General features: G+C 43.1%; 1 protein-coding gene across 1 annotated transcript; it reads left to right on the top strand.

The window, feature by feature from the left end:
- Window positions 1–80,709: 80,709 nt before the first annotated feature.
- TRPA1 (transient receptor potential cation channel subfamily A member 1) lies at window positions 80,710–262,611 on the top strand. Its single transcript, XM_077270649.1, has 27 exons — window positions 80,710–81,074; window positions 97,948–98,110; window positions 136,889–137,064; window positions 146,998–147,105; window positions 154,793–154,901; window positions 154,989–155,134; window positions 157,459–157,595; window positions 190,171–190,219; window positions 193,597–193,696; window positions 199,810–199,910; window positions 200,848–201,017; window positions 206,538–206,702; window positions 214,197–214,311; window positions 215,451–215,617; window positions 217,130–217,220; window positions 220,719–220,778; window positions 224,933–225,064; window positions 228,063–228,133; window positions 233,619–233,766; window positions 237,894–237,983; window positions 241,229–241,404; window positions 243,061–243,190; window positions 244,858–245,040; window positions 247,556–247,624; window positions 250,230–250,349; window positions 252,440–252,537; window positions 261,765–262,611. Exons 1-27 carry the CDS (start codon window positions 80,949–80,951, stop codon window positions 261,964–261,966), a joined length of 3,402 nt encoding a protein of 1,133 aa, XP_077126764.1. The 5' UTR covers window positions 80,710–80,948; the 3' UTR covers window positions 261,967–262,611.
- The last annotated feature ends 25,747 nt before the right edge of the window (window positions 262,612–288,358 follow it).

The following is a 288,358-nucleotide window of genomic DNA, read 5'->3' as shown; positions in this document are numbered from 1 at the left end:
TCAGTGTTTTAAAAAGCCACATGGAAGGCTCTGTTCCTTTATCGTGATGGTGAAGACAAAGAAGCTGTCTGAGGACATCAGAACTGCTACTATTAACAAACACAAGACTTCCAAAGGGTGTAAGGCCATCTCCAAAGACCTTGGTATCCCAGTTTCTAAAGTGTGCAATATTATTAAGAAGTTTTCCAAGCATGGAACCAACAAGAACTTCCCTGGATGGGGGGGAAGAGATGCCCTCGAAGGTTGATGCAAATGGTGTAAAAAACACCACGTCAAACATTCAAAGACCTGAAGGTCATCCTAGAACAGCCTGGGGTCATGGTTTCAACACGCAACGTATGCCACATATTAAACTAAGCAGAGCTTTATGAGTGAAGGCTAAGGAAGAAACCATTGCTGAAGAAAATACATAAGAAGGAACCATTGATCTTTGCAAAAGAGTACCTTGACAAACCACAATCCTTCTGGGAAAGTGTTTTGTGGACACATGAAACAAAAATAGAATTTTTGGGCAATGCAAAGCAGCACTTTGCTTACAGACAGTACAATGAAGCTTGTAAAGAAAATACACCCTACCAACAGTTAAGCTTGGTGGAGGATCCATAATGCCGTGGTGTTGCTTTGCTGCGTCTGGTACTGGAGGTCTTGAACGTATCACAGGAATCATGAAATCAGAAATTTATCAAGAGATTTTACAGCAATATGTCCTACCCAGTGTAAGACAACTGGGTTTGAGTCATGGGTCCTCCAGCAAGAAAATGACCCAAAGCACATACACAAAAGTACTAAGGAATGGTTGAAAAATAAAAAAATGGACTGTTTTAAAATGACTAGCAATGAGTCCTGACCTCAAACTCATTGAAAATTTTTGGTGTGAGATGAAATCTGCTATTGGGAAAATGAACCCTGCAAACATTCAAGAGTTTGAATAAGCTGTAAAAGGAAGAGTGGGAGAAAGCACCAGCTCAGAAGTGCTAGTAGCTTATTGATGGTTACAAGAAACGTTTGGAGGCTGTCATCAATGCAAAAAGGGTGAGCAACCAAGTATTAATTAGAGGTGCCTTTATTGCTGCACATGCTGTTTATTCTGTTTCTTCTTTGAAATTGTAACATCTAATCTGAAAAACAAAGTTTTATTGTTGGATTACTTTGGACCACTAATTAAATAATCCTGAGGATATAGCTTTGATACATTTCCATTTATTTCTGAGGATATTGTACTGTCTTCGAAAAAGATGAAGGGGTGCCAATAATGCCGAGCAGCACTATATATGAACAGAAACACAGTGAATGATGTGATCATTACTCAAGACTTGTAAATAATGTCAGATAGATTATTATAAAAGATGAGAATCATGAAATGGTTGAAGAGCAATCATTATATTGAAAAATGAATCAGAAAATCAAACAAACATAGTGTTCACACAGACAGATCTCAGGCTTAGGTGTGTTCATTGTTTATAATCCAAGAATGATACTTCTTGTTTCAAGTACATGAATTAATAAAGTATTGTGCAAACATTAAAATAAATGTGAGCAGCAGCATTTTGAATAATGATGATGAACATAATACATGAAAAAGAACTTGTTCATAAGCTCCAACTGCTACTGAAACATTGCCTCATAACAAGATTAACCAATCACTGAATGCCGTACATATTTAGGACATGACTTTCTATTCCTCTTTTTTGCCGGTCTAATCTTTGCATGTGAGAGTAATTTCTATTACATCATTTTCAAAAGTTGAACAAGAATTTTTTTGCTCACATAAATGACTTAATAAAAAGTGTCTTATGGACAATAGACACTACACAGTTGTGGTTAACGATACAATCTGTAGGAATAACAGGCAATGTAAATGTGCCTCTTGTCCAGTCAAGTTTTTGTAAGGCCAACCACACCTTAATCTCTGGTTGATATTGCAGTCTCGAATTCATACATTTTGTTTGTGAAACTTCTTGCATTTGTTAGCTATCATTTGATACCATTTCAATATTTATTTTCCTAGTCACCCTTCTACTTTCCTTGCTAGTCCCACTCCCCTCTATATCCTCATTCAGCTTACTGCACCCCACTGTCTGTCTTCTTAATCTGTCTCCATTATTTGCACACAAAAAAAGACTGTCACTTCCAAACAGAAATCAGGTGTGAATAGGTGCTTACTAAGAGTAACCATCTCCATATACAGCAAACAAATAAAGTAGCACTCTTTAGAGCTATAGAATGAAAACATTAAATATGAGAAATTTGAATTGCATTACTGCTCTAGAAAATAGGAAGAAAAGAGAATACTTAGCACATAAATTGGCCAATTCATGTGTACCCAGCAGCCGCGATAAGGTGATTCTCTTTGCTGGGAACCTATCCTAATGTGAGTCCTCTTTTAGTCTGAAGCCCACATTTATATGAGTAGATAGGATCCTACCTTGATTAAAACTGCTAGAGGCTGATCGGTGGAGTGCTCGGACAGAAAGCCAATTTTTGCTGCAAGTAGTCTCGTTTCTTCCTATTTTCTAGAGCAGAAATACAGTTCAAAATTCACATATTTCATGTTTTCATGCTATAGCATTACAGAGTGCAACTTTATTTGTTGATCCTTAATTTTCACAGCTACACTGCCTCCTCCCAGATCCTAGTTTAAAAGCTACTCCAGTCTTCTAATCAATCTTTGGACATGCGCATGTGATCTATTTCAAGTGGTTTTCGCCATGAATCTCCCTGAAAAACATCCCAGAAAAGAGCCCTTAAAATTAACATATAAAAACAGTAGTAAATGGGGCACTCACCATAAAACAAAAAAGATTATTGAAACAAACCTGGCTAATGATGGCTCAGAGGAAGCATGCTTGCCAGAAAAAACTGCTGTTAGCCAAGTTTGTCTCAACAATGAACAATCCCTGTGTACTGTGTAGAGCCGCAAAGAAAAAAAAAATGGAATGTGGTAAGTGCCTCATTTACTACCTTTTGTCCATATCAAGTGAAATTTTTCGACGGTGAGCACCACTGGAGCTAATTTACTGTTATTAAGTGTATGAAGTTATACTGTATATACACATTGTCTTATTGTGTGACTAATGAGCAGTGCATGATTCCTGTTTTCTAAAGTATGGGCTATAAAATCAACATAATGCTCATTAATGTCAAAACGATTGTGCTGTGCATATGCAGTGGGGGAAATAAGTTTTTGATCCCTTGCTGATTTTGTACTTTTGCCCACTGACAAAGACATGAACAATCTATAATTTTAAGGGTAGGTTAATTTTAACATTGAGAGATAGAATATCAACAATGAAATCCAGAAAATCACATTGTAATTATTATATAAATTTATTTGCATTTTGCAGTGAGAAATAAGTATTTGATCCCCTACCAACCATTAAGAGTTCTTACAGACCAGTTAGATGCTCCCAATCAACTCATTACCTGCATTAGAGACAGCTGTCTTACATAGTCACCTTTATAAAAGACTCCTGTCCACAGACTCATTTAATCAGTCAGACTCTACCCTCTACAACATGGGCAAGACCAAAGAGCTTTATAAGGATGTCAGGGGCAAGATCATAGACCTGCACAAAGCTGGAATAGGCTACAAAACCATAAGTAAGACACTGGGTGAGGAGACAGCTGAATATTATAGACTGTTCATGTCTTTGTCTGTGGGCAAACTTACAAAATCAGCAAGGGATCAAATATTTATTTTCCCCACTGTATTTCGTCTTATGTCATTTTTTTCAACCACTTATGTGTTCAAATAACCTGCTCATTCTTTGGTTTGGTTTCTGCAGCAAATCTTTTTGCTCTCTCTTACCTAACAGTATAGAGTGAAATGGAGAACATGGTCAAAGGCACCCAAAACCATCAGCGAAGCTGTCTTAAAGGGAACCTTTCAGCCGGATTGTGCATAGCAACCTTCACACACTGTCAGGTCGGTGCCGTTATGCTGAATAAAATGATACTTTGGTTGATGAAAACCATCTAGTGGCTGTTTCTTAACCTTTATTTTCAGTTTTGTGTTAATGAGATTCTCGTGCTCTAAGGCTACTTTCACACTTCCGTCTTATGGCCTATGTCGCAATGCATTGTTTTGGAGAAAAAACGCATCCTGCAAAGTTGCCCGCAGGATGCGTTTTTTCTCCATAGACTTGCATTAGCGACGCATTGCGACGTATGGCCACACGTCGCATCCGTCGTGCAACGGATGCGTTGTGTTTTGGTGGCCGCGACGCACAAAAAAACATTCAATGTAACGTTTTTTGTGCGACGGGTCCGCCATTTTCGACCGCGCATGCGCGGCCGAAACTCCGTCCCCTCCTCCCCGGAACTCACAATGGGCAGCAGATGCGTTGTAAAACTGCATCCGCTGCCCACGTTGTGCTAAATTTAGCACAACGTCCGTGTGAAAGTAGCCTAAGGCGAGGTTCATGTTTGTGGTGCTCTCAATAGGTATTCATAAAGCTGACAGGTCACTGATCCCTCACTGCCTTGCCCCCTAGTTTACATAAAGAATATCAGTACATACTGAATTAAAAAAAAAAAGCTTCTGCAGGCAGGTGCCAGCCAGCATAATCACATGGTTATTGGTCACTTAATCCCTTTTGTTTATTTAATTGAAAAAAGTCAATTTGAAAATGGTGCCCGCCGCACCTGCACAGTAGCAGCTATCGGTGTGTATAGAGATCCATTAGCTGCTATTGCGCAGGTGCCGTTGGCGCCTTCTTGCTGGAGAACAAAAAAAAAATGTCCTCCTCCAAGATGCGGCTGCCAGAATAGGGATCAAATACATACCAATAGCTGCTGCTGCGCAGGTGCGGCGGGCACCATTTTCAAATTGACTTTTTTTTCCCCTTGCTCAATTAAATAAGCAAAAGGGATTAAGTGCACAGTATCCATGCGATTATGCTGTAGCTCAGATGTCATGGCTGGTAGCTGCCTGCAGAAGCGGGGCAGTGTGGGATCAGTGACCTGTCAGCAGTCTGCATTATGAATATATAATCAGAGCACCATGTACACTGACCCCGCCTTAGGACACGAGCATATCATTAACACAAAACTGAAAATAAAGATTAAAAAACAACCACAATACGGATTTCATCAACCAGTCAGTATAACGGCATCAACCTGACACTGTGTGTAGGTTACTGTGCACAATCCTGCTGACAGGTTCCCTTTAAGAGACTGACTGCCTGAATTTTCCTGGTGCAGCTTTGCTTGGGATAACTCGGTGGCTGCATCGGCATCTAAATGCACATACTGTATAAGCACAGATAACCTATTCCCATTGAGGTTCAATCTGTCCCTAATGTAAAATCTGTGGCAGACATAGAAGTTGGCCTAGTGTCATGTCGGACGCTGTTCAGACCAGGTCGTCCGACAGACAGCGGTAATTCCGCTTTTGACCACTATTTGCTCATTGGCGTCTGCTACATTTTGTCTAGCTGTTCCGGGGTTAATTTACCTAATCCTCGGATTGGAAGCTGGGCCATTCCCATGGCCTTTAAATAGTTCTCCTGTTCATTGGGCGTTGCCGATTATAGCTTCTGTCTTGTGCGTTGTTATCTCGGTCTGGAGTGGAGAGCTGGTTGTTGGAGATTCGTTGCTGGTGGTGTATTTTCCTCTGTCTTATTTACTCCTTCCTATATTTGTATTTATTTTGCCCTGCACATTTATAGTGTCTTCCTGAGTGACTGCGGCGTGGTGTATATTTTCCTTTATCCTTGTCTGTGCTAACTGTGGGTATTGAAATATTACCTCTTCACTGGGTGGAGGGCGGAGGTATCAGCCTAGGGTTAAAACAGGAGTCAGGGTGAGGTTCGAGGCCTGGACATGCACACCTTCAGTGTAAACTCCAGGTAGAGGGTCAGTCAGGATTTCCCTAGTCTGAGGGAAACTGCAGGGGCCCGGGTTTTTAGCTCTCGCTCACCTAGTCTCCCCGTGACACCTAGTTCTACATGAACCCTTCCGGCCAGTTATTTAACTCCCGAAGCTCCTCCTGTTTTCTGGTGATGCCAGTTACTGGCATTATTTCTAAAATCATCATTTTGGAGGTCCTGAACTTCACTTTCTCTTCTAGTTCCCTGAAATAATTTGTAAGGATATTTCAGTTCCCTCTAACTTTGTCAGTGGTTCCAATGTGTACCAAGACTGCTGGGTTTTTCCCAGGCCCACCCATCAATCTGTCTATCCCTTCTTTAGTATACTAAATCTGAGAACCCGTAGACAACAGACTGAACATTACGCCCTCTTAATGGGTACCATAAAAACATACTAATGCAGCCATTAATGGGTCAAAAGGTTTTTTTTTAATGTCAGATGGAGGCAAGTATGAAATGGACATTGACTTCTTCATAAGTAATGTACAAATGCTATCCTTTATAGGAAATAAATACAGGATTACATGTGCGTCAGCAATATTACTTCATTCCACATCTGCTCCACAAGATAAAATACTTCATAAACATTACTAAATGTTGATGTGAGGGAAATTGGAATTATCAAAACACCAAATTTACCAGCAAATTACATTAAGGAGCAAGAAAAAACATTCTCAATATGATTATGTCTCTCTCCACATTTCTCTCGCTGAATCATCGTGAGTTGAGTTCTTTTTAACTAGGTTTGTTACAAGTGTAAACATCTTTTATATTGGTTTGTAATAACATTTATTGCTTCAGAGGCAGCGATTTTAGCATTATTAACCCCAAACCACATGAACCACTTAGCAACCAATGGCTTTATTGAGGCAATAGAAAAATTAACTAACATTAAAAATATCTTGATTAAAAAATTCTTCCATTTTGTGCATACAACTTCTATCCAGACATAAAAAATGTCAGATTCCATAAAGGATAAGGACCCAAAAACCAAGCTGCACCAAAATGGTGTATGTCTACAGCTCTGGCAAAAATTAAGAGACCACTGCAAAGTGTTCAGTTTGTCTGATTTTTCTCTTTATATGTATATTTTTGAGTAAAATGTAAATTGTTCTTTTATTCTATAAACTTCTGACATGTCTCCGAATTTCCAAGCAATACATTTTGGGTTTTTTTCTGAAAAGGAGAAATGGTCAAAATTAGAAAAAAAAACAGCGCTTTCAGACCTCAAATAATGCAAAAAAAAAAACAAGTTTATAATCATTTAGAAACAACAATACTAATGTTTTAACTCAGGAAGAGTTCAGAAATCAATATTTTGTGGAATAACCAGGATTTTTAATCACAGCTTTCATGTGTCTTGGCATGCTTTCCACCAGTCTTTCACACTGCTTCTGGTGCAAAAATTTAAGCAGTTCTTCTTTGTTTGATGGCTTGTGACTATCCATCATCCTCCTGATTACATTTCAGAGGTTTTCAAAGGGGTTCAGGTCTGGAGATTGGGCTGCCCATGACAGGGTTTTCATGTGGTGGTCTCTTAATTTTTGTATGTCTATGGAGCATTTGTAAGTAACCCACTCTAATCAAAATAAACTGCTCATAAATATTAATGAGCACTTGACCCTTTATCTAGTCCTATAATAATACCATTTTTAATAACTGCTCGATCATGTGACCTTACATTCATATATGACCTTCCTTATCCCAAGATGTGCAGAATGAGATTTTGTTTGAAAAAAGCACACAATTTTTTTTTTTTTTTAATGATACCGTGTCAACAGATGTACATGTCTGAGTGGCCACCAAGAGATTTTGAAGTTTGTTACATCAAGTTCAGGGTTTTCCTAGTAGATCCCAACATTGCATTAAATTAGTACAGGAAGATACTGGAGACAGTAACAAATTCATGGCAGAAATTTACCATCCATCTCCAACAGTTTTCTGGTGTAAAAAGAAAAATTGTGGAGCTCTGCATAATGAAGCATGGCCAACCACTGAACAACAAGTTTACTGTAATTCATTCCCCAAAAAATTAAAAAGAATCTGAAATTTATGCAAAATGAATGGCAGTTTCGAACTGACTTATATAATTATAATTTTCTGGCCCATACACAGCCCAAAGGTGTGCCACATTCATTATGAGGTATGGACCCCTTAAAAAATTTACAGCAACTTCAGCAGAATATAAAAAAGTAAAAAACATAGTTTACCTTTTTCTATGTTTTTCTGGCGTAATCTCTATTAACTACACATTATTTTTTTCTCTTTTTTTAAATATTAAAAATCATTTATCAATGATGCAAATTATTATAAGAATATACAGGAGCTGGGGAACAGATAAGCACAATAGGATCTTACCCAGAATAAAAGTTCTAAAAAATATCCTAAGGAAGCAGTGTGTGTACTTTAAAACACATTGATTAAAAACTGTGTTAATACAGCTCCTGGCTTTCGAGCTTCATTTCCACATATCAGCAGCACGGAAAAATCCACAATTTCCCTCCTACAATTATTATATAAAACCAGTTTAGGGACCAGAGTTGGATTTTCGGTAATTGCCCCAGTGTCTCTTGGCTTCTGCCTTTAAGTCTCCTCTAGAAGTTTATAGAAAAAATGGGAGATTTTTAAAGATTGCCTCTAATATTCGTAAGATTTATTTTTATAGTTTGACACTAGCGCTGTAACAGCAAAAATGCTGTATGTGTGGCTCAAGTGTTGATGTAGTGTAAAAAAGTCTTGTTTGTCATGGGGCTTACACTAAATTGGTCCAACTTTGCTAGTAAGTAAGAATAAAACACTGTAATGATAGAAAATGGAAATATTAAAGTGAACCTGTCAGCATGATTGTGCTCAGTAACCTACAGACAGTGTCAGGTCGGCGCCGTTATACTGATTACAATGATACCTTGGTTGATGAAATCCGTCTTGTGGTTGTTGTTTAATCTTTATTTTCAGTTTTGAGTTAATGATATGCTTGTGCCCCGGGGCGGCCTGTGGGAGGTCGGTGTATGTGGTGCTCTGCTTAGGTATTCACCAGTATGGCTTCTGACAGGTCACTGATCCCTTCAATGACCTGCCCCCAGGTTTACATAATGAATATTATATATATATATCTTGAAAAAAAATCCTCTTCTGCAGGCAGGCGCTGGCGGTGGCACTTGCCCTGCAGCATGATCACATATGTAATGTGTATATAATTCATTTCATGAGGTTATCCTGAAAGTCATTAAAAAAATAAAAATCTGTTTGAAAATGGTGCGTGATCGCCGATAACTGCTGCTGCCCAGGCGCCATCTTGGTGGAGGAAATTTTCTCAAGAAAGATGGCGCCGCCGGCACCTGCCCATTAGCAGTTAACAGATCACCGATAGCTGCTACTGCGCAAGTGCGGCCAGCGCCATATTCACACAGATTTTTTTTTTTATGAATTTCAGGATAACCTCAAACAAATGAATTATATACACATTACATATGCGATCATGCTGCAGCGTGGTGCCACCGCCAGCACCTGAATGCAGAAGGAGATTTTTTTTCCCAAGATATATATATACAGTATAATATTAATTATGTAAACTAGGGGGAAGGTCAGTGAGGGATCAGTGACCTGTGAGAAGCCATACTGGTGAATACCTAATCAGAGCACCACATCCAGATACACAGGCCGCCCCAGAGCACGGGCATATCATTAACTGGAAACTTAAAATAAAGATTAAACAACCACAAGACAGATTTCATCACCAGGTATTACTGTAATCAGTATAACGGCGCCGACCTGACACTGTGTGTAGTTACTGAGCACAATCCTGCTGACAGGATCACTTTAAGGCTGAGTTCACACGTAGCAGAATTGCCGCGGAAATTTCCGCGGCAATTCTGCGCCTCCTGCCGCGGGTATATCGCATGCAGAATTTGCATGCATATACCCGCAGAAAACTAGCGTTTTGCAAGCATAATTAGCTTGCAGAATGCTAGCGTTTTCCAAGCGATCTGTAGCATCGCTTGGAAAACTGTTTGACAGGTTGGTCACACTTGTCAAACATAGTGTTTGACAAATGTGACCAACTTTTTACTATTGATGCTGCCTATGCAGCATCTATAGTAAAAGATAGAATGTTAAAAATAATTAAAAAAAAACAAAAAAAAAAAGGGTTATACTCACCTCAGCGGCGTCCGTTCCTAATGCTGTGTGTTCAGGACCTTCAATTGACGTAGCGGTCACGTGACCGCGGGTCATGTGACCGCGACGTCATCGCAGGTCCTTCACACACCTCGGAAGCCGCTGAAGAAGGTCGGGCCGCCAGAGGGTGAGTATATCGCTATTTTTTATTTTAATTCTTATTTTTTTACCACTTATATGGTGCCCAGTCCGTGGAGGAGAGTCTCCTCTCCTCCACCCTGGGTACCAAATGCACTTGATCTGCTTACTTCCCGCATGGTGTGCACAGCCCCGTGCAGGAAGTAAGCAGATCAATGCACTCCCATGTGTGCAGAATCGCCGCGATTCCGCAATTTTAATGAACATGCTGCGTTTTTTTCTGGATTGCGATTCCGCTCAGGAAAAAAATGCAGCATGTGCACAAAAAATGCGGATTGCATTCTGTTACATAGGATGCTTAATGGTAGCGTTTTTTTCACGGTTTTATAGCGTTTTTATAGCGAAAAACCGCGAAAAAAACGCAACAAATCTGCTACGTGTGCACACAGCCTTAGGGCTCATTTCCACATGCGAGGCACACGTCCGTGTCTCGCATGTGGAAACCAAGCTCTGGCGTCGGCACAGTGGAGCGGAGCGTGCAGCTCCATGTGTTGCTATGCAGCCGCACGCTCCGCTCTGGAGTGCCGGTGCCAGAGCTTGGTTTCCACATGCGAGACACTGACGTGTTTCTCGCATGTGGAAATGAGCCCTTAGGGTAATTTACTTTTGTAGAATAATGCTAATGTTTTTACTGAACAACATTTTTACCTTTGCTTAAACCACAAGACCAACTATAAGAATACTCGACGCTTACAATGTGTTTTATAGGTTTTAGTGCATAATACCATTAACAATACTGCTCTTTCTAGTAAGCATAATGTAGACAATTAATCTTAGGGTACTGTCACACAGTCACACTTTGATCGCTACGATGGTACGATCCGTGACGTTCCAGCGATATCCATACGATATCGCTGTGTCTGACACGCAGCAGCGATCAGGGATCCTGCTGAGAATCGTACGTCGTAGCAGATCGTATGGAACTTTCTTTCGTCGCTTGATCACCCGCTGACATCGCTGGATCGTTGTGTGTGACAGCGATCCAGCGATGTGTTCGCTTGTAACCAGGGTAAACATCGGGTAACTAAGCGCAGGGCCGCGCTTAGTAACCCGATGTTTACCGTGGTTACCAGCGTAAAAGTAAAAAACAAACAAACAGTACATACTCACATTCCGGTGTCTGTCCTCCGGCATCTCAGCTTCTCTGCACTGTGAGCGCCTGCCAGCCGGAAAGCGAGCACAGCGGTGACGTCTGACATCACCGCTGTGCTTTCCGGCTATGGCGCTTACACAGTGGAGAGAAGCAGAACGCCGGGGGAAAGACACCGGAATGTGAGTATGTAGTGTTTGTTTTTTTTACGTTTACGCTGGTAACCAGGGTAAACATCGGGTTACTAAGCGCGGCCCTGCGCTTAGTAACCCGATGTTTACCCTGGTTACCCGGGGACTTCGGCATCGCTCCAGCGCCGTGATTGCAACGTGTGACCGCAGTCTACGACGCTGGAGCGATACTCATACGACGCTGCGACGTCACGGATCATGCCGTCGTAGCGTCCAAAGTGTGACTGTGTGACAGTACCCTTACTTGAGTAACAAAGTGCCAACAACTCTTCCTGGAACACTTATTTTTATAAATCTACAGTGTTTCAATCCAGATTGCCTGAACATCTACTATTTTGCAAGATTATTACTACTGTTTAGTCTCTAAACGTAACCTCAGTTAAAAAAAAACCTGCCCACAATTAAGAAATATTGCAAATGAATATTTATTAATTTGTTGTTTATTAGGTAAGAGATCATATTCTGTCATTTCCTCAAAAGAATCATTAAATAAGTAATTAAATGAAAATAAGGAAATTCAATGGAATACTGCATTTCCTTCTTCCTGATATAAAAATGTACTTTCCCTACAAACCTCCGTTTCTGCTAATTTTGCTCGGTTTACAGAACAGGATGTGAGTAGCCCCATACAGATTAGTGCTTTTCCTCCACTGTCATCTGTATCCAAACATTAGCACAGTTGGCTGATTAATTTACAATAGTCAGAACAGAAGTGTGCTATGGCAGCATATTTCACATACGGTATTTCAATATTCACCGCTGTGCAGTATAATTGGTATGTAGATCTGGAAACAAATATTTAATTTAATACTTTAATTTATTAAATAGTCACTGTCATTTCAACAAACTTTGCATGAATTAATAGAAGAGGCATATATAAAAAACATTGTGATAAACCTTATCAAAGAAGTAAGTTTCTTTCTCCATTTATGAGCCATTTATTCCCATAATCTCTGCCTCCTGAACCCATCATCCACAAAAACAGTTCAAATCTCTCTTGGTCAAAGCCATAGGCAGTGAACTGCCGTACATTCCTAAACCAAGAATCTGCAAAAACTCTAGTCCATGTCCTCATCATCTCCTGCCTCCACTACTGTAACCTCCTGCTCTGTGGCCTCCCCTCTAACACTCTCGCACCCCTCCAATCTATTCTAAACTCAGCTGCCCAACTAATCCACCTGTTCCCCCGCTATTCCCGGGCCTCTCCCATCTGTCAATCCCTTCACTGGCTCCCCATTGCCCAGAGACTCCAGTACAAAACCCTAACCATGACGTACAAAGCCATCCACAACCTGTCTCCTCCATACATCTGTGACCTCGTCTCCCGGTACTTACCTACACGCAACCTCCGATCCTCACAAGATCTCCTTCTCTACTCCCCTCTTATCTCCTCTTCCCACAATCGCATACAAGATTTCTCTCGCGCATCACCCCTACTCTGGAACTCTCTACCACAACATATCAGACTCTCACCTATCATCGAAACCTTCAAAAAGAACCTGAAGACCCTCCTCTTCCAAGAAGCCTACAACCTGCAGTAACCACTGATCGACCAAACCACTGCACGACCAGCTCTATCCTCACCTACTGTATCCTCACCCATCCCTTGTAGATTGTGAGCCCTCGTGGGCAGGGTCCTCTCTCCTCCTGTACCAGTTGTGGGTTGTATTGTTCAAGATTATTGTACTTATTTTTATTATGTATACCCCTCCTCACATGTAAAGCACCATGGAATAAATGGTGCTATAATAATAAATAATAATAATAATAATAATAGTGCAAAGATTTGGTAAACCACCTAGAACACAGGCCGGGTATATAATGAACAAAGAGTCGTAAGGGAATATGACTCAATGTTTCTAGTAATGGAGGCCTGACAATGTGTGTCTAGTCAATATATACTGTAAGAGGTTATAGACCTATTCACTCTCTAATCAATAAGAGATCATATGACCTTGGAGAACATGATCAAGGTTTTTTAGGGTCCCCCATTTTAATAGCCAGTAAAGGCTAAGTATACAGTTGTGAGCTATATTAATAGCCTGGGAAGCTCCATGGGTGTTACCCCCTTTCCAGGCTATAAGCATTGTCCCTAAGGCATCGGCTTTCCATCTGCTGGTTACGAAAATTACGCGGGAGCTCACACCATTTTTTCTGAAAAATTATCATTTATTAATTAAATACATGTTTAGTAAGCTGCGCACACTGTACTAATTATATTTGTCACAGATATCTGTACATCTACCTATTCTATTTGTATGTACTGTATGTAATGCTGTATGTATCTATCTCTGTTATATATACAGTATATATATATATATATATATATATATATATATATATATATATATATATACACTCACCGGCCACTTTATTAGGTACACCATGCTAGTAACGGGTTGGACCCCCTTTTGCCTTCAGAACTGCCTCAATTCTTCGTGGCATAGATTCAACAAGGTGCTGGAAGCATTCCTCAGAGATTTTGGTCCATATTGACATGATGGCATCACACAGTTGCTGCAGATTTGTCGGCTGCACATCCCAAAGATGCTCCATACAAGGCAGGATGGATCCATGCTTTCATGTTGTTTACGCCAAATTCTGACCCTACCATCCGAATGTCGCAGCAGAAATCGAGACTCATCAGACCAAGCAACGTTTTTCCAATCTTCTACTGTCCAATTTCGATGAGCTTGTACAAATTGTAGCCTCAGTTTCCTGTTCTTAGCTGAAAGGAGTGGTACCCGGTGTGGTCTTCTGCTGCTGTAGCCCATCTGCCTCAAAGTTCGACGCACTGTGCGTTCAGAGATGCTCTTAGGCCTACCTTGGTTGTAACGGGTGGCGATTTGAGTCACTGTTGCCTTTCTATCAGCTCGAACCAGTCTGCCCATTCTCCTCTGACCTCTGGCATCAACAAGGCATTTCCGCCCACAGAACTGCCGCTCACTGGATTTTTTTTCTTTTTCGGACCATTCTCTGTAAACCCTAGAGATGGTGTTATATATATATACACTCACCGGCCACTTTATTAGGTACACCTGTCCAACTTCTTGTTAACACTTAATTTCTAATCAGCCAATCACATGGCGGCAACTCAGTGCATTTAGGCATGTAGACATGGTCAAGACAATCTCCTGCAGTTCAAACCGAGCATCAGTATGGGGAAGAAAGGTGATTTGAGTGCCTTTGAACGTGGCATGGTTGTTGGTGCCAGAAGGGCTGGTCTGAGTATTTCAGAAACTGCTGATCTACTGGGATTTTCACGCACAACCATCTCTAGGGTTTACAGAGAATGGTCCGAAAAAGAAAAAAAATCCAGTGAGCGGCAGTTCTGTGGGCGGAAATGTCTTGTTGATGCCAGAGGTCAGAGGAGAATGGGCAGACTGGTTCGAGCTGATAGAAAGGCAACAGTGACTCAAATCGCCACCCGTTACAACCAAGGTAGGCCTAAGAGCATCTCTGAACGCACAGTGCGTCGAACTTTGAGGCAGATGGGCTACAGCAGCAGAAGACCACACCGGGTACCACTCCTTTCAGCTAAGAACAGGAAACTGAGGCTACAATTTGTACAAGCTCATCGAAATTGGACAGTAGAAGATTGGAAAAACGTTGCTTGGTCTGATGAGTCTCGATTTCTGCTGCGACATTCGGATGGTAGGGTCAGAATTTGGCGTAAACAACATGAAAGCATGGATCCATCCTGCCTTGTATGGAGCATCTTTGGGATGTGCAGCCGACAAATCTGCGGCAACTGTGTGATGCCATCATGTCAATATGGACCAAAATCTCTGAGGAATGCTTCCAGCACCTTGTTGAATCTATGCCACGAAGAATTGAGGCAGTTCTGAAGGCAAAAGGGGGTCCAACCCGTTACTAGCATGGTGTACCTAATAAAGTGGCCGGTGAGTGTATATGTCACTGACATCTGTAACATTCTATGTGTATCTATCTATTCTATCCTAACCTGTCACTCTGTGATTTTACTGTGTGCGGCAAAAAGGACACCGGTGCGTATAATCGGACAGCACTCGCTTGGTCCGAGTGCTGTGCGATTTTTTTCTCGCACGCGTAGGCTTGCATTGTCGAGATATGACTACAATCGCAGTAAGCTGTGATTTTTTTTTGTCAGTCCGCTATCAGCTTAGAAAAAAATTACAGATGAGATGTAACCCTTTGAATAACATTGGTCAGTGTGCAATCCAATTTTTTATCAGATTGCACGCGTCTGCTTTTCTTGCAAACAAGTATGAGCCCTAAGAGTCAACCTCCTACTTGATAAAATGCTTTTTTTGAGGTTTTGCTGGAATAATTCTTAAAACTAGGTCTTGTGAAAACAGCATTTGTCCGGAGGAACACCACTAGAGGTGCCTCAACACAAGAAACTTTGGACCCGATTCATTATTGCATTTGCACATTTTTTTGCCTAGCTTCTGTATCTGATTTTTCTTTTAATTTGTGCCTTTTTATATGTTCATCTGTTTCTTTTAGTTTGCCATTGAGAGGAGGGTTTAGCATTTCCAGAAGTTTTTGCCTGATTCACCATTTGTGACTTTTCTAAAAGTGAAAGCATTTTTGGTACAAATGTTCTCCAATCCTTTTCTAGAGTGATTTTATGTACGACAAAAATGTTTCCATGATTTTTGTGACATTTCGCTAAATGTGTGACTTTTTTCAAAATAATGATAATTTTTTACTTTAATTCATGAGTTATGTAGACTGTGTTGAAGAATTAGTCACAAAAACAGCAGTGAAAGTGAATACAAGACAAAAAAGGAAAGTAACTTTTAAAAAACACAAATGATTAGTCAGGGTGTTATACTTCCGTAGACTAAAAGAATTAATTATACTTTTTAAGTTTAATCTTATAATTAAGGCTACTTTCACACATCAATTTTTTGCTTTCAGACATAATCCAGCAAATTTAAAAAAAAACAGATCCGGTACAAATTGTGAAAAGCTGATGCACTGGATCCGTTTTTTGTCTGGATCCGCTTTTGTTTACCCGGCATAGAGGAGTTTGGACTTCCTGTTCGAGAGAGAGAGAGAGAGAGAGAGAGACACTTCGGAATGGAAAATGAAGCTATGGGGCATGCTCAGTGTAAAAATACTGGCCAGATCCATTAATTTCACCTCATGTTCCATCCATTTATCGCTGGAACCGTCGCTGTGCATTTTTTCGCCGGACAGAAAAAAGTTCCTCTGATTGTTTTCTCCGTCCACCGTAAAAATTATTTTTGACGGATCCAGCAAAAAACGGATGAAACATGCAGCCATCAGGCGTAATCTGGCGCTAATATGACTCTATGGGAAAAAAACGGATCCGGCGGAAAAAAAAGGAACCATTTTTGTCAAGATTCGCCGGATTGTGCCTGATGGCAAAAAAGCTGATGTGTGAAAGTAGCATAAGTGTTTAGATAAAGTATGTATGGCATAACAATGGTGGGAAAACGGCCTTAAAACATTACACCGATGCCTCTACCCTGTGTCAGTCATTACACTGGCTACCCATCCATTCCAGAATCCAGTACAAAACTACTACCCTCATCCACAAAGCACTCCATGGCTCAGCACCACCCTACATCTCCTCTCTGGTCTCAGTCTTCCACCCTACCCGTGCCCTCTGTCCACTAATGACCTCAGGTTAGCATCCTCAATAATCAGAACCTCCCACTTCTGTCTCCAAGACTTTACACGTGCTGCGCCAATTCTTTGGAATACACTACCTAGGTTAATACGATTAATCCCCAATCCCCACAGTTTTAAGCGTGCCCTAAGAACTCATTTGTTCAGATTGGCCTACTGCCTCAACACATTAACCTAACTATCCCTGTGTTGCCCATTCAAAAAAACCCCCAAAAAATAAACTTAATCAGGTTCCTCGTATCATGTTCTCATACATTTTATGCAGTTAATAGCCCTCTGTGTCTGTACTGCTACACACTTAGGCAGTTAACTGGTTCATGCAGCATTACATGAACACCCGAGCCTTACACTATGGCTGGTCCGAATAACTAAAGCAATTGTTACCATCCACCTCTCGTGTCTCCCCTTTTTCCTCATAGATTGTAAGCTTGCGAGCAGAGCCCTCATTCCTCTTGGTATCTATTTTGAACTGTGATTTCTGTTATGCTGTAATGTCTATAGTCTGTACAAGTCCCCTCTATAATTTGTAAAGCGCTGCAGAATATGTTGGCGCTATATAAATAAAATTATTATTATTATTATTATTATTAATAATAAAACATAGTACAATCTGTTCCACTTAAAAGTAAAATACTTCTGATGATTTAAGATTTCAAGACTATACTCAACCTGATAGAACAAAACCAATTATAGCAAATGGTTAATGATTATAAAAACATAAATGGTTAAAGCATACGGGCATTAGTGATGAGCGAACATGCTCGGATAGCGTCTTATTCGAGTATCTTGGGTGTGCTGGTATATTACGTTCGAGTCCCTGCGTCTGCATGTGGGGATTGCCTGTTTATTAGGGAATCCCCACAAGTGTTCAGGCTGGCCAACAGCCGCAAATCATGCAGCCACAAGGACTCGCCCAAGATACTCGGATTACACCCAAGCATGCTCGGATAAGACGTTATCCGAGCACGTTCGCTCATCACTATTGGGCATCTGTTGTGAACTCTATTTCTGGGCTCCCTCTAGTGGTCACAAGTGGTACTGTGTAGTGTTGTCCTTCTGCAGGTTGGCTTCATCAGCTGGTTCGTTATACTTGGTTGGTTTTCTATTTAGCCCACCTGGATACTCAGTTCCTTGCCTGCTATCAATGTATTCAGTGCTCTTCAGATTCCGTGTGTCTACCTTGCTCCCAGTCTCTCCAAGACAAGCTAAGTTTTTGTTTGATCATTTTTTGATTATCAGTGTTCATTATGTTTTTAGTCCAGCTCGCTAAAATGTGATTTCTTTGCTTGCTGGTTGCTCTAGGGGACTGAGTTTCTCCCCCCACACCGTTAGTTAGTGAGGGGGTTCTTGAAATCTCAGAGTGGATATTTTGTAAGGGTTTTTTACTGACCGCATAGATTCCCTTTTCTATTTTCTGCTATCTAATATTAGTGGGCCTCATTTGCTGAATCTGCTTTCACCCCTGTGTATGTGCCTTCCTCTTACCTCACCGTTATTATTTGTTGGGGGCTTCTATATCTTTGGGGATTATTTCTCTGGAGGCAAGAGAGGTCTTTCTTTCTCTCTAGGGGTAGTTAGTTCCTTAGGCTGGCTCGAGACGTCTAAGAATTCAGGCACATTCACCGGCTACTTCTAGTGTGTTTGGTTAGGTTCAGATTTGCGGTCAGTCCAGCTTGCCACCTCCCTAGAGCTTGTCCTATGTTTGTTACTTAGCTGGAGTAATTTGTGATCCTCAACCACTAAGGATCATAACAGTATAGCAGGCCAAAAAGTGTTTAATGCATCGCAGAAGTGGGATAAAAAGAAGACCTGAATACATTTTTTTTTTTTCCTCCTCCCGCTTTTCCTTTGCTGCAGTCTGTTTAGCTTCTTTCATCCCCTTGAACTCTGGGTGGTTTTGAGCTCAGCTGCAGACATGGATGTTCAGACTCTGACTTCTAGTGTGGATCATCTTGCTGCACGGGTGCAAAGTATTCAGGATTTTGTTATTCATAGCCCTATGTCAGAACCAAAGATACCCATTCCTGAGTTGTTTTCTGGAGATAGATCTAGGTTTCAGAATTTTAAGAATAATTGTAAGTTATTTCTATCTCTGAGACCTCGTTCCTCTGGTGATTCCGCTCGGCAAGTAAAGATTGTTATCTCCTTGTTACGTGGCGACCCTCAGGATTGGGCCTTCTCTCTGGCGCCAGGAGATCCTGCATTGCTTAATGTGGATGCGTTTTTTCTGGCTCTTGGACTGCTTTATGAGGAGCCTAATCTTGAGAATCAGGCAGAAAAAGCGTTGCTGGCCCTTTCTCAAGGGCAGGATGAAGCAGAGGTGTATTGTCAAAAATTTCGGAAATGGTCAGTGCTTACTCAATGGAATGAGTGTGCCCTGGCTGCAAATTTCAGAGAAGGTCTTTCTGAAGCCATTAAGGATGTTATGGTGGGGTTCCCCACCCCTACAAGTCTGAGTGATTCTATGGCTTTAGCCATTCAGGTTGATCGGCGTTTGCGGGAGCGCAGATCTGCTCATCCTTTGGCGGTATTTTCTGAACAGAGACCTGAGTCTATGCAATGTGATCGAACTCTGACCAGAATTGAGCGACAAAGTCATAGACGTCAAAATGGGTTGTGCTTTTACTGTGGTGATTCTGCTCATGTTATCTCAGCATGCTCTAAACGCTTATAAAAGGTCGCTAAACCTGTCACCATTGGTACTATACAGCCTAAGTTTATTTTGTCTGTTACTTTGATTTGTTCTTTGTCGTCCTACTCGGTTATGGCCTTTGTGGATTCGGGTGCTGCCCTAAATCTGATGGATTTGTCATTTGCCAGGCGCTGTGGTTTTGTCCTGGAGCCTTTGGAATTTCCTATTCCTCTGAGGGGAATTGATGCTACGCCATTGGCTGAGAATAAACCTCAGTATTGGACGCAAATGACCATGTGCATGACTCCCGTTCATCAGGAGGTGATTCGCTTTCTTGTTCTGCATAATTTACATGATGTTGTCGTTTTGGGTCTGCCATGGTTGCAGGCTCATAATCCAGTTTTAGACTGGAAAGCTATGTCTGTGTCTAGTTGGGGTTGTCAGGGAATTCATGGCGATACTCCATTGGTGTCTATTGCTTCTTCCACTCCTTCTGAGGTCCCTGAGATTTTGTCTGACTACCAGGATGTATTTGATGAGCCCAGGTCCGGTGCCCTGCCCCCTCATAGGGATTGTGACTGTGCTATAAATTTAATTCCTGGTAGTAAATTCCCTAAGGGACGACTTTTTAATTTGTCTATACCAGAGCATGCCGCGATGCGGAGTTATATAAAGGAGTCTTTGGAGAAGGGACATATTCGCCCATCCTCTTCCCCTCTTGGTGCAGGATTCTTTTTTGTGGCCAATAAGGACGGTTCTTTGAGACCGTGTATAGATTATCGCCTTCTGAATAAAATTACAGTCAAATTTCAGTATCCTTTGCCACTATTATCTGATTTGTTTGCTCGGATTAAGGGTGCCAGTTGGTTCACCAAGATAGATCTCCGTGGTGCGTATAATCTTGTGCGCATTAAGCAGGGAGATGAATGGAAAAACAGCATTTAATACGCCCGAAGGCCATTTTGAGTACTTGGTGATGCCTTTTGGACTCTCTAATGCTCCTTCTGTGTTTCAGTCCTTCATGCATGACATTTTCCGTGAATATCTGGATAAATTTATGATTGTTTATCTGGATGACATTTTGGTCTTTTCTGATGATTGGGAGTCCCATGTGAAGCAGGTCAGGATGGTGTTTCAGGTCCTGCGTGCCAATGCTTTATTTCAGAAAGGGCTCAAAATGCCTCTTCGGAGTACAGAAGGTCTCCTTTTTGGGTTTTATTTTTTCTCCTTCTGCTGTGGAGATGGACCCAGTCAAGGTCCAGGCTATTCATGACTGGACTCAGCCCACGTCTGTCAAGAGTCTTCAAAAGTTCTTGGGTTTTGCTAATTTTTACCGTAGTTTCATCGCTAATTTTTCTAGCGTTTTCTACCGGTTTTCTTCAGCTCCAGTCTTATGTCAGCCAGATGTCTCTCTCCCCTTTCAGGTCGAGGTTGATGCTTCCGAGATTGGAGCAGGGGCTGTTTTGTCACAGAGAAGTTCTGAGGGCTCTGTGATGAAGCCGTGTGCTTTCTTTTCAAGAAAGTTTTCGCCTGCCGAGCGAAATTATGATGTTGGTAATCGGGAGTTGTTGGCTATGAAGTGGGCATTTGAGGAGTGGCGTCATTGGCTCGAGGGAGCTAGACATCGTGTGGTGGTCCTGACTGATCACAAAAATCTGATTTACCTCGAGTCGGCCAAGCGCCTTAATCCTAGACAGGCTCGTTGGTCGTTGTTTTTCTCCCGTTTCAACTTCGTGGTCTCATACCTGCCTGGTTCGAAGAACGTGAAAGCTGATGCACTTTCTAGGAGCTTTGTGCCTGACTCTCCGGGAGTTTCTGAGCCGGCTGGTATTCTTAGAGAGGGAGTGATTTTGTCTGCCATTTCTCCAGATTTGCGACGAGTGCTGCAGAAATTTCAGGCGGATAGACCTGACCGTTGTCCACCAGAGAGACTGTTTGTCCCGGATAGATGGACCAGCAGAGTTATTTCCGAGGTTCATTCTTCGGTGTTGGCGGGTCATCCTGGGATTTTTTGTACCAGAGATTTGGTGGCTAGGTCCTTCTGGTGGCCTTCCTTGTCGCGGGATGTGCGTTCCTTTGTGCAGTCTTGTGGGATTTGTGCTCGGGCTAAGCCTTGCTGTTCTCGTGCCAGCGGGTTGCTTTTGCCTTTGCCTGTCCCGAAAAGGCCTTGGACGCACATCTCCATGGATTTTATTTCGGATCTGCCAGTATCTCAGAGAATGTCTGTCATCTGGGTGGTGTGATCGTTTTTCCAAGATGGTCCATTTGGTGCTCTTGCCTAAGCTGCCTTCCTCCTCCGATTTGGTTCCTCTATTTTTTCAGAATGTGGTTCGCTTGCACGGCATTCCTGAAAATATTGTGTCTGATAGAGGATCCCAGTTTGTGTCCAGGTTTTGGTGAACTTTTTGTGCTAAGATGGGCATTGATTTGTCTTTTTCGTCGGCCTTCCATCCTCAGACTAATGGCCAAACCGAGCGAACTAATCAGACGTTGGAGACTTATTTGAGATGTTTTGTTTCTGCTGATCAGGATGATTGGGTGACTTTTTTGCCATTGGCCGAGTTTGCCCTTAATAATCGGGCTAGTTCTGCTACCTTGGTTTCGCCTTTTTTCTGCAATTCTAGTTTCCATCCTCGTTTTTCCTCGGGTCAGGTTGAGTCTTCTGACTGTCCTGGGGTGGATTCTGTGGTGGATAGGTTGCAGCAGATTTGGAGCCATGTGGTGGACAATCTGAAATTGTCACAGGAGAGGGCTCAGCGCTTTGCCAACCGCCGCCGCGGTGTGGGTCCCCGACTTCGTGTTGGAGATTTGGTGTGGCTGTCTTCTCGGTATGTTCCTATGAAGGTCTCGTCTCCTAAGTTTAAGCCTCGCTTCATCGGTCCTTATAAGATCTTGGAAATCCTTAACCCGGTGTCTTTTCGTTTGGATCTCCCGGCATCGTTTGCCATCCATAATGTGTGCCATAGGTCTTTGTTGCGGAGGTATGTGGTACCTGTGGTTCCTTCTGTTGAGCCTCCTGCTCCGGTGCTGGTTGAGGGCGAATTGGAGTACGTGGTGGAGAAGATTTTGGATTCTCGTATCTCTAGACGGAGACTTCAGTATCTGGTTAAGTGGAAGGGCTATGGTCAGTAGGATAATTCCTGGGTTGTCGCCTCTGATGTTCATGCAGCCGATTTGGTTCGCGCCTTCCACGCAGCTCGTCCTGATCGCCCTGGGGGTCTTGATGAGGGTTCGGTGACCCCTCCTCAAGGGGGGGGTACTGTTGTAAACTCTATTTCTGGGCTCCCTCTAGTGGTCACAAGCGGTACTGTGTAGTGTTGTCCTTCTGCAGGTTGGCTTCATCAGCTGGTTCGTTATCCTTGGTTGGTTTTCTATTTAGCCCACCTGGATACTCAGTTCCTTGCCTGCTATCAATGAATTCAATGCTCTTCAGATTCCGTGTGTCTACCTTGCTCCCAGTCTCTCCAAGACAAGCTAAGTTTTTGTTTGATCATTTTTTGATTATCAGTGTTCATTATGTTTTTAGTCCAGCTCGCTAAAATGTGATTTCTTCGCTTGCTGGTTGCTCTAGGGGACTGAGTTTCTCCCCCCACACCGTTAGTTGGTGTGGGGGTTCTTGAAATCTCAGAGTGGATATTTTGTAAGGGTTTTTTACTGACCGCATAGATTCCCTTTTCCATTTTCTGCTATCTAGTATTAGTGGGCCTCATTTGCTGAATCTGCTTTCACCCCTGTGTATGTGCCTTCCTCTTACCTCACCGTTATTATTTGTTGGGGGCTTCTATATCTTTGGGGATTATTTCTCTGGAGGCAAGAGAGATCTTTCTTTCTCTCTAGGGGTAGTTAGTTCCTTAGGCTGGCTCGAGACGTCTAGGAATTCAGGCACGTTCACCGGCTACTTCTAGTGTGTTTGGTTAGGTTCAGATTTGCGGTCAGTCCAGCTTGCCACCTCCCTAGAGCTTGTCCTATGTTTGTTACTTAGCTGGAGTAATTTGTGATCCTCAACCACTAAGGATCATAACAGGCATCATAGATGAGAATTTACTGTATGTGAGGGTTCATTTGCTCTTGTTTAGTCATGTCATCCTTGTTTTAATGTTTTAATACTATATTTATCTTTTAGTGACTTTAGGGATAAAGCTTATGGAGGTTGTCATATCATCTTAAATATATACTGTATATACTAGCTGAAGAGCCCGGCGTTGCACGGGCACAGTAACTAACTGTGGTTAGTTCTAACAAATTATAATGGAACACAACTGGCGCCATTATGTTGAAGCAAAAGGTTTTTTTATACACAATATTAACCCCTTAATGACTGCGGATATGACTTTTAACGGCGAAAGTTACTATACACAGCCTCATACTGCATCAGCATCTCATTTCTCTCATTTTCCAATCACGCCTCTCATTTTCCCCCTCACATTTCTCATTTTCCCTTCACTCCTATCATTTTAACTTTCAGACCTCACATTTTCCCCCTCACTCCTCTCATTTCCCCCCCTCACACCTGTCATTTTGACCTCACACCTGTCGTTTTCCAATCACTCCACTATTTTCCCCTTACTCCTCTCATTTTCCAATCACACCTCTTCATTTTCACCTCACACCTCTCATTTTCACCTCACACCTCTCATTTTTACCTCACTCCAGTATTTTCCCCTCAATCCTCTCATTTTCACTTCACTCATCTCATTCCTCTCTTCCCCTCACACGTGCACAGCAAATATCTGTTATGAGCACAGCTGTGCAATCCATGAGGCTCCTCCCTTTCCTTTGACGTCATGCCTCACAGTAGCAACTCCATTCTAGACATGACATGGGCATGGCTTGATACATGCACACACATATATATACACTCAGCTTTATATATATAGATAACCAACTTTGTGATTCTCTTGACATTAAGCATGTACTGCTCTGAAGATGGTTAGATCGAAACCCTGTTGCTGTAGAAGCAAAAGATGCCTCAACTTGCTGATACTTGCTGATTCAAAGAGTGCTGGTCCAAACTGTAAATCACACAGGAGCACTGCCTCCCAGCAAATTGGAAGCCGGGAGACTAGGGAGGTTGCAGTCCTGAAATAACATGAGATAATCTCTTTAAGTAGTGTAATGATAATGTAATATATGGACTAAATAGTTTCTATAGGGAGTAACATCGGACTCACTATACAACATCCATATGCCATAAAAAAAACAAGTGATGACCTGTATTGCTTCAATTGTCAGTGCACAGTATATGTGATAAAGAGCTTTTCTTTGTCTGACACAAGCAGACAGTTATGAATGCAGAACACTGACGCCTATGGAAATGAAAGCAAATATATTTGCATGGCCTTTTGTTTTGAAGCCCTGTGTCCAGTCTTTAGTCTTTTAGTTGACATTTTTCGTAGATTCTGAAGCAAACTGCAATAAAACTCTTTATGATATATTTATGAAACATGTAGTGCCAGCAAAGAGAAAAGTATCACTCCAGAAATGCACACCACGCAAAAAATGAAATCATGATATATGGAAAAACACAGGAGTTTATTAACACACCACAATAAAACCATACTTAAAAACTGTGAGCAAAGAGCCCCATCCATGTAGATATATATAAACACAATACAATAGTACATATAACCTAAAGTACATGTAATAATTAACAATAATTTAAAGCCTGCCTGCACCCAAGACTGAGTGAAAACCATATGAGGTAAGCAAGAAAGGCACCAAGCTATCCAATATGCAGATGGCAAACCTAACACCTGCCTGAACACATATGCGGCTCATGGGACACTGGTATGAGTCTGGAAAAACCAGCTGCAAAATAACGCCCCAGAGCACAAAAAGTAGACACAGGGCAAAAAAAATAATAAAATAGCTGCCAGACAGTGCTGAGATGGGATTTTACCAGGCACGAGAAGTCCGTGGGGCGGCAGGCAGATAGACTGGACAGGGACCAATGCAGCCCAATGCGTGTCGCCCTTCAGGAGAGGGCTTCGTCAGGGGAAGTGTTTTGACGTGTATCCTAAACCCTGTATAAGTACCACCCAAATAATGAGAAACACGGCACATATGTGACAGAAAGGCGGCGCCGCCGGCCGCACGTGCGCATAACAGCGCAAAACCGTAGAGAAAAAAACTAAACTTACCGCCCAGCCATACGGGGAAGTAGAGGGGAGTAACCGCTGGCAGAATATGCGGTGAGAGCCAACAGCGCAGGCGCAAGAGCGTCAGAAGCCCTGCTTTGATGCGCTCACTAGCTGGACATGCGCAGAAGAGCGCTAATGTATGAGAGGAGAACAATACATCGCTCAGCCGAGCAAAGACACAGACAGGGAGTAACCGCTGTCAGTGTGAACAGCAGGGACAAGCCCATATGCGTACACTCAAGGGGAACCAGCTGCAAAAGTGCAATAGCGCCAAGAGCCCCATTAAAATGCCCCCACTGGAGCTGAATGTACAGACAGGGAAGAGATCCATAAATAAATAAATAAGCACCAGACAGGGGCCTTGGTGATATAAGTCATGGTAGATAGGACCAAGGAAAGAGATGGATGGTAATAACCCCAAAATTGTGTATAGCCGAAAGGTGATCAGCCCCAAGGCAAATAAATATACACAAAGAAGAGGAAAAAGGGGTAAAAAACACAAAAATGCACAGTTGGCCAGATAGAAAAATAAGAAAAGAGGGGAGATCCCAATTGCCACAGGGGTATTAAACCACAAAACAGCCAACCCCCGGGGGACATGCATGCAAACATGCACATGTGGTAGACAGCCCGCATACACACACACACGCGCGCGCACACACAAACACACACACACGACCACCTGACCATGCTATATATGCAAACAAACATGCAACCATGATAAACACAGACAAAGTAAGAAATATATAGAGAAATTTTAACCATAATCTTTATTAAGTAAATAACGATACAGCAAGACTGGTGTATAAATATATGTTGTATGCATGGACCGTTGGTTGTGCAAAGGGTAAGTATGGAAAATTGGTAATGATGTCCATACGAGAACATCAATGATGGAGGTCATATCCGCCCATATGGACAAAGACCTGTATAATGCATAAGGAGACCTCAAAGCCCAGTGGAAGATACATGCATGAGGCAAAAAGGACGGAAGGGATAGAAATACTAGTCCATCCTAACCCTATATCTACTGGGCAGTAAGGATGAAAACCAGCAAAATGCTGGCCTGCCTGGTATCCAAAGTACCATGAGATATAATAGAAAGTAAAAGAGATCCAGCCCTAACCCAATGTCCCATGAGCCGGAAATAACTATAGTACATGTACAATCCATAGGCCATACACAAAATCTGCAAGCAAACCCCTAGTCCTAGTACCATACCAAACCATATAGTTACAAGAGGATATAATGAATAAAATACCCCCTGTATAGCCAATCCCGGCAATAAATATAAGGTGCCGTGCATTTAGGGCAATCAAGTCAGAACTGTAAAAAACGAACGAGTCCAGGTGCACACATAGAAAGCGCAGATTATCCCATAAAAGGAGATCCAAAGCAGTTCCACTGAAATAAGGAAAATCCATTTTGTCCAGAGAAAGAAAATAATTCCCACACAGATGGAATGTGCCCAAAGTCCATAGAAAATGACTCCAGAAATAGGCGAAAGGTCCAGACCCATCCAGTCCGTAGATATAATGGACAGCAGGAGGGGAAGTCAGGACGAAACTCATCCAAGGAAGCCCGTAAATAAAAGTTCTTCGTTAAGACCTGTTGGGGCAACAGAAGACAAATTAAAGATCCAACGGGATTCGCAGCGTAGCAAGGACGGTTTAAGCGGGCCCCCCCCTGTTGGAAGTCCGGACATGTTCCAGGCCGACCACCCTAGTGTTAGCTACACTACCCGCATGATGGATAAGGAAGTGGGCTGCCACCGGGGTGAGGACTTTGCCTTTAGCAGAATCATTGGAGGCCAAATTGATTGTGGAGAAGTGCTTCTGCACTCTCCGACGCAACTCCTGCGAGGTTTGACCCACGTATATGAGCTGGCATGGGCAGATGAGAGCATAAACAATGCACGTGGTCTTGCAATTAATATATGACAAAAGTCTATGCTGGCTACCATCCCTAGGATGAACAAAAAAGTCCCTTGTGGCCCCCATATGTGGGCAGACACTACAACCCCCACAGGCAAACGAACCTCTGAGTTTGATACCTCGATTGGTACTCACAGTCTGCCTCCTGTAGTGGCTCCTAGATAACATATCCCTAAAGTTAGGAGCCCGTCTGGCAACCAACAAGGGTTGTGCACTGACCACATCTGCGGTATGGAGGTCCATAGTAAGAATATCCCAGTGCCTGTGTAATATTGCCTTGAGATCACCCCAGTTGTTGTTATAACCCGTAATAAACCTAGGTTTGTCCTCACGTACCTTGATAGACGCTGGTAATAAAGAATCCTGGGTATGAAGTCTTGCTCGTTGGAATGCCTTTGAAATGCTTCTATGTGGATAATGCCTATCCTTGAAGCGATCCGTGAGACTTTGTGCTTCCATTCGAAAGTCCATATCGGACGTGCAATTCCTTCTGATTCTTAGAAATTGGCCTATAGGCACTCCATCCCGAGTGTGTCGTGGATGGAAACTTCTGTAGTCCAAAAGGCTATTTGTGGCCGTCGGCTTCCGGAACAACCTGGTAGAGATGGAGCCGCCCTCCTCAATCCTGATCTGTAGGTCGAGATACGTGGCTACGGAGGATGACATAGAGTACGTAAGTAGAATGTTATGCATATTTACGTTCAAAGACTCAATATAGCTCCTGCAATCCTACATAGTGCCCACCCAAACAAAGAAAACATCGTCGATATAACGAGACCAGTGGGCAATTCTATTACTGAAAGTGGATGATGGGTAGACCACCGTCCCCTCCCACCATCCCAAAAACAGGTTTGCCAGAGCAGGTGCACATCTGGCACCCATGGCCACGCCTGACGTTTGCAGGTAATATGTCCTGTCGAACAAAAAATAATTGTGCCTCAGGATGAAATTGAGCAAGTCCACCACTAGAGTCGTGCATGCGATCCGAATGTTCCACCATATCCAGGAAATATAGGACCGCCGTTATGCCATCTTCGTGGCTAATGTTTGAATAGAGCGACTCGACATCACATGTGACCAAAATGGCCCCTGGCGGAAGCTTCAAGGAGCGACAGATGTTAATGAAGTGTGCCGAGTCTTTAACAAAAGATGGTAAGCTTTTAACCAATGGTTGCAGGAAGTGGTCCACATAGATGCAAGCTTTCTCACACAGGCTGCCGATGCTGGCCACAATGGGCCGGCCCGGCGGCCTGTGGATGTCCTTGTGGACTTTGTGGAAGCACGAAGTCTCACGGATCGCTTCAAGGATAGGCATTATCCACATAGAAGCATTTCAAAGGCATTCCAACGAGCAAGACTTCATACCCAGGATTCTTTATTACCAGCGTCTATCAAGGTACGTGAGGACAAACCTAGGTTTATTACGGGTTATAACAACAACTGGGGTGATCTCAAGGCAATATTACACAGGCACTGGGATATTCTTACTACGGACCTCCATACCGCAGATGTGGTCAGTGCACAACCCTTGTTGGTTGCCAGACGGGCTCCTAACTTTAGGGATATGTTATCTAGGAGCCACTACAGGAGGCAGACTGTGAGTACCAATCGAGGTATCAAACTCAGAGGTTCGTTTGCCTGTGGGGGTTGTAGTGTCTGCCCACATATGGGGGCCACAAGGGACATTTTTGTTCATCCTAGGGATGGTAGCCAGCATAGACTTTTGTCATATATTAATTGCAAGACCACGTGCGTTGTTTATGCTCTCATCTGCCCATGCCAGCTCATATACATGGGTCAAACCTCGCAGGAGTTGCGTCGGAGAGTGCAGAAGCACTTCTCCACAATCAATTTGGCCTCCAATGATTCTGCTAAAGGCAAAGTCCTCACCCCGGTGGCAGGCCACTTCCTTATCCATCATGCGGGTAGTGTAGCTAACACTAGGGTGGTCGGCCTGGAACATGTCCGGACTTCCAACAGGGGGGGCCCGCTTAAACCGTCCTTGCTACGCTGCGAATCCCGTTGGATCTTTAATTTGTCTTCTGTTGCCCCAACAGGTCTCAACGAAGAACTTTTATTTACGGGCTTCCTTGGATGAGTTTCGTCCTGACTTCCCCTCCTGCTGTCCATTATATCTACGGACTGGATGGGTCTGGACCTTTCGCCTATTTCTGGAGTCATTTTCTATGGACTTTGGGCACATTCCATCTGTGTGGGAATTATTTTCTTTCTCTGGACAAAATGGATTTTCCTTATTTCAGTGGAACTGCTTTGGATCTCCTTTTATGGGATAATCTGCGCTTTCTATGTGTGCACCTGGACTCGTTCGTTTTTTACAGTTCTGACTTGATTGCCCTAAATGCACGGCACCTTATATTTATTGCCGGGATTGGCTATACAGGGGGTATTTTATTCATTATATCCTCTTGTAACTATATGGTTTGGTATGGTACTAGGACTAGGGGTTTGCTTGCAGATTTTGTGTATGGCCTATGGATTGTACATGTACTATAGTTATTTCCGGCTCATGGGACATTGGGTTAGGGCTGGATCTCTTTTACTTTCTATTATATCTCATGGTACTTTGGATACCAGGCAGGCCAGCATTTTGCTGGTTTTCATCCTTACTGCCCAGTAGATATAGGGTTAGGATGGACTAGTATTTCTATCCCTTCCGTCCTTTTTGCCTCATGCATGTATCTTCCACTGGGCTTTGAGGTCTCCTTATGCATTATACAGGTCTTTGTCCATATGGGCGGATATGACCTCCATCATTGATGTTCTCGTATGGACATCATTACCAATTTTCCATACTTACCCTTTGCACAACCAACGGTCCATGCATACAACATATATTTATACACCAGTCTTGCTGTATCGTTATTTACTTAATAAAGATTATGGTTAAAATTTCTCTATATATTTCTTACTTTGTCTGTGTTTATCATGGTTGCATGTTTGTTTGCATATATGGCATGGTCAGGTGGTCGTGTGTGTGTGTGTGTGTGTGTGTGTATGCGGGCTGTCTACCACATGTGCATGTTTGCATGCATGTCCCCCGGGGGTTGGCTGTTTTGTGGTTTAATACCCCTGTGGCAATTGGGATCTCCCCTCTTTTCTTATTTTTCTATCTGGCCAACTGTGCATTTTTGTGTTTTTTACCCCTTTTTCCTCTTCTTTGTGTATATTTATTTGCCTTGGGGCTGATCACCTTTCGGCTATACACAATTTTGGGGTTATTACCATCCATCTCTTTCCTTGGTCCTATCTACCATGACCATCACCAAGGCCCCTGTCTGGTGCTTATTTATTTATTTATGGATCTCTTCCCTGTCTGTACATTCAGCTCCAGTCGGGGCATTTTAATGGGGCTCTTGGCGCTATTGCACTTTTGCAGCTGGTTCCCCTTGAGTGTACGCATATGGGCTTGTCCCTGCTGTTCACACTGACAGCGGTTACTCCCTGTCTGTGTCTTTGCTCGGCTGAGCGATGTATTGTTCTCCTCTCATACATTAGCGCTCTTCTGCGCATGTCCAGCTAGTGAGCGCATCAAAGCGGGGCTTCTGACGCTCTTGCGCCTGCGCTGTGGGCTCTCACCGCATATTCTGCCAGCGGTTACTCCCCTCTACTTCCCCGTATGGCTGGGCGGTAAGTTTAGTTTTTTTCTCTACGGTTTTGCGCTGTTATGCGCACGTGCGGCCGGTGGCGCCGCCTTTCTGTCACATATGTGCCGTGTTTCTCATTATTTGGGTGGTACTTATACAGGGTTTAGGATACACGTCAAAACACTTCCCCTGACGAAGCCCTCTCCTGAAGGGCGACACGCGTTGGGCTGCATTGGTCCCTGTCCAGTCTATCTGCCTGCCGCCCCACGGACTTCTCGTGCCTGGTAAAATCCCATCTCAGCACTGTCTGGCAGCTATTTTATTATTTTTTTTGCCCTGTGTCTACTTTTTGTGCTCTGGGGCGTTATTTTGCAGCTGGTTTTTCCAGACTCATACCAGTGTCCCATGAGCCGCATATGTGTTCAGGCAGGTGTTAGGTTTTCCAACTGCATATTGGATAGCTTGGTGCCTTTCTTGCTTACCTCATATGGTTTTCACTCAGTCTTGGGTGCAGGCAGGCTTTAAATTATTGTTAATTATTACATGTACCGGTACTTTAGGTTATATGTACTATTGTATTGTGTTTATATATATCTACATGGATGGGGCTCTTTGCTCACAGTTTTTAAGTATGTTTTATTGTGGTGTGTTAATAAACTCCTGTGTTTTTCCATATATCATGATTTCATTTTTTGCGTGGTGTGCATTTCTGGAGTGATACTTTTCTCTTTGCTGGCACTACTTGGTTATTTTATCACTCGCTTGCACCCCGTATTACATTTATTTGTTTTCTATAGAGTTGCTTGTATCTTAGCAGTGCGCCTTGTTTCATAGCTTATATTTATGAAACATGTCTAATTCTTAGAAAGTTCCTGTTGTTTGATAAATCTATCTTATTTAAGATTATCAAATTTACACTACCTATATGCCAGAAATGTGCGCAACAATTTTGGTGCATTGTTTTGTGCGTATCCACACATTAGGCTATGCCCTTTTTCTGTTGAGAACTGCTCTTTTTAGTGAGACCAAAGCCCCTCATCGGACAAGTCAGAATAAGTTTCTACCAAAAATATGGCACAATTCATGAAAGTTTATTGGTGTAAATTACACCAGCTTTTTAAATAAATCTGTCAGAGAAAAATTAAAGCTCATAAAGATAATGAGGAAATTGGAAACATAGGAAGAGCTTCAATCTCCCTTTGAAGCAAAGACCTCCTGCAGTGGCCAGCTAATTACAGCAGCAACAGTTGCTGGGAAAGAGACAACCAGTCTGAGATTTGTTTACACAGAGGAGGAGCAGTTCAAGGGCTGCCTTTGTTCCAAGGAAGAAGCATCATTGGTTCAAAGAATTTTGGAGAGAATGTTCCAGCCTTTGTGTTTCCATTGTCCAGATATGAATATTGGGGTTTTGTATCTATCCTATATTTATGGAATACAGATTTTCCAAGCGAAGGAAAGGACTTGACACATACACTCACATCGCAGTGGAGCCATTAGAACCCCTCCAACTTAATGAGTCCAATAGATGATAGGAACCAGACAATGTTTGATATCTATGTAACGGTAAAATCATGATAAGAAATATGACATCAATATCTACTGTCTGGAACCTTCAGAGGTGAAGATATCCAGGAAGTTGGTGATCTCATAAAATTCTAACAGACCCAGCACCTGCAACAATCTCCCGACCCATGAGCACATCAAGTGGCGGTATGTGGGTGTAACTTTGAGCGAATAGTAAGCAATATTTAGATCTGTCCTGTCCATTTGTCAGTTATAGGAAGGTCCAGCTTGCTATAGGTTTTATTATTTATTTTTGTATTTATTTTATAGTGTGAACTATCACTGTGCTTGTGTTGGGAGTTGAGTTTCCTCTGCTGCACAGGGGGAATCTCGAATCGTGCCTGCTGCGGTCTCCCATTCTGCATCGGCCGCAGTGGAGCCTGCTCAGCGGAGACGTCGGTTACAGCGTCTCACTGAGACTGATACTGTGCAAAGGGTTACTGCTGCCTCTCCAGGCTCTGCTATTGTACCCTGCACTGATCTGCGGTGAGCAGGCTTTTCTGGGACTAAGTTCTGCTTTGCACACACTGAGCATGCCCAGGGTAAGATCTCTCAGTGGAGATCAAGGGTCACATGCTCAGGTACTGCAGCCAAATCTATTGGTCCTTCTAGGAAGGTCCTGTAGGTGTGCAGGCTCTGTAGCAGCCTCTCATTGGTCCTTCTAGGAAGGTCCTGTACGTGCTGCAGCTATTTAAGGCTTGCTTGGCCGCACGGCCATGCGCTAGTATCTTCCTAAGTTATGTGCTTTGCGCCAGTGTGGTCATGTGTTTGTATGTGCACAGGGACCTGGCTGAAATAAGCCCCTAGAATGCTGACACCTCCGGCGAGGAGATTGTGTTTGTGTGTATTCAGGGACCTGGCTGAAATAAGCCCCTGGAACGCTGGCACCTCCGGCAAGGAGTTTTGTGTGCATGCATGACCACTGACTGCTCTCATTTGGGTAGTTAGATTAGCCTGTGCCTCTGTGAAAGTCTAACAGGGCACAGAGCTTTGCTTTCTCGGCCAATCTGTGAAGCTAACAGAGCTGGTTCATACCGCCATATAGTGCCGCCAATTACTTAGCAGCAGGTTCTTTCCTGCACGGTGGATCCCGGGTTGTGAACGCACCAATCCCATCTAATAAATATATTCGGTGCGTTCTGCCAACCCTAACAGCTTGATTGGCCAGGAAACTCACCTGACTTTAGCCCCATAGAGAATCTAAGAGGTATTGTCAAGAGGAAGATGAGAAACACTACGCCCAACAATGCAGACAAGTTGAAGGCTGATATCAAACTTGGGCTTCCATAACACCTCAGCAGTGCCACAGGCTGATCGCCTCCATGCCATGCCGCATTGATGCAGTAATTGATGCAAAAGGAGCCCCGACCAAGTATTGAGTGCATTTACTGAACATACATTTCAGTAGGCCAACATTTCTGATTATAACATCAGCTTGAAAAAATGATTTTACAAAGTATTCTAATTTAACGAGATAATGACTTTTGGGTTTTCATTGGCTGTAAGCCATATTCATCAACATTAACAGAAGTTAACACTTGAAATAGATCACTGTTTGTAATGACTATCTAATATATGAATTTCACTTTTTGTGTTGAAGAACTGAAATAAATTAACTTTTTGATGATATTCTAATTTTGTGAGATGCACCTGTAGTTCTTTTGTTATTACGGAGCTGGCAGTGACCTTACGGGGGGTATATACATATATTTTATGCTTTGGAATCAGAGGTGTATATACCATACACTCACTGTTAGTTCCCTAATAAAGAGTCTACACTCCCTGGCAGAAGTTATGTTGCTTATCCATGTTATGTAAATAAAAGGTTATAACCTAATATTAAATTCATCCACTGGTTGTATAAATTATTCTTTTGAAAGATGAAACCCTCTGAAATGTGGTGTAGGATAAGAAAATAAATTGGCATTGATGCAGAAATATTGATCAGTTAATGGACACAGAATGGTCAGATTTTGGCAGGACAAAAGTTTTGTCGCCCACAGAAAGTAATGTGATATTCAAACAAACAATTAACTTAAAATACAAATATATGTTGCATAACATTGGTGAATAAAGTTGTGGTACTATTAGAGTAGAGTCATATTTAATATTTTGTGTGACTTCCATGAGCTTGAAGGACTGCATCCATGCGGTTCAACAATGATTCATACAATTTATTAACAAAGTCATCAGGAATAGCAAAGAATGCAGTCTTACATGCGTCCCAGAGTTCATCTAGATTCTATGGTTTTGTCTTCCAAGCTTCCTCTTTTTTCCTACCCCAAACATGTTCAATGATGTTCATGTCTGGTGACTGGGCTGGCCAGTCCTTGAGCACCTTGATCTTTTTTGCCTGGAGGAACTTTGTTGTAGAGATGGATGTATGAGATGTAGCACCATCCTGCTGCAGAATTTGACCCATTTTATGATTTGGAATACAAGAGGTAGCTAATACTTCTTGATATTTTAGGCTACTGATATTGCCTTCCACCTTTCAAATGTTTCGCACACCCCCATACTGAATGTAACCCAGACCATGATCTTTCCACCACCAAATTTAATTGTTTTCTGGGTGTATTTTGGATCCATATGGGCTCCAGTTGGTCTCCTGCAGTATTTGCGGTGGCTGTGGTGTAATTCTACTGAAGATTCATCAGAGAAATCCACCTTCTGCCACATTTCCAGCATCCATCTGTTTAGCAGGTTGTGGGACTTTGCAAATGCCACACATTTTTTTATTTGCCTTCTGTTTAGTGCAGGCTTCTGAGCACTGATTCGACCATAGAGGCCATTTCAAGACAGAATCCTACAAACTGTTCTAGTTGACACAGTGACTTGAGGTGACTAGGCCTGTTGGAGCTCTGCTGCAGTGGAAGAGGGGCTTGCTTTGGATTTTCTAACCAACAAACATTCCTCCTGAGCAGTTGTCTTGCAGGGTCTGCCGGACCTGTGTTTGTTAAACACATCTCCAGTCTCTTCAAATCTTTTTTTAATTATTTGTATTTGACGCTGAGACACATTATTGGTGCCAGCCACCTCTGCAGTGGATCTGGTCTTCAGCCTCTTGATAATCTAGGCGTTGGTCACAGGGTGGATTTTTGACATGTTGTCAGAGCTCAAGTTTCAGTTCAAGTGAACGTCTGGGGTGCTGGGTTTCTTTATATACACACACACTAATTAACTGATCATTTACTGAGCACAGGTGAGGATGTAAACTAGGATTGGGTGCATTATTTCACCAGGCGACAAAACTTTTGTCTTGCCAAAATCTGACCATTCTGTGTCTATTAACTGATCAATTTTTCTGCATTGATGCCAATTTATTTTCTTAACCTAAACCACATTTTTTAGGGTTTCAGCTTTCAAAAGAATAATTTATACAACCAATGGATGAATTTAACATCAGGTTATAAGCTTTTATTTACCTAACATGGATAAGTGACATAACTTCTGTCGGGGAGTGTAGTAGTGGAAGCAGCCACGATCTCATCCATCACTCGATTGCCAATTGTGTAATTGTCTTGACGATTGGAGGAAGCAGAGTGGTGTTCCCCTGACAAACTGGTGGCAGCAGTGGGACCTGTGTGACCTCTCTGATGTCATCTGTCACAAAGTGGCAACAGCGGTGGGATCTGCATGACCCCCATCCCGGCTGTGTATCCTTGACATAAACCCTTTTTACTGCATCTGTACAACTACCTAGCCAGCAGCTCTGGTTTCCTGGATTAAATGAACACAGGCTAGTGTCTTCTCCTGGATCTCCTTTATATCCTAATGGCAATGAGCCTTGGAAAGTCACAATCCAGCAGAGCAGCAGACCACACCAGCTGTGAGATGTAACTGTCCAGCCAAGCTGTTTCTAACATTGTGATAATTTTCTGCAGTACCTCGACAGGTTAGAAGTAGTATAGGCTTCTCTTATTACTTGCCTGATTTATACATTAATACAAAAGGGAACGTCCCCCCCCCCCCCTGCCACTACCCTTTTTTGCCTTCTCTTTGACTTTTAGATCAAGAATGAAAAATCAGGGGTTAAAACTGTTAATGTTCAATGACAAAAATAAACATACAGAATATATATAATTGCTATCACCGTAATCATTCAAAGAAGAAGAGATGTAATTTATACCATACAATTAAAATGACAGTAAAAACAACGATTAATTTTTTTCTCACTGTTCCAAAAAATTATTCAAGTACCGTAATGTGCCGACCTAAAATGCATCCATACATACACACTTGAAGAATATATCATATAGAGCAAAAACAATTCTCATATAGACCTGTCACTGGAAAAGTAAAAAATATATAGCTTTCAGAATGCAACTGACCTCTAAAATACATTTTATTGCCTGATTCACTACTAGGACTGTCAGATTAGCCAAATCCTTCATAGAATGAGCTGTTCTGCATTTCACAATCAAGAAGCTCATTTAACATAACAGCGGTAAAAGCTGTTTGAGAGGTGGTGATAAATATTTATCCATTTATTTTATAACATCCGATAATGAGTAACCTTTTTAATATGTCTCTGATTCATGTGATTGTAGGGAATTACAGATACTTCAGTTTTGTTTTATGTGAATACATCCAAATTTATGCAATTAGCTGTAGGGTCTCCAGTGCCACCTATCTCAACTGCTGCCTCCAGCGGCCACAATCCCGAAGGCCCCCGAAATCTACATGAAAGTGGACTCTGCTCACCGGCGCTGATATCTTATGATAGCTCAGGAGCCACAGCATCACCCCACTCCTGCCACGGCGGCGTTCTGAAGCAGTGACACTTCCTCCTGTCACCCAGCTCCACTGCCACTGCCTCCCAGGTAAGCTACCGCTAAAACTGACCAGAAGACGCACCACTATTTAATTTTTTTTTTTTTTAATTCCTATTTTTCACCCCCAAATTTTGGGTGTGTCTCGTGGTCCGGTGCATTTTATAGTCCACAAAATACGGTAGGTAACTCATTTGATAAATCAAGTAAATGGGCAAAAAATCAAAATGCTGAAATTGATCTATTTTTTGCTCACAAAACCTCCCTAAAAAGTCGCAATAAAAAGTATTTTATGTGCCAAAAATTGGTAGCATTAAAATCATCAACTCTAGATGCAAAACAAAAAACCTCGCAGAGTCCCATTGATGGAAACATAAAACCGTTACGCATCTCAGAAAAAAGGTGACACAAGCCTGATCACATTTTTTTTTTTACAGGCTCCTGAATTTTTTTTCAACACTTCATTTTAAATTTTAATCCAATCCATATGCATAAAAATATGATGGCTAACAGGGAGACAATAGAAAAACTATCCATTTAACAATAACTTGACATAATAGGCTGACACTGTTTTCTGCCATTCATATCCCAGCTTTGTTGTGTAGAATGGGGCAGATTGAGCAGAGTGAGCACAATTTTCCCATTATTATTAGAAAGTTCAGGTCATCTCGGCACTGACAGCTCTGTTGTACTGCCTCTGTATGCATCCCTTCAGCCCCTCCACAGATCTTGGAGGAGGATCAGAGCTGTACCTTATTTCCAGAAAGATTTTAAAAAGTTGCTAAATTATTGTCCAGCTCCCTATTGTGCAACAATTTTTTGAACTGTGGCATTTTCAGGCCAGCTTGAATCAGCTCTGCATAAATGGGCAGGGGAGAAATTGAGGAGGAGAGAAGGCATGGCTATGCTCACTTGCGAAATTAATCAAGAGTGCTGGCAGAAATGATACTTCAGTCACTATGTTAATGAATGTGGCACCTTTTACACCAGTAAGAATGGCATAGCGAGAAAATGCAGTATGCTAGTCCTGATGAATCGAGCCCAATGTTTTGGGTTTTTTTTTAAAAACAAGCTATAAACAATTAAATATGGTAATTGACAACATCAGGGGAACAGTGTCAAACTATAATGCATAGTAAATTAGAAAATGTATTTTATTTAAAGCACTATCAAACAATTCTGATCAATGAAGTTCTGATTCTGAATATTACAGAGTTAAAAAAACTATACAATATATTTATCTTCTAAGAACCTTTATCAGCATTTTGACAAATGGTATTAGTGATGGTTTGCAATTTTTTTTTGTAAAGGAAAGATAATTACTGTGCAAGATGGCAAAACTGCTGGATCCAAAACTGGCTGCAATATCTTAGAATTGTTGAATGTTTTTGAGAAGCATTTTGTTGGTGCAGGCAACAGAATTTTAAACCTTTTAGCCACCAAGCATGTTTTCTTATTCATGACCGGGCCAAATTTTAAAATTCTGACCAGTGTCACTTTTTGTGGTAATAACTCTGGAACGCTTCAACGGATCCCACTGATTCTGAGAATTTTTTTTTGTGACATATTGTACTTCATACAGTAGAGTTTAAGACATATGCAACCAATAAGTAGGGGTGCCGTCAACAAAGGATGTACAGTATATCAAGTTGACGAAAAACCTTTGGCACACTATGTAAACTTACAGTACGTGATCCAATTTATTTAAAGCAGGCACATTGTGGCATGAACATATAAGCTCAATGTTTCGGGCCTATTTGGCCTTTATCAAGGATTATCTGCAGTGGCAGTGACCATGTGCAATCATAATTGAGATGTGCAGGCGTCCTCCAGGCTTCCCATTCTCTCAATTAAGATTGCACATGGTCACTGCCACTGGACCTCAAAATATGTGGTGCAATTTTACCTGAGTACACAGAAACACAGGGTGTGGGGGAAACTACTGTTTGGGTGCACTGGACTTTTCGATCACAAAATTGACTGGAATCATTAGCGGACGCCATATCACATTTGGAGAGACCCTGATGTGCCTAAACAGTGGAAACCATCAACAAATGAACCCATTTTGGAAACTAAACCCCTCAAGTAATGTATCTAGATGTGTGGTTAGCACCTTGAACCCCCCACGTGTTTCACAAAAGTTTATAATGTTGAGCTGTAAAAATAAAAATTCAAATTTTCTTCCACATTTTTTTTATTTTAACAAGGGTAACAGGAGAAAATGGATCCCAAAATATGTAGTGCAATTTCTCCTGAGTATGCAGATACACCATATGTGGAGGAAAACTACAGTTTGGGTGCATGACAGGGCTCAAAAAGGAAGGAGTGAGCCTACCAGGTGACTAAAGATGTCATTTATAAAGTGTTGAAAGACGGTGGGCGAGTTCGTCAACCCAAAAGGCATCACCAGATTCTCATAGTATCCCTCAGGCATATTGTATGCTGTTTTCCACTCATCCCTCTCTTTAATGCGGATTAGGTTATACGCGGCAGTAGGGGATGAGGATGGGCCGATATGACCTTTATCCAGGCTTTCCGTGATGTAGTCCTTCATATCCTGTCTCTCTGGACAAGAGATATTATAGAGTCTGCTCTTGAGCAGCTTAGAACCAGGAACAAGATTAATGGTGCAATCATAAGAATGATGGGGAGCGATTTCATGACACTTCCTGAGTCTGCTAATCTACCACAGGATTGTACCGAGTGAGCCAAGAAAGTCACAGTACCACATGCAAGGGCAGACCCTCTACCACATAACAGTCTAACACCTCAGTGTACATGACCCCCACCTGAAGCTGTAAGACTCGGATGACTTGAATAAAATGTCCCTGTCTCAAGGGGGCAAAGTTAATGGCGATTATGGGTATGGGTCTGGACAGAGTATGTAGGGATGAAGCTTTGGAGTTGGATGAACTTAGCAGCAATCAAAATAAACCGCGCCCCACTGTCTAGAAATGCAGACACACCCACCTTAAAATTTGTATCCTACCCACGGAGGTGATGAGTACACCCGGGTTGCTAACCTCACTGTAACCAAGGCCACCTAGTTTTCCTGGCAGCTGTTTACTATGTGATTGGGAGGGAGACATGCCCATGAAATGGCCCTTTTTACCACAATTGGAACACACCACTTACGCTGGAAAAAAGGTAATTGACCAGAGTGAGGTGCCAACCCCACCTGCATGGGTTCCACAGTAGGCTCAGTGCTGATCTCCCTTGACCCCGGACCTCCCACACACCGAGGTGACTCCCTATGTCTCTGGCAAAGATGGCGATCAACCTCGATCACCAGAGACTTGGCTCAAGGAAGTCAGGAGTATCATACAGAGCTAAGGCATCCTTCACCCTTACTGTGATGTCATGATCCCAATGGCAGGGAATTTGTCAACATAACACGGGCAAAAACAGGACGAGCTCTAGGGTGATGGAACCTGAGCTGACCGCGATCCTGAACCTCAACACTCAACTAACAGTAGCCGGGGAACGTTCCTGGGGGGCCCCTAGACGTCTCGCGCCAGCCGGAGATCTAGCTTCCCCTATCAGAAGAATCACAGACCTATCTTGCCTCCAGAGAAATATTCCCACAGAAATAGCAGCCCCCCACATATAATGACGGTGAAATGAGAGGAAGGCACAAACGTAGTCATGAAAACAGACTCAGCAAAATGAGGCCCGCTTAAGCTAGATAGCAGAGGATACAAAAGGTGAACTGCGCGGTCAGCTTAAAACCCTTCAAAATACCATCCTGAAATTACTTGAACTCATGTGCCAACTCATGGTACATGAGTGGTAATTTCAGACCACTAGAGCAACCAGCAGCAGAGAATTACATATCTGCAAGCTGGACTAAAAACATGAAAGCAAACATGAAACAGGGAAATCCAGACTTAGCTTGTCTTGAAAGCTTTAGGAGCAGGTAGCAAAGGTAACAGAGACACACTGATACATTGATAGCCGGCAAGGGAATGACAGGAAAGCCAGGTTAAATAGGAAACACCCAGCCTCTGATGGACAGGTGGAAACCAGAGACCGCAACCCACCAAAGTCACCCAGTACCAGTTGTAACCACCAGAGGGAGCCCAAAAACAGAATCCACAACAGTACCCCCCCCTTGAGGAGGGGTCACCGAACCCTCACGAGAACCCCCAGGGCGATCAGGATGAGCTCTATGGAAGGCGCGGACCAAATCAGTCGCATGAACATCAGAGGCGACCACCCAGGAATTATCCTCCTGACCATAACCCTTCCACTTAACCAAATACTGGAGTTTACGTCTGGAAACACGAGAATCCAAGATCTTCTCAACAACATACTCCAATTCTCCCTCCACCAGCACCGGAGCAGGAGGCTCAACCGAAGGAACAACGGGCACCTCATACCTCCGCAATAACGACTGATGGAACACATTATGAATAGCAAACGATGCTGGGAGATCCAAACGAAAAGATACAGGGTTAAGAATCTCCAAGATCTTATAAGGACCGATGAACTGAGGCTTGAACTTGGGAGAAGAGACCTTCATAGGGACCAAACGAGAAGACAACCACACCAAGTCCCCAACACGAAGTCGGGGACCCACGCGGCGACGGCGATTAGCAAACTGCTGAGCCTTCTCCTGAGACAACTTCAAATTGTCCACCACCTGATTCCAAATCTGATGTAGCCTGTCCACCACCACATCCACTCCAGGACAATCCGAAGGCTCCACCTGACCAGAGGAAAAACGAGGATGAAACCCCGAATTACAAAAGAAAGGAGAAACCAAAGTAGCAGAACTAGCCCGATTATTAAGGGCAAATTCGGCCAGTGGCAAAAAGGCAACCCAGTCATCTTGATCAGCAGAAACAAAACACCTTAAATAAGTTTCCAAGGTCTGATTAGTTCGCTCCGTCTGGCCATTCGTCTGAGGATGGAATGCAGACGAGAAAGACAAATTAATGCCCATCTTAGCACAAAACGTCCGCCAAAATCTAGACACAAACTGGGATCCCCTGTCAGAAACGATATTCTCCGGAATCCCATGCAAACGAACCACGTTCTGAAAAAACAAAGGGACCAACTCAGAGGAGGAAGGCAACTTAGGCAAGGGTACCAAATGAACCATCTTAGAAAAGCGGTCACACACAACCCAGATAACGGACATTTTCTGTGAGACAGGGAGATCTGAAATAAAATCCATGGAAATGTGCGTCCAAGGCCTCTTCGGGATAGGCAAGGATAACAACAACCCACTGGCCCGAGAACAGCAAGGCTTAGCCCGAGCACACACTTCACAAGACTGCACAAAGGTGCGCACATCCCTTGACAAGGAAGGCCACCAAAAAGACCTGGCCACCAAGTCTCTAGTACCAAATATTCCAGGATGACCAGCCAACACAGAAGAATGGACCTCGGAGATGACTCTACTGGTCCAATCATCCGGAACAAACAGTCTTTCTGGTGGACAACGATCAGGTTTATCCGCCTGAAACTCCTGCAATGCACGTCGCAAGTGTGGGGAGACGGCGGACAATATTACCCCATCCCTAAGGATACCAGAATCTCCAGGAGAGTCAGGCACAAAACTCCTGGAAAGAGCATCTGCCTTCACATTCTTTGAACCCGGCAGGTATGAAACCACAAAATTGAAACGAGAAAAAAACAACGACCAACGGGCCTGTCTAGGATTCAGATGCCTGGCAGACTCAAGGTAAATCAGATTTTTGTGATCAGTCAAGACCACCACACGATGTCTAGCACCCTCAAGCCAATGACGCCACTCCTCAAATGCCCACTTCATGGCCAAAAGCTCCCGATTACCCACATCATAATTGCGCTCGGCGGGCGAGAATTTTCTAGAAAAGAACGCACATGGCTTCATCACCGAGCCATCGGAACTTCTCTGTGACAAAACCGCCCCCGCACCAATCTCGGAAGCATCAACCTCAACCTGAAAAGGAAGTGAAACATCTGGTTGACATAACACAGGAGCAGAAGAAAACCAGCGGTTAAGTTCCCGAAAGGCCTCCACAGCCGCAGGAGACCAATCAGCAACATCAGCACCCTTTTTAGTCAAATCAGTCAAAGGTTTAACAACACTGGAAAAATTAGTAATGAACCGATGATAAAAATTAGCAAAACCCAAGAACTTCTGAAGACTCTTAACAGATGTAGGTTGTGTCCAGTCACAAATCGCCTGAACCTTAACGGGATCCATCTCAATAGTAGAAGGAGAAAAAATGTACCCCAAAAAAGAAATCTTCTGGACTCCGAAGAGACATTTTGAGCCCTTCACAAACAGAGAATTGGCCCGCAGGACTTGAAACACCTTCCTGACCTGTAGAACATGAGACTCCCAGTCATCAGAAAACACCAAAATATCATCCAAATACACAATCATAAACCTATCCAGATATTCACAGAAAATATTGTGCATAAAGGACTGAAAGACTGAAGGAGCATTAGAAAGTCCAAAAGGCATTACCAAATACTCAAAATGGCCCTCAGGCGTATTAAATGCGGTTTTCCACTCATCACCCTGCTTTATCCGCACAAGATTATACGCACCGCGAAGATCTATCTTAGTGAACCACCTAGCCCCCTTAATGCGAGCAAACAAATCAGTCAATAATGGCAATGGATACTGATATTTGACTGTAATCTTATTCAGAAGGCGATAATCTATACAAGGCCTCAGGGAACCATCTTTTTTAGGCACGAAAAAAAAACCTGCTCCCAGAGGGGACGAAGATGGACGAATATGTCCCTTTTCCAAGGACTCCTTAATATAATTCCGCATAGCAGTATGCTCTGGCACTGACAGATTAAATAAACGACCCTTAGGGAATTTACTGCCAGGAATTAATTCTATAGCACAGTCACAATCCCTATGAGGAGGGAGCGAATTGAGCTTAGGCTCCTCAAAAACATCCCGATAGTCAGACAAAAACGCAGGGACCTCAGAAGGAGTAGATGAAGTAATTGAAATGAGAGGTGCATCATCATGAACCCCCTGACATCCCCAGCTTAACACAGACATTGTTTTCCAATCCAGGACTGGATTATGAGTTTGTAACCATGGCAGACCAAGCACTAGTACATCATGTAAATTATACAGTACAAGGAAGCGAATCACCTCCTGATGAACGGGAGTCATGCGCATGGTCACTTGTGTCCAGTACTGCGGTTTATTCATAGCCAATGGTGTAGAGTCAATTCCCTTTAAAGGAATAGGAACTTCCAGAGGCTCCAGACTAAAACCGCAGCGTTTGGCAAATGACCAATCCATAAGACTCAGGGCAGCGCCCGAATCCACATAGGCATCAACGGAAATGGATGACAGTGAACAAATCAGAGTTACAGACAAAATGAACTTAGACTGCAGAGTACTAATGGCAAAAGATTTATCAACCTTTTTAGTGCGTTTAGAGCATGCTGATATAACATGAGCTGAATCACCACAATAAAAACACAATCCATTTTTCCGCCTATAATTTTGCCGTTCACTTCTGGACTGAATTCTATCACATTGCATAGTCTCAGGTGCCTGTTCAGAAGACACCGCCAACTGGTGCACAGGTTTGCGCTCCCGTAAACGCCGATCAATCTGAATGGCCATAGTCATAGACTCATTCAGACCTGTAGGCGCAGGGAACCCCACCATAATATCCTTAATGGCCTCAGAAAGACCATCTCTGAAGTTTGCAGCCAGGGCGCACTCATTCCACTGAGTAAGCACCGACCATTTCCGAAATTTTTGACAATATACTTCCGCTTCATCATGCCCCTGAGAGAGGGCTAATAAAGCCTTTTCAGCCTGAATCTCCAGGTTAGGTTCCTCATAGAGCAATCCCAGTGCCAGAAAAACGCATCCACACTGAGCAATGCAGGATCCCCTGGTGCCAATGCAAATGCCCAATTCTGAGGGTCGCCCCGCAGGAAAGATATTACAATCTTGACCTGCTGAGCAGGGTCTCCAGAGGAGCGAGATTTCAAAGAAAGAAACAATTTGCAATTGTTCCTGGAATGCAGGAAGGTAGATCTATCTCCAGAAAAAAACTCTGGAATAGGAATTCTAGGTTTAGACATAGGAGTGTGAACAACAAAATCCTGTATGTTTTGAACTCTTGCAGCAAGATTATTCAGGCTGGAAGCCAAACTCTGGACATCCATGTTAAACAGCTAAGGTCAGAGCCATTCAAGGGTTAAGAGGAGGTAAGAAGCAGCTAGACAGCAATTAAGGGCTAGGCAGCAAAACTCTGAGGGAAACAAAAAAAAAAAAAAAATCCCTTCAACACTTCTTTTTCTCCTGCTTCAGCCCAAACAATTAACACTTTGTGGGCCGGCTATACTGTCATGATCCCAATGGCAGGGAATTTGTCAACATAACACGGGCAAAAACAGGACGAGCTCTAGGGTGATGGAACCTGAGCTGACCGCGATCCTGAACCTCAACACTCAACTAACAGTAGCCGGGGAATGTTCCTGGGGGGCCCCTAGACGTCTCGCGTCAGCCGGAGATCTAGCTTCCCCTATCAGAAGAATCACAGACCTATCTTGCCTCCAGAGAAATATTCCCACAGAAATAGCAGCCCCCCACATATAATGACGGTGAAATGAGAGGAAGGCACAAACGTAGTCATGAAAACAGACTCAGCAAAATGATGCCTGCTTAAGCTAGATAGCAGAGGATACAAAAGGTGAACTGCGCGGTCAGCTTAAAACCCTTCAAAATACCATCCTGAAATTACTTGAACTCATGTGCCAACTCATGGTACATGAGTGGTAATTTCAGACCACTAGAGCAACCAGCAGCAGAGAACTACATATCTGCAAGCTGGACTAAAAACATGAAAGCAAACATGAAACAGGGAAATCCAGACTTAGCTTGTCTTGAAGGCTTTAGGAGCAGGTAGCAAAGGTAACAGAGACACACTGATACATTGATAGCCGGCAAGGGAATGACAGGAAAGCCAGGTTAAATAGGAAACACCCAGCCTCTGATAGACAGGTGGAAACCAGAGACCGCAACCCACCAAAGTCACCCAGTACCAGTTGTAACCACCAGAGGGAGCCCAAAAACAGAATCCACAACACTGTGAGCCTTTCACAGAACTGACTATAGAGTGCGGGGTCATTCCACTTGGTGTCCGTGGCTCACCTCTGGAACTCAGAGCAATATTCCTATGCCGGCCAGTCTCGTTGCTGAAGTTGGCGCATTGTGGACTCTGCTAAGGAGATGCGATCGGGGTCATATATATGGCCCAGTGCCAGAAAAAATCCCTTACTGTCTGAAGCAACTATGGTTTGCTGGGAAGATGGGAGTCCCACACCAGATGTAGCAGGGTACTGTAAAATCAGCATGTTTAAGTCTGCCACCTCCAGACTGAGCTGCCGCAGTTGCCTTGTCAGAACAGCGATTGGATCTATAACGGATCAGAAAAAATGGTTATGGTCAGAGCAAATATCACCACACAGCTGTCGGGTGACCTGGGACTTCTTCCCTGTCCCTAAGAATAGGGGGCGCCCTAGCTCGCCCTAATCCCTAGGATACTTCTGAAGATGAAGCCTTATCTCCTGAGTTAGCCCTCCATCTGGTTTGCAGGTGCCAGGACCCACTGGGACAGCCCCTAAGGTGCCAGAACAGCAGAACCCCCATAAGTGACCCCATTTTATAAACTACGCCTCTCAATTAATTTATCTATCAGTGCAGTGATCATATTGACACCACAGGTGGGTCATATAATTTTATACGATTGAGCTGTGAAGGAAAAATAACATTTTTACCACCAAATTTTGTTCTAGCCCCAGATTTTACATATTCGCAAGGGGAAATGGGTAAAAATGGCACCAAAACTTGTTCCACTATTTCTGCTGAATAGTGTGGCCCTACAGTACTGCTTAGCCATACGGCGAGGCTCAGGAAGGATGGAGCGCTATTTGTCTCCCAGAAAGCAGATGTTCCTAGAATAGTTTGCAGCCTTGATATACAGAGCCCCTAAGTGCTAGAAGAGCATAATTCCCCCTCAAGTGAACCCATTTTGGAAATGATACCTCTTTGGGAATTTATCTACAGGTGTAGTGATGATTTTGACTCTGTGGTTTTTGAGAAACAATCAGCAGTGGGTGTTGCCGAGTGGAAATTGTAAGCTGCATTGTATGCTGCCAGTGTAGTGCAAAGTATGTTGCAGTCAAAAGTATGTTGTAGTGCCCAGCTCGTGTTTCTTGAGACACACACCCATAAATAAGACAGGCTCTAATCGATACAGAAATGCCAAATATCTGGATGCTAAATGTGGTTTAGGCACACTGGGGCTAAGAAGGGAGGGTAACATTTGGATTTGGGAGTGCAGACTTTGCTGGATTTCTTTTGAGTGGCAAGGGCCAAAGTGCTTTCACAGAGTCTTTGTACTACCAGTAATGTGCAAGCCTATATTTCCATTAACAGATGACAGACCTGAGTGGGGACTTGCCTTTTTTGTGGAATGATTTGAAGCTTTTGTTCTGAACCTTTTACATAACAGTTTGAATCACATTTATCCTGCGCTCTACGCTGAGCACTTATATTGGGGTTTCAATCTAAATCTCCGAGTTACGCGAGTGAGATGAAGCCCATTCCCTATAATGAGGCAACAGAGTTACTCTGAACTTCATCTGGCCTCTGTTCAGTGGTATACTTTTCAGAAGTGCCGAAAACTGTTTGTCGACCTCTCCTTTCTGCACAACTAAAATGACGGTCACCGCTGGATTGCAGGCCAGACGGTGTCCACAGTGAATAGGGAATGTTCCACCTGTGGTTTTCTAAGATTTACACGGAAATCCCAGTGTAAGCTCTCAGCATAGAGTGCAGGATAAATGCAAGCTGAGCCTTACTGTGATCTTTGGGAGGCAGAATGAGAAAATCAGCAACAGGTGAAGAATTGGTTTTGTTTATTTTTTACATCGTTCCTCATGCAGTATAAGTGATTAGGCTTCAGGTTGATATGATTACAGCAATACCACATTTATGTCATTTTCATGTTTGGCTGCTGTCACACACTAAAAAATGCTTTTTATTGCAAAGCATCGCATATTTTGAGAGATATCATTTTTCCATATTTCGGCCAACAGAGTCTTATGAGGGCTTGTTTTTAGCGGGACAAGTTGACATTTTTATTGGTACCATTTTTGATCACATGACATTTTTTGATTACTTTCTATTCTGATTTATGGCAGACAGAATGAACAAAAAAACAGCAATTCAGGAATTGTTCTTTTTTTTTTTTTTTATGCTGTTCCGCATGTAAAAAAATGTAGTTTTCAGGTAATCAGTACGATTACAGCTATGCCACATTTATATAGTACCTATGTTTTTAGCAATTTTACACAATAAAAACTATTTTATAGAAAAAAACAACTATTTTTGCATTGCTTTATACTGAAAGCTATAACTTTTATTTTTTCGCTTATGGAGTTGCATGGCGGCTTGTTTTTTGCAGGATAAGACGAAGCTTTCAGCAATATCATTTTTATTTACATTCTTCTTTTTCATCGCATTTTATTCTACTCTGTGTTAGGTGGTATGATGAAAAAGCATTATTTTTTACCTGCTTTTTACGGTGTTTACTGAAGGGGTTAAATAGTGTGACAGATTTATGGAGCAGGATGTCTGGATGTGGCAATACCAAAATGTGTAATGAAAATGAAAGACCATAGGGGTAATAGTGGAAACAAGCAGAAGCATTTCTTACTGTGACTATGTATCCAGCCACCTTCAGTTCCCTTCTGGTTCAATTCCAGTCTAATTCATTGTAGAAGACTTATATGATGCATGAGTAGACTAAGCTCTGGAACTCTGTAGCACCTCCAGAATAATCATGGGCCTCTTTGCTGCTTCTCTAATTAGTGCTCTCCTTGCTTGGGATGTCATTTTAGGTGGACAGCCATGTCTTGGTAGGTTTGCAGTTGTGCCATACTCTTTCTCTTTTTGAATGATGGATTGAACAAGGCTCCGTAAGATGTTCAGAGCTTGGGCTATTTTTTTTTTTTAAAACCTATCCCTGCTTTACTCTTCTCCACAACTTTATCTCTGACCTGTCTGGTGTGTTCTTTGGTTTTCATGATGCTGTTTGATCCCTAATGTTCTCAAACAAACCTCTGATGCCTTCACAAAACAGCTGTACTCTAGTTATACTGAGAGTAAATTATACACAGGCGGCACTTTTTGCCTGCACTAGCCTCCTGTGTGATGGATGTTTTAATGGTGGAGACTAAATCAGTGCAGTACCTTGAAGCTTTTGGGTCCCATTGCAAAAGCTGCAAAAGGTTCCCCAACTATCACAGATGTTTAACAGTACTAGGTTACTCACATGGGTGAGTCCTACAACAGCTTGTTCAGCTGAAACACCCTTACATTTTATCGTTACATCCCTGGGTTGAATGACATATAGTTACATTGATCTTTGAGACTATTTTATCAACAGGCTCGCCGCCTCAAAGAGCTGGCTTATCAAAAGCATGAAGTTTTGATAATAATAAAAATGTAGAAGATGAAAGAAAGAGCATATTAATAATTTGTTTACATTTCATTTATATGTGTATATATAGATATTTTTTGAAGCTGAATAAAAAACATAATGTTGCACTGCCTCGATAAATACTACAAAAAGAAAGAGTATGTCTTCCATATGGCCAACACAGTGAAGTTTTTAAATGGGAACTGTACTTTCAACAAAGTTGCAAAGTTTGCATAAGTCAATAGGAGACTATAAGAAACATTGCAATGTATCTGAACAGAGAAATCAGCTTCCTTCTCCACTTAGTAGCCACCTCTGCTATGTAGTCATTCATATTCATGTATAACCCTGCACCCAGCACTGATTCGCAGCTTTCAGAGTACAGAGATCTGCCAATCAGAGCTGAGGGCGGGTTATACAGAGCTCAGCATTAGGCCAGTCTCACCCGTCCAGATAATTCTGGTACCGGAAAAATCGGTACCAGATTTATCCGTGTCCGTGTGCTCACGTGGCACATCAGTGTGGCACACGTGCGGCAGCCGTGTGCCGCCCGTGTGCCGACTGAGGACCACACGGACCGTGTTGGAGACAGCGCTAGAGTTAAGCGCTGTCCCCTGCTTTGGGTGCTGAAGCCGGTATTCATTCCTTCTCCCCGGCAGTGTTCGCTGGAGAGAAGGAATGACAAATCAAGGTTTTTGTTTTTTTTGTGTTTAAAATAAAGTTTCTGGTCACCTCCCGCCTCCCACCCCCTGTGCGCCCGCCCGTTTCCATTAAAATACTCACCTATCTCCCACGATGCCTCCTCTCAGTGCCACAGCTTGTCCTGTATGATCGGTCACGTGGTACCGCTCATTACACTGATTAATATGCGGCTTCACCCCTATGGGAGGTGGAGCCACATATTCATCACTGTAATGAGCGGCACCACGTGACCGCTCACACAGGACAAGCTGTCGGCGCTGAGAGGAAGCATCGTGGGAGCTGGGTGAGTATTTTAATGCAAATGGGCGGGCGCACAGGGGGTGGGAGGTGGGAGGTGACCAGGAACTTTATTTTAAACACAAAAAAAACACAAAACCTTGATTTGTCATTCCTTCTCTCCAGCAAACGCTGCTGGGGAGAAGGAATGAATACCGGCTTCAGCACCACACGCAGGGGGGACAGCGCTTAACTCTAGCACTGTCTCCTGCATGGTCCGTGTGGTCCTCAGTCGGCACATGGGCGGCACACGGACAGCATCGATGTGCGGTATGTGTTTACACAGACCCATTTATTTTAATGGGTCCGTGTGATCCGTGCGCTCCCACGAACACTGACATGTCTCCGTGTTTTGCAAACGGACACACGGTCCGTGAAAACACGCTGAAATGTGCAGAGATACATTTATTTTAATGTGTCTACGTGAGTCAGTGTCTCCGGTACGTGAGGAAACTGTCACCACACGTACCGGAGCCACTGACGTGTGAAACCGGCCTCAGAGATAAAAACATTCTGCAGCAGCTGAAACAGTGATTTTATCAAAATGACAGCAAGCAGCCCAGTATGTGACATATTGCTGGAGTCGGATCTCTGCCACTACATCATTACATCATGCTGCTCTCAGAAGGACTAGGAAAACCCTGGTGGCAGATTCCCTTTTAATAAGTAAATAGCATTCTCTTTAAAAGAGCTGTATGACAGCAAAAAAAAAAAAAAGTTCTGCTTTTTTTTTAGCATTGCATTTGTGCCCCATGATACAAGAGGGGCACTAGTTTGGGGAAATAATATCTCAAACAAGGAGTATATCATCAAAAGAAATCTGTAATAGCATTGGGCATGTTGCTCATAGCTTTCTGGCATAAGCACATATTTTTTTTATTTTGCTTTATAGATTTGTCATAGCCTTATCGAATATTCATTGTATATGATGGGAAGAAAAACACATTATTTTTACTATTGGTGAAATGATAAAAGAGTATATAATGACCATAGCCCACGCTTACAGAATCCTGAAATATGCGTGCACGTTTTATAGCAATACCACAAAGATTATAAATAACAACCCGATTATCACACGTACTTCCTATGTTTACGCTGATCTTTGAAGCAAATGTCAAGCACTTTAGCTGGTAAGCCACAGGTTTATACGAGCCATAAAACTAAGTCCCATAGGTATACTGAAAATTACCTTTACAGACAATTATCTCACTTAAAATAAGTATAATTAATAAAATATTTCTTGTAAGAGGCTGGCAGGAACAAATAGACTGCACATTATCTCATTACAGGACCTCTTGTCCTTAAAATAAGAACGTCTAAAAGTCATAATGGAGATAGATTTTCTTTTCCTTTTAAAGGTTTCGCCAGCCTCCCTTTTTATACACTTCCTCCTCCCATCTTGTTTGTAAAACAGGCACAGAGAAGAAATATTGACACAAATGAATCACAACGAGACATGACCAATGACTCTGCTTGACCATAGGCGTAGACCTATAAAGGAGGGAGATCTTTGTGGATCCGGGCATTTATTTCTGGAAATCTTTTTCGCAGGACATCAGGAGGACATAACGCTATCAGGATCCTGCTGCAAACAGTAAGTCCGATTTGTTTTCTAACATTTACACAGCATTACTGGTTAATGCCCCATTTATAATCTCCAATTAAGATGCAATTGTACATTAATAACACTGTCATAGAATTGATCTGTAGAATGCAGAGGATACAATACAAAGTATTTAAATTAGGCTTTTGTTCTGTAAATTGTAAATTAAGTATACAAGAGCTTTTAGGAAAAGTTAAATTATATATACAGCTCTGGCAAAAATTAAGAGACCACTGCAAAATGATCAGTTTGTCTGATTTTTCTCTTTATAGGTATGTTTTTGAATAAAATGTAAATTGCTATTTTATTCTATAAACTTCTGACAACATGTCTCCGAATTTCCAAGCAATACATTTTGTTTTTTTTTTCTGAAAAGGAGAAATGGTCAAAATTAGAAAAAAAACAGCGCTTTCAGACCTCAAATAATGCAAAAAAAAACAAGTTTATAATCATTTAGAAACAACAATACTAATGTTTTAACTCAGGAAGAGTTCAGAAATCAATATTTTGTGGAATAACCAGGATTTTTAATTACAGCTTTCATGCGTCTTGGCATGCTTTCCACCAGTCTTTCACACTGCTTCTGGTGCAAAAATTTAAGCAGTTCTTCTTTGTTAGATGGCTTGTGACTATCCATCATTCTCTTGATTATATTTCAGGAGTTTTCAATGGGGTTCAGGTCTGGAGATTGGGCTGCCCATGACAGGGTTTTGATGTGGTGGTCTCTTAATTTTTGCCAGAGCTGTATACACACACTCAAGTAAACTACTAGGGAGATAGAGAAAGGTTATTGCCCATAAGCGCTTACTATCTAAGAGAAATACTCTGAACATTCTTTTTTTCTAGTTAGTATTTGTAATAAATAGTTACCATATATACTTGAGTATAAGCCGAGATTTTCAGCCCTAAAAAATGGGCTGAAAGTGCCCCTCTCGGCTTATACTCGAGTCATGGTCGGCGGGTGAGGGGGAGCCACGACTGTCAAATACTCACCTGCTCCCGGTCCTCCTGACGCGGTCCCTGCATGTCCCACGGTCTTCGGGTGCGGCAGCTTCTTCCTGTAGTGAGCGGTCACATGGTACCTCTCATTACAGTAATGAATATGCGGCTCCACCCCTATGGGAGTGGAGTCCATATTCATTACTTTGATGAGTGGTACCAGTGACCACTGAACAGGGGAAGAAGCTGCCGTGCCCGAAGACCGTGGGACATGCAGGGACCGCGTCAGGAGCGCCGGGAGCAGGTGAGTATTTCATATTCACATTTCCGTGTTCCACCAACGCTCCGTCTTCCGCGTCCTCGGCACTGACTGTTCAGGTCAGAGGGTGCAATCAGTGTGCGCACCACCCTCTGCCTGAACAGTCAGTGCGGAGAGACGGGACAGTGAGGAGCAGGGGGCAGCGACGAGAGGTGAGTATGTAATTTTTTTTTTTAGTGCAGCAGCAGCATTACATGCGGCACATTGTTATATGGAGCATCTATGGGGCCATAGTGAACTGCATGGAGCATTATATGGGGCATCTATGGGGCCATAAAGAACTGCATGGAGCATTATATGGGGCATCTATGGGGCCATAAAGAACTGCATGGAGCATTATATGGGGCATATTTGTATATGGAGCATCTTATGGGGCCATAAAGAACTGCATGAGCATTATATGGGGCATATTTTAATATGGAGCATCTTATGGGGCCATAATGAACTGCATGGAGCATTATGTGGGGTGTATTTTGTATGGAGCATTATATGGGGCTCCTGATTCAATATGGATATTTAAAAACACTTAACCTACTGATGTCTCAATTAATTTTACTTTTATTGGTATCTATTTTTATTTTTGACATTTACCGGTAGCTGCTGCATTTCCCACCCAAGGCTTATACTCGAGTCAATAAGTTTTCCCAGTTTTTTGTTGCAAAATTAGGGTGGTCGACTTATACTCGGGTCGGCTTATACTCAAGTATATACGGTATATAATTTTTTTTAATGACAAATTAAAAAAATTGTTCATTTCCCATACGTATAATGAATCAAATAGATATGAAAAGCACCTTGACACGCTAACCAGTTGTTGCGTTTCAGTAACATTATGGAGGTTTAGTGCATCTCTTAACCATCCTGACCTAGCTTTAGGATTGTTAATCAATATGAGATTCTAAGTCAAGCAGAGGGAGCTGCAGCACCGTTTAGGACTAGAGCACAATGTACAGAGCTGTTCCAGGGAGCTGTGGATAGTTTGACAGTTTGGGATCAACCCTTTAAAGGGAACCTGTCAGGAGGATTGTGCACAGTAACCTACAGACAGTGATAGGTCAGCGCCATTATACTGATTACAATGATACCTGGGTTGATGAATTCAGTCTTGTGGTTGCTGTGCAATCTGTATTTGTAGTTTTCAGTTAATGAGATTCTCGTGCTCCGGGGCAGGCCTGTGTGAGGGGATGAGGGTGGGGCTTTATGTGGTGCTTTGATTACATATGCATTTATATGGCTTATGACAGGTCACTGATCCCTCACTGATCTGCCCCCTATTTTACATACTGAATATAATATGGTTTGAAAAAAAAATCACATTCATCAGGGAGGCGCCGGCATGGGTATATTAATATTTTCGCTTTAATTACACATATAGTTTGAAGAATTTATTTTTCAAACAAAATGGCGCTGCTGGCCGCGCCTGCGCAGTATGATCTATTGCATTCCGATAGATGCTGCTGCACAGGTGCCATTTTGTCACAGAAGACAAAATAAAGATAGACTTCATCAAGATGGTGCCAGCGCAGAAGCATCTATCAGAATACAATAGAATCTACTGTGCAGGCGCCACGTGTAGTTCTCAAATATAGAAAATCTCAGCTTTGTAGAATTTCATTGTTTGGAAAAAACATGTGGGTTACACGACATGGGGAAAGTAACTATTTGAGAACAACATATGAGACTATAGAAACAGGCTAGTAAACAATACAGTAAACAAATTGTATGCATATTAAAGTGACTTTGTCTTTTCCCTCAAAACCTGTATAAAAACACGGAGCTTCTGCCCTGCCAACCAAGTTATCGCTGATTTTAGTGGTGAAAAATAATTCCAAAGTTTGTTAAAAAAAAACAAACAAAAAAACGGCACCATTTTCTGATACCCGTAGCGTCTCCATTTTTCATGATCTCGGGTTGGGTGAGGGCTTATTTTTTGTGTGCTGAGCTGATGTTTTTAATGATACCATTATGGTGCAGATATTGGATTTTAATACAATGTCGCAGTGACTAAAATATGATAAGTATAGAGGTCCGATGGAGACCTCTGGTTGTCAAGCCAACCCATAGGTGACCCGCGATCAAGTGACGGGGTCACCAATGAGCCGGATTTCCGTCGCACTTGCTGGAAGCGTAAGTTAAATGCAACATTGACAGCAACATTTATCAGGTTAACAGCCGCGGGTGGATCGCGATTCCACCCATGGCTGTTGTGGGCACATGTCAGCTGTATATATCATCTGACATGTGCCCGGAAAGGTGCGGGCACCGGCGCTGAGGGGGAGTCCAACATTGGAGTACTATTACGCCCGATGTCGGAAAGGGGATAAAGCTTACCAAAAGTTATAAGGTAGAAATGGTACTCACAAATAGCAATACAATCCCACAGCAGTACTATTTCATGTGTCATTCCACCAAACTGATTTTTATGAGTTGATACTTTGAGAAAAAAATACTTTACACACAATATAAATTAAGCTGATAATATTCACCAAAGAATGCACCAGATTGCATTAATTAATGTTGCCTCAACGGGGAATTGGAGGAAATTCTACTCAGCTTGTGAATGGCTCTCAGGGCCCTGGTTCAGAGGAACTGAGCAGAATGTAGCTGACTGGTAGATAATCTCTTGAAAAGTGAAAATTATGTTCATGAATTATGTTTCATGCAACACAATCCCCATTTTGTTCCATTTTCTGACTTCTTACATAAATCTTAATTATCACTATTCTTTTGATTTTTCTGTCTTTAATTTCAGTTCTGCTATCATAACCTTTGCGCTAATTCAGCCATCTGGAACAATCAACCACAGTATTACGCAAGTATAGACTGGTGTAGAACCAAACGAACCGACCCAAAAATATATCCAAAAATATATTATAGGAAAACATTTTTAGCATTATCTATAAATCATATTCTTCCTGTTATAAATGATGTAATTAATTATTGAAAATGTATTATGATTTGTTCTTCTGTCAGATACCGTGTTTGGTGGCGCCTGAGCAGTGTGGCACCGTTGTCAGCGCGTGTTCATAAAGCACCACAGCTCCATTTTCTCGAAGACATTGTGTATGCAAATTTGCAAAAACACAGTGACTTTAACAAAATGGCGCAGAGATCACGGTATGCGCACACATCTGATTCTGACACCATTTTATTGAAGAATTGTGCTACAATTTCAGCATAGCAGTGCACACGGGCCGGCAGTTGACATTATACCTATGGCTGGTACTTGGGCACTGCTATGTTGACGTTGCAGCACATTACTTCAATAAAATGGTGCTGGAATCAGCGTGCGCACATAACGTGATCTCTGGCGCCATTTTACTGAAGATACTGCATCAATGGCAAGCTTACAGTGGCATGTAAAAGTTTGTGCACCCCTGGTCAAAATGACTGTTTTTGTGAACAGTTAAGCAAATGATCTCGATTTTCATGGGCCCCTGGCGAAAGAGTGTCAGTGGGCCCCTTTAGCACATACCACAATTCATGATGCACAGATACAGCAGAGAAATATAGGTATAGTACAATGCCAAAGATTTTACTTACCTCTTACATTACATGAGTGATATCTATTGTAAATTCTACAATAGCTCAGAAACTGGCGAATCCTTGCAGTGCACAGCACACAGAGTGACTGCAGACTTATCAATGTGGACTGGACACTATAGTCCTGCATACAGTATTATGGGCACCACATAGTGCTCCATACAGAATAATGGACCCCATATAATACTCCATACAGAATAATGATCCACATCTATTGCTCCATACAGTATAATGAACCCCACATATTGTTTCACACGGAATAATGAGCACCGTATAATGCTCCATACAGTATAATGAGTCCCATATATTGCTCCATACAAAATAATGGACCCCATGTATTGTTCCATACAGAATAATGAGCCCCATGTATTTCTCCATACAATATGAGTCCCATGTGTTGCTCCATATAGCATAATGAGCCCCATATAATGCTCCATACAGTATAATGGGCCTCGTATAATGCTCTATAAAGAATGAGCCCCATATATTGCTCCAAACAGTATAATGAGCCCCATATATTGCTCTATACAGTATATGATGGGCCCAATATAATGTTCCAGTATATATAAGCTCCATGTAATGCTCCAGTATATGATGGGCCCCATATAATGCTCCAGTATATGATGGGCCCCATACTGTATACTGCTCCAAACAGTAAAAAAAAAATTATATTCTCACCGCTCCTTGCTGGCCACTGCTCTGCTCTGCACTCCTCAGCATCGCCGTCTTCCAGCTTAGAGAGAAGGCCTCCTGTGTGTTTGGCTCCAAACCAAGCTTGAGTACTGGACACTACCCCATCCTGTGTGCCCACAGGCCTGGCTGAACAGAGCCCTGCTATGGACATTTTGTGTTTTGTTTGCCTGATCTAAAGGCTGTTTATTTTCTGTTTGTGCTTATGGGGTTTATGAAGCAATGAACACACATGAACTTTTAAAGGAACGAGCCTCCTGTTTTCCTCCTGTCGCACCCAAGTAAGTTAAACCCCTACAGCGGGTACGCTTGTTGAGTAAGTCCTTATATTTTTTGCTTGGATTTTTTAATCTAAAATGTTACCCGACCCCTCACTAAAGACCTTGTCCAGCTAAGCCATGCTTTTTTGCGTTCCCGGTATTCCATCTGTTCTGAGATGGTTGCTGTGAAGACACAGAATATAATGGAATACAGAAAGATCACTATAACAGTATATCAGTTAGAGTCCTCTGCCTCTCTATTCATAGGACTTTGGAGATACCCATATGAGCATTCCTCAACAATATTGAATACAAAGAAAACATGGAATAACCGTCCAATTATTTTTGTACACATATTAATTTTATTAATTAGAAACACACATAAAAATAAATAAAAACTGTATCAATACAAGGAAATTATCGAGAGGGATGGATAAACAAGATGTGGGTCTCTCTGTCTGTATCACATAAAGAGGTGGGAAGAGCAGTCATTATATATATATATATATATATATATATATATATATATATATATATATATATATATACAGGTCCTTCTCAAAAAATTAGCATATAGTGTTAAATTTCATTATTTACCATAATGTAATGATTACAATTAAACTTTCATATATTATAGATTCATTATCCACCAACTGAAATTTGTCAGGTCTTTTATTGTTTTAATACTGATGATTTTGGCATACAACTCCTGATAACCCAAAAAACCTGTCTCAATAAATTAGCATATCAAGAAAAGGTTCTCTAAACGACCTATTACCCTAATCTTCTGAATCAACTAATTAACTCTAAACACATGCAAAAGATACCTGAGGCTTTTAAAAACTCCCTGCCTGGTTCATTACTCAAAACCCCCATCATGGGTAAGACTAGCGACCTGACAGATGTCAAGAAGGCCATCATTGACACCCTCAAGCAAGAGGGTAAGACCCAGAAAGAAATTTCACAACAAATAGGCTGTTCCCAGAGTGCTGTATCAAGGCACCTCAATGGTAAGTCTGTTGGAAGGAAACAATGTGGCAGAAAACGCTGTACAACGAGAAGAGGTGACCGGACCCTGAGGAAGATTGTGGAGAAGGACCGATTCCAGACCTTGGGGAACCTGAGGAAGCAGTGGACTGAGTCTGGTGTGGAAACATCCAGAGCCACCGTGCACAGGCGTGTGCAGGAAATGGGCTACAGGTGCCGCATTCCCCAGGTAAAGCCACTTTTGAACCATAAACAGCGGCAGAAGCGCCTGACCTGGGCTACAGAGAAGCAGCACTGGACTGTTGCTAAGTGGTCCCAAGTACTTTTTTCTGATGAAAGCAAATTTTGCATGTCATTCGGAAATCAAGGTGCCAGAGTCTGGAGGAAGACTGGGGAGAAGGAAATGCCAAAATGCCTGAAGTCCAGTGTCAAGTACCCACAGTCAGTGATGGTGTGGGGTGCCATGTCATCTGCTGGTGTTGGTCCACTGTGTTTCATCAAGGGCAGGGTCAATGCAGCTAGCTATCAGGAGATTGTGGAGCACTTCATGCTTCCATCGGCTGAAATGCTTTATGGAGATGAAGATTTCATTTTTCAGCACGACCTGGCACCTGCTCACAGTGCCAAAACCACTGGTAAATGGTTTACTGACCATGGTATTACTGTGCTCAATTGGCCTGCCAACTCTCCTGACCTGAACCCCATAGAGAATCTGTGGGATATTGTGAAGAGAAAGTTGAGAGACGCAAGACCCAACACTCTGGATGAGCTTAAGGCCGCTATTGAAGCATCCTGGGCCTCCATAACATCTCAGCAGTGTCACAGGCTGATTGCCTCCATGCCACGCCGCATTAAAGCAGTCATTTCTGCCAAAGGATTCCCGACCAAGTATTGAGTGCATAACTGAACATTATTATTTGATGGTTTTTTTGTTTGTTATTAAAAAACACTTTTATTTGATTGGCCGGGTGAAATATGCTAATTTATTGAGACAGGTTTTTTGGGTTATCAGGAGTTGTATGCCAAAATCATCAGTATTAAAACAATAAAAGACCTGACAAATTTCAGTTGGTGGATAATGAATCTATAATATATGAAAGTTTAATTGTAATCATTACATTATGGTAAATAATGAAATTTAACACTATATGCTAATTTTTTGAGAAGGACCTGTATATGTATCCTTTAAAAAGTGCTGGTGCTTAAAATAGCATAAGTGCATTAGGGAAGAGCTAAAGAATTACCATGTTCTGCCCACCAGGGTGGGATTTATAGAGTGCTCTAAAGCATTAAAGTCCATCTCACACTATCTACCTCATAAATTAAAGATTGTTCTTACCTATAGTTCCCCAGAGAGACACCATGAAAACCGCCCCAATGCGTGTTTCGCATTGGCTTGTTCAGGGAAGCGACTTTACCACCAGCAATGTGACAAGATGTTAGTTTCATAGGCAAACCAGAGAATGAATGGGATCAAACACTTGTTTCCTTGCTGCATAATAAGGGATGGATATTTGCCATTGTGACAGAAAAGGATAAAATAGCGTGTTATGAGTATGACACGCAACAGAGGTGGATGACAGTAATGATGGTGGTGATGATGACACCATTCAGATAGTACTTAAAGTTGCCACTTGGCTTACAGAATGATGGGCGTCCGAGAAGAGGAAGGAGGACAACTTGAGGCTTGCTGATAGAGAGACATAGTATTTTAGTTTATACGAGCCATGACACCTTAGTTTCCTCTTGCAGAGCCTACAGAGGGCAAAAGAATAATTTGGCTGCAACATTATAAAGAACTCACTCACATAAGAAGCCCACACATATGACTCACCACTAGGGTTGAGCGACTTTTTTTTTTATAGGATCGGGTTGGGTTTCACGAAACCCGACTTTCTCAAAAGTCGGGTCGAGTGAAATCGGCCGATCCTATAAAAAAGTCGGGGTCGGGGTCGGCCGAAACACGAAACCCAATGCAGTGCAATGGGATACTATGGTTCCCAGGGTCTGAAGGAGAGGAAACTCTCCTTCAGGCCCTGGGATCCATATTAATGTGTAAAATAAAGAATCAAAATAAAAAATATTGATATACTCACCCTCGGACACGCCCTGGTACTAACCGGCAGCCTTCCTTCCTAAGAATGAGCGCGTGAATGACCTGCGGTGACGTCGCGGCTTGTGATTGGTCACGAGCGGTCACATGGACAAGCCGCGACGTCATCTAAGGTCCTTCATGCGCTCATTCTTAGGAAGGAAGGCTGCTGGAAAGAAGCAGGGCGCGTCCGAGGGTGAGTATATTCCTATTAGGTATATACTCACCCTCGGACGCGCCCTGCTTCTTTCCGGCAGCCTTCCTTCCTAAGAATGAGCGCGTGAAGGACCTTAGATGACGTCGCGGCTTGTGATTGGTCGCGTGACCGCCCATGTGACCGCTCGCGACCAATCACAAGCCGCGATGTCACCGCAGGTCATTCACGCGCTCATTCTTAGGAAGGAAGGCTGTCGGTTAGTACCAGGGTGCGTCCGAGGGTGAGTATATCAATATTTTTTATTTTGATTCTTTATTTAACATTTAAATATGGATTCCGATACCGATTCCCGATATCGCAAACATATCGGAACTCGGTATCGGAATTCCGATACCAGATTCAGAAGATCGCCGACCTCATGGCCGACCCCACACAGGGGTCGGGTTTCATGAAACCTGACTTTGCCAAAAGTCGGCGACTTCTGAAAATGGCCAACCCGTTTCGCTCAACCCTACTCACCACCACTAAAACTAGACCTATTAGGTGCTGTAGAGCCTCTTATACCAACAGAATGTGTGGCAGAACCTGCTCCAGTGCTGACTGCTGAAAGAGTTGATTTGGTCCCAGAGTATCTTTTTGATGTATGTCACATATTCTGTGCTAGGCTTTGTTCACCACAGAATCATCATTATCACCATTGTCATCCCTAATTCGGCTGACTCATGTCTCTATGTGTGAAATTGCCAGCGCTCCTTGACTCCTCCGACACTGACAGAATCCATGACATCACACCTTGCAGAGCCTGCAACATACAGTAGCTTGGCTTTAGAATTCTATTCTTCATTTCCTCCATGACATGTCTTACTTGAATAAAGTCTGGCTGGCTGCTATTTTCTTTAACCCCTTCATGACCCCAGCTTTTTTTGGTTATTTTTCCATCAATATGGCCATGTGAGGGCTTATCTTTTGCAGGACAAGTTGTACGTTTGAACGACATCATTGGTTTTACCATGTCATGTACTAGAAAATGGGGAAAAAATTCCAAGTGCGGTGAAATTGCAAAAAAAATGCAATCCCACACTTGTTTTTTGTTTAGCTTTTTTGCTAGGTTCGCTAAACGCTAAAACTGACCTGCTATCTTGATTCTCCAGGTCATTGTGAGTTCATAGACACCAAACAGGTCTAGGTAATTTTTTATCTAAGTGGTAAAAAAGTTCCAAACTTTGCTAAAGAAAAAAAAAATTGTGCAATTTTCCGATACCCGTAGCATCTCCATTTTTCATGATCTGGGATTGGGTGAGGGCTTATTTTTTTGCGTGCCGAGCTGATGATTTTAATGATACTATTTTGGTGCAGATACGTTCTTTTGATCGCCCGTTATTGCATTTTAATGCAATGTTGCGGTAAGCAAAAAAACCCCATAATTCTGGAGTTTCTAATTTTTTTCTTGCTACGTCATACCAAATATGTGTATATTTGATTTTTTTTATTGTTTTATTTTGAATTTGGTGAAAAGGGGGTGATTTAAACTTTTATATATTTTTTTTTTCATATTTTTTAAAATATATATATATATTTTTACTATTGCCATGCTTCAATAGCCTCCATGGGAGGCTGGAAGCTGGCATAGCCTGATCGGCTCTGCTACATAGAAGCGATGCTCAGATCACTCCTATGTAGTAGAATTGCTGCATTGCTATGATCGCCGACCACAGGGTGGCGCTCATAGCAATCCGGCATTAACAACCATAGAGGTCTTCAATACACCTCTGGTTGTCAGGCATTACTAACCCCCGATCACGTGACGGGGTCAGCGATGCGCGAATTTCCGTCCAGATGGCTGGAAGGACTAGTTAAATGCCGCTGTCAGTGTTTGACAGCAGCATTTATCCAGTTAATAGCGGCGGGTGGATCGCGATTTCACCCGTTGCTATTGCAGGCACATGTCAGCTGTACAAAACAGCTGACATGTCTCGGCTTTGATGCGGGCTCACAGCTGAAGCCCGCATCAAAGCGAGGGTTCTGACCTCAGATGTACTTTCCCATCCGAGGCCAGAAAGTGGTTAAAAATTTAAATTTGAAGAAGTTGAACTGGGTTAGGCTTCTTTCACACTTGCGTCGGTACGGGTCTGTCGCTAAGCGTCGGTGCGACGTACCGACGCACGTTGTGAAAATTTGTCACGACGTGGGCAGCGGATGCAGTTTTTCAATGCTTTCGCTGCCCATTCTAAAGTCCGGGGAGGAGGGGGCGGAGTTCCGGCCGCACATGCGCGGTAGGAAATGGCGGACCCTACGTATGAAAAAACGTTCCCTTGAATGCTTTTTCGTGCCGATGGTCCGCCAAAACAAGATGCATCCAGTGCACGAAGGACGCGACCTATGGCCATACATCGCGATCCGTCGGCAATACAAGTCTATGGGCAAAAAACGCATCCTGTGGGCACATTTGCAGGATCCGTTTTTTGCCCAAAACGACAGATTGCGACGGATTAAAAAAAATGCTAGTGTGAAAGTAGCCTTAGTATGTTCCTTAGCTCTCAATATACTGTTGACCAGGTTGCTATGAGGCAGAACAAAAAGCAAGTAGAGATGAGTGATGGGACATATACTTCATTATGCCTCCACTTCCTCTCTATTAATACACTTGTGAGAACCAAAGGTGGACAAATATGACCTGCATTTCATACTTCTACTTCTGGGACAGTTACAGCCAGCAGTGCAGAAAAAATGCAGCAGCTCACAGCTAACGCACTATTATCCGTGATATTAGGTATTTTTTATCGCCCTACCACGTTCATTGCACGCGCCATATTTGAGTTTAGCATACATTTTAAATGTAAGTATAGTGTTTAATTTGTTTCTAAACTTTGTTAATAAACTTAGCTAACCTTAAAAAAAATGTCATCAATTAGAAATACTAGACACTGACAGGGTTTATGTGATGGACAAGACGAATAATTCAACAATAGCCTGTCTGTAATATCAGTGCAGAATGTATGTGTCTCCAATTTGAAAATGTAAAATATTTAAAATGTTTCAATTTACTGAAATAATTTGCTTGGGGTTAAAGCACATGAAACCCTCCTGGCAAAAAAACACCACATAAAAACTAATGCCAGGATGTAGGAACACTGCCTAAAATTGATGCAACTGTCCACAGTAGAGTTATGGGATGTAGTGTTGCCAAAATGTAATATTGAAAAAGGTGAGCAAAAAATAAAATGGGAGATAATTTTTAATTCAAATTCTCCCACCTTTAACAATAAATGTTTAACCTTAAATAAAGAGGTTTCTATGTAGGTACACACATGGAAAGTTATTTGTGGCAACATTCAGCAGTATTGCTGTGGTGCGTAAGATTGTTAAATATGACTAGTCAAACAGTTGAAAACCTTACCATTTTATTTTTTTCTTTAATGATTCTATTTTTTTATTAATTTTAATTTATTTGTTTAAGTATTGACAAAATCGCCCCTTTAAATAAATGAAAAACATATCTTAAGGAAACCAAAAATGTAGGTTTTGAAGTTGTTACACATAGGTTCGTGAATGAAAATGAACATGCAGCAACAGTGGGGCAGTATGGTTTTCAGATGTGTAGTATGTAAATTAGATAATTAAAACAGGTATTCAAAAAATATAAAGAAATCTTTTATATTAAAGGTGAAAAAAACACAGCCCCCTGGCTTTATAAAATAGGATGGGACTAAAAATCCTGGGTAAAATCCCCCCCCCCAAAAAAAAAGTGTATGAGTGCGCATCTCATATTAGACTATTAGAGCAAAGAAACAAACAAATGTGCATACGGTACTTTGGCTGGTAAACAGTTGTATTTAACCCCTTCATGACCCAGCCTATTTTGACCTTAATGACCTGGCCGTTTTTTGCAATTCTGACCAGTGTCCCTTTATGAGGTAATAACTCAGGAACGCTTTAACGGATCCTAGCGATTCTGAGACTGTTTTTTCGTGACATATTGGGCTTCATGATAGTGGTAAATTTAGGTCGATAGTTTTTGCGTTTATTTGTGAAAAAAATGGAAATTTGGCTAAAATTTTGAAGATTATGCAATTTTCAAATTTTGAATTTTTATTCTGTTAAACGAGAGTTATGTGACACAAAATAGTTAATAAATAACATTTCCCACATGTCTACTTTACATCAGCACAATTTTGGAAACAAATTTTTTTTTTTGCTAGTTAGTAATAAGGGTTAAAATTTGACCAGCGATTTCTCATTTTTACAACAAAATTTACAAAACCATTTTTTTTAGGGACCACCTCACATTTGAAGTCAGTTTGAGGGGTCTACATGGCTGAAAAAACCCAAAAGTGACACCATTCTAAAAACTGCATGCCTCAAGGTACTCAAAACCACATTCAAGAAGTTTATTAACCCTTCCGGTGCTTCACAGCAGTAGAAGCAACATGGAAGGAAAAAATTAGCCTTTAACTTTTAGTCACAAAAATGATCTTTCAGCAACATTTTTTTTATTTTCCCAAGGGTAAAAAGAGAAACTGGACACCAAAAGTTATTGTACAATTTGTCCTGAGTACGCTGATACCTCATATGTGGGGGTAAACCACTGTTTGGGGAGCACGACAGGGCTCAGAAAGGAAGGAGCGCCATTTGACTTTTTCAATGAAAAATTGGCTCTAATCTTTAGCGGACACCATGTCGCGTTTGGAGAGCCCATGTGTGCTTAAACATTGGAGCTTCCCCACAAGTGACCCCATTTTGGAAACTGGAACCCACAAGGAGCTTATCTAGATGCATAGTGAGCACTTTGAACCCCCAGGTGCTTCACAAATTGATCCGTAAAAATGAAACAGTACTTTTTTTTCACAAAAAATTTAATTTAGCCTCAATTTTTTCATTTTGACATGTGCAACAGGATAAAATGGATCCTAAAATGTGTTGGGCAATTTCTACTGAGTACACTGATACCTCACATGAGTGGGTAAACCACTGTTTTGGCACAAGGCAGGGCTCGGAAGGGAAGGAGCGCCATTTGACTTTTTGAATGAAAAGTTAGCTCCAATCGTTAGCGGACACCATGTCGCATTTGGAGAGCTCCTGTGTGCCCAAACATTGGAGCTCCCCCACATGTGACCCCATTTTGGAAACTAGACCTCCCATGGAACTAATCTAGATGTGCGGTGACCACTTTAAACCCCAAAGTGCTTCACAGAAGTTTATAACGCAGAGCTGTGAAAATAAAAAATCATTTTTCTTTCCTCAAAAATTATTTTTTAACCCGCAATTTTTTATTTTCACATGAGTAACAGGAGAAATTGGACTCCAAAAGTTGTTTTCCAGTTTATTCTGAGTACGCTGATACCCCATATGTGGGGGAACCACTGTTTGGGCACACGTCGGGGCTCAGAAGGGAAGTAGTGACTTATGAAATGCAGGCATCACGTTGCGTTTGCAGAGCCCCTGATGTGCCTAAACAGTAGAAACCCCCCACAAGTGACCTCATTTTGGAAACTAGACCCCCAAGCAACTTATCTAGATATGTGGTGAGCACTTTGAACCCCCAAGTGCTTCACAGAAGTTTACCACATATGGGGTATCAGCGTACTCAGGACAAACTGGTAAACCACTGTTTGGGCACACGCCGGGGCTCAGAAGGGAAGTAGTGACTTTTGAAATGCAGACTTTGATGGAATGGTCTGCGGGCGTCACGTTGCGTTTGAAGAACCCCTGATGTGCCTAAACAGTAGAAACCCCCACAATTGACCCCAGTTTGGAAACTAGACCCCCCAAGGAAAATATCTAGATATGTGGTGAGCACTTTGAACCCCCAAGTGCTTCACAGAAGTTTACAACGCAGAGCCGTGAAAATAAAAAATCATTTTTATTTTCTCAAAAATGATGTTTTGGCAAGCAATTTTTTATTTTTACAAGGGTAATAGGAGAAATTGGACCCCACTATTTGTTGCCCAGTTTGTCCTGAGTACACTGATACCCCATATGTGGGGGTAAACCACTATTTGGGCACACGTCGGGGCTCGGAAGGGAAGTAGTGACTTTTGAAATGCAGACTTTGATGGAATGGTCTGCGGGCGTCACATTGCGTTTGCAGAGCCCCTGATGTGCCTAAACAGTAGAAACCCCCCACAAGTGACCCCATTTTGGAAACTAGACACCCCAAGGAACTTATCTAGATATGTGGTGAGCACTTTGAACCCCCAAGTGCTTCACAGAAGTTTACAACGCAGAGCCAAGAAAATATAAAATCATTTTTCTTTCCTCAAAAATTTTTTAGCAAGCAATTTTTTATTTTCACAAGGGTAACAGGAGAAATTGGACCCCAATAATTGTTGCCCAGTTTGTCTTGAGCATGCTGGTACCCTATATGTGGAGGTAAACCACTGTTTGGGCTCATGTCGGGGCTCGGAAGGGAGGGAGCACCATTTGACTTTTTGAATGCAAGATTGGCTGGAATCAATGGTGGCGCCATGCTGCGTTTGGAGAACCCTGATGTGCCTAAACAGTGGAAACCCCTCAATTCTAACTCCAACACTAACCCCAACACACCCCTAACCCTAATCCCAACCCTTACCCTAATCCTAACCCTAATCCCAACCCTAACCACAACCCTAACCCCAACACACCCCTAACCCTAACCACAGCCTAATCTTAACCCTATTTCCAACCCTAGCCCTAATTCCGACCCTAACTCTAATTCCAACCCCAACCCTAAGACCATGTGCCCACGTTGCGGATTCGTGTGAGATTTTTCTGCACCATTTTTGAAAAATCCGCAGGTAAAAGACAGTGCGTTTTACCTGCGGATTTACCGCGGATTTCCAGTGTTTTTTGTGCGGAATTCACCTGCGGATTCCTATTGAGGAACAGGTGTAAAACGCTGCAGAATCCACACAAAGAACTGACATGCTGCGGAAAATACAACACAGCATTTCCGCGCGGTATTTTCAGCACCATGGGCACAGCAGATTTGGTTTTCCATAGGTTTACATGGTACTGTAAACCTGATGGAAAACTGCTACGAATCTGCAGCGGCAAATCCGCTGCGGATCCACAGCCAAATCCGCACCATGTGCACATAGCCTAATTCTAACCCTAACCCTAGTTCTAACCCTAATTCTAGCCCTAACCCTAACCCTAGCCCTAACCCTAGTGGAAAAAAGAATAAAAAATTATTTTCTTTATTTTATTATTGTCCCTACCTATGGGGGTGATAAGGGGGGGGGGTTATTTATTATTTTTTTTATTTTTTTGTAACAAATCTGCCGGCCGGCAGATTCAGCGGGCACCATTTTGGAAGATGGCGGCGCCCATGGAGAAGACGGACGGACACCGGGCGGGACACCGGAGCTCGGTAAGTATGCAGGGGTGGGATCAAACAGCAGGGGGAGATCGGATGGAGGGGAAGCGGACAGGAGGACGGAGGGGAGCAGAGGACAGCAGCTGACAGGACGGAGGATGGAGGGGAGGAGATCGGTGGTGGTGGCGGGGGCAGATCACGGTCTCCAGCCATGGCTGATGCTATTGCAGCATTGGCCATGGCTGGATTGTAATATTTTACCAATTTTCATTGGTGAAATATTACTATCGCTCTGATTGAAAGTGAAAGTGAAACGTTACTTTCAACAGCCAATCAGAGCGATCGTAGCCACGAGGGGGCAAAGCCACCCCCCTGGGCTCAAGTACTACTCCCCCTGTCCCTGCAGGTCGGGTGAAATTACAGTTAACCCTTTCACCCGACCTGCAGGAGTGCGATCTGACCATGACGCATATGCTGCGTCACAGGTCGGATTGGCACAGGTTTTCATGACGCATACGCTGTGTCAAAGGTCGGGAAGGGGTTAATGTCACCTTGATTATGTAAGGTGATATCAAGCCTGGTTAATAATGGAGATGTGTCAATAAGACACCTATCCATTATTAATTCAATAGTATAAAAGGGTTAAAAATACACACACACACACATTAAGAATAAAGTCTTTTAATTAAATAATTAAACACAGGTTTAACATCTTTACTGCACACTCAATCCAAGCAAAGCCCTCGTTCTACTGTAAAAAATTCCAAGATAAAAAAGCAACAATATCCCATACCTGTGCACCGTACAGTCAAGTCCCACGCTGTAATCCATATCAAGGGGTTAAATAGTTTACAACCTGGAGCGGAGCTAATGCTACCGGCCGGGCTGTAAACCACAGAAGAATTAATGAAAAGCTGCCTGCGCAGCCTCCCTGCCTGACCAGACATGAGCTCTGTAGGGTGGGAAAGTTTCTGAACATTTTCCCACACTGTCAGATCGGGCAATCGCATAGCACTCGTCCATTTTTTCTGTTTGGTAATCAAACCATTTTCTCACAAATGAGTATGAGCCCAAAAACAAAGTCTCTATTTAGTGATGTTACCTTGTTTTTTGTGATCCATCAGTCCTTGTCCACGTCCAGTCCTGTGACCCACCATCTTCACCTCACTCTGAAAGCTGACTGACATCTTCCTCATCATGGAGTCAGAGGCACGACTCCCTATACCTCTTCCAGACGTTAGGTCCAAGACTGTCCCTGCGTCTAAACTTAATCAAAGCTGTGCCTTCATTCTTCTAGGAAACTTATACTGACTGGACCCATTCTCTTGTACTTCTGCTCTACCCAGAATTAGACTCTGACTAGACTGTCTGTCTGACTGTCTCTGTCTGGCCGTAACTTGGAAACATTTTCTATAAAATCCCATCTAGCCCCTCCCAAACTGTGGACTAATCTCAGCTCTATTAACTAATCCCTAGCATAGAGCAATCTGAATCCCTATCTACTGTATGGATTCCCTAGTGGACAGACCTCCCGCATTCCCAGGGACGGCTTTATGCATAGCCTGTAGGAGAACCAAACACCCAACAGCGGCCAATAAATTACTTTTTATCACACAAATCACGAATACAAAAAACTTCCAAACAACCCCCTTGTAGCCACAACATCTTCTTCATCCCAGCCTCTCCCCTACATGCAAATTAGGATATTGCATAGATCAGTTATTTCACTACAACACATTTCAAGGTCTTCTCTAAGGATTTTTTGAAATACATCTTTTTTAAACCGCATTTCAAGCTCTCTTGAGCACCTGGGTCACTTTTAAGCTACGTTCACATGTTCAGTATTTGGTCAGTTTTTTACCTCAGTATTTGTAAGCCAAAACCAGGAGTGGGTGATAAATGCAGAAGTGGTGACATGTTTCTATCATAATTTTCCTCTAATTGTTCCACTCCTGATTTTGGCTTACAAATACTGAGGTAAAATACTGACCAAATACTCATTGTGTGAACGTGGTATTAGTATCTAACTTCATCAAGAACCTCATTAGATAGATGCAGTCAAAAATGTTTTTTAGCAAGTGGCTGAAAAAAGTGAAATCACTTTCTGTATATAGTCGCTGAAGACTTGCCTCTGTGAGCATCCGATATCACACGGGAACATTGGTACAGATAGATTTTTAGCTAAATTTATGAGCTGTATTATACAGAAAGTTGTGCCTCAGGGGGATTTAACCTTAATGGCCCACTTTGTAGCTGTAAGGACAACCAATATTTCACATGCAAATATGATCACATATATTACACCTATAATTTATGTTTTTATTTAATGCCCTTTTAAAATGCTGGCACAGAAGTAATGTTTGTGGAACAGAAGGTAATCTAACGCTACCATTATTGTCTGTAAAGTGTGTAATATAATAAAGTCTGTAAGAACAATAGAGGAATATTCCAATACATATGTCAGGTGGTTAACAGGAAATTACACATTTAATAATAGCAAGCACTGGATACGTTTTCTTCTTCCAGTCTTCTCACGATATCATGTAACAAATTAAATTGGCAATGCAATGTAACCAACTGTATCTGGGACTGAAATGAGATAATAACTCACAGACCTCATGACATCTAGAGAAAAGAAAAGCCAATGATGAAGTATGCGTGGTTTTATAAATAAATACTGTATGGACACTGAATAAAGTAATTCATTTTTCAGGGTGCTCTCATATCTTACTTTCAGTCTGATGTGCTTTTTTATTGTAGTATTAGGCTATGTTTCCACGTTCCGTGTTTGCAGCGCTTTGGACGCAGCTCTGCCAAAAGCGATGTCGGCTTTTGTACTCGCGGTGATTCATTGAACCATGAGGAATCACAGCATCCTATACATAGACTGTGTAATTTATCTTGCGGAGACTGAGCATCTCTGCAAGATAAATAGACGTGCTGCGGTCTATAAAGACGCGCCTCATGTGCGTATACGCAGGTCTGCCACCTGCATCTTTGAACGCATAGTGGAGATGAGATTTCATGAAATCCTCTCCACTATGCTGTAACATCTGACCGCTGCGGATTGGACGCTGCAGCTGTATGCAGCATTCAATCCGCAGCGTTTCCTGACTGTGGAAACATATCCTTACCAAATATACAAGTCTGGCTTAAAAGAGGAGATCATACAGTCCTGCTGCAGGAACACCAGAGATCAGCTGTTATCTGCAGGAGAACCCAGAAAATAGATTACATTTCCTTGCCAGTATTGCATTCAATGTGTTGTCCATTTAATAAAAACATTATCTAACTCATACAGAATAAATAACTATTATTTGGCACATATGGGGTAGATACAGGTGCTTCTCACAAAATTAGAATATCATCAAAAACTTTATTTATTACAGTTCTTCAATACAAAACGTGAAGCTCATATATTAGATATTCATTTCAAACAGCGATCTCTTTCAAGTGTCTATGTCTGTTAATGTTGATGATTATGGCTTACAGCCAATGAAAACCCAAAAGTCATTATCTCAGTAAATTAGAATACTTTATAACACCAGCTTGAAAAATGATTTTAAAATCTGAAATGTTGGCCTACTGAAATGTATGTTCAGTAAATGCACTCAATATTTGGTCGTCTCCTTTTGCATCAATTACTGCATCAATGCAGCGTGGCATGGAGGTGATCAGCCTGTGGCACTGCTGAGGTGTTATGGAATATATAACCAATACCAAGTATCAATCTACTGAAGGTTTTATTACCTGGAAAAAAAAAAGTCTCTAGAACTTGATTGGTGTGAATCATGTCCTAGATATCCCAATTAGTCTAAGGTTAGACTTGAGTTTTTTTGTTACATTGGTACCCAACATGAACAGCCTGAAAAAAGCACAGAGAAGAATGAGCATAAGCACTGCAATGTATATAAAAGATGCTGTGTTCACATACCCTAAGTGATCCCCCCGAGGTTTTATAAGCAAGGAAGCTGCAAAAACAGTGACACCCATCCTTCTTTCCAGCATCTTTTAAGCCATCCCATTGACTTCGCTTATAAAATATGCAGCATCTTCAGAGTGAAAAATCGCCAGAAGAATGGTCAGGTCACTTCTTTTAACTGTTTGGCGTCTTTGGAAACTGAAGCAGTTAAAATATGCTCAAAAAACTGAATACATAGACATTATGTCGTTTTATATAGAAATGCATACATCCATTCATTTGAACATTTATTGAGGCAGTTTTTAGGCAGTTTTCAGGGCGGAATGTGCCTGAAAAGTCATTATAAAGTTATTTCTGGGCTTGGAAATAAACTTCCAGGTCCTTTCTTTATGTTAATTGGGACTAGGATTCACTAATTTGTTCAACCTGACTTGTCAATGTGGCTGGACCAATGCTAGAATTGAATGAATTGAATCTCATTTGTGGCAAGGTTCTAACCAATCACCATAAATGTAATGAGACAAGCGCTCCATGGAGGCTGAACAGCTTACAGTTAAAGATGTATTCCCATCTCCAAGATCTTATCCCAATACATAGTAGGTGTAATAATAAAAATATTGGCTAATAACTCCAATTAGAAATGTTGTATAGTTTTTTTTTATTCACCATGTCTCTTTCCTCATGTGGAGGCACTGCAGGACCTTAGGGATTCATGGTTACGACCACTAAAAACTAGCTAACTGTCACTATATCACGGGTCGTAACCATCGATACCTAAGATCCTGCACTGCCTCCACATGCAGAAAGAGACATAGTGTATAAAAAAACTATCCTGCATTTCTAATTGAAGCCATATGCTATTATTATTATTACACCTACAACATATTAGGATAGTATCTTGAAGATGGGATTACCCATTTACGATGCATAACAGAAATTTCCAGTTTTTACTCATACTTTATTCTTGCTGAACTCCAGAATATTCTACTTTTTTTCTTTTACAAATCCACCATACGGTTCCAGAGATATGGGCCTTTTCAAGGGGGGTGGGCGTTGCTCTCAGGCTAATCAGGCAGAGCAGCATAAAGCCACGCCCCAGAGGATCATGTGAGCCACACCCCCTTGATAAAGTCTATAAAATTTAGCACTAAATGGAAAGACCCATATCCCTTGAACCGTATGGTGGATTTAAATGAAACAAAAAACAGATTATTTTGGACAACGGTAGAAATAAAATGAGAAATAAAACTGACCACTTTTGAACTGATGAGGGGTTCTCTTTAAGCATTCAGTTTTGTAGGAGGCAAGGTCAGTAATACAGGGTATTACTGTATGAATAGAATATATCTATAAAGGAGAATTATACCAAGATCCTCTAATGATCCGTACCAGTATCATGTATAATTGGTCAGAAAGTAGCTGCCCTTCCTCGGTGTAATGACTATAAGCCTATGAACACTCACAGTGAGGAAATTGGAAAGTTTTCTCTTACTTCCTATGAGGATTTACTGAGATAAAGCTATTGATTTCCCTAAGGATTGACTTTTTCACTCATGCACCTGAAAATTGTATGAGGTAATTGATCTGAAATATTTGATTATTTGTATATAATTTTACCTTTTGTACATATATTTATTGAAATTAACCTTACAAGACTGAAGTAATTTATAGAGCTGAGTTTGCCTGAAGTTTATTCTGTTGCTGGTGATTCACAATCTTTCCCTGATTAATGTTTGTCTGTGTCATGTCCCCAATATGTTCTTCGAGCTCATGTGTCATATAAATGGTCAGGTTCTGGTCAACACAATGTGCAGATCCAGCCAGGGCTGTTAGGAACATAGCTATAGGGTAAAAGAGGTAGCAGGTGTGCCGCCAAGACCCAGTGTTATAGAGGGCTAGTGCTTGAGATGGCGAACATCCTCACTAGTATATATGAAGATATTCTTAATAACTGCATCAAAGAAGGTTGAGTACCTGTTACAAATTGTGTACTGTGGATCTAGAGCTTTGAATTGTTTGTTGGAACCTAGCAAATTATCACCTATTTAAGGGGACAGCAATCAGTCATCTCTGGCCAATCAAATAAATGTAGTGGTGGGGTGCATACGTGGATATTAGTCATGAGCGAGCGTGCTCTGGTATTATGTTATCCGAGCATGCAAGGGTGTTATCTGAGTATCCTGGGCGTGCTTGAGTAATATGTTCAAATCCCTGCAGCTGCATGTTTCGCTGCTGTAGCCCTTTCACGCTGCAGCCCTTTTTCGTTTTTGCATTTTTGTTTTTCGCACCACTCCTTCCCAGAGCCATAACTTTTTCATTTTTCCGTCAATATGGTCATTTGAGGGCTTATTTTTTGCGGGACGAGTTGTATTTTTGAACAACACCATTGGTTTTACCATGTCTTGTACTAGAAAATGGGAAAAAAATTCCAAGTGTGGTGAAATTGCAAAAAAAAGTGCTATCCCACACTTGTTTTTTGTTTGGCTTTTTTGATAGGTTCACTAAATGCTAAAACTGACCTACCATTATGATTCTCCAGGTTATTACGAGTTCATAGACACCAAAAATGTTTACGTTATTTTTTTAAAAATTCCAAACTTTGCTTAAAAAAAAAAAAAAAAAAAAAAAAAAAATGCGCCATTTTCCGATACTCGTAGCATTTCCATTTTTCGGGATCTCGGGTCAGGTGAGGGTTTATTTTTTACGTGCTGAGCTGTTGTTTTTAATGATACCACCTTTGTGCAGATAAGTTCTTTTGATCGCCTGTTATTGCATTTTAATGTTGCGGTGACCAAAAAAACATAATTCTGGCGTTTCGAATTTTTTTCTGGCTACGCCATTTAGCGATCAGGTTAATCCTCTTTTTCAATTGATAGATCTGGCGATTCTGATCGCGGTGATACCAAATATGTGTATGTTTGATTGTTTTTTATTGTTTTATTTTGAATGGGGCGAAAGGGGGGTGATTTCAACTTTTTATATTATTTATATTTTTTTCAGATTTTTTAAAACATTTTTTTTTACTTTTGCCATGATTCAATAGCCTCCATGGCAGGCTAGAAGCTGGCACAACTGGATTGGCTCTGCTACATAGGAGCATCATTAGATCGCTCCTATGCAGCTGAATTACAGGCTTGCTATGAGTGCCGACCACAGGGTGGCGCTCACAGCAAGCCGGCATCAGCAACCATAGAGGTCTCAAGGAGACCTCAGGTTGTCATGCCGATGCATCGCTGACCCCCGATCACATGACAGGGGTCGGCGATGCACGCATTTCCAGCCCGATGGCCGGAAGCGGTAGTTAAATGCCGCTGTCGGCGTTTGACAGTGGCATTTAACTAGTTAACAGCGGCAGGTGGATTGCGATTCCACCTGTCGCTATTGCACGCACATGTCAGCAGTGCCAAACAGCTGACATGTCACGACTTTGATTTGGGCTCAGCGCCAGAGCCCACATCAAAGGGAGAGACACGACATGCGCCGTACTAGTATGGCGCATGTCGTATAGGGGTTAGACAGCACAACACATACGGGGACTTCCTTTTCATTAAATCATGCAGCCGCAGGTACTCGAACACATTACTTGAGCACGCCCGAGATACTCGGATAACGCCCAAGCATGCTCGGATAACACGATATGCGAGCACACTCGATCATCACTAGTGAATATCGATCAATCCATTCAAATAGGGTGATTGCCGTTCTCAGAATTGCCCGAGCCTGGCCAGAGGCTCAGTTCACCATTCCACCCAATGGTTTTGCATACTCCTGCGTCCCTTATTGGCCCTTTGAAAAAAACAAACAAACAAAAAAAACCCCTGATGAATAATTGGTGACACACGCTTTAGGTGATTGGTGGGTGAGCCTGAACATGTATTCATTATCATATGTACCATTTTCACCTTATGCAATTCAATGCATGGGACTTTAATATTGCTGGCCCCTTAATCTATACTATTATATCTTTGTTATATTTGGATCAATTGCGTGCTCATCTTTGATGCACCTTTTGGTATATATGTCACTTACACCTTTGAAACAAATCATTATCCCTTATCTCAGGGGTCCCCAACCTGTAGCTCGTGAGCCACATGTGGCTCGCAGTCCCGTGAATTGTGGCTTGCGGCCGTCTGCCAGCTTGGTGCATTAGCTCCAGATTTAGCAAACTGGTATGAAGAGCACATCTCAAAATGGTGAACTTTGTGAGTAGCACTGCAGAGAAGAGCAGATTTAGGTATACTTCTACTGGTCCTGGGGGTTAAGACATAATTTAAGTACAGTATGGTATGCTGTTGACAGGATGATACTACCGGTCAGAGGAGGTGCTTGAAGATGGAAGTGACTGTGTTGGGAGTGAGTCATGGGAGAATGCTGAACGTCGGGGGGGGGGGGGTACCCCAGGATCTTGGTGTACTGCTGGTGATTTATGTGTATACTGGTGATTTGTGATTTGTGTGTATAGTTGTGATTTGTGTGGAAAAACTTTGGTTATCATTATACCCATGCCACTACTGTGAGGGGGCAGTAGCTGGATGTGGCTCGCGACCCTCTTGCAGAGCTGAATGTGGCTCTCAAGGTCAGAATAGTTGGGAACCATTGCCTTATCTACTTATTCTGTGTCAAGAATTAAGGTGGTCACATTTTGCTCAGATGTAACTCTGCATTGTCTCCATCAATGGCGCAATTTTCCCTTATTTGCTCACCCACCTTTCTTGTCTATGTTTGTTATTTTGGAAAAAAAAATTTATACTTTCACAAGGCACTGTATTCGGCTCCCTGGAACATTTCAACCTTTTCCCACATATCATGCTTCAGACACAAAGATACCAAATGTAAATTTTTGGTGAAGAATCAACAGCACGTGGAACATTATTGTGAAGTTGAACGAAATTTATTGATTATTTTTAATTTTTGTGGAAAATCAAAAATTGAAAAGTGGGGCATGCAATATTATTCGGCCCCTTTAACTTAATACTTTGTTGCTCCACCTTTTGCTGCGATTACAGCTGAAAGTTGCTTGATGTATGTCTTTATCAGTTTTGTACATCGAGAGACTGAAATTCTTGCCCATTCTTCCTTGACAAACAGCTCGAGCTCAGTGAGGTTTGATGGAGATCGTTTGTGAACAGCAGTTTTCAGCTCTTTCCACAGATTCTCGATTGGATTGAGGTCTGGACTTTGACTTGGCCATTCTAACACCTGGATACTTATATTTGTGAATCATTCCATTGTAGATTTTGCTTTATGTTTGGGAACATTGTCTTGTTGGAAGACAAATCTCCATCCCAGTCTCAGGTCTTTTGGAGACTCCAACAGGGCTTCTTCAAGAATGGTCCTGTATTTGGCTCCATCCATCTTCCCATCAATTTTAACCATCTTCCCTGTCCCTGCTGAAGAAAAGCAGGCTCAAACCATGATGCTGCCACCACCATGTTTGACAGTGGGGATGGTGTGTTCAGGGTGATGAGCTGTGTTGCGTTTACGCCAAACATATCATTTGGCATTGTTGCCAAAAAGTTTGATTTCGGTTTCATCTAACCAGAGCACCTTCTTCCATATGTTTGGTGTGTCTCCCAGGTGGCTTGTTGCAAACTTTAAACCACAATTTTTATGGATATCTTTGAGAAATGGCTTTCTTCTGGCTTTCTTGCCACTCTTCCATAAAGGCCAGATTTGTGCAGTGTACAACTGATTGTAGTCCTATAGGCAGACTGTCCCACCTCAGCTGTAGATCTCTGCAGTTCATCCAGAGTGATTATGGGCCTCGTGGATGCATCTCTGATCAGTCTTCTCCTTGTTTGAGATGAAAGTTTAGAGGGACGGCCGGGTCTTGGTAGATTTGCAGTGGTATGATACTCGTTCCATTTCATTATGATCGCTTGCACAGTGCTCCTTGGGATGTTTAAAGTTTTGGAAATCATTTTGTATCCAAATCCAGCTTTAAACTTCTCCACAACAGTATCACGGACCTGCCTGTTGCATTCCTTGGTCTTCATAATGCTCTCTGTGCGTCAAACAGAGCCCTGAGACTATCACAGAGCAGGTGCATTTATACAGAGACTTGATTGCACACAGGTGGATTATATTTATCATCATTAGGCATTTAGGACAACATTGGATCATTTAGAGATCCACAATAAACTTCTGGAGTGAGTTTGCTGCACTGAAAGTAAAGGGGCCGAATAATTTTGCATGCCCCACTTTTCAGTTTTTGAATTTCCACAAAAATGTAAAATAACCATTACATTTCATTCAACTTCACAATTGTGTTCCACTTGTTGCTGATTCTTAACCAAAAATTTACATTTGGTATCTTTATGTTTGAAGCATGATATGTGGGAAAAGGTTGAAAAGTTCCAGGGGGTCGAATACTTTTGCAAGGCACTGTACATATCTACTTTTATACTTGCATATTTGTTGTTCCTTAGTTTTGTAGTTAATTAGTGCTTTTGGGACGATTATTTTGGTTAGGTTACAACCCTAATTTTTCCTTATTGTAAACTGACAGAGCTGGCTTGCCTGAGCTTTTTCTGTGGACAATGCTCACTCCAGGCAAGTAAGTGATGTCAACCACCAGTAAGGAAGGTGGGGAAAGGCGAAACCATGCACAATGCACCCCAATTAGCATATTTGATTAAACTTCAGATTCTATAGAACAGAGGCAACAATTAAAACACTAAAGGTGAGAATATTTTATTGTATCCCTTCCAAGGCTATCTGCTTAGTTTATACTGTCAACTTCTTCTGACAGACTCTCTTTAAAATTGAGTCTCTGAGGGTGTAAGTGAAGGAATCGTGAAGAGCTGCCAACTTGCAATAATTTTTTTAGCTAGTGGAATGTTCCTACAAAGTAATACACTATTATCTATCCATATGTACAAAATATTGGGGCAGCATTGTGGCTCAGTGGTTAGCATGGTTGCTTTGCAACACTGGGGTTCTGGGTTTGAAATCCCATCAAGGAAAACATCTGCAAGGAGTTTGTATGTTCTCCCCGTGTTTGCGTGGGTTTCCTCCAGTTTCTCCAGTTTCCTCTCACACTCCAAAGACATACTGATAGGGAGTCTAGATTGTGAGCCCCAATGGGGACAATGATGATGTTTGGCATCCTCTGTGGAATATGATGATGCTCTATAAGTGACACGTAATAATTAACATAATATGCAGCACAGTTGTCTGCTGTATAAGATGCCGTTCTACATTACTGCAGTATAGAGGCTGTCTGTTGTCTATAATTACTGTAAGTGTTGTCAAAGAGGCAGAAAACCTTGGCGCCTGTGCATATTATAACACTAACTAAACATTACAAACAGTACAATCATATCACAGTTAGATCAACAAATCCAGCCTAGATTACAGGGAAAAGTTACAAAGGCGCCTTCCAGACCACAGTACATAGCAGAAATTATATTTTCTGTGTCTGTAGCTTCTTTTCCAGCAGTACAGTATGATGAAGAATAAGATTATCCAGTCATTGCAATGTGTCACCTCGTGGTCTGTCCATGACACCACACATGACGTTAGGAACACTATAAAAGGTGCCTGATATCCACTGAGTGCGGTAACTCTGGAGAAATCCTACACATCGCCTGTCAGGACTCGCTCGTGAGGTTGGCTTCTGATGCTTAGGCGGGACTTGACGAGGGAGTTTCTGTTCTGCAGCCTCCCATTTACTTACATTACACACGGCAGCATGCATTGAACATTTCTGATCCTGACAAACAGCAGTGGGACACACAAAATCAGTGCAACTTTACATTTCCATCTTGGTTCCTTCACATGTTGGTGGTCAAGTTTAGGAAAGAGCAGGGAATATATATTAATCCTTTGTGTCACTTACAGACTCCTCTAGACCTGACCCCTGCACAAGCCTGCTGTAATATCTATGGTGACTGTGGCATTTTTATCTGTAGGAAAAAGGAAATAACAGATGAAATATGAAGAAGTCTATCAGGAGAATGTTCCAGCCAGCAGGCGAGAAGGACAGTGGGCCATATGATGGGGTCATCTTAAACTCTGACTCCTGCACTTCCATGGAGGAGGACCCTAAGCTTATATTTAAGGTATGTGAGTTTACAATGCTGTATATATGTATATATATATATATATATATATATATATATATATATATATATATATATATATATATAGGCTTATAGGAGTCACTTGATCTCAACAGATTAGGCTGGCCTTGTATACTTGCCATGGCATTGCAAATCCAGCAAAGATGCCCTAGGGTTGTAGAATTACTTGCAGCTTTCCTGATGTCTGTCAGCACATACAACTACTGTAGCCAAAAAAGCAAAAGAATTGTTTTGCACATCTCAAAAGTGATGAATCATTACTAAGCCAAAGTGAACATGACATTCTTAGTACACATTATAATCAGATTGTATGGAGGAACTGTAACATGAGTGTGACCATGAGCAGCGCAGCACAGGCAGAATAAGCAGCCCAGAGGCAAATGTCATTTCCATACCTCTGCCCTGCTCTATTATTAGATGCCTCCCTCTCAAATATCCGGAAATAAAAATTATATCCATTACCCTAAAAAACAAGTTTAGGTTTACCATGGGTTCAAAGCTAAGCTACGTTATAGGTAAATCATCAGTCTTAGGCCGAGGTGAGATGAGCATATGAAATATCCTCCAATCTTCATCCACAAAACTGTGGATTTTCATCCATATTATAATCAGTGTTTCTGTTTTTTACACCCATATAACATCTGTGTGATGTCCATGTGCGACCCGTGTATGATCTGTTTTAATGCGTCTACAGTTAAAGAATTTATTCCTATATTAATAATGGCAAAGTATGGCCACGTTCACAAGTTCAGCATTTAGTCAGTATTTTACCTCAGTATTTGTAAGCCAAAATCAGGAGAGGAACAATCAAAAGGAAAGTATAATAGAAAAAACTGAAGAACATTATTTTAAATAAGGTAAAAAAAAATCAAGAAAAACAACAAAAAAACCTTATATCACAATGATACTGAAGAAAAGATTTATCCTTTAATTAGTCACTTTAAAACCATGAAGTAAATACAATCAACATGCAGGCAACCGTGCTGACTAGTGTTGAGCATTCCGATACTGCAAGTATCGGGTATCGGCCGATACTTGCTGTATCGGAATTTCCGATACCGAGATCCGATACTTTTGTGGTATCGGGTATCGGGTATCGCAACAACATTAATGTAATAATGTGTAAAAAAGAGAATTAAAATAAAAAATATCGCTATACTCACCTGTCCGACGCAGCCGGGACCTCAGCGAGGGAACCGGCAGCGTTGTTTGTTTAAATTTCGCGCTTTTACTTGGTTACGTGAAGTCCCGGCTTGTGATTGGTCAGGGCGGCCATGTTGCCGGGACGCGGACCAATCACAGCAAGCCGTGACGAAATTACGTCACGGCTTGCTGTGATTGGTCCGCGTCCCGGCAACATGGCCGCCATTAACCAATCACAAGCCGTGACGTCACGGGAGGCTGGACATGCGCGTATTTTGAAAAGCGCGCGTGTCCAGCCTCCAGTGACGTCCCGGCAACATGGCCGCCATTAACCAATCACAAGCCGGGACGTCACGGGAGGCTGGACATGCGCGTATTTTGAAAAGCGCGCGTGTCCAGCCTCCAGTGACGTCCCGGCAACATGGCCGCCATTAACCAATCACAAGCCGGGACGTCACTGGAGGCTGGACACGCGCGCTTTTCAAAATACGCGCATGTCCAGCCTCCCGTGACGTCACGGCTTGTGATTGGTTAATGGCGGCCATGTTGCCGGGACGCGGACCAATCACAGCAAGCCGTGACGTAATTTCGTCACGGCTTGCTGTGATTGGTCCGCGTCCCGGCAACATGGCCGCCCTGACCAATCACAAGCCGGGACTTCACGTAACCAGGTAAAAGCGCGAATTTTAAACAAACAACGCTGCCGGTTCCCTCGCTGAGGTCCCGGCTGCGTCGGACAGGTGAGTATAGCGATATTTTTTATTTTAATTCTTTATTTTACACATTAATATGGTTCCCAGGGCCTGAAGGAGAGTTTCCTCTCCTTCAGACCCTGGGAACCATCAGGAATACCGTCCGATACTTGAGTCCCATTGACTTGTATTGGTATCGGGTATCGGTATCGGATTGGATCCGATACTTTGCCGGTATCGGCCGATACTTTCCGATACCGATACTTTCAAGTATCGGACGGTATCGCTCAACACTAGTGCTGACTAAATGACCCTGACACTTAAGCCTGATTTAGACTGCCTATCAGCGGAGGTTGGCACCCTAACAAATAATACGAGACTGGCGCCCCGCTGCTCGACGACTGTCCCTAAATCTCTTGGGTTCAGCCCTGGCTGGTGTCTCAGAAAGACCACCATTTAAACACCACAGGAAAATGAAAAGGGACAGGGATTGCCAATGGAGGATTGATGGGTGGCAGATGGCAATATTCGATTAGTGTGAAAGGATGAATGACACATTAACAAAAATGCAGAAGTGCATAAAAACATATAGTACCTCACTCAACTGTTCGCTGCTGATATGAAATCCTGCCTAGCTGCGGGGGTTGGCACCCTAATGTTCAGCGGATATGGCGCCCCCACTCAGCGGCGGCTCACCCTAGGAATCCCTGAAGATTATCTAATACCTTCATGGGCTTAGCCATACAATACACCCAAAGGGTGGCCATGTTAACCAATTTAAGGCAGGATGAAAAACAAAATAACACACAGCACAGATCAAAAACTGGTGTTATATATTATATCATGATGATAACAGTAAGTCAAAAAGAGGTACTCATCATATATGATGTCCAAACATGCCTCAACGCGTTTCACCATTTAGGATCATCAGGAGGCTCAGATACATGGATGCCGCATGTATAAGAGAAACACATCAATACTTCTGTATTTCTCACCCACTCCTGGTTTTGGCTTATAAATACTGATGTAAAATACTGACCAAAATACTGACCATCTGAATATGGCCAAATGCTAAAAATCAGATGCCACACTGATGTTCAGCATAGGGTCCACATACCCAACAAATTGACAAACTGAAGAGGCAACTCTCATCCTAGAATCAGGCAAGAATAGTTCATGCTGCAATTTTTTTTCATTCCAGCCCTCGGTTCAAATGAAAAAAACTATCATCTGTATAGCCCTACCATGTTACATTGGACGGAATGTGGTACGATTTTTTCTAAGACAGCACACGTCCATATAATACACTTGTCTGAACAAGCCTTTGGGCTACGGTCACACTATCAATATCTGATCAGCATTTCACATCAGTATTTAAAAGGCTAAACCAGGAGTGGGTGAAAAATCCAGAAGTGGTGCATATGTTTCTATTATACATTTCCTTTGATTGTTCCACTCCTGGTTTTGGCTTACAAACACTGATGTAAAATACTCACCACATACTGATTGTGTGACCGTAGCCTTAAACTTAGGCTGGGGTCACACTTGCGAGTGCAATGCGAGAAACTCGCACGAGTCTCTCGCATCAATACCAGACACTGCCGCCGGCACTCGGGACCAGAGTGTGCGGCTGCATAGAAATACATGCAGCCTCACACTCTGGTCCTGAGTGCCGATGGCAGTGCCGGGTATTGATGCGAGAGACTTGCGCGAGTTTCTCACATTGCATTAAAAATTGTGACCTCGGCCATATTGTCGGTAGTATAGCCAATTTGTCCTTTGGCTTTGGCAATGGTGGTGGGGGGAGAGTTTTCATGTACAAGGCCAAATTGGGTCATCATCACCAGTGTGCTGCATATGTGACTTATTTGTGATTGTGCTGTTGCTGGAAAATACACTGTAGAAAACATCCATCAGATGCGAATATGGCCTTATGTACCATATAGAAACACAACTTATGTTTTAAAGTTTTATTAGAGTGGGGCACACGTTTAATAATTTCTAAGTGGTGTTTCATTCTCCTCCCCCTGTGCCTGAACAAAAATATGGCACAAGCTTAGTTATTGATTTAGTTACTGATAGAAGTTACTCCATCACAAAAGTGCAGCATATATTTGACTATGCATCAATGTGTTGGAGAATCTTTCAGAAGAAAATAAAATATATTATTGTGTGCACTTTTGATTGGTACACAGCATTTTCCACAGTATCATTTTCTTATATTACGCTGTAAAATATAAGTTGTGTCCTAATTTCCAGTATAGAATTAGAACTATGCTTGGAGTAATATGTTCTGCTCCAGTGTCCTGTTTTGTTTTCAATCAGATCTCTGTTTGCATGGCCGTTGAATGAGTTCCAATGTGACTCACTGTTACCACGTGTTTTATTCCTTCTACTGCTTTACAAACTGCAATAATACACAATAGAAAAATATTCTTATATCGAGGTTCTTGTTTTTAGTTAAAACAAATCCCCAAACTTTATTTTCAAATCATTATGCGCTAAGCATAAACTTAGCGCATAATATTCAGCAGTGTTTTTTATGTGTATTTTGCGTCAGTCCAATTTAGAAACCAACAAAGTGCAGAGGCATACATAGAAATCATGGCGAACTATAGCAAAAGTTCTAATCCCCCCTCCCCCCAAAAAAAATGCATATCTCATAACTTGCAGCCCTTACAAAGTAATTTTCCTTCTACTAAAGCCCCTAGATTCCCCTTTCATTTCCTTCATAAAGTATGATTCCAACAAACGTGCCTCCACAAACACAGTATGATCACCCCACAGTACCCTCCGCATGCACAGTATGATGCTTCTACTGTACCCCGCCTCAGCAAAGTATGGTGACCTCAACACAGTGTGATTCTGGAGCGCCCCCACTGCCGCAGGGCCGAGGGGTACCGGGTACCGGGCTTCTGTGTCTCAGTTCTGGGGTTGTCACGGTGGCTAGACCCGGTCCGTGGCCCTGCTGAGGGGCGTCCAGTGAAAGTTGAGGATGTGATGATGTTGTGGTGCGGTGCAAGTCGCGGTGAATAACGAGGACACCAGGTTGCAGTCTCTTTACCTCTTTACTGAAGGCTTCAGGATCCTCAGTCCGGAATACGGTTAACCAGGCTACCTGAGTCCGGCTGGTCCGATGGCACCTCCAGAGTTCCCTTTGCAGGTGGAAATCTGTGCCTACCTTCTAGCGCTTGTGTGTTGTGGTCCTCCCCTGCTGTGCTTACGGGATAGTCCCCACAACTGTTGTGTCTGTTTCTGAAGTTCCCTCACAACTCGATTATGATGTTCTTCTTCATCCCCCCAGATGATATGGCTAGGACGCACCCGTATGATGGGTAGGCTCGGAGCTCTTCCGGGACCCTAGTGTCGCCCCTCTCCAAATGTTGCCCCCTATGTCTTCTTAGGTGATTTGAGTGAGACAGCCCATCTATAACTGACTGTCCTGCCGTAGATTTGAAGTAAGGCCTGGAGCTCAATACTTCCTCGGCGTTTCCGGCCACCGGCTACGCGCCTCAGTAGGATGTTGCCTCGTCTTACAGCACGACTCCTACTGGTGTTTCTCCTTGTTGCGTTGATCTCGTTTCTCACTCAGCACAATAAACCTCGCTTCTTGTCCTTTCTTGGGGTACCGCCGCAATGAAGTGCAGGCGCGGTCCCGTAACCTTCTTTCTGTTCGCTAGGCCTCTGTCAGGATCCGACCCCTGACAGGGACCCCCCTGAATCTTCCCCTGCAACACCCTCTGCCACAGGATGTTGCCTGGTTCCAACCCAGTCAGCTTCTAACTAACTTCCTACCTAACCCCCAGTTTTACCAGATTGTGAGGAGTGGCCTAATACATAGCACCCTTAGCTCCCCCTGGAGGCCAGACTGTGAAGTGTATTGGTGTCTGTGATACCTGGTCAGGTGAACTCCTTCAGTGCCATCAGACGTACCATAGCCCCCCTTAGCGGCGAAGCATCAGTACTGCAACGACCAGGACACTGGGGCGCTGCAATTCCCCAACTGTGATCCCAACACAGCTTTCCATTCATTATAATGAACCAACATACAGTATAGCAGCTCCCATACCTCTTCACACAGTAAGATGTCCCCAAAACAACCCTCAACACTGTATAATGGCCCCTACTAGACCTCCAAACAGTATAATGGCCCCTAAACAATCTTCCACATTGTATAATTTTATGTATACAGTATCATGAGGCCAAACACAGCCTTTAATATAGTATAATGCCCTTCACATAGTATAATGGCCCCCATGTAGCTCTTCAAATAGTATACTCGCACCCACATAGCCCTCCAAATATTATAATAAGCCCTATATAGCCTTCCATACATATAGTATAATGCACCCCCTTTGTACTTTAAAGTATAATGGCTTTAAAATAATTAAATAAATACCACTCATCATTCTCCCACTGCTCCAGTCTCTGGGCACAGCAGGTGTCATGAAGTAATGTCATAGCACCTGCTGCACTAAGGGTACTGTCACACTCTGCAACTTTCCAACGATCACGACCAGCGATACGACCTGGCTGTGATCGTTGGAAAGTCGTTGTGTGGTCGCTGGGGAGCTGTCACACAGACCGCTCTCCAGCGACCAACGATGCCGAAGGCCCTGGGTAACCAGGGTAAACATCGGGTTACTAAGCGCAGGGCCACGCTTAGTAACCCGATGTTTACCCTGGTTACCATCGTAAAAGTAAAAAAAAAAAAACAGTACATACTCACATTCCGGTGTCCGTCAGGTCCCTTGCCGTCTGCTTCCCGCTCTGACTGAGTGCCGCCGTAAAGTGAAAGCAGATCACAGCAGTGACGTCACCGCTGTGCTCTGCTCTTACTTTCCGGCCGGGAGTCAGTCAGAGCGGGAAGCAGACTGCAAGGGACCTGACGGACACCGGAATGTGAGTATGTACTGTTTGTTTTTTTTAACTTTTACGATGATAACCAGGGTAAACATCGGGTTACTAAGCATGGCCCTGCGCTTAGTAACCCGATGTTTACCCCGGTTACAAGCGAACGCATCGTTGGATCGGTGTCACACACACCGATCCAACGATGACAGCAGGAGATCCAGCGACGAAAGAAAGTTCCAAACGATCTGCTATGATCTACGTATGATTCTCAGCAGGGTCCCTGATCGCTGCTGCATGTCAGACACAGCGATATCGTATGGATATCGCTGGAACGTCACGGATCGTACCGTTGTAGCGACAAAAGTGCCACTGTGTGACAGTACCCTAAGACATCAGAGCTCAGATGCAGAGGACAGCATGGACGGCTCCCTCTTTCATCATTGTTTTCAACTGTATCAGCATCCAGGATGCTGATACAGTTGTACGTGCAATCCCAGGTGGGGTAGGCCTGACTCACGGGCCCCATAACAGCTGCGTGGTGTGCCGCCATTGGTGGTATGCCACTGTAAAAGTGTATTCAGTGAGTACTTGTGAGATAAATCAAGTCCTTTCACAAAGAGTTGGAATCAACTGCTAGAAGTTATATATCATTTTCTATGTGTAAGATAGAAGTTTTATGAGCGTCATGTAAAGAATATATCATATACCATAAAAATATAATAGAGTTACCCTCATAAGATGCTCAAAGTATTTCTCCCTGATTCTAGGGGATAAAGCCACCCATGTAGATTAAACTAATGTCAGCCGCATCTGCCGATAGGGACATGTTCGGTTAACACTATTTTGCATGGTGACACCAGCCAATCGGTTGCAGAAATGTTGATGGGGCATGTGTTATGGTTTCCAATGGCAAGGAAACATCAGAAGCATAGAATAAACGGACAAGCTCTCGGGTGATGGAAACTAGAGCTGACCGCGATGCTAAACCTACACACCACACTAGAAGTAGCCAGGGGGCATTCCTGCGTTGTCTCTAGATGCCGCGCGCCAGCCGGAGAACTAACTACCCCTGGTAGAAGAAAACACAGTCCTGGCTTGCCTCCAGAGAATGTCCCCACAGGAGATAGCAGCCCCCCACATATAATAACGGTGAGAGCAGATGAAAAGACACACGTAGTATGAAAGCAGATTTAGCACAGAGAGGCCCGCTAACTAAATAGCAGAAAGATACAACAGAGGACTTCGCGGTCAGCTGCAAAACCCTTCAAAACACCATCCTGAAATTACCTTAACTCATGTGACAACTCATGCCACTGGAGTGGTAATTTCAGCCCAACAAGAGCTTCCAGCTGCAGAGATTCACATAAGTGCAAACTGGACAAAACATCCAAAAATAGACTTAAGGACTAAAGTGTCCAACTTAGCTGAGCAGAAAACTGGGAGCAGGAACATGCAACCGAATCACTCTGGATACATTGATGGCCAGCATTAGAATGACTGAGGAGCAAGGTTAAATAGGATACTCCCACATCCTGATAGGAACAGGTGAACTGAGAAGGCAAAGCTTGCAGGACACCAGTACCACAAGAGACCACCGGGGGAGCCCACGAACCGAATCACAACAGGCATGTCCAATTTCGAACTACCAATCACATTGTTCTCCTGGAGATAAGCGGCCGACAGATATCTTGTTTGAGCAAGTGCTCCTGTGTATGAGAGAGATGACTGACATTTCTGTCGGATGAACGATTGCCAAAGCAACGATAGTCCGACACCCATTTAATGTGTAAGGGGGAGGGGTGGTCTTAATGCTTATGCTGATTCAATCAATCACATATACTGCACTGTGACGACCTGCATCTGTGGAGTTATACAGTGAATATGGTTGCAGGTTACAATAGTATATAGAAGAGCATTTTGTGTTGAAAATATGGTAACCTGAGGCCACTATAACATTGTAAGGATAATGGCAGCCAAGATTTTATTATCATTACAAAGCATGACGCTGCAGTTATTGTACTTTTATTACATTGCTCTAAATATTATTGGTGACAAGTCGTTATCTGAATGAGATATGGTTATCTGCATATTGTGACGTAACCATTGTGTGGGTTTTCCCTTCCCAGGGTAAAAAGGTATGGCGCAGTCTTCTTGTGGCACACAATCAAAAATATGGTTATACTGATATCTGTGTCAATTTTATTTCACTGGTTGCACAGCACAGGAAAAACATAATGATAAACAAAGTCCCTAGGCCCAGGCTAGTCACACAAAACAACTTATCAATAGCAACCAGTGATACTTGCAGTTTTGAAGCACATGGCCTGTGCAGTGTCCACTCAGCGAGATATAACTTGTTTCTCTCTCCAAGCTGAGAGACTGAAAGCATAGCCTGGTTATATGCACAGCTAGCCAAGAGCACCTCATCAGGATCTGTAGTGCTAAGACTTAACACTTTTTTGAACCTGGCTTTCCTTAGTATATAGCAAGAATTTGAGAGACACATATGCACACTGAAAAAGTATTCATACCCCATGAAATTTTCCACATTTTTTTAATGTAAGACCAGTTCACTGAAATGTTTTTTAATTAGGATTTTATGTGATATACCAACACAATAAGAAGTATTTGAGAAGTCTAAAAAAAATACATGATTTTCTTAATATTTTAAAATATAATTCTGCACATTTTGACATGCATTTGTATTGAGCCATCTGTAGTCTGATATCCATAAATAAAATCTTGAGTGACCTTTTGCCTCAATATTTTTAATTTATTCTCAGTATAACTACATCTGTTCTGTGAATGCCTCAGAGGTTTGTTTGAGAACATTAGGGATCAAACAACATCATGAAAACCAAGGAGCACACCAGAGAGATCTGGTATAAAGTTGTGGAAAAGTGTAAAACAGGGTTAAGTTATAAAAAAAATAGCTCAAGCTCTCAACATCTCCCAGAACACTGTTCAATTTATCATCCAAAAATGGAAGGAATATGGCACAGCTACAGCTGCAAACCTGCCAAGACATAGCTGTCCACCTAAACAATTGACATCTCAAGCAAGGAGAGCACTAGTTAGAGAAGTAGCCAAGAGCCCCATGATCACTCTGGAGGAGATGCAGAGATCCACATCTCAAGTGGGAGAATCTGTCCACAAGACAACTATTCGTAGTATAAATTAGTTTAAAAGCAAGCCATAAGAAGTTCTGTCTGCAAAAAAGCCTTATAAGGGACATAGCTACCTTGTAGGAGAAGGTGCTCTGGTCAGGTGAGGCAAAAGTAGAAGTTTTTTGACAAAATGCAAAATGCTGTGAGTGGCGTAAAACTAAGTCTGCACATCACTGTCACGCCGTTACCGGCAATAAAGGGGCAGGACGGCATACTGGGACCCGCACCTGTCCCTTCCACTAATATGGGGCCCTGGCTTTCCCTTATCTCAGGGCTACCTATGATGGTTAGGAGGCCTGAGCCGCCAGCGTATCCCTGTCTCCTGTGCAGGCCCTGTCAATAGCCCCCTCTCCCCCCCAAGGGAGGTGGACTGCACCAGTGTATAAATACAACAGTTAACAGGGTATACAGAAAAGGTAAAGGGAAACCAAACTTAGCTTAATGCTGCAGGACAGAAACACCAGATTCACTGGACACAGCAGTAGAACAACAGTTCCCAGCAAGCTCCTACTCCCAGCTTGGTCGCTGAAGAATGAACTAACATCGACAGTCAGCTGATGAACCCGGTGACCTTGTAAAGGATGGAGGGAGTGGTCACCACAAACATCAGCTGACCCAGCAGCAATGCAATAACACCAGCGGCCACCAGAGGGGGAAAAACTATATTAACCCCAGATGACCAGAAAGGAAAAAAGGTCTTAAACTGAGGCAAACCAGATCTGCCACAAATCCAAAATTGGATCGTGACAGTACCCCCCTTTCAATGAGGGGCCTCTGGACCCTCAACACTGGACCTCACCAGTAAACAACCTACAGTGAGAAAGTCTCGATTCACCAGAGTTCACCTCCTCAGTCACCTGACCCTCAGGGTTATGGTGGACACAGCACGATGGAGATGACAACGTAGGCGGCACAAATCTCCAGAGCGCCGACCTTTGGAATGAGTTGTTTATGGGCATTACAGAGGGTAACTCCAACTGGTAAGTCTTTGGACCGACAATGGCTGACACCCGATATGGCCCGATTACCCTTGAACTCCAGATTCCAGATCCACACTTCCACCTGATCTTTTTGGTGGACACCCATATGTAATCACTCACACACAGGTCCGGACCTGAACGTTTATTTTCACGCATGCGTCTGCCACAAGATGATGAACTCTTTACAGAAGTGGTAACAGAGGCGTTCCCCTGTGTCTCCAAACTCACACCCCCACAATGCACCGAGGGAACCCCCACCCTCCTCTGACCCCTCCTCCTAAGAGGTCTCTGAAATATCAGGTTAGAATGTAGTGAGGGTAGAGTCCTGCCCCTACTCCCTTCAAGCACCTCTACTGCCCCCACTGGAGAAGAAGGGGTAGGTTGTAGAAGGACGGCAGAGATCATAGCTACCGGGCAGCAGTCCTTACACGACTGACCCCAGCTGACTACTTCTCTGGACCGCCAGTCTATGACCGGGTTGTGTTTTCTCAACCAAGGGAGACCTAAGACAATGGGAGTTGGTATGCTCTCCAAGACGTAGCATGACAGGGACTCTTCATGACAAGCTTCTATACGCAGATGTATATTGTCTACGACTTGGGTAATGCTCCCCTGGCTGAGCGGGACAGAGTCAATGGCCTGAACGCTTAGGGGTCTAGCTAGCGACCTACTCATCAGGCTATGGGTCTGGACAAAATGAGCAACCACCAAATTGACTCCTGCTCCACTGTCCACAAGCACCGGAATATTCTCAGTTACCCCAATTACAACCACCTCAGCAGGTAAGGTACACTGAGACGAGAAAATGGAGGAAATATACACTCCCTGGTCGCTTCCTTCCACACAACCAGGGGGACGTGGCTTTTTAGATGGAACAGGTTTCTTGGCGCGAGCTGGGCAGACATTGATAAAATGACCAGTCTGCCCACAGTAAAAACATGCCCCCGCACCACGACGAACCGCAGACAACCCTGTTTGGGAAGCAACTCTCCCCACCTGCATGGGTTCGTCCACCTGTCAGGTGTGTCCTCCCTAGCAAGGACTACCGGGGGCACATTTGGTGTATGCCTCTCCCTCAAATGTCTATCCACCTGGATGGCAAGGGACATGGCGGCCTCCAATGACTTGGGGGCGACGTACTGTACCAGAGTATCTTGCAACCTAGGGGACAGACCCTGCACAAAATGACTCCTAAGGGCTGGGTCATTCCACTGTGTGTCAGTGGCCCACCTCCTGAACTCTGAACAGTAGTCCTCCGCCAGCCGACCCCCCTGCTTGATCTTGCGGAGTCGGGATTCCGCCAAGGAGACGCCGTCCAGGTCACCATATACCAGCGCCAGAGCTGCAAAAAACTCGTCCACTGACCGTAGAGATGGAGAACCGGTCGGGAGGGAGAAGGCCCAGGATTGGGGATCACCCTTAAGAAGGGAAACTATGATTCCCACCCGTTGTTCCTCACTCCCTGATGAACAAGGGCGGAGCCTGAAGTATAACTTGCAGGCCTCCTTAAAAAACAAAAATGTATCTCTCCTTCCAGAGAACCTATCTGGGAGAGATATCTTGGGTTCTAGTTGAGCCTGTACCTGAGCCGAGGCCCAAAACCCCAACAATTGCTGCAGCTGCTGCACCACCTCACCACGCAGCACCTTACACTCATCGGTGAGAGTCTGCAGTAATTGGGCAAAGGCCTGCATTTGGGCCATGGCTCACCAGAAAAAATGTGACGGTCGGTGTTAATGTCACGCCATTACCAGCAATAAAGGGGCAGGACGGCATACTGGGACCCGCACCTGTCCCTGCCACTAATATGGGGCCCTGGCTTTCCCTTATCTCAGGGCTACCTATGATGGTCAGGAGGCCTGAGCCGCCAGCGTATCCCTGTCTCCTGTGCAGGCCCTGTCAGTGGCCCCCTCTCCCCCCCAAGGGAGGTGGACTGCACCAGTGTATAAATACAACAGTTAACAGGGTATACAGAAAAGGTAAAGGGAAACCAAACTTAGCTTAATGCTGCAGGACACAGCACAACAGGAAGAAACACCAGATTCACTGGACACAGCAGTAGAACAACAGTTCCCAGCAAGCTCCTACTCCCAGCTTGGTCGCTGAAGAATGAACTAACACCGACAGTCAGCTGATGCACCATGTGACCTCTTAAAGGATGGAGGGAGTGGTCACCACAAACATCAGCTGACCAAGCAGCAATGCAATAACACCAGCGGCCACCAGAGGGGGAAAAACTATACTAACCCCAGATGACCAGAAAGGAAAAAAGGTCTTAAAGGGCACCTGTCACCCCGTTTTTTCCGTATGAAATAAAAATACTGTTAAATAGGGCCTGAGCTGTGCATTACAACAGTGTATTTTGTGGACCCCGATTCCCCACCTATGCTGCCAAAATACGTTACCAAAGTAGCCGTTTTCGCCTGTCAATCAGGCTGGTCTGGTCAAAAGGGCGTGGTGTCTTCCCCCAGATCTTGCTTAGTTTTCCGTTGGTGGCGTAGTGGTTTGCGCATGCCCAAGGTCCCGAATCCACTGCACAGGGGAGTTAAAACAGCGCGATGTGCGTTATTTCCCTGTTGATCGGTGGGGCGGCCATCTTCCTTTGGCCGCGCGTGCGCAGATGGAGCGCTCTGCTGCCCACGGCTTCAGGAAAATGGCCGCGGGATGCCGCGCGTGCGCAGATGGCGATTGCGGCGGCCATTTCCCTGAAGCAGAATTCGCATCTCGGCTTCAGGAAAATGGCCGCCGCGATCTCCATCTGCGCACGCGCGGCATCCCGCGGCCATTTTCCTGAAGCCGCGGCCAGCAGAGCGCCACTTCTGCGCACGCGCGGCCAAAGGAAGATGGCCGCCCCCACCGATCACCACTGAAATAGCACACATCGCGCTCTTTTCACTCCCCTGTGCAGTGGATTCGGGACCTTGGACATGCGCACACCACTACGCCACCAACGGAAAACTAAGCAAGATCTGGGAGAAGACACCACGCCCTTTTGACCAGACCAGCCTGAATGACAGGCGAAAATGACTACTTTGGTAACGTATATTGGCAGCATAGGTGGGGAATCGGGGTCCACAAAATACACTGTTGTAATGCACAGCTCAGGCCCTATTTAACAGTATTTTTATCTCATACGGAAAAAACTGGGTGACAGGTGCCCTTTAAACTGAGGCAAACGAGATCTGCCACAAATCCAAAATTGGATCGTGGCAATCACCCTGTAAACACCATCCCCACCTTCAAGGGACAGGGAAGCTGGTCAGAGTTGATGAGAAGATGGATGGAGTTTAATAGAGGGCAAACCAGGGAAAACCTGTTAGATGCTATAAAAGACTTGAGACTGGGGTGTAGGTTCACCTTCCAGCAGGATAATGACCTTAAACACACTGTCAAAGATACAATGGAAAGGTTTTAATGAAAGCATACTTGTTTTTGAATGGCAAAACCACAGTCTATACCTAAATCACATTGAGAATCTGTTAAAAAAAGCCATGAAGTGGACACAGCTAGCATGTGGAAGAGGATGCTTTGGTCAGATGAGATGAAAGGATAACTTTTTGGGCTAAAGGCAAATTGCTGTGTATGGTGGAAAATTCACACTGCACATCACCCTGGAAACACCATCCCCACCAGACATGGTGGTGGTGGCAGCATCAAGCTGTGAGAATGATTTTCTTCAACAGGGACAGGGAAGTTGGTTGGAGTTGATGTTATGATGATTGGAGCTAGATACAGGTTGATCCTGGAAGAAAACCTATTAAATGCTGTAAAATACTTGAGACTGGGGCATAGGTTCACCTTCTAGCAAGTTATCGACCCTAAACATACTGCCAGAGCTATAATGGAATGGTTTAGAGCAAAGCATATCCATGAGTGTGAATGGCTCAGTCACAGTCCAGACCTAAATCCCATTGAGAATCTGTGACAAGACTTGAAAATTCCTGTTCATAGTTGCTCTCCATCCAATCTGCCCAAGCTAGAGCGAGTGTGCAAAGAAAAATGGGAAACAATTTCAAACACTAGATGTGCAAATCTGGTAGATACATATCCGAAAAGATTTGCAGCAGTAATTACAGCGAAAGATGGTCCTACAAAGCACTGACTCAGGGGGCTGAATACAAATGCATGTCACAATTTTCAGATTTATATTTTTAAAATATTTTAAAAATCATGTATCATTTCCTTTACACTTCACTAATACTACTTTGTGTTGGTATATCACATAAAATCCCAATAGAATTGATTTACGTTTGTGGGTGTAACATGAAAAAATGTGGAAAAGTTCACAGGTATGAATACTTTTTGAAGATGTAGTAGATCCCTTCAATAACTTGTCCATGTAATATATTAATAGTAATCTTTATTTTGTATATAGCGCTAACATATTCCACAGCGCTTTACACACATTATCATCGCTGTCACTGATGGGGCTCACAAGCTAAATTCCCTATCAGTATGTCTTTGGAATGTAGGAGGAAACTGGAGTGCCCGGAGGAAACCCACGCAAACACGGGGAGAACTCCTTGCAGATGTTCAAAGTGAAGGACAGCATCCAATCCAGGTGAAGATCATAAATATTTTATTGTGCCATAAATGCAACGTTTCAACCCCTGAGGGTCTTTGTCAAGCATACATAACAGTGACAATGACGGCCTTAAATAGGAAGTAGACACCTATCCCCAATTAGGTCCGCCCATAAAAATTTACATACAACATATCCGGTGATCATAATAACAAATGTGCAAATAATATCATATACATAGTTAAAAACACATCATGATGTCCGTAGAAAACACATTAATTGATAATTCCATCCATGATCGATTTAGTGAGCACATGTGTCAGGTTCAACATAAACAAACAATGTTAGCTGTCAGTTCTGGACCTATCAGCATAGTCACACATGAAGTTAGACTGCCAATAGCTACACCCGTTTCTCACCCCCAGACAGCCCGCCACTACAAAAGGCCAATCCTATGTCTTGTTGCTCTAACGTTAAAGCCAATCCTGGCTCAATACCTGCATTTTAGCCACTGATTGCGGGCTATAGTTCCAGCGATTAAGTTTTTGGGCCTCTAGATGGAGCTTGGATTGACTCCGGGATTAAGAACAGCCATCCCTCCTTTTGATGGGTGGACCTCGCTACCGACGCTGCGGCGCTGTCCTTTGTTTATGTACAGCATTGCCATGGAGTCGGTGGGCATGCGCAGTAGCTATGGGTCCTGCTTCCTGCTTCCGGTCAGTCATGTGAACAATTGCGGACTCCGTCATCAGGTCCTGCGGGTCGCTGGCTAAAATGCAGGTATTGAGCCAGGATTGGCTTTAACGTTAGAGCAACAAGACATAGGATTGGCCTTTTGTAGTGGCGGGCTGTCTGGGGGTGAGAAACGGGTGTAGCTATTGGCAGTCTAACTTCATGTGTGACTATGCTGATAGGTCCAGAACTGACAGCTAACATTGTTTGTTTATGTTGAACCTGACACATGTGCTCACTAAATAGATCATGGATGGAATTATCAATTAATGTGTTTTCTACGGACATCATGATGTGTTTTTAACTATGTATATGATATTATTTGCACATTTTTTGTTATTATGATCACCGGATATGTTGTATGTAAATTTTTATGGGCGGACCTAATTGGGGATAGGTGTCTACTTCCTATTTAAGGCCGTCATTGTCACTGTTATGTATGCTTGACAAAGACCCTCAGGGGTTGAAACATTGCATTTATGGCACAATAAAATATTTATGATCTTCACCTGGATTGGATGCTGTCCTTCACTTTGAACTTTTGGTATGTAACTCTCCATTTGGATCCTGTGGAGCTAGGACGTGCAGCCATATTCTACGGTAGTGCTGTCAGCCGCCATTCTATTATTTCCTTGCAGATGTTGTCCTTGGTGGGATTTGAACCCAGGACTCCAGTGCTGCAAGGCTGCAGTGCTATCTACTGAGCCACTAAAATATATACTGCATAAGTGAATAACCTTTATTATTTCTGCTATTTTTCAGCTTATTCAAGAGGGCAACATGTGCCGCGTCCGGAGTTTCATACTGAAGAACCCATCAAGTCTGATGGTTAGAAATGAATATGAGGGCACAGCACTTCATTGTGCGTCAAAGTGTGGACACTTGGAGTTGATGTTAATGATTATCAACCAGACTTCTGAAGAAGGTAAATTTCTCATTTCTCCCTTGAGATTACAACTGTGTGTTCATTGCCTAATGTATGACATTGCTGGAGCTCAGATCGTAAGAGCCAAATTTTAGTTACACATGGTTAATATCCTTTCTTAGCTTTAGGGCGGTTACAGATGAATGTATCAAAAATCATTGGAGTTTTGTGGGTAATTTTTTTTCTAATTTTCAAATTATGTTCTGTTCGTGTGTCCCTTTTTTATGTCTGTGTGACATTCATGTGCAATTCGTTTTCATACAAATACATTAAAAATATACATGATCAAATACAGTTTCCTAGGTACATAAAAGAAATCTATTGTAAGGATGAGATGCCACTCGGATGTTCCGAGTGGGACCTTTTTTTTTTTTTAACACATCCATAGACTTAAATGGGTGAGTCTCAACAGACTCAGAAAAAAAGAAGAGCACAGTTGCACCGAGAAAAACATTGTTCATCAGCATCATCACCATTGATTTTACCATATAATGTACTGCAAAGTGGGGAAAAAAATTCCAATTGCAGTGAAATTGCAAAAAAAAGGGCAACTGCACAATTGTTTTTGTTTTTTTTACCATGTTCAGTAAACACTAAAATTCACCTGCTATTATGATTCTCCAGGTCATTACAAGTTCGCAGATACCAAACATGTTAAGGTTGGATTATTTTACCACTTAAATAAAAAAGTTTGTTAAAAAATTGGGCTATTTTCTGAGACCCGTAGTGTCTTCATATTTCAGGATCTGGGGCTGGGTGAAAGCCAAACTGACGTTTTTATGTATACCATTTTAAGGTAGATATGATCTTTTGGTCGCCTTTTATTGCAATGTTGCGACTAGGGTTGAGCGACTTTCATTTTTTTAAGATCGAGTAGGGTTTTGGGAAACCCGATTTTGTCCAGAGTCGAGTCGAGTGCAGTCGGCCGATTATCGCTAAAAGTCGGGGATCGACCGAAACACGAAACCCAATGCAAGTCAATGGGGAAGCATAGTCGGCAGTGAGTGGAGGCCAGGAAAACACCTACAGTGCCCATTTTAATGCCAAAAACATCCATTCTTGTTTCTGAAGCTTGCCAATCTTAATTAACTGTATAATAATAGTTGGGCATAGGGAATTGGGGGAAAGTTGTGGGGGGAGTAGGGCTGGCTCAAGTTTTTCGTGGGCCCAGGAAATGCGGACTACGTCACGGCGGTGTTGCAGGGAAAGGTAAGTATTTAAAAGTTGCAAGTGCTGTGATCCTGAGCAAGCAGGGGGGGGGCCCACTCGTTCGCATTGCCACTGGCACAGGGCCCCTCAAAGTACGGCGGTGTGTTTGCATGGCGGGGGCGCCTCCCACCAGCAGCGACACTTTTGCGTACTCTGAGGGGCCCTGTGCCAGTGACGTCGCCAACGAGTATGCCCCCCCACCTGATGAAGGAACCTGCACTTTCATCTGCACCTTCCTCTTTGTCCCTGTGTAAGGTGGTATAACATGCGGGAAGGGGAACCTTACTTTCAGCAGGGACAGATTCTGGCTGTGTAGAGTACAAGGGGAATGTAGTGGTCTAGGTCAATGTACCAGCAGACTCATTTAGCAGTGGCTGGGCAATGGGCAGGATGAGGAGGAAGCAGATATAGGGCCAAAGAATAAAGTAGGCTACATGCAGTTCAAAATTGGTAACAGGACTAAACAGGCGGCATTGCTTTGTTCAGTGGAGTAGCAAACCCAAGAGCAGCAGACACTGTTTCAAGGGCCTAACCACACTAGTAGGCCAAATGCAGTTTAATATCTGATAGTATAGGGCGAAAGCCAGAATGTGGAAGCTCAGCTTTGTTCAGTTGAGGACAACACCAGGGAGGGGCAGACACCTTTAGTAGGCCGGAAAAGCCTATTGCATTTTTTAAAATGGTAATTTGGAGCAGAAGGTTGAAGCTCAGCTTTATTTAGTTGAGGGCAACACCAGGCAGGGGCACACAGACAGACACCTTTAGTAGGCCGGAAAAGCCTATTGCATTTTTCAAAATGGTAATTTGGAGCAGAAGGTTGAAGCTCAGCTTTATTTAGTTGAGGGCAACACCAGGGAGGGGCAGAAGCCGTTAGTAGGCCCTAACCACCATTTTTTTTTTAAAACCACTTAATGAGAGCCGGAAGGTTGAAGCTCAGCTTTATTTAGTTGAGGACAACACCAGGGAGGGGCAGAAGCCGTTAGTAGGCCCTAACCACCATTTTTTTTTTTTAAAACCACTTAATGAGAGCCGGAAGGTTGAAGCTCAGCTTTATTTAGTTGAGGACAACACCAGGGAGGGGCAGAAGCCGTTAGTAGGCCCTAACCACCATTTTTTTTTTTAAAACCACATAATGAGAGCCGGAAGGTTGAAGCTCAGCTTTATTTAGTTGAGGACAACACCAGGGAGGGGCAGAAGCCGTTAGTAGGCCCTAACCACCATTTTTTTTTTTAAAACCACATAATGAGAGCCGGAAGGTTGAAGCTCAGCTTTATTTAGTTGAGGACAACACCAGGGAGGGGCACACAGACAGACACCTTTAGTAGGCCTGAAAAGCCTATTGCATTTTTCAAAATGGTAATTTGGAGCAGAAGGTTGAAGCTCAGCTTTATTTAGTTGAGGGCAACACCAGGGAGGGGCAGAAGCCGTTAGTAGGCCCTAACCACCATTTTTTTTTTTTAAAACCACTTAATGAGAGCCGGAAGGTTGAAGCTCAGCTTTATTTAGTTGAGGACAACACCAGGCAGGGGCACACAGACAGACACCTTTAGTAGGCCTGAAAAGCCTATTGCATTTTTCAAAATGGTAATTTGGAGCAGAAGGTTGAAGCTCAGCTTTATTTAGTTGAGGGCAACACCAGGGAGGGGCAGAAGCCGTTAGTAGGCCCTAACCACCATTTTTTTTTTTAAAACCACATAATGAGAGCCGGAAGGTTGAAGCTCAGCTTTATTTAGTTGAGGACAACACCAGGGAGGGGCAGAAGCCGTTAGTAGGCCCTAACCACCATTTTTTTTTTTAAAACCACATAATGAGAGCCGGAAGGTTGAAGCTCAGCTTTATTTAGTTGAGGACAACACCAGGGAGGGGCACACAGACAGACACCTTTTGTAGGCCTGAAAAGCCTATTGCATTTTTCAAAATGGTAATTTGGAGCAGAAGGTTGAAGCTCAGCTTTATTTAGTTGAGGGCAACACCAGGGAGGGGCAGAAGCCGTTAGTAGGCCCTAACCACCATTTTTTTTTTTAAAACCACATAATGAGAGCCGGAAGGTTGAAGCTCAGCTTTATTTAGTTGAGGACAACACCAGGGAGGGGCAGAAGCCGTTAGTAGGCCCTAACCACCATTTTTTTTTTTAAAACCACATAATGAGAGCCGGAAGGTTGAAGCTCAGCTTTATTTAGTTGAGGACAACACCAGGGAGGGGCACACAGACAGACACCTTTAGTAGGCCGGAAAAGCCTATTGCATTTTTCAAAATGGTAATTTGGAGCAGAAGGTTGAAGCTCAGCTTTATTTAGTTGAGGGCAACACCAGGGAGGGGCAGAAGCCGTTAGTAGGCCCTAACCACCATTTTTTTTTTTAAAACCACATAATGAGAGCCGGAAGGTTGAAGCTCAGCTTTATTTAGTTGAGGACAACACCAGGCAGGGGCACACAGACAGACACCTTTAGTAGGCCTGAAAAGCCTATTGCATTTTTCAAAATGGTAATTTGGAGCAGAAGGTTGAAGCTCAGCTTTATTTAGTTGAGGGCAACACCAGGGAGGGGCAGAAGCCGTTAGTAGGCCCTAACCACCATTTTTTTTTTTAAAACCACATAATGAGAGCCGGAAGGTTGAAGCTCAGCTTTATTTAGTTGAGGACAACACCAGGGAGGGGCAGAAGCCGTTAGTAGGCCCTAACTACCATTTTTTTTTTTAAAACCACATAATGAGAGCCGGAAGGTTGAAGCTCAGCTTTATTTAGTTGAGGACAACACCAGGGAGGGGCACACAGACAGACACCTTTTGTAGGCCTGAAAAGCCTATTGCATTTTTCAAAATGGTAATTTGGAGCAGAAGGTTGAAGCTCAGCTTTATTTAGTTGAGGGCAACATGTCATGATCTCCATGGCCAGAGAACTAGCATAAGCCTATATAGGAACAAGCTCTTGGAAGATGGTAACTGTACTGACCATGAACTAAACCTACCGCACAACTAGAAGTAGCCAGGTAGCATGTCCTACTTTTTATCCCTATATGCCCAGCGCCGGCCGGAGAACTAAATAATGCTAGCAGAGGGAAATATAAGACCTGACTCACCTCTAGAGAAATGCCCAAAAAGGAGACAGAGGCCCCCCACATATATTGGCGGTGATTTTAGATGAAATAACAAACGCAGCAGGAAAATAGTTTTAGCAAATTTGAGGTCCGCTTTCTAGATAGCAGAAGACAGAAAGCACACTTTCATGGTCAGTAGAAAACCCTAACAAAACACCATCCAGAAATTACTTTAGGACTCTGGCATTAACTCATAATACCAGAGTGGCAATTCCTGATCAACAAGAGCTTTCCAGACACAGTAACGAAACTGCAGCTGTGAACTGGAACCAAAAAACAAAAACAAACAAGGACGAAAGTCCAACTTATCTAGTAGATGTCTGGGAGCAGGAACAAGCACAGAGAGGCTTCTGATAACATTGTTGACCGGCAAGCAACTAACAGAGAAGCCAGGTTATATAGCGACACCCAGATCTGATGAGAACAGGTGAACAGGGAAGATGATGACACAAGTTCAATTCCACCAGTAGCCACCGGGGGAGCCCAGAATCCAAATTCACAACAGTACCCCCTCCTCAAGGAGGGGGCACCGAACCCTCACCAGAACCACCAGGGCGATCAGGATGGGCCCTATGAAAGGCACGAACCAGATCGGAGGCATGAACATCAGATGCAGTGACCCAAGAATTATCCTCCTGGCCGTATCCCTTCCACTTGACCAGATACTGGAGTCTCCGTCTGGAAACACGGGAGTCTAGGATTTTCTCCACAACGTACTCCAACTCACCCTCAACCAACACCGGAGCAGGAGGCTCAACGGAAGGCACAACCGGTGCCTCATACCTGCGCAATAACGACCGATGAAAAACGTTATGAATAGAAAAGGATGCAGGGAGGTCTAAACGGAAGGAAACAGGGTTAAGAATCTCCAATATTTTATACGGACCGATGAACCGAGGCTTAAACTTAGGAGATGAGACCCTCATAGGGACAAAACGAGAAGACAACCACACCAAATCTCCAACACAAAGCCGAGGACCAACACGACGGTGACGGTTGGCAAAAAGCTGAGTCTTCTCCTGGGACAACTTCAAATTGTCCATCACCTGCCCCCAGATATGATGCAATCTCTCCACCACCGCATCCACTCCAGGACAATCCGAGGATTCCACCTGACCAGAGGAAAATCGAGGATGGAACCCCGAATTACAGAAAAACGGGGACACCAAGGTGGCAGAGCTGGCCCGATTATTGAGGGCGAACTCCGCCAATGGCAAAAAAGCAACCCAATCATCCTGGTCAGCAGACACAAAACACCTCAGATATGTCTCCAGGGTCTGATTAGTCCGCTCGGTCTGGCCATTAGTCTGAGGGTGAAAAGCAGACGAAAAAGACAAATCTATGCCCATCCTAGCACAGAATGCCCGCCAAAATCTAGACACAAATTGGGTTCCTCTGTCAGAAACGATATTCTCAGGAATACCATGCAAACGAACAACATTTTGAAAAAACAGGGGAACCAACTCGGAAGAAGAAGGCAATTTGGGCAGGGGAACCAAATGGACCATCTTAGAAAAACGGTCACACACCACCCAGATGACAGACATCTTCTGGGAAACAGGCAGATCTGAAATAAAATCCATCGAGATGTGCGTCCAAGGCCTCCTAGGAATAGGCAAGGGCAACAATAATCCACTAGCCCGAGAACAACAAGGCTTGGCCCGAGCACAAACGTCACAAGACTGCACAAAGCCTCGCACATCTCGTGACAGGGAAGGCCACCAGAAGGATCTTGCCACCAAATCCCTGGTACCAAAAATTCCAGGATGACCTGCCAATGCAGAAGAATGCACCTCAGAGATGACTCTACTGGTCCAATCATCAGGAACAAACAGCCTATCAGGCGGACAACGATCCGGTCTATCCGCCTGAAACTCCTGCAAGGCCCGCCGCAGGTCTGGAGAAACGGCTGACAAAATAACTCCATCCTTAAGGATACCTGTGGGCTCAGAGTTGCCGGGTGAATCAGGCTCAAAACTCCTAGAAAGGGTATCCGCCTTAACATTCTTAGAACCCGGTAGGTATGACACCACAAAATTAAACCGAGAAAAAAATAATGACCAGCGCGCCTGTCTAGGATTCAGGTGCCTGGCGGTCTCAAGATAAATCAAATTTTTGTGGTCAGTCAATACCACCACCTGATGTCTGGCCCCCTCAAGCCAATGGCGCCACTCCTCAAACGCCCACTTCATGGCCAAAAGCTCCCGATTCCCAACATCATAATTCCGCTCAGCGGGCGAAAATTTACGGGAAAAGAAGGCACAAGGCCTCATCACGGAGCAGTCAGAACTTTTCTGCGACAACACTGCCCCAGCTCCGATCTCAGAAGCGTCGACCTCAACCTGAAAAGGAAGAGCCACATCAGGCTGACGCAACACAGGGGCAGAAGAAAAACGGCGCTTAAGCTCCTGAAAGGCCTCCACAGCATCAGGGGACCAATTAGCAACATCAGCACCCTGTCTAGTCAAATCGGTCAATGGCTTAACGACATCCGAAAAACCAGAAATAAATCGACGATAAAAGTTGGCAAAGCCCAAAAATTTCTGAAGACTTTTAAGAGAAGAGGGCTGCGTCCAATCACAAATAGCTTGAACCTTGACAGGATCCATCTCAATGGAAGAGGGAGAAAAAATATATCCCAAAAAGGAAATTCTCTGAACCCCAAATACGCACTTAGAACCCTTGACACACAGAGAATTAGACCGCAAAACCTGAAAAACCCTCTTAACTTGCTGGACATGAGAGTCCCAGTCATCCGAAAAAATCAGAATATCATCCAGATACACTATCATAAATTTATCCAAAAAATCGCGGAAAATATCATGCATAAAGGACTGGAAGACTGAAGGGGCATTAGAAAGACCAAAAGGCATCACCAAATACTCAAAGTGGCCCTCGGGCGTATTAAATGCGGTTTTCCACTCATCCCCCTGCCTGATCCGCACCAAATTATACGCCCCACGGAGATCAATCTTAGAGAACCACTTGGCCCCCTTTATGCGAGCAAACAAATCAGTCAGCAACGGCAATGGGTATTGATATTTAACCGTGATTTTATTCAAAAGCCGATAATCAATACATGGTCTCAAAGAGCCGTCTTTTTTTGACACAAAGAAAAAACCGGCTCCTAAGGGAGATGACGATGGACGAATATGTCCCTTTTCCAAGGACTCCTTTATATATTCTCGCATAGCAGCATGTTCAGGCACAGACAGATTAAATAAACGACCCCTTGGGTATTTACTACCCGGAATTAAATCTATAGCACAATCGCACTCACGGTGCGGAGGTAGTGAACCCAGCTTGGGTTCTTCAAAGACGTCACGATAATCAGACAGGAACTCAGGGATTTCAGAGGGAATAGATGATGAAATGGAAACCAAAGGTACGTCCCCATGAGTCCCCCTACATCCCCAGCTCAACACAGACATAGCTCTCCAGTCAAGGACTGGGTTGTGAGACTGCAGCCATGGCAATCCTAGCACCAAATCATCATGTAGATTATACAGCACCAGAAAACGAATAGTCTCCTGGTGATCCGGATTAATACGCATAGTTACTTGTGTCCAGTATTGTGGTTTATTATTAGCCAATGGGGTGGAGTCAATCCCCTTCAGAGGAATAAGAGTCTCCAAAGGCTCTAAATCATACCCACAACGATTGGCAAAGGACCAATCCATAAGACTCAAAACGGCGCCAGAGTCGATATAGGCGTCCGTGGTAATAGATGACAAAGAGCAAATCAGGGTCACAGACAAAATAAATTTAGACTGTAAAGTGCCAATGGAAACGGATTTATCAAGCTTTTTAGTACGCTTAGAGCATGCTGATATAACATGAGTAGAATCCCCACAATAGAAACACAACCCATTTTTCCGTCTAAAATTCTGCCGCTCGCTTCTGGACAGAATTCTATCACACTGCATGCTTTCTGGCGTCTTCTCAGTGGACACCGCCAGATGGTGCACTGGTTTGCGCTCCCGCAGACGCCTATCGATCTGAATGGCCATTGTCATGGACTCATTCAGACCCGCAGGCACAGGGAACCCCACCATAACATCCTTAATGGCATCAGAGAGACCCTCTCTGAAAGTAGCCGCCAAGGCACACTCATTCCACTGAGTAAGCACAGACCATTTACGGAATCTTTGGCAGTAAATTTCAGCTTCATCTTGCCCCTGCGATAGGGACATCAAAGTTTTTTCTGCCTGAAGTTCCAAATGAGGTTCCTCATAGAGCAACCCCAAGGCCAGAAAAAACGCATGCACATTGCGCAACGCAGGATCCCCTGGTGCCAATGAAAAAGCCCAGTCTTGAGGGTCACCGCGGAGCAAGGAAATCACAATCCCAACCTGCTGTGCAGGGTCTCCAGCAGAACGAGATTTCAGGGACAAAAATAACTTGCAATTATTTCTAAAATTCTGAAAGCCAGATCTATTCCCTGAGAAGAATTCCGGCAAAGGAATTCTCGGCTCTGATACCGGAGCATGAACAACAAAATCTTGCAAACTTTGTACTTTCGTGGCGAGATTGTTCAAACCTGCAGTTACACTCTGAAGATCCATTATAGACAGGTGCACACAGAGCCATTCAAAGATTAGAAGGAGAGAGAAAAAAAAGAAAGACTGCAGCATAGACAGACTGGCAAGTGATCCAATTAAGAGCACAAAAAAAAAAAAAAAAAAAAAAAAACTCTCAGCAGACTTCTTATTTCTCTCCTTTCTCAGCCAAGGATTTTAACCCTTTAGTGGTCCGGTCAAACTGTCATGATCTCCATGGCCAGAGAACTAGCATAAGCCTATATAGGAACAAGCTCTTGGAAGATGGTAACTGTACTGACCATGAACTAAACCTACCGCACAACTAGAAGTAGCCAGGTAGCATGTCCTACTTTTTATCCCTATATGCCCAGCGCCGGCCGGAGAACTAAATAATGCTAGCAGAGGGAAATATAAGACCTGACTCACCTCTAGAGAAATGCCCAAAAAGGAGACAGAGGCCCCCCACATATATTGGCGGTGATTTTAGATGAAATAACAAACGCAGCAGGAAAATAGTTTTAGCAAATTTGAGGTCCGCTTTCTAGATAGCAGAAGACAGAAAGCACACTTTCATGGTCAGTAGAAAACCCTAACAAAACACCATCCAGAAATTACTTTAGGACTCTGGCATTAACTCATAATACCAGAGTGGCAATTCCTGATCAACAAGAGCTTTCCAGACACAGTAACGAAACTGCAGCTGTGAACTGGAACCAAAAAACAAAAACAAACAAGGACGAAAGTCCAACTTATCTAGTAGATGTCTGGGAGCAGGAACAAGCACAGAGAGGCTTCTGATAACATTGTTGACCGGCAAGCAACTAACAGAGAAGCCAGGTTATATAGCGACACCCAGATCTGATGAGAACAGGTGAACAGGGAAGATGATGACACAAGTTCAATTCCACCAGTAGCCACCGGGGGAGCCCAGAATCCAAATTCACAACAGCAACACCAGGGAGGGGCAGAAGCCGTTAGTAGGCCCTAACCACCATTTTTTTTTTTAAAACCACATAATGAGAGCCGGAAGGTTGAAGCTCAGCTTTATTTAGTTGAGGACAACACCAGGGAGGGGCACACAGACAGACACCTTTAGTAGGCCGGAAAAGCCTATTGCATTTTTTAAAATGGTAATTTGGAGCAGAAGGTTGAAGCTCAGCTTTATTTAGTTGAGGGCAACACCAGGGAGGGGCAGAAGCCGTTAGTAGGCCCTAACCACCATTTTTTTTTTTAAAACCACATAATGAGAGCCAGAAGGTTGAAGCTCAGCTTTATTTAGTTGAGGACAACACCAGGCAGGGGCACACAGACAGACACCTTTAGTAGGCCTGAAAAGCCTATTGCATTTTTCAAAATGGTAATTTGGAGCAGAAGGTTGAAGCTCAGCTTTATTTAGTTGAGGGCAACACCAGGGAGGGGCAGAAGCCGTTAGTAGGCCCTAACCACCATTTTTTTTTTTAAAACCACATAATGAGAGCCGGAAGGTTGAAGCTCAGCTTTATTTAGTTGAGGACAACACCAGGGAGGGGCAGAAGCCGTTAGTAGGCCCTAACCACCATTTTTTTTTTTAAAACCACATAATGAGAGCCGGAAGGTTGAAGCTCAGCTTTATTTAGTTGAGGACAACACCAGGGAGGGGCACACAGACAGACACCTTTTGTAGGCCTGAAAAGCCTATTGCATTTTTCAAAATGGTAATTTGGAGCAGAAGGTTGAAGCTCAGCTTTATTTAGTTGAGGGCAACACCAGGGAGGGGCAGAAGCCGTTAGTAGGCCCTAACCACCATTTTTTTTTTTAAAACCACATAATGAGAGCCGGAAGGTTGAAGCTCAGCTTTATTTAGTTGAGGACAACACCAGGGAGGGGCACACAGACAGACACCTTTAGTAGGCCGGAAAAGCCTATTGCATTTTTCAAAATGGTAATTTGGAGCAGAAGGTTGAAGCTCAGCTTTATTTAGTTGAGGGCAACACCAGGGAGGGGCAGAAGCCGTTAGTAGGCCCTAACCACCATTTTTTTTTTTAAAACCACATAATGAGAGCCGGAAGGTTGAAGCTCAGCTTTATTTAGTTGAGGACAACACCAGGGAGGGGCAGAAGCCGTTAGTAGGCCCTAACCACCATTTTTTTTTTTAAAACCACATAATGAGAGCCGGAAGGTTGAAGCTCAGCTTTATTTAGTTGAGGACAACACCAGGGAGGGGCACACAGACAGACACCTTTAGTAGGCCGGAAAAGCCTATTGCATTTTTCAAAATGGTAATTTGGAGCAGAAGGTTGAAGCTCAGCTTTATTTAGTTGAGGGCAACACCAGGGAGGGGCAGAAGCCGTTAGTAGGCCCTAACCACCATTTTTTTTTTTAAAACCACATAATGAGAGCCGGAAGGTTGAAGCTCAGCTTTATTTAGTTGAGGACAACACCAGGCAGGGGCACACAGACAGACACCTTTAGTAGGCCTGAAAAGCCTATTGCATTTTTCAAAATGGTAATTTGGAGCAGAAGGTTGAAGCTCAGCTTTATTTAGTTGAGGGCAACACCAGGGAGGGGCAGAAGCCGTTAGTAGGCCCTAACCAAAGTTGAAGGCCAAATGCAGTTTAATTTCTGATACTATAGGCCGAAAGCCAGAAGGTGGAAGTTCCGATTTAGACAGTGGAGGACAATTTGAATTAGGGACTGCAGACAGACTTAGTAGGCTGTCCCCTGTGGACCATGCATCCACCACATTAACCCATTGCGCCGTAATGGACACGTAATCTTCCGTGGCCATGCCTACAGGTCCATGCGTCTGTTGTCAGGTGCACCTTTGTACTCACAGATTGCCAGAGTGCATGGACAATGCGGTCTTCTACATGCTGGTGGAGGGTTGGGATGGCTTTTCTTGCAAAAGAAGTGTCGACTGGTTAGCTTGTAGCGTGGTACAGCGTAGTCCATCATGGCCTTATTAATAGTAAATAAAATATATAACTAGGCTCTATGAACTTTTAAATAGGTTCCAGGGGTACACGGGCAGCATTGGTGTGGTCAGTGGAGGAGTATTGCAAGTAGGGGCTGCAGACAGGCTATCAAAGGCCTAAAATAACAAACAGTAGGCAGTCATGGCAGTTTTACATCGGTTACATGGATACACAGGCAGGCACTCCAGGCAGCATTGTGGTCAGTGGAGGAGTATTGCAAGTAGGGGCCGCAGACAGGCTATCAAAGGCCTAAAATAACAAACAATAGGCTCATGGCAGTTTTACAGCGGTTACATGGATACACGGGCAGGCAGCTTGGTGGTCAGTGGAGGAGTATTTAAAGTAGGGACCGCAGACAGGCTATCAAAGGCCTAAAATAACAAACAATAGGCTCATGGCAGTTTCACAGCGGTTACATGGATACACGGGCAGGCAGCTTGGTGGTGGTGAGTGGAGGAGTATTTAAAGTAAGGACCGCAGACAGGCTTCAAAGGCCTAACATAAGAAAATGGGCTGGCTGTAGGCACTTTATAATTGGTTCCAGGGGTACACGGGCAGCAGTGGTCTGGTCAGTGGAGGAGTATTTAAAGTAGGGACCGCAGACAGGCTATCAAAGGCCTAACATAACAAACAATAGGCTCATGGCAGTTTCACAGCGGTTACATGGATACACGGGCAGGCAGCTTGGTGGTGGTGAGTGGAGGAGTATTTAAAGTAGGGACCGCAGACAGGCTTCAAAGGCCTAACATAAGAAAATGGGCTGGCTGTAGGCACTTTATAATTGGTTCCAGGGGTACACGGGCAGCAGTGGTCTGGTCAGTGGAGGAGTATTTAAAGTAGGGACCGCAGACAGGCTATCAAAGGCCTAACATAACAAACAATAGGCTCATGGCAGTTTCACAGCGGTTACATGGATACACGGGCAGGCAGCTTGGTGGTGGTGAGTGGAGGAGTATTTAAAGTAGGGACCGCAGACAGGCTTCAAAGGCCTAACATAAGAAAATGGGCTGGCTGTAGGCACTTTATAATTGGTTCCAGGGGTACACGGGCAGCAGTGGTCTGGTCAGTGGAGGAGTATTTAAAGTAGGGACCGCAGACAGGCTATCAAAGGCCTAACATAACAAACAATAGGCTCATGGCAGTTTCACAGCGGTTACATGGATACACGGGCAGGCAGCTTGGTGGTGGTGAGTGGAGGAGTATTTAAAGTAGGGACCGCAGACAGGCTTCAAAGGCCTAACATAAGAAAATGGGCTGGCTGTAGGCACTTTATAATTGGTTCCAGGGGTACACGGGCAGCAGTGGTCTGGTCAGTGGAGGAGTATTTAAAGTAGGGACCGCAGACAGGCTATCAAAGGCCTAACATAACAAACAATAGGCTCATGGCAGTTTCACAGCGGTTACATGGATACACGGGCAGGCAGCTTGGTGGTGGTGAGTGGAGGAGTATTTAAAGTAGGGACCGCAGACAGGCTTCAAAGGCCTAACATAAGAAAATGGGCTGGCTGTAGGCACTTTATAATTGGTTCCAGGGGTACACGGGCAGCAGTGGTCTGGTCAGTGGAGGAGTATTTAAAGTAGGGACCGCAGACAGGCTATCAAAGGCCTAACATAACAAACAATAGGCTCATGGCAGTTTCACAGCGGTTACATGGATACACGGGCAGGCAGCTTGGTGGTGGTGAGTGGAGGAGTATTTAAAGTAGGGACCGCAGACAGGCTTCAAAGGCCTAACATAAGAAAATGGGCTGGCTGTAGGCACTTTATAATTGGTTCCAGGGGTACACGGGCAGCAGTGGTCTGGTCAGTGGAGGAGTATTTAAAGTAGGGACCGCAGACAGGCTTCAAAGGCCTAACATAAGAAAATGGGCTGGCTGTAGGCACTTTATAATTGGTTCCAGGGGTACACGGGCAGCAGTGGTCTGGTCAGTGGAGGAGTATTTAAAGTAGGGACCGCAGACAGGCTATCAAAGGCCTAACATAACAAACAATAGGCTCATGGCAGTTTCACAGCGGTTACATGGATACACGGGCAGGCAGCTTGGTGGTGGTGAGTGGAGGAGTATTTAAAGTAGGGACCGCAGACAGGCTATCAAAGGCCTAAAATAACAAACAATAGGCTCATGGCAGTTTTACAGCGGTTACATGGATACACAGGTAGCTTGGTGGTGAGTGGAGGAGTAGTGCAAGGAGTGTCTGTCCCAGTACTCCCAAAATATAAATAGATGTTAATGTCTCGCAAAACAACCAAAACAAAAAAAAAAGGTGGCATACTTAGGTACAGGGGTGGGCTCATCTACTGAGTTTCTGACATAGTAATTTGGCAGTAACTATTTAATGGTGCCAATATAGGACACAGACACAGACTACTTTAAGTTGCATCATAGATGTCTACAAATTTGTATTGTCAGTGCCAGACATTGAATGATGTCAGCGAATAGACTAAAGATTGGTGGAGCTGTGCGACATAATTTTGCACGTGGTAGAGCACATTTTGAGCTGGGGTAGGGGGGAACTCTCTTGAGGCCGGCGGGACCGCCCCAGGGCCCCTCATGTTACAACGGTGTGTCTGACGTTGGGTGCGCACCACCACCGCCAGAGACACTACATTGTACTATGAGGGACCCAGTAGCAATGCCGTCAACCAAAAGCGAGCACACCCACCTCTTCAGACAAACAGCAGTCTCACGGGTGCTTGCGCCAAGTCGCGATACCACGGCCCCGTGTGGGGAGTTTTGCCATTTAGGGAGGTGTAAACATGTCGTATGCTGTACAATCAGCTGCAGCAAATTAGACATTAGAAAAGTAATTCACAGGCAAGAGCTTTTCATAGGAAAGCTAGGTGTCGGCCGGGCAAGGTGGGGCAAAAGATTTCGAAATCCAGTTGTGGTTCATTTTAATGAATGTTAGATCGTCAACATTTTGGGTAGCCAGACGAGTCCTTTTTTCGGTTAATATTGAACCTGCAGCACTGAATACTCTTTCTGATAGGACACTTGCTGCCGGGCAAGCAAGCTCCTGCAATGCATATTCTGCCAATTCTGGCCAGGTGTCTAATTTGGAGGCCCAGTAATCAAATGGGAATGACGGTTGAGGGAGAACATCGATAAGGGATGAAAAATAGTTAGTAACCATACTGGACAAATGTTGTCTCCTGTCACTTTCAATTGATGCAGCAGTACCTGTCCTGTCTGCGGTCATAGCAAAATCACTCCACAACCTGGTCAGAAAACCCCTCTGTCCAACGCCACTTCTGATGTGTGCACCCCTAACACTCCTAGTCTGCTGCCCCCTGGAGCTCGTGTGAGAACGATCACGTGCGCTGTGTGCTGGGAATGCCTGAAGCAAACGGTCAACAAGAGTTGATTGTTTGGTTGCTAATATTAGTTCCAAGTTCTCATGTGGCATAATATTTTGCAATTTGCCTTTATAGCGTGGATCAAGGAGGCAGGCCAACCAGTAATCGTCATCGTTCATCATTTTCGTAATGCGTGTGTCCCTTTTTAGGATACGTAAGGCATAATCCGCCATGTGGGCCAAAGTTCCAGTTGTCAAATCTCCGGTTGTGATTGGTTGAGGGGCAGTTGCAGGCAAATCTACGTCACTTGTGTCCCTCAAAAAACCAGAACCCGGCCGTGACACGCAACCAAATTCCTGTGCCCCCGGGAAAGGTTCGGCATTAAAAATATACTCATCCCCATCATCCTCCTCGTCCTCCACCTCCTCTTCGCCCGCTACCTCGTCCTGTACACTGCCCTGACCAGACAATGGCTGACTGTCATCAAGGCTTTCCTCTTCCTCTGGTGCAGACGCCTGCTCCTTTATGTGCGTCAAACTTTGCATCAGCAGACGCATTAGGGGGATGCTCATGCTTATTACGGCGTTGTCTGCACTAACCAGCCGTGTGCATTCCTCAAAGCACTGAAGGACTTGACACATGTCTTGTATCTTAGACCACTGCACACCTGACAACTCCATGTCTGCCATCCTACTGCCTGCCCGTGTATCCTCCCACAAATAAATAACAGCACGCCTCTGTTCGCACAGTCTCTGAAGCATGTGCAGTGTTGAGTTCCACCTTGTTGCAACGTCTATGATTAGGCGATGCTGGGGAAGGTTCAAAGACCGCTGATAGGTCTGCATACGGCTGGCGTGTACAGGCGAACGTCGGATATGTGAGCAAAGTGCACGCACTTTGAGGAGCAGGTCGGAGAACCCAGGATAAGTTTTCAATAAGCACTGCACCACCAGGTTTAAGGTGTGAGCCAGGCAAGGAATGTGTTTCAGTTGGGAAAGGGAGATGGCAGCCATGAAATTCCTTCCGTTATCACTCACTACCTTGCCTGCCTCAAGATCTACTGTGCCCAGCCACGACTGCGTTTCTTGTTGCAAGAACTCGGACAGAACTTCCGCGGTGTGTCTATTGTCGCCCAAGCACTTCATAGCCAATACAGCCTGCTGACGCTTGGCAGTAGCTGGCCCATAATGGGACAACTGGTGTGCAACAGTGTCATCTGCCGATGGAGTGGTTGGCAGACTGCGTTCTGTGGAAGAGCTGTAGCTTCTGCAGGAGGACGAGGAGGAGGAGGAGGAGGGGGTGCGAACGCCTACAGCCAACTGTTTCCTAGACCGTGGGCTAGGCACAACTGTCCCTAAATTGATGTCGCCTGTGGACCCTGCATCCACCACATTCACCCAGTGTGCCGTGATGGACACATAACGTCCCTGGCCATGCCTACTGGTCCATGCATCTGTAGTCAGGTGCACCTTTGTACTCACAGATTGCCTGAGTGCATGGACGATGCGCTGTTTAACATGCTGGTGCAGGGCTGGGATGGCTTTTCTGGAAAAAAAGTGTCGACTGGGTAGCTCGTATCGTGGTTCAGCGTACTCCATCAGGGCTTTGAAAGCTTCGCTTTCAACTAACCGGTAGGGCATCATCTCTAACGAGATTAGTCTAGCTATGTGGGCGTTAAAACCCTGTGTACGCGGATGCGAGGATAAGTACTTCCTTTTTCTAACCAGAGTCTCATGTAGGGTGAGCTGGACTGGAGAGCTGGAGATCGTGGAACTTTCGGGTGTGCCGGTGTACATGGCAGACTGAGAGACGGTTGGAGACGGTATTGTTTCCGCCGGTGCCCTAGATGCAATATTTCCTCCTACAAAACTGGTGATTCCCTGACCCTGACTGCTTTTGGCTGGCAAAGAAACCTGCACAGATACTGCCGGTGGTGCGGAAAATGGTGGCCTTACAGTGACGGAAGGGATGTTGCGTTGCTGACTAGCTTCATTGGCCGAGGGTGCTACAACCTTGAGGGACGTTTGGTAGTTAGTCCAGGCTTGAAAATGCATGGTGGTTAAGTGTCTATGCATGCAACTAGTATTTAGACTTTTCAGATTCTGACCTCTGCTTAAGCTAGTTGAACATTTTTGACAGATGACTTTGCGCTGATCAGTTGGATGTTGTTTAAAAAAATGCCAGACTGCACTCTTCCTAGACTCGGATCCCTTTTCAGGGATTGCAGACTGAGCTTTAACCGGATGGCAACGCTGTGCTCCAACAGGTTTTGGCTTTGACACGCGTTTTGGGCCAGATACGGGCCCGGCAGATGGAACCTGTTGCGATGTTGATGCCTGCTGCGGCCCCTCCTCCACCTCCGCTTCTGAACTACTGCCGCCTGCACCCTGTTCCCCCAATGGCTGCCAATCGGGGTCAATAACTGGGTCATCTATTACCTCCTCTTCGAGCTCGTGTGCAACTTCGTCTGTGTCACTGTGTCGGTCGGTGGTATAGCGTTCGTGGCGGGGCAACATAGTCTCATCAGGGTCTGATTGTGGATCTGTACCCTGAGAGGGCAATGTGGTGGTCTGAGTCAAAGGAGCAGCATAGTACTCTGGCTGTGGCTGTGCATCAGTGCACTCCATGTCAGAATATACTTGTAATGGGCATGGCCTGTTAAATGTTTCACTTTCTAAGCCAGGGACGGTATGTGTAAAGAGCTCCATGGAGTGACCCGTTGTGTCGCCTGCTGCATCCTTCTCTCTTGTTGTAGTTTTTGCTGAGGAGGACAAGGAAGCGACTTGTCCCTGACCGTGAACATCCACAAGCGACGCGCTGCTTTTACATTTACCAGTTTCGGAAGAGGAGGCAAAAGAGCTAGAGGCTGAGTCTGCAATGTAAGCCAAAACTTGCTGTTGCTGCTCCGCCTTTAAAAGCGGTTTTCCTACTCCCAGAAAAGAGAGCGTTCGAGGCCTTGTGTAGCCTGACGACGAAACTGGCTCCACAGCTCCAGACTTAGGTGGAATATTTTTATCCCCACGACCACCTGATGCTCCACTACCACTACCATCATTACCAGCTGACAATGAACGCCCACGACGACCTCTTGCACCAGACTTCTTCATTGTTTTAAAATCTTAACCAAAGTAACTTTATTTGTTGCTGTCAAACAACTTACACGGTGAGCTATAACTTCAGTATGATTTCAATATCCCTTAACAGGTTGGTGAGACCACAAGGAAAATCAGGCACAATGTTACACACTCTGTTTTCTGTGGCACAAAATCACAGAGATGACACACACGCAGGACTGTCACTCAAGCACTAATGTCAATATTAATCTCCCACCTAATTTATTTATTTTTTTTTCTCAGGGAGACTTTAGAAACCAAATAATATTAAAAAAAAAAAAAAAAAAGGCTTTCTATGGCCCACAATTAGAGAGAGAGAGGTGGCACAACCAGGAGTCAAGACTGGCGCACAAGCTGAAAGGGCAATATTACTCTCCCACTGTTTTTTATGTTTTTTTTGTTTTTTTCAGGGAGACTTTAGAAACCAAATAATATTAAAAAAACCAAAAAAAAAAAAGGCTTTCTATGGCCCACTGAATGAGAGGGAGAGAGGTGGCACACCCAGGAGTCAAGACTGGCACACAAGCTGAAAGGGCAATATTACTCTCCCACTGTTTTTTTAGGTTTTTTTTTTTTTTCAGGGAGACTTTAGAAACCAAATAATATTAAAAAAAAAAAAAAAAAAAAAAATAGGCTTGCTATAGCCCACTGAATGAGAGATAGCACACACAGCAGTGGCACACAAGCCCTGACTGAGGCCAATATTTTTCTCCCACTGATTGATGTAGTGTTTTTGTGTTGAGGTAGAATTTAGAACACAAATCACGGAAAAAATAAATAGGCTTTCTATGGCCCACTGAATGAAAGGGAGAGAGGTGGCACACCCAGGAGTCAAGACTGGCACACAAGCTGAAAGGGCAATATTACTCTCCCACTGTTTTTTTATGTATTTTTTGTTTTTTCAGGGAGACTTTAGAAACCCAATAATATTTAAAAAAAAAAATAAATAGGCTTTCTATGGCCCACTGAATGAGAGGGAGAGAGGTGGCACACCCAGGAGTCAAGACTGGCACACAAGCTGAAAGGGCAATATTATTCTCCCACTGTTTTTTTAGGTTTTTTTTTTTTTTTCAGGGAGAATTAGAAACCAAATAATATTAAAAAAAAAAAATAAATAGGCTTTCTATGGCCCACTGAATGAGAGGGAGAGAGGTGGCACACCCAGGAGTCAAGACTGGCACACAAGCTGAAAGGGCAATATTACTCTCCCACTGTTTTTTTAGTTTTTTTTTTTTTTTCAGGGAGACTTTAGAAACCAAATAATATTAAAAAAAAAAAAAAAAAAAAAAAAATAGGCTTGCTATAGCCCACTGAATGAGAGATAGGACACACAGCAGTGGCACACAAGCCCTGACTGAGGCCAATATTTTTCTCCCACTGATTGATGTAGTGTTTTTGTGTTGAGGTAGAATTTAGAACACAAATCACGGAAAAAATAAATAGGCTTTCTATGGCCCACTGAATGAAAGGGAGAGAGGTGGCACACCCAGGAGTCAAGACTGGCACACAAGCTGAAAGGGCAATATTACTCTCCCACTGTTTTTTTATGTATTTTTTGTTTTTTCAGGGAGACTTTAGAAACCCAATAATATTTAAAAAAAAAAATAAATAGGCTTTCTATGGCCCACTGAATGAGAGGGAGAGAGGTGGCACACCCAGGAGTCAAGACTGGCACACAAGCTGAAAGGGCAATATTATTCTCCCACTGTTTTTTTAGGTTTTTTTTTTTTTTTCAGGGAGAATTAGAAACCAAATAATATTAAAAAAATAAAATAAATAGGCTTTCTATGGCCCACTGAATGAGAGGGAGAGAGGTGGCACACCCAGGAGTCAAGACTGGCACACAAGCTGAAAGGGCAATATTACTCTCCCACTGTTTTTTTAGGTTTTTTTTTTTTTTTCAGGGAGACTTTAGAAACCAAATAATATTAAAAAAAAAAAAAAAAAAAAAAAAATAGGCTTGCTATAGCCCACTGAATGAGAGATAGCACACACAGCAGTGGCACACAAGCCCTGACTGAGGCCAATATTTTTCTCCCACTGATTGATGTAGTGTTTTTGTGTTGAGGTAGAATTTAGAACACAAATCACGGAAAAAATAAATAGGCTTTCTATGGCCCACTGAATGAAAGGGAGAGAGGTGGCACACCCAGGAGTCAAGACTGGCACACAAGCTGAAAGGGCAATATTACTCTCCCACTGTTTTTTTATGTATTTTTTGTTTTTTCAGGGAGACTTTAGAAACCCAATAATATTAAAAAAAAAAAATAAATAGGCTTTCTATGGCCCACTGAATGAGAGGGAGAGAGGTGGCACACCCAGGAGTCAAGACTGGCACACAAGCTGAAAGGGCAATATTATTCTCCCACTGTTTTTTTAGTTTTTTTTTTTTTTTTTCAGGGAGAATTAGAAACCAAATAATATTAAAAAAAAAAAATAAATAGGCTTTCTATGGCCCACTGAATGAGAGGGAGAGAGGTGGCACACCCAGGAGTCAAGACTGGCACACAAGCTGAAAGGGCAATATTACTCTCCCACTGTTTTTTTAGGTTTTTTTTTTTTTTCAGGGAGACTTTAGAAACCAAATAATATTAAAAAAAAAAAAAAAAAAAATAGGCTTGCTATAGCCCACTGAATGAGAGATAGCACACACAGCAGTGGCACACAAGCCCTGACTGAGGCCAATATTTTTCTCCCACTGATTGATGTAGTGTTTTTGTGTTGAGGTAGAATTTAGAACACAAATCACGGAAAAAATAAATAGGCTTTCTATGGCCCACTGAATGAAAGGGAGAGAGGTGGCACACCCAGGAGTCAAGACTGGCACACAAGCTGAAAGGGCAATATTACTCTCCCACTGTTTTTTTATGTATTTTTTGTTTTTTCAGGGAGACTTTAGAAACCCAATAATATTTAAAAAATAAATAAATAGGCTTTCTATGGCCCACTGAATGAGAGGGAGAGAGGTGGCACACCCAGGAGTCAAGACTGGCACACAAGCTGAAAGGGCAATATTATTCTCCCACTGTTTTTTTAGGTTTTTTTTTTTTTTTCAGGGAGAATTAGAAACCAAATAATATTAAAAAAAAAAAATAAATAGGCTTTCTATGGCCCACTGAATGAGAGGGAGAGAGGTGGCACACCCAGGAGTCAAGACTGGCACACAAGCTGAAAGGGCAATATTACTCTCCCACTGTTTTTTTAGGTTTTTTTTTTTTTTTCAGGGAGACTTTAGAAACCAAATAATATTAAAAAAAAAAAAAAAAAAAAAAAAATAGGCTTGCTATAGCCCACTGAATGAGAGATAGCACACACAGCAGTGGCACACAAGCCCTGACTGAGGCCAATATTTTTCTCCCACTGATTGATGTAGTGTTTTTGTGTTGAGGTAGAATTTAGAACACAAATCACGGAAAAAATAAATAGGCTTTCTATGGCCCACTGAATGAAAGGGAGAGAGGTGGCACACCCAGGAGTCAAGACTGGCACACAAGCTGAAAGGGCAATATTACTCTCCCACTGTTTTTTTATGTATTTTTTGTTTTTTCAGGGAGACTTTAGAAACCCAATAATATTAAAAAAAAAAAATAAATAGGCTTTCTATGGCCCACTGAATGAGAGGGAGAGAGGTGGCACACCCAGGAGTCAAGACTGGCACACAAGCTGAAAGGGCAATATTATTCTCCCACTGTTTTTTTAGGTTTTTTTTTTTTTTTTCAGGGAGAATTAGAAACCAAATAATATTAAAAAAAATAAATAAATAGGCTTTCTATGGCCCACTGAATGAGAGGGAGAGAGGTGGCACACCCAGGAGTCAAGACTGGCACACAAGCTGAAAGGGCAATATTACTCTCCCACTGTTTTTTTAGGTTTTTTTTTTTTTTCAGGGAGACTTTAGAAACCAAATAATATTAAAAAAAAAAAAAAAAAAAATAGGCTTGCTATAGCCCACTGAATGAGAGATAGCACACACAGCAGTGGCACACAAGCCCTGACTGAGGCCAATATTTTTCTCCCACTGATTGATGTAGTGTTTTTGTGTTGAGGTAGAATTTAGAACACAAATCACGGAAAAAATAAATAGGCTTTCTATGGCCCACTGAATGAAAGGGAGAGAGGTGGCACACCCAGGAGTCAAGACTGGCACACAAGCTGAAAGGGCAATATTACTCTCCCACTGTTTTTTTATGTATTTTTTGTTTTTTCAGGGAGACTTTAGAAACCCAATAATATTTAAAAAAAAAAATAAATAGGCTTTCTATGGCCCACTGAATGAGAGGGAGAGAGGTGGCACACCCAGGAGTCAAGACTGGCACACAAGCTGAAAGGGCAATATTATTCTCCCACTGTTTTTTTAGGTTTTTTTTTTTTTTTTCAGGGAGAATTAGAAACCAAATAATATTAAAAAAAAAAAATAAATAGGCTTTCTATGGCCCACTGAATGAGAGGGAGAGAGGTGGCACACCCAGGAGTCAAGACTGGCACACAAGCTGAAAGGGCAATATTACTCTCCCACTGTTTTTTTAGGTTTTTTTTTTTTTTCAGGGAGACTTTAGAAACCAAATAATATTAAAAAAAAAAAAAAATAGGCTTGCTATAGCCCACTGAATGAGAGATAGCACACACAGCAGTGGCACACAAGCCCTGACTGAGGCCAATATTTTTCTCCCACTGATTGATGTAGTGTTTTTGTGTTGAGGTAGATTTTAGAACACAAATCACGGAAAAAATAAATAGGCTTTCTATGGCCCACTCAGTGAGAGATGGCACACACAGGGATGGCACTGTAGCAGAAATGCCAATCTTAATCTCCCACAAAAAAAAAACAAAAAAAAAAAAAAAACTGTCCTACAATTACTATCTCCCTGCAGTAATGTAAGCCAGGTATGGCAGGCAGCAATAGGAGTGGACTGATGCACAAATTAAATAAAAAGTGTGGACAAACAAAAAAGATAGCTGTGCAGAAAGGAAGGAACAAGAGGATATGTGCTTTGAAAAAAGCAGTTGGTTTCCACAGTGGCGTACACACAGCAATACAGCTATCACGGAGCCTTCTAGGGCAGCCCAATGAGCTACAGCGCTGAGGGGAAAAAAAAAAAAAAATAGCTTCCACAGTCCCTGCACACCGAAGGTGGTGTTGGACAGTGGAAATCGCTGCAGCACAAGCGGTTTGGTGGTTAGTGGACCCTGCCTAACGCTCTCCCTGCTTCTGACGAAGCGGCAGCAACCTGTCCCTAAGCTCAGATCAGCAGCAGTAAGATGGCGGTCGGCGGGAACGCCCCTTTATAGCCCCTGTGACGCCGCAGACAGCAAGCCAATCACTGCAATGCCCTTCTCTAAGATGGTGGGGACCAGGATCTATGTCATCACGCTGCCCACACTCTGCGTTCACCTTCATTGGCTGAGAAATGGCGCTTTTCGCGTCATTGAAACGCGACTTTGGCGCGAAAGTCGCGTACCGCATGGCCGACAAGCACAGGGGTCGGATCGGGTTTCATGAGACGCCGACTTAGCCAAAAGTCGGCGACTTTTGAAAATGATCGACCCGTTTCGCTCAACCCTAGTTGCGACTACAAGAAAAAAAGGTAATTCTGGTGTTTCATTTTTTTTTCTCGTTAGACTGTTTACCGATTGGATTAATTCTTTTTATATTTTGATAGATCGGGCATTTCTGAATGCAGCGATACCAAATATATATATATATTTTTAATTGTTTTATTTGAAATGGGTCAATATGGGGGTCATTTGAACTTTTTAAAAAATATTTAAAAAACTTAAAAAAGTAAAAAACATTTGTTTTTACACTTTTCACCTGCTTCAGTTGTATCCTCAGGAGACTTGAAGCTGCAATCTCCTAATCGCTTTTGCTACACATAGCAGATCAGCAATGGCAACCACGGGGGTCTCCTGGAGACCTCGGGTTGTCATGCCAATCCATCGGCACCCCGCGAACATTTGACAGGGGCGCCGATGGGGGAGCTAGTGACACGCTTCTGGCGCCATCATGTTAGGCTACTTTCACACTTCCGTCTTTTTGCCTCCGTCGCAATCCGTCGTTATGGCAAAAAAACGGATCCTGCAAATGTGCCAGCAGGATCTGTTTTTTTGCCGTACACTTTAATGGACAACGGATTGAAACGGATGGCCACACATCGCATCCGTCGTGCAACGGTTGCGTAGTGTTTTAGAGGTCCGTCGTGACAAAAAAAGTTCAATGTAAAACGGTTTTTGGCTGTCGGTTCCGCCATTTCTGACTGCGCATGCGCGGCCGGAACTTCGCCTCCTCCTTCCCGCTCATCACAATGGGCAGCGGATGCGTTGTAAAACTACATCTGCTGCCCACGTTGAGCTAAATTTAGCACAACGTCCGTCGGTACGTCGGGCCGACTGTTTGCGACGGCCCCGTACCGACGGATGTGTGAAAGTAGCCTAAAATGCCGCTGTCAGATTGTGATTCTACCCTCGGCTGTTAGGGGCATATGACAGCTGATGAAATATGCGCGCTCCGGAGCTAGCATTAAAGGGGGAGATGCTGCAACAAAATTCTGATCCTTAACCCCTTCATGGCATATGTATGTATATATATATATATATATATATATATATATATATATATATATATATATACAGTATATATATACACACACATACAGTTGTGCTCAAAAGTTTACATACCTCAGCAGAAAATTTGCTTTCTTGGCCTTTTTTTCAGAGAATATGAATGATAACACCAAAACTTTTTCTCCACTCATGGTTAGTGTTTGGGTGAAGCCATTTATTGTCAAACTACTGTGTTTTCTCTTTTTAAATCATAATGACAACCCAAAACATCCAAATGACCCTGATCAAAAGTTCACATAACCCATTTCTTAATACTATGCATTGCCCCCTCTAACATCAATGACACCTTGAAATCTTTTGTGGTAGTTGTGGATGAGGTTCTTTATTTTCTCAGTGGTAAAGCTGCGCACTCTTCTTGGTAAAAAGCCTCCAGTTCCTGTAAATTCCTGGGCTGTCTAGCATGAACTGCGCGCTTGAGATCTCCCCAGAGGGGCTCAATGATATTAAGGTCAGGAGACTGAGATGGCCACTCCAGCACCATGTGTTCAGTGTCTGCCTGTGAACTGCTATTCCATGTCTAAGGGCACCGCAAGCGTGAGAAAGTTCTCCTGCTCGCGGTGCCATCTGATGGGTCCTGGGAGTTCACGGCCAATGAACTCACTTCACCTTTCTGACATCAGCGCTAGCGTCTTGGGAAAATTTCCCATGACGCTCACAATGACGTCACATTGACGTCTCGGGTGATATCCAAGTGCAGTGCGATGTTTCACTCGCAATGTGCAATTCGATTCACGGATGCAATCGCGGCATGCTTTTTATCAGATTACACTCATCTGATTTCATCGTAAGTGGGAGCGAGCCCTTAGTGGTGCTTTTGCAGCGCTTTTTAACAGGCATTCTGAGCAGAATCTGCCTGAGGGCTGTCCCACACGTCCAGATAATTCCGGTACCGGAATAAATCGGTACCGGAGTTATCCGTGTCCGTGTGCCTGGGAACTCGCGTAGGCCATACGTGCGGCACACGTGTGCCGCCCGTATGGCGAGTGGGTACCACACGGAGCGTGTGGTACCCACGCGTGTGGTACCCTGCATCGCGGATTCATATGTTCCCTGCAGCAGCATTTGCTGCAGAGAAAATGTGAAGAATACTGTTTAAAATAAAGATCTATGTGTCCGCCGCCCCCCCACCCCCTGTGCGCCCCCCCGCTGTTCAGAAAATACTTACCCGCCTCCCTCGCTGCTTCCTGGTCTGGCCGCGGCTTCTAGTGTATGCGGTCACGTGGGGCCGATCATTTACAGTCATGAATATGTGGCTCCACCTCCCATAGGGGCGGAGCCGACTAATTCATGATTGTAAAGGATCGGCCCCACGTGACCGCATACAGTGGAAGCCGCGGCCAGACCAGGAAGGAGCAACAGCCAACGTGGGAGCGGGTGAGTATTTTCTGAACAGCGGGGGGGCGCACAGGGGGTGGGGGGGCGGCGGACACATAGATCTTTATTTTAAACACTATTATTCATATTTTCTCTGCAGCAAACGCTGCTGCAGGGAACATATGAATCGCGGCTTCAGCACCAGTGGGGGGGACAGCACTTACTGTAGCGCTGTCTCCTGCACGCACACGGACCCCAGACGGAGAATGTCCGTGTGAGGTCCGTGTTTTACACGGACCCATTGACTCTATTGGGTCCGTGTAATCCGTGCGCTCCCACGAACACTGACATGTCTCCGTGTTTGGCACACGGAGACATGGTCCGCAAAAAATCAATGACATCTGAACAGATGCATTGATTTTTATGGGTCTACGTGTGTCAGTGTCTCCAGTACGTGAGGAAACTGTCACCTCACGTACCGGAGCCACTGACGTGTGAAACCGGCCTGAAAAAGACTTTGCATGCATAGACCCTTAAACATCTGTATACTGTAAGCATAGTTGTTGAGGAAACAGAAAAAAAAGATTTAAAAAGGAGAAAAGATAACAAAGAATAGCGCAAAACTTAGGGAACAAGGCAAAAATGCTAAGGCCACTAAAAAGAAGTAAATTACTCCAGAAAATTGGAAAAACAGCATTGATGAATTGGTACCTAACGTGTATGTTCACATTGCATCTTTTCCAGCAAACAACCATTTTTCAAGCAGAAGACAATTCAGGAAACTCTGCTGCTTTTCTCTGATGTTCTCTAAACCTTTTTTTGCTTGCTTCCTGAACGTTTCCTGAAGTATCAGTACCACTTTTAGACTATGGAAAAGGCACTACATTGTGCTCCAAATTATTATGCAAATTGTGAGTAAACCCTAAGGCCGAGGTCACACTGCCGTATGTTCGCTCACGTGAGAGAATCAGTTCCATTATGCTATTGATACTCTGCTCAAACTCAGTCAGAGTTTGAGCCAAGTGTCATCTGAGTGTGATCTGATTGTCTCCTATGAGAGATTCATATCACAGAGTAAGACGGAGGACTAAATTTCTCCTTCTTTTCCACGGTCTCTGCGCGTATATCAGACTGCACTTGGATGACATCTGAGTGCAGTCTGATGTCTCACACGCAACCATAGACTAGTATGGGTGCGTGTGATCCGATTATCAGATACTCTTGCAGCATGCGCCCATTGTTTTCTCATGCCGAACTGGCATAAGAAAAAAATCTCAGATCTGCACTGTCCCATAGTATAACATTGGGCCGAGTGCTATCCTGAGGATTTTCCGCATCTAATGCAAACCTATGGGGAGAAGCCGCACATAAAAAGCAAGAGAAATTGACATGAAGTCTGTCTTCACTGAATACAGGTTTTACCTCACTAGGAACTGATAATTGTGATAACAACTGATTAATTCTGGCAGAGAAAGAAGCATATTTCACTGATAAGACATATTGCAAAGTTACTTATTTTCACAAGAACTATTGATGGAATAAAAATTAAGACAGTTAGGCGTTAAAGGCTTTATCTTCCGATTAACCCCATGTTTTGTCTTTCATAGAAAGCAATATCACTTTAATTATCTGAATGCGCAATTTTATAGAAAGCATCTGATGAGATAAGACACTGTTTGTCTTCCTGTTTGAATTAGAGATAACAAAGGAGGTAACAGATGTCATTCTTGTGAAGTATTTTTATGACTGATCCTCAGGTTATTAGATGTAAGATCTACACTGTGCTCTATACCTGGGCTGAATTATAAAAGTTATTCCTAAGTCATGGGGAATCGAGGAGACTCTAGGGTTGATTTTTATTATTCTCTACCAAATGTGCTGTCTGATTTGGATAAAAATCCTTCTTAGTAGCCAATATTGGCTAGGGAGCCATACTGAAATGCTGTGCACCAAAGCTCAGGGTGTGTGGTCCTCCAGAGATCTGCATAGGAGTTGAGGTGGCCTTAATCCGATGACATATCTTACCTGCACAAATTCACATAAAACCCATAAGTAATTCCTGTAATCTTTTTTTTTTAACTTTACTTCCTGTGATGTGTTGCTTGAGGCGAGTCTCAAACGCTACATTGCAGGAGGACAGAACTACAGACATTTTCCGGCAGCGTCTATCACCCTTCAGTGAAACAGGACATCATCAGGGGGTAGCATTGTAGTCACTTACCACAGTTTCATTAGCAGAGAAGGAGAAGTGACTGCAGCTTTCTCCTGGCCGCTCACATCTTCAGGGGTCGCTCCCGCACTCACCGCTTCTGTCCCGGCTACCTCGCTCACTGAAATCAGACATCATTAGAAGGCAATGATAAAAGCATGAAGAGTGACAGCAGTGCTGCCCCACAACCTCTCTAAAATGAAGTGACAGAAGCTGTGAGGTAATGCTGCTGTCACTCATCCTGCTTTATCACTGCCCTCTAATGATATATTGAATCAGTGAATGAGGTGGCGGAGACAGATGCAGTGACTGTGGTGGTAGTGACTGAATATACTGGTGGTGGGGACTGTCACAGGACTACTCCATCACTGCTACTGGACGCCCTCCCCATTGAGGAATTCATGGGGGGTCGCATGATAACACAACCCCTATAGTAATATTTTAATGTTAACCACACACTGGTCTTATTCTTAAGTAATGGTATTACATTTCACTAGGTTTCTATGGAGTTTTAAACTTGGTCTGAAAGGGTTAAGTTATCAAGTAAGCTGCGCTTGGCGTGAGCAGGTTCCAGCTGGTTTATTCTGGTTTTATTCCCGCAATTTTTGCGGGATATGATTGGCTGTTGTGAAAAGAGCGGGAGGAATTTTTCCTATTTAATCAGCTGCTCCATCAGCTGTCTCCAGTCACCTGATGAAGACAGAAGACAGCTGATGGATTCGTTACTTCAGCAGCTGATCCGGAGGGCGGAAGCTGAGGGCGGCGCCGAGTGGCTGCAGAGTTGCTTATCTATGGGACCGGCTATAAAACCTACCACTGAGCCTCAGGTCCAAGCTTCTTCTGCGCCACAGTCGCATCCTCCTTCCCAGCCTTTTGAAGAGGTGCCTTTACCTGCGCGAGCAAGTCGGAGCCCCAAGAGGAACCGGAGAGCGAGAGTGGTATACTCTCCAGTGCCGCCATCTTCGCGCGTCCCTGAGCGCTCTAGGAGTGGGCGCGCCGGAGGTCGGAGTTCAGCGAGGAGGAAGTCTCGGAGCGCGTCGCGGGATCTTCTCTCCGGTCGGCAGACGTCACAAGCCCCAGCGCCGGAAGCTGTCGTCAGAGCCGGCGCGTCAAGAACAGATGAGCCTTTAGTAGTTCCGGCCGCAGCGGGGAGCAGCGACGATTTATCTAACCGCTGTAGCCGTATAAGCGCTGCAGCGGTCCAGGGAGCCTGGGACGCCGCATCGCTGGGCAGCGCAGACAATGCCGTTTACAGCACCTCATCTGCTGCTGCCGCAGCTGCCAGGTCGTGGGTCAGCGGTCCTCCACCCAGCCAGGAAGAAAGACATCCTCATCAGCGCTCGCATTCGCCTACAGGAGTAGGCTTGAGTGCTAGTAGTGCTGCCGCGCAGGACCTGGGACGTCATGGAGATGGTGAGATTATATCTGTCCCTCTGTCTGTCTACTCTCTAAATATGAAAGAGCTAATTAAGGAAGCTCTAGATGATTATTTAGGCAGCAATGTTTTGTCAGCTGCCCATAGATCTGCTAGTATTGAAATGAATTCCAGCAGCTCTGGCATTGTTTTAAAGCCAGGACTGCCGGAGATTCTTTTGAAAGAATCATTAACATGTGAAGTGTCACCTCTGGGCTTTCATCTGAGCCCTGTAGTAAAGGAGCAGATTTGGAGCAGAGCATTTGTTGATTTGTTTTCGTTATTGCCGTCTGGCAGGGATCAGCAGAATAGGTATGAAAAAAAGGATGACACTGATGACAAAAAGAAATCTAACCCAGTAAAATCCTTTAATAACTGGTTACAAGCTTTTTCCATCTATTCTGCGGTCCTAGGCGAAAAGTATCCTAATCTCTGCTCTGGGCTTTTTCAGCACTTAGATTGTATTTTAGAGGCATACCGTAATTTTGGCGGTATGGCCTGGCTCCTTTACGACGAGGCTTTCAGACAAAAGCTGTCAATGTTCCCTAATTTAGCTTGGGGTAATAAAGATGTCGGGCTATGGATTTCATTAATGATGCCTCAGAGGTTTCCATCCCATAGGCAGACCCCGACTCCCATGTTAATAAAGGGTGTGTGCTTTGCATATAATGAGTCATCATGTAAATGGGCTCAGAATTGCAGGTTTCGGCATGAATGCTCCTTCTGTGGGGGCACTCATCCAATGGCCAAATGTTACAAAAAACAAATGCAAGGTATTCAACACCCTGTCAATAGAGAAACCTTTTCTAAAAGCAACGACCCCGGTGAACCTGGGAAACATGGTTCCATGGTTAAAAATATACCCCGATCAGGAGAGTAGCTCGCTTCTCTTTGAAGGTTTCTTAAAGGGATTTTTCGTACCCCCATTTTTAGGAGCGGGCTGCAAGATGGTGGCTAATCTTCCATCTGCACTTGAATTCCCAGAAGTAGTTGAAGAAAAAATCAGGGCAGAATTAAATTTAGGAAGAGTGTCTGGTCCGTTTAACACTCCCCCATTTGAAAATTTTAGGATTTCACCGTTAGGTGTTGTTCCTAAAAAAGACAGCGGGTCTTTTAGACTCATACATCATTTGTCCTATCCAAAAGGGGAATCGTTAAACGATGAGGTGAGCAGTTGTAATTGTTCGGTTCAATATACATCTTTTGATGTAGCAATAGATTTACTAAGGACATTTGGTCGCGATGCCCTTATGGCAAAATCGGACATCAAATCGGCATTTAGAATTTTACCAGTTAATCCGGATGGTTTCAATTCTCTGGGTTTTTCATTTCAGGATAAATTCTTTTTCGACAGATGTCTCCCGATGGGGTTTTCTCTGTCTTGTTTTTATTTTGAGTCTTTTTCTAAATTTATTCAATGGGTGGTGGAGTTTGATTTTTGTGGAGGGGGAATGTTACATTATCTTGATGATTTTTTGTTCATTGGCCCGGCTGCATCGTTTAAATGTCAGTCCATGCTGTCCAAGTTTTTAGGAATATGTGAACAGTTCGGTGTCCCAATTGCATTTGAGAAAACAGTTCCCCCTTGCACGTCAATTGAATTCTTAGGTATCTTGATTGATTCTCACAATATGTGTTGTTCTTTACCTGCTGAAAAATTGTTTAAACTACAATCTGCAATTTCCCGCTGTTTAATTTTGGAGAAGGTCACTTTAAAAGAGTTGCAATCTTTATTAGGACTATTGAATTTCGCATTAAGAATCATCCCCATGGGTAGGGTGTTTTCTAGGGGTTTGTATGAAGCTACATCCGGTCATTCTTCCCCAAAATCTCATATACGCCTGGGGAAGGCGTTAAAAGAGGATTTAAAAATCTGGCTTAGATTTTTATCTAGTTTTAATGGTAGGACTATGTGGCAGGATTCTTTTGTACCGGCACAAGATATTGGTTTGAATTTTTATTCAGATAGCGAGTTTGGTTTTGGCGTATCTCTACATTCACGTTGGTCCTCAGATGAGTGGCCTTCTCTTTGGCTGGAGCTTAAGGTATTGGATAACCAGACAGTGTTGGATTTATTTTCGATATATTTGTGTTTGCAGCTATGGGGAGTGTTATTGAAGGACAAGAGAATTCTAATTTCTTCTAATAATCAAGGTGTAATTTTTGCTTTGAATACTCTTTCATCCAAAAATAAGTGGGCAGCTAGGATTCTTAAACAGGTTGTTTTCCTTTGTTTAGAGTTTAATATATGGTTAAAAGCAATTTCCTGCCCTAAGGAGAATTCTACTAACGCAGCATATGTTTGTCACCGCCAGCTGTTTCTTTTCAAGAGGGATTTCCTGAAAGAGGAGGAGGACAGAGTTTTTTGCCCGCATTGGATTTGGGATGTAATTCTGGAATAATTTCTCACTTTATTACTAAATCCCTAGCTGACAGAACATGGGCCGATTATTCGGCGGCATGGAAGATTTGGTTGGATTTTTGTTTAGTGAAGGATCATCCTTACAGCGATTGTTCGGTAGGGATAGCGCTTAGTTTTTTGGAGCATTTGGTTCAAAAAGGATTGTCATTTTCTGCTTTGTCTAAGAATGTAGCTGGTATATCTTTCTTTCTGAAAATGCTAAATGTAAGGCCGATGTCAGAGATATTTCAGGTTCGGCAGTTTTTAAAGGGATTTAGGAAAACGTATTTTAAACCGGACGATCGTCGTCCTATTTCTTTTTCATTACTAAAAGATCTATGCTCAAGTCTTTCTTTAGTTTGTGCTAATGAATTTGAAACATGTCTTTTTTCTACAGCATTCTCTTTAGCCTTTTTTGCGGCCCTCAGGGTGAGTGAGCTAGTATCCCAGAAGAAATCTCTTCCCTCTGGTCTGTCGTTTGATGATGTTAAGTTTTTCGGTCACATGTTATATTATTTATTAAAAAATCAAAGACGGACCAGATGGGTAGAGGTTCATCTATACGTTTAAATTCTATAGAAGACAGGGCGATTTGTCCTGTCGCCAATTCTAAGAGATGGGCGCTATTACGCCCCAAAATTGGTGGACCATTTTTTATTCACTCTACTGGGGATCCCGCAACTATTTTCCAATTTAATTTTATCCTTAAAAAATGTTTGAAAGTATTGAATCTCTCTGATCAAAAAATTTCTTCTCACTCCTTCCGGATCGGGGCGGCGACTGAGGCCGCGAGATTGGGTCTTCAGGATGGTAGAATAAAGAGTATAGGCAGATGGGATTCAAACAAGTTTAAACTTTATATTCGTCCAGATTTGTATATTTCCTAATATTTGGTTCCTTTTTCAGGTGTGCTATCAGTATGGATTATCGGGCACTCCTTTGTCTTTTGGTCAGAAAAAAGGGCAAGTGTGCGATCTTATTCAAAAAACCTTTCTTTTAATTCTTCTTTTATTCAAATTTTCTGGTTTAGTAGGCGCGGAATGCAATGGAGAGACCTAATTGAAGAAATAAGAAATTTGAAGAAGCATTGGCCTTCGCCTGATCTAATAATTTTGCATTTGGGCGGTAACGATCTGGGCAAAGTTAGCACCCTTAATTTAATTGCTTCCATGAAGAGAGATATTTCTATTTTAAAAACCGAATTTTTTAATTGTTCTATAGTTTTTTCAGAAATTGTTCCACGGTTCTTGTGGTTTAACAACAATATGATTTTTCTTGAGAAAATCCGGAAGAGACTGAACAGAAGCATGGAAAAGTTTATGTATTTAATAGATGGTTTTTCTTTCAGGCATGTAGAGCTGGAGGAAGTCATTCCCGGAATGTACAGGGGTGATCTAGTTCACTTATCGGAAGTGGGTTTGGACATTTTGAATTTGGATTTTCAATCTATGATTGAAAAATGGCTTTGGCGTTTTGGGGGGCCTCACCTTTTCAAGGCGAGGCGTTTGGGATAATCGCCCGTTGAATTCGGGTGGATTGTGATGAATTGGAGTATTATTAACTTATTTATTAAAACGGTTTATTGATGGTTATTGGAATAAAATATACTTTTATCAAGTAACTCAAAATAAAACGCCACGGCCATTTATTCCAACAAAAAATTTGGTGTCATGTGTATTTATTGGGATTAGAATGGGGTTTGTGTTACCATGGACGCCCTCCCCATTGAGGAATTCATGGGGGGTCGCATGATAACACAACCCCTATAGTAATATTTTAATGTTAACCACACACTGGTCTTATTCTTAAGTAATGGTATTACATTTCACTAGGTTTCTATGGAGTTTTAAACTTGGTCTGAAAGGGTTAAGTTATCAAGTAAGCTGCGCTTGGCGTGAGCAGGTTCCAGCTGGTTTATTCTGGTTTTATTCCCGCAATTTTTGCGGGATATGATTGGCTGTTGTGAAAAGAGCGGGAGGAATTTTTCCTATTTAATCAGCTGCTCCATCAGCTGTCTCCAGTCACCTGATGAAGACAGAAGACCCCACCCACCCTCCCTTAATTTATGCTGTTAATTTTGAACTGTCGTGGCGTTTGTTTGTGGGATAATCGCCCGTTGAATTCGGGTGGATTGTGATGAATTGGAGTATTATTAACTTATTTATTAAAACGGTTTATTGATGGTTATTGGAATAAAATATACTTTTATCAAGTAACTCAAAATAAAACGCCACGGCCATTTATTCCAACAAAAAATTTGGTGTCATGTGTATTTATTGGGATTAGAATGGGGTTTGTGTTACCATGAAACAGGACATCGTAAGGGGGTGGCGGTGACATAAGCTGTGGTAAATGAACTTTATTCTCCCTCACATTGATCGGTTTCAGACACAGGGGTGGCAATGGTGCTGGTTCAGTCACCGCTGTGAGTATACAGAGCAGGGGCTGTAACCGTACCCGTGGCCCTGACTGACAGCCGACCCCAATGCAGAGCCAATGTCAGTCAGGGCCAGGGACGAGGTTACTGAACCCACGCCAGAGTCGTCCCCATGTCTGAAACCAGAACGCTGCCGGGAATAAAGTGCATTTTCTCCCTGGTTTGTTCGGGTAAGTGCAGGCATCGGGCAGGTTAATAATGCTATAACCTGCAAATTAAGTCCGTATATGCATGTTAATGGCATTTTTTCTGGTGACAGTTTGCCTTTAAAGATAGATATTTAAAAAGGGAATTACATATATATCGGACAGGTCCTTTAAATATGAAGATGCGACAAGCTGGTTGGCATTATTGCCTACTGTATCTACCAGGTAGAGTCAAAAATTTTGTAAAAAATTACTGTGTAAGTCATATTAACTCATTCCCACCAAAGTCAATTTTCACCTTTCTAACAAAATCAAACAATTCAAATCTGACATGTGTATCCTAATATTCATTACTATTGACTTCTCCAAAATGTCCCACTGATTCTAAGAATATATTTTTCAGGCCTCATGGAAAATGTAGAAAAATTCAAAATTTTTGAACTTTTTAATTTTTATTCCCTTAAAAAGTTGTACCACATAAAATAGTCAAAAACCCAACATTAACCTCATGTCTTCTTCATCACTTTTGAAACTTCTTTTTATTTTGTTAAGATATTAAATGACTTAAAAGTTCAGCAGCAATTTTTCAATCAAATTTAAAAAACCGATATTTTTAGGTGCCACTTCATTTTTGAACTGACTTTGAAGGACTTATATCCCAGAAAACCGTGAAACAAGGCCCCATTTCAGAAACTATATCCTGGAAGTTTGTTAACTCTTCATGTGCTTCACGCAATTTCACGCGAAGTGGAAGGAAACAATTTTTTTTTTTACTAAAATATTGCTTCAGCCCTAAATTTTTACAAGGGTAACAAGAGAAAAAAAGCCTAGAAAATGTGTTGCAATTTTTCATCATAGGCTGGAATTGACTATGGACTACATGTGACAGGAATTTTTTAGGGGTATAGTGACTATTGTGAGATGTTGGCAATGAAAATGGACTGTGAAATGGAAAAAAAATTCTAAGCTAAAATGATGCATTAGCTCCAAATTTTTAATTTTCACAAGAGGGATAAGAGAAAACTGACCATGTAGAAACTCCTTTTTAGGTATACTGCAAAACACAAAATGAGAGGAGCGCCAAAATGGAGTGCAGATTTTTCTGAAATAGTTGACACACGCCATGTCATATTACCAGAGCCCCTGACATGCCGTACCATCAAATCTCAAAATAAATATCACAGTGTATGAACCCACAATAGAAGTAAATCCACTAAATTAAAAACTATATCACTGACCTGACTGGATGAAATTATAAAATCTACCCTTTATTAGCATATGGTAAAATGAGTATATTTCCATTTCTGTCATACTAAGTGCAGGTCTATTTAGCCACATAAAAATAATGTTGAAATTCTAATTAGGATGTAGCTTATAGTTGGTGCGCTTCCATCTCCTTCCTCATAACTAATCAATCCTCTTTAAATTATTAAGGAAATGCAGTTGGCAGATATTAATATTGTGGCCACAAAGTCAATATGAAAGGCTATGGTGCCAAAAACATTACTTATAATATAGGTTCCTGATATGCCCACCAAATACAGGATGAGCTAAATTCATTGAGGCATATGTTAGACATAGGACACAAGAAAATAAACTGTTACAGTGTTTAACCCCTTCTCCTCTTTGGTGCAGTCTCCAGTGTTGAGCCTGAACCAATTCCGACACATGACAGCTGATCTGATCAGCTGACAAGTGCCCCTAACAGCTGTGGGTGGAATCGCGATCCACCCCTGGCTGTTAACATGTTAAATACCACTGTCAAAGTCTGACAGTGGCATTTAACATGCACGTGCCAGAAGCTTGTCAAAACCCCCTCCCATCGGCGCCTGTGTCACATGACCTCCGGTCGCCGATGGGTTGGCATGACAACCTGGGGTGTGCAGGAGACCTATAAGTGACTCCCTGACGAAGCGGTAAGCGAAACATGCGTTGGAGTGTGCAGGGCAGTGGCGTCCTGATACTGGTTGGTATTGTGGCCATTATTTATTTTGCTGGTGGCATTTGCTTTATACACTTTATGCACTTGTTATATGGCACAAGTTGTGTTGATCCTAATATAAAATATTTGCGGTTTGTGTTACCTCATATTCATTCATCATATATTTATGCACTTTACTTGAGATATTTTGGTTTGCACTAACCGTTTGTTATATGGATTTGTCACTGGATTGTATGAATTTATTTGGTTTTATTTATATTTAATAGAACATTGCACTTTTATTGTGGTTAATGGATGAAAATTTTTTTGCTAATAAATTCCTTGATATACTTAGTATTATTTGGGTATATGCACATTATGCACTTTGGTTAAGGTCACAGTTACCTTTTATTTGTTTTTGTGCCAATCAGTTTCAGTATGCCCTGCCCTGTGCATACATAGGTTTGTGGTTGACCCCCATATTCTGTGTACCATTATTTTAATGTTATATATTTTTTAATAAATTATAAATCATTTTATTAGCACAATAAAGTTTCCATCTTTTATTAAATGCTCTGGTGATATATATTTTTATATTTTAATAAAATATTATTGATTATTCAAATTGGTCTGGTGAATATCTTTTTGGGTTATAATGACCTATGAGTACTGCCCAGCTGTCGGCGCTCATTGCAAGTGGTCATTTTAGCTACATAGAGCGGGGCTACAGTCCTACTGTGTGTAGCACAGGCAATTGGATGATCACAGCTTCTAGTCTCTCATGGAGACTATTGAAGAAAGTGAAAAAAAATGTTTTTATAAATTTTAGAGAAGTAAAAAAATATAAAAGTTTAAATCACTCCCCATTCGCCCCATTCAAAATAAAACAATTAGAAAATATAAAAAAAATACACATATTTGGTATTGCTGTGTTCAGAATCGCCCAATCTATCAATATATAAAAATAACTAATCCGAATGGTAAATGTCGTAACGAGAAAAGGCCAGAATTACGTTTTTTGGTCACCGCAACATTGTATTAAAATGCAATAACGGCGATCTAAAGATCGAATCTACACCAAAATGGTATCAATAAAAACCATCGGCTCAGTGCACAAAAAATAAGCCCTCACCCAACCGTAGATCACAAAAAATGGACTCTACGGAGCTCAGAAAATGCCACAATTTTTTTTTCATCACTTAAATTAGAATCATAATGGTGGTCTGTTTTATCATTTGGTGAACATAGTAAAAAAAACAACAATTGTTGGATTGCACTTTTTTTGCAATTTCACCGCACTTGAAATTTTTTTCCTGTTTTTCAGTACACTATATGGTGAATCCAATCATGTCATTCAAAAGTACAACTCATCCTGCAAAAGACAAGCCCTCACATGACCATATGGACAGAAAAATAAAAAAGTTATGGCTCTGGGAAGAAGGGGAGCAAAAAAACGAAAATCCAAAAAAGGAAATGGCTGGGGGTGAAGGGGTTAATGAAAGGCAGCTTATATGTATCAGCTTGCTAAGAGAATGAATTGTTAGGATTTTATTAGGTACTGTCACTTTGTTATTAATATCTGTCAGATTATTACTAGAGGACTAGTTGCTATAGTCCTCCATATTCATGAGCTCTGTGTAATCCTGGTTTCACCACTGATTGACAGCTTTCTGTGATATCCTAATGATATCATCTAATATCATCTGAAAAAAATTGCAAGGGTTAACAGCCTGAATCTTACTGCAAAAATAAAAATAAAAATAGGAGTCTACATAATGATTCCTTTATTAAGTTTTACATTTCTTATTAGCAGATAGATGTGAAAGAAACTCTGATAACTGACATTGGAGGCGGCAATATGGTTCCATATTTTTGTCTGTCAGTCACTGCTGTATTTTATATGGCACTTGTGGTCCTATCTACAGTACATCAACACACAGGACCTCAGTCTGAAAACGTAATCTATAGATACAGTCCTTAGCAAAGGAAAACTGATATAACTGAACCTGATAGATTGTATATGTCCCATCAAGTCTTAGATGCTGAAAAGAGTCATGGTAATGTAGAAATAACCATATTTTTGTTTCTCATTTTCGGTTTTTAGCCCTCAATACATTGGATGATAAAGGCAGCACACCTCTACATTGGGCAGTTTTTAAGAACCAGGTGGACAGTGTGAAAGTGCTTCTGAGCCGAGGAGCGAACCCAAACATACTGAACTACTACAGGATGTCGCCTCTTCACATGGCCATTCAGATGCATCATAACAATATAGTAGAGGTACGCACCCCCATCATACTTCACTAATTTATACTGTATAGTTTGGGTGATTTATTAAAACTATTGCAAATATGAAAAACATGTCAGCTCGCCTGTCCAGGCTACTCCTCATCTGATCCCGCACGGAAGGAAGAAAGCCAAGCAACTGGTTAGAAATACACACGTGAAGAAGATCCAGCGGGATGTAGGTACTTGTATAAAAATTGAATTTATTTACCCATAATTAAAAAATGTTCCATAAATATATACCATAAAGAATATATTGTGAACATCAACACATAGCAGCATATGCCTCTACAGCAACTATAGCCTACGCGTTTCGACAAATGTTTTATTCATGGCTAGTGTGGATATGTTCTGAAAAGTTCTTATAAATCTCCAAGTGAGCACTCTCAGCTTGTGCCAATCAAGCTAATTGCTATGGGTGAGATCTCAGTAATAGCTGCAAAAAAAAAAAAATCCCATTAACAGATATATAGAATATATAACGTGCAGACAGAACAATAACAGACATAAATCCATATACAATGTACATAATATTAAAATCAATTAGGATTACCAATGAAAATGGAAAAATATCATGGAAATGTACAGCAATCAATATTGTAGAATCCAATTCTCCTGTCTGTAATGCAGACCACGCGGTATTCTTGTACCGAGTGAGAAAATCCAAAAGGACTCCCTGTTCGATAGTTTTCTTTTATGGTCCCCACCCCTACATGGTTTGTAAACTTTCTCTATTCCATAAAAGACAAAGCCTCTTGTGTCCCCTTTATGGGAATTAGCAAAATGTTTTGAGACTGCAGATGAAGATATCACTGTTGGGTTGCCGGCATCAGATAAATGACGCCTGATTCTAGTTTTTAAAGTGCATGTGGTGCATCCCACATATTGGAGTCTGCATATGGTGCATTCGATTAAGTAAACCACATATGTATTGTTGCAGTTTATGAAATCTTTAATATAATAATCTCTGGGATTAGAATATGATTGAAATTTATCAGTTTTTTGTACGTATTGACACACTAAGCAGAGTTGTGCTCCACATTTATAGAATCCCTTACAATCCAGCCAAGTTACTTTTCCTTTTTTAAGGTACCTTCACACTAAGCGACTTTGCAGCGAGAACGACGATCCGTGACGTTGCAGTGTCCTGGATAGCGATCTCGTTGTGTTTGACACGCAGCAGCGATCTGGATCCCGCTGTGATATCGCTGGTCGGAGCTAGAAGTCCAGAACTTTATTTCGTCGCTGATCACCCGCTGTCTATCGCTGGATCGGCGTGTGTGACGCCCATCCAGCGATGTGTTCACTTGTAACCAGGGTAAATATCGGGTTACTAAGCGCAGGGCCGCGCTTAGTAACCTGATATTTACCCTGGTTACCATTGTAAAAGTAAAAAAAAAACCAGTACATACTCACATTCTGATGTCTGTCACGTCCCCCGGCGTCCACAGGGTTACGCGCTGCTGCTCAGAGCTTCCTGCACTGACTGTGTCAGCGCCGGCCGTAAAGCAGAGCACAGCGGTGACGTCACCGCTGTGCTCTGCTTTACTGCCGGCGCTGACACATTCAGTGCAGGAAGCTCTGAGCAGCAGTGCGTAACCCTGTGGACGCCGGGAGACGTGACAGACATCAGAATGTGAGTATGTACTGTTTTTTTTTTTACTTTTACAATGGTAACCAGGGTAAATATTGGGTTACTAAGCGCGGCCCTGCGCTTAGTAACCCGATGTTTACCCTGGTTACCCGGGTGCTGCAGGGGGACTTCGGCATCGTTGAAGACAGTTTCAACGATGCCGAAGTCGTTCACCTGATCGTTGGTCGCTGGAGAGAGCTGTCTGTGTGACAGCTCCCCAGCGACCACACAACGACTTACCAACGATCACGACCAGGTCGTATCGCTGGTCGTGATCGTTGGTAAGTCGTTTAGTAACGTAAGGTAACGGTACCTTTAGTTGCATCTGCAGACTGTGGTTGAAAAGACTGGGAGATAAAGTTCTTGCCAAGGTGGGAGCTTTTTTCGCTACATAACGTATTGTGTGATCAGTAATAACTTGTGTAAATTTAGCATCCTGATTCAGTATGGGGATATATTTTTTAATAATTTTCGTTATTTCACTAAACTGCACACTATAATCAGTTGAAAAAGTTATATTACACTTCCTCTTATTATTCCTATTTTCATGATTCCTCGTTCTAGTTAATAAAGTACTCCTTTCTATACCATCAATTCTGGCTTTTGCCCTATTAAAAGTCCAGTCTGCATACCCCCTATCAATTAACCTGTCGCAAACCTTTTTAATTTCATTATAATTTACCTGCAGTTCTGAACAATTACGTTTAGCTCTTACTAATTTCCCAAATGGTATATTATATTTCATGTGTGGGGAATGACATGAACTCGCTGCTAGCATGCTGTTGCTGGCAGTTGGTTTCCTATATGGAGCCGTTTGGACTTTTGATTTCTTATCTTTTGCTGATAACATTATGTCCAAGAAATTAATCTTGTTAATATGAACATAAAATGTAAATTTTAGATTGAAGTTATTAGTATTCAAATATTAAACAAAATTCATGGCTTCAGATTGAGCCCCATCACAAACAAACAGGAGGTCGTCTATAAATCTGCCAAACGAGATTATATTGTATTTATAGGGGTTATCCTCATTATATAGCTATAACTCCTCCCACCTTGCCATGACCAAGTTCGCTAAATTTGATGAAAATGTTGCCCCCATGCTTACACTCGTTCTCTGTAGGAAATAGCGGTTGTCAAAATTGAAATAGTTATGTTTCAATAAAAAGTTTGTTGCCACCAAAATGAAGTCTTTAGTGACCGTATCATATGTATTAAAATTATCCAAATGTTATGTGAGACTGGATAAAGCTATATCGTGGGGAATTGAGGGATAAAGTCCTACTACATCACATGATAACCAACAATAACCTTGTTTCCAATCAAATTTGTCAAATGTCTCCAATACAAGTTTAATATCCTTAATGTAACTTGGGCTATCTATAACCAGAGCTTGCAAATGGTGATCTACCCATGCACTTATTCTTTCCCCCAGACCACCAATGCCCACCATCTAAATGGGGGTGGAAAAACATTTTTATGAACCTTTGGTAGTGCATGGTAGATGGGGACTACTGGATATTCCACAAATATATATTCTGCTAATTTATTATTTATAACCCCCATATACAGACCCTCTTGTATCAGATTATAGAGTAAATGCTTATATTCCTGAGTTGGATTATTTTTCAATTCAATATACATAGTAGTGTTTTCTAAATCTTCCAATAGCAATTTCTTATAAAGACCTGCATTTAATAGCACAATTGTGCCTCCCCTTGTCTCACAAGGAGATATTGATTATTTTTAATTTGAGATAGAGCCCTTCTTTCCCCACTAGCAAGATTTTTATGGGAAATATTTTTTTATTCAGTAGCTTTTTTTTAATTGTATTAGCTCTTGTTCTACTAATTCTTGGAATTGATCCAAGAGAGGGGGGCGCGATTGTACTGGATTAAAAAAATGTGTTATTGGTTATGAAGTCACTATTGCGATTATCCATTGGAATCCTAGATTCTATCTCTAAATGTTTGAAACAGAGAAAAGTCTGTTGGTCTTCAAAGCTCCTATAGTGGGATATTTCCTCTGTATAGCATAGCTCATTTTGTTCTTTAGTCTCAGTAGATTGTTCAGTTATTTCCGTCATTTCATTTGAGAAATTACATCTTAATGTGATGCTTCTTGCAAATCTGTTCACATCTAGAATAGTTTTAAAGACATCAAATTCATTCGTGGGTGAAAATCCCATACCCTTACTTAGTAATTATATTTGCTGACTGGAAATGATATAGCTAGAAAGATTCCATATTGGGATATTCAGTAACGTTGATTTCTCTTGCGGGTCGGGTAGCGGTTTCCTTTTTTGCTTCCTCCCCGCCCGTTCCCTCCGTTTTTTGCAGGGATATATATAGGATTCCAAATATTACTTCTTTTTAGTGTCAAAAATTGAGATTCACTCTTTGATCTCACTGATGAATCTGAAACTTCATCTGTTGTGATGAAAGAGGTGTCAGAAACTTGATCCTCATTGTTGAAAGTGACCCTGCGTTTTCTTTGGCGCATTAGGATAGAAAAAGGTTTTCTGTTCCAATCATAAACCAAATTAGCACTGTAGTCCCCGGAGTCTCTTAAGAATTTTTTCTTTTTAATATCCATGATGTTTGATTCCAATTTAGTAAGTTTTTTGGTAAGTTTTAAAATTCTTTGCTGGAGCTAGCCATGAATAAGACGTTTGTCGAAACGCGTAGGCTATAGTTGCTGTAGTGACATATGCTGCTATGTGTTGATGTTCACAATATATTCTTTATGGTACATCCATGGAACATTTTTTAATTATGGATAAATAAATAAAAAAATTTATACAAGTACCTACAGTATAGCTAGATAGAGAGACAGAGAGATCGATAGATATCCTGTAGATATATATATTTTTTTCTCATTTTCACTGCTGGCGACATATCCCCCAATCCTGCCAACCCCCCCCGCCTCATACATCCCACTAATCCTCACCCCTATCCTTCTCACACTAAGAGAAACTGCCGCAGTCCCTCACACTTAAAATCTGTGCAACTGACCCCCACCCCCCTGCTACCTCTCTCTGGGGCACTTTGGAATGCCCGCTCTGTCTGCAACAAGCTCCACGTGATGCACAATCTCTTTACTTTCCACAACCTTTCCTTCCTGACCCTGACTAAGACCTGGCTGACACCCCCTGACACGGCCTCCCCTGCTGCACTGAGTTACGGTGGCCTCCACTTTACCCACACTCCTCGCTCTGGCAATAGACATGGCGGGGGAGTGGGTTTCCTTCTTACCAAAAACTGTTGCTTCAACCCTATCCAACCCCCACCCTCCCTTATCCTCTCTTCTTTCGAGGTTCACTCTGTCCGTATCTACTCTCCTTCTAATCTCCAAATGGCTGTCATACACCAACCACCGGGCTCAGCCACTGCCTTCATTGACAAATTCTCCACCTGGCTTCTTTACTTTCTCTCTGCTGACATCCCCACCATCATAATGGGTGACTTTAATATCCCAACACCTGCCAGCCAGCAGCCTCCAAGCTCCTGTCCCTTACCTCATCCTTTGGACTTACTCAGTGGTCCTCCACAGCCACCCACACAGACGGACATACACTAGACCTCATCTTCACCCGCCTCTGTTCCTTATCTAATCTCACAACTAGGGTTGAGCGACCTTTACATTTATAGGATCGGGTCGGGTTTCACGAAACGCGACTTTTTCAAAAGTCGGGTCGAGTGAAATTGGCCGATCCTATAAAAAAGTCAGGGTCGGGGTCGGCCGAAACTCGAAACCCAATGCAGTGCATTGGGTTTCCAATGGTTCCCAGGGTCTGAAGGAGCGGAAACTCTCCTTCAGGCCCTGGGATCCATATTTAAGTGTAAAATAAAGAATTAAAATAAAAAATATCGCCATACTTACCATCTGATGCGCCCTGGTACTAAGCGGGAACCTTCCTTCCTTAGAATCAGCCTTCCAGGACCTAGCGGTGACGTCGCGGGGACGTCGCGGCTTGTGATTGGTCGCGCGGCCGCCCATGTGACCGCTCGCACGACCAATTAAAAGCCGCGACGTCACCGTGACGTCACCGAAGGTCCTGGAAGGGCTGATTCTTAGGAAGGAAGGCTGCCGGAAAGAAGCAGGGCGTGTCCGAGGGTGAGTATATACCTAATAGGAATATACTCACCCTCGGCTTCTTTCCGGCAGCCTTCCTTCCTAAGAATCAGCCCTTCCAGGACCTTCGGTGACGTCACGGTGACGTCGCGGCTTTTGATTGGTCGCGCGAGCGGTCACATGGGCGGCCGCGCGACCAATCACAAGCCGCGACGTCCCCGCGACGTCACCGCTAGGTCCTGGAAGGCTGATTCTAAGGAAGGAAGGTTCCCGCTTAGTACCAGGGCGCATCAGATGGTAAGTATGGCGATATTTTTTATTTTAATTCTTTATTTTACACTTAAATCTGAATTCCGATACCAATTCCCGATATCTTAAACATATCGGGAATCGATATCGGAATTCCGATTCCAGATTCAGAAGATCGCCGACTTCATGGCCGACCCCACACAGGGGTCGGGTTTCATGAAACCCGACTTTGCCAAAAGTCGGCGACTTCTGAAAATTGCCGACCCGTTTCGCTCAACCCTACTCACAACCTCTCCCTTCCCCCTATCTGACCACCATCTACTCACCTTCTCTTCCTTGTCCTCCTCACCTGCCCCCCATGTCCAGCCACTACCACATCCTCGCAGAAACCTTGCACACCTAGACATTCACAGACTCTCAGACTCTCTTCTACCCCTGTCCTCCATATCTTCACTCCATGACACGGATAGCGCCACCGCTTTCTATAACTTCACCCTCACATCAACCATAGACTCAGTCGCCCCTCTCATGCATGGCAAAGTGCGACAAATCAATAGGCAACCCTGGCATAACAACCTTACCAAAAAACTCCAACAAGCATCCAGGGTCGCGGAGCGGCGTTTGAAATAAACACGCCTGCCAGACGACTTCACTGCTTTCAAACAAGCTACACTTGCCTTCAAACTAGCCCTCACTTCTGCTAAACAGACCTATTTCACTAACCTTGTATCTTCACTAGCCTACAACCCAAAACAACTGTTCAGCATATTTAACTCTCTCCTCCACCTGCCACTGCCACCTCCAACTCCCCTCATCTCTTCTGAGGACTTTGCCACCTACTTCAAAAACCAGATCAACCAAGCAAGGCAAACCTTTACTATTCCACCATCCCAACCACTCCATATACCAGACCTCTGCCCTTCCACAACAACTTCCCTCTCCAACATCACTGAAGGAGAACTTACTCGACTCCTTTCAAAATCACACCTCACCACCTGTGCACTTGACCCCATCCCTTCCCACCTGCTCCCCAACCTCACTAACACGCTCATTCCAGCCCTAACCCATCTCTTCAACCTATCGCTATCTTCTGGTACTTTTCCCTCTGACTTCAAACATGCCACCATCACACCCATCCTCAAAAACGTTAACCTTGACCCAACTGCTATGCCCAGCTATCGCCCCATATCACTGCTCCCATTTGCTTCCAAACTCCTTGAGCAGCATGTGCATGGTCAATGTTCCTCCCACCTCTCATCTAACTCTCTCCTTGACAACCTCCAATCTGGGTTCCGCCCCTATCACTCCACCGAAACTGCTCTGACCAAAATTACTAATTACTTACTCACAGCCAAAGCTAACAGACAGTTCTCCATCCTCCTCCTTCTCGACCTGTCCTCTGCTTTTGACACAGTCGACCACTGCCTACTGCTATAGATTCTTTCTTCCCTCGGCATCAAAGGCCTTGCCCTGTCCTGGATTGCCTCATACCTTTCCGACCACACATTTAGCGCTTCCCACTCCCACACTACCTCCTCACCCCGCCCCCTCTCTGTTGGAGTCCCTCAAGGCTCTGTCCTAGGGCCCCTAATTTTTTCCATCTATACCCTTGGCCTAGGACAACTCATAAAGTCCCATGGCTTCCAGTACCACCTACAGTATATGCGGATGACACTCAGATCTACCTCTCTGGCTCAGATGTCGCCTCTCTGCTGTCCAGAATCCCGGAGTGTCTGTCAGCCATATCCTCCTTCTTCAACTCTCGCTTCCTAAAACTCAATGTAGACAAAACCGAATTCATCATCTTTCCCCCATCTCGCGTATCCCCCCTACCTGATCTATCTATTATGGTAAACGGCATCATGCTCTCTCCTGCACCTGAAATCCGCTGCCTCGGGGTAACTCTCGACTCTGCCCTGTCCTTCAAACCACACGTCCAAACTCTTGCCACCTCCTGTCGTCTCCAACTCAAAAATATTGCCAGAATCCATCCCTTCCTCAGCCCACAATCTACTAAAACTCTTGTGCATGCCCTCATCATCTCCTGCCTCAATTACTGCAACCCCTCCTCTGTGGCCTCCCCGCTTCTTTGCACCGCTCCAGTCTGTCCTCAACTCTGCTGCTCAGCTAATCCACCTCTCTCCTCACTACTCCCCTGCTTCTCCCCTCTGCAAACCCCTCCACTGGCTCCCAATTCCCCAACAAATCCAGTTCAAACTACTAACACTGATCTATAAAGCAATCCACAACCTGTCGCCTCCCTATATCTCTGAACTAATCTCCCACTATCTTCCCTCATGTAATCTTCGATCCTCCCAAGACCTCCTACTCTCCTCCACACTTATTCATTCCTCACACAACCGCCTCCAAGATTTCTCCTGAATATCCCCCATCCTCTGGAATTCTACGCCTCAACAAGTCCGATTATCCACCACCCTCGGTTCCTTCAGACGGAACCTGAAAACCCATCTCTTCAGGAAAGCCTGCAGCCTGCAATAACCATTCTGTCACCTCAGCAACCACCCGAGCTGCTGCCTTACCAACCACCTGAGCTGCCGCCTCACCAACCACCCAAGCTGCCACCTAACCAACCACCCGAGCTGCCGCCCCACCAACCACCCGAACTTCTGCCACGTCACCAACCACCTGAGCTGCCGTATCGCCACCGCCAGAGCTGCCGCCCCACCAACCACCCAAGCTGCCACCTCACCAACCACCCGAGCTGCCGCCTCACCACCACCAGAGCTGCCGCCTCACCATCACCAGTGCTGCAGCACCCCAACCTCCTGTCTCTTCCCCATTATCCTGAAGAATGTAAGTCCGCAAGGACAGGGTCCTCTCCCCTCTGTACTAGTCTGTCATTGTAAATTTGTTTACTGGTAATGATATCTATAACCCTGTATGTAACCCCTTTTCACATGTACAGCACCATGGAATTAATGGTGCTATATAAATAAATAATAATAATAATAATATATAATTTCTAGTGATGAGCGAATATACTCGTTACTCGAGATTTCTCGAGCATGCTCGGGGGTCCTCCGAGTATTTTTTAGTGCTCGGAGATTTAGTATTTCTTGCCGCAGATGAATGATTTACATCTGTTAGCCTGCATAAGTACATGTGGGGATTCCCTAGCAACCAGGCAACCCCCGTATGTACTTATGCTGGCTAACAGATGTAAATCATTCAGCTGCGGCAAGAAAAACTAAATCTCCGAGCACTAAAAAATACTTGGAGGACCCCCGAGCATGCTCGAGAAATCTCGAGTAACGAGTATATTCGCTCATCACTAATCATTTCACAACTTCCCAAATATAATAAACTTGGACCTTTTAGTGTCTTTCATATGGCAGAAAAGGGTGTGTAGACTTGTCCCCAATGATCATAAAAAATGTGAAAAACAGACATACCGTATATTTCCTTTATTTTCCAGCCAGTATAAACTGACACATCAAAAAATATACCACTGCCTACTATAGCAGCTGCATCATTACAATGCCTTCCTTTTTAATTGTAGTATACATAATGCTGACCAAGGGAGAGAGTAGGCATTGCCATTTCTCTGGAGACTCAGTAAGCTCTGCTATGCATGCAGGAGGCTGAATTTGCCCTGTAAATGGGGCTAATATGGCTGCCAGATTTACAGGTGAAATCAGATAAATTATTTAAATGTAAAAATACCCATAAAGGTTTTATGAAAAATAGATAAAAAAAAGCAGAAAAAAAATGCTTCCACTGTTACTAGAGCCGCCGCCATCGAAAAGATATATCATATGTCTGATTTATGAAAAAAATGTTATGGAGAGGGAAATATATTTTAGAATGTATCTTAGTGGTCCTTTGGGATTAATTTTTTTCAAAATTATACAGCTCTTTAAAACACATTTATGAAAAAAAAAACTAAAATGTGTGTTACTGATATTTGTTTTTTTTTTCCTAAATCTAAAATATTCCACACTCTTTTGCAGGCATTACTTGATAATACAACTACCAATGTTAATCTAGAAGGTGATCTGGGAAACACACCAATTATGCAAGCATGCTACAAGGAAAATCCAGAAGCTTTATTAATGCTGGTAAGTTTACAGATTATGTTGCATCAATAAATCTATTTGCTGATTTTTGTAAATTAGGGTGTAGAACGATTATAGAGCCTCTTAGTGAGGATTACTCCCAGAGCAGCTCTACTCAATGGGTGACAAGACACATTAATATTTAACAGAACAATTAAACTTAGCAAGCACACATAAATTATTCAGAACGGTACACCTAGCTGTAATAAGTGATAACAATCAGTAGCTATAAAATGGTGTTTTTATCTGTGAGGACAATAAATTATATTGAGTTGTATGGAGACAATGTGGCTGGCCCCTACAGTATATAGACTTTCTCTAGTAGGGAATATAGATGTGAAAGAACTGCTTATACCAGTCTAATATGTTCACGAACTGCCCTGCCTTTTTATGTTCTGTAGCTTGCTATCCACGCTTCATTCAGCATTTTTCCAACACTATAAGAACTGAAATAAAAATTTCGGAGCATGAATTGTTCTGGTCATTGTCTAATTTCTTTCCTATAGTGATGAGAGGATTGTTTGGGATTCAAATTCGCTAGTTACGCCAAACTAATACTCACCTCACCACTCACGTTTTTGGGTGCCCCACAGCTTGCTTTCGGGCATCCATTCTTCTTTCTGCCATCCGTTCCACATCTCTGTCCTTTTAAACATAAACTGGTGGAGGCCGACCAGAGCATCTATGATAAAAATGAAGACTGTGGCTTGCAAACATGAAACTAAGTGCAGATTACTTAGATTAGTAGCACCGTTCCAGCGCTGTAATAAAAAAACATGCTGGAGTGGTGTTTTGATCCCTTTTTAACATATGACATACAGTATATTTGTTATAAGTCGTGTACTTGATTTTGATGCGGGCTCAGATGCTGAGCCACATCTTTCCCCACATATGACACCTGATTTACTCATGTGCCTTTAAGAGCTGCGGGTGGCTCGACGCTCCACCCACGTCTGTTAACCACTTAGCTCGCGGCCGGCGTTCATAGCAAATATCTGCTATGGAGCAGTCATTTCTGCTATACCATAGCAATGCTGAAGCACTGCTATGTAGAGCACAAGCGTTTGGACAATTGCAGGTTCAAGCCTTTTAAGTGGACTATTACATACAGTAAGCAGGGAGAAAAAAAGTTTTTTAAAATGTGAAAAAACTCCCACAAGTTCAAATCACCTCATTTTGCCCTGTTCAAAATAAAACAATAAAACAAATACACATATTTGGTATTGTTGCATTCGTAAATATCTGATCGATCAAAATATACAGTAAGTTAATCAGATCAGAAAATAACATAACGAGAAAAAAAAAACCAAAATGCCAAAATTATGCTTTTTTCTCCACCACAACGTTGCAATAAAATGCAATAGGCAGGGCCGGCGTCAGCAGCCGGCGTACCTGTGCAAGTGCCAGGGCCCTGAGCAGGTGGGGGGCCCACTTGCCTTTGGTGACACCTGCGCCCTATGGGGGCCCGGTGTCTGTGCTAGTGCAGACACCCGCGAGTGGGCCCCTCCGCTTGATCAGGGTCCCGGCACTTGTGATACTTACCTCTACCAGCTCCACCACTGCGGAGTTTGATGACTGTGACGTTCAGGTAAGAGGGCGCGATGACGTCACGTCTGTGCGCCCTCTGCCTTAGCAGTCACAGTTCAGAGAGCTGGAAGATGACAATGCTGAGGAGTCCGGAGCAGAGAAGCAGCCAGCGATGAGAGGTGAGTATTTTTTTTTATATTTGGAGCATTATATATGGGGACCATCATACACTGGAGCATCATATATGGGGCCCATCATGTATGTTGCTCATTATACACTGGAGCATCATATATGGAGCCCACTATACACTGGAGCATCATATATGGGCCCATTATATACTGTATGGAGAATTATGTGAGGCTTATTATACTATATGGACCATTATTTGGGGCTCATTACACTGTATGGAGCAATATATGGGGCCCATTATACAGTATGGAGTAATACATGGGGCTCATTATACTGTATGGAGCAATATATGGGTCCTATTATATACTGTATGGAGAAATATATGGGGCTCATTATTCTGTATGGTGCAATATATGTGATTCATTATACTGTATGGAGCACTATATGATATGAGGTCTATTATTCTGTATGGATAAATATACGGGGCTCATTATTCTGTATCGAGCATTATATTGGGCCTATTATTCTGAATGGAGCAATATATGTGGCTCATTGTACTGTATGGAGCATTATATGTGACTCATTATACTGTATGGAGCATTGCATGGGGTCCATTATTTTGTATGGAGCAATATATGTTGCTCATTATTCTGTATGGAGCAATATGTGGGGCTCATTATGTATGGAGCATTATGTGGTGCCCATAATACTGTATGGAGCAATATATGGGGCACTTTATTCTGTATGGAGCACTATGCGGTGCCCATAATATTGTAAGGAGCAATATATGGGGCACATTATTCTGCATGGAGCATTATGTGATGCCCATAATACTGTATGGAGGACTATACTTTCCGGTTTCTGATGTATTGAAGAATTTACAATAGATATCACTCATGTAATGTAAGAAGTAAAATCTTTGGCAATGTACTATACCTATATTTCTCTGCTGTAACTGTGCATTATGAATTGTGGTATGTGTTAAAGGGGCCCACTGAGACTCTTTCGCCCGGGGCCCACGAAAACCTGGAGCCGACCCTGCCAATAAAACGTGATCAAAACATTGCATCAATAAAAATGTCAAGTCATGGCACAAAAAATAAGCCCTCACCCAGTCCCTGATTACAAAAAATGAAAAGGGTAAGGGTCTCAGAAAATGATGACAAACACGAAAAAAAAATTTCATACAAATTTCGGAATTTTTTTTTTCACTATTTAACTCCTTTACCCCCGATCGTAGTTTGCACGTTAATGAGCAGGCCAATTTTTACAATTCTGACTACTGTCCCTTTATGAGGTAATAACTCTGGAACGCTTCAACGGATCCCAGTAATTTTGACATAATGTGCTTTATGACAGTGGTAAAATTTCTTTGGTATGACTTGTGTTTATTTGTGAAAAAAATGGAAATTTGGTGAAAATGAGGTGCCAGAACAACAGAAATCCCCTATATGTAAACTCATTTTTCAAACTACACTCCCCAATAAATTCATCTAGTTGTCCAGTGATCATATTGACACCACATGTGCCTCGCAGAATTTTATAACATTGAGCGATGAAAAAAGAATAAATTACATTTTTACCATGAAAATGTTGTTTTAGCCCCAAGTTTTTAATTTTTCTAAGAACTTATAGGATTTTTTTTACAACAAACTAAGGTCCATTTTTCACTACATGTAATCAGGAAATATTTTTCAGGCACAGAGCAAAGCTCAGAAGGCAAGGAGCGCCAGATTTTACTGTTATGGTTTGCAGGTGCCATGATCAACTGGGAGAGCCCATGAGGTGCCAGAACAGCAGAACCCTCCCCATAAGTGACTTCAATTTACAAACTACACCTCTCAATGAATATAGGGATGCTGTGATCATATGAAGAAAAAATGACTACATTTTTACATCCAAAATTTTGTCTTAGCACCAGATATTACATTTTCACACAAGATGTGGGTAAAAATGACACAACAATTTGTCCCACAATTTCTACTGAACGTGGCAATACCTCATATGTGGCTGTGCAGTACTACTTAGCCATATGGAGAGACACGGGATGAACGTTGCGCTATTTGCCTCCTAGAGCGCAGATTTTCCTAGAGCAGTTTGAGGGCTCCATATACAGAGCCACTATTTGCTAGAAGAACAGAACCGCCTCTCAAGTGACCCCATTTTGGAAATTATACCCCTTTGAGAATTTATCTATAGGTGTAGTGTCAATTTTGATTCCATGGTTATTTTCCAGAAGCAAGCAGCAATGAATGTTGCAAACTGCCGTTGTAGTGACCAGTACATTATGCCCAGCCCGTGCTACTGGATACATGCACCCATAAGTTAGGCGGGCTCTCATCACTTCAGAAATGCCAAACATGTGGTTGCTGAAAGTGGTTTAGGTTCACTGTGTGGATCAGAAGGGAGGAGGGCATTTGAATTTGGAGCACAGAATTTGCTGAATTTCTTTTGGCGGGTGAGGAGCCCTTTCACTATTCCAGTGCCTTTGTGCTACCAGTAACATGGAAGCCCACTACATTTCCGTTAACAGATGACTAGTGTTGAGCGATACCGTCCGATACTTGAAAGTATCGGTATCGGATAGTATCGGCCGATACCCGAAAAGTATCGGATATCGCCGATACGATACCCGATACCAATACAAGTCAATGGGACACCAAGTATCGGAAGGTATCCTGATGGTTCCCAGGGTCTGAAGGAGAGGAAACTCCCCTTCAGGCCCTGGGATCCATATTAATGTGTAAAATAAAGAATAAAAATAAAAAATATTGATATACTCACCTCTCCGACGCAGCCTGGACCTTACCGCTGTAACCGGCAGCTTCCGTTCCTAAGAATGAGCTCTTGAAAGACCTTAGATGACGTCACGGCTTGTGATTGGTCGCGTTGCGGTCACGTGACCGCTCCGTGACCAATCACAGGCCGCGAAGTCATCTAAGGACTTTCAAGCGCTCATTCTTATGAACGGAGGCTGGCGGTTACAACCAGGGCGCGTCAGAGGGTGAGTATATCACTATTTTTTATTTTTATTCTTTATTTTACACATTAATATCGATCCCGATACCGATTCCCGATACCACAAAAGTATCGGATCTCGGTATCGGAATTCCGATACAGCAAATATCGGCCGATACCCGATACTTGCGGTATCGGAATGCTCAACACTACAGATGACAGACCTGATTGAGGGCTTGCTTTTTTTGTGGATTTAGTTGAAGCTTTTATTGGGAACATTTTACATAACGTTAGGGATCACAGTTATCTGGCGCTCTATGCTGAGTACTTACTTTGGGGTTTGCATCTAAATCTCTCAGTAACATGACTCAGATGAAACCCCGAGGGATCCATTCACTATAATGAGGCAGCAGAGTTACTCTAGACTATGTCTGGCCTCTGTTCAGTGGTGTACTTCTTTTCAAAAGTGCAAAAAACTGTGGCCGACAGCACTTTTATGCAATCCTAAAAAGACGGACACTGCCAGATCACAGGTAAGATGGCGTCCACGGTGCCTCCATCTACCTCATTATAGGGAATACTCCGCTAGAGATTTCGTCTGAATCACAAATTTCAGAGATTTACATGGAAATCCCAGTGTAAGCGCTTAGCACAAAGCACAGGATAAATGTGTGCGATCTTTCGGAGGTAGAATGAAAAAAATCAGCAGGTGAAAAATTGGTTTCTTTTTTTTTTTACGCCATTCCTCATGCGGTATAAGTGATTATACGACTTTATTCTTCGGGTCGGTGAGATTACAGCGATACCAAGATTTATATTGGGATTTTATGTCTGGCTGCTGTCACACACTAAAAGACGCTTTTTATTGCAAAAACTAGTTTTTGTATCACCATATTTTGAGAGCTATAATTTTTCCATAAATGGGCCGACAGAGTAATGTGATGGCTTGTTTTTTACAGGATGAGTTGACGTTTTTATTGGTACAATTTTCAGGCACATGACAGTTTTTTTGATCGCTTTCTATTCTGATTTTTGGGAGACAGAATGAACAAAAATCAGCAATTCAGGATTTTTTTTGTTGGGGGGGTTATGCCGTTCCATGTGTGGTAAAATTGATAAGGCAGTTTGACACCTCATTTATATAATTTTTTTATGTTTTGGCGCTTTTACACAATAAAAACTTTTATAGAAAAAATTATTATTTTTGCATCGCTTTATTCTGAGAGCTATAACTTTCATTTATCCGCTGATGGAGCTGTATGGTAGCTTGTTTGGGACAAGATGACATTTTCAACTGTACCATGTTTATTTAGGCTACGTTCACATTAGCGTTGTGCGACGCAGCGTCGGGCGCCGCTGCGTCGCCGCATGCGTCATGCACCCCTATATGTAACATGGGGGCGCATGGACATGCGTTGCATTTGCGTTTTGTGACGCATGCGTCGCTGCGGCGCACGCGTCAGGGCGCACAGGACGCAGCAAGTTGCATTTTTTGTGCGTCCAAAATCAAGCAAAAAAAGGACGCATGCGTTGAGCATGCGTTCACATTTGCGTTGTGCGTTGCGTCGCCGACGCTGCGGCGCACAACGCAAATGTGAACATAGCCTTATATCCGTCTTTTTGATTGCATTTTATTCCACTTTTTGTTTGGCGGTATGATAGTAAAGCATTGTTTTTTGTCTTTTTTTATTTTTTTTACAGTATTCACAACAGGGGTTCACTATTGGGACAGTTTTATAGGTCATGTTGTTGCGGATGCGGCGATACCAAATATGTGTACTTTTATTATTTATATTTTTTATACAAATATTTATAGATACAATATCTTTTTATTTTTTTATTTTTTATATTTTTACAATTATTTAAATAGTTTGTTTACTTTTTTACTTTGTCCCACTATGAGACCATCAATTTTTACAAGCTGATTGCTTGTATAGTATGGGGATGCAGCAGCTCTGCACTGACAGGGAGCGTTGCTGACAGGGAACATTGCTGATCAATGATCAGTGATCATGCATTGCGCATGATCAAGCAACCTCCCTAGCTCTGGTGACCTGGATAGCATCATGACGACATCGGGTCACCATGGCAACAATTGGGATCCCGTGTCACGCCGTGAGGTCTCTGATCCAAAAGAAAAGGGTCTGTCATCCCTCTGTCGGCTCTCAGAATGCTGTGATCACGTTTGATCACAGCCTTCAGGGGTTAAAGTGCATTTAGCACTGGGTGTCGGCCGTCAGAATGAGCTGACACCCCATGGCGATCGCCTGCACACCACCAGTGTGCAGGCGATCGCAATGATGTAATAATCTGTCCATGGTCATATAGGCCCAGGGCACAAGGACGGATTATTACGTCAGATGTCAGAAAGGAAGGGGTTAAATAAAACATAAACTATACATGCTTGGTATCTGCTGTAGATAAGCCCCTGATCTGACCTGCAAGTGAAGAAAAATAAGTTATATTATACTCACCCGGTCCTGTGCGGTCCAGTCCGATGTCTGTCGCAGGTCCGGGTCCAGCGCTTCTTCATCACTCCCCGGCATCGGTGCTCCTGCGCAGGTGTTCTTATCTGCTCTGTTGAGGGCAGAGTAAAATACTGCAGTGCACAGGTGCTGGGAAAGGTCAGAGAGGCCCGGCACCTGCGCACTGCAGTACTTTGCTCTGCCCTCAACAGAGCAGAGAAGTACACCTGCGCAGGAGCACTGATGCCGGGGAGCGAAGTAGAAGCAGGAGGGCGGCATCGCAAGAAGATGGGAGGTGCCAGACCTGGACCTGCGACACCCATCGGACTGGACCGCCCCCCGGGTGAGTATAATATAACTTATTTTTCTTCACTTGCAGGTCGGATCAAGGGCTTATCTACAGCATCATAGAATGCTGTAGATAAGCCCTGAAAGGCAGTGGCCGCATCTTATAGCAGCAATATCTGCTGACAGGTTCCCTTTAAGGCATCTCTGCTACCAGAGACAGATTATACTTTGCATCCAGCAGAGATTATGCTTTCTGACTGTATAGTAACCACTTATTGGGTGATTTATTTATCTTTCAACACCATTTTGTTTTTGTCTTAAAGTTGAATCATGGTGCAAAGTTGTGCAAGAGAAACAAGATAGGATGCTTCCCGATACATATGTCTGTTTTTACTGGGTCATTAAAATGCATGGAGCTGGTTCTAAAGAAAGGTATCATTCATTAGCATTATCATTATTACTTAAAATTATGTATTTATAAACCATCATATATTCACATTTTAACAACTTTTATTTTAGGTGAAGAATTTGGATTTAGCATCGAAGATCACATCAATTTCACAGATAATGAAAAAAGCAGTCCACTGCATGTGGCAGTACAAAATGGGCGTTTGGAAGTTGTGAAAGCATGCATTGGATATGGAGCAAAAATTGACCGTAAACAGGTAGTTGCTATTTAACCAGATTATAATTTCTGACACATTGTGAATTAGGACTGAAAGGAATGACTGGAACAAAGATAGCGTGATATGGTAGCCATGGGTGAGGTACTTGTCTCTTGTGCGGCGTCAAGTTACATGATATTGGGGGATCCTCTCTGGGTGTGTGGACTTGTGCTGTGAGGGCACTGCATCTATGCAGGCTGCATGTCACCAATGACACTGGTTTTTTAGAACCAGATGTTTCTCAGTTCTACGAGGGAGACCACCTTTTAAAAATAAACTTTTTATTGAAGGGGAACTTTGTAATTTATACAATAGATAGCAGATACAAAATCTCATAATCTTTTCCTTTACAGCTTGAAGCATTTTCCAAACAGTTTCCTTTCTTCTTTCCTCTATTGTTCTCTATCTTCACCTTTCCTCTTTTATCTCTCTACTTGTCCTCTGTTTTCTCACTACTTCACCACAACCAAGCCCTGCATAGTAATAGTCATATACTCGTCTCGCGGTTCTGATTCTTCCTTACCCTAATGGTGCCAGTATGGCCGGTACTTATAATGCTGATGCTATGGAACTCCCACTGGGACACTTTATTAAACTCACATACTCAGTTGTGTCTAGACCTGTCACTTTCAAGAATTATAAACTATGGGACTTGCAGCTAGGAGGCCTTTCTCAGGAACCATCTCCAGTAGATCACTCTGTCTTTTAGTCACTTGTGCTCTGGATCCCGCTATCTCTTTTTTTCTGTCTACTCTCTCCTCAGGTACAGCCTAGAATGCGGAACTGCTCACATTGGACCTTAGGTCCACTTGCTATGTACTTCAGGCCCTATCTGCATCACTAACAGGAAGTTTTCTCTGATCTTGCTACACAGCCACTTCCTCTCTCCCTCTGGGCTAGACACAACTCTTAACTGTCACTGTCCCTGTCAACTACCTGTTGCTGGGCAGAATACAGCTTAATGACTAACAATGCAAATCAGTACACATACAAACATCATTAACATATAACACTATTCACATTACATAGCCCAACATTATACTTGTTTCTTCAAAGGGAGAACATGGGAAACATGTCCATCTCCTTAGGCCGGGGTCACACTTGTGAGTTCAATGCGAGGAACTCACATCAATACCCAGCACTGCCACCAGCACTCAGGACTGGAGTGTGCAGCTGCATAGAAATACATGCAGCCGCACACTCAGGTCCGAGTGTCGGTGGCAGTGCAGGGTATTAATGTGAGTTCATTGAATTGGCAAGTGTGACCCCACCCTTACACAAACATTATACCCTTGTCCAGACTTCAACCATGGACTCCAATGCTGCAAAGCAACAGCGCTAATCACTAATCAAAGAGCCCTGTCTATGCAAGTAAACCTTTGTGGCTACAAAACGCCCATAGAATGTCAGAGAAATTAAGTTTGATCCATTATGCAAAAAATCATGTCTGGGTAAGCCAATCCTAATAGTGTGCCAGCTCTCCACAGCAGATCTTATCAAATGCCTCCGGCTTAGCTTTAACTAGTGGCAGTAGAGCTACTTTAAGTTATTGTTTTAGGCAGTGAAATTCAATGCATGTACTGTGCATTCCCAGCTCGACATATGTACAGTACTCTCATTGTTGTGGGCTATTTCCACTTTCACTTACAGTTCATTCAGCATCTCCATATGCATTATGACCAGAAGAGTCTGCATTACTTAGGCTTACAGTGCCTGCAGCAGGTTTACCGCCAAAGTGAATGACGTAGTGAAGCAGTAAATAGCCAAGGAAAAAGGCATTATGTAGGGTTTACTGTAGAGTGCTGGAGTATTATACCAGATAACTTAGATAATGGATCAAAGTTAATTTTCTTTGAAACTCTAAGATGGCAATTTATCAATGTGTTTGGTGACTTTTGATGTTTTCACGCCAGATTTAACCAAGTCCTCCAAAATTAATGGAAGCTGAAGAGAAGTGCTGGCTTTAAAAGTGCTGGTGCTCTGTACACCAGAAGTGCTACCCCAGTCTCTAAATGGAGTAGCATTTCTAGTGATGCACATGGAGGAGCATATCACTGAGAAGATGCACCAAATTCATTGTGTCACAAGCACCTTTGAATGAATTTGGCCCATTTTATTCCAGCAAGTCATTCATTAATGATGATGTGGAGAAAGCCAGTCTTAATGATTCGGCTACCAAGTATATTCGAGACCACAAAGGTAAGTTTGTGTTTTAGTGATGATAAAACTCATGACAGATTCTCTTTAAAGTCACCTCAGATCGTCATGTAGTTGTCACTTCTCTATGTGTTGATAAAAACGTAACTTGTACTTTTCTTTTGTAGATCGATAACGCCACTCCTCTTCATTTTGCTGCCACTCAAGGAGCAACTGAAATTGTGAAATTCATGGTGTCCTCATACACCGGAGAAAACAACATTTTGGACTTGCCAGATGGAAATAAAGAAACTCCACTTCATAAGTAAGTAAGCTTACATGAAAACTATTTTATAGTAGGGTTTTACAGTCTGTAAAAGTATATACTATAATAATCTAGTCAGTTATCTTAAGAAAATAAGCTAATTACTCTTCTGGTAAGTTAATCAAATGAATTGTCGCAGATGCCTCTTTTTATTAGTTCCTGTGGGGTGTTTTCATTGTAAGGTAAAATTTGATGACAATTCACCTGGGAGTGGATGACACTGGAGCTTACAATGATGAGGAATTATATGTAGCTTGGAGTCATAAATGTTCAGATGATGAAGAGATAATAAAATTAATAATGGCCAATCCTTTTAAAATTGCATACACATGAGCAAAAAGCTATTTGTCAGAAAACCTAAGTCATGAACTTTTTTGGGTGTCTTTTCTTCTGCTACAGTATTTTGTGTGAACCTGGAAAATGGCTGGAGAGGTGAGAGGCAGTCTGGCGTTTGGCCGGCCTAATGAAGCTCAATAGGCGCTGGTTGAAAGACTCCTTAAAAATGTTTTTTTCTGCTGTTGATTAAAAAAAACACCTTAAGTGCTCGCTCATATGAGCAAATATATTACACAGAGCTTTCTAATGTTTTATCAGATCCCTCACTGACCTACCCCTAGTTTACATAATGACTCGTATATAAAATTAATATTAATAACCTACAGGCAGGCAGGCGCCTGCACCTGCGCTGCAGCATGAACGCATCTATAATGTGTATTTAATTATTGTTTTTGATGGCATACATAAATTAAGAAAAAAATTCAGTCTTAAAAATGGCGACAGCCATGCCTGCACAGTAGCAGCTATTAGCGATCCGATAGCTGTTTCTGCGCAAGCGGCACCATCTTACTAGAGGAAAAAAAATTGCTTGCTCCAAGATGCTGCCAGCGCCTGTGCATCTTGCTAGAGAAAAAAGATTGTCTCCACTAAAATGGTGTTAGTTGCGCCTACGCAGTAGCAGCTATTGGCAATCCGATAGCTGCTACTGCGCAAGCGGACCCATCTTGCTAGAGAAAAAAAATTGCCTTCTCCAAGATAGCTGCTACTGCACAGGCACTGGCAGCTTCTTGCTAGAGAAAAAAATATTGTATCCACTAAGATGGTGTTGGCTGTGCCTGCTGATAGACGCTGCTGCACAGGCGCCATTGGCACCATCTTGGAGGAGACAATTTTTTTTTCACTAGCAAGATGTAGCAGTAGCAGCTATCGAATCGCCGATAGCTGCTACTGCTCCGGCACCATTTTCAGACTGTTTATTTATTTATTTATATATACCATCAAAACAATAATTAAATGTACATTATAGATGTGATCATGCTGCCACCGAAGTCTGCTTACAGAAGGTGATTTATTTATTTTTTTAATTTTATTTAAATATATATAATATTCATTATGTAAAAAGGGGGGCAGGTCACTGATCATTCAGTGACCTGGCCGAAGCTAAACAGATGAATAGCTAAGCAGAGCACCAAATAAAGACCCCCACAGACCGCCTATGAGCATGAGCATATCATTAACTCAAAACTGAAAACAAAGATTAAACAACAACCACAAGACAGTTTTCATCAACCAAGGTTTCATTTTAATCAGTATAATGGGGCTGTCCTGCCACTGTCTGTTGGTTACTGTGCACAATCCTGCTGACAGATTCCCTATAAAACAAATTCCTAGCCAAAATGCAATATATGCAGTGCCTTGCGAAAGTATTCGGCCCCCTGGAGCTTTTCAACCTTTTCCCACATATCATGCTTCAAACATAAAGATACCAAATGTAAATTTTTGGCGAAGAGTCAAAAATAAATGGAACATAAATTGTGAAGCTGAACAAAAATGTATTGGTTATTTTACATTTTTGTGGAAATTCAAAAACTGAAAAGTGGGGCGTGCAAAATTATTCGGCCCCTTTAACTTAATACTTTGTTGTGCCACCTTTTGCTGTGATTACAGCTGCAAGTCGCTTGGGGTATGTCTCTATCAGTTTTGTACATCGAGAGACTGAAATTCTTGCCCATTCTTCCTTGGCAAACAGCTCGAGCTCAGTGAGGTTTGATGGAGATCGTTTGTGAACAGCAGTTTTCAGCTCTTTCCACAGATTCTCGATTGGATTGAGGTCTGGACTCTGACTTGGCCATTCTAACACCTGGATACATTTATTTGTGAACCATTCCATTGTAGATTTTGCTTTATGTTTGGGATCATTGTATTGTCGGAAGACAAATCTCCGTCTCAGTTTCAGGTCTTTTGCAGACTCCAACAGGGCTTCTTCAAGAATGGTCCTGTATTTGGCTCCATCCATCTTCCCATCAATTTTAACCTTCTTCCCTGCCCCTGCTGAATAAAAGCAGGCCCAAACCATGATGCTGCCACCACCATGTTTGACAGTGGGGATAATGTGTTCAGGCTGATAAGCTGTGTTGCCTTTACCCCAAACATATTGTTTGGCATTGTTGCCAAAAAGTTTGATTTTGGTTTCATGTGACCAGAGCACCTTCTTCCACATGTTTGGTGTGTCTCCCAGGTGGCTTGTTGCAAACTTTAAACAACACTTTTTATGGATATCTTTGAGAAATGGCTTTTGTTCTTGCCACTCTTCCATAAAGGCCAGATTTGTGCAGTGTACGACTGATTCTTGTCCTATGGACAGACTATCCCACCTCAGCTGTAGATCTCTACAGTTCATCCAGAGTGATCATGGGCCTCTTGGCTGCATCTCTAATCAGTCTTCTCCTTGTTTAAGATGAAATTTTAGAGGGTCGGCCGGGTCTTGGTAGACTTGCAGTGGTATGATACTCCTTCCATTTCAATATGATCGCTTGCACAGTGCTCCTTGGGATGTTTAAAGTTTTGGAAATCATTTTGTATCCAAATTCGGCTTTATTCTTCTCCACAACAGTATCACAGACCTGCCTGTTGTGTTCCTTGATTTTCATGATGCTCTCTGTGCTTCAAACAGAACCCTGAGACTTTCACAGAGCAGGTGCATTTATACGGGGACTTGATTACACACAGGTGGATTATATTTATCATCATCAGGCATTTAGGACAACATTGGATCATTCAGAGATCCACAATGAACTTTTGGAGTGAGTTTGCTGCACTGAAAGTAAAAGGGCCGATTAATATTGCACGCCCCACTTTTAAGTTTTTGATTTTTCACAAAAATTTAAAATAACCAATACATTTCGTTTAACTTCACAATTGTGTTGCACTTGTTCCAAATTTACATTTGGTATCTTTATGTTTGAAGCATGATATGTAGGAAAAGGTTGAAAAGTTCCAAGGGGCTGAATATTTTCACAAGGCACTGTATGTGATCCTGAATCTGAAAGTTTCAAACTTAAAAAAAAACACTTTAGTAATTTGAACTATAGACGTCTGCTTTCTCTTAACATAAGAATAAGCTGCTCACTGCCATTTTGATATCAAGGAATAGCAACATTCAATATTATCTACTGACTCCAAATTAAGTCGTTGGCACAAAAGTGGCCTAAATTACAACAGAAATAAATAACCCAATAGTTCATGTGCACTAATATTGAAAAAGTAATAATTTATCTTTATGTAGTCATCTAATGACAAGATAGAGGTAATAAAAAACAAATCTACAGTGGATGAAAAAACATCAACATGGACCAATGGAGAGACGCGGGTGACGCTAGAAACGTCATTGAGCCATCATACCTTCTATTGTGCCATACATGATGCCGAACCCAAAAGTGATCTGGGTGACCGGTGTAAATCAAAATCACGCAATAGGCACCACATCAGTGATTGTATAGACATCCAATTTGGCATCGGGCCCCCCATAAATACTCTGTCCCTCTGTGCGGACATCACTCTTGAAGAAGGCAGTGCTGAAAGGTTTGAGGAGTCTAATGCAATAACAAAGACCTTGGAGCAACCAATTGGTGAGAGTTTGTAATAATTCTCCTGATCATGTGTGTAGATTACACATTAGTACATATATATATATATATATATATATATATATATATATATATATATATATATATATATATATATATATATATATATATATATACACAATCCAGTTTTGCTGTAATTCACAAAACGTTTGTTAAAAGCTCAATACATTTTGATATTTTGATCATATACTGTATAATACTTGTGCAGTTTAATTTAGTAAGGAGAAAGCTACCCAGATGTGTCTGCAGTCTAAGGACGGCATGTAATTAAATTAATCACTTTATGGTTTAAATGCTTATTATGCTGATTATGTCATCCTACTCACCATCTGCTTCCCTTGTCCACTCATTTAGTTACATATGGAGCAGTATCTCTAATAATTTTTTTCAATTCTGGAGTGTCAGGTACCGGATTAAAGACCTTTACTGTTTAACCCTAGAACGCATATTGGGAGCCTTTTAGGCCCGCATGCTTACATTTTTTCTATTATCTGCAAAATTACTTTAGTTAGAATTTTGAAACTCCAGGTATTCCTCAAGTATGTCGTTGTTGATAATATCCAGTTGTTCATATAATTTTTTTCATAGGCATTATGGTGTAACAATGCTTGTTTGGTGAGAACTACATCTGTATGAATTAGGGTCCTTTTAGGCCCCCGCTATTTTTATCATGTTCTCAGTAGTGTTTGTGTCCCCAGTTACTTTATTTGTACTCAGTAATGCTGGTGGAGGGGCCAGGGTGTGGATAATAACATGTGAGGATGTCATGTGATTTTTGGAGGGAGTGATAAGGCCATGATCACCTCAGATCCTTCGGAACACAGTAATGAGCTGTCTGGGGTCTGAAATAGTGGGATCTGGGATCTGGGGTCTGAAATAGTCAAAACTCTTGCTGTTCCAATAATCAATTCAGGTAGAAACATTACCATGGACAATTATTTCACCAATGTTGAACTAAGCAATTTTCTGCTTGCAAAAGCTATTACACTTGTTGGTACTATAAAGCAAAACAGACGAGAAATTCCAGAAGCACTGAAACACAATCGTCAGCGAGCACTTTATGAGAGTGTCTTTGGATTCAATAACAAAGCGACTTTGGTATCTTACAAGGCGAAGAAGGAGAAATCTGTAATTTTACTCAGTACCATGCATCACGATTGCAGTGTTGACAGCAATGACAAAAAATTGAAACCAGAAATCATCCTGCATTACAATACAACCAAAGGAGGTGTAGATAAAATGGATGAGATGGTGGGAGAATATTCGTGTAAGAGGCAAACAAAACGATGGCCTGTAGTACTATTTTCAAATATGCTTGATGTAGCAGCCCTAAATTCATTCATTATTTATACAGAAACTCATCTGGAATTTCATGCACAGGAGACGCATATTCTTGAAGGACCTTTGTCATGAACTTGTAATGCCTCACGTGATAGAGCGAAGCGACTTGAAATGCTTGCCAAAGCAAACTAAAGAAGCAATGAAACGGTGTGGCGTACAGTTTCAGATTATTCCAGAGCCAGGAGAAAGAAAACGAAAGCGTTGTTTCATGTGTCCAAGAAACATAGAGAGGAAAACTGAGCGATATTGTTCCACTTGTAAGGAAACTGTTTGCAAAGAACACACTTCTGAAAAAATAACATGTCAGAATTGTTTGGAAGACTAATATAATAGAAAAGAAAGTTAGAATAAAAATGTAGCTGCAGCTAGTTTGCTATAGATTTCTATGCGTTTTTGTGTGTTTTCATGTCTTTGTGTGAAATTTTGGAAAAAAAAGATTTTTATAATTAAAATTTTGCCCACTATTCATATTTTATTGAGCAATTTTGAAATAAACTTGTGAAAGTTATTTAACCCTAGAACGCATACCCATAGAAATCCACACATTCACGCACCTGGGGCCTTTTAGGCCTGTTTACAATTATCATAGAATAACTGAAATAAAAATACTTTTCAAAGTTTATTGCAAAGTAAGGATGCATTCCCACTAGTGCAGGGGTCCGCCAGGACGGGATTCCGTAATGGATCTGACCTCCTGGTGACCCCAGCTAAGGCTGGCGGACGCATACCTGGGGCCTCGCAGGCCTGCCAGGTTACTTGTTTTCTATTTTCTGTAAAATTACTTTAGTTAGAATTTTGAAACTCTAGGTATTCCTCAGGTATATAGTTGTTAGTAATTTCCAGTTGTTCATATATTTTTATGTTATAGGCATTTCGGTATAACAACCTTTTTTTGGAACTACCCCATATTCACGCACCTGGGGCCTTTTAGGCCTGTGTGCAAATAACACGGAATAACTCAAATAAAAATACTTTTCAAAATTTATTTTACAATTGCAAGGTAAGGATGCATTCCAACTAGCGCTGGGGTCTGCCAGGAGGGGATCCGTAATGGATCTGACCTCCTGGTGACCCCAGCTAAGGCTGGCGGATTCCGGCAGCCTTAGCTGGAGTTACCAGGAGGTCAGATCCATTATGGATCCCCTTCTGGCGAACCCCAGCGCTACTGGGAACACAGCCTAAGATGTGTATATTTCAAAACATAATTATGTGCATAAAACAACAAAAAAGTAAGTAAACGGGCACGCCAAATATAGGCATTCTATATGCAATTTTTTTATGAAAACATTTTTTGGTTGTAGCAAACTTGGTGCAGGAATATTTATTTGTAACTTTACATATTCCCCCAACAATTCTCGCATATTATTTTTTCGACTGAATGTTCCTTGCATACATTTTGTCCGCAAGTAGAACAGAAACGCTCCGATTTTCTTTCCTTCTTTGCTGGACAAATATAGCAGCGCTTTCTTTTTTTTTGTCTTTGCTCTGGATGTTCCAGAAAGCGTATTCCGCATCGGATCATTTCCTCCGTAATTTGCCTTGATAAGCATATCATGCTGCTTCTCTCCATCATAGTAGGCATCAAAAGTTCATAACAAAGTTCTGTCAAAAATAGATGTCTCTTGTCTTTCCTGTTGGCATGGAATTCTGGATTAGTTTGACAATAAACAATGTAGCTATTGAGGGCTGACACATCAAGGATATTGGAAAAGAGGGCAAGAGGCCGTTTAGTCTGCCTTTTGCACGAATACTCTCCAATCATTTCGTCCATCTTGTCGACACCTCCTTTTGTCTTATTATAATGCAGTATGATTTCAGGTTTTTTTTTCCTGTCATTGGTGTCAATACTTCCATCATGATGCATATTTTTTCCTGAATTGAAAATTGGTAGAGCAAGTGTTATTACTATGTCGGAACATAGGTCTTTCTGGACTGGAGCATCAGCTTCTTTGCCACAGTAAATCAGACCATTCATCCCATAATAGCTTGCTGAATCGCACATCTAGAAAATTTTTATGCCATACTTAGCTGGCGTACTGGGCATATACTGAATGAATTTGCAACGTCCCCTCAAGGCAAGAAGTTGCTCGTCCACTGTCACATTATCACTGGAATGGTAAAGCTTTGTACAGTTCTTGATAAAAAGATTCCAGATATAGCTAATAGGGGCTAATTTATCGGTTGCCAACCTCACAGGGCGAGTTCTCTTTTCATCAAAACGAAGGCATCTCCGAGTACCCTCAAATCTATTGATGGACATAGTAGCTTTGTAGTGTGGATCTGCAAATGGGTTCTGAAATAACTCTCTGATTGGAACATCGTATGATTTTGTCGACCCTGCCAGAAGAGTAAGGCCAATATAAGCATATAGTTCCTCTTTAGTTATATTTTTCCATGTTTTTTTTCTTCCTGACACGATACGTTTTCCTTCTACGTTAGTACACAAAACTACCTCATCTGCAATATCATCCGAAACAAATTTACAGAAAACATCACTTTTGGACATGAATTGGGGAATTCCGACAGCTCCTTGAGCAACTCTAATTATGTTATGTGATGGTGTACGTGCAGGAGCCGCAGCAGTACTGTTCCAAAAAATATTCGTTTTAGATGTTCTATTTGAACGTTCTGCTGGATCCACTACTTCTTCATCATCTGAAGAATCGCTGGACGATGAAGTTGATACATTAGCTGGTGGCATGTACTCATCAGACAAAGAAATGTCACTTTCTTCATCACTATTGAAAACAATCTCCTCGATTTCATGGTCAGTCAATCCCCTGGAAGTAGACTGTGCCATTGTAATTTTAGATGTCAGTAAACTAAAAAGAAAAAAAAATATTATAATCAGGCTTGTGCACTGTAAACAGTATGTGATAAGACTCTTTGTTAGGGTCCCAGCACGCCAAGCAATATAAAGCGGGTAAAGTGCAGCCCCCCTCCTCTTACCTTCAACAGATCACTTTCTTGTAGTGCAGTAGAAGCCTCTGGTTTTGGAGCTCAGAAAGTTTCTATTTCCAGACAAAAGAAAGCTGACTTCTTCCTCCAAAGTCTCTCAAGAAATTAGGACAAAAAGACCTGCGATGAGGTCAGAGACACATGACTTTGTGAGGGAGCCTCCCTTCCAAGATCACATGACCATGTTGTCATGCAGAATCCACACTCTTCCCAGCAATAGCAGAGTCATAAAAGTTCTTCCCCAGCAACAATACAGACAAAAAGACCGAGTATCACATGTAAACCTAGTACAGGCCTAAAAGGCCCCAGGTGCGTGAATATGGGGTAGTCCCAAAAAAAGGTTGTTATACCGAAATGTCTGTAACATAAAAATATATGAATAACTGGAAATTACTAACAACTATATACCTGAGGATTACCTAGATTTTCAAAATTCTAACTAAAGTAATTTTACAGAAAATAGACAACAAGTAACCTGGCAGGCCTGCGAGGCCCCAGGTATGCGTTCTAGGGTTAAGTGTGTTTTTCTAGATTATGTGCATGGGGGCCTAAAAGGCCCCCAATACGTTAATATGTATATTTTTAACGTCATGCGTTCTAGGGTTAATTACTGTAATTTTTTTCTACCTGCAACAGCAAGTTACAGTGTGTATAGAAAGTCTACACACCTCTGTTTAATTGCCAAGTTTTTGCTATGTAAAACAAGCTTGCCAAGAAGAATCATTTGTGAACCTTTATTGACACCTATAATGCATGCAATTCAATTGGAAACCAAACTGAAAACTTTTTGCCTGGAAAAAGAGATATAAAGAACTAAAATAATGTGGATGCTGTAAGGTGGCTATCAGACACCTAGTGTTTGGGAGATAAACTTGGAGTAATGCTTTAGTACATATACATATAGGATTAAAAGGGGTTAATCGGACATGACACATTGATTTTAAGGAGTTGAAAAGTTGGGAGAGACAGCTGATCATCATATCGCCACCCCAGGGTGTGGTTCAGTTTGCAAATTGAGAGCTGATTGTTTGACACATGGCTGTGTGTATGGAGGTGTGCAGATCTCCTGGATCGAGTGCCTTTGCTAAAGGACTAAGAAGCTGAACTCTTGGCCAGGCGGGCTAGCCAACACTATGGTATGGTCTTGTTACTATATGTTTTACTTTGTGCCGGATAAAGGCTGTATTTAAGTTTTCCTGTGATGTGATTTTTGAGGACTGAAATAAACCAGCCAGACTTTAATAGAAACGGTTCCTGCGATACCTCTGATCGCTCCTAAGTGAGTAGCATTGTTATGGAGCGCCCCCAGTAGGGCAGTGGGGTAATCGGTATCGAGTCCTTCGGTTCTCAAGTGGGATGTCACAGTGGCTGACCCAGTCTGTGGCCCTAGGGATGTCCGCTGTAATAAGGGAAAGGTCTTTAAAGGGAACTTGTTCGTGACGCCACCTGTGGTATTCAGTCAGGATGGCCGACGCTGCTTTAAGGGGTCCGCTGGGGTGATGTTATTGCAGCTAGATTGTATACCTTCCCACAAGTGAAGTGTATCCTTAGGGCTTCCCAGTGTGTAGATGGTGGATGGTGAAAGGCGCAGTGAAGAACGAGGACACAAGGTTGCAGTCTCTTTACCTTTTTACTGAAGGCTTCAGCATTCACAGTCCAGAGCACTGATCACAGGGCAGGCAGAGTCCGGCCTGTTTGAAGGCAAATCCAGAGTCCCCTTATCCAGGTGGAAATCAGTAGCCTTCCTCTAGCGCCTGGGTGTTGTAGTACCTTATTGCTTAGCCTCTCATAAGGTCCTCACAACTGTTGTAGATGTTCTAGATGTTATGTCTCTTTCTCTGTCCCCCTGATGGTAAGGATAGGACAAACCCGTATGACCGGTGGCCTGAGGCTTTTTACAAGGACTCTAGCACGCCCCGGCCTCTCGTGGGTGCCACTGCGACTCCTGGGTATGGGGCGGATCAGTAACATGAAATTAGCTGTCCTGCCGGTCTCTCGAGCAAGGCATAAAGGACTGTTGCTCCCTCGGTGTTCTGGCTACTGGATCCTGCGCCTCAGAAGGAGGCAGCCTGTGCTGGGCAGAACTCCTTCTGGTTTCCTCTCCTTTTGCTATGACTTCTCCTCACGCTTTACAATATAGTTCTCTATTTATGTCTCTTTCTGGAAGCTGTTGCATGTGGGGCAGGCTCAGCTCTGTGGCCTTCTGTCTAGGCCTCTGACAGGATCCCACCCCTGTCAGGGACCAACTAACTGAGCGGATCTCAGCTAGCAGCTGCCTGAGTGAAGCTCAGCCAGCTTCTGCCTCACTTTCTATCCAGACCACCAGTTTTACCTAATTGTGAAGAGTGCCCTAACAAATAGGAGCATAGCTCCCCCTGGTGGACTGGAGTATGAAGTGTGTTGTGTGTTGGTGTTACCTGGTAGTGAGATCTCCTTTATTGCCTTCAAACGTAACATCACTCCCCCTAGAGGAGAATGACATTACTGCAACGACCAGGACCCGGGGGCGCTGCAGTTACAATGCATAAATATGAACACCTTTCAGCTAATACTTTGTTGAAGCATCACTAGAATTTATGATAAAAAAGTGAAGCAGCACACTATAAATGGATTTCGGGTGCACAGGCCTTAATTGCAATCCATCCACTATGCATAAATCCAAAAAGAAGAAAAAATAAGGCAGCACTCCTTTTCTTCAAGTGGAAATCTGTGTTTTAATTCAGACCCACATGGCAGGCGACATTTCAGCTCTGGATGAGCCTTTCTCAAGCTTGAGAAGGTCTTGAAGAAAAGGAGTGCTGCCTTATTTTTTGTTCTTTTTAGAATTTATGATAGCATTCAGTCTTTTTGAGTAGTAGTAAATCAGCTTGGCACATCTACAACTGGTAATCTTTGTTCACTTTTCCTTGCAGTAGTGCTCCAAATCTGTCACATATCAAGGACATCTCCTGAGGACAGAGCCCTCTTCAAATTACCCAAAGATTTTCAAGTGTATCCTAGTCTGTGCTCTGGCTACACAATCTAAGCTTTCTATTCAATCCAGATCCTACTCTGTGGATGTGCTCAGACAGGAGCAGCAAGTTCCTGTCTGCTGAGCTGCACGCTGTTCATGGGTCTAGTGAGTGATTGTTGTGGCGGGTCTTAGGACTTGAACCCCAATTGATCTTCATGAAATTAAAGTGCCTATCAAATAAACAAAAATGCTGAGAAAGTTTAGTTACTCTTTAACGTGAACCTGTCAGCTGATACATGCTGCCCAATCCATAGGTAGCATGTATTAAGCACTTGCTTTTTTAGCTCAGCCAGGTATGTTTGACTCTTAAACGGTGCAGTGTTTGAGAGAAGAACATACTTTAAAAACCACCTGGGACCAAGACCGCGCAGTAGACTAGACGGACAGCTGGATCCCGGTGACTTCTTCCTGCCTGCTGCCCTGGATTGACAGGTCTCTGCCTACTTGCATGAATAGCCCAAGACCTGTCAATCCAGAGCAGTGGGAAAGGTGAAGCAGCAGGGGTCCTGACTGCTCGACTAGTCTATAGTGCGTTCTCCATTCCAAAAATATGTTTTTCTCTGAAATGCCGAAGTGTTTCAGAGTCAGACATACCTTGATGAGATAAAATAGCTAAAGCTTGATATATCCTGCCCACGGACTGAATGAATATTTATAACTAGATGGCAGCCTGATTCTAAAGAATCGGGAGTCTAGAATCCATATATACTTTATTTATTCAAATGTAAGAATAATACAATTAATAAATAATAGTAAGAAAGAACAAAAAATGGCTGCACTCACCAGCTCTTGACAATTCTTGACAGTACGGCACATTTCTGATTGGTCGCTCGCGGCAGGCGGCAACCAATCAGAAAAGTGCCGCGCACCACGAAGGCATATATCTTTGTCCACCCTAAGCGGGTGTAGGACGCTGGTGACGTCACTTATCTCCGGACATTATCTCCGGACAAAGCCACGGAAGTTGGCACAAATTGCCGGAAGTAGTATTCTAGGCAATTATATATTAGATTTTAATGTTATCAGTGTTTACCTTTGAACGTTTATATTGTATTGTCCTGTCACCAGCCATGTGTACGATTATCGGTCGAAAGCCTCTCTGGAAACAATAATCACCCCATGTAAAGGTATCTTTATAAGTTAAAGATTCAGAATACTATGACTTTTATCATATCCTGAACAGTCAAGTTTTTTATGAACCGTTAAGGTTTTCTGGTTGAGGTAAAAAAAACTCTGAGTGTTTACAGTTTGAAACCATAAAATGTTGAAAAATTATGTCATTCTTGAGTATATCACTCAATGGTGCTCATAAACGTGTCAAATTTGATCTATAATATACTTTAATATACGTTACTTTAATCTTTAATATACTTAAGAACAGGGCCCCAGACATCACACAGGGGGTCTGAAACACCGCACAGTGGTCCAAAATATCGCTGTGCTCTGCCTGGGGCCCCATATGCTGCCTGGGGCCCCTGTGCTCTGCCTGGGGCCCCTGTGCTCTTCCTGGGGCCCCATGTTCTGCCTGGGGCCCCTGTGCTCTGCCTGGGGCCACTGTGCTCTGCCTGGGGCCCCATATGCTGCCTGGGGCCCCTGTGCTCTGCCTGGGGCCCCATATGCTGCCTGGGGCCCCTGTGCTCTGCCTGGGGCCCCTGTGCTCTGCCTGGGGCCCCATGTTCTGCCTGGGGCCCCTGTGCTCTGCCTGGGGCCACTGTGCTCTGCCTGGGGCCCCATATGCTGCCTGGGGCCCCTGTGCTCTGCCTGGGGCCCCATATGCTGCCTGGGGCCCCTGTGCTCTGCCTGGGGCCCCTGTGCTCTGCCTGGGGCCCCATATGCTGCCTGGAGCCCCTGTGCAATGCCTGGGGCCCCTGTGCTCTGCCTGGGGCCCCATGTTCTGCCTGGGGCCCCTGTGCTCTGCCTGGGGCCACTGTGCTCTGCCTGGGGCCCCATGTTCTGCCTGGGGCCACTGTGCTCTGCCTGGGGCCCCATAAGCTGCCTGGGGCCCCTGTGCTCTGCCTGGGACCACTGTGCTCTGCCTGGGGCCCCATATGCTGCCTGGGGCCCCTGTGCTCTGCCTGGGGCCACTGTGCTCTGCCTGGGGCCCCATATGCTGCCTGGGGCCACTGTGCTCTGCCTGGGGCCCCATATGCTGCCTGGGGCCCCTGTGCTCTGCCTGGGGCCCCATATGCTGCCTGGGGCCCCTGTGCTCTGCCTGGGGCCCCATGTTCTGCCTGGGGCCCCTGTGCTCTGCCTGGGGCCACTGTGCTCTGCCTGGGGCCCCATATGCTGCCTGGGGCCCCTGTGCTCTGCCTGGGGCCCCATATGCTGCCTGGGGCCCCTGTGCTCTGCATGGGGCCCCTGTGCTCTGCCTGGGGCCCCATATGCTGCCTGGGGCCCCTGTGCTCTGCCTGGGGCCCCATGTTCTGCCTGGGGCCCCTGTGCTCTGCCTGGGGCCACTGTGCTCTGCCTGGGGCCCCATAGGCTGCCTGGGGCCCCTGTGCTCTGCCTGGGGCCCCATATGCTGCCTGGGGCCCCTGTGCTCTGCCTGGGGCCACTGTGCTCTGCCTGGGGCCCCATATGCTGCCTGGGGCCCCTGTGCTCTGCCTGGGTGTAGGACACTGGTGACGTCACTTATCTCCGGACATTAGCTCCGGACATTAGCTCCGGACATTAGCTCCGGACATTAGCTCCGGACATTAGCTCCGGACAAAGCCACGGAAGTTGGCACAAATTGCAGGAAGTAGTATTCTAGGCAATTATATATTAGATGTGTCACTGTAAACATAAGGAATTGATACAGAAAAAATATTAGGAAATTGTATAACTTATGAAGAAACTAAGAATAACGTTTAGTAACAAAAACCTTAATAAATGTTTAGGCACTGCTATTTTACCAGTATATATGCTGTAATGTTCTTTTAGTATTTTCATATTTACTGTTAAGGCGTAGGTTATGATCGCCAGCTGGTATTTTGTGGACTATCTGCTCAAGGGATGTGATTTATAGTATAACTATAATGGTGGATCAGCAATAATATTTGTCAGCCAGGATTATATAACAAAGTATGACTGGTGGTGAGTGACTCATTGGTTGCTATTTAGTTTTGCTGTCTACAACGTCTACAGATGGAGTCTTAGTTGCGTTATAGAACAGTGTTTCGATACACCAGTCAAGTACCATGGATCCAACACATGCTGTACAGTAGCTGCTTTCAAAGAATATCGATTGCACTAATATAGTAAAGACATTTTCTCCATCTAACTTCACATTGAATTTAAATATTCCACAATTTGTTTCGGATCACTTATGATCCTTATTCATATCAAAGCATAGAGGAGAAGGTGCTGAGCCTAGGGAAAAATATAGTTTTCTATACTTTGATTTAGTATTTTCCATTAAAAACATTGTTTAAATGTGGCTACTAGGACTGATAGAAAAAGTAAGGCCCGATGTGGGCTGCAAGCCTGGAAGAGAGGCCATCATGAGATGGTTTGTGCAGGAATATAAGGTATTAAAATAAATGTAGGACATGAGGAATAGGTGTGGGTGGAGTATAGGGTTAGCTTTAGGTCATATAAGTAGGGGGCCAGATGGGGGTTATAAAAGCTGGGGACCCTTACAGATGATGCAACCATAATTAGTACAGCGAGCACAGGATCTAGAAGTCCCTTACCATGGATGCTGTGGAACAGGTCTTGACACAGTTCATGAGGGCTGCAGACTCTCGAGGTGAAGAATGACTGCAGGCATCAGTGAAGAACCTGCTTGGAGGTTTGGAGCTGGCCCCATTCAGCCAGCCCAGATGTCACCAGCTAAGGACGACCAGGCCTCTTGCGCACATTAGTTTGGAAGTCATCCCCGGTTGTGGCACTGTAAACTAAGCCTCTCCAGGGACCTTCTGGGCCAGGTCGCAGTTCGGTCCCAGCCCTTGAGTAATCCACCTTCTTGGCAGAGCCTGATACAGGGGCCGGTGTCAACTTCCCCTGCTACAGCAAGCATCAGCGGGGTCTCAGGAGCAGTGTCAGCAGGTTCCCTGGTGCCTGCTCAGCAACAAAAACTGGGTGGTGAGCAGGGAACCATGATGACTACCCCTTCTGATCCCTCTGCATATGTAGATGTCCGGGCAGCTTTCTGCTGGCCTGCCCCCAATAACAATTACATGTCGGCTGTAATTCCTGCATAGAGCCCCCTGGTTGTCAGCGATGGCTCTATGTCCGGACCCAGCATGGATACTCCTGCATTTAGCCCTTTGGTTGTCAGGGAAGGCTCTGCAGCCAGATCAAGTAATCCTCATTCTTCAATGGATCGGATACCATCATCTGCTGTCCATTTGGCTTCTGGAGCTTCAGCTGCTGGGGACAAAGCACCCAGGCAGCTAGGCGAAACAAACTATTTATTTAATTGTAGTCATTTGCTAACTGCTCAACAGAATAGGGGGTTAAGGGTTTTTCCTGGCAGGGTGCTTGGTGGAGGCATAAAGGAATTTTAACAGGGTTTAAGGGATTTTACAATGTTTCTAGGGGCTGGAGATATGCAGGAAGTTATTGGCCCATTGGCAGCTTGGGCTGAGGGTGCAGGTACGGGTACTACAAATCAACCTATTCCGTGTATGAGGGTAGCTAGTAGTTCATGTGCAGGTGCGGGGGTGTCGGGTAAAGGGGTATCAGTTCAGGCGCAACCTGATGTGTCAGATAAAGATAAAGGAGAGGAAACACCTAGATTAGATGATTTGGCAAAGGGAGAAATGTACTTTTGTTTTGAAGGGTCATTGGAGGCTCATATAAAACAAGAGGCGAGGAAGAAGATATGGAAAGGGGAATACGTGGACATTTTTTCACTTTTCCCTTTGGAGTGTTTTAACTTAGACAAAGTAAAAAATAGACGATTCAAAGAAAGAGGATGATTAAAAAAAATAAATAAAAGATGTCGGTACTTCTTAAAACTGGCTGCAGGCATTTGCAATATTAGCTAGCATTATCGGGGAAAAAAGCTCCTGCAAATTTTTCAGTATTATTTTGTTATATGGCTGTGATTCTGGCGGCATACAGGATATATAGGGGTCAAGCAAAGTTACTGTATGATGAAAAGTGGGGCGGTGCAGCCCATCATTTACTGTGACCATAAAGATCTTGCCTTATTGTTGCCTTATGGTTGAGGGTGACAGTGCCAACCGGTCAAGTCAAGGTAGCATCCTTTCAGGGATGCCTCGGGGGAGGGGAATGTAAATTTGGCACAAAATGTGAGTTGAAGCATGAGTGCTCCAGTTGTGGCGGATGGCATGGAGCAGCAAAATATTTTAAGCATGCAAAGCAGAGAGGGGACGATAGTTCTGAGAAAAGGTGACACTCTGGTGTAAGTGGAAGAGATTTTCCCCTAATTAGATATCCAGATAGGGCGACTGCTGATATACTGGAAAAGGCTTTTTAGGTAGGGGTTTAAAATAGTGTTTGCTGAGGGTTCATCCAGGTTGTCTACAAGAAGTTTGAAATCGGCTTTACAATTTCCAGGTGTGGTAATAGAAAAAGTAGATGAAAAGATGACTTTGGGGCAGATGGCTAGGCCTTTGCTAGAACCTCCTTTGAGTTATCTGTGAATTTTCCTTAGGGTGTTGTTTCAAAAAAGGAAACAAATAAGTTTTGGTTAATACAACATTTTTCAATTCTTAAAGGGGCGTTGGTTAATGACTGTATTGATTGTGACCTACAGTATGTTCAGTGGCTTATACCTAGTTTGATAAAGCCAGCCATTGGGTTCATTTGTGTGGTAGGGAGTGCTGTTAAACGGATATAGAAGCTGCATTTAAGTTGTCACTGGTTCATCCTGACAGCATGCATCTGTTAGGTTGTTTTTGAGAGGGAACATTTTTTGTAGATCGTTGTCTTCCAATGGGATGTTCGCTGTGATGTGCTTACTTCGAACTGGTTAGCACGTATTTAGAATGGGTAGTCAGAGACGTATCTGAGGTTAATTCGTTCATAGATTACTTGGATGATTTTCTGTGTATTGGGTCGGTGGGCTCAAGGAATTGTTCACATCTGTTGCATACCATGGAAAGTGTGGCTTGTAAGTTTAGTGTCTAGCCAGCTGGAGAAAAAACGGTCGGTTCAGTCATGGATATCAGTTTTCTGGGCATTGTTATCAATTCCGTAGATATGGAATGTAGGTCGGCGGAGGAAAAATTGAGGTTGAGAAAGCTAGAAAGGTTCAGTGGATAACTCTAAGGGATTTGCAGTCCTTGCTGGGCAAATTCAACGAATTATGCATATGGGTAGTGTTTTGTCATAGGTTGACAATGGCAACCTCAGGCGTGAGGGAGCTCTATCATTTTGTCTGGTTGAAGCTAGAATTGCGGGATGACCTGTGAGTCTGCTCAGAATTTTTGTGGAGATATAACGTAAGATCTTGATGGATAGAGCTTGTGATTATTGTGGGCCTTTTGGAAAAATTCACTGATGCCGCAGGTAGTGATGGTTTTGGAGCTTACTGTCAAGGCAGTTGGTGTTATGGGAATTGGCCTGTAAGTTGAAAAATTTGACTTTCACCAGTAATCTTGTTTGGCTCAAACTGGTTCTCATTGTGGTATCTTAAACCTTATGAGGTGACAGATTCAGAAGCAAAAAAGTAAAATATTTCTGTGACAACATGTGTGCAGGGGTTGCAATTAATTCAATGTCGGCTTCATCAACCCGTGTGGTTATGTCATTGCAATGGTTAGTGCTGTTGGGTTTATGACTGAGTGCATGTGTTTTAGCTGAACATTTACGAGGTGTGGATATTTCCATTGCTGATGCCTTCTCTCACTTCCAGAAACATTTTTGGGAGCTGGAGCCGTTGGCAGAGGAATCGGGTGTGGAATGTTCGGTCTTATTATGGGACCTGCCATTCGAGCAGCAAGGGTTTGATTTGTGTATCTTTAGAAACAGGAACTTGGGCAATTTAGGATAGGGCTTGGGCTATGTAGAGGATGAGGGTTTGTTGTTATTATTAGTAGGTTTGGGCATTTGGTTTAAAAACAAGAGGATCTATAGAGGTTAGTAAATAGTTTACGGTGGTACAGGTTTTAAAAGGTTGGTGCAGGGGATAGTTAGGGCTTTCAGATTGGGGGAGTTGAATACCATTTAAAAAAGGATTATAGGAGGATTAACAAAGAAAGATGTTATTTTCTACAGTGCCAAAGTCTAGATTTTCATTTGCAGATCCAAAATGAATCAAGAAAGTAAGAGATTCAGATTAGTCATTTTTAAAGTCCCAGGGACTCCTATGTGCCTGATATATTGTTTAAGGGAATTTGTGCCTGGGCGGGATCCTCTTTACTCCCCCTTTTTGATCCAGGCAGATGGATCTTTTTGTATTTATTTACTTATTTTACTTCCTTATATAGTGCCACTAATTCCACAGCACTTTACAGATATTATCAACACTGTCTTCATTGGGGCTCACAATCTAATTTCCCTATCAATATGTCTTTGGAGTGTAAGAGTAAACCGGAGTACCCGGAGGAAACCCATGCAAACACAGGAAGAATATGCAAACTCAATGCAGAAGTTGTCCTTGGTTGGATTTGAACCCAGAACCCCAGTGCTTCAACGCTTTAATGCTAAGCAATGAGACACTGTGCTGCCCTTTTTTGACCCCGTTATCAATTTTTGGCAGTCTTTAAAGAGATGTTTAGTTTCTGGTGGAGTGAATATGTCTTATTGTCGTGGTCATTCGTTCACGATAGGGGCTGCAACAGAGGCTGCCAGAATTGGTTTAAATGATGAGGTTATTAAATGCTTGGGGAGATGGGAATCTGTTCTATGTTCAGCCTGCATGACTATGAGATAGGGCCATGGGCCCAAGTTTATGAGGTTATGCAAAGGGCAGAATGTTAAGTGTTTTTGGCATAGTGTTTCAGTTATTGCTTTTATCAGCAATATCGTTGTTGTATTTTCACAGGTGCAGTCCCTCTTTTGGTGTGGATCATCGGTCACTAGTTCGTTTTTCGGGTAGCTCTTCGGGCGTCGGTGCATCCTACCAGGCTTCAACTGGGGCTTGCAAGAGAGAAACCACTGCTGAAGTGGTTTGGAATTTGTGGCATAGAGTGGCGGCAAACTCTTCCAGAGATCCATTGTTTCACCAGGTTGGACTGGACTGATGTTCTAGTGTTTGTCATTGGGGGTAATAATCTCCATTTCCTTGAGTTTATCAAAATATTAACTTTGATCTGCTTAGATTATGGGTGATATTCCTGAAGGTGTTTACACTGTCGTCAGATATTATTCTGAAGAAAGTTTGGCGGGGGGCCCATTCAGTTGCTAGTTTTAATAAGGCAAGGATAAAGATTAACATGGCAGTGGCCAAGTTCATAGCAAGGAATGAGGCGGTGGCGTTCCACCATTCTGTACTTGAATCACTCGAGGGGTAATTTTGGAGACATGATGTGCATTTAATAATTTAATTTGATGTGTGATTGCTGGCAATCCAAGAAGGTATCAAACTTGGTCTAAAGTTAGGGAATTATGTAAATATTTGATAGGTTCAAAACATTGGTGGCGAAGGAGGTGGGGGCAGCAGTCTTCGAAGTTGGAGATATGGTTCATAAGGGATGGTCGAGGGGAGCCAGAAATGGCTCTGGACCCTTCAGGTGGATTTAATTCTGTCATGGCGAGTTGTGGGCCTGTGTGTAGTGGTTAACATAACATGCCAGGTTTTTTTTATTATGGTCCCTCTGTGCAGGTGGGGAATTGGCTAGCAGTAATATGACCTGAGCAGTCATGGCATACATATAGTGCACTCGCCAGACTTATGAGGCATTGAGGACCATTTCCATTACATTGGTTGGGATATTTGGGGATAGCTATTGCTATCTAATGTTCATTTATGTTATGTGTTTAATAAAAGGCTGCTGCGGCCAATTATTTCCATCCAGGTGTGTCTACTTGCTTTATTTCACTTAGGAATCAGGGGTTAAAGGTCATGTAGGGAATCATGGCTTGGGGCCCGGGGGGCGGAGGTGAGAGGAAGTAAGGAAGGGAATATGCTGCAGTGACTTGCCAATACCCTTTGTAAAGTAAGGGCAGGTACACTTGGAAGAGAGGTCATTATGGCAGGGTTTGTGCAGGACTTTAAGGGGTTAAAATAAGTATATGACGTGAGGAAAAGGTGGGGTGGAGATTAGGGTCAGTTTTAGGTCAAATAAGGTGGTGGCCAGAAGGGGGTTATGAAAGCTGGGGATCCTTAGGCTTCTTTTACACTTGCGGCCCCAATACATTTCTATGGGGTTGCAAAAATGGGCCACAAAAATTTGTCAGAGCACCGTACGCCGCATGGCCGTGAAGGCCGCATTTACGGCAGTGAAAAAATATTGAGTTTGCTTGATATTTCTCATGGCTTACGGACACGGCCCCCATTGAAAATTAATGGGGCCACAAAAAGAGCGTAAGCTTGTTTTTGTGGTGCACCGTGAAGACCATATTTGTGGAACGCCGTTTTTTTTTCAATACTTTTTCCCTAGTATTTGAAACCAGAAAAACGGCGATCAGCAACATTTTTCGGCCCGTTTTTGCGGCAGACTGTGAAAATTACAGCAATACGGCCTGCAGAAAACGGGCCGCAAAAAATCACGGCAAGTGTAAAAGAAACCTTAGGCCACCACAAAAGTTCAAGAATTAATACAGCAGAAAAGGGACAGCAGTGCTTACCTGCTCAGGTTTCCACAAAAGTTAGCACCCTCCCTCCCTTATTGTTTATTATGTTGGGTATTTGTGGCGAATAAGTAGGTAATTTTGAATGTTTCAGCTGAGATGGCATAATTTAGTACCGTAAATATGGAATTTTTCTCAATATTGTCACGACAATGAGGATTGGAGGGAGGAGTCATCTGAGGTACAGTTCATATGAGATGACTTGGGGGAGGATCGGCAATGGCTCAGGATCCCCCAGGTGAATTAATTTGGTCATGGCATGAAGTGGGATGCCTGCAGAAAGGAGCCTTGATGGGCCCGTGGGTAGTGGTTAACATAAGACCAAAGCTTGTTTTTATTATGATGCCTCTGAACAGGTGTGAAATTGACTGGAGGTAATATGACCTGAGTAGTGTTGAACGATACCTTCCGATATCGGAAAGAATCGGTATCGGATTGGATCGGCCGATATTCCCAAAATATCGGATATCGCCGATACCGATACCCAATACCAAAGCAAGTCAATGGGACGAAAATATCGGAATTGAAATAAACCCTTTCATTCCTTGTAGGTTAATTCTACATGAAGGAAAACAACTAACAATAATGTAGGATGTATTGGGGGAGGTGGCGGAGACATTAAAGGCATAGAGGTTTAGCCCAATCAAATAGAATAGCAGGAATTTTTTTTTTTTTAAGACGTTCGGATTTACCAAGATATTGACTATGTTAAGATTTTTTTTATTTTGTCAGATATTGATGTTTCACTACTTACACGCCCTTCACCTTCTTTTTTACTTCTCCCACACTTTCTTCTTCATCATCCTCAGCAGCAGCAGCATCTTTGACATCAACTTCTTCTTCACCTTATTCATCTTCTTCTTCATCTTCTACCTATTATTTTTTTTTGTTACATTCTTCATATTCTTTTTATTCAACTATTCTTCTTCTTCATATTCTACGTTGGTGGAACTCGGATACCCAGAGGGAGGCACCTAAGCCAAAGGCTCTGCCCGGAACCAGCTGACGGTACTGGAACCAGTATGGGGACCTATTCAAGATTGTCTTCCTAGAGCCCCAACTAGCGGTGTTGGAGCAAAGGGTCAGCAGGGGGAGCAGAGTGTAGGCCGAAGCCTGCACTGGCGGCAGCTTTGTGTCTGCGTGGCGTTTGCAGGACATGATGCCGGCTACACAGCAGGGGAACAGCTGGCGTTGCTGAACCCCACTGACACATTGGCGGGTGTTTTTCTCTGTGCAGCCAGCACTTCCGAGCACCAACTGGCGGTGTTAGAGCCCAGGGTCAGCAGGAGGAGCAGAGGAGCAGAGTGTAGGCCGAAGCCTGCACTGGCGGCAGCTTTGTGTCTGTGTGGCGTTTGCAGGACACGTTGCCGGCTACACAGCAGGGGAACAGCTGGCATTTCTGAACCCCACTGACACATTGGCGGGTGTTTTTCTCTGTGCAGCCAGCACTTCCGAGCACCAACTGGCGGTGTTAGAACCCAGAGACAGCAGGAGGAGCAGAGTGTAGGCCGAAGCCTAACTGAACCAATTTTAAAGGGAACCTTTAAACCCCCCTCGGGTGTTACAAACTAGAAGAGCCACCTTGTGCAGCAGTAATGCTGCACAAGTAAAAGATTGCTCTTTTAATTTTTGTCCTTGCACATGCTGAATGAAACACGTATATAATTTAGCCCCTTATACAGTCAAACTGTCTTGGAGGCGGGACTTTCCTTCTTAATGAGATGCAGCACAGCTGTCAAAAATACCACCTTGGTGCTGGGCGCAGCCTCCTGAGCGTCGCTTTTTGCTGTCCAGGAGTCTGCTTTGTTGTGTTATCCCTTGGCCATGCGCTGTTAGCGCTGCCCGTCTTTTGACATCATTTGATGTCAGCTGTTGCGGTTGCGATGGCCATGAATCCCAGCCCCGCAGTGTCTTTTCATTTATTCACACTGCAGGGCTGGGCTTCATGGCCTTGCGCAGTAAATATGTTCGCCTCTCACTCATGTCCTTACACCTGCTTCAGACTGTGCGGTGTCAGCTGATCCCTTATCGCATGCCACGGCCATGAAGCCGCACAGTCTGAAGAAGGCGGAAGGAGATGAGTGACAGGCGAAGATATGCACTGCTCATGCCCATCAATCACACCCTCGCAGTCAAAATAAATAAGACACTGAGGGGCGTTGTGTCGGGCAGGGCGGCCGCACAGGCGCAGCCAGCCTGCCAACCAATGATGTCAGAAGATGGGCAGCACTACCTGCGCATGGGCAAGGTTGAACATAGCAGTGCAGGGTCCGTGGCAGATTCAAACAACGCTGATGACGAGGCGGCGCATGGCGCCAAGGGGGTTGCTGCGTGTCATTACAAAGGAAAGTCACACCTCAGGGACGGTTTAATGGTATCAGGGGACACATTTTATACGTGTTGAGTTCGACGTGTGCAAGGAGAATCACTTAATGAGCCACCTTGTACAAATGCAGCATTACTGCTGTACAAGGTGGCTGTTATACATAGAAACACCTGGGGGGGACAGGTTCCCTTTAATTTCAGTAGTTGTGTCTGCATGGCGTTTGCAGGACACGATGCCGGCTACACAGCAGGGGAACAGCTGGCGTTACTGAACCCCACTGACACATTGGCTGGTGTTTTTCTCTGTGCAGCCAGCACTACCGAGCACCAACTGGCGGTGTTAGAGCCCAGGGACAGCAGGAGGAGGAGAGGGAGCAGAGTGTAGGCCGAAGCCTGCACTGGAGGCAGTTTTAGGTCTGTTGTGTCTGCGTGGCGTTTTCAGGACACGATGCCGGCTACACAGCAGGGGAACAGCTGGCGTTGCTGAACCCCACTGACACATTGGCAGGTGTTTTTCTCTGTGCAGCCAGCACTTCCGAGCACCAACTGGCGGTGTTAGAGCCCAGGGTCAGCAGGAGGAGCAGAGGAGCAGAGTGTAGGCCGAAGCCTGCACTGGCGGCAGCTTTGTGTCTGCGTGGCGTTTGCAGGACACGTTGCCGGCTACACAGCAGGGGAACAGCTGGCGTTGCTGAACCCCACTGACACAGTGGCGAGTGTTTTCTCTGTGCAGCCAGCACTTCCAAGCACCAACTGGTGATGTTAGAGCCCAGGGACAGCAGGAGGAGCAGAGTGTAGGCCGAAGCCTAATTGAACCAATTTTAAAGGGAACCTTTAAACACCCCTCAGGTGTTACAAACTAGAAGAGCCACCTTGTGCAGCAGTAATGCTGCACAAGTAAAATATTGCTCTATTAAATTTGGTCCTTGCACACGCTGAATGAAACACGTATAAAATTTAGCCCCTTATACAGTCAAACTCTCTTGGAGGCGGGACTTTCCTTCTTAATGAGATGCAGCACAGCTGTCAAAAATACCACCTTGGTGCTGGGCGCAGCCTCCTGAGCATCGCTTTTCGCTGTCCAGGAGTCTGCTCTGTTGTGTTTTATCCCTTGGCCATGCGCTGTTAGCGCTGCCCATCTTCTGACATCATTTGATGTCAGTCGGTGCGGTCGCGATGGCCATGAATCCCATCCCGGCAGTGTCTTTTCATTTATTCACACTGCAGGGCAGGGATCCATGGCCTTGCGCAGTAAATATGTTCGCCTCTCACTCATGTCCTTACACCTGCTTCAGACTGTGCGGCGTCAGCTGATCCCTTATCACATGCCACGGCCATGAAGCCGCACAGTCTGAAGAAGGCGGAAGGAGATGAGTGACAGGCGAAGATATGCACTGCTCATGCCCATCAATCACACCCTCGCAGTCAAAATAAATAAGACACCGAGGGGCGTTGTGTCGGGCAGGGCGGCCGCATAGGCGCAGTCAGCCTGCCAACCAATGATGTCAGAAGACGGGCAGCGCAACCTGCGCATGGGCAAGGTTGAACATAGCAGCGCAGGGTCCGTGGCAGATTCAAACAACGCTGATGACGAGGCGGCGCATGGCGCCAAGGGGGTTGCTGCGTGTCATTACAAAGGAAAGTCACACCTCAGGGACGGTTTAATAGTATCAGGGGACACATTTTATACGTGTTGAGTTCGACGTGTGCAAGGAGAATAGCTTAATGAGCCACCTTGTACAAATGCAGCATTACTCCTGTACAAGGTGGCTGTTATACATACAAATGCCTGGGGGGGGACAGGTTCCCTTTAATTTCAGTTGTTGTGTCTGCATGGCGTTTGCAGGACACGATGCCGGCTACACAGCAGGGGAACAGCTGGCGTTACTGAACCCCACTGACATATTGGCTGGTGTTTTTCTCTGTGCAGCCAGCACTTCCGAGCACCAACTGGCGATGTTAGAGCCCAGGGACAGCAGGAGGAGGAGAGGGAGCAGAGTGTAGGCCGAAGCCTGCACTGGAGGCAGTTTTAGGTCTGTTGTGTCTGCGTGGTGTTTGCAGGATACGATGCCGGCTACACAGCAGGGGAACAGCTGGCGTTGCTGAACCCCACTGACACAGTGGCGAGTGTTTTCTCTGTGCAGCCAGCACTTCCGGGCACCAACTGGCGGTGTTAGAGCCCAGGGACAGGAGGAGGATCAGAGTGTAGCCTGAAGCCTGCACTGGAGCAAGTTGAAAGGGAACCTTTAACCCCCCCAGGCGTTTGTTGCTGAAAGAGCCTTCTTGTACAGCACTAATGCTGCAAAAGGAAAAGGTGGCTCTTTCAATTATGCTCCTTGCAGACGTTGAACTAGACACTTATGAAATGTGTCCCCTCACACCGTAAAACCGTCCTGGAGGTGGGACTTTCCTTTGTAATGTGACGCAGCACAGCCGTCATTCCTACCCCTTTGGCGCCATGCGCCGCCTCCTCAGCGTTGTTTGATTCTGTCACGGAGCCTGCGCTGTTATGTTATCCCTTGGCCAGGCGCACTTAGCGCTGCCCATCTTCTGACATCATTTGGTGTCAGGCTGGCTGCGCCTGTGCGGCCGCGCTGCCCGAGATCCCGCCTCGCAGTGTCGTCTAATGTAATCCCACTGCGGGCCTGGGATCCATGGGCATGCGCAGTGCATATCCTCGCCTCTCACTACCCTCCCTCCGGCTTCTTCAGGCTGTGCGGCGTCACGGCCGTGGCATGCTATTAGGGATCAGCTGACGGCGCACAGTCTGAAGAAGGCGGAGGAAGATGAGTGAGAGCCTGAGGTGAAGATATGCACTGCGTATGCCCATGGATCCCAGGCCCGCAGTGTGATTAAATCAGAAGACACTGCGAGGCGGGATCTTGGGCAGCGGGGCCGCACAGGCGCAGCCAGCCTGACACCAAATGATGTTAGAAGACGGGCAGCGCTAAGTGTGCCTGGCCAAGGGATAACATAACAGCGCAGGCTCCGGGACAGAATCAAACAACGCTGAGGAGGCGGCGCACGGCACCAAGGGGGTAGGAATGATGGCTGTGCTGCGTCACATTACTAAGGAAAGTCCCACCTCCGGGACGGTTTTACGGAATGAGTGGCCACATTTTATAAGTGTTAAGTTCTGCGTGTGCAAGGAGCTAAACTAAAAGAGCTACCTTTTCCTTGTGCAGCATTACTGCTGCACAAGGTGCCTCTTTCAGTAACAAACGCCTGGGGGGGGAACAGGTTCCCTTAAATTTCCGTTGTTGTGTCAGCGTGGCGGTTGCAGGACACATTGCCGGCTACACAGCTGGGGATCAGCTGACGTTACTGAAACCCAATAACACTGGGTCGTATGTTTTGACTGTGCAGATGGCACTTCTGAGCCTCAACTGGCGGTGTTGGAGCCCAGGAATTACAGTTCAGGTGGTAGAAAGATGAACACAACAGGAGACCTGGATACTGTAGACAGTCACCCAATTATTTAATCAGGAAGAGGAGTGGCAAATTCCTGCGAGATCCAGGCCTGGTTCATTTTCAGAAAAGTAAGCCAGTCAAAGTTATCGGAGGATAGTCGCATGCGACTGTCTGTTAGTACACCACCTGCAGCACTAAAGACGCGTTCCGATAATACACTAGCCGTAGGGCAAGCCAGCACCTCCAATGCATACTGGCTTAGCTCTGGCCATGTATCCAGCTTAGAGACCCAAAACTTGAAAGGGGAAGAGCCGTCTGGGAGTACAGTAAGAGGGCAAGACATGTAGTCTGTCACCATCTGACGGAACCGTTGCCTCCTGCTGACTGGAGCCGCCTGTGATGGTGTAGACATTTGTGGCAGGCACACAAAACTGTGCCACAGTTGGGCCATACTGGTCTTGCCTTGGGCAGAGGCACTGCTTCTGCTCCCTCTTTGTGCAGAGCCTCCTCCACTGCCTCGACGCACTGAGCTGCTTTGTAAAGCACTAGCAGCACTGCTCTCAGTTGGACTGGAGAAGATGATGGAATTCACCAGTGTGTGTTGGTACTCCCGCATTTTACGCTCCTGGTTTAACGGTGTGATGAGGCTTTGTACGTTGTCCCGGTAGCGAGGATCGAGGAGGGTGTACACCCAATAATCAGCCATGTTGAGAATGTGGGCGATGCGGCGGTCGTTTCTCAGGCACTGCAGCATGTAATCAACCATGTGCTGCAGACTGCCAACTGGCCAAGAAACACTGTCCCCTGCTTGAGGCGTGATCTCTGCCTGCTCTTCATCACCCCACCCTCTCTGTACACACTGACTACTGGACAATTGTGTAACTCCCTCCTCTGGACGGATGTTTTCCTCCTCCATTGACTCCTCCTCATCCTCCTCACAAAGTATCCCCTGCCTACTCCTTTGTGAGGAACCACGTGGCGCTGACTGTCCAGAAGCTGATGGAAATGGTGACTCCTCATCCTCCACCTCTTCCACAACATCATCCCTTAGCGCTTGCAGTGTTTGTTGAAGCAGGCAGATAAGGGGGACAGTCATGCTGACTAGTGCATCATCTGCACTCGCCATCCACGTGGAATAATCGAAGGGACGCAAAACCTGGCAGACGTCCTTCATAGTGGCCCACTCTGTGGTTGTAAAGTCTAAACGGCGCGGAGTGTGACTTCTTAGCGCCTGATGCAGCTGGTACTCCATTACTGCTTGCTGCTGCTCACACAACTGCTCCAACATATGTAACATGGAATTCCACCTGGTTGGTAGGTCACATATGATGCGATGTTCCGGAAGGCGGAATCGGCGCTGCAGAGCTGCAATGCGCGATCTTGCCATGCTGGAACGCCGCAAGTGAGCACATTCTAGGCGGACCTTGTGCAGCAGTGCATCAAGATCCTGATAGTCCCTAAAAAAACTCTGCACGACCAAGTTGAGCACATGTGCCAGACATGGGATGTGAGTGAGGTTGCCGAGGCCCAGAGCTGCCACCAGATTTCGGCCATTGTCACACACTACCATGCCTGGCTGGAGATTCGCTGGCACAAACCACACATCGCTCTCCTGCTTGATGGCATTCCCGAGCTCCTGCGCTGTGTTGCTTCAATTCCCCAAAGAAATTAATTTCAAGACGGCCTGTTGACGTTTGGCCACGGCTGTGCTCATGTTGGTCGTAACAGGTAAACGTTCACGGGTCCATGTGGAGGTGGACTGTGACTCCTGCAGCGATGATTCTGAGGAACTTGTGTATGAGGAGGAGTCAGTGCGTACAGACTGGATTCCCTCAATCCTTGGAGTGGGCAGGACACGTCCTGTGCCACTTGCACGATCTATACCCGGCTCAACAACATTAACCCAATGGGCAGTGAGGGAAAGGTATCGCCCCTGTCCATGGTGACTGGTCCACGCATCGGTGGTGAGGTGGACCTTGCTACTGACGGCGTTCAGTAGCGCGTGTTTTATGTGTCCCTCCAAATGCTTGTGCAGGGCAGGGATGGCTTGACTGCTGAAATAAAAGCGGCTGGGCACATTGTACTGTGGGACTGCCAATGCCATCAAGTCACGGAAGCTGTCAGTCTCCACCAGCCTGAATGAGAGCATTTCAAGGGACAGTAGTTTTGCAATGCCAGCATTCAGAGCCTGTGCTCGGGGGTGGTTTGCCGAGAATGGCCACCTTTTCTCCCATGCCTGTACTACCGATGGCTGTAGACTGGGCTGGGAGTGTGAGGATGACTGGGAACGTGGTGCTGTGGGTGGAATTACAGTGGGTCTCTGGACAACAGTGCCAGAGGTTCTTCCATGGCGATCCTGGGAGGAAGCCGAACCAGCTGTGTGTGAGCTGGAGGAAGAGGCAACATGAGCTGAAAAGGTGGTAGCTGCCGCTGTTGGTTGGCCTAGGTCTTCAGTGTGTTTTTGTAACTCCAACGCGTGCCTGGTCCGCACATGTTTCAACATATTTGAGGTATTGAGGTTGCTGACATTTCTCCCTCTTTTGATTTTATGATGACACACCTTGCATTTGACAAAGCAAATGTCATCTGCAACTGTGTCAAAAAAGGACCAGGCACTGCAAGTCTTGGGAGCGCTCTTTTTGGCTTTTGGAAGAGACATGCTCCTAACGGGTGCCGAAGTGGAGGCTACAGACTCCGCAGTCTTCCCCCTCCCTCTCCCTCTTTGGCCCGTTCGGGGAATCTCTTCCTCAGAGCTGCTCCCACCACATTCCTGTTCCTCACGGCATGATGGGTCAAGGACCGCATCATCTACACTACCCTTTGCCACCAACTGCTCCTCCTGGGTAGTCTCGGCAGCACAGCACGCACGAGAAAGTGGAACCTGAGTGTCATCATCAGATGCGTATTGCGGTGTGGTGACCGGAGGCACTGGCCCACCCGCCTCTTCAGAGTCAGAGAGACAAAGCTGTTGGGCATCACTGCACACTGCCTCTTCTTCCATTTCTCCAATGCTGCTTGGCTGGCCCCCTGTTTCCAAGCCAAGAGATTCAAAGAACAGAAGTAGAGATGGCTCCTGTCCTGGGCTCTCTGACTGCCTGGGCAATTTGACAGGTGGTGAAGAGACAGATGCGTGCTCTCCAGTGCTCTGTGCCTGAGAGGATGTGGCGCTAATTGAAGTCGATGCATTAGCTGCCATCCATCTAACAACGGCTTCAATTTGGTCTTCACGCAGCAGCGGTGTACGGCGCTCTCCTACAAAGCTGCGCATGAAGGACTGTTCCCTGCTGAAACTGGGTGATGATGAGTCACCGGTGCCCGCAGCAGGCACAGAATCCCCACGTCCTCTCCCTGCTCCGCGCCCACGCCCACGTGCCTTACTCCCTGCCCTCTTCATCTTGGTTGACTGATAAAGATAAGCAGAAAAGTACTAAGGGCTTAGTGTGCTTATTCCTGAACAGCTCCTAACAGGTATAATAAACACTAATTTTCTAAAGTGTGGACTAGACTTTAATATGAGCTAATGTGGCCTACACAACTGTAAAGTGGTGTGTTTGTTGAACTTTATTTTTTTATTTTTCGGGGGGGGCAGAACTGACTACAGAGCGAGCTGCACTCACATGGAGACCGTGCAGACAGCCGTAAGCGGCGCTGCAAGGCCCAAAAAAACTCCTCTATGTTATCCTATGTAGTGTTTTTCCACAATTTAGCTTGATACGGGTGGAAAGCCACTAATAGGAAATATTTGAAAAACTGTGCAGCAGGCTGCACTATTAGCAAAAAAGGACAATGTATTTTAGTGTATGAGGCAGTGACGTACCCTGAGCTGAATACAACCGGCTGTGGCTGCACACAGACTACAGGGCGAGCTGCACTCACACGGAGAGCATGCAGACAGCAGTAAACGGCGCTGCAAGGCCCAAAAAACCTCCTCTATGTTATCCTGTGTAGTGTTTTTCCACAATTTAGCTGGATACGGGTGGAAAGCCACTAATAGGAAATATTTGAAAAAACAGTGCAGCAGGCTGCACTAATAGCAAAAAAGGACAATGGATAGAACAGTATGAGGTAGTGAAGCACCCTGAGCTGAATACAACCGGCTGTGGCTGCACACAGACTACAGATTGAGCTGCACTCACACACACACACACACACACACAGAGACCTTGCAGACAGCTGTGAAAACAGCGCTGCAAGGCAAAAGCAAGGTTCTCACACAGCGGTTGCTAAATTAGCCTGGGTAAAGCACAATGAAGCAAATCGCTATCTCAACTGGCCCTCAGTCAGAACACAGCATCCTGTCACTAACTGAATTCACAGCAACGTGAGCCCGAAATGACGACAGTGATTTTTATAGTGCATCATGACATCACTTCAGCAGCCAATCACAGCCTTGCCAGTAGTTACATGCCCACCATGCAGAACAGGATGTGCCCACACTTGTAATCATTCCTCATTGGCTGAATTCGTGCTGTTTGAATTCTGGGAACTTCCGATTCCGGTATCCGATATGCGGTAAATATCGGAACTCGGTATCTGAATTCCGACACCGCAAATATCGTCCGATACCCGATACTTGCGGTATCGGAATGCTCAACACTAGACCTGAGCTGTCATGGCCTACATATGGTAGACTCGCCAGACTTATAGACTTATGGGGCATTGAAGACCATTATCCTTCCATTGGTTGGGATATTTTGGGATAGCTATTGCTATCTAAAGTTCATTTATGTTGTGTGTTTAATAAAAGGATAATGTAGCCAATTGATTCCATCCAATCATGGTTTCAAAGTCATGTAGGGAATCATGGCCTTGGGGGAAAGGGGGCATGTGAGAGGAGGCAAGGAAAGGAATATGCTGGAATGACTTGCCAATACCCTTTGTCATGTGAGTCATGCTTTCCCATCACTGAGTGCTGATTGAGTGTCTATTCTATGTAGGGAGAACTGTCTGCCACTTTCTTTGTGTGTGGGGAGACGGAAGCATAGACTTTCTCTATGAGTCCTGGCAGCATTGAAACAGAATATGTATCTGAAAATACTATATCAGAAAAATACAAAAAATTATTTAGCCCTTATCTCGCCTTCTCATCTATATTTTCCTCATAAGGTGGCATTTGAGATATCATCTATAGATGATAAAAGCCTTTCTACTAATGATGAGAGAGTACACTCGTTACTTGGGTTTTTCCCGAGCACGCTCGGGTGACCTCCAAGTATTTGTTATTGCTCAGAGATATAGTTTTCATCGCCTCAGTTCCATGATTTACGGCTTCCAGATAAGCTGAACACATGTGGGAATTCCCTAACAAACAGGCATTCCTCACATGTATTCAGCGTATCTGGAAGCCGTAAATCGTGCAACTGAGGCGATGAAAACTTTAGCTCTGAGCAATAACAAATACTCGGAGATCACCAGAGCATGCTCGGGAAAACCCGACCAAAGAGTACACTCGCTCATCCCTACTTTCTACATCTGTACATTGTGTTAAAACTCTAGAAAACGCCGTGTGTAAGAAAGTATAGCGTCTACCAAATTCGACCCCCCCTTATCATTGCTCGGGGGACCAAATTTGAATGCAGTGTGCATAGTCTCTGGTCATGATGTCACTGATGAGATGAATAGTCCGTAAAATGTTATTTTTGGGACAAATTTGCTTTGCTCTGTGCTAACTTCTACACATATCATCCTAATTAGATAATATAGTATACCAAACAAATTACACTGTTTACTATACTTTCTTTATACAGTATACTTAAAAATGTGCAGTGTGAATGCTTCAGTAAAAGCGGTGACCTGCTATACTTTCTAAAACTTAGTTAGAAGTGTTCATAATATAAATAATCTAATTGTGTTTGCTTCTATTAATCATTTAAATTTTCCCTTTGCATTTACTTTTACTTATTACATTTTTCTGTTACAGATCATGTCTGTTTGATCATGTGGAGTTGGCACAGTATTTAATATCAATGGTAACTACATTTTTAATTAACTGTGTAAACAAATGAAATGTTGGCTGCTGACTGCTGTAATAATTGACTTTGTCAATTTACTGTGATAAAATAAGTACTTAATCAATAATGACATTAGTTACAGCAACAAATCTAATTCCAGTCACAACCACGAATAAAAAGCAAATCAAAAGCACTGTAAACATAACAAAATCATATCACAAGTAAATTAAAATCATATTTCTAAATAAGTTTTATAATTCTGTCAATAGCATAACCCAAAGAATGAAACTTAAAGAACACCCTTCTGCGCACCCCAAAATATTCAAAACTGAGCTCCCTATTCATCACACAGCATGTGCATATTACTTCAATACATAAATGATTAAGTAAGCACTGGATTCAGATGTCCCTCTGAACCGTGAAAGGGGTTGTCCATAAATAAGACAACCTCTTCTCACTCTGAATGGTTACCCCCGGTAAAATAAAAACACTTATACTCCCCTCCTGTGCCGCTGCCTTTCCAGCGCTGTCAGCTTCCCAGGGCTCACATGAGATTTTTAGATCATAAGAGCCCTGAGCCCAATGCGCACTGGCTTTACTTTCCCCGGCCTCAGATGTATAAGAAATCAAGAGGGAGTAAGGGGCCAACCGCAGCCCTGACTTTCTCTTGATTATCTATACTTCTATGAAGGCAGGGACAGTGGCACCAGGGAGCATTGGGAGCATGACTCAAGTGACATAACAACCTCATGGGAGCCCCCTGAATGTGAGTGTTGATACCATTGGAACCACACCAGAGGGGAGTTGAGTAAAGATGTTTAGATTGAGTAAGGGCTTGTCAAGCACAATAATCACAAATAAATGAGTGACATGCCAGGACCTTGCCTTGAGGACTAATGATCCAGAAGAGAAACGTGGACTGCATCAGTAAGTGAGGGTAGAAGCTATTTAGATGATAGAGTTGTGGCTGCAGGGTTATTGTAGGTTGTAGGCTTTTCTAAAGAGTGTATTTTTAGGTGGTTTTTGAAGGTTTCAAAGTTAGGGAGGAGTTTAACCAACTCGGCAACAATTTCCAGAGTAAGGCAATGGAAATGCATGGGAGAAGTCTTAAAGAGTTATTTGCAAAAATCACAATGTGGGTTTATAATAATTTACATATATTTATTAATTTGTGCCAATATGACTCATTTTTAAGTCTGCCTGATTTTGCACATATCACCCCCAAAAGGATGCCCTCCAGACTATTTACTCTCCAGTTGCCATTGGAACCTTTCTGCTGTAGTTATAGTTCTCCTGGCTAATCATGTGCAGTGCAGTCTTTCTCAGATGGCTTACTGCAATAATTGCTGTGCTCTGCCTTCACCTCTGACATAGATTGTATTCTACCTAGAGAATAAGCTTTATGCAATTGCTGCCCCTGCAAAGTACAATGCCCATCCGATTATATGTTTTGCCATCTAGATCAGTATATCTGCCTCCATTTTTTATAGATAATGTAGCTGATGTCTTGCAGAACTCAACTCTCCTTCATTCCTCGACAATGGAACTTATAATTTTTAGTCAGGTAGAGTTGTGTTTGTTGGATGCTGCTGACTGGTCACTGATGTGAAATTGCAAATGTTGCTCTGTTGAAGCATATGGCAGAGAATGATCTTTTGCCACATGCAACAGCAGACCAGCATTTACAGTTTTACATTACTGATCTGTCAGCAGCAAGCAACAACCACAGTTCAGCTCTGTCTAGTAATTACAAGTTCCACTGTCGAGGAGTGAGGAGAGTTCAGCTCTGGGAGAAACCAGTTAACAATGATGTAAAATGAAACAGGCAGCTATTCTGATGTAGAGGGTAAAATATAAAATTAGTAAGACTGAGTACTGTACAGGAGCAGCGAGTGCACAGAAGCAGAAGGTGAATTTTTCATTTACATTAGTTTGATGTTAACTAAGAGAAGTGAGTCAAGAACACACAGGAGAAGGGGCAAAGGGTCTGCAGCATTAAGGAAAAGCAAAGTGCTGATGGGAAATGTAGTTCTGTAAGCATAAGAATATGATTGCCAATTCAGCTATGTGAAGCTACTGAGTGGCAGATAGAGATGACAAATACATAGGGGTACAAGAAATAAGCTTTTTTGGGATAGGTCTGCATATTATCAAAAAGTATACCTTTACTGTGCCTTGTGATGAATAATGTTATGGTGGGAATAACCCTTCAAAGATGGTTGTGTGATGAGGAGACCCAGGAGAGAAAACAAAGATCTTGTGCTGGTTGATTTTGTAAATTCAAGGTTGAGGAGAATGTGACCGGTTGAGGAAGGAAATTCTAGAATAAGAGGGATACATTTGAGTAATCTTGAAAGTGAATCATGAGAGCAAAGAAGGAGGACTTGTGAGGACAAAAAATGGTGTACAGGAAATCGAAGCATGCTAGGGTCAGAATAGAACTGAGGAGACATGGATGGTATGTACATAATTTTTATTTTAAACTGAAATTTAGGTAGCCAATAAAAAGAGTGGGAGACGGAAGAGACAGAAGACTAAGGGTTCAGAAAGTTTATTAGTCAACAGAATGTAGGGTAGATTGGAGGGGCACAAGTTGTGGAGCTGTTCATAGATGTCATGGAGATTACCATATGACAGGAAACTTCATGTTGATAGAATTATCCTCCCTCAAACTATAGTCACTGTTTTATTTTTGCCTATGGCTACACTTTGCCTAAATCCAACTCTGTTAGTCCACACCAAGAAATGGTAGAAGTATATGGACTGGGAATTTCCAAAAGAGAGGGACAGCTCATTAATCTTGCATACAGTTAACATTTCTTACATTCCTGCTAAGGTTAATTTTCTTATTCTGGTTTCTTGATTAAAACTAAAGAGGGTACTACATAGACCTATATGAAAAAACCTAATTTCTCCTATTATTGAATTGGCTTTTTTTTTGAAAACATGAGCTTGTCAATATTCAACGCATATTAGTAGAAAACGTTGTGGCACATACAACCAGCTTTTTAAATATATATATGCAACTTAGGTATTTTTAGTATATTTTACCATTTAGATCTATGTATTTTTCTATCAGAACGCTATAAAAGTATCTAATACTAGATAAAACTACATATTTTGTTCGGATAAGTGAATGGAAAATTATTGTAGCTACTGAGCACATGAAGTTCTTAAGTAATAAATTATCCTCATGTTCATATTCAGTCATTTACTGATATTTATTTTGTGACTTTACAATTTATATGGTATTATGGTGGTGCGATATGCAGCCATTAGTCCATTAATGATCACAGGTTAGAGTCTTTCCATTGATTATCTATACAGTTATTGGTTTTACATCTTTTATCTCAGGTTTTCTCCTCTGTGTACTCACATTGTTCTCATATTTACAGGGAGCAAATGTTGACAGTGTGGATAATGAGTTACGCACGCCTCTTTTGATGGCTACTTCCTGTTCTTCTTGGAAGATTGTAAATTTACTTCTTGAAAACGGTACATAGCAAACACTTCTACTGATCAGGCCATATTTTTCTCAATCTGATATTAACTTGCTCTTGTGATGATGCATGCAGTTCACACAAATTGATAAAACTTTAATCCTTTCAACAGAGAAACTTTGTTCAGAGCACCCTTGTTTAATGTTGAGAATCAAGACAACCATAGCATTACCTAGCAATACCTTTAGGCCTCTGAAATAACTCAAAAAAACTGGCCATAATATTGTTTGGTTGTTGAGATGAATGAATCTTTTGAAATTCAAGTTTGCCAGATTTGCTGAATATACCCCGGAAAATAGATTTCTGGCAAATCAAAAGTACTCCAAAACCATCAATTCACCTTAAAAATGTGTTTGGCACAATTCTCTTTTAATCACACATTAATCTTTACTGTTGTGTTGTCACACACTATCTGTACAGTTTCTTCAGTGTTTATTGTTTTCTAGATATACTTACAGTAAGGCTAACAAATTAAAGCTGTACTCTGACCAGGGCTGCCACTATGAATTTTGGGGCTCCATACTGGCTAAATTTTCGGGGCCCCCTTGAAACTCCTCCCAGGGTCGAACCTTCCACAGTCCCATCACCCTCTTGGAAAAACTCCACTTCTGCACCACGTCCTCATCAATCACACATTAACAGTTCCCATACCCAGATCACATACATAGCCAGCAGCTTTTCTTTTGGCCAGAAGATTTTTTTAAATCTGCCATTATGACAAAGTAGACTCTTTTGGCCGGACTCTACTCCACTGTAACTTATTAAACATTTGTTAAAATACCCAATAAAATTTTAGGTATATTTTTATTTATTTTTCAGTTTTTAAAATGACCAATAATATCACAAACAAGGGACAAATACCACCGACTATGACCGAATCACATATTACCACTGCATGGTGACCAACATTACCACATACAAGGAACAAATAACACTATGCTATGACTAGGCCACATATTACCACCACAGTGACTGAATAATAGCACATACAAGGAACAAATACCACCACACAATGACCAAACCACATATTACCACCACAGTGACTGAATAATAGCACATACAAGGAGAATATACTGCCACACCATGACCAGATAACATATTACCACCACATAGTGACCGAACACTACAATACTGATAATTAATAAAAAAAAACACAATACTAATGCCATTATACACAGGAGATCTCTACTTAGTATACAGTGCCTGTGTACATGTAATACAGTGATCACCAGTAACATTATACACAAGAGCTCTGTATTTTAGTGTTCATGTACAGGAAATACAGTGCTTACCAGTGACATTATACACAGGAGCTCTGTATATAGTATATAGTGTACAAATAATACAGTGATCACCGGTGACATTATATACGGGAGCTCTGTATACAGCATATAGTGTCAGTGTACAAGTAACACAGGGATCACCAGTGACATTATACACAGGAATGCTGTATATAGTGTACAAGTAATACAGTGATCACCAGTGACATTACACATAGTGGCACTGTATATTGTGTCAGTGTACAAGTAATACAGTGATCACTAGTGACACGATACAGAGGAGCTCTGTATATAGTATACAGTATGTAGTGTAAGTGTACAAGTAACACACTGACCCACTGGTGACATCTCTAGTTTAAGTCCTTCATCTTCGCTTTTCTTCTTCATCCAGTTCAGATTGCCATCACTTCTTCCAGCCAGGACTCATCTCTGCAGAAAACAACACAGTCTTTTAGAGCACAATCCCCAATTTTTCACCAACCTCTACACTATGCCAGATGAAGAAATAAGCGACCGTGAAGCCCTGCACAGTAACATGACCTATCCTCCCCCACACTGAAAACAGTATCCTCAAAAATAATATCCTTTAATTAGCCCCAGTGACAGTAATAATATCCCACACTCTGGGCCCCACGTATCCTCCCATTCTGGACCCCACGTGTCCTCCCATTTTGCCTCATGTCTCTCTATATTGCCCCATAGTCATCAATAATAATATAATGCAGCCCCATAGTGGTATAATGCAGCCCCATAGCATAATGCAGACCACAATGTAATGCAGCCCCATAATAGTATAATGGAGCCCCATAGTAGTATAATGCAACCCCATAGTGGTATAATGCAGCCCCATAGTATAAAGCAGATCATAGTATATTGCAGCCCTATAGTAGTATAATGCAGCCTTATAGTAGTATAATGCACCCTCATAGTATAGTGTACCCCATAGCAGTATAATGCAGCCCCATAGTGGAATAATGCACACCATAGTATAATGCAGCTCCATAGCAGTATAATGCACCCCCATAGCAGTATAATGCACACCCATAGCGGTATAATGCAGCCCCATAGGGGTATAATGTAGAACCATAGGAATGTAATGCGGCCCCATATTAGTATAATGCACCCCCATAATGTAATGCATCCCCATAGGGGTATAATGCAGCCCCATAGGTGTATAATGCAGCCCCATAATATAATGCACCCCCATAGAGGTATAATGTAGCCCCATAGTGTAATGCACCCCAATAGTGCATAAGGCAGCCCCATTGTGTAAAAGACAGCAGCCCCACAGTATACTGCTCCCCCATAGGGCATAAGGCAGCCCCATAGTGTATTAGGCAGCAGCTCCATAGTATAATGCACTGCCATAGAGTATAAGACATCCCCATAGTGTATAAGGCAGCAGCCCCATAGTATAATGCAGCCTCATAGTGTATAAGGCAGCCCGGGCACATAGTATAATGCAGCTCTGCCCCACAGTGTATAAGGCAGTCCCAGACCACAGTTTTGCAAAAATATAAAAATATAAATGAAGATACTTATTGCATAAAGTGGCCAATTCATGTGTGCCTAATAGCCATCAACAAGGCGATCCTCTTTGCTGGGTACTTAACCTAGAATTATACCTCTCTTGGGCTGATGGCTTACAGTTATATGGGTAAGTAGGATCAAGCTGTGATTAAAATCACCATAGGCTGATGGGTGGAGTGCTCAGTCAGACAGCCTATGTATATAAATATCAATGACTAACCATCACTTCCAAACAGAAAAAACAGGTGTGAACAGGTTTATAGCTAGGCTGTGATGTCCTCTCACTATCATTCTCACTCAATTCTAGCATTTTATGATTCTACGATTTATTCAAAGTCAACTCAAAAAGGCTGCAGCATTCCCTGCTTCTGCTTATGTACAGGCTATACATGTGTAGAAGCAGGGGAACAGAAAAGCACAACAGAGTCTTACCCAGATTAAATCATAGTAAATAAATAAAACTTTGTGCTAACCTGATGGAGTTGTGATCACACAACAATGTATTGGTATAGAAACTCGAGCTGCTGCAGATCCACTGATCATCCAATCGACACAATAGACTTGGAAGAGGAAACGTGGATAATACGCGATACTGACGTATAAAAGTGTTTTTTAATCTACGCATTTTGAAGTATACACACTTATTCCTCAGGATACAACCACATAAATATACATGTTCTATTCAAAAGCTTTGAAACACGTAGATTAAAATCCACTTTTATACAAACTCTTGTCCTTGGATCTTTTATCTACTCATCAGTAGTGCAGAATATCCACGTTTCCTCTACCAAGTCTTTTGTGCAAGCCATGATAGTCACATCCAATCACCTGATTGACTTAGCTGTATCATGTGTTTTTATAGCTTCAAGGCATTATGGTGAAGCCCGTTTAGATCATGTGATTTTTCTCTAGTCAATATAATCATCTGCAGTTTAACAAAAAAAAATTAAAGGGTTCAGCAAATTCCTCAAAATTTAAAATTAAATTTGCCTCAAATTAATTCAGTCATCTAGATTTGGTTATATAAAGTAATTTTAATAATAAAAAACAACTTTATTTTGCTATTGAGCCACTACCACTTATGAAAAATAACTTGGAGCCTCACTGGGTTTTAAATGGAATAGACCTGTATAGGATATAACCAAATCATAGGGCACAAACACGAGTGGTGGTTTCTCCAGCTATGTTCTGGCAATGACGGCTTTGACAAAATAATTAATAATGGAATGATGTGCCTGGGCTACCAGGAGACAATAATATTTAGAGTTGTGAAAAGTGTTTTTTAAATCCAGCAAGCAAATTTAAAAGAAAAAAACTGTATTCTGACTTCATTAAAATAGCATGGGCATAAAAATTATACTGACGCGTTTCGAGTCTAGCTGAGTCTTAATAGTAGAAATAGTTAAAAAAAAGGGCAAAACTACAAGTATAAAAATACACAAAGGCCACTAATTAGATGACACCACACACTGACAGCATCTGAATAACAGTAAACCTTAGAATGGGATGTTGTGGATATGTACCATAGACAACCATGTAGAAAAAAAGAAAGAAAAAGACCTTTATGATGCAATTTAGAATTATACTTTTTTTCTACAATAGCTACAATAAACTAATGTAATGTGTAATAGCGTCAAGCTGATACAAAGTATTCACAAGAGTTGGTTTATTTCAGTTTATGCTGACACCACATATTTTCTCAATTTCTTTTCAATAGCTGGAATTAATAATTATAATGCGCTATAGATTCCTATGGATGTGGCACTCAGAGGACTTAGCTTCTGCCAATTTTTAAAAGACTTAGTTATATTATAAGGCTGTGTTTTTGTTACATGGTTATCTATGGCTACTATCTGGTTTTATACTAAAACCTAAAGAGATGAACTGAAATATAAATTGGTGTGCATCCCAAAACTTGGTCTACGCTTTAATTTGTCCGTGTCCCAAGATATACGTTGGACAAACAACGCAGGAGTTGAAGAGAAGAATACAGCAGCACTTCTCCAACATCACAATGGCTAAAAAGGACAAGGAGAAAGGAAAGACTCTCACGTCAGTTGCTTCTCACTATTTGGCTGAACATAATTCACAGTAGAGGGGAACCAGGATCCTGGGACTTGCAGGTGTTCAACCGGACATTAAGGGTGGGAACATCTCCTTGGAACAAAAGGCCAAATGGATTTTTAATTTGAACTGTGTCACACCGTTAGGTCTAAATGAGGACTTACTATTTACATGGTCTTATAAACAAACCTGATTTTTTTAGGATGCGCAAATATGAATCTCTTCTTATATGGCCAATATGTCTCCGGTCTTTATTTTTTCTTAGCAGGTCATTCTTGTCGACTGCACAGAATAGATCTGTAGGTACTACCAGCTGCCCCTGTTCTGATTCCCCTTTGGGTGTTTGTCCCCTATTACCGCAATCTTTGCAATTTGGCATTTTTGTAATTTGGCCTTACTATTAACTACTACATTTTATTGTTGTAGTTTTACTTTGCATCTGGTGGAACAGTAGTTTCAAGTGCTTAAATATCAAATGGACATTACAAATTAGTGTTTTCAATATAAGGGTTGGCTTATTGTGGACTGGTGGCATGGACTCTAACAGGGGTCAACTATATTGTCAGTCCCACCTATATTATTGCCTGTTTGAGAATTTTGTGTGGCCCTATAAAATTTATCATTGAATTGGGCTTATAGGTGAGTGACTGTTCAAACACTAACACATCAGACAGTAAGTCTAATGATGTGGTTGAGCCTGAGCCCTGTGTTGGGTCTTTTATTATATATGTGTCTGATGAGCTGACCTGCCAGTGAACTGCGTGTGGGGAGCTCAGCTCATCTGACGCTGACGAGGGAGGAAAGAGAAGGAGGAGGAGGGAGATGGGGCAGGCGCCAGGCATGTAACAGCAACACAGGAGGCAGCGCACAGACGCAAGAGCTGGATGTTGGACAGCTGGGAGGTGGCTGAAACAGGGGGAGACACCATACCTCTGGGACTCAATACAGTTATGGGTCGCAATTTATAAAAGTCAATATTACAGTGTTACTAGGGATCAGAATCATAAGAACCACCTTCACAGAATGCAGCCTTAGTGCTGCTGAAGGTGGCTCTTTTACTTAAAAACGCCCTGGGGGTGACAAGTTCCCTTTAAGATGTAGGTGTTGTGAATAACAGTATAACAGTCAACAAACTTCTATATGGTGGAGAAATAACTTCTCAGTAAGCCATGCTATTACACTCTATCATTTTGTGACTTATAAATGCATGGATATGCTTTATACCCCATTTTAGGAGCTGATGTAAAGCTAACAGATAATTATGGAAGGAATTTTCTTCACCTGACTGTTTTACAGCCGGGAGGTTTAAAGAACATCAGAGAAGAATTTCTACAGGTAAATGTTGGCAATTGTGAATGGCTTTATTGTTATTGTTTTACTTGTATTGCAACTAATAATACTTTTCTAGGTCACATCTGTCTGGTGGGCGGCAATTATTACTTAGCAGAGTTTTCCAGGACTTTTATATTTAGGCCTATCTTTCAGTAAGACAATCATTGTTAGATTGGTGGGTTTCAGCTCCTGGAACCCCCACATAACTGCTAATTGAAGGATCTGCAGAGCTGTGGACACCTTGTTCAGGTGCCATCATCTGTCCATAGCATTGCCTGTCTGAACCCCCTCTACTCTTCACTGAGATTAGAGATTGAGTGTTTGCATCTCATGACACTGTGGGAAACAGTCAAGTAGAGTGCTCAGCTCTGTCTGTCAGCCCATAGACATTAAAGAGAATGCAGCTCACGTGTTCTACCATGCCGCGACATTCATTTAGTCCAATCACAGTGATGAAGAACAGGAGATCAGGACACCCCTTCTGCACGCAATAAATATTATGCAAGATTTATTATTGTATTTATAAATCTGTAAATCTGTATTTTTTACCCATTCCTTGATTGTGTAAAATGCTTTGAAGTTGGACACCCTCTTTGACTTTTTGGCAACATGAGGAGTGTTGGAGAATTATGACCTCTATGTAATTGAAACAGAGTCACAGGGGTCCTGAACCTAATTAGCCCATATTTTTATATAGATCTGAAGTATTTATTAGCAGCAAAGTGGAAGTAGTTCCTTCTTGCTTTATTGATGCCTTTATTGGCAACAAACACTGTTCAAGACTGAGTTGATCAAAGTACACCAATATCTTTCATATCTAAAAGTTTTTTTTAAGCTGGCATCTAATATATATTTATATGTATGTTCTGACTTTATATTCTTTTTCTCATTTATTCCCTACTTACATTGACTATATATTTTTCCATAATTTCTATGCTAGAGGGCAGACATCAAGAGTCTTGTGAGTGATGAAGATACAGACGGCTGCACCCCCTTACATTATGCCTGCCGTCATGGTGTCCCGAATTCTGTAAACAATCTACTTGGACTTAACGTGTCACTGTATTCTAAGACCAAGAATAAAAGATCAGCTCTGCACTTTGCGGCTTTGTATGTTATATTATTTTGTACCGTATTGATGCAATGTTCAGTTAAAGTGTAATATAGCTTCATACTTAAAAACATGTCCACATCTAGAATATTGATGACCTATTCTTAGGACAGTCATCAATATTAGATCAGCTGGGGTCAAACACATGCCCCCCATCGATCAGCTGTTTGCAGGACAGAAGTACACATTTTATGGAGACAGATAGCCCACAGCTCTGCACACTATGTAGTGGCTGTTCTTTGGTACTGCAGCTTAATTCCTGGTGAAGTAAATTAAAGCTAAGCTATATTACCCAAGAATGGTCATTAGACAGTGTACGGAGCTGTGGATGTTTGGCTTCTAACACAGTGTAAGTTTGGAGGCCACGGGAACTGCTGATCGGTGGGAGGATCGGGGTTTATTCTGATACCAAAGACCTATTCCTAAGGAAAGATCATCAATATCATAGTCCTGGACAACCCTATAATATAAGTTAGAAATTTGCCATGCAGTTGATTAGCAGAGTCCTACACCTTTCTGAAATCCAGCAATACATACAACAGCCCAGCACACTGCGCCACTCATTATCCGTTCCGGGGTTTATTCCTGTCTGCTCTTTTTCTGGGCAGATTATGTCAAGGGTTAACTTTGCTCTTCCTCGTTCTGGGTTCAGCTTTGCTATTTAGCTCCAATGCATCCTGCTGGCTGTGTCAGCTATAGTTCTGTCTTCGGTGTCTGTACCTGACTCTGGTAGATCTTGATTTGTCCTGCTGTGATCCCTGACTTGCCTCGTGTCTGTTGACTCCCTCTGTCTGACCTTTCCCAGTGTTTCCCTGTAAGTTTGTTTGATTCCCTGGTTTTTGACTTGGCTTGTATTCGGACTCGCTTCTGCCTTCTGTCTTTGTCTTATCCGCTTCTAACCGTTGCTGAATCCCCTGGCTTGTTCCTTACCACATGTACTGCTGCTACCTCTGGTATTTCTGCTTCTGACTGTTTTTTGGTTTTGCTTGTCTGACCACTCTCTCGCCCCTTGGTGGTGCCTGTGCTGCTATTCTGTGTGTGCAGCCTCACTTCCCTCACAAGCTCCCCCTGGTGGAGGTTGCGCTATACTGCACTGCAGCAGCATGAAAGCACCATCAATATCAGAGAAATCACAGTATGCTGCCTTTATTTTATTCAATGGGAGCTCTGCAGCAGAGACTTTCTATTGGATGCAGATGTCTCTATATACTGCAAGTAGATTAGCAGTTTACTGAGCAACTTCAGCAAAGCAAATTTGAAGAGGTGGTTGATTATCAAAATCTATTTTGGCAAAGATAGGTAATGCTTCTGTAGGGGGTAAGTCTCTACCAAGAACTGAATTACATTGTGACTTTAAGAGACAATTTTCCTTTCTGATTTGAAGTGTACTTGGACTAGTCCTTTCCCCCTGCAGCTTGCTGTGTGTTGGTTTGAACAAGAAGCAGGAAGTTTGTCTGTCCCAGATGTGATGACAGGGAGAGACTCGTACCTGTGTCAGGAAGACAAAACAATAAGGTTGTCTGAATATTGATAGGCTGTTAAACAAATTAGTGGCTTTATGGAAGAAGATAGTTCCTGGTGACTGCAGGAACGGCTATCAGGACAATGTTAGAAGGAAAGGGTTGCATAGCACATCTGAGACTGTTTCCCCCAAGCATCGGTAATCTGGAGAGAGAAAGAAACACTGTGGTACCAGTGATCCATCAGCATTTAATGTGGGAAGAGACTACCCCAGACCCGGACGAAGACAGAACTGTAACCTGAAAGAGGAGTGCGACACAGTAAACTCAGCTCCACTACATCAGGATGAAGCAGAAGCCAGCAAACTTTCTCCTTAGTGCTGCAGAACTGTGAGTGAGACACCAGTGTTCAACTGAGTTGGGATATAGAGCAGGTTTCTTTAGTTAAAGCGCTGTAGCAGCGTGGCTTGATTATCAGAAGCCAGATAGGAATTTAGAAGAGAGTAGTGTGCAGAAATTGTTTATACTGTTTGCATTTCATTTTGGGTTCCAATTGCTGGAACACAGCTTGGGTGAAACATTCCAGCTTTCTCTCTTTGTATCTATTATTGAAGTTCTTACAGGAACCTTTAATCTTCTTTTCAAGCATAAAATCCTGTATTTTAATAAAGCCGGTGTTTTGTTTCTGCCTACTCATCTACTGTACCATATTTGAGTCCTGCCCAGCAGTGTCATTCAGGCACCACTTAAAGTGGCACTACGAGCAGGGTATGGCCACATAGATGGAGGCAGCTGACAGCAATGGTAGTAATGTTAATGTCAGTACCACATTTAATGGTGGAACCCCAGCAAGGGCCCTCCCTATGGGCACGTTGTTTTGCATGCTGCCCTTATTTGATGGCCTGAATAAGCCATTGTCTGACCAGATTGCAGAGGGCTGCTAACATTTATAATGTCAGCCCAGAGTTACAAGTGGAGATCGCTCTGGCCTCCCTGAAGGGTAAGGCCCACAGAAACGTCTTCTGGAACACAGCTTGTGTGACACGTTCCATCTATCTCTCCTTGTACCTATTATCATTACATTAACCGATAGTCTTATTTACCGGCATAAAATTCTCTGTCTTTCCATAAAGCCAGTGCTTTGTTTCTGCTTCCTCTTCTACTATGCCGTATTTGAGTCTTGCCTGGTGGCGTCATTCAGGCACCACTTCACTTCCTTGAAGCCCCTCCCTTCAGGGTGCCTCCTTGCTACTGTTCCTTGCCAGGGTTTGTTTACAAGACTGCAACTGTAATGTCTCTTGTAAATCACCTAAATGTCTCAGCTAATCACTGACCTCAGATGCACTGCCAAGGTAGACTGTCGTTGACTGCTCAGCCATCCTAGCGTCACCACTCAGGCAAGTGCCGGGGGCCAACTCATCATTGAAGACACCGACACGCTATTTTTTAAATGTATGTAGCAATATATGGGGCCATTATACTGTATGGAGCACTATATGGGGCCATTATATATTGTATGGAGCATCATATGGGGCCATTGTACTATACTGGGCATTATATGGGGCCCATACTAATGTATTGAGGACTGTGTGGTGGCCATAACACTGTATTGAGGGCAACATGGTCGGGTCTTAAATGAAAAGTCAGCAGTCACTCTGTGTGACGGCAGACTTTTGACTTCCCCCCAGTGCGTGCACTGTGCGCTGCAAGCATTCGCCGGTTTCTGAGCTATTGTAGAAGGTACAATAGATATCACTCAAGTAATGTAAGAAGTAAGTGAAATCTTTGGCATTGTAAAATACCCATATTTCATAACTGTGTATCGTGAATCGTGGTATGCATTAAAGAGGCTCACAGAGACGCTCTCGCCTGGGACCCACGAAAACCTGGAGCCAGCCGTGCTGCTGAGGCCAGTAATTTTCTGCTAGGGTCACATGTGTAAACCATCACTGGCATTGGCAGAGGAGCACTGCTGGAACTATAGGGGCTGCAACTGGTAAAAATGAATTTCTTTGCCTATTTTATAGCATTACCAAGCTTGGCTCCATTTTTTTTCCTTAAAAGAGTAGTATCTTTAAACTGGTTTCCCTGGATAACAAATTATCTGATGGTTCTTTTAAGTCTGACTTTGCTCACTCCGCTGTCCTTCTGGCTCCTGTTTTTGCAGCAAGGGCCAAACTAATTTGAGAGGGCAGCAACCAACAAACAGATTCTGCTGCTTTTCTGGTGCACTGGTGGTTGACGAGGAAGCTGGCACTGCACTTATAACAATGCCCATCTTTCTTGGTGACTGTCACTTGACTACTCCTTTTACCTCTATTCTGTTCTTGGTGCTGTGCTTGCTTCTGCTCAGGCTTTTGTGCTGCTGAACCACGCTTCATAATACACTCTGCCTCTGTGTTCCAAGAAGGGAATCTGTCAGCAGGTTTTTGCAGTTTAATCTCAGAGCAGCATAATATAAGGCTTGAGACTAGTGATGAGCGAGTGTACTCACTGCTCGGATGACCTCCGGGTATTTGTTAGTAATCGGAGATTTAGTTTTCGTCATGGCAGCTGAATGATTTATGAGTGTTATGACCTGGTGGTTAAGAGGCAACATGGGACAAGCTCTGAGGAGGTGGTATCTGTACTGACCGCAGTTCCTAATCCTAACACCAACACTAGAAGTAGCCGTGGGATGTTTTTGTCACTCCCTAGACACCTCGTCACAGCCTGAGAACTAACTACCCCTAAAGATGGAAACAGAAAGCTATCTTGCCTCAGAGAAAACCCCCAAAGGAAAGATAGCCCCCACAAATATTGACTGTGAGTGGAGAGGGAAATGACATACACAGAATGAAAACAGGATTTAGCAAAGGAGGCCAAAACTACCTAAATAGACAGAACAGAAAAGGCTACTGTGCGGTCAGTATTAAAAGCTAAAAAATTCCACGCAGAGTTTACAAAAATAATCTCCACACCGACTCACGGTGTGGAGGGCAAATCTGCTTCCTCAGAGCTTCCAGCTAAGTTGAATATATCATACTGAAAAGCTGGACAAGAAAAAACATAACATGAGCTGAGCGATTAAGTCCACAGCAGGTGGACAACAAAAGAACAAGCAAGGACTTAGCTTTGCTGAAATGGACCGGCGATCAGAGAAATCCAAGGAGAGATCTGAATCCAACCAAGAAACATTGACAGCTGGCACTGGCTGAAGCCCAGAGCCAGGTTAAATAGCAGAGCCAGGAGAGATGATCAGTGGAAGCAGCTGCTAATGCTAAACCCAAGGAGCAGCAGTTCCACTCAAAACCACCAGAGGGAGCCTAAGGGCAGAATTCACAAAAGTGCTATTCACAACCACCGGAGGGAGCCCAAGAACGGAATTCACAACACTGAGTACCTGTGGGGGTTGCCTGGTTGCTAGGGAATCCCTACATGTAATCAATCTGGCTAATAGCTGTAAATCATGCTGCTGAGGAGATGAAAACTTAATCTCCGAGCAGTCCTAAATACTCGGAGACCACCCGAGCGTGCTCGGGAAAACCCGAGCAACGAGTACACTCGCTCATCACTAATCGAGACCCCTGATTCCAGGGATATGTCACTTTTTCAGGTATGTGTTGTAATTTCAATGCAAATAGTGTTTTATTAACATGAAATTAACACTCCCTGATCTACAGCTCCTGTGACCAACAGTCAGACTAATCTTTAGGTATTCAATCAAAACTACATCAAGCGGCCCAGTAAGTGTTACATCCCTGGAATCAAGCTTTCTTGCTGTTCTCAAAATTTATAGCAAAAACCTACTGACATATTCCTTTTCATTGAGTTTTTATGTTAACTTAGATGGTATTTCTAATTTAATACGTCACTAACCATATTTAAACACAATCCTGAATACTGGAACTATTACAGATCCAGGTTTAATATTCATAGATTTGTGAACTCAAGGCTCAGTTCACATAGGTAGAATTAATTCATACATTTACATATGACTATTTCTTTATTATTATTTGTATACATTAGTAGTGATTAGACTTTATATTTATAAACTCACATTCCTGTTTCTTTATAAAGTTATGGCCGTTACAACACGTGTGAACGGCTCCTACGATTTGTGCCAGATGCCACGCTTCTAAATGATGCAGATGAAAAAGGAATGACACCGCTGCATTTGGCTGCAGAAAATGGACATGATAGAATCATTTTTATTTTACTCAAGAAGGGAGCGCTTCTTTTAAGGTGTGTAAATAAACTTTAAGTAAAATGTTTCCTCTAGATGTAAATTTGCCATGTTTAAATCACTTCTGCAAATATACGTTATTTATTATTCAGATGTATACTTCTCTTAGCATGGTGCAGTAAAATACTTTGCAAATAGAAAAAGGATTAACCAGCTCACCTGAGCTAGGCATCCCAGGAGGCACGGATCTGCAAGGAACCACTCGTAGACATGAAGAAAGAAGATAATCTAGCTTCCAAGCTTGCAAAAATTTATTGGATTAAAAAATATTAATAGATTCCTTCATGAGTGTAGAGACAGCTACGCGTTTTGAACAACCATTGCATTCTTTAACAAAGCTTTACACTCATGATGCAATCTATTAATATTTTTTAATCCAATAAATTTTTGCAAGCTTTGAAGCTGGATCATCCTCTTTCTTCATTGCTGTAAAATACCGACAGTAATATGTGTGGAGCACCCTACTACTCTCTAATTGGGCAGAATACTGAGTCCTACACACATTTGTATTACTTTTTTTTTAAATTATGTACCATTAATATAAAGGGAATCTCTCAGTACGATCAACCTCCTAAGCCATTTACAGCATATGGTAATGTAAGTCATAGAAAGCTGAGTAAAATGATACCTTGACATCTGCTATCCAACTTTCAAAACAATCCACACTTTTTTCTTATATGTAAATAATATATACAGTACAGACCAAAAGTTTGGACACACCTTCTCATTTAAATATTTTTCTGTATTTTCATGACTGTGAAAATTGTACATTCACACTGAAGGCTTCAAAACTATGAATTAACACATGTGGAAGTATATACTTAACAAAAAAGTGTGAAACAACTGAAATTATGTCTTATATTCTAAGTTCTTCAAAGTAGCCACCTTTTGCTTTGATGACTGCTTTGCACAACTCTTGGAATTCTCTTGATGAGCTTCAAGAGGTAGTCACCGCGAATGGTCTTCCAACAATCTTGAAGGAGTTCCGAGAGATGCTTAGCACTTGCTGGCCCTTTTGCCTTCACTCTGCGGTCCAGCTCACCCCAAACCATCTCAATAGGGTTCAGGTCTGGTTACTGTGGAGGCCAGGTCATCTGGCGTAGCACCCCATCACTCTCCTTCTTGGTCAAATAGCCCTTACACAGCCTGGAGGTGTGTTTGGAGTCATTGTCCTGTTGAAAAATAAATGATGGTCCAACTAAACGCAAACCGGATGGAATAGCATGCCGCTGCAAGATGCTGAGGTAGCCATGCTGGTTCAGTATGCCTTCAATTTTGAATAAATCCCCAACAGTGTCACCAGCAAAGCACCCCCACACCATCACACCTCCTCCTCCATGCTTCACGGTGGGAACCAGGCATGTAGAGTCCATCCATTCGCCTTTTCTGTGTCGCACAATGACACGGTGGTTGGAACCAAAGATCTCAAATTTGGACTCATCAGACCAAAGCACAGATTTCCACTGGTCTAATGGCCATTCCTTGTGTTCTTTAGCCCAAACAAGTCTGTTCTGCTTGTTGCCTGCCCTTAGCAGTGGTTTCCTAGCAGCTATTTTACCATGAATGCCTGCTGCACAAAGTCTCCTCTTAACAGTTGTTGTAGAGATGTGTCTGCTGCTAGAACTCTGTGTGGCATTGACCTGGTCTCTAATCTGAGCTGCTGTTAACCTGCAATTTCGGAGGCTGGTGACTCGGATAAACTTATCCTCAGGAGCAGAGGTGACTCTTGGTCTTCCTTTCCTGGGGTGGTCCTCATGTGAGCCAGTTTCTTTGTAGCGCTTGATGGTTTTTGCCACTGCACTTGGGGACACTTTTAAAATTTAAAAGACAAAAAACTCCAGCTTCACCGAATCCGTGAAAAAAAGTTTTCTTTATTCACAATCATGTGAATAAATTTCATGATCATGATTAAGGGAGCTTAGTCTCCAGGAACGCGTGGAGATTCGTACCCATATGGTTTTGTGCTGAAGTTTGTATCCTCCATGTTTAAGTTTGTGAATAAAAAAACCTTTTTCCCGGATTCGGTGAAGCTGGACATTTTTTCTTTTGGATTCTACACGCCTGGACACAGCGGGTCCCTGCTCCCGAAACTCAACTTATGCATCACGGGTGAGCTGGTTTATATTCCTTCTCTTCAAACTTTTAAAGTTTGCCCAATTTTTCGGACTGACTGACCTTCATTTCTTAAAGTAATGATAGCCACTCGTTTTTCTTTACTTAGCTGCTTTTTTCTTGCCATAATAATAATAATAATAATAATAATAATTTTATTTATATAGCGCCAACCAATTCCACAGCATTTTACAAATTATAGAGGGGACTTGTGCAGACAATAGACATTACAGCATAACAGAAATCACAGTTCAAAATAGATACCAGGAGGAATGAGGGCCCTGCTCGCAAGCTTACAAACTATGATGAAAAGGGGAGACACGAGAGGTGGATGGTAACAGTTGCTTTAGTTATTTGGACCAGCCATAGTGTAAGGCTCGGGTGTTCATGTAAAGCTGCATGAACCAGTTAACTGCCTAAGTATGTAACAGTACAGACACAGAGTGCTATTAACTGCATAAAGTGTATGAGAACACGATGCAAGGAACCTGATTATGTGTTTTGTTTTTTTTCTATTTTTAATAGGCCACACAGGGATAGTTAGGTTAATGCGTTGAGGCGGTAGGCCAGTCTGAACAAATGCGTTTTTAGGGCACTCTTAAAACTGTGGGGATTGGGGATTAATCGTATTAACCTAGGCAGTGCATTCCAAAGAATTGGCGCAGTACGTGTAAAGTCTTGGAGACGGGAGTGGGAGGTTCTGATTATTGAGGATGCTAACCTGAGGTCATTAGCGGAGCGGAGGGCACGGGTAGGGTGGTAGACTGAGACCAGAGAGGAGATGTAGGGTGGTGCTGAGCCATGGAGTGCTTTGTGGATAAGGGTAGTAGTTTTGTACTGGATTCTGGGATGGATGGGTAGCTAGTGTAATGACTGGCACAAGGTAGAGGCATCGGTGTAACGGTTGGTGAGGAATATGATCCTGGATGCAGCATTCAGGACAGATTGGAGTGGGGAGAGTTTGGTAAGAGGGAGGCCGATTAGTAGAGAGTTACAATAGTCCAGACGTGAATGAATAAGTGAAACAGTAAGAGTTTTTGCAGAGTCGAAAGTAAAAAAAGGGCGAATTCTAGAAATGTTTTTGAGATGCAGATAAGAAGAGCGAGCCAGTGATCGGATGTGGGGGGTGAATGAAAGCTCGGAATCAAGGATGACCCCAAGGCATCGGGCATGTTGCTTTGGAGTAATGGTGGAACCGCACACGGAGATGGCAATGTCAGGAAAAGGTAGGTTAGTAGAGGGAGAGAACACGAGGAGTTCAGTTTTTGACAGGTTCAGTTTCAGATAGAGGGAGGACATGATGTTAGAGACAGCGGTAAGACAATCACTGGTGTTTTCTAAAAAGGTCGGCGTGATAACAGGAGAAGAGGTGTATAATTGGGTGTCGTCAGCATAGAGATGGTACTGGAAACCAAATCTACTGATTGTTTGTGATTGTTTGTCCAATAGGGACAGTATACAAAGAGAAGAGGAGGGGGCCTAGGACTGATCCTTGAGGAACCCCAACAGTAAGGGGAAGGTGAGAGGAGGAGGAACCAACAAAACATACAGTTAAGGATCGGCCAGAGAGATAGGAGGAGAACCAGGAGAGAACGGTGTCCTTGAGACCGATGGAGTGGAGCAGATTGAGGAGGAGCTGATGATCCACAGTATCGAATGCTGCGGAGAGATCCATGAGAATTAGCATGGAGTAGTGACCATTAGATTTAGCTGTTAGTAGGTCATTAGAGACTTTAGTGAGGGCAGTTTCAGTAGAGTGAAAAGAGCGGAAGCCAGGTTGAAGTGGGTCGAGAAGAGAGTTATCTGAGAGATAGCGGGTAAGACGGGATTGGACCAGGCGTTCGGGGAGTTTAGAGATGAATGGAAGATTAGAGACAGGTCTATAAATAGCGGCACAGTTTTGGTCGATGGATGGTATTTTAATTAATGGATGTATGATGGCATGCTTAAATGAGGAGGGAAAAATACCGGAAGTGAGAGAAAGGTTGAATATTTTTGTTAGGTGAGAGGTGACAGCCGGGGAAAGGGACTGGAGGAAATGTGACGGAATGGGGTCACTGGTGCAAGTGGTCAGGCGAGAAGATGCAAGGAGCCCGACTACCTCTTCTTCTGTAACTGGCTCAAAGTCAGAGAGTGAACTAGATGCAGTGGGGGAGGGAGGACAGTGCATGGTATGAAGAGATTGGGAGATGATTTCCTGTCGAATGTGGTCAATTTTTTCTTTGAAGTAATTGGCCAGATCGTCAGCGCGGAGATCCGTGGTTGGGGCCTGCTCTCTTGGGTTGAGTAGGGACTGGAAAGTGTCAAAGAGACGTTTAGGGTTATCTGACAGTGAGGTGATCAGGGTGTTGAAATAGGTTTGTTTGGTGAGGTGAAGGGCAGAGTTGTATGTTTTTAGCATGAACTTATAATGGATGAAATCTTCGGGTAGATTAGATTTTCTCCACAGACGTTCGGCGCACCTGGAGCACTGCTGCAGGAAACGTGTTTGCAGTGTGTGCCACGGTTGTCGCCGTCTGTGCCGAGTTGTTCTATGTATAGGAGGTGCAGCTTCATCCAGGGCACTTTGCAGGGTTTCATTGTAATGCTTCAGAGCAGAATCAGGACATGAGATGGAGGAGATTGGGGCCAATGAGGACTGCAAGTTCTTCATAAGTTTCTGGGTGTTAATGGCCTGTATGTTTCTATAAGTGTGGAAAGTGGGGGTGACCTGAGCGGGATGGCAGTTCTTGATAGAGAATGAAAGAAGGTTGTGGTCAGAGAGGGGGAGAGGGGAGTTTGTGAAATCGTCCACTGAGCAAAGCCGGGAGAAGATCAAGTCAAGGGAGTTTCCATTTTCATGTGTTGGAGAGTTAGTATGCTGCGAGATGCCGAAAGAGGAGGTTAGAGATAAAAGGTGAGAAGCAGATGGGGAGAGGGGAGAAGCAATGGGGATGTTGAAATCACCCATGATAAGGGTGGGGGTGTCACAGGAGAGAAAGTGTGGAAGCCAGGTGGCAAAGTGATCCAGGAACTGATGAGAGGGGCCGGGAGGACGATACACCACCACCACTCGCATGGAGAAGGGGACGTAGAGTCTGACAGCATGGACCTCAAAGGAAGGGAATACAAGTGAGGGTACTTGGGGGATAATTTGGAAGGTACATTTGGGTGAAAGGAGCAGACCAACGCCTCCACCTGCTCTGTTGTCTGATCTTGGGGTATGAGAAAAGTGTAGTCCACCATATGATAGAGCAGCAGCAGTGGTGGTGTCTGACTGCTGGATCCAGGTTTCAGTGAGAGCCAGGAGATTAAGAGAGTTAGAAAGGAAGAAGTCATGAATGAAGGAGAGTTTATTACACACAGAGCGAGAATTCCAAAGGGCACAATTGAAAGAGACAGAAGGCATGCATGGAATATTAATAAGGTTAGAGGGGTTTCTGAGTGTAGCAGTTGGGAGGTTTGACTGACTATAACATGGGGGGCTGGGGTTGGGAGAGATGTCTCCAGCAACTAGGAGAAGGAGGATAGAAAGAGTGAGCAGATGGTTAAGTGATTTGTGAGAGCGTCTCTTGTGTTGGATGGTGGGACTGAATGGATCAGCGCTGTTAAACAATCTGAACAGAGCATGAGTGCTATACATAGGAGAGGAGAGGACAGAGGGGCCAATATGGATGGAGTGTAAAGAGTTTATGCAAGGGCGGTGAATGTGAGTGAATACAGCAGCCAGGATATAGATTATACAAATACATATGGTGAGTATTTGTTCTGTTTCAAATGAATAGTGAATATATTTAGTTTTTCTTACCTGTCTCCTGGCCTGTCTAACTGCCATGTTATAACTGCCGAGTACTTAGAAAAAAGTACTTTGAGTAAATGTACACGAATAACAGTGCACAAATGCACCCCTGCACGAATGCATCCCCAAAGTATGTCTCCATTTATAGAAGGCTAGCTCTTAGATCTCACTTTTTTTTTTCGCTCTTGTTACCAATCAATCTAACTCATAATAATAATAATACAAATTCTAACAGTCTATTCATTAGGACTATCAGCTGTGTATCCACCAGACTTCTGCACAACACAACTGATGGTCCCAACCCCATTTATAAGGCAAGAATTCCCACTTATTAAACCTGACAGGGCACACCCGTGAAGTGAAAACCATTCCCTGTGACTACCTCTTGAAGCTCATCAAGAGAATGCCAAGAGTGTGAAAAGCAGTCATCAAAGCAAAAGGTGGCTACTTTGAAGAACCTAGAATATAAAACATAATTTCAGTTGTTTCACACTTTTTTGTTAAGTATACAATTCCACTTGTGTTAATTCATAGTTTTGATGCCTTCAGTGTGAATGTACAATTTTCATAGTCATGAAAATACAGAAAAATCTTTAAATGAGAAGGTGTGTCCAAACTTTTGGTCTGTACTATATATATATATATATATATATATATATATATATATATATATACATATGTGTGTATATATATATATATATATATATATATATATATATATATATATATATATATATATATAGTAAATGAGTTCTATAGGCTGCACATAAGACCTGCATGAGTATCTGCCTTGTTGACCTTATTTTGAATGATAGGATACTGGTGTGAGACATGTAATGACTGTCTGTCTGCTCTCCATGTCTCACACTGATAATGCCTCTATGTATCTAAAATAAGGGAGATTCTCAGGTAGATCACAGCGGACTATTGTGGCTTAATGGGATCCAGCATGGAGTCTTGTGACAGGAAAATAGAGCTGCTGAACAGTGTGAATGAAACTTAAAGGATACTAACCATTTTTTTTTTTTAAATATGATATATACAGAATACAGTTGCCATGTTCTTGACTCCTCTATTTACGCTTATAGCTGTAAGATTCAAGTAATCAGTGGGGGGTCTGGGCAATGGGGCTGTAGTGATGATATGTCACAAGTTTCTTGAAATAATAGTCACCTTTTGTAAAGGAACAATTAATAGAAAAACAATGTATAGAAACATTTTCTGACTTTCCACTTGTTACACCAACTTGGTCCCTAGACTTGCCTTTAGACTAATACCCAGAAGTAGAGATGAGCAAATTGATTTACATAGGAACCTGATCTAGCATGGGTCTTGCACATTAAATGAAAGTGCCACATCTGTGCGATTACTCCAGTAGGTTTTTATACCAATTTCTATTCACCAGTCATCAAGGAAAGTGCGGTACAAAAATGTTCAACTGCTCAACAACAGTCATGTCATATAGATGTCAAACTTTCCACTATCTTATAAAAAAAAAAAGAAGTAAAAACCCTTGTAATATGTTGTTTATTTTTTTGCTATGATTTACTTCTTACTTTCCGTTTTACCTAAACAACGTTGCTTTGGGTTCTTCTATTTTCAGTGATTATCGGGGGTGGACAGCCTTACACTATGCTGCTTCTGGAGGCTATACTCGTACCATCAGGGTTCTTCTGGATACATCTATTGCACTTATTGATAAACCTGACAAAGAAAAGGTATCTTAATCATTATACGCATTTATTAGTAAGATCAGTTATATGTGAAAGGGTTTGTTCAGTTTAGAAAACCCCTTTTTTTGCATTTAAGTGTGGAATTTTCAGTTAAAATAATGGGGTCTTCTCTTAAGTGTCCCCATTTTTCAACCACAGAGGATTCTGGTTTCAAAGAGCATCTGTGTCATTGGTGGAAAAAATGTAAAAAATTAAAACGTAATTTTGATTTTACCTATAGTAATTCTACAGGAAAGTTGATCACTTACTGCCATGTTTCTCCATAGATCACAGGGTGATAACTGGTGGACTCATAATAGAGGGTCATAATATACTCTGCTTATTATAAATGGATCTTACTGACAAAAAGGGATTGTCCAAAGTGGAAAACCCCTTTACAGCTCTTCTATATGCCAGGCTACTTCTTTGTCAGCTTTCCTATGTGCTAAACTACACCCTCTGTAGTTCTTTTGTGTGCCCAAATGTGCCTTCACCAGCTCTTTTGTGTTCTATACCATGCATTCAGCAGCATTTAATTGTCAGACCACTCCTTACGTAACTCTTTGTGTTGGACCAAACCTTTACCACATCCCCATTGTGCCCAACCATACCTTCACCAACTTTTCTGTGTGCCCAACCATACCTTCACCAACTTTTCTGTGTGCCCAACCATACCTTCACCAACTTTTCTGTGTGCCCAACCATGCCTTCACCAACTTTTCTATGTGCCAAATCACACCTTCACTAACTCTGTGCCAGGCCACACCTTCCCAAGCTTTCCATTGTGCCAGACCACACCTTTATCAGCTCTGTATTATGCCAGATCACATCTTCATCGGCTTTCCATTTTACGTGAATACATCTTTACGAGTTATTGTCTCCAGGCCCTTGCAGCATTTATAAAATTGGCGCATTGGGTTGTGGGACCATGGGAGAATGAAATGATGCGAATTGCAGGTAGATTAAAGACAGAATGCCAACTAGGCAAGAAAAAAAGGGGATGGACATGTGAGGAAGGACTTGGATATTAATTCATAAATTATAACCATTCATAAAGTTAATTTTATATGAAGACAAAAAAGATGATCAATGAAGTCCTTCTATGCATTAGAAGACAACTAACAGAAATATCTTCATTAATGTAGAACACAGCTCTTCATCTAGCCGCCCTTGAGGGACATTCCAAAGCAGTTGGTCTTCTGCTGGAAAGTGGAGCAGCGTTAACTCTAAATGCAGTTGAGGCCTCTTTCATCCATGAGGCAATACGTGCAGGAAGAAAGGATGTGGTCTCCACTGCAATTCACAGTGAAAGGTAGAACATCGGATTCTGGAAATAATGTCTTGGGAAGGTATTGGAGTTATCCCTTAAATAATTCTGGACTGGTTACATCACATTTAAAAAACCACGGTAACATTTCTGTGACAAACAGCCTTTGTCAAGCCAAATCAATTTTTTTCTTCTGGCTTGACAAAGGCTATTTATGGCCAAAACATTGTCCTGATTTTTTTTATATATGACATGATCAATAAAGAATATTTGTTAGAGATAGCTTTGTTGCTTTTAATTTTTCTGTTTGGACTACTCATTCATTTGGTGAAGAGCCCTTCAAAGTCCATCATGGAGTAATAGGAGTGGTGCATGGAGAATCTACCAAATAACTCCCAAGGGTAAGGTTATAGTCAACAACCAGCAACTATTCACAGGATGGACCATAACATGTCCGATTGGTACAGGTACCATTTTTGAGAAGCACTGTTTGCTCAAAAAAGGAGATTCTCCTCTCCAGTTTTATTTGGTAACAAGGCTACTAAATCAGTGTGGATATTAAACGGGACAGAAGTTCTCTCTATTCCCATCTATGGGAGTTATACAAGCAATTGAGCCATGTAGTAAACCATTTCTATGAGTTTAGAAAAACTCGGCAGCTTTCTTTTAGATATAGCGCCATGTGTGGTATCTGGCGTTGCAAATTACAGAAGCTAATCTGCAGCACCAAACACAAACATTGGACATGACTGATGCTAGCTATGGATGAATGAAGTCTTCTCACTTAGGATCCCTTTTATTTTATTGTATCTACCGTGTGTGTATTGTGTGAGAGATTTTATTATAATGTTGTTTATTATTAAGTTACCTTCGAAAAAGTCATTGTAGTTCTGGCAAAAATTAAGAGACCACTGCAAAATGTTCAGTTTGTCTGATTTTTCTCTTTATAGGTCTATTTTTGAGTAAAATGTAAATTGCTCTTTTATTCTATAAATGTCTGACAACATGTCTCCGAATTTCCAAGCAATACATTTTGTATTTATTTTCTGAAAAGGAGAAATGGTCAAAATAAAAAAAAGCCCAGTGCTTTCAGACCTCAAATAATGCAAAGAAAACAAGTTCATAATCATATAGAAACAACAATACTAATGTTTTAACTCAGGAAGAGTTCAGAAATCAATATTTTGTGGAATAACCATGATTTTTAATCACAGCTTTCATGCGTCTTGGCATGCTTTCCACCAGTCTTTCACACTGCTCCTGGCGCAAAATGTAAGCAGTTCTCCTTCGTTTGATGGCTTGTGACTATCCATCATCATCATGATTATATTCCAGAGGTTTTCAATGGGGTTCAGGTCTGGAGATTGGGCTGCCCATGACAGGGATTTGTTGTGGTGGTCTCTTAATTTTTGCCAGAGCTGTATGTAAATGTGCATATAGAGATGTAACAAGTGTCAACGATAATATTCATGTGGTGTTTGACATTTTTTTTTAATATTCGCTATATCTGTATATTTGTATACTTAATAATTTCATATCATTGCTGTTTTATTGTAGGTGGGAAGAAGTGCTTGTCACATTTTCAGACACTTCTGCTTATAAGTGTCCGATTCTGGAAATGGTAAATTATCTACCAGAAAGCTTAAAGGTGAGGGTTTATCGAACAGCTCCCCAAAAATATACATCTGTAATGTGTGCTTATATTAAAGTATATCTGGCACCAGGATTTTGCTATGTAATCTGAGAGCAGCATGATGTAGGAGCTTATTTTTTGATTCCAGTGATGTGTCACTTACTGGGCGTTTTGCTGTCATTTTGTTAAAATCACTTTATCTGCTACAGATGTTGTAGTTCTCTGAATGCTGAGCGCTGCGCAACCCGGCCCACAACACTGAGTGACAGCTTTCTGCCTATGCACAGTGTTCACAGAAAGCTGCCAATCAGTGTGGGTGGCGGAGTTATATAGAGCTCATGAATATGCTTGACTACTGGGCAGATTTAGTAGTCTTCTAGTGATAAAATAAATGACTTATTAACAGGATATTATCAAAGCTAAACTGAGCAGCCCAGTAAGTGACACGTCGCTGGAATCATGATCTGTCTGCACATTATGCTGCTCCCAGATCAGGTGGTAAAAACCTGGTGACAGATTCCCTTTAATTGTTTTTTATTTGCTCATTCATACATGAGATTATGGCATGCTGCATATTACCAAGTCTACAGCATAATTCATATAGTGCAGATTTCTCCTGGGTTCTTGCCACAGATTTATTGCATACTCAAAGAAAAATCCACAAATCTGTTTGAAACATATTTGCTGTGAACTTGTAATACACATAATCTAAATATATTTTTATCAAACCTGACTACAGGAAAGACTAATAGACAATTCAATTGTGTCCAGCAGTACAAAATTCAGCCGTGCAGAAAGACTAAGCTGGTAAATAGGACTTTTTTTTTGCATAGTTGCATATTTTTGAGATTCGAAAACCCTAAGGCTATGTTCACACGATCCTTTTTTTCCTGCGGATTTTTCAGGTCCTGTTTTTGAAAATCCGCAGTGCAAAACCGCGGTGCTTTTGCAGTGCTGATTTTCTTGCGGATTCTTCTGCGGATTCCTCTGCGGGTTTTCAACAGCACTTTCCTATTGGTGCATGTTGAAAACAGGAGCGGAATCCGCAGAAAGAATAGACATGGTACTTCTTTTTTTCTGCAGGCAAATCCGCGCGGATTTGCCTGCGAAAAAAAGGATAGTGGGCACAGCGGTTTTTGTTTTCCATATGGTAACATTGTACTGTACCCTGCATGGAAAACGGCTGCGGATCCGCAGCAAAAAAAGGATCGTGCGTGTGAACAAGCCCTAAAGCGGTTAAAAGGCAGCTTCTGCTTGGAGGTATAGAGTGAGGCTATGTGCACACATTCTGTTTTTTTTGCATTTTATTTTGTGTTTTTCATGCTAAAAATGCTATAAAAACTCATTTAAAACGCATACATTATGAATTCTATCATTCAGAATACATTCTGCATGTTTTGTGCACATTGATGCGTTTTTTTCGCGAAAAAAACGCATTGCGGTAAAAAAAAGCATCATGTTCATTAATTTTGTGGATTTTCTGCATTGTTCCCGCTATTCTATGCATTTGGGAAAAAACGCACCAAAAACGCACCAAAAACGCGTAAAAAACGCATGAAAAAACTCGAAAAAAACGCATGCGGATTTCTGGCAGAAATGTCCGGTTTTTGTCAGGAAAATTTCTGCAAGAAATCCTGACGTGTGCACACACCCTGAGACTATATGCACACGTTGAGTAAATGAATGCAGACATTTCAGCACCATTTCTGCATCTCTTGGAGGAAAAACGTAGCTGCAAAAACACACTTTTTGGTGCATTTTTTGAGCGATTTGAGTGAGGTGAATGGGGAAAAACACTGGCAAAAATGCACAGAGAATTGACATGCTGAAGATTATTTTCTGCACCAAATCTGCAGACTTATGTATATGAGACTTATGGTTTCTTATTCACTTTGTTGGCATCAGGATTACTTTAGGTTTTGCTAGCAAATCTGCATGGCAAAAATGCACCAAAAAGCACCAAATCAACAATGTGTGTACAACACCTAAAAGATGAGGGCGGTATCTCAAGAACAGTGGCAAAACCTTTGGTTTTTCTGATTTGTTTCTTTCCTCATGTGCAGACATTGCAGGACCTTAGGTATCCATGGTTACGACCACTGATATAGTGATGTGAGTAGGGGTTAGTGGTCTTAACCATGGATACCTAAGGTCCTGCAATGCCTGCACATGAGGAAAAGAGACACAGCGAATCAGAAAAACTATACTACATTTCTAATTGGAGGTATTTGCTAATATTATTATTATACCATATTCATTCACCCCCCACATCCGATCACTGGCTCGCTCTTCTTATCTGCATCTCAAAAACATTTCCAGAATTCGCCCTTTTCTTACTTTCGACTCTGCAAAAACTCTTACTGTCTCACTTATTCATTCTCGTCTGGACTATTGTAACTCTCTACTAATTGGCCTACCTTTTACCAGACTCTCCCCGCTCCAATCTGTCCTGAATGCTGCTGCCAGGATCATATTCCTCGCCAACCGTTACACCGATGCCTCTACCTTGTGCCAGTCATTACACTGGCTACCCATCCAATCCAGAATCCAGTACAAAACTACTACCCTCATCCACAAAGCACTCCATGGCTCAGCACCACCCTACATCTCCTCTCTGGTCTCAGTCTACCAACCTACCCGTGCCCTCCGCTCTGCTAATGACCTCAGGTTAGCATCCTCAATAATCAGAACCTCCCACTCCCGTCTCCAAGACTTTACACGTGCGGCGCCGATTCTTTGGAATGCACTACCTACCTAATCCCCAATCCCCACAGTTTTAAGCGTGCACTAAAAACTCATTTGTTCAGATTGGCCTACCGCCTCAACGCATTAACCTAATTATCCCTGTGTGGCCTATTAATAAAAAACAACAACATAATTACGTTCCTCCATCATGTTCTCATACACTTTATGCAGTTAATAGCCTCTGTGTCTGTACTGTTACATACTTAGGCAGTTAACTGGTTCATGCAGCTTTACATGAACACCCGAGCCTTACACTATGGCTGGTCCAAATAACTAAAGCAATTGTTACCATCCACCTCTTGTGTCTCCCCTTTTCCTCATAGATTGTAAGCTTGCGAGCAGCAGGGCCCTCATTCCTCCTGGTATCTGTTTTGAACTGTGATTTCTGTTATGCTGTAATGTCTGTTGTCTGTATAAGTCCCCTCTATAAGTTGTAAAGCGCTGCGGAATATGTTGGCGCTATATAAATAAAATTATTATTATTATTATTATTATTATTACCTACTACATATTAGGATAAGATCCCGGAGATGGAAATATCTCTTTAAGCTTTTTTAATTTCCCTAGCTAAATAAAGCTGAATAAAAACCTGCATAGTATTTAGGGTGCGCCAACAATTATGTTGTAGATGTAAAGGGTGAAATCTGTTGGAAAATTTGCCTGAAACCTTACAGCAAAATCCACATGCAATATTTTTGGGGGCAGCAGAAAATCTCTCTACTTATGAGCTTAGCCATAACCATGTTGTGATTTTACTTTGTCTTCTAGACTCTATTGGATAGATGTATGAGTGAATCACAAGGGGACAAGAAAAACTTGGATTATTATGTGAGTTCTCAAAGCGCACACTGTGTTAGCTATCGTTTATTGCTGTAAATTGCCCTATGTGCATACACTCTACTGCACAAAAGTTTTAAGCAGGTGTAAAAAAAAAGCTGCAAATTAAGAAAGCCATGTTGTTTATCTTTAGCAGTAAAGAAAGTGCAAAGTGAAAGAACAATCTAGATCAAATCAGTATTTGGGGAGACCGCCCTTTGCATTAAAAATAGCATTAAAGGGAACCTATCACCTGAATTTGGCGGGACCAGTTTTGGGTCATATGGGCGGGGTTTTCGGGAGTTTGATTCACCCTTTCCTTACCCGCTGGCTGCATGCTGGCCACAATATTGGATTGAAGTTCATTCTCTGTCCTCCGGAGTACACGCCTGTGTAAGGCAATATTACCTTGCGCTGGCGTGTACTCCGGAGGACAGAGAATGAACTTCAATCCAATATTGTGGCCAGCATGCAGCCAGCGGGTAAGGAAAGGGTGAATCAAACTCCCGAAAACCCCGCCCATATGACCCAAAACTGGTCCCGCCAAATTCAGGTGATAGGTTCCCTTTAAATCATCAATTCTTCTAGGTACAGTTGGACACCGTTTTTGAAGGAACTCGGCAGGAAAGTTGTTCCGAACATCTTGGAGAACCAGAGTGTACGCATGCACAAATCCTTCTATCTTGTCTTCGAGACAGATGATGTTGAGATCAGGGCTCTGTTGTGGCCATATCATCACTTCTTCTTCATGCTGAAAATAGTTCATAATGACCTTGCCTGTATATTTTAGGTCAGTGATCTGCTTCAATATAAATTTGGATCCAATCGGATGCATTTCTGATGTTATTACATTATGGATAGCCAACATTAAAAGCAGAAATGGTTGACCATGGAAAATTAGTGCAGCAAGCAAAAAGGCATTATACTTACTTTCCCATGAAATAGGAAGATGTCCAGCAGTGCCAGCAGCTCAGAGATGGCTGCAACCAGCTACATTCATGTTCTGTTCAGAGAAGTCTGGCCAAAAGTGGTTTTTATTTTAGAATAAAAACTATACCTTCGACATGGAAGCACGGTCAATGACTCAACTATGTACTAAAACATAGGAATTTGGAAACCGTTGCTCTGGACTGATCAGTCGAAATGTGAAATATTTGGCTGTAACAGAGGGTAGCTGGACAGCAGTGAAGCTTGGTGATTACTTGCTAGTTTGATGCCACATATCATCAAGTGGAGCTGGAAATTTGGTCAAGATTAATGGTGTCCTCTGTTAGGTGTCGAGTTCCTGCCGCTGCACAGGGGGAATCCCGATCCATGTCTGCTGCGGTCTCCCATTTTCCTCCAGCCACAGTGGAACCTGCTCAGCGGAGACGTCGGTCCCAGTGTCTGGCTCAGCCTGATACTGTGCGAATGGCTACTGTTGCCTTTCCAGGCTCTGCCCTTGTAGCCAGCACTGGTCAGTGGCGAGCAGGCTTTTCTGGGACTAACCTGCTTTTCACGCACTGAGTATGCCCACGGGAGTCCCTCTCATTGGAGGTCGGGGGTCACATGCTATGGCCCTGTTGCAGCTCCTATTGGTCCACCAGGAAGGTCCTGTAGAGCTGCAACTATAAAAGGTTGATATGGCCCCACGGCCATGCGCTAGTATCAAATGTGTTTGGCTTATGCCAGTGGATACTATACCACTCTATACATATATATGTGGTTTGAGGCTGTAGCTTTGGGACTGTACACTCAGACAGGCAGCTAGCGTCAGTGGGGGCAAATATCCTTGGCTTAGGATCTGGTTCCTTTATGTGTGCGGTTAGCTCAGAAGAGTTCCAGAGCAAGCCCAACCCTAGTTAGGGTAATAATTTTGTGTACAGCGCGACTCTGTGAGTCAACAGAGATTGCTTCTAGTTCACATGGGGTGAAGCTTAACCCACGTGTGAGCTCAGAGGTTATCCGCAGTTAATTTGCAGCAGTTATCTCTGCACAGTGGACCCCGGGCTGCGAACGCACCTTGTAGCTACCTATCTATACTCGGTGCGTTCCGCTAACCCTAACAGTCCTCTATAGTCAGAAATTCAGGCAGATATTTGTTTACCATGCAATATCATCAGGGAGGAGTCTGGCTCCAAATTTATTCTGCAGCAGGACAACTCTAAACATAGAGATAATGTCAGTAAGAATTATCTCCAGTGTAAAGAAATAGGAGTCAAGAAAGTGATAATATGGCCCCCACAGTGCCCTGATCTCAACACTATCGAGTTTGTACGGGATTACATGAAGTGACAGGAAGATTTGTGCAAGTCTACATCCACAGAAGATCTGTGGTTTGTCCTCCAAGATGTTTGTAACAACCTTCTTGCTGAGTTCATCTAAAACTGTGTGCAAGTGTACCTAGAAAAGAAGCTGCTTTGAAGGCAAAATGAGACCACACCATATATCAATTTAGCGTTGTTTTTTTTTTTTTTTACTTTAACATTTTATTAATTGACAAAAATATAAAAATAATCTCTTAACACTTCAATTTTTGAAAGCATTCTTACTTTGCAGCAGTTTTTCCACACCTGCCAAAAACTTTTGCAAAGTACTGTATATATTGATGCATACTACTCAAAGACACACTGACACATAAGACAGAGAACTAGTGCTATTCTTTCTGACATAATTATAAATGCAACAAAGAAACACAAAAGATCCCATTAAATGTTGTTGGGATAAGTGAGGCTATGGTGCTATCTGTCGTAAATGCAAACAAATCTTATTCAATCACCATCTGGTACTATAATTTATTGTTTTGTCTCTGACAGTGAGCACAATGAAAAATGATGCAGCTGAGAAATGGTGAATGTGTATGGAGGTTTGCTCCTGGGTAGTGTTGAGCATTCCGATACCGCAAGTATCGGGTATCGGCGGAATTCCGATACCGAGTTCCGATACTTTTGTGGTATTGGGAATCGGTATCGGATCCATATTAATGTGTAAAATAAAGAATTAAAATAAAAAATATTGATATACTCACCTCTCCGGAGGCCCCTGCACCTTACCGCTGTTAACCGGCAGCCTCCTTTGCTTAAAATGAGCGTGTTTAGGGCCTTCCATGACGTCACGGCTTCTGATTGGTCGCGTGCCGCTCATGTGACTGCCACGCGACCAATCACAAGCCGCGATGTCATTCTCAGGCCCTAAACTCCTCATTCTAGGAATTTAGGTTACACATTAATATGGATCCCAGGGCCTGAAGGAGAGTTTCCTCTCCTTCAGACCCTGGGAACCATCAGGATACCTTCCGATACTTGGTGTCCCATTGACTTGTATTGGTATCGGGTATCGGTATCGGCATATATCCGATACTTTTCGGGTATCGGCTGATACTATCCGATACCGATACTTTCAAGTATCGGACGGTATCGCTCAACACTACTCCTGGGTTGTCCAAAACAAATGCTGCGAAACCATGTGTGAGGACATAATCACTCAAATGGCCGAGAGTCCCAAATGTTATTAAATATATCTTTTAGGCTTGAGGAGGCTTGTGTTCTTTATTTTGGAAATCAATGTTAAAGTGCAATTAGGAACTCTTGTTCCCAATCATCGAGCAGTCTAAGAACGCTCGTTTCCAGAAAACCATGCAGTATAAGCAGACTGCCAATCACCTGATGTACAAGCAAAATGTTTGTTCGTCATGTGAAATTATATTTTCACTTGCTTAAAATAATCGTTGTTACTATCAGCACATCGTACTGAGTAAAAAGGACGTGTGGTGGTGACAACAAGGACAGCCTATGTGCATATAACCATCAATTACTAACTAAATTCTACCTAAAACTACATTAGTCCTGAATATAGGGAACCAAGTAAAACAAATGAGTCCAAAATATTAGACTGTGATATTTTTAAATGAGGAAAATGATCTACTATTGCATGTCTGTGAGTGGGGAAAGTATGTAAATCTTTAGGATTATCAGATTATTTAAAGGTGAAATTAAAGTCCGGTGTTTATGAGCAAGGGACTAACAATCAGGTGTGAACTAAATATGATCGTATGATGAAACATTTTCTGCATTCTCAGGAGAAAGCAAATATTTGAATCTGTGCATGGATGAATATCAATGTAGGCAGCAGAGATTTAGATATCATAATTAGCAAATTCCAATTAACTTTTTTTTGTTGTCTATAAGGTTGAGTACAACTTCCGCTACCTACAATGCCCTCTCACCTTTAAGAAATCCAGGAAAGGTTATGTAAAAGTGGAGGCCAACAAAAACCCGGCAGCCAACAAAGTTTATTATGAGCCTCTCACAACTTTAAATGTAAGTCACTGTGTTTCTCACTTTGCTTTGATATACTGTATGAGTCATGAGGTTATTTTAGGGGGATTGAGATGAGCGAATCATCTGAAATTCTAAATCGTCAAATTTTCCCCAAAGTTCAATTCATGGTTGGAAAAATTTGTATGTTCACATAATTAAAAAGTCTCTAATTGCCTGGAAAATATATTTAGAGCACTGTGAGTTAAGCTACAATTCAATTGAACATGTTTTCAGCTCTGTAATGCAAACACAGGCTTTTTTTTTTTTTTAAAGTGGAGAAATCCAGCCCCAAAATTAAAAATGTATTTCAAAACTTCCATTTATTTGAAATCCATTAAAAACCTCACACAGGATTTACAGTAAAAAAAAGAGGAGGATCCGTCGGCAAACGTTTTAATGTCCAAATTATTTCAACGGCCTGGCTACTTGAAAGTAGATAGTAAGCAGAGGTAGACAACACACTGCAGTATAACGGTTTTAACAATTTTTAGGTTGTGTGCACATGATGCGGAATTAGTGCGGATCCGCAGCGGATTTTTCTGTTCAGAAACGCTGCAGTTCCGCACAATGATTTACAGTACAATGTAAATCAATTGTAAAAAAAAAGAGCTATGCTAATGGTGCGGAAAAATCTGCATGAAAACCGTTGCGGAACAAAAGAAGTAGCATGCTACTTCTTTTGTGCGGAACTGCAGCGTTTCTGACCCCTTCCATAATAGAAATCCGCATCAATTCCCTATCAAAAATGCACAAAATCCGCATAAAATCCGCGGCAAATTCGCACCTGCGTTTTCTGCCAGGAGATGCGGATTTTGTGCGGAAAATTCTGCACCCCAATCCGCAACGTGTGCACATAGCCTTAGGCTTCCTAACTTGTATGAATGGTGTAGGATTTCTACTCACTCAGTTGCGGTTTCAGGTAGGCACAGAAACGGTTTCAATAAAACGTCCATGCTAGTTTATTAAGGCTTCCACAAACCGCTTAGGATATCAAAACAAAACTGCCTTTTCCGGTACAAATTGAAACATAAAGTAGTATACAGTATACAGTAGTGCAGGTTCACTTGCTTGGGTTAGAGTCCAGCTTTAGAGTCCTTAGGAAAGATAAGCAATACACCTCCTTGCACAGACACTGAATGAGACAACAGGTCTCCTTTTTATCTGCTGCACCATGCCCCTGGGGTGGGGATATGTGAGCAGTAGTGTTGAGCGATACCGTCCGATACTTGAAAGTATCGGTATCGGAAAGTATCGGCCGATACCGGCAAAGTATCGGATCTAATCCGATACCGATACCAATACAAGTCAATGGGACTCAAGTATCGGACGGTATCCCTGATGGTTCCCAGGGTCTGAAGGAGAGGAAACTCTCCTTCAGGCCCTGGGATCCATATTAATGTGTAAAAGAAAGAATTAAAATAAAAAATATTGCTATACTCACCTCTCCGACGCAGCCTGGACCTCACCGAGGGAACCGGCAGCGTTCTTTGCTTAAAATGCGCGCGTTTACTGCCTTCCGTGACGTCACGGCTTGTGATTGGTCACGTGCCGCCCATGTGGCCGCGACGCGACCAATCACAGCAAGCCGTGACGTAATTTTCAGGTCCTGAATGCAGAATTAGGCATTCAGGACCTGAAATTACATCACGGCTTGCTGTGATTGGTCGCGTCGCGGTCACATGGGCGGCACGCAACCAATTACAAGCCATGACGTAATTTTAAAATGCACGCGTTTCCTGCCTCCCGTGACGTCACGGCTTGTGATTGGTCGCGTCGCCCATGTGACCGCGACGCGACCAATCACAAGCCGTAACGTAATTTTAAAATCCTGAATGCCTAGAATTAGGCATTCAGGACCTGAAAATTACGTCACGGCTTGCTGTGATTGGTCGCGTCGCGGCCACATGGGCGGCACGCGACCAATCACAAGCCGTGACGTCACGGAAGGCAGTAAACGTGCGTATTTTAAGCAAAGAAGGCTGCCAGTTCCCTCGGTAAGGTGCAGGCTGCGTCGGAGAGGTGAGTATATCCCTATTTTTTATTTTAATTCTTTATTTTACACATTAATGTTGTTTCGATACCGATACCCGATACCACAAAAGTATTGGATCTCTGTATCGGAGTACCGTTTCGATACCGATACCCGATACTTGCGGTATTGGAATGCTCAACACTAGTGAGCAGCCAGTCTCACCCATCTCTTTGACTGCTCGTAAAACCAGGCTGTGTACATGCCTTAGTAACTCTCTCAGCACTATATGTGCTGGAGCCTGCTTTTCCAGACATACATCACTGATGCTACCAGCCTTGATGATACATATCTCTCCTCGAGGATCTGTCAGGAAGCCATCTTACATATTCCCCGTTCCCAAAGCCAGGGAGCACCTTCCGCAATCAAACAGTGGATCCTCAAAAAAACATCCATGTTGCTATGTAGTTTCCCGGGCCTATGCTCTACATGGAAGATAAAATCCTGAAGTGCTAGGAACCACCTGGTCACTGGGGAATTGTTCCCCTTCTTCTCCCGCATCTACCTCAGTAGAGCATGGTATGATACTAGCCTTGATTTCCTGGCTAATAGCACATTAGAATGTTCAACACCCTCTTGATGGCCAATAATTCCTTCTCCACTATGGCGTAGTTCATCTAGCAGAATGACAGCTTCCGACTTAGATACATTATGGGGTGCTGTTCAACCCTTGTGATAAGGCAGCGTCCAGCCTAACATCTGACATGTCCAACTGGACCATAAACTCCTTAGAGAAAACCGATGCCACCAACACTGGATATTTACATAAGGCTAGCTTCAGTTCCTGGAAGGCCGTTTCAGCTTCTAGAGACTGCCATAACTAAAGGGAGCTAGTTGTATTTAAACCATCATTGAACTCGTTAAAGCTGTAACCATCTTTTCCAACCTGTAAATGTCATGTTCTCTCAGTGTGTTCAATTGTAAAGAAATAAGCGGCAAGCTGTAATTTTTTCACAATTACTACCATAGGCTATGGTACAACACAACCGTGTGGAACTCTTGTCACATCCAGTTTGCAAAGAATACTTGCTCATGAAATGGTAAGTATGTAATATGACAGTGTAATATTGTTATTTAGGATTTAGAATCTAGAACCAAAATTATAGGCATATTTTCCTGTAAGTTATGTTATAGGTGTTCCTATTCCTAGATAATTCTGGACTCCATCTCACTCTGCTTCTCACTGTTTGAGTCCAGTTTCTCCTGCAGCTTCGCAGGAGGACTGTGCCCCCTGGCCCAGACGTCTATCTCGAGGTTTCCAGGCAGGCAAAGGGAGTACTCGCATGGAGGGGTTCTCTGGCAATCCACTGCCTAGGCCATTAAGTTAACCCTGTCTAAGCTAATTGCAGCTCCAGTGGGTGTCATCCTTGTATAACATACATACACATTAAATACCTTTAACCCTTTAGCGTTTCAGGGAACAAACCATCATCTACACCATTCTTACACTACTAACATAGATACACATGTAATAATTAGGGATGAGCGAATGTGCTGGGTGATACTGTTATCACTCAGTTATCATAGTGCTCAAATGTGCTCTTTACTCAGCGAGTAATGGGCGGTGCTAGATGTAAAACTCAAATCCCTGCCCTGCATCTGCTGTTATGCAGCCATTAAGCATGTGGGGCTGCCTGTGAGTCACAGTAATAATAATATTTTTTTCTTATATATAGCGCTAACATATTCCGCAACGTTTTACAGTTTGCACACATTATTGTCGCTGTCCCCGATGGGACTCACAATCTAGATTCCCTATCAGTATGTCTTTGGAATGTGGGAGGAAACCGGAGTACCCAGAGGAAACCCATGCAAACACAGGGATAACATACAAACTCCTTGCAATTGTTGTTCTTTGTGGGATTTGACCCCAGGATTACAGCGCTGCAAGGCTGCAGTGCTATCCACTGAGCCACCGTGCTGCCCACAATGCCAAAGCCATCTTTGTTATGTCATTACTGTGATTGGCTGGCCATGTGACAGAGGTTATAAAAGGGCAGGTGCCGCCCGGCTCAGCACATTGACACCATTGCACAGCTGTGTGACACTTCATATTGGAGGCAGAGATTGCTTGTCTATTCCTGTGTACACAGTATAATGAATCAGAGTTCTGTAATGTTGAAATTGATACTGAAGCTGAGCCATCATACTAACAGCCCTTCTAAGGGCTAATTGTTTGTAAGAGTGACAGAAATCAGTCTGTAGACAGGGATTACACCTATGCAGTCAGTTGGCAGCACCACCCAGTCTTCCACAGAGTAAATTATCACCAGCCTAAAGTCTGGGTCACTGAATCCTCACCCTGATCCTCCTTCCTCCCACCATGTTGAGTCCCAGGAGACTAGTGATCCCACATTAGGGCACTCTGAGGAGCTGTTTACCACAACATTTGATTGTGGCCTCTCAACCTGCATGCTCCAAGAGGGACATGATGACATGCTGCTTAGTGATGCACAAAACCATGGCCACAAGATCATGGCGGTGGGCAATGGCAAATTTGGGAAAAGGAAAAAGATGATGATGAGACACAGTTGCCGCTAAGTCTTATTGCTATTAAGTCACAAAGTCAGAAGGACCAGAGTGCAGTGGTGGAAGATAAGGTGGTGGACGACTAAGTCACTGACCCACCCTGGGAAGCTGGCATGCAGAGCGAGGCCAACAGCGTTGAGGGGGAGAGATCAGCATCACTGAAACAGAAAAGAACAGGCAGTGTGATGATCAGAGGGAGAAAGTGGGCAACTGTTCCCCAGAGCACCGCCAGTCCTGAATTTCTTTGTCAAAGAGTTAGGTGTTCTCAAGTCTGGGACTTTTTTTCTAAAGAGAGTTCTGAGACAAACAAAATGGCCATTTGTAACCTGTGCCATGCTAAGATCAGCAGGGGCCTTACCACTAAGAACCTATCCACCTCCATCATGATCAGACACATGTCATCTTAGCACCCGACTTGGTGAGCAAAAAAAACTGGGTACACAATTGATGCCATTGGGTGACACCACTGCCTCTTCCCCTGTGCTAGGTGCCTCCCAATCATCTGTCCAAAACACTGGCACAGATGTCTCCTGCCCTGCACCTGTTCTTGCACATTCTGATGCACTATCATCAGGCACTTCCAAATCCTTGTCCCAGCCCAGCATTCAGCTCTCCCTGCCCCAGTGCTTGGAATGGAAAATAAATTTCCCAGCTGCAAACCCACAGGCCCAAATCCTAAACAGGCACATTTCCAGGCTGCTTGCCATGGAAATGTTGCCATTTAGGCTAGTAGACACAGAGGATTTCTGCCGACTCATGGCGGCAGCCATCCCTCAGTACTCTGTCCCAAGCCACCACTTTTTGTCCTGGTGTAGTGTTCCTGCTTTGTACCAGCACGTGTCCTGGAACATCACCCATGCCCTTACCAACACACTTACTGGCATTGTCCACTTAATGACTGACACTGGACAAGCACTTGTGGACAGGGAAGCTACATTTCCCTGATGACATACTTGTTTAACATTGTGGAGGCTAGGGCCAAGTCACACCCTGACACAGGGCTTGTGCTCCCGATGCAGAGGACTGCTGGCCCTACTTCTATGAGGTTTTCCTCCCCCTCTTACAACAATTCCTGCACCCCCTCCTGCTCCTCCTCATCCTCCATCTCCCATGTGGTACCTCAGAGCACATCATCCACGTCCTCTGCAGCAATGCCTCAACAAAGTGGCAACAAGCTCTGCTGAAGCTAATTTGTCTAGGAGACAAACCGCACACCGTGGCGGAGATACTTAAAAGAATAACAGACCAGACAGATCTGTGGTTTTTGCCACTTTTCTGAGCTTTTGAATCATACTGATAAGGTGCCCTTAAAAATAACAGTTTATTGGTCCCCTGAATAAAAATGACCACTAATGAAGTACCCAAAATAAGCTATATTGTGCTACTGAATAAGTAATTGCCTCTCATTATTTTTCCTGCATAAAATATAACCTCTCTATGCGAAAGAGGATTCTCTACCGTATGATGTTGTAATGAGTGATTCCCTACTAAAATTTAAGAGGGGACTGGATACCTTTCTTGAAACGTATAATGTTACAGGATATATATACTAGATTCCTTGATAGGGTGTTGATCCAGGAAACTAGTCTGATTGCCGTATGCGGAGTCGGGAAGGAATTTTTTTCCTCAATGTGGAGCTTACTCTTTGCCACATGGGTTTTTTTGCCTTCCTCTGGATCAACATGTTAGGGCATGTTAGGTTAGGCTATGGGTTAAACTAGATGGACTTAAAGTCTTCTTTCAACCTTAATAACTATGTTACTATGTTACTATGAACAGTAAGTAAAAGAGCCACCTTCAGCAGCACTAAGGCTGCATTCTGTGAAGGTGGCTCTTATGTATAGAATCCCTAGGAATGCTGAAATATTCACTTTTATAAATTGCCAGCCATACCTCTATTGTGTCGAGGAGGTGTGCTTTCTCCCCAGTGTCAACCACCTCAGAGCAGTCAATCATCTAACTCTTGCATCTGTGCGCCGCTTCCTGTGTTCAAAATACATGCCCGGCGCCTGCGCTCTGCTATTATTTCTCGGCCATGCGCCGTGCAAGCTGCCATGGCCCCAGATCTCGCCCCACAGTGTGTTATGATGTATTCACACTGTGGCGCTGGGAATCTGGTGCCTGCGCAGTGGAGCAGGTCATCGTGCTCCATTGAAGATAGTGCCGAAGTCTCGCTAGACTTTGGCACTATCTTCAATGGAGCACGGTGACCCACTCCACTGTGCAGGTGCCAGATTCCCAGCGCCACAGTGTGAATATATCATAACACACTGTGGGGTGGGATCTGGGGCCTCGGCTACATGAAGGCGAAGGTGATGTCACCGGAGGAGGACACAGGGGGATGATTTGACGTCTCTGAGGTGGTTGACACGAGAGTGAAAACATACCTCCTGGAGACAGTAGAGGTATGGCGGGCAATTTATAAAAGTGATTATTTCAGCATTCTTAGGGATGCTAACCCCACAGAATGCAGCCTTAGTGCTGCTGAAGGTGGCTGTTTTACTTAAAAACGCCCTGGGGGGGTGACAGGTTCCCTTTAACCTCATAAAGTAAAATATGATGACCGCCTCACTGACCTCCCTTATAAACTATAACCGCCACACTGTTCTCATTTTATGAACTATGGAATCTATGATGTTTTTTCTTTATGGCATCCACACTACCAAGCAATCTTCTCCTCACTCTCTCTTCCCATGCTTTCCTCTCTCTACACTGCCCCAGTACACTATGTCCCCTGATCACACTGCAATTCCCCCACACTATCCCTCTCCATGGTCCTCCCCATGCTACACAGTCCCCCATACGATACCCCTTCGACTGTTCACTTCACAATGCTTACCCCTCTATACTGCCATTTCAAAATGGTGCAGTCACCTTTGCATTTGTCTTTTGCCCCTCTGATATTTATGTGCCTGCAGCACAATGCCAGCAGTTTGATGATGTGACCACATCACGTCTTTGCTGTACTTAAAAAAACATATTTTCTGATAGGGAGACAATTAGGGCTCCTCTGTTCCAGCAGAGTTTAATACAGTTAAACCCAGTAAAGAGAATCTAGATGAGATCCTGTGACTCCTCCAATTCACCAAATCAATTGTTAACTTCTGGAGAACTGGGGTGAACCATCCCAATCTCTGACTCTGCCCCATGTGAGCAGACAAGTATTATTAAAAACTTGATATATGGAGGGACTAGTTCATTGGGACTCTATAAAGTTTTACCACTGTATGTATGTTATCAGCTAATGTGAAAGTTAGCAATTCACACCCCAGCCCTACCCCCATTAGCAGAAAGGTGGTTTGCCCATCTATTGCATCCCTAGGACATAAATGGGTGGCTAAGACTGGAATATCCATCCTTCAGCACCAGTCATTAGAGGACAGGATTCTGGAAATTCGGAGTGAGCTGTGCTATAAAATGTCCTATTTTTATAATTTCCTGAAGTCCTATTCACTTTTACATGAGTTACTTAAACAGTGCAGGACAATTGGCAGTTTTCAGAGTTACATCCTCATGTGGCTTATGCAAAAGGACTGATGTTAGCTTTTCAGCCACTCACTTGCCCTTTAAAATAACATATGGATGGATCTGTCTAGGGTTTCAAGTGCACAACATTCCCATATTATGTATGGCAAGCCATATGGTCCACTCTGTATGCCTTTGTATATAATTGAAGGCACATTGAAGCCCACTATGGCTTCATCGCACCATATTATGGTTCTGCGCAAAATGGATCTGAAATAAAGCAATGTGAATGAAGACTTACTTAGGATTATTTTGGATATAAATTAACATTTTAGGATGTTGATAGCTGATTGATACAAACTTCTCCTTATTGTGGAATAGTAAGTGAGATTGTTGGGGCCACTACTTCTTAATATTTTTCCCATCCAGTGGAAACCTACAGGGCCGGGGAGCGATTGCAACCCCTGGACCTATCATAATTATGCCCCTATAGTTTATTTTGGCTAATTTACAATTTTGCTTGTATTCCAGGAGAGCATATGGATTTAAAGCACATCTGGTAAACTTGGCTATTTACTCATTGGGGCTTATTCCTCTGACCCTTCTGATTGTAAACGCTGGAACACCCAAAACCAATGGCACAAATTCAACTGCAGAAGTGAAACCTTTACAGCTTCAGGTATTAATGTTGTCTCACTGAATTCATTGCTGGTACATACATACAGTACACTGTTGGGGACTTATTCAAAATTGAAGGCATACTGAACCAGCATGGCTACCACAGCATCTTGCAGCAGCTTGTGATGGGGTGCTACACCAGATGACCTGGCCTCCACAGTCACCAGACCTGAACCCAATCGAGATGGTTTGGTGTGAGCTGGACCGCAGAGTGAAGGCAAAAGAGCCAACAAGTGCTAAGCATCTCTGGGAACTCCTTCAAGATTGTTGGAAGACCATTCCCGGTGACTACCTCTTGAAGCAAATAGATCAATGGCTGCACTCAAAATTTACTGTGCTAAGACAAGGAAACGTGCAATATATGAAATGTGAATAGCATAGGGAAATTTATGGAAAAACACATGAGATTCTTAGCACAATATTTGGCCAAACGTTGTGAGCCCATCCACCAAACGTCAAGGTAATCTCAGATCGGATGGGTAACTGAGCTGACTGCCTAGTGTGAACACTTACCTATGGCTAATAACATGGTAAAGCCTGCTTATATAGGAAGCTCAGAACCAACTGTGTATGGATGTAATTAAAATCACAGCATGGCAAAGGGCGGGGCATTCAAGCCAGAAAAATAGTATATACTAAATATAAGAAAACTGACTGAACAACAATATAATCTGAACTGGTGCATAACCAAAAAAAGTCATAGCAAATAGATCAATGGCTGCACTCAAAATTTACTGTGCTAAGACAAGGAAATGTGCAATATATGAAATGTGAATAGCATAATGGCTAGGGAAATTTATGGAAAAACACATGAGATTCTTAGCACAATATTTGGCCAAACATTGTGAGCCCATCCACCAAATGCCAAGGTAATCTCAGATCGGATGGCTAACTGAGCTGACTGCCTAGTGTGAACACTTACCTATGGCTAATAACATGGTAAAGCCTGCTTATATAGGAAGCTCAGAACCAACTGTGTATGGATGTAATTAAAATCACAGCATGGTGAAGGGCGAGGCGTTCAAGCCAGAAAAATAGTATATACTAAATATAAGAAAACTGACTGAACAACAATATAATCTGAACTGGTGCATAACCAAAAAAAAAAAGATTGTTGGAAGACCATTCCCGGTGACTACCTCTTGAAGCTCATCAAGAGAATGCCAAGAGTGTGCAAAGCAGTCATGAAAGCAAAAGGTGGCTACTTTGAAGAACCTAGAATATAAGACATAATTTCAGTTGTTTCACACTTTTTTGCTAAGTATATAATTCCACATGTGTCAATACATAGTTTTGATGCCTTCAGTGTGAATGTACAATTTTCATAGTCCTGAAAATACAGAAAATTTTTTAAATGAGAAGGTGTGTCCAAACTTTTGGTCTGTACTGTACATCCGAAAGAGGTTTTGGCACTGTATAGCTTATGATTCAAAAGTAATATTAGTTTGCTATTACTGCTGTTTAATATGGCACACTCATCGTTCTCTCTTTTCAATGTTGGCTACCGAGCACAACCAACATTCACTTCTAATGTGAAGAAAAACAAATAAAGCTGTTGGAACCATAAACAATCCAAATGTTATTGCTTATATATTAAAAAGTGCATGATACAGAGAGGCTGGTAAAAATCATGTTTGTGTTTCGACCGTATACCAGTCTTAATCATAACACGTGCCAAACAAGCAATCACTTTAAAACCAAAAGCCGCTCCTCTTCCTATGACATCATAAATACAGAATACATACAAAAACAATATAGATTGAACAAAATAATAAAGTAAAGAGCTAAAAATATGTATCCAAATAAACCTGCCACAGTTAGTTCATACTGTACCATTAGAAAAGTGGGTGTTCAATTCTAGTATCCAAAAGACTTCTCTATTGATCAATGCTTTCCTCAAGTCTTCACCCCGCTCTGGTTGGTTAACCCTTTTTAATCCAGTAAAATGCAAGATATTTAAATTGCCATTGTGTTTTTCAAAGAAATGTTTGGTTGCACCTGAGGAATTGACAGTTTTTTGTTTAACTGTATCTGATATACATTATGTTCTGCTATTAAGGATTTTAATTTTCTTATGGTGCAACCAAAATATTTAGCATTGTACAGTGTAAAGAAAATAATATAAACAGGACGCGTAGTATCACACTTAATTTGGAGAAGATGAAATTGAAAGGGGGAAGATACAGATTAGATATTAGAAAAAACTTTTTGAGAGTGGGGGTGACTAATGAGTGGAACAGGCTGCCAAGAGAGGTGGTGAGTTCTCCTTCAATGGAAGTCTTCAGAGGCAGGACCGACATCTGTCTGAGATGGTTTAGTGAATCCTGCATTAAACAGGGGGTTGGACACGATGACCCTGGAGGTCCGTTCCAACTCTAACATTCTATGATTCTAATGAAGGAATGAATTTTAATTATAATGTCACTATTGTCGATGAAGGAATTTCTTTTGTCAACATCACATTTGCTACACTCTATGTATGGAACGCTGTTGTCGTCTCTGTGCATTGTAGAATTTCTTCTTGAGATCATCTATAAAAATGAAGTATTGTTGCTTGCAATATGAACTACAGTACATAGTGTGCTGTGTATAATGAAGTGTCCTTGAGATTTTTCTCTACATTAACCCCTTCATGACCAGGGGTATTTTCATTTTTTCGTTTTCGTTTTTCGCTCCCCTCCTTCCCAGAGCCATAACTTTTTTATTTTTCAATCAATATGGCCATGTGAGGGTTTATTTTTTGTGGGATGAGCTATATTTTTGAGTGACATTAGCATGTCACGTACTAGAAAACGGGAAAAAAATTCCAAGTGTGGTGAAATTGCAAAAAAACTGCTGTCCCACACTGTTTTTTTATTGGCTTTTTTGCTAGGTTCACTAAATGCTAAAACTGACCTGCCATTTTGATTCTCTAGGTCATTACAAGTTCCTAGACACCAAGAATGACTAGGTTTTTTTTTATCTAAGTGGTGAAAAAAAATTCCAAACTTTGCTAAAAAAAAAAAATGTGCCATTTTCTGATACCCATAGCGTCTCCATTTTTCGTGATCTCGGGTTTGGTGAGGGCTTATTTTTTGGGTGCTGAGCTGATGTTTTTAGTGATACCATTTCGGTGCAGATACGTTCTTTTGATCGCCCGTTATTGCATTTTAATGTAATCAAAAAAACGTAATTCTGGCGTTTCTAATTTTTTTCTCGCTACGCCGTTTAGCAATCAGGTTAATCCTTTTTTTTATAGAACGGGCAATTCTGAATGCGGCAATACCAAATATGTGTAGGTTTGATTTTATTTTTATTGTTTTATTTTGAATGGGGCGAAAGGGGGATGATTTAAACTTTTTTTTTTTTTTTCATATTTTTTAAAACTTTTTTTTTACTTTTTCCATGCTTCAATAGCCTCCAATGGAGGCTAGAAGCTGGCACAACTCGATGGCCCCTGCTACATAGGAGCGAAGCTCAGGTCGCTCCTATGTAGTAGAATTGTTGCATTGCTATGAGCGTTGACCACAGGGTGGCGCTCACAGCAATCCGGCATCAACAACCATAGAGGTCTTCAATAGACCTCTGGTTGTTATGCCGACACTTCGCTGACCTCCAATCATGTGACAGGGTCAGCGATGCGCGCATTTCCGTCCGGAAGCGCTAGTTAAATGCATTTGACAGCGGCATTTAGCTAGTTAATAGCGGCGGGTGAATTGCGATTCCACTCGCCGCTATTGCGCACACAAGTCAGCTGTACAAAACAGCCGGAGCCCACATCAAAGCAGGGGATCTGAGGTCAGAAAGGGGTTAAGGAGCAAGCAGACAATGTGAAAAAAAAATTTCAGGACTATTTTATATTCCTTTTTATTTGCAGACATTAGGGACATTTTTTAAGAAAAATAGGAAACACGTGTCAGAAATTGAGTTTAAACTTTCAGTATTTATTTTACAGCCATTTTTCATGAGTTTTCGAAGTAAATGCAACAGCAAAAATTAATCTAAGATATCTATTTATTAATGTGTACAGTTTGCAAAGTGAAATTTTATTTTTCTGGATTAGCTTATATTTGCAATGTTCCATAACACAGTACGACGATGACACAGTAATTGATTAAATCTTTATATCTTAATCTTGTTTACTTTCAGGACTCGTATTTCACACGCACTTGCATGGGCATTGTGATGCTCATGAGTATCTTTGGGATTATAAAAGAAATTGTTCAAATCTTTCAACAGGTATGTTATGTTATGTACAGGTTATTTTCTAAATTAGATTTGATTTCAGGTATGACAGAAATGTACCTGACTTCCAGACACCCTGGTACCATGAAGCAAAATCTAGCTAATTCCCTGCTGTTCTCAGCTAGACTGGAGGAAATTATGTTTCAGCCGCCTGATCCTACAGCCAATCAGTAGCCTCAGCGGTCTGGTCATCGGTGGTTACGACATCACTGAAATGTGGACAACGGACAGCCACAGGCAGACATGCAAACAGATTAGATAATATAATATGAATATTTACTAAGTAATTTACAAAAAACAAAGGAAAGGATGGTAGGTAAACAGGGTATAAGTATCAAATCCAATGACAGCAGTTCCTCTCAATAACACCGACTAAGAATATACAGGTACACAAACAGAATTAACAATTGTATGCAAGCAAATTACAACGCAATTAACATTTTCTATGCTTAAATCAATAAAACAACAGTATTGTGCCAGTACGTTAGTAATCGCCATCTCGGAGCAGTTTTTGAAGTGTCTTTGTCACGAATCGGTTGTCGGGTGACCCGGGACCAGGGGCTCCTTCCCTGTACATTCTGCTAGGGGGTGCCCTAGCTCGCCCTATTCCCTGGGTTGCTTCTGAAGATGAAGATGCCAGGGCCACATACTTTGCCTTATCTCCTGTATCTGCCCTCCGTCTGTACCCTTTCCCCAACCAGGGAAGAGGGGAGTAGCAGTGCACCGCAGGACACCAAACAGACGAACAAGGCAACATGAACAGGGGCAACTAAAAATAACAGGCATACAAGTATTAATTCATTAATAACAGAGGAATGCACTGAGGAGTGGAGGATGGGGAAAAATGTAGGAAAGAGAAGAAAAGGGAATTATCACACTTACTAACCCAAGCAACAGTCACTGATAAACCCATCAAACTCACTAACCACTAACTCCAATTCTCCCAGCCATGCAGCATAAGCTAACTCTGACAATGTGTGTCAGTTAGAACCCAGATTATGTAGAGGATAGGAGTGTCTAACCATGCTCAGTTGAGAGCCCAGGCTCCCAGAGCTACCAGCATGGCCAATTAACCTCTGTACTGCCAAAAGAAATTTACACTGTTTAAAAGAAGGTGAAGTACTTATTTTCAGCACAGGAGTAGGAGCAATCTGAGACTGTGGTCTTCTGGCTCCTCTCTGTCGCAGTAATCCCGTGACAGTCTCTTACAGAAGAGTCCTTTTCTCCTAACTGGACCTCTATAAGGCTATTTATATATGTGCATATATATTCAGATGTAAGACGGTACTGGTACATCCTAAGACTGAAGTAGAAGGTTCCTTTCTTGGCTCGGTACTGAATTATCAGAAATGGCACCTTAAAGCTGTTAGGGAATGCCAATCTCTTCAACACAGGGTTTCCCTAAATCCTTAGGCCATGTTCACACTTTGTGGCGTCCCTCTGCGGGTTCTCCCGCAGCGGAATTGATAAAACTGCAGGGCAAAACCGCTGCGGTTATCCCTGCAGATTTATCGCGGTTTGTTCCGCGGTTTCTGCTGCGGGATTACTCCTATACTATTGATGCTGCATATGCAGCAATATGCAGCATCAATAGTAATGTTAGAAATAATAAAAATTGGTTATACTCACCCTCCGATGTCCGGATCTCCTCGGCGCTGCACGCGGCGCTCCGGTTCCAAAGATGCTGTGCCGAGAAGGACCTTCGTGATGTCACGGTCATGTGACCCGGGCGTCATCACGGTCATGTGACCGCGACGTCACCGCAGGTCCTGTTCGCACAGCAACTCTGACCAGCCGGCCGCGTGCAGCGCTGAGAGGTGAGTATAACATGATTTTTTTTTTAATTCTTTTTTTTCCCCAAATGTGGTTCCCAGGGCCTGGAGGAGAGTCTCCTCTCCTCCACCCCGGGTACCACCCGCACATTAACCGCTTACTTCCCGCAACCTGGGCACAGCCCCATGCGGGAAGTAAGCGGTTCAATGCATTCCTATGGGTGCAGAATCGCAGCGATTCTGCACAAAGAAGTGACATGTTGCAGGTTTTAAACCGCTGCGTTTCTGCGCGGTTTTTCCCGCAGCATGTGCACAGCGGTTTGCGGTTTCCATAGGGTTTACATGTAAATGGAAACGCTATGGAAACTGCTGCGGACCCGCAGCACCAAAATCGCCACGGTTCCGCGGTAAAAACCGCAAAGTGTGAACATGGCCTTAGAGTTAAGGCCTCATATGGCCTAGCCCAAGATGCTGTGTGCTTGGTTGTCCTCACCAAGTCAGCTCATGCAAATCCGAACAACGCATCCCAGAGTCACTAACAACAGATCCAAAATTGCACCACCCTTTCCAGACTTTCTCCAAGCATCAGCAGCTTCACCTTCACCCGGACTCTCCCTCAACTCCACCTAAGCGCCCACCAACTCCCAAAAACCCCACGCTCCAACTTCAGCCGCTCACTGCTGCTCTCTCTAAAGGCCAGATCATATATTACATCACAAATCTCCAACAATACACTAAACTGTGATTAACACTCACATTATCACTTCTGGTCCGGGAGAGAGCAAATCCTTTTTTCCCTACTTTAGGCTTCTCTCAGATTGAGCACCATAATCTTGGTGACAGATGCTCTTTAACCTAGGGCACTCCCATAACACCAGTAATATAAGGTCAAAGACCTAAAGATGCCAAAGAACAATATTTCTTAGTAAACAATACCCCCTAAATTTCTAATTTTCATGTCAAATATATAAACTAGATTTGTTTTCCAAAATTAAAACTGAAAAGAGGGAAGCTAAATTGAATGCATCATTCTTCTATAGACCATAAATACATAATATAGTTTCTGATAACTTCTTTTAGCCAGGACTAGGAAAAAAGATAAAAAAGGAAGGTCGTCTTTTTTATTTACTATTCTTTTCTTCATGAACACTTTTATCTTTGTCCAAAAAAAAGTTTAACAAATGACACCAAACCATTTATGAACCTGGTGACAAAGTGTGTTCACAGACACAGTTTTTTAATGTATTTTATGCAATCTTAAAGCCAAATACAGGAAGGAATGCAGAACAGAGGATAAAAATGTTTACAAGAAAAATCACCACTAAAATATGTATTGTGGGTTTATACTTTTAGTCTTGGGTATACAATGATAAATAGAACTGGAGTACGGTAAGTAGTTTAAGCATTTATTTTTTTATTATCTGAACTGTTATCATTGCTTACGTTGTATATGTTTTTACATTTTAGAAACTCAAGTATCTAATGGACAGTAGTAATATTTTAGACTGGGCAATCCATGTTACCGCCATCCTTTTTGCATCATCTCTCTGCACAAATCCCCTTTACGTAGAAGGTTGGAAATGGCAATGTGCAGCAATGGCTGTGTTCACATCGTGGGTCAACTTTTTGATTTATCTTCAGAGGTAATAAGACATAATAGTTCATACATGTAATAGATTTTATCATAGTATCTGCCTAATCATGGTTAAGTGTCAAACAATGGAGGGATACAGGGGAACGATAGCATCCAGTTGCCAATTATTATACTTTTATAGGAGATATAAAAGAGAAATGGCACAGTGCTCTCACATGGTATACATTTACTAAACTAGACATGTCAGGAGAACAGATGGGTCAATTGAGCATTATTTGTATAAAACTGAAAAATTAGACTACTAATTTAATCCAAAATTCTTCAATAAACATTTTTTTGCCCCATCTGATAGGACAATGTCACCAATGTTTGGCTTTCTTGCTCTCAGAGTCTCTTTATTCTGCCACGTTCACACATTCAGTATTTGGTCATTATTTAACATCAGTATTTGTAAGCCAAAACCAGGAGTGAGTGAGAAATACAGAAGTGTTGGCGTGTGTCTATTATACTTTTCCTCGGATTGTGAGCCGAAACCAGGAGTTCAACAAATATTGTTGTAAAATACTGACCAAATACTGGACGTTTGAATATGGCCTAAATGTTCTGCCTGATTGCGGAGACTGTGTTCTATAACACCCAGGACAAACAAAGCTGTGACTTGTTTAGGATATTATCCAGCCATAGAATCTTTCCCTTTATTATCTAACTTAAAAGTATAACAATAGAGCGCTATTCTTCCTTGCCAGGGTAAAGGCTACTTCACATCCAAATATAATGTATACACCTTGTGGAAGCTAGTGACTTAGCGGTGGGCAAAATGGTATCAAGTACGGTCGAAGTCAGGGACACAGAAGTTTGGTTCAACCAGGGCTTCTCCATTATTAGTGTACAAAATAAATTTACAGCCTTTATGTCCAGGCACAAAACACAAATTAACTAGACATCAGCTTCCCTGACTGTGCATGTGGACCACTAACACCGCTTGAAAAAGTAGGAAAAATAATGTGTTACTTCTAATTTGAGCAACCTTCCCTGTGGCCACTCACTCTTCACCTTTGTGGCAATCCTTGACCACTATCTTGTCACTATCTCAAGACATATAGAGCGAGAGGTACTGACTGTATATAGAGAAAACAGTTTAGTATATACACCTCTAAAATATTTCTTCTTTTTATTAGAAAATGGTAGCATTTCATTTCAATTGATGACTTGGATGTGGTAATAAATAATACATTCAGCTAAAGAATTACATGAAAGTACAGTATTTCAAAAGTATGCCAGGTCAATGAATTTTGAGTTGGTTACAATGCAACCTAGAGGTAAATTTAAAAACAATATAAAAAACATAGGCGAACCTGGAGAGCCAATGTACATTCCTATAAATATATTACTTACAGTGCCTTGCGAAAGTATTCAGTCCCCTGGAACTTTTCAACCTTTTCCCACATATCATGCTTCAAACATAAAGATACCAAATGTAAATTTTTGGTGAAGAATCAACAACAAGTGGAACACAATTGTGAAGTTGAACGAAATTTATTGGTTATTTTAAATTTTTGTGGAAATTCAAAAACTGAAAAGTGGGGCGTAATGCAGTTTGTAATGTAATTTTATAATGCACTTTCTTAAACATTGCCATTCAAATAACAAAAAGATAATGGCAGTATTGGTAACTAACAATGTCATTTATTAAAAATCATTGTAGGTTTGAAACATGTGGAATTTATATAGTGATGTTTTGGGAGATCCTGAGAACACTTGTGCGAATTATACTCATCTTCTTCTTCCTGATTTTGGGATTTGGATTAAGCTTCTACGTAGTGCTGTCTCCACAGGTATGTTTGATTTTTAAGTTAGTTCTTAGATGTTTTTTAGCAGACTAAGGGCAAATGCAGAGAACCTTTATTTCGGTCCTAGTGTAATCAGACCAATGTTACTCTATGGGCCTGTGCACATGTCCAATTTTTTCCTCGGACTGTGTCAACAGAAGGATGGTTTTCTGAAGATAGCGACATTTCTATGGTGGCTGATATGTCATTATCTTAATGAATGTGCTGCATCTCACTCCAGCAGATCCTTCGTCAATACTGATATGCAAAGTGACAGCCTTGATGAACCAGGGTCTGTATGCTCATTCACCTGAGCTAAAAGCACGCTATTGGGACCTTTTTACTGATAGAGTTTAGGTCAACAGCTATAAAACATGTATAGTTAGATCAAATGGAAATTATTGGCAGATACTATATCTTATTTTACAGTATATAGTCCATTGACATACAGTAAATTGTCAATTTACAGACAGAATATACAGAAAAACCTGACCAGCACCTTTTAAGTGTGAAGAGGTGCAAGCTGTGACGACGAGATTATATAGAAAAAGAAACCACAGCAGCAGTCTGCAAACGTTTAGGGCATGTGAAAACACTGAAATCATTAAAAACATTAAATCTAGACTTTACCATCCAAGGAGATGTACTTAGAAAAACAAAGCTCAAAGCTTCTTAGCGCATAATTTGGCCAATTCACGTATGCCCGTCAGCCACGACAATGTGATCTCCCTCTGATGGGTCCCTGTTCTATTATACATGCCACTCTCAGGCTATCAACTTACAGTTAAATGAACAAACATGTCTATCCCGGGATTTGAGCCTCCAATTTATAGACAAAATACTTCTGATTGATTATGAGGTACTGTAGCTAATGTAGAGAATCTGTCATGTGATTCATGGTGCCCAAATTGTGGGCAGCACGAATTGCAGTCTGGCTGTACAATTGCAACAATATAATTCTCTTCAAAGAAAATATGCTTTGACATTCCGGCCAGGTACCATAGCTGGAGACAAGACTGGTCTGGCTCCACCCCCAGCCGACTCTTCCCAGTGTTGCTGCAGCTGATTGGCAGGTCCCTCCGTCGTGTATCTTTTAGGGAAAACCTGTCAATCACCTGTTGTGGGGCTGGGAAAAGCCAGAATGGGGGCAGCACCTGGACTAGTTTGTTCTCTGGCAATGAAACTGTTCTGGATTTTCTCTGAAATGCTGGAATATTTCAGAGAAAAAAATATCCAGCTGCAATTGTGAAGTCAGGCTGCGATTTATACTTTCCATGGTTTGGGCAGCATGAAAATTGCCTGACATGTTCCCTCTAAACTAGGAGCCAATTTGATCTTTCTCGGTGTACAAATAATAAGACATTTCATAGTGCCGACTAGATAGTTGAGCTGGCTTCTGCCCAACCTAGGCTTTAATGCTCGGCATTACCATGCTATAATGTCTAGGATTCAAGTACAATATGCACAATGTTTTCAGTAGTCTTAGAAGCATAGATAGACTGTTCTTTCGATCATTTTTTATCCTACATTAAGTATTCATTGCTTAAGTTTCCTTTATTTTTCTACCTACTTATCAGTTCTCGGTCATTATAGCAGTATCTTTATATATTATTTTGCGACGTAACTGTATGATGTGATTTTAATTAACCTTTTTTTGTTTGTTTCTTTTATAGACGGCATTCAAGACTCCAATTCTTTCTCTAATGCAGACATTTACCATGATGCTTGGAGACATCAACTACCATGATAGTTTTCTGGAACCACTTCTTGAAGATCGCATTGAATATCCAATTATAACATTTATTCATCTGATTGTGTTCACTTTATTAATCCCAATCCTTCTGATGAACTTACTAGTGAGTTATACTTCATATAGTGCAAAAAAAATTGTTGATGGTAATTCATCAGTTTGTTTCTAGCAAAATGGAACTGATCAAAGCAGGGATATAGTGTGAGCGCATGTGTGTATGTGTGTGTGCGTGTGTTTATGTATGGGTCTATGTGTGTTTGTGTGTGGATTTGTGTGCAATTCCTTGGTTTGTATTATCTGTTTGTTTTTTGTTTGTTTTTTTTCTGTTCTGATACTTAAAGATATACGCACAACAAATTATGAGACTTTATGTTCGTCCCAAGAAATCCAGCTAGATAATTTCTTTAGTAAGAAAATATTGAAAATCCTTATGATAACAAAATACGCAAATGTAAAAAATATTCTACAAGAATAAATGTAAAAAGTTATATATAAAGAATGAAGCAAGCATAAATATTAGTATAGATATAAATCAGGACCTGTGCGTTAGATGTCTTGCATGACTTGAAAACATTTTGTATCGAACAACGTATATTCACCCAAAATGTATAGTATATGTCCACCAAACATACACAGATGATCTCGGGCTACCAATTTTGTCTGATTTCTCCAGTCACATTCGTTCTTGCTGCTGCAACAAATTTATTGTGCACATGGGTGTTTGTCACCCATGTGTAGAGCCTCCATATACAGCCAAGCATGGGAGATACATTAAAAACTAACATGAACTATTAAGGGGTTTGGCTACAATTTTTCCCGAAGGTTAAGGAAACATACTATCTCTCACATAAGCGTAATGAGCTTTTCCTTAGTTTGAAAGCCATTGTCAATGAGCCCAGGCTGTGGGAAAAAAATAAAAACCTAGACTCACCTCTAAGACCGAGACCATGCTTTAGCACTTGATACTTTGTCCCTTGTTGGTCTTTGGTCATCATCATCATCTGGAGGAAGCATAATTTAACCACTGCAAAGCTGATTGGCTGCAGCCTTCACAATCTGTCCATGCCAGTTCCTTCTGCTTGGACAGAATGTGATGGTTGCAGTCATTCAGCAGTCACGCTATGCCTTTTCTAGATGTTGATATCCTGAGGGCACAATACTGAAAGTGGAAGAGCGACTCCAGTCTTGGAGGTGAGTATAGGATTCTTTTCCTTACCCGCTTTCCTCCTGGACCCATTAACAATAACTTTTAAAGTAGGGGAAAGACCCTTTACATAATTAAATTAAATTAAATTAAGAATAAATGACTAACACATATTCTTTAACTCCAAGAATTATACAATGGAGCAGGATGACACTGGTTTATTGAGTATTTTCATTTAGAGCATATACAGGGTGGTCCAAAAGTAGGTGGACAGTATGTGTAATAGGGTTATGAAGGGGGAGATTTATCAAACAAGGTGTAAAGTGAAACTGACTCAGTTGCCCTTAACAACCAATCAGATTCCACTTTTCATTCTTCACAGACTCTTTGGAAAATGGGTGTAAAGCTTATCGTCCACATCTAATTCATGGTTTATTGGAAGATGATCTAGACAGGCGGCTGCAATTTAGTGAGATTATGCTTAACGAAATTGAAGAAAATCCAGTAATTTTAGATAAGATCATGTGGAGAGATGAAGCTTCTTTCAAATTATCTGGCCATATTAACAGACATAATTGTATTTACTGGTATAATGAGAACATGCATTTAACATTAGAGCAACAACTAAATGAGCCTGGTGTCAATGTTTAGGGTGGTATTTCAAGTTTTGGACCATTTTTTAATGGAACAATCACAGGAGATAAGTATCTCGAAATTCTAATGAATCAAGTTGTTCCCCAGTTACAGCAACAGCCTAATTCAAATGACCTTTATTTCCAACAAGATGGGGTCCCTCCACATTATTCAAGAGTAGTCCGCGAGTAACTTGATGAAACATTTCCTAATAAATGGATTGGCCGAAGAGGCCCACTTGGTTGGCCGGCACGTTCACCAGGCTTGACCCCAATGGATTTTTTCTTTTGGGGATTACTCGAGGACAAAGTTTATAGTCGAAAACCAAAAAGTGTCAGTGATTTGAAAAATTAGATAAGAGATGCATTTCAAGAAATTAACACCCAAAGAGACTTGTGGAAAAATGTTTGTCGATGCTTAAGAGGCAGACTTCAAAGCTGTGCAAATTGTGATGGAAAACAGTTTGAGCACCTGCGTTGATAAAATTTAAGGGCTTTTGTATTATTGTTCAGAATAAAATTTAATTGTCATTGTTATGCTTGTGTTAGTAAATATAATTTTATATATAAGTCAAAATAAATGTTATTATTTTCTGTCCACCTACTTTTGAACCACCCTGTATATGTAAATATGAGAAAAGATGGAAAGAAGTGGAAATGTCAAAAATAATACTACTGTTTTAGAAATGACACATAATCAGGGATATTCTCTTAAATATCCTTATGGGATCGTTTTTGGTGTTTTTATGATAAAATAGGTAGTAGAAAGAATAAATATGAGTCCTTTTTTACCTATGTTGAATTGTGTCTGGAGTAACTGTGTTCTTTTTTTAATGAACCCATAGATTGGTTTGGCTGTTGGTGACATCGCAGAAATACAGCGGAATGCAGCTCTTAAGAGAATTGCAATGCAGGTGAATTTTAAGAATTTCTGTGTAATGAAAAATATTTAGACTTGAGAGTCCTCAGTGGTTGATACCTTTTAATGGCTAACTGAAAAGATGGTAACAAATTGCAAGCTTTCGAGACTACACAGGTCTCTTCATCAGGCACAGACTAAAGCAAATTCTGAAGAATCACATATTTATACACAACACAGCACAGAGCTGTCATTCTGACTCTGGCACTCGTGGTTGGTGCCCCCACACCATTCAGGCATGAAAGGAGACTAGGTCCCATTACCTTTGACCCCCTTCTACAGCAGATTCAGCTTGAGAAAGGCATGTTTGTGCCGAAACGTTGCAAAGGTTAATCTGTCTTTCAATCGGGTCATCCTGTATTTTTTCTTTGTTATAAATGACAATAATCTCATAAAAATTAAACATTTTATTGAAAAATAATAAGAATAAAATATATTTAAAATAATTAACAGCTGATAATAGAAGCACAAATGATCATGTATGATACAGGTAATTAACAGCTGATAAAGAAGCACATATGATCATGTATGATACAGGTAATTAACAGCTGATAATAGAAGCACATATGATCATGTATGATACAGGTAATTAACAGCTGATAATAGAAGCACATATGATCATGTATGATACAGGTAATACCTGTATCATACATGATCATATGTGCTTCTATTATCAGCTGTTAATTATTTTAAATATATTTTATTCTTATTATTTTTCAATAAAATGTTTAATTTTTATGAGATTATTGTCATTTATTGCACAAAAAATTTTTTGGGGGAGGATTTTTTTGTCAATTAAGTGATAGACATAATTTAATTGTACATACGATTGGTTTCTCTTCTGATTGGATTTTTTCTTTGTTGTATGGTGGTGGCATTTGCCTCATTGGTCTACATTGGACAATACATTTTCATTTGAGTGCCGAGCTTTTTTTGTTATTTACAACCCCATTGACATACACAGTGTGTGCCAATAAGGCCACTGCACACAGCAGGGAAGAGTACAACGTACGCTCCAGTACAGGAAGATTTCCATGCATGTTAGAACAGGGGAGACAATATTCAAAGCCAAAAATGGAGACATTAGGCAGAGTTTACTGCAGAGAGATGGCGGGAATAGAACTCATCTTTAGAACACGTGTTTGCTTTGTCAATAATAAATCAAGGTCCATTTCCTTTTTAAATATCTTCAAAGTGTATATGCAACCACATAGGTACAGTATGCTTACTCTTGGATTTTACCATCCTACCTGGAGCTGTGATTGCTCTTGTGGCCATAAAACTTGTTGCAGACTCTCTTTAAGTGAGGGAGTTCTAACATCAGCTAAAGAGAAAACAAGTTTAAAATGTAATTTTAATGTACAAAAAAACTCCTTAAAAGCAATGAGAAGCAGGTTATATAATTCAGAAACACATAGTCTACACGTTTTAAACCTACAGAGGGTTATTAAAGGGAATTAGCAAGTGTTTGCTATGTCATAAGATAGGAGTTGAGGCACAGATTCCAGGGATGTGTTAAATATTAGGCTGTGTGCTGTTGCTTCCATACAATGAAGACTTTATCACCGGGAGATTATCACTGCCTGGACTACAGTGCACATGAGCCCTGGTCTGACCACATCCCCTTCTCTGATAAGCAGGTTACTGTCAATAGACAATATCCACAGAAAGCTGTGGTGTTGGTGGGGTCAACTTCCTGAGCTCTGAAACATGCTACATCTAAAAACTCTGATTGTGTCAAAACTGCAGCACCCAGTAATCTAAGTGATACATCGCTGGAATCAGGATCTCTTTTCCTACATTATGCTACTCTCAGATAAGGTAGCAAAAACCTGTTGACAGATTCCCTTTGATAGTAACTGATCAGATCTGGGGACTGGTGAGCTGATATATTTTTTCCTCAATTGCTTCTCTTTAATACTAGTCTGCCAGCACAAATTTACTTTTCAAAGAAAACGTAGGTTCCCCTGTTGCACCCTTAGCATGGCCAAGGAGTTCAGTGCACCTTCCCACACAATTGTTTTGCATCTGTCTCCACCATAATCAGGCTCCTATAAAGCCAGATCCATCAATCAAGGAAGAGGAGGAAGTAGATAAATGGAAAGCAAGTAGGTGGTAAGATGCACTAAGTTGGTCGGAGACACCAAGGGTGTTATTTTGTTCCAACAGACTTAATTTAAATACATGAACAACTGTGGTTTTACCCCTTTGCCTTTTGTATAGTTGTCATTATTCCTGAACATGCTGGGACTGTCTTGATTTTTTGGGTACAATGCCAACTAAGTTGGGGCTTTCCTGGCCCTAAAAGGAATGCATGCTCAGTTAATTAGCATTTCCAGGCGGGTCTGGGGATGGAACTTCAAGATCCTTCTTCTGCCAACAGCACTGTTGGTAATAATGTAGTATTTATACTTTTTATATCCAATACAACTTTGTTATTTGCTGGACAATTTGTACTTCATCTGGATGTAGGTGACACAATAAAGCTTTTGCTTAGACTAGACTTTCCATTTGTGTTTCGATCAGTGTTAATCACTGTATTCAAGAGGTGAAATATCTATCAATTGTTGTAGCACTTATTTGTATCTCGCTATAATTAGGTGAATCTCCATACAAATTTAGAGAAGAAATTGCCTTTCTGGTTCTTGAAGCGAGTGGATCAAGTCAGTGCGATTGTTTACCCCAATCGGCCAAGAATATGGGGAATGGTTATCAAATCAGTGAGTATTGTTCTGCATTATCATGTTAGAAGAATTTATCAATGATTTTTTGCACATGTTCAACTATTTCTTCATAATGCAGATTACACTTATTCACGCTGGCTACAGGATTCCATTCATTAAGGTTTAATAATATTGGCCTCAATGGGTAGAAGAGCAGTGCATTACATTTCTCTATATCTATATGTTTTATTTATTAATTTATTTGACCTGTTCTTTTATTCCTTATATTTTAATGGGCATATTTTTTTCACTCAAAAGAAAACAAAACAAAAATTACTTCAGGGGTGGAATTAATAACAAACAAAGCTAAAAAACAGGAATACACAGATATTATGTTTCTTTAATTTTTATGGAATTCAGTGTGCATGGCAAAATTACATTTTATAACTGTTGTAGGGATTTGAGTTTGGGGGTTGTAGTAATCACCTAGACAGGTTAACGATGCAACTATTTTTTATTCCTTACGTCTATGGTCTTACAGCAATTCCGAGTAGATAGCCACAATGCAATGCCCCCCAGTCCACAAGATCCCAACCTGAGGCCAGTACTTCGACTGCCCCTAAACCAAGCGATACGCGATACGCTCTGTCTACTATCTTTTGGTTGGCCCATAGCTTTTGTATCTCCCACCAGTATAGTATATAGTCAAAGTCCATGCTCCTCCAGATGACGGATTCCATGACCGTAGCATGTGTGTCCAGCTCCAGGTGGCAACAGTCCTTAGGATAGTTCCTCAAATCCAGACGACTGATCCCACTACTATAGCACATGTATCCGGCTCAAGCCAGCAACTGATCTCCAATCTCCAAAGGCCATCCATACATGGGGACCAGTACCTCAGCAAGAGATCTTAGTCCCTTGACATTACTGCACCAACTCCCTCACTAAACATGTGGCTTATTATTCTGCCTCTCCTGGGATCAGCCCTCTGGATGGGCAGAAGTGTTCAGACCCTGCCTCTTAAACATTTGCTGAAGAATATTCCAGAAGCCCAGTCTCCAGCCTGTCAGCAGGGTTGTGTATTAGGGAACCCCCCTGAATAAAGGAACAAAGACACACATACCCCCACCAGATGCAGGACAGTGTGGCCAATGTGTTTTCCATGATCTTCCATTAAGCTCTATAGCAGGACTACATAGGTTTATTAACAGACACAAAGGCCTTCATGATCGATTGGGGGATCGGGGTGAGATGGAATGATAGGATGCCTCTCTCTAACTGTTTTGGTGTCACAGCTTTTGACCAAATGTTATGTGCATGTACCTCTCATGTTGGAAGGAACATAATTATAGGACAACCCCTTTAAGGTACATCTCCACAAAGAATTGAAAATGTGAATTTAGTTTTTTTTTTCCAATATTTTCTTCCTGTGAGATAAGCTCCTGTCAAAATTGTTAGTCTTGAATAAACATGGAATCTACACTATCTGTATATATTCATGAAGATGTCTTGGGAAAATAGCAAATGACTGCAGATAGATAGACATATATATTCATATGGTCAGCATTAGGCATGTGTTGGTCAATAATATCAACACATGACTCCATAATATAATGCACATACTTTTTCAAATAAATATTTTTTTACTGGAAAAAGCAGACAAAGCCGCTTCCTCACCCTTCTAGCAGTGGCTTATCTTGCATGGCAACAAATGATATATAAATCTAAAATGCTGGTCCCTCTTTCATCTAAAATCTTCCCACATGGACAGTCGGCAAGCCCCCATACAAATAGCATTGTTGTTGGCCAATCCCACCAATAGCATGTTTTGCTGACTTCGCTTTTTAATAACTTGAATTAACTTCCATTTATGTGGATAATTAAGTTTCATCCAAAATGCAAGAAATGTAGAAAACGAATAATTTCCAATGGTAAGAACCCAGGTAAATGTATAGTGAGGTGGATTCAGGCAGCTTGTTATGAAATATACCTTTTCCTATTTGCAATAAAAGTTGGGGGCAGAATGAGATTCCTTGAGCCATGGTTCAAATTGTATACGTTTAATGGTAAATTTTCGACTAGAAAAATTATGCCCACATCTCAATCCCTCTGTTTGCCAAAATAATAATATTTTCATTTTTTTTTAGAGCATGTTCAGCTATTTCCTTTCTTGTGATGATTTTAGAGTTGAAGCTCCCAGCAATGATGCCACAATGGAAGTGGAACTTTGGAAGCAGAAGAATAGGTTTGTTTTTTTATATTTATCTGCTTTTTTGTCTGATTTGTAATAACTCTAAAATAATTTATGATTCAGCCAATAAAGTTATTAAAGGGAACCTGTCGGCAGGATTGTGCACAGTAACCTACAGTGTCAGGTCGGCACCGTTATACTGATTAAAATGATACCTTGGTTGATGAAATCAGTCTTGTGGTTGTTGTAATCTTTATTTTCAGTTTTGAGTTAATGATATGCTCATGCTCTAGAACGGGCCTGTGGGGGGGTCATCATGTGGTTCTCTGCTTAGGTATTCATGTCTATGGCTTCTGACCGGTCACTGATCCCTCACTGACCTGCCCCCTAGCTTACAAAATCGCCGATAGCTGCTACTGCACTGCTACTGCACAGGTGCTGGCAGCGACATCTTGAAGGAGGACATTTTTTTTCTCTAGCAATATGGCACCGCCGCACCTGTGCAGGACCAGCTGCCGGATCACTGATAGCTGCTGCTGCGCAGGTTCAGCCGGCACCATTTTCAAACTGATTTTTTTAATGAATATAAGAATAAGGTCAAACAAAATCATTATATACACAATAGATATGAAATCATGCTGCAGCGCAGGCACCACCGCTGGCACCAGCCTGTTTATCACCCCAGGAAGCTGATTATTACAGTGGTGTTGCCTTCCTCTCGGGGAGAGTGATGTCATGCCTGAAAGCGAGGAGGATCCCTTTATCAGGTGGCACATACATGCAACATGTTCTGATTCCAGGCCAGAAGGGGGAGCTCTGAACCCAGTTTAAGGGGAGCTTCCCCAGATATATGTTCTGGCTTGGAGGAGGAGTTAGGTAGTCTGAGGAGACAGTCGGAGCAGACAGTTGGAGGAGAGAGGAGAGTGAGGAGAGAAAAAGCTGGAGCTGTGCAGACAGGTGGTTCTGCAGCTCCTGGTCAGAGTGGAGGAGTCAGACAGTGTTGTGTCGATAGAATGTGTGAGAGGAGAAAAAGCACAGGAGAAGTAAGGAGCTGGAGAGGAGCTGCGACTGGGCTCCCTCCACGCTGAAGTGCAGGAACCGGACATCAGGAGTCCAAGGCTGTGTGGGACTGTATGCCCCACAGCAGAAACCGGAGGGCAGAAGATTTCAGGTCGTCTGTCCGCACCCACACCCAAAGGCACAGCAACATATAGAGCCCGGAGTCATATCTAGAGAGACCTGTAAAAAGGCTTGCATTGCCTGCCATGCGGGTACTGTCTTAGGACAGAGAGAGAGGACCTTGTGTGGAGCCAAAGGCAGTAAGGGACTCACCTTACAGCACAAGAGGAAGCCTTCCAACCTCACCTGAAAAGGGGGATCCCTAATCGCTTCCAGGCCGACTGGTCCTCACCATCACCTGTTACCGGTACCCTGGACTGTGGCCGAAAACCACCAGTAAATGATAATGAGACTGCAACCTCGTGTTCTCTAATTCTTCCTGGCACCACACCATTTTTTCATACTTCACTGGGAGCCCTGGGGATCAAGCTTCACCTTTGGGAAGCCATACCACCCTTGCTGCAGTACCACCATTCCCAGAGGACACCTTTAAGCAGTGTTGGTCATCCCTGACCGCATAACACAGGTGGCGTCATGAACATTCCTTATTTTAAATATTCCCCTTTAAAAAGTTTCCCTTTAACTTGGATGCACAGGGCCACGGTGACTTACCCTTTAATGGCCACCGGACCCGGAACCGAGTACCCTAGGCACTAGCGGGCGCTCCACCTGCAGAAGGGTTTTTTTTCTTTCAAGCTATATTTTTTAATATTCATTATGTAAACAAGGGGGCAGGTCAGTGAGGGATCAGTGACCTGTCAGAAGCCAAACACATGAACACCTAAGCAGAGCACCACATGAAGACCCCCTGTCCACAGGCTGCCCAGGAGCACGAACATATCATTAACTCAAAACTGAAAACAACTCAGAGCTTCAACTCCCTCCATAAGTTTTCTATAGTACTAAGGTCTGGAGACTGGCTAGGCCACTCTATGACTTTAATGTGCTTATTTTTGAGCCACTCCTTTGTTGCCTTGGCTGTATGTTTTGAGTCATTGTCTTGCTGGAAGACCCAGCCATTACCCATTTTTAATTTCCTGACGGAGGGAAGGAGGTTGTTACTCAGGATTTTATGGTACATGGCTCAATCCATTCTCCCATTGAAGTGGAGTAGTCCTGTGCCCTTAGCAGACAAACATCCCCAAAACATAATGTTTCCACCTCCATTTTTGACAGCGGGGACGATGTTCGTTAGATCATAGGCAGCATTTCTCTTCCTCCAAACACGGCGAGTTGAGTTAATGCCAAAGAGCTCAATTTTCATCTCATCCGACCACAGCACCTTCTCCCAATCACTCACAGAATCATCCAGGTGTTCATTGGCAAACTTCAGATGGGCCTTGCTTCTTGAGGAGGGGGACCTTGCGGGCACTGCAGGATTTTAAGCCTTTACGGCGTAATGTGTTACCAATGGTTTTCTTGGTGACTGTGGTCCTAGCTGCCTGGAGATCATTAACAATTTCCCTCATGTAGTTTTAGGCTGATCTATTACCTTCCTCATGATCAAGGATACCCCATGAGGTGGGATTTTGCGTGGTACCTTAGATCGATGTCGATTGACAGTCATTTTGTATTTCTTCCAGTTTCTTACGATTGCACCAACAGTTATCTCCTTCTCACCCAGCGTCTTACTTAGGGTTTTGTAGCCTATTCCAGCGTTGTTTATGATCTTGTCCTTTTGTCTTTGTCTATGATCTTGTCCCTGACATCCTTATAAAGCTCTTTGATCTTGCCCATGTTGTAGAGGTCAGAGTCTGACTGATTAATTGAGTCTGTGGACAGGAGTCTTTATAAAGGTGACTATGTAAGACAGCTGTCTTTAGTGCAGGTAACGAGTTGATTAGGAGAATCTAACTGGTCTCTAGGAGCCAGAACTGTAAATGGTTGGTAGAGGATCAAATACTTATTTCTCACTGCAAAATGCAAATAAATGTATATAATTTATACAATGTGATTTTCTGGATTTTATTTTTGATATTCTCTCAGTGTTAAAATTAACCTACCTTTAAAATTATAGACTTTTCATGTCTTTGTCAGTGGGCAAACTTACAAAATCAGCAAGGGATCAAATACTTATTTCCCCCACTGTACCTTTTATGATTGTATCCAAATAGTTTTATTGTAACCTCATCTGTCCACAGGACTTGTTTCCAAAATGCATCAGGTTTGTTTAGATGTTTTTTTTACAAACTTCTGATGCTGAATTTTATGGAGAGGACGCAGGAGAAGTTTTCTTCTGATAACTCTTCTATGAAAGTCATATTTGGGCAGGTGTCTCTGAACAGTAGAACAATGTACCACAACTCCAGAGTCTGCTAAATCTTTCTAAAGGTCTTTTGCAGTCAAACGGGAGTTCTGATTTGCCTCTCTAGTGATCCCATGAGCAGAACTTACTGAAAATGTGCTTGGTCTTCCAGACTTTATTTTGACCTCAACTGTTCCTGTTACCTGCCATTTATTAATTACATTTAGAACTGGGAAACGGGCAACTTGAAAATGCTTTGCTATCGTCTTATAGCCTTCTCCTTCTTTGTGGGCCTCCACCATTTTTATTTTCAGAGTGCTAGGCAGCTGCTTAGAAGAACTCATGGCTGCTGTTATATAGCACGATGTTAGAGGAGGCTGGGTTTGTATAAAGCTGGGAAATTTGCATCACCTGGCCTTTGCTAACGAAGATAGTGAACAAGCCATAACCCTAACAGGATAATTAAGGTCTGAAACCTTGGTCAAAGTTACCTGATCACACAAATTTCCAAGGATGCCCTTATGTAACAACCCTGCCGGCATCACTGCATGGCCTTCCATCTCCCACCTGCCTGATACATCAATTCACTCACCCTGGGCCATGCTGTGAGTTGTATCTGCTGCCGGCTCCATGCTGTGTGCCTCATGTCTGTCTGCTCTGTGGATGCCCCCTGGCTGTGTGCATAGGGGCGGCGCTGGCCATTCCATATTTTTATTGAGACTGTGTGCACCTTCCTAAGGTGTCCCCGGCCAAAGGCCTTTGACACTTAAGGCATACTCACCCATTGGAGGACGCCTGAGCAAACTATTTCCCTCAGTTAATATTTGCTACTGAGCTGCCAGGTCCTGTTCAGTCTCTGAGGGCTGCAATACGCAGGCCTATATCTGTGTCCAGTTCATGTATCCGTGTCTGTTCCTGTCTGAACTCCGGTCTATGTCCATTCCTGTTGTTTCCTTGCTTGTTTGCCATTTCCATTCTGCGGTGTGTATCTCTGTGTTCTCTCTCTCTGCTCTGCTTGCCACAATCAGTGGCTCTGCACCTCTCTGCTCTGCTTGCTACAATCAGTGGCTCTGCACCTCTCTGCTCTGCTCACCACAATCTGTGGCTCTGTGCTTCTCTGCTCTGCTCGCCACAAACCTGTGGCTATGTTCCTTCTGACTCTTGGCTCCGCCTCCAGTGGTTCTGCTCTTGGCTCCACCTCCAGTAGTTCTTCTCTTGGCTCCACCTCCAGCAGATCTGCTCTTGGCTCCGCCTCCAGGGGTTCTGTTCTTGGCTCCGTCTCCTCCTTCTCTGATCTTAGCTCTGCCTCCTTCTATGCTCTTTGCTCTGCTTCCTGTGGTTCTGCTTTTGCATCTGCTCTTGCGGTATTGCTCTACCTTCCTTCTGCAACTTGCCGAACAGTTCCTACTTGTTTCCATATACCAGCCCTTCTGAACAGGTTCCTACCCATTTCCTTATACCTGCCAGTGTACCGCTTCCTATCTGTCTTGCCGGAGTATCAGCCCTGTCTGCCTGTCCTGCCAGAGAGCCAGCTGTGACTGCCTGCCTGCCAATGTCTCAGTTGTGCCCATCTGCCCACCAATGTTTCTGCCATACCCATCCATCTGCCAGTGTCACAGCTGTGCCTGCCGGCTTGCCTGTGTACCCCTGGGGGGTTCAGCAGCCACAGCCATAAACCACCCAGGGGTGGTACCTGATAGCTACCTGCCGCACAAGTCTGACCTCACCATCAGAGGCTCCAGCGAACACCTAGGAAGCTACTTAATCACAACCCTTCCAGAGTAGTCTGGTCAGTGGTTCAGTGGGGCCACACCCACACACAGCCGCGCCAACCAGTCTGGACGCTAGTGTTACACCTTAAAATGTAAAAAATGAGAATATATATATTTTGCCTACAATGCAAAGAAACTCTGTCATCTTTAACTTTTGTTTTTTTAGAGATCATTTCATCTTCATCTGCCTCTATTTATACTGCATATCATATTGTGGGGTTACAAAAAAATATATACATTCATCAAAATGGTGACAGCCGTGGCCATGATACATGCCTAATATGACTATATGCATTTATGCTTTTGTCCTACACTATCGTGGGTAGAAAAAAAAATTACCTCCATCAAAATGGCGCCAGCTGCGGCACCTGTGCAGTAGCATCTATCGCGTTCCGATAGGTGCTCCTGCACAAGAGCCACCACAGTTGCCATTTTTATGGAAAAAAAATTTTTTTTTTGATCCATCAAAATGGCACCAGACCGCACCTGCGCAGTAGCATCTATCATCGACAGATGCCACTGTGCAGGTGCCGGCACGATTTTGATGAAGATAATTTTTTTTCTCACAATAGTATAGCTAGTATAGGACTTAGACCGGTGTCACACTTGCAACTGCAATGCGAGAAACTCGTGCGAGTCTCTTGCCTCAATACCCGGCACTACCGCCGGCGCTCGGTACTTGAGTGTGCGGCTGCATGTATTTCTATGCAGCTGAACCCTCCGGTCTGAACCACCGGCGGCAGTGCCGGGTATTGAGGCGAGAGACTAGCGTGAGTTTCTTGCATTGCAGTTTCAAGTGTGACACCGGCCTAAAGCATAATTGCATATAGGCATATTTAGGGAGCGCCTAAAACTATGCAAATTATGGATGGTCCTAATATCTTGGGGTAGAGCATTCTACAGGATTGGCGCAGCACGGGAGAAGTCTTGGAGTCGGGAGTGGGAGGTGCGAATTAGTGCAGAGGTTAGTCTAAAGTCGTTTGCAGAGCCCAGTGGTATGTTAAGCCAATAGACCGAAATGAGGGAGGAGATGTAAGGGGGTGCCACACTGTGGAGAGCTTTGTGGGTGAGAACAAGTACTTTGAATTGGATCCTATAATGAATGGGCAGTCAGTGTAACGACTGGCGAAGAGCGGACACATATGAATACCGATTAGCTAGATGGACAACCCTGGCTGCTGCATTAAGGAAAGACTGGATAAGGGGAAGCCAATTAATAGAGCATTACAGTAATCCAGGCGGGAGTGGATCATGGTGACAGTGAGGGTTTTTGTTGTTTCCATGGTGAGAAAAGGGCGGATTCTACAGATGTTCTTTAGGTGTAAGCGGCACGAGCGGGCAAGAGATTGTATATGGGATGTGAAGGAGAGATCAGAGTCAAACATAACACTCAGACAGCACGCCTGCTGGCGGGGTGTTATTATGGTGCCTCCTACAGAGAGGGAAATGTCAGTTTTAGGGAGGTTAGTAGATGGCGGGAGCAGAAGTTGTTCAGTTTTGGAGAGGTTGAGTTTCAGATAGAGGGCGGACATGATGTTGGAGACTGCGGACAGACAGTCACAGGTGTTCTGTAGTACAGCGGGGGTATGGTCAGGGGATGATGTGTATAGTTGTGTGTCAATTCATCGGCATAAAGATTGTACTGAAAGCCAAATCTGCTGATGGTCTGTCCAATTGGGGCCGTGTAGAGGGAGAAGAGAAGGGGGCCAAGGACTGAGCCCTGAGGTACCCCGACAGTGAGAGGAAGAGGAGGTGAAGTGGAGCCAGCGAGCAGAACACTGAAGGAGCGATCAGAAAGATAGGAAGAGAACCAGGAGAGAGCAGTGTCCTTAATGCCTAGTGACTGGAGCCTAGAGAGTAGGAGAGGGTGGTAAACAGTGTTGAAAGCTGCAGAAAGGTAGATAAGAATGAGCAGAGAGTGGTCACCTTTACATTTTGCTGTCAGAAGGTTGTTGGTCACCTTGATGAGTGCAGTTTCTGTCGAATGTAGGGGGCGGAAACCGGACTGTGAAGGGTCTAGGAGGGAATGAGTGGAGAGGTAATGGGTAAGGTGGGAGTAGAACAGGCGCTCCAAGAGTTTTGAGATGTAGGGGAGATTGGAGACTGGTCTGTAGTTATATGTGCAGGATGGGTCGAGGGCGGGTTTCTTTAGTAATGGAGTAATGATAGAGTGTTTGAAGGAGGAGGGGAAAATGCCAGAGGAGAGGGAGAGATTAAAGATTGTAGTTAGGTGAGTTGTGACGACTGAAGAGAGAGACTGGAGGAGTTGAGAGGGAATGAGGTCGGTAGTGCATGTAGTCGGATGAGAAGAGAGGAGCTTGGAGACTTCTTCTTCTGTGATGGGATCGAATGTGGAGAGTGAGCCAGGGGAAATGCAGGAAGGGATGGGAGTCACTGCAGTTGGTTGCTGGGAGCGGATTTCCTGACGGATATTATCTATTTTCTCTATAAAGTGGGAGGCCAGGTTATAAGCACAATTGACTGTGATAGGGGCTTGTGCTTTTGGCCTGAGGAGGGAGTGAAAGGTGTCAAAAAGTTTCTTGGAGTTGTTGGATAGTGAGGAGATCAGAGTGGTGAAGTAGGTCTGTTTGGCGAGGTGAAGGGCAGAATTATAGGTTCTTAACATAAATTTGAAGTGTGTGAAGTCTTCTGGTGTGCGAGTTTTCCTCCATAAGTGATCAGCACACCTAGAGCATCGCTGGAGAAATCGGGTTTGCGATGTGAGCCGGGGCTGTTTTACTCTGTGTTTGGAGGTTCTGAGGGTGAGGGGAGCTACTTGGTCCAGGGTGCTTCTAAGAGTGTCATTGAAGTGATGTACAGCCAGATCAGGACAGGAAAAAGAAGAGATTGGGGACAATGATGAGTGTAGGGAGTTTGAAAGCGTATGAGGGTTAATAGCATGTAGATACTTAACTATAAACCTACGATATCCCTAACTTTGTGAGCACATATACCTAGAAGAATCAATTGTGTTTTAAAGACATGGGGTTGTCATACCAAATATTGATTTTATTTAGATGTCACCTTTGTTCAGACACCTTGTGGTTTGTTAATTGATAGAAATAAACTAACCCTTTTTTTCTATTGCAAATATAGTTTAGTTTACATTTAGTTTAAATTTGTTTAGTTTTTTGTTGTTGCAATTTTTAACCATTCACCTGTTGATTAAATTTTCCAAGTTATGACGGTCATGTTGATGCCAAATGTGTGGAGGCTTTTATTATATGTATCATAAAATATATATTTTTTTACTTAATGTTTTATTATTTTTGTGAAGGAGACTTTTTTTTATTACTGTTTAATTTTGATTGCGTATTTTTTTTTACATATATTTTACAAACTTGCCCCCAGGAAATCATAAAATATCTGTTAGAAAGATTTTTTTTTCTTCATTGCTCATTTTTTCCACTGTAACCTTGATTTCCATAGAAGGCCAATTCACAGGGGTAAACAACCTACTACAGTGATTTAATATTCACTGTCAGATATGATATGGGTCTGCTAGAATCCATCAGTTCTGCTGTTTTCGGTAGAGACCTAGCCATAATGTGATCACAAAATCCTACAAAAGCATCAGCAGTGTTGATGCTTCTGTTTGTTGCAACTGTATTTAGCAAAGGAAAAGACAGTAGGAATAGTAAGCCACTTTAATCTTTTCCTCAGGGTTCGAGGATGTGTCTGAGAGTCCCGGACCAGACCTACATCTGCTATATTACAGGAACTTTAACCTTGCATCGTAAATTTACTGTGGTACAAGTTTAAAACCCAGGACCACGTGACATAAATTTACGGCACTTGGAATTTAAAGGGTTGATGAGGAACTGTCAGCAGATTTACCAATACACACTGTATTCATGTTAGATAGATCTCTTAGCCTTTATGAGGCTGGTATATTTACTGTGAAAATCCATGCCAGAATGTCTATTAAAATTACAATTTCAATATTAGGCAGAAAAATCTTCAAATGGGTGTTTTGCCACAATTCTGACATGGATTTTTACTTCAAGTCCCTCAGCCTGATCTGAGCTAAGATCTATTTAATCATTTATAGAGTTTGAAATCTAAAACGTGGTTTATTTTTACAAGTAAACTTTGGTGAAAACACTGTGGATAATTGAAGCTGACTAATATATTCACAATTTTAGATTGAAGGACCTGTCCACAGCAATGCAGAAGCAGCATGAACTCATCAAGCTGATCATTCAGAAAATGGAGATCGTATCAGAGGCGGATGATGAAGACCAGCAGGACAGCTGTCAACATAATAAACCGAATAAACAGCAGAAGATGGAACGCAAAGACAGCAAATGGGATTGTGTGGTGAAAGCTGTAAAATGTAAAGCATAGAATTGTATTTCAGGGCTGATTGTTTGCTGCATTGAAATGTGATAATCATGGTCTATATCTTGTCCCATACCAAAACTGGTCCACCATGATAATATGATTTTAGTTTGCAAACCTTGATTCATTGAGTTATTTTATGAAATATATCCATCTCTAGAAGGTATTAAGCTATTCCAAGTTCCCTCTTATCCAGTCTGAAAAGAAAGGAGATTTTGGTCAAGATTAGTGATGAGCGAGTATACTCGTCGCTTGGGTTTTCGAGCTGCATGATTTACGGCTACTAGACAGCTTGATTACATGTGGGGAATCGCTAGCAACCAGGCAACCCCCACATGTACCCAGGCCCGGCTAGCAGCTGTAAATCATGCAGCTGTGTCAACAAAAACTGAATCTCCAAACAGTCACAAATTTTCGGAGACCACCCGAGCAATGAGTATACTTGCTCATCACTAGTCAAGATGTGTTGGGTATTTAGTTTGAAAGATTGTTAAATAGGATTTTGGAGAGTTTCGGCTGAAAGGGAGTTTGTCAGCACAGGATGACTGTTCAAACTAAGTCCCGGAGGAGCCAATCATTTATATACACCGCCCCACCTGCTTGTTTTACCGTTATCTCCACCATCCCCACCTGCTTGTTTTCCCGTTATCTCCACCATCCCCTTATTTAATTGACAGCTCAGGCTTCATAGAGCCAGAGAAGGGCGGAGATATATGGAAGACAAGCAGGTTGGGAAGGTGTATTAAAAGGATTGGCCCTGCCATGACACACTGACCGACTGTTAGCACCGAACGGCTGTTTAAACAGTTTTAAAGGACAGAGTCCCTTTAAAAAAAAAAAAGAAAAACTCCTGGAAAAACTCAATGTGAAAATAGCTTCAAACTAAAAATCTTTATTGCTGATTTTGAAGTACTTCTGATGATATTCCCAGAAATACCAGGCTACAGAACCCAACCCAGACACAATGCCAGAAAGTGCATCCCTATTTTCACTTTCTTTTCCAAATTCACGTAAAAAGCAAGTAATGTCTTTATCTGCTGCTCTCCTAAATGCTTGATCTGCTTCAATGCGCAATCCCTACGTAAGTAAGGGGACTCTGTCAGCACAGAATGACTGTTCAAACCAAGTACAGCTGCTCAGTGCTCCACAGTGGGGTCAATCATTTATATACACCTTCCCACCTGCTTGTTTTCCCTCTACCTCTGCCATTTTCTGGCTCTATGAAGCCAGAGCTGTTGATCAAACAAGAGGAAGGTGGAGATATAGGGAAAACAAGCAGGTTTGAAGGTGTATATAAATGATTGGCCCCATCATGCATGAAGCACAAGTGGCGGGATTCAGTTTGAACACTCACCCTGTGCTGACACAGTCCCTTTAAATGATATGGACACCAGTAGGGGCAATTTACCTTTACTTAAAAGGAAACCTGTGACTTCAAAAAATGATATTTGTCTGAAGATATAGTGGTAGTCTGCCGGTAAGTTGCATTAAATCTTGTCTGTGAGTCTACAAGGAGAAAATAAATCAATAGGCTCCCTGCAGTAGCTCGCGTCCAGTGATTGGGTCAGTGCAGGGAGAGGTTACGGTCACATATAGGGCTCACTCACACCAGCGCATATAAAATCGGTCTCATTCCCATTCAGAGGAATGGGACCATTTTTTTCCTCACTTGACATCCATGTGCAACTCATTTCTTTACTCAGCTGCTATTCATTAAAGGACCATCTACAGTTTCCCATCTTACAGAATTGCAATATATCCATAAAATCCGGACACTATTCTGATGGCCTGTATGGCATCTGATTTTTTTTTCTCCCTCCAATCTGATTTCAGAGTGAAATATTTTTTACTCATGCCAAGTACAGCTGAGAAAAAATACGCTGATCTGCACTGCCTTATTAAATAACACTGGTCCGAGTGCAATGCCTTTTTATCAGAATGCACTTGTCCGATTTAGGCTACGTTCACATTTCCGTCTTTTGCAGACTGTCACAATGCGTCGTTCTGTGGAAAAAACGCATCCTGCAAAGTTGCCCGCAGGATGCATTTTGTTCACATAGACTTGTATTACCAACGCATCGCGACGTATGGACACACGTTCCATATGTTGTGCACTGGATGCGCCGGTATTTGGCGGGCCGTCGTATCGAAAAATCTTTCAAGGGAACGTTTTTTCGTACGTTGTGTCCTACATTTTTTACCCCCTCCTCCCCGGGCCTTTACAATGAGCAGCGGACGCGTTGAAACACTGAGTCCGCTGCTCACGTCACTCACAAATTCACAAACTTCCGTCGATACGTCTATCCAACGCTTGGCAACGGCCGAGTACCGACGGAAATGTGAAAGAAGCCTTAGGCCTCTTTCACATTAGCGTCGTGCACTGCACGTCGCTATGCGTCGTTCTGTAGAAAAAACGCATCCTGCAAAAGTGCTTGCAGGATGCGTTTTTTCTCCATAGAAGTGAATTAGCGACGCAGTGGGACGCATTGCCACACGTCGCAACCATCGTGCGATGGTTGCGTCGTGTTGCGTCGGACCGTCGGCACAAAAGAACGTTACATGTAACGTTTTTTTGTGCGTTGTGTGCAGCAATTCCAACAGCGCATGCACGGCCGGAACTCCGCCCCCTCCTCCCCGTAGCTCAGAATGGGGCAGCGGATGCATGGAAAAGCAGCATCCGCTGCCCCCGTTGTGCGGCGCTTCCACACTATGCGTCGGTGCGCTGCAACGTCGCATAGCGACGTGCAGTGCACGACGCTAGTGTGAAAGTAGCCTTATACGCTAGTGTGAGTGAACTTATACAGCGAGTGTGGCAGTAATCCCTCCCGCTCACACTGATTGACTGCCTGCTCTGCAGTGTGTGTAAGGCAGGCTGTGAATCAGTGTGTCAGGGAGTGATTGCCACAAGCTCACTAGTGAATGGTGTCTGTAACAGCTTCTAGCAGCAAGTGGCTGCAGGGAGAATATAATCACATTTTTTTCCATGTAGCCACACTTCCAATAAGCCTGTCAGACAATGCTTTTTAATCACAGATTAGCAGGTTAAATAACACCTTCGGCGGTGACAGCTTCACATTAAATGCAGCCATTTTGGGCTAAAATTCATTTTTGTAATACAGTTTGAATAAAAATTATGAAACAATTCGGCACTTCCAACCTGGATGCAGACTAAGTAAATCCATCTGTAAGTTCATCCTGATGTCAGAATTTGTAACCCTTACCTCTATTCCTCTGAACTGGCCTATAAGGTGACTTATAACCACATCATTACAAGGTGAATAGTGATGAGCGAACGTACTCGGATAAGGTGTTATTTGAGCATTCTCATGTGCTAATCAAGTGTCTTCAGCGTGCTTGAATAATACGTTTTAGTCCCCTCGCCTGCGTGTCTCGCGGCTGTTTGACAGCCGCAACATATACAAGGATTGCATAACAAACAAGCGATCCCTGTGTGTGTTGTGGCTGTTGAGCAGCCATAAGACATGCAGGTGAGGGGACTAAACATTTTTCGAGCACGCCGAAGACACGCGGTTAGCCCTTGAGCATGCTCAAATGACACCTTATAAGAGTACGTTCGCTCATCACTAAAAATGAACCTTGGCAAACTATCATTTTTTACATGCTGCTCATTTGGAGTTTCCCATATATAAAAAAGTGATTAAGTAAGCATCAGCTTGGTTATTTTTGTACTAGAGAATAGAGGATAATGCCCTGCTCCCTTTATGCCATGAAATTATTTTATTTATTTTTTTATGCTAAATGTATATTACTTCAGTTTTTTCAGTATTTTAAGAGGTAATTATTGTGCCAATAACTGGATATATTTATGTGACAGAGTAAAGGCATTTTTATTGTGTATTGATAAGAGAATAAAGACAGGTAAATGCATTTAATTGTACGGCAATGCCAGAACACTAACACTGAACATGGGCTTTGCAAAATAAAAGAAAAATGTTTGGTTTGGCAACCGAGGTATCCTTGCTTGCATGTCCTCTTAGCTCCAGAAATCATGAGATTTTCTGTCTTCAAGACGGTATGAAATGGTACTAACTTAATAACGTACTCTATGCCTTTTTAATAGTTTACTCTAAGACATCTAATTGTTTTTTATTAATTTGTTTGAGTTGAGTAGAAAGACTTACAGAACCATGGTCCAGTCATGGTTAGTCAGTGGTTGTCACACCAAAGAACTGTGCACCTACTTCTACCTGCTGGCATCCTCAACCACTCTTCTTATTAGAAAGTTTTGTGCAACATCATTGTTGTGGCGCAACACATGCATAACATCGCACCATGCCTGATAGTCATAACAGGTGCTGAGGATACTAATGGGTTGGAGGAGGTTTACTGAGCTCTGGTCCAGCAGCCATGGACTACCAATGTTGACTGATGTACAAGGGTGCTGTGAATCATTTGGCCCAACTTTAGAAAGTAACTATTCTTTCAATCAAATTATGTTACTGATATATGTATGTGTTATACAGTCAGGACCGAAAGTGTTGGCACCCTTGAAATTGTTCCAGAAAATGAAGTATTTCTCCCAGAAAATTATTACAGTTACATGTTTTGGTATGTACGTTTATTTCCTTTGTGTGTATTGGACAACACAAAATAAAACAAATGATACAAAGGCAAATTGGACATAATTTCACACAAAACTTCCTAAATGGGTCGGAAAAAATTGTCGGCACCCTCAACTTAATATTTTGTTACACACTGTTTGGAAAAAATAACTGCAATCAATCAATTCCTACAACCATCAACGACCTTCTTACGACACTCAACTGGAATTTGGGGCCACTCTTTTTTGCAAACTGCTCCAGGTCTCTCATATTTGAAGGGTGTCTTCTGCCAACAGCAATTTAAGATCTCTCCATAGGTGTTCAATGGAAATTAGATCAGGACTTAGTCATTTCTGGCCACTTCAGAACTCTCCAGTACTTTGTTTCCATCCATTTCTGGGTGCTTCTTGAAGTACTATCGATGTCATTGTACTGCTGGAAGACCTATAACCTGGGACACAAACCCAGCTTTCTGACACTTGGCACTACATTGTAACCCAAAATCCTTTGGTAATCTTCTGATTTCATGATGCTTTGCACATAGTCAAGGCACCCAATGCCAGAGGCAGAAAAATAACCTCAAAACATCTTTGAACCTCCACCATATTAAACTGTAGGTACTGTCATTCCTTTTCCGGTACACAGTTGAATTATGTGCTTAAACAAAAAACATTATCATGGTCGTTTCCCCAGAAGAATATTGATTTACTCACATATATTTTGGCAAACTGCAGTATAGCTTTTTTATGACTTTGAGTCAGCAGTGGGTCCTGCTGGGTCTCCTGCCATAACAATTAATTTCATTCAAATGATGATGGACAGTTCACGCTGATGCACCCTGAGCCTGCAGTATAGCTTGCATTTCTATGTAACTTGATTGGGGCTGCTTATCCACCATCCAGACTACCCTGCATTGCAACATTTCATCAATTTCATTTGCCGTCCAAGTCCAGCGAGGTTAGCTGTAGTTCTATGGATTGTAAACTTCTTGATTATATTGCGCACCGTGGACAATGGAACATCAAGATCTCTGGAGATGGTCTTGTAACCTTCAGATTGTTGATGTTGTTCAACAATTTTGTTTCTCAAGTCCTCAGATAGTTCTCCTCTTTCTGTTCTCCATGGTTAGTGTGGCAGACACAGACACACAGTGCAAATATTGAGTCAACTTCCGTTTTTATCTGGTTTCAGGTGTGATTTTCATATAGCCTACACCTGTTACTTGCCACAGGTGAGTTTGAATGAGCATCATATGCAAAGTTATTTTCCCAAAGTTTTGGAAAGGTGCCAACAATTCTGTCCTGCCCATTTTGGGAGTTTTGTGTAAAATTACATCCAATTTGCTTTTTTTTCTTAGGCTATGTGCACATGTAGGAAATGTGGTGCAGAATTTTCTGCACAAAATCCGCATCTCCTGGCAGAATCCGCAGCTGCGGATTTGCCGCGGTTTTTATGCGGATCTTGTACGGATTTGCCATGGAATTGATGCGGATTTTGTGTGGATTTTATGCAGTTTTTGCCACTGCGGATTTCTATCATGGAGGGGTGCAGAAACACTGCAGATCCGCACAAAATAAGTGACATGCACTTCTTTTAAATCCTCAGCAATTCCGCACTGATTTTTCTGCACCATCTGCACAACTTTTTTTTTTTTTACATTGATTTACATGGCACTGTAAATCACAGTGCGGATCTGCAGCGTTTCTGCACAGAAAAATCCGCTGCGGATCCGCAGCAAATCCGCATTGTGTGCACATAGCCTTAATGTTTTGTGTTGTTCAAATGGGTTCAAAGGAAGCAAACATGTGTATAACTAAACATGTTTAAATGCAATAATTTTCTTGGAGAAATACTTAATTTTCTGGAAAGAATTCAAGTGTCCCAAAATTTTTGCATTATATATTTATATATAATAAAAATTCTTGGCCTCTGAGCTCATATAACATGCTAGCATTTCTGTTGTTTTTTAAATTTCTCTTCAATTTTTGTTGTGTACACAAGGGTCATGCTCAACAGTCATCGCATAAGGGTGAGTTTCCACGGTCAGTAAATGCTGTGTGTTTGACGCTGCGCAGAGCTGCAGCGTCAAAAACGCAGCGTCCAGATGTTCCAGCATAGTGGAGGGGATTTTAGGAAATCCCGTCTCCACTATGCGTGGAAACCCGCATCCGTCTTCCCTGCGACTCCGGACATGCTGCGCGTCTTTTCAGATCGCAGCATGTCCGTACACCTTGCGGGGACGCAGCGTCCCCGCAAGGCATATCACAGGGCGCTATGGGAGAGAGCGATGATCCCGGATGTGAAGAGTTAACACATCCGGCATGATCGCGTCCCAGAAAGGGGGTGGGGCTTAGCGCCGAGCGGCTTCGCCGCTGCGGCGATACCGCCGGCCATCCTGACCATGGACACATACCCTTAGTATCAGGGCAGGATTACAATGAGGGATGTTATATGGCTGTTTGTGCAGCTCCATAACAGAGCAGTTATGGCCGACACTGACACCCAAAACAGTTGATCGTCGGGGTTGCCGGGTGTGACATCTTTACCAATCACACATTGATGACCTAAGATATGTCAGCCATGTTAAAGTAGTGGACAACCTCTTTAACTGTAGCTGATGGAATGTCCTCCACAAAACATGCCCACTACACTCGCACACAGTAGTCAGTAGGTTATTTTCTGACTGGTGCGCGCTGTAAAATGAATTGGAATAAGAACTGTTACCTTTCCCATTGAATCCCAGGAGATAATTAATTGCATTTTGACAATTCTATGTAAGTTCACGGCCAGATAATTTCTTTTCTGCAATATCATCTCTTTCTGTTCCTGTTTGTGAGACTTTGAATGTAATATATTTATGCCTTGTTCAGTAAATGTTTGTTATTATATCATCAATAATGTAAGATTGTAAAGATCTTACAGTTGTTATATTATACCATTAAGGTCAGGCAGTTGAAAAACTGCTGTATAAAAAAAAAAAAATCAATATATTGTAAAAAGTTGTGAAATGCAAATAAAAAGTCAGTTTTTGGCTAAAGGATTGTTTTCTTTGTGCAATACAATTAATGTCCACTTGTAACAAGCAGATAACCCAATACAGAAGGCATGGGACAAATTCTTCTCATTGTCACATGGGTGGGAGTGGCCACACCCGGTGCTCCAGTGTAGTGATATAAGTGTTAGATGTTGAATTCCGGCAGCTGCACAGGGGGAATCTCGAACCATGTCTGCTGTGGTTTCCCATTCTCCTCCAGCCACAGTGGAACCTGCTCAGCAAAGACATGAGTCCCAGCGTCTGGCTCAAGCTGATACTGTGCTACTGGTTACTGCTACCTTTCCAGGCTCTGCCTTTGTAGCCAGCACTGATCAGCAGCGAGCAGGCCTTTCAGGGACTAAGTCGTGCTTTTCTCATACTGAGCATGCCCACTTGACGACCTCCCAATGGAGGTCGGGGGTCACATGCTCAGGTCCTGTTGCGGCTCCTATTGGACTATCAGGAAGGTCCAGGAGCACTACTACTATAAAAGGTTTGCATGGCCGCTCGGCCATGCGCTAGTGTAAACTTGCTAACGTGTGTGTGTGGATGTATGCCTGTCGACGGATGAAAGCTCCGAATCATTCCCATCCCTAGAGTTGTTGACTGCTCGCGAATGGTGGAAGCTACCTAGTGCCTGACAGTGCTATCACGCACATCTAGCACACGATACTGCGTCTGTTAGCAGTGACTGCCGGTACGGCGCCGTGCGCTAATAGTGCGCTTTCCTGGCCCAAGTTTAGGTGGTTAGTGACATCCGCCAGAGCGGCACTGCACGCACTCTTGTGCAGTAAATTCTTAGTTCAGTTTAATCTATGACACCCCAGTAGCGGTGCCGAGCGCAAGAGGTCTAGAGGAACTCTTTCCCTGAGTCTTGAGACAGAGTTCTGTGACTCTTTGTGCTCTTTGTGCGGTACCGCGGCACTGTGACGCAATAGGGTTCGCTTCCTTCATACCGGGTGAAGCTAACCCGTGTGTGTATTCACATTATACCACCATATAGTCCGTCATTACCGAGCAGCAGGTGTCTTTTCTGCACGGTGGATCCCGGACTGCGAATGCACCTAATATCCTCTCTAATTATTATTTGGTGCGTTCCGCCGGTCCTAACATTACACTAGCGCCAGGGTCTGGCTTGTAATAGCTGACGATCAGCGATTGCAACGGTACATCCAGCAGCTGGAGGGTAGGTTGGCAGCTCTAGAGCGCACAACCTCGGCCGTGGATGTCACCGCAGTCGCTGTTCAGGCTGCCAGCGTGGCTGCAGCCAGTTTGTCCACTGCCACCCCTGCTCCGACATTGTCCCGTGTCCCGTCTCCCATTACCGGATAACTTTGCTGGTGACAGTAAGCTGTGTCGGGGGATTCATGAGCCAGTGCGCTATACAGGTCCTTCTCAAAAAATTAGCATATAGTGTTAAATTTCATTATTTACCATAATGTAATGATTACAATTAAACTTTCATATATTATAGATTCATTATCCACCAACTGAAATTTGTCAGGTCTTTTATTGTTTTAATACTGATGATTTTGGCCTACAACTCCTGATAACCCAAAAAACCTGTCTCAATAAATTAGCATATTTCACCCGTCCAATCAAATAAAAGTGTTTTTTAATAACAAACAAGAAAACCATCAAATAATAATGTTCAGTTATGCACTCAATACTTTGTCGGGAATCCTTTGGCAGAAATGACTGCTTCAATGCGGCGTGGCATGGAGGCAATCAGCCTGTGACACTGCTGAGATGTTATGGAGGCCCAGGATGCTTCAATAGCGGCCTTAAGCTCATCCAGAGTGTTGGGTCTTGCGTCTCTCAACTTTCTCTTCACAATATCCCACAGATTCTCTATGGGGTTCAGGTCAGGAGAGTTGGCTGGCCAATTGAGCACAGTAATACCATGGTCAGTAAACCATTTACCAGTGGTTTTGGCACTGTGAGCAGGTGCCAGGTCGTGCTGAAAAATGAAATCTTCATCTCCATAAAGCATTTCAGCCGATGGAAGCATGAAGTGCTCCAAAATCTCCTGATAGCTAGCTGCAATGACCCTGCCCTTGATGAAACACAGTGGACCAACACCAGCAGCTGACATGGCACCCCACACCATCACTGACTGTGGGTACTTGACACTGGACTTCAGGCATTTTGGCATTTCCTTCTCCCCAGTCTTCCTCCAGACTCTGGCACCTTGATTTCCGAATGACATGCAAAATTTGCTTCCATCAGAAAAAAGTACTTGGGACCACTTAGCAACAGTCCAGTGCTGCTTCTCTGTAGCCCAGGTCAGGCGCTTCTGCCGCTGTTTATGGTTCAAAAGTGGCTTTACCTGGGGAATGCGGCACCTGTAGCCCATTTCCTGCACACGCCTTTCCACACCAGACTCAGTCCACTGCTTCCTCAGGTTCCCCAAGGTCTGGAATCGGTCCTTCTCCACAATCTTCCTCAGGGTCCGGTCACCTCTTCTCGTTGTACAGCGTTTTCTGCCACATTGTTTCCTTCCAACAGACTTACCATTGAGGTGCCTTGATACAGCACTCTGGGAACAGCCTATTTGTTGAGAAATTTCTTTCTGGGTCTTACCCTCTTGCTTGAGGGTGTCAATGATGGCCTTCTAGACATCTGTCAGGTCGCTAGTCTTACCCATGATGGGGGTTTTGAGTAATGAACCAGGCAGGGAGTTTTTAAAAGCCTCAGGTATCTTTTGCATGTGTTTAGAGTTAATTAGTTGATTCAGAAGATTAGGGTAATAGGTCATTTAGAGAACCTTTTCTTGATATGCTAATTTATTGAGACAGGTTTTTTGGGTTATCAGGAGTTGTAGGCCAAAATCATCAGTATTAAAACAATAAAAGACCTGACAAATTTCAGTTGGTGGATAATAAATCTATAATATATGAAAGTTTAATTGTAATCATTACATTATGGTAAATAATGAAATTTAACACTATATGCTAATTTTTTGAGAAGGACCTGTACATCTTGAGCTCCTGGCTGTTTCCCATGGAACGGGCTAGAGTGGGATTTATTATATCCCTTCTGTCGGACAGGGCGTTGGAGTGGGCAACGCCGCTGTGGGAGTGTGATGATCATGTGGTGCAGAGTGCTCCAAGGTTCCTGGACACTCTGAAACAGGTCTTTATGGGACCTCGTGTCACCCATGATTCGGCGCTCCAACTGCTGGCATTGACACAGGGTTCATCCATGGTCAGTCAGTCTGCCGTCCACTTCCGGACTTTGGCATCTGAGCTGGAGTGGCCGGATAAAGTCCTTATTCCTGTGTTTTGGAAAGGACTGGCTGACCATGTGAGGACGCCCTGGCCACTAGGGAGATTCCCGCCACACTGGAGGAGTTAATAACTATATCCACTCACATTGACCTCCATTTTATCGAGCGACGGTTGGAGCGAGTCCGGTGTATGCAGAGGTTCCGGTTGGCACCTACCTTTGCCAAGCCTCTGGAGTCTCCAGTTCAGGCATCCGAGCCCTATGAGGCCATAGAGGTTTCTCGAGCGGGTCCAAAGTCTCGGGAATCGGGATGCTCAAATACCCATGATCTGTAATATCTGCCAGCAATCAGGACATTATACCAGGAAATGTCCACTGCAGTAGGGAAACGACCGCGTCTAGTAACTGTAGGAGGAGGTTCACTAGACACAGCGACGTTTTCCTCCAAATTGTCCTTTAAGGGGATAAATACCTTTGGCCCTTCCACTTTTGCGGTCGAGCTTTGTGTAGATTCAGGGGCGGAGGGAAATTTCATGTCCTCTGCCTTCACCCAATGGCACGCAATACTCCTGGTGATGCTCGCCAAATCAGTGACAGTGAGAGTGGTGAATGGGTTGACACTGCCCTCACAGATTACACACCAGACTATCCCGCTTACGTTATCTATGTCTCCATCCCATCAGGAGATCATTTCCCTTCTTGTCATTCCTGAGGGAATAGACGAGATTCTTCTAGGGATACCTTGGTTGCATTACCTCTCCCCACATATAGAGTGGTCCTCTGGGAGAATTCTGAGATGGAGTAAATCTTGTGAGGGCAGATGTCAGAGGGAGTGCATTCAGGTTGCCACTACGGAGATACCCGCATACCTTACATCTCTCCCCAAACACTACTGGTCTTATGCGGACGTACTGCATATAATATATATGTATGTATGTGTGTCTCACTGATATACAGGTCCTTCTCAAAAAATTAGCATATAGTGTTAAATTTCATTATTTACCATAATGTAATGATTACAATTAAACTTTCATATATTATAGATTCATTATCCACCAACTGAAATTTGTCAGGTCTTTTATTGTTTTAATACTGATGATTTTGGCCTACAACTCCTGATAACCCAAAAAACCTGTCTCAATAAATTAGCATATCAAGAAAAGGTTCTCTAAACGACCTATTACCCTAATCTTCTGAATCAACTAATTAACTCTAAACACATGCAAAAGATACCTGAGGCTTTTAAAAACTCCCTGCCTGGTTCATTACTCAAAACCCCCATCATGGGTAAGACTAGCGACCTGACAGATGTCAAGAAGGCCATCATTGACACCCTCAAGCAAGAGGGTAAGACCCAGAAAGAAATTTTTCAACAAATAGGCTGTTCCCAGAGTGCTGTATCAAGGCACCTCAATGGTAAGTCTGTTGGAAGGAAACAATGTGGCAGAAAACGCTGTACAACGAGAAGAGGTGACCGGACCCTGAGGAAGATTGTGGAGAAGGACCGATTCCAGACCTTGGGGAACCTGAGGAAGCAGTGGACTGAGTCTGGTGTGGAAACATCCAGAGCCACCGTGCACAGGCGTGTGCAGGAAATGGGCTACAGGTGCCGCATTCCCCAGGTAAAGCCACTTTTGAACCATAAACAGCGGCAGAAGCGCCTGACCTGGGCTACAGAGAAGCAGCACTGGACTGTTGCTAAGTGGTCCAAAGTACTTTTTTCTGATGAAAGCAAATTTTGCATGTCATTCGGAAATCAAGGTGCCAGAGTCTGGAGGAAGACTGGGGAGAAGGAAATGCCAAAATGCCTGAAGTCCAGTGTCAAGTACCCACAGTCAGTGATGGTGTGGGGTGCCATGTCAGCTGCTGGTGTTGGTCCACTGTGTTTCATCAAGGGCAGGGTCAAATGCTTTATGGAGATGAAGATTTCATTTTTCAGCACGACCTGGCACCTGCTCACAGTGCCAAAACCACTGGTAAATGGTTTACTGACCATGGTATTACTGTGCTCAATTGGCCTGCCAACTCTCCTGACCTGAACCCCATAGAGAATATGTGGGATATTGTGAAGAGAAAGTTGAGAGACGCAAGACCCAACACTCTGGATGAGCTTAAGGCCGCTATTGAAGCATCCTGGGCCTCCATAACATCTCAGCAGTGTCACAGGCTGATTGCCTCCATGCCACGCCGCATTGAAGCAGTCATTTCTACCAAAGGATTCCCGACCAAGTATTGAGTGCATAACTGAACATTATTATTTGATGGTTTTTTTGTTTGTTATTAAAAAACACTTTTATTTGATTGGACGGTTGAAATATGCTAATTTATTGAGACAGGTTTTTTGGGTTATCAGGAGTTGTAGGCCAAAATCATCAGTATTAAAACAATAAAAGACCTGACAAATTTCAGTTGGTGGATAATGAATCTATAATATATGAAAGTTTAATTGTAATCATTACATTATGGTAAATAATGAAATTTAACACTATATGCTAATTTTTTGAGAAGGACCTGTATATAATATATATATGTATATAAATGAATTTATATATATCTATCTATACTATGTGTAGACATTTATTTTAGCTATTCCATTCTAACCTGTTAGTGTGATTTTACTGTACACCGCGCTGAATTACCGGCTTTTCTATAGAACACCGGTGCGTATTTCTCGCAAGTCACATGCATGACCCGTGTCTAATCCGTATTTTTCTCGCCCCCATAGACTTTAATTTGCGGATTTTTTGCGCAATACACTGACAAACGCTGCATGCTGCAATTTTCTCAGCCCATAAAATATGGCTGAAATATATACGGCAAATAGGAGCTGCCCAATAGAGAAACATTGGTCAGTGTGCAATGCGTTTATTTGCGCCTGTCATGCGTCTGTATTCCTCTCTAGTGTGACCCCGGCCTTATACGTGGCATTGTGTTTGTCCACAAGACTGTCTAAAAGCAAACGTCTCTATGTACATGCATTTTTATAGTTGCTTTTTGACCAGGAACACATATAAGCTTTCCTTTTTAATAAGGTATAAATAAAGTATACATTTTTTATTGGCTGAGAATAATTTTTTGTTAGACATGGACACAAATTTGTGCCTCCTCATAGTATATTTCAGAAAATGCCACTAGGTGGCAGTAAATCATAAAAAAACGTAGCTCTGAAAAATGTAATGCCAGTGATTATATGAAAGCTTTTATACTGAAAGTGACTGAATAGACACTAAGGCCATTGGACATAAATACAGCATTTTTTCATATGCAAGTTCTGTGTTTGTCACAGGTAGAATTTGTACGTAAAGACATTGTAGTCCATGGAGCTGTCATAAGTTTATCTCTTTTCACAACCAGAGCTGTCCACAAAATCAGAGACTTTTCTGTTTTTCGTTTGAGCCACAGATCATACTCACCAATGCAAGTCTATGAGTCTGTGAAAAATAATCAGACGGCAATCAGATGCCATCTGTGTATTGGTAGTGTTCACAAACTGTTTGATAGCAGAAGCTTGAAAAGCCCCCAGTATTTTATTTTTTTGTTGCAGATGAGAAAAACTGATATAACTCTGAGCAAACTCAGAGGCTACGTTCACACAATGTGTGTTTCATAAGTTTTTTTTTTATGTTGGGTATTTAAAAAAAATGCAAGTAAAAAAAGGATTTTGTTTAAAGAGTGTAGAAATGGTGTAGAAAATATGCAACATCAAAAACTCCCCAAAAGCTCATCGTGAGAACTTAGCCTTATGAAATTCTTATAAAAAACACTGATGAAACTGAGACTGTTCACTGATCTCTGAGTGATGCCTCGGGGAAGAGTCAGACGGCCGTATAACTCAGACAAGGATCACAACGCAATGATTGGACTCGCCGGCTGCTCTCCCAACCTGAGCATGACAGCATGGCTTTCTATGCAGCCATCATGCTCTGGTTGGTAGAGCAGCCGGCGAGTCCAATCATTGCGTTGTGATCCTTGTCTGAGTTATACGGTCGTCTGACTCTTCACTTAGTGTTTTGCAATCTTAAGAAACATTTGTAGTATCGTAGAAAATACAAAATGAAATTTGTTTTTCTCCTACTATTTGATCTTACATGCAAACGTAATCATTAAGTATTCATCCCCTTCACAACCTTGTGATTTTCCATTTTTGCGTTTTCGTTTTTCGCCCTCCCCCCCTTCTTTCCAGAACCGTAACTTTTTTATCTTTCTGTCAATATCGCCATGTGAGGGCTTGTTTTTGCAGGACGAGTTCTACTTTTGAACGTCACCATTGATTTACCCACATAGTGGACTGGAAAACGGGAGAAAAGCGCCAAGTACAATGAAATTGCATTAAAAATGCAATCCCACAGTTTTTTTTTTTTGGGGGGGTTGTATTTACCATGTTCATTAAATGCTAAAACTGACCTCCAATTATGATTCTCCAGGCCATTACTAGTCCATAGACGCCAAAGATGTCTAGGTTATTTTTTATTTAAGTGGTGAACAAAAAAAATCCAAAGTTTGTAAGAAAACGTCTCCATTTTTCGGGATCTGGGCTAGGTGAGGGCTTATTTTTTGGTCGCCGAGCTCACGTTCATATTGATACCCTTTTGGGGTAGATACAATGTTTTGATTGTCGGTTGTATTTTATTGCAATATTACGGCGGCCAAAGAAACGTAATTCTGGTGTTTTGATTTTTTTTCTTGCTACACCATTCACCTAATGTTTTAATTGATTTTATATTTTGATAGATCGTGAATTTCTGAACACAGCGAAGCCAAATATGTGTATTTTTTATTGTTTGATTTTGAATGGGGCAAAAGGAGGGTGATTTGGACTTTTATATTTTTTATATTTTTTAATACTTTTTAAAACATTTCTTTCTACTTTTAAATCAGCTGACATGTGGGAAAAGTTGCGGACTCAGCTCCGGAGACCGCATCAAAGGCAGGGAAGCAACCTATGACGTATCTATACGTCATAGGTCGTGAATAGTGTTGAGCGATACTTTCCGATATCGGAAAGTATCGGTATCGGAAAGTATCGGCCGATACCGTCAAAATATCGGATCCAATCCGATACCGATACCCGATCCCAATGCAAGTCAATGGGACGAAAATATCGGAATTAAAATAAACCCTTTATAAACTTGTAGGTTAATTCTACATGAAGGAAAACAACTAAGAATAATGTAGGATGTATTGGGGGACGTGGCGGAGACATTAAAGGCACAGAGGTTTAGCCCAATGTAATAGAATAGCAGGATTTTGGGGTTTTTTTATGACGTTCGGCGGTAGAAAGATTTTGACTATGTTAATTTTTTTTTTTATTTTGTCAGATATTGATGTTTCACTACTTCCACGCCCTTCACCTTCTTTTTTACTTCTCCCACACTTTCTTCTTCATTATCCTCATCATCAGCTTCTTTGACATCAACTTCTTCACCTTATTCATCTTCTTCTTCATCTTCTACCTATTATTTTTTTGGTTACATTGTTCATATTCTTTTTATTTTACTATTATCTTCATCATATTCTACTTCTTCATCATATTCTTATTTGTGACAGGCATTCCCGTAGTTGTTATCTATAAAAGTTTGAAGATTACACCTTCCGTTCTGCCTGTCACAAAACAGTTACATTTGTCCGCGTTCAGTTTGGCCTGCAGCATCAGGCTTTATCCAGGGGCACCACGAGGAGGAATGGACTCACCCCCATACACTGCTTAGTCTTCTTCTGCTTATAATTTAGATAATATTTTTTGCTCTGATATTTAGTGTTATGCTTAATGTTCTTCTGCTCTTTGTTCTGCAGCCTCTTGTTCTTCTGCTTCTCGGTCTTCCAGGTCGTCGTCGTCTCCGGGGTCGTCGTCATCGGGGTGGTCTTCGGGGTCATCGTCTCCAGGGTCGTCGTCATCACGGTGGTTGTCGTCTCTGGTGTCGTCGTCATCTTAGGGGTGGTCTTCCGGGTCATCGTGTTTAGTCTCTTGAACTTGGAAATGTAGCAGAAGGTACAAGAAGGCTGAGAAAATGCCGAGAACCAGCTGATGGAACTGGAACTCGGATGGCTACCCGAAGGTCCAAGAGCCAATGGAACTACCGAGGACCAGCTGACGTTACTGGAACCCGGTTACTAAGCAGGAGGTACCCGTGCCTGAAAGCACTACCAAGGACCACCTGACGTTGGTGGAACTCGGATACCCAGAGGGAGGCACCTAAGCCAAAGGCTCTGCCCGGAACCAGCTGACGGTACTGGAACCAGGATGGGGAGCAGAAGGTACAAGAGCAAGTGTCTGCGTGGCTTTTGCAGGACACGATGCCGGCTGCACAGCAGGGGAACAGCTGGCGGTGCTGAACCCCACTGACACATTGGCTGGTGTTTTTCTCTGTGCAGCTAGCAGTACCGGGCCCCAACTGGCGGTGTTGGAGCCCGGGGTCAGCAGGAGGAGGAGATGGAGCAGAGTGTAGGCCGAAGCCTGCACTGGCGGCAGCTTTTGGGTCTGTTGTGCCTGCGTGGCAGTTGCAGGACACGTTGCCGGCTGCACAGCAGGGGAACAGCTGGCGGTGCTGAACCCCACTGACACATTGGCTGGTGTTTTTCTCTGTGCAGCTAGCAGTACCGGTCCCCAACTGGCGGTGTTGGAGCCCAGGGCTCTGCAGGGGGAGCAGAGTGTAGGCCGAAGCCTAATTGAACCGATTTCAAAGGTAACCTTTAACCCCCCCTCAGGGGTTACAAAGTAGAAGAGCCACAGCTTATGCAGCAGTAGTGCTGCACAAGTCAAAGGTTGCTCTTTTAATTTCGCTCCTTGCACACGCTGAATGAAACACGTATAACATTTAGCCCTTTAAACAGTCAAACTGTGTTGGAGGCGCGAGTTCCCTTTGTAATGAGACGCAGCACAGATGTCAAGAATCCCACCTTGGTGCTGGGTGCAGCCTCCTGAGCGTTGTTATTTGCTGTACAGGAGTCTGCGCTGTCGTATTATCCCCTGGCCTAGCGCTGTTAGCGCTGCCCATCTTCTGACCTCATTTAATGTCGGCCGGTGCGGTTCGCGATGACCATGAATCCCAGCCCCGCAGTGTCTTAACATTGTTAAAACACTGCGGGGCTGGGATTCAGGGCCTGGCGCAGCACATATGTTCGCCTCTCACACTCGGGTCCTTACACCCGCTTCAGACTGTGCGGCGTCATCTGATCCCTTATCGCATGCCACGGCCATGAAGCCGCACAGTCCGCAGAAGGCGGAAGGAGATGAGGGACAGGCGAACTGATGCACTGATCATGCCCGTCAATCACACCCTCGCAGTCCCAATAAATAAGACAACGAGGGGCGTTGTGTGGGTCAGGGCGGCTGCAGAGGCGCAGGCAGCCAAACAATGATGCCAGAAGATGGGCAGCGCTACCAAGGGGGTTGCAGCGTGTCATTACAAAGGAAAGTCACACCACCGGGACGGTTAAATGGTCACACAGAGGACACATTTTAGACGTGTTTTCAGTTCCACATGTGCGAGGAGAATACGTTTATGAGCCACCTTGCACACATGCAGCATTACCGCTGTACAAGGTGGCCTTTAAAACGTACAAACGCCTGGGGGAGGGGGGACAGGTTCCCTTCAATTTCAGTTCTTGTGTCTGCGTGGCTTTTGCAGGACACGATGCCGGCTGCACAGCAGGGGAACAGCTGGCGGTGCTGAACCCCACTGACACATTGGCTGGTGTTTTTCTCTGTGCAGCTAGCAGTACCGGGCCCCAACTGGCGGTGTTGGAGCCCGGGGTCAGCAGGAGGAGGAGATGGAGCAGAGTGTAGGCCGAAGCCTGCACTGGCGGCAGCTTTTGGGTCTGTTGTGCCTGCGTGGCAGTTGCAGGACACGTTGCCGGCTGCACAGCAGGGGAACAGCTGGCGGTGCTGAACCCCACTGACACATTGGCTGGTGTTTTTCTCTGTGCAGCTAGCAGTACCGGGCCCCAACTGGCGGTGTTAGAGCCCAGGGTCAGCAGGAGGAGCAGGGGGAGCGGAGTGTAGGCCGAAGCCTGCACTGGAGCAAGTTGAAAGGAAACCTTTAACCCCCCCCCAGGCGTTTGTAGCTGGAAGAGCCATCGTGTACACCACTAATGCTGGAAAAGGTAAACTTAGCTCTTTTAATTATGGTCCTTGCAGATGCTGAACCTAACACTTATGAAATGTGTCCCCTCACAGCGTTCAACCGTCCGGTAGGTGGAACTTTCCTTTGTCATGTGATGCAGCACAGCCGTCATTTTTACCCCCTTGGCGCCGTGCGCCGCCTCCTCAGCGTTGTTTGAATCTGTCCCGGAGCCTGCGCTGTTAGGTTACCCCTTGGCCATGCACACATTTCGCGCTGCCCGTCTTCTGACATCATTTGCTGTCAGGCTGGCTGCGCCTGTGTGGGTGCGCTGTCCGAGATTCAGCCTCGCGGTGTCGTGTAATGTAATCCCACCGCGGGCCTGGGATCCGTGGCCATGCGCAGTGCATATCCTCACCTCTCACTCCCCTCCCTACGGCTTCTTCAGACTGTGCGGTGTCACGGCCGTGGCATGCTATTAGGGATCAGCTGACACCGAACAGTCTTTAGAAGCCGTAGGGAGGGGAGTGAGAGGCGAGGATATGCACTGCGCATGGCCACGGATCCCAGGCCCGCGGTGGGATTACATTACACGACACTGCGAGGCTGAATCTCGGACAGCGCACCCACACAGGCGCAGCCAGCCTGACAGCAAATGATGTCAGAAGACGGGCAGCGCGAAATGTGTGCATGGCCAAGGGGTAACCTAACAGCGCAGGCTCCGGGACAGATTCAAACAACGCTGAGGAGGCGGCGCACTGCGCCAAGGGGGTAAAAATGACGGCTGTGCTGCGTCACATGACAAAGGAAAGTTCCACCTACCGGACGGTTGAACGCTGTGAGGGGACACATTTCATAAGTGTTAGGTTCAGCATCTGCAAGGAGCACCACGAAAAGAGGCACTTTTTCCCTTTGCATCATTACTGCTGCACAAGGTGGCTCCTTCAGTAACAAACGCCTGGGGGGGGGACAGGTTCCCTTAAATTTAACTTGTTGTGCCTGCGTGGCGGTCGCAGTACACGTTGCCGTATACACAGCAGGGGAACAGCTGGCGGTGCTGAACCCCACTAACACATTTGCGAGGTGTTTGGCTCTGTGCGTACAGCACTTCTGGACGGCAACTGGCGGTGTTGGAGCCCAGGGACAGGTGGAGGAGGAGGAGGAGGTTGGAGAAGGTAGGAGGGATTGCCACACACACAGCAGGGGAACAGCTGACATTACTGAACCCCAATAACAGAGGAGGGACTGTTGACTGTGCGTACAGCACTTCTGGACGGCAACTGGCGGTGTTGGAGCCCAGGGACAGGTGGAGGAGGAGGTTGGAGGAGGTAGGAGGGATTGCCACACACACAGCAGGGGAACAGCTGACGTTACTGAACCCCAATAACAGAGGAGGGACTGTTGACTGTGCGTACAGCACTTCTGGACAGCAACTGGCGGTGTTGGAGCCCAGGGACAGGTGGAGGAGGAGGAGGAGGTTGGAGGAGGTAGGAGGGATTGCCACACACACAGCAGGGGAACAGCTGATGTTACTGAACCCCAATAACAGAGGAGCGACTGTTGACTGTGCGTACAGCACTTCTGGACGGCAACTGGCGGTGTTGGAGCCCAGGGACAGGTGGAGGAGGAGGAGGAGGTTGGAGGAGGTAGGAGGGATTGCCACACACACAGCAGGGGAACAGCTGACGTTACTGAACCCCAATAACAGAGGAGCGACTGTTGACTGTGCGTACAGCACTTCTGGACGGCAACTGGTGGTGTTGGAGCCCAGGGACAGGTGGAGGAGGAGGAGGAGGTTGGAGGAGGTAGGAGGGATTGCCACACACACAGCAGGGGAACAGCTGACGTTACTGAACCCCAATAACAGAGGAGCGACTGTTGACTGTGCGTACAGCACTTCTGGACGGCAACTGGCGGTGTTGGAGCCCAGGGACAGGTGGAAAAGCAGAGGAACACAATGTAGGCCGAAGCCTGAGAAAGTCGAAAGGGAACCTTTAACCCCCCCCCAAGGCGTTTGTAGCTGAAAGAGCCAGCTTGTGCAGCACAAAAGATGCAAAAGGAAAAGGTGGCTCTTTTCATCATGCTCCTTGCAAACACAGAACTAAACACTTATAAAATGTGTCCCCTGCAACCGTAAAACCGTCCTGGAGGTGGGACTTTCCTTCGTAATGTGACGCAGCACAGCCGTCATTCCTACCCCCCCGGCGCCGCGCACCGGCTCCTCAGCATTGTTTGATTCCGTCCCGGAGCCTGCGCTGTTATGTTATCCCGTGGCCAGGCACACTTAGCGCTGCCCGTCTTCTGGCATCATTTGGTGTCAGGATGGCTGCGCCTGTGCGGCCGCGCTGGCCGAGAGCCCGCCCCGCAGTGTCTTCGGATTTAATCCCACTGGGGGCCTGGGATCCATGGACATGCGCAGTGCATATCCTCGCCTCTCACTCCCCTCCCTACGGCTTCTTAAGACTGTGCGGTGTCATGGCCGTGGCATGCTATTAGGGACCAGCTGACACCGAACAGTCTGAAGAAGCCATAGGGAGATGAGTGAGAGGTGGAGGTTCAGATATGCACTGCGCATGTCCATGGATCCCAGGCCCCCAGTGGGATTAAATCAGAAGACACTGCGAGGCGGGCTCTCTGCCAGCGCGGCCGCACATGCGCAGCCATCCTGACACCAAATGATGCCAGAAGACGGGCAGCGCTAAGTGTGCCTGGCCACGGGATAACATAACAGCGCAGGCTCCGGGACGGAATCAAACAACGCTGAGGAGCGGGTGCGCGGCGCCGGAGGGGTAGGAATGACGGCTGTGCTGCGTCACATTACGAAGGAAAGTCCCACCTCCGGGACGGTGTTACGGTATCAGTGGACACATTTTATAAGTGTTAAGTTCTGCGTGTGCAAGGTGCTAAACAAAAATAGCTACCTTTTCCTTGTGCAGCATTACTGCTGCACAAGGTGGCTCTTTCAGTAACAAACGCCTTGGGGGGGGGGACAGATTCCCTTACATTTCAGTTGTTGTGTCAGCGTGGCGGTCGCATGACACATTGCCGGCTACACAGCTGGGGATCAGCTGACGTTACTGAAACCCAATAACACTGGGTCGTATGTTTTGACTGTGCAGACGGCACTTCTGAGCCTCAACTGGCGGTGTTGGAGCCCAGGAATTTAAGTTCAGGTGGTAGAAAGATGAACACAACAGGAGACCTGGATAACGTATACAGTGACCTAATTATTTAATCAGGAGGAGGAGTGGCAAATTCCTGCGAGATCCAGGCCTTGTTCATTTTCAGGAAAGTAAGCCGGTCAACGTTATCGGAGGATAGTCGCATGCGACGGTCAGTTAGTACACCACCTGCAGCACTAAAGACACGTTCCGATATTACACTGGCCGCAGGGCAAGACAGCACCTCCAATGCATACTGGCTTAGCTCTGGCCATGTATCCAGCTTTGAGACCCAAAACTTGAAAGGGGAAGAGCCGTCTGGGAGTACAGCAAGAGGGCAAGACATGTAGTCTGTCACCATCTGACGGAACCGTTGCCTCCTGCTGACTGGAGCCATCTGTGATGGTGTAGACTTTTGTGGGGGGCACAGAAAACTGTGCCACAGTTGGGCCATACTGGTCTTGCCTTGGGCAGAGGCACTGCTTCTGCTCCCTCTTTGTGCAGAGCCTCCACCACTGCCTGGACGCACTGAGCTGCTTTGGAATGCACTAGCAGAACTTCTCTCAGTTGGAATGGAGAAGATGATGGAATTGACCAGTGTGTCTTGGTACTCCCGCATTTTTCGCTCCCGGTTCAACGGTGTGATGAGGCTTTCTACGTTGTCCCGGTAGCGAGGATCGAGGAGGGTGAACACCCAATAATCAGACATGTTGAGAATGTGGGCGATGCGGCGGTCGTTTCTCAGGCACTGCAGCATGTAATCCACCATGTGCTGCAGACTGCCAACTGCCCAAGAAACGCTGTCCCCTGCTGGAGGCGTGATCTCTGCCTGCTCGTCATCACCCCACCCTCGCTGTACACACTGAGTACTGGACAATTCGGTAACTCCCTCCTCTGGACGGACGTCTTCCTCCTCCATTGACTCCTCCTCATCCTCCTCACAAACTGTCCCCTGCCTACGCGTTTGTGAGGAACCACGTGGCGCTGACTGTCCAGAAGATGATGGAAATGGTGAATCCTCATCCTCCACCTCTTCCACAACATCATCCCTTAGCGCTTGCAGTGATTTTTCAAGCAGGCAGATAAGGGGGACAGTCATGCTGACTAGTGCATCATCTGCACTCGCCATCCGCGTGGAATAATCAAAGGGACGCAAAACCTGGCAGACGTTATTCATAGTGGCCCACTCTGTGGTTGTGAAGTCTGTACGGCGCCGACTGCGACTTTTTTGCGCCTGAAGCAGCTGGTACTCCATTACTGCTTGCTGCTGCTCACACAACCGCTCCAACATATGTAACGTGGAATTCCACCTGGTAGGTAGGTCACATATGATGCGATGTTCCGGCAGGCGGTGTCGGCGCTGCAGAGCCGCAATGCGCGCTTTTGCCGTGCTGGAACGCCGCAAGTGAGCACACTCTAGGCGGACCTTGTGCAGCAGTGCATCAAGATCCGGATAGTCCCTCAAAAAGCTCTGCACGACCAAATTGAGCACATGTGCCAGACATGGGATGTGAGTGAGGTTGCCGAGGCCCAGAGCTGCCACCAGATTTCGGCCATTATCACACACTACCATGCCTGGCTGGAGATTCGCTGGCACAAACCACACATCGCTCTCCTGCTTGATGGCATTCCAGAGCTCCTGCGCTGTGTGGCTACGATTCCCCAAAAAAATTAATTTCAACACGGCCTGTTGACGTTTGGCCACGGCTGTGCTCATGTCGGTCGTAACAGGTACACGTTCATCACGGGTCCATGTGGAGGTGGACTGTGACGGCTCCTGCAGCGATGATTCTGAGGAACTGGTGTAAGAGGAGGAGTCAATGCGTACAGAATGGATTCCTGCAATCCTTGGAGTGGGCAGGACACGTCCTGCGCCACTCGCACGGTCTGTACCCGGCTCAACGACATTAACCCAATGGGCAGTGAGGGAAAGGTATCGCCCCTGTCCATGTTGACTGGTCCACGCATCGGTGGTGAGGTGGACCTTGCTACTGACGGCGTTCAGTAGCGCGTGTTTTATGTGTCCCTCCACATGCTTGTGCAGGGCAGGGACGGCTTGCCTGCTGAAGTAAAAGCGGCTGGGCACATTGTACTGTGGGACTGCCAATGACATCAAGTCACGGAAGCTGTCAGTCTCCACCAGCCTGAATGACAGCATTTCCAGTGACAGAAGTTTGGCAATGCCTGCAGTCAGAGCCTGTGCTCGTGGGTGGTTTGACGAGAAAGGCCGCCTTTTCTCCCATGCCTGTACTACCGATGGCTGTAGACTGGGCTGGGAGTGTGTGGATGACTGGGAAAGTGGTGCTGCGGGTGGAATTACAGCGGGTCTCTGGACAACAGGGCCAGAGGTTCTTCCATGGCGATCCTGGGAGGAAGCCGAACCAGCTGCGTGTGAGCTAGAGGAAGAGGCAACACGAGCTGAAGAGGTGGTAGCTGCCGCTGTTGGTTGGCCTACCTCTTCAGTGTGTTTTTCTAACTCCGCCGGGTGCCTGTTGCGCACATGTTTCCACATGTTGGAGGTATTGAGGTTGCTGACATTTTTCCCTCTTTTGACTTTTTGATGACACACCTTGCATCTGACATAGCAAATGTCATCTGCAACTGTGTCAAAAAAGGACCAGGCACTGCAAGTCTTGGGAGCGCCCTTTTTGGCTTTTGGAAGAGACATGCTCCTAACGGGTGCCAAAGCGGAGGCTGCAGGATCCGCAGTCTTCCCCCTCCCTCTCCCTCTTTGGGCCGTACGGGGAATCTCTTCCTCAGAGCTGCTCCCACCACCTTCCTGTCCCTCACGCCAAGATGGGTCGAGGACCTCATCATCTACACTACCCTCTGCCCCCAACTGCTCCTCCTGGGTAGTCTCAGCAGCAGAGCACGCACCAGTAAGTGGCACCTGAGTGTCATCATCAGCTGATGCGGCCTGCGATGTGGTGACCGGAGCCACTGGCCCACCCGCCTCTTCAGAGGAAGACAGAAAAAGCTGTTGGGCATCACTGCACCCTGCCTCTTCTTCCATTTCTCCAATGCTGCTTGGCTGGCCCCCTGTTTCCAAGCCAAGAGATTCAGAGAACAGAAGTAGAGACGGCTCCTGTCCTGGGCTCTCTGTCTGCCTGGGCAATTTGGCAGGTGGTGAAGAGACAGATGGCTGCTCTCCAGTGCTCTGTGTCTGAGAGGATGTGGCACTAATGGAAGTTGATGCATTAGCTGCCATCCATCCGACAACAGCTTCAATTTGGTCTTGACGCAGCAGCGGTGTACGGCGCTCTGACACAAAGCTGCGCATGAACGACTGTTGCCTGGTGAAAGTGGGTGCTGATGAGTCACCGGTGCCCGCAGCAGGCACAGAATCCCCACGTCCCCTCCCTGCTCCGCGCCCACGCCCACGCCCACGTGCCTTACTCACTGCCTTCTTCATCTTGGTTGACTGATAAAGATAAGCAGAAAAGTACTAACGGATTTGTGTGCTTATTCCTGAGCAACTCCTCCTAACAGGTATAAGAAACACTAATTTTCTAAAGTGTGGACTAGACTTTAATATGAGCTAATGTGGCCTACACAAATGTAAAGTGGTGTAACTGGTGTGTTTGGTGAACTTTATTACTTATTTATTTTTTTGGGGCTGAACTGACAACAGATAGAGCTGCAGTCACACGGAGACCGTGCAGACAGACGTAAACGGCGCTGCAAGGCCCAAAAACCCTCCTCTACGTTATCCTATGTAGTGTTTTTCCACAAGTTAGCTGGAGACGGGTGGAAAGACACTAATAGGATTTTTTAAAATAAATTAGCAGCAACCTACACTACTTGAAAAAAAAAGAAAATTGATTTGGCGGTATGACGCAGTGAACAACCCTGAGCTGGAGACAACCAGGCTATGGCTGCTCACAGACTACAGGGCGAGCTGCAATCACACGGAGACCGTGCAGACAGCCGTAAACGGCGCTGCAAGGCCCAAAAACCCTCCTCTACTTTATCCTATGTAGTGTTTTTCCACAAATTAGCTGGAGACGGGTGGAAAGACACTAATAGGATTTTTTTAAATAAATTAGCAGCAGACTACACTACTTGAAAAAAAATTAAAATTGATTTGGCGGTATGACGCAGTGAACAACCCTGAGCTGGAGACAACCAGGCTATGGCTGCTCACAGACTACAGGGCGAGCTGCAATCACACGGAGACCGTGCAGACAGCCGTAAACGGCGCTGCAAGGCCCAAAAACCCTCCTCTACTTTATCCTATGTAGTGTTTTTCCACAAATTAGCTGGAGACGGGTGGAAAGACAATAATAGGATTTTTTTAAATAAATTAGCAGCAGACTACACTACTTGAAAAAAAATTAAAATTGATTTGGCGGT

Source organism: Ranitomeya variabilis, chromosome 6, assembly GCF_051348905.1.
Source record: "Ranitomeya variabilis isolate aRanVar5 chromosome 6, aRanVar5.hap1, whole genome shotgun sequence".
Lineage (NCBI taxonomy): Eukaryota > Metazoa > Chordata > Amphibia > Anura > Dendrobatidae > Ranitomeya > Ranitomeya variabilis.
This window is presented reverse-complemented; position numbering and strand designations above follow the sequence as displayed.

What these genes read in the sequence shown, in the direction of transcription:
- TRPA1 (XM_077270649.1), top strand. Translation starts at nt 80,949, where the DNA reads ATGAAGAAGTCTATCAGGAGAATGTTCCAGCCAGCAGGCGAGAAGGAC. An exon ending in CAACCAGACTTCTGAAGAAG is followed by an intron (nt 98,111 to 136,888) that starts GTAAATTTCTCA and finishes TTCGGTTTTTAG; the next exon opens with CCCTCAATACATTGGATGAT. An exon ending in AAATTTACTTCTTGAAAACG is followed by an intron (nt 193,697 to 199,809) that starts GTACATAGCAAA and finishes ACCCCATTTTAG; the next exon opens with GAGCTGATGTAAAGCTAACA.